At 40.9% G+C, this 288,358-nt stretch overlaps 1 protein-coding gene across 1 annotated transcript; it reads left to right on the top strand.

The window, feature by feature from the left end:
• The first annotated feature begins 134,290 nt into the window (after nucleotides 1-134,290).
• LOC145412194 (uncharacterized) lies at nucleotides 134,291-281,083 on the top strand. Its single transcript, XM_080282122.1, has 10 exons — nucleotides 134,291-134,390; nucleotides 156,133-156,357; nucleotides 188,241-188,407; nucleotides 189,935-190,012; nucleotides 198,119-198,251; nucleotides 199,868-199,995; nucleotides 211,863-212,031; nucleotides 217,878-218,096; nucleotides 224,767-224,838; nucleotides 281,007-281,083. The coding sequence occupies exons 1-10, from the start codon at nucleotides 134,291-134,293 to the stop codon at nucleotides 281,081-281,083; spliced, it is 1,368 nt and encodes a 455-aa protein (XP_080138248.1).
• Nucleotides 281,084-288,358: the final 7,275 nt, after the last annotated feature.

Here is a 288,358-nt window from a genome sequence, read left to right as displayed (position 1 = left end):
TTCATGATTAAAATAATTCTGTGAATCATTTGACCCGTTCAGCTTTACGACGTAATATATTTCATTCCGGTTACCTTCAGAAAATTTCGTACTTTTTATACAGAGAGAGAGAGAGAGAGAGAGAGGGGGGGGGGACGTCTTTCTAAGGTGGTTAAAAAACGGGTCTTTCGAACCCCTGTAGTTACATAAAAGAACGCAGATAAGCAGAGTAAAACTGTCTGAAAATTTAAGAGAAACATACCACGGAACATGAAGCTGAAAGAGTTAAGCCATGGGCGTTGTGCGTGTGGCTATTCCCCCCCCCCTTTGTGTGTGTGTGTGTGTGTGTGTGTGTGTGTGTGTGTGTGTGTAGAGAGAGAAAAGCTCAACCTAATTTTGTTTGTGAATGTATATTAACACGTATGCATTTGTCCGCCTTGTTCCTGTGATGTATTTCGTGAATGAATTGGCATTTATCTAGTTCTTTTTGTTTACCTAGTTGAAATACAAAGTAGGGAGATAAACCCATGTTGTCCTGACTCAATACTTCACATACCATCGTGTGAGATTGAAGTTTGCTGGTATTGTAGTGAGTGGGAGTGCACGTGTATACATGGGTATATTCCTGCAGATGGGTGAGTGTGTGTGTGTGTGTGTGTGTGTGTGTGTGTGTGTGTGTGTGTGTGTGTAAGCTTGCGTGAGGGTGTAAGGGCCAATGTTCTTCGGCGTAAAAGAAATATGATATATGAGGGAGGCTGCCTCACACCTTCACATTTTTCCACCCATTATTTTTTTAGCTGGGGCAAGGTTACCAGCACCAGTCCCCTACGTCACACCCGCCCCCTGCACCACATCCACTCCTCCCCACCCATATCCATTTGTCTCATCCACACCTGCGTCACATCCACTCCCTACGTCACAGTCATTCCACCGTCACACCATCCCCCTGCATCGCACCCACCCCTGCATCAATCTAACCACCGCGTGACAACCACCCACACTACCAGCTTCGCTCTCAACGTTAAGTCCCACCCATCCCTGTGTTACTCTCACTGATGTGTCACACCATATTCCTGCGTCACATCCTCCCCAGCGTCACACTCACCACTATGTCGCACCCACTAACATGTCACATGTACACTTACGTAACATCCACCCCTGTCACACACACACACACACACACACATGGTGGCAGGGTTGACTAAGCATTTTCCGCCCCATCAAAATGACCCTAGTTCGAGTTCACTTTGGGTACGCCCTGCTGGTGTGTGGAAGGTGACCTCTCCCCATTCACATGTACCTAGTTCAGAAAGCACTGTGGTGAATGACCTGTGAGGATTCCAGGCTCGGTGGAGTGAATAGCAGGCGGTTTGTCTTCTTGTGTCTACGCTTCACTCCTGCCTCGGGAAGACTTTGTACCGTGTTGGCACTCCATAGATTATGATACTAGATTCAGGACGGGTGTATTTTCAGATTTGACTGCAAATATAAATTAAGAGAAAAATCACACACACACACACACACACACACACACACACACACACACACACACACAGGTGTCAGCAGGGACGATATAACACTCTGCTCCCAGTTAAAGTGACTCTGGGTACGCGAGGGAGTGTTTTTTTTTTGTCTTTTTTTTTTTTTTACCCATTGACCATTGATCCAAAGGGCCAGGTCATTAAGGCATTTTTGTATTGATTAATTTATTTACTTCTTTTTATATGAAATAATTGAGGAAAAAAGAAACATAATTTAACACCCTAATACTGATGAACCTAAGAAACAAATCTCTAGCCTACACCTAAGCCTAAGATACATATAGCTAAACCTAACAAGTATGCTTAAACTAATGGAGAGAACATCTTGACCAACAAAACAATATCGACTGCTTTTATGTAACGCCTTTCCACATTACACACCTGCACTTGTCACCTGCTGACTGTCGGTTGTGGCACACGGATTAATATAAGAACAATATATGAAAGAGAACCAGAGGAGTCCAGAACTGTTCCATAAAAGTCAACTGTCGGCCTTAATTAAGAAACCTTATACAGTCAGATTCAACCATTTACATACTGTATTTACAAAAAGTGAAATACCTCGCTCAGCAGAACACCATCGACTGAAAGTGCCCAACACCTTTCTATAATGCACATTAGCGTTTATCAACTGGTGGCTGTCAGGCGAGGCATGTTGTTAAGTATCGGTGACATCAATATAAGAAATAGATCAGTTAGAAGCAGGAACTATTTCAAATGCATCAACTGTCATCCCTAATTAAATATTATTCTATATACACATTTAGAGTCGATCAAAATCGTAACCACACAGTAAAAAAAAAAAAGTCACATGACACGGATCATTCTGGTCTCCTTCAAGAAAATCATAATTTTATCAGTCATAAAAATATCCCCATCACCCAAGATGGTGGAGAGGGTGAAGAGGATGTCTGCCGCGCCGCATTAATTTTTAAGTGACTCGTATTCACGAATAAATGGTTGACAACGCAAGATCATATGACCGATAGATAACACCGAACCAACAGATGTCACAGTGCGGTGGAAATAATCTTTCAGTGTGTGAGCACCACATATGTGTGAGACGTGTGCAGTTTAATTAGTTAAACTTATCCCTCCAAAGCAGTTTTACCACAGTGATCGATTTCTTGGACAAACGAAGATCATTCAACAAGAAGCTGGAGCGATAGCAAGCAAATGTCAAGGACGAAAACCTTAGTGTGTTTGAACACCTTAATGAATCAATTGATAAAAACAAAGGCACTGAAAAGGTTGAATTAGTGCACCGCGTCCTAACACATCTTTCTTCCCTCTGCAGATGGAGCTATAGTCTTATTTCCCTGAACTGAGTGAGCTGGCATAAGAATTGATTAGAAACCCATTCATTGTTAAACAGCACCTTCTCCCAGATAACAGATAACATGCTAGATGGATTTATAGAGTTGTAGAACGACTCTCTTGCAAAAGATACATTGGAAACACTTCCTCTGACCAGGTTCTGTCTAAAATGAGTGAACTTTACAATGTTGTAGCTGATGTTGCTATAAAGTCTTTGCTCATATTCCCCAGTACTGACTTAGGTAAGTAAGCATTCTGAACACTGTTCAACATGAAAACTAAACACCGTGTACGATTTGATGTGCTGCTTGGCATTTAAATATGTCAGTCTAATACTGCTCCTCGAACTGAGAACCTTGTTTGCACAAAGTAAGCACAGCCTTCACATTGGGCTAATGCTGGTTGTTATATTTAAAACATGGTGTTAATGCTTATCTGCCAAATGAAGTAATTATAATTTCGTTAGTTTTACAATAGCCAGTATAGAACCATTGTACACTGAATTAATGCTAATGTATATTTTCTTTATTCACTCCTCTGTAGTGTCATTGTACACTGACTATCTGTTAATTAATGCTTAACTGCTGAATAAAGTCCTTACAATTTCCACCACTTGATAATATCCATTATTGTACCATGGTATATTGAATTAGTCTTAATATATCACCATTCTATAATCATTAGTGTCAAATAAATCTGGGTACGAGCGAATGGTCAGATAACTCATGGGGAACTTGGCCTGGTGTTTATTTCCAGGTTGACGTGTATGTTGACGATGGTGGGGCAACTGCTTAATTAACTACAATATTACAAATACCTACCACTAAGTATGCCCTTTTTTTAAAATTTATACAGTAGATTAGAGTTTACGTAAAACATTATACTCCCTCTTTCGTCTTTCCTGTAAAAATTTCCATTTTTTTTTTTTTTTTTTTTTTTTTTTTACCAAGTAAGACTTTTTTTTTCTTTGTTTATTTTTCCTGAAGGATGTGGTGGGCGGGGTAGGGCCTTCCGTTTTTTTCTGTCCTTTTTCACACAAGTGCGTGAGATTATTAGTACAATTAGTTTTGTTTCCCCACATATAACCTCATTATGAACCAATTTTCTTATTCTCGGAACTTCCCATGTACTCCCATTATGTGTAAAGAGTAAGGAAAGCATACCCAGTTTTACAAGCCTGTGACGAACACAGACACTCAGATCTGTAACTTTTATAATTATACATCTACGGGTAAAACAACCGGGAAAAAGTAGACCCCCACTAAAAAGTACTTCTTTTCGATTACATGGGATATATGAGGCTATTAAAACCACAATGGGTGTTAGTAAGGATGTCTACTTCCAGAGGCATAGGTATTATTGCTCATGAAGTTGGTAGACTGGTGGTTGGACCGGTAGCCGAGAAAAGGAGGGGTCGGCCCTAGAATAACACTCTGGGATATGAATTAAATTAAAACAGTGTTAAACGATAATCCTTAAGACCTAACCATAATGTCAAAGAAGTAGCCCACGAATACCATCACAGCAGCTCCTGATCCGTTCTGACCGAGGACATTTTTGTGTTTTAATCATGGACTCTCCAGGCGGTAAAATTCTGACTAGGAGATATTTGGAGTGGAGAGGTTTGGAAATAGACTCCATGAACCTCTTCATTACGGATGTTCTTTATTAAATTTTATATATTCGTCTACAGGCAACAAGGGGAAGAAAGGAAAAGTGACATCGTGACGAATAGGCAAATTAGTGAGATTTCTTTGTCAGTAGTCAGTAATTTAGTAGTTTAGTATAGATATTGTCGCCCAAGTGGTGGCGTGTGAAGGTGTATGACGCCATCTGCGGTCCATAGTTGGAATGTTGAGCCTCCGGGAAGGGATTGACTAGTTTATACTCTAAAACAAATAAGTACCTTACAAAAAGGGTTAGAGAGAAGAATTTTTTTTTTTTTTTTTTTTTATATGTCCGACTCTGGGCAAAGGCTTCAGAGCCTATTGCTTGGGGGCACTGAACTATCCCAAGGCCCAGTAGTCCTCCTACACCTCCACATGTCACCACTTCGGCGCTAACACCCACCATCCATATTGAATACATGCTAGGGCTGTCTCATACAGGATTGGTGTATTGGTATTAGCGGGGGTATTTTTACGACATGTCGGCGGGTCATCTGGTAGATCAGGAAAGTCTGCTTTTAGGAAATTCAAATCCTCAAACTGTTCCCTGCCCCAGCCGGGATTCGATCCTGGGACCATTAGGACCGCAGGCCGCCTCTCTACCGATTCAGCCACGCCTCCCCCAATTGAACGCCTCCCCCAATTGAACTCCAGTACCTGATAATTCTTGCTATTCCTACAGATGATTCGTTTATTTTCTTACCTCCACGTTGGCATAGCGATTCCGGGTGTTATAGTTTGAGCGGTGTGTGTGTGTGTGTGTGTGTGTGTGTGTGTGTGTGTGTGTGTGTGTGTGTGTGTGTGTGTGTGTGTGTGTGTGTGTGTGTGTGTGTGTGTGTGTGTGTGTGTGTGTGTGTGTGTGTGTGTGTATTGTAATGATGGAAGGAGTATATTTCCTCAGTTTCTTCTTGTTCTCGTACTTGTTGCCAACGCTTGCTGCCACAGCCGCACGCATTTATGCATTTATACCTGGGCCTCTTGGACAGAATTAATATGCATCAACCAGGGCATGGTGTCTGTTGACACATTTTTGCGACATTCGATTAATTCCTATTAGGTAGTTTTATGGCCAAAAAGTTTAAAAATCACTGACAAACGTCCTCAAAAAGACAAACGCAAAGTCGCCAGTCGCCAAAACATCCTTCCCAGTACATCCGTGTTTTCTGTTCTGCATGTAATGACATTACATTTCTTGAATAGTTCAACCCGAAAGGTCTCTCTAGCCTGTTCAAACAATGATTCGCTCGTTTCATTTGAGTTACAAATAAAATGGGTCTTAACATAAAAGAAACTTCTAGAAATGTCACACACTTGCTTACAAATGCTGCCTCAGTAGTTTCCGTTCCTGCTGTCTCCAAACTATTCTGTGCATCTTAGGATACTCATTTCAATCAGGGGCGGTAAGACACAGCCTCCATTAACCATTCCATAGCAAGACACACAACTGTATGATGGTAGCAATAATAACAGAAAAATACGTAGAGTGAGGGGGGTCAATGCCGCCGCCTTGGCAGCACGCCACCTAAATGAGGCTATTTGTTATTGTGCCAGACGAGAGTTACTGCTGGCGGGGAGAGGCACGGGAGGCGTATTATCTTCTTATAAGTGGCCTCAGGGAAGGGGGGCGGGGAGGAGAGCCTCAAGAGTGGATGAGATAGTTGATCATGGTGAAGGAAGGCCTAGTGCTTCTTCATTTCCCACTCCCCCTCCTCTTTTTTTTTTCTATTTTTTTTATCATGATTTTTGTCCTCATCAGTTTCTTCTTTGCCTTCTCTTTTCGTTTATGTGTTCTCCACCAACTTCGTCTTCGTTTTGTCTTCGTGCTCATTACCGTATTTGTCTCTGAATTGTTGTTGCTGCTGCCATGGTTGTTTTGTGGTTATTGTTATGGTTTACCACTGGTGGGTGAGAAAGAGATACATTATGGTACCCAATTCTGCAGCCAGTCAGAAACCAGCAGCAGTGTTGCGTCTCTTAGTATTTATACTTCTCTTGCAGGTGTTCTTCAAACTGTTTCAATACCCTATTAGGTGTCTAAATGGGTTCTTTGGGGTATCTAGAAAGACATACTGAAAAAAAAAGTAAACAGTTATAGTGCGGCAGCTATTACTAACTGGCCACTGTTAGTGGCTACCAGTCAGTCCAGTTGTCTGCCCCTTACCTGTAACTTTTTTGTCACTAGATGGAGGGAACGATAAACCATTAGCTTTTCTCATTTTACAGGAAACTGGCATTGAAAGAAGCAATGAAAATAGAGGGGCCATCAGGTTGACTTGGAGTTGATCCTGGGAGTATCTGGATCGTAAAAGTCTAAGCTACTGTTCTATAGAGTGTCTGGAGTACAGTATCCCTTGTAATTGCTGCGATATAGATAAAACAACATCATGCACTACAAGCATTAGCGCATGAAAATATAAAATGAGAGTAAATATGTAAGAAGATAATAAAAAGGAAAGAGATATAGACACGGCTGGCAAAATTTAAATTTATCGACCGCTTCGTAAGACCCACCATGCAAAAGCCACGTTTTTGTCGTCCAAGCTGATGGATCGGATTCGAAGCCATCTTCAGTGAAACCAAGCTGCACCGTTTTTGTCTGCCAAAGTGATACAAAGCTGGCCAAAGCATTTGTCATCGAAACCAATGCCTTCTTCGTATCTCACCCAAGCGTGATCGGGAGCAGTCTTGGTGTTGCTTGGGGAGAGTGAGATTGGACAGCAAGGAGACGTAAATGATAAATATCATGAAATTAGCACAATGTACATAAAATTTGGGTGCAGGTGGCTAATATTAACGACATATAGAGCCAGTTCAGCACAAATAACGGCTACGTGTAAGGTGCATATTCGTCAGATCTTCTTCGGCGAATCCCTCTGTTTACTTTGCGATCTGCACGTAACTTTTCGGTTCTACATATCCTGGACTGTTTTTGCGGACAGAAACCAAGCGCCCCAAGACACGCTTCGAATCCCAAGCTCCAGCTTGGACGACAAAAACACGGCCAAAGTTCATCAGCCACGATACGCGACCATGTTATGGATAAATTTAGTGATTGAATATCTTAGTTTCATATTTTAATTTCATTTTTCAGTTCCCTGTCAGCTTCTCTCTTCACTACTTCACACGAGAGAGAGAGAGAGAGAGAGAGAGAGAGAGAGAGAGAGAGAGAGAGAGAGAGAGAGAGAGAGAGAGAGAGAGAGAGAGAGAGAGAGAGAGAGAGAGAGAGAGACTCTGGCTTCGGCTTTCCTGTCATTCTCTGACTAAATATATCTGTGCTGTTTACTTATCCCCTAATTCTACTGACTATCAAAAATTCTTCGACTATCTTACTTCTACGATGGAACACATTCTATCCATTTCTCCTTTCTCTGAAATCTCCATTCTTGGAGATTTCAATGTTCACCACCACCTTTGGCTCTCCTCTCCTTTCACGGATCCACCTGGTGAACAAGCCTACATCTTTTCTATCCTTAATGACCTAGAGCAGCTTGTACAGCACCCTACCCGTATCCCTGACCGCCTTGGAGAGAGCTCCAACATACTTGACCTCTTCCTCACAACTAATCCTTCTGCTTACTCTGTTAATCTTTTCTCTCCGTTGGGCTCCTCCGATCACAACCTTATTACCTTAACCTGTCCTATCACTCCGGTACGGCCTGTGGACCCTCCAGGGAAACGTCGTCTGTGGCATTTTGGAGCCGCAGACTGGGAGGCCCTCAGGCAGTACTTTTTTGATTTTCCCTGGAATGATTATTGCTTCCATGGCCGTGAGCCATCTGAGTGTGCCTTGCGCATTACGGAGGTTATTCTCTCGGGCATGGAAGCATACATTCCTTTCTCATATCCTTTGACTAATGCAAGAAAGCCTTGGTTTAATCACGCTTGTTCTAATGCTGTCCGCAACAAGGAGAGGGCCTACAAAAGGTACCGAGCCAACCCACCCCTGAATCACATCATCTTTACGTTTCTGCCCGGAATCGTGTTAAGTCTGTTCTTCGCTCTACTAAAAATAATTTCATCCATACTAAATGCTCTCAACTCTCCAACTCGAATTCTTCCCGCTCCTTCTGGCATCTTGCCAAAAATCTTTCTAACAACTTTACCTCATCATCCTTCCCTCCTCTTTTCTACTCTGATGGTTCTGTAGCTATTTCTTCTACTGATAAAGCAGATCTCTTCGCACAGACTTTCTCCTCCAATTCTACCTTAGACGATTCCGGTGCTGTTCCTCCATCACTTCCCCCTCTGACTTCCTCATGGCTGACATTAAAATTTCTTCAGTTGATGTATTTTCTGCCATCACTGGCCTCAGTACTAACAAGGCATATGGGCCTGATGGGGTCCCTCCTGTTGTTCTCAAGAACTGTGCTTCTGTGCTTACACCCTGCCTAGGCAAACTCTTTCGTCTTTGTCTGTCAACTTGTACCTTTCCTTCTTGCTGGAAGTTTGCTCTCATTCAGCCAGTCCCAAAGAAGGGTGACCACTCCCAACCCTCCAACTATCGTCCAATTGCTTTAACGTCCTGTATTTCAAAAGTTTTCGAGTCAATTCTTAATAGAAAAATTTTAAGGCATCTTTCCTATCACAACCTTCTTTCCGATCGTCGGTATGGGTTCCGTCAGGGACGCTCCACTGGCGATCTTCTCACCTACCTTTCAGACTCCTGGTCATCCTCCTTTCGGGACTTTGGCGAAAGCTTTGCCATTGCACTTGACATCTCAAAGGCTTTCGATCGAGTCTGGCATAAATCTTTAATTTCCAAGCTGCCCTCCTACGGTTTCTATCCTTCTATCTGTGCCTTCATCGCTAGCTTCCTTTCTGGTCGTTCTATAGCCGCTGTTATAGACGGCCATCGTTCTTCTCCTAGATCTATCAACAGTGGTGTTCCTCAGGGCTCTGTCCTATCACCAACTCTCTTCCTTTTATTCATCAATGATCTTCTAAGCTGTACATCTAACCCTATCCACTCATATGCTGATGACTCCACCCTTCACCTTTCCATTCGGTTCCCCGCAACGCCCATCTCAACAGTTACTTCAACAAACAAGGGATGAGGCTATGGCACACCTAATGTCTGACTTGGCTCGTATCTCTGACTGGGGTAAAAATAATATGGTTGTCTTTAATGCATCTAAGACTCAGTTCTTACACCTTTCAACCCGACAAAATCTTCCACAGGTATACCCACTAATGTTTAATAATATTCAGCTTAATCCTACATCATCCTTGAACATGCTTGGGGTTTCATTTACTCGGGACTTATCTTGGAAAGGTCATATTACATCTCTTGTAAAATCTGCTTCCAAGAGATTGGGTGTGCTAAGCCGACTCCGCTCTTTCTTTACCCCTGCGCAATTGTTGACTCTATACAGGGGTTTTATTCGCCCCTGTGTGGAGTACAACTCTCATGTGTGGGGAGGCTCCCCTCATACAGCTCTTCTCAATAGGGTGGAGTCAAAGGCTTTTCGTCTCATTAACACTCCTCCTCTTACTGACTCCCTTCAACCTCTGTCTCTTCGCCGCACTGTTGCATCTTTATCTCTTTTCTATCGCTACTTTAATGGTCACTGCTCCTCTGAACTGTCTGCTTGCATTCCTCCACCTCTACGACGGGCGCGTAGCACCCGTCTGGCAGCAGACTCTCATCCTTTTTCTGTCCAACTCTCTAATGCAAGAATTAACCGTTACTCCCAGTCTTTCATTTATGCAACAGGTCAACTCTGGAACTGTCTCCCTCTGTCTGTATTTCCTGCTGCCTATGATCTCCAGTCTTTCAAACGCAGTGTGTCCAGGCATCTCAAAATGATCGGATCTTGAATTTGGCTCTATATTGTATTTTGTTTTTCTCTTGGAGGGAACTGTTACTGCGGGCTCATGGCCTTTGGCTCCTTCTTCCTCGCATTAAAAAAAAAAAAAAAAAAAAAACACCTCGTTCTCTGTCGCTAAAACAATGTTGCCATATCTTTTGTTTTTTCTTTTTCTTTTTTTAACAAACTGAAATACATGCCACTTATTTGACATGGTTCTTCTTTTTCACTCCCCTTTCCTGAAGTATCCTACAAAGTTGTATGATGGAGGCTGAGTAACTAATTTGCTTTACTTGTTTCACGTGAATTTAACTTACTTATTGATTATGATATGACACGTGATTGGCCCAAAATTGGTGAAACCCATAATGAAAGATAAGCTCTTTCATTTGGCTATACTAAGAACACCCTGTGATGTAAAAGCACTTCGTCGTTTTTCGGTACTGGACATGGTATTAGTTGCTCGCTACGAGAAATGTTATGTTTACATTATGCACATTTATTTTAAGATGTGTATTTGCGCGGTTATTGGGGATGCATCGTGCTTAGTGTATGAAAGTTTACAGTACGCAGGAATAAAAATGGAAACGCAGAAAAACAAAGCCAAAGCATACGAATCTGAGGAAAGGGCAGTGGACAATTTTGTGTGTAATGAAATTTGAGCAAAGCATTTTGTAACTTGTGAAATATATACATGGAAGGCTTAGCTAGGAATGCTATACCTGTGGGTTGCGATGGTAGGACAACTAGTAAGAAAGGCACACGAGACCACCATCTATATTCTCTCTGAATGCTCAGCTTCTTGCTCGGTGTATATCACCACATATTAATTCGCGGAAAATAGGGAGGTAATTCGCCACGCTTGAACCCATTGCCCTTCCTCCAACAAATATTTCCCTTTTCCCTATTGCTGATGTTTTTTTTACATCCTTTCTCATTTCTCCCACATTCTTTCCAACCTGCCTTCCTCTCTCCCCCCACTTCTCAGTAGCCCTCTGCGCTGTATACTCTGACCTGAGCGTCACTGCCTCCTGGAAACTATTTTAACTTGATCTATCATTCTCTAAACCTTTAATGATCAGTTATAGTATTAAAAAAAAAAACGCTATAATAAGGCGCTAGTTACAAGATGTGCCACTGAATATATGTAAAGCCGTAGTATTGTCTTAGTCTTCTACTGAGCTTTGGGAAATAATCTACAAAAGGACGAAAATTGCAACAAGTTATAGTAAATGTACTATATGAGATTGCCCCAGTCCTCATCCATCAAACTAATTTGTACATCCCTGATATCAAAAATTCCTTCACTCCTTTGGTTACCCAACCTTTACCTATGACCATTCATTGCTATCCTCACTTTCCATTATTCTCATCTCATTCTCGAAGCCTTCTCTTCCTAATCATAACAAGAAGCGGTGCCACGGCACAGCAAACCTGTCCCCGGCAGTCATTTTAGTGCTGGTGTATAAACACAGCAGGATATCTAGTCACAGATGTCACATATAAAAGCTGGAGTAAAGCAGGTTGAAACTGACGATTACCATTTGAAATTTTAAGCCCTACCCACCTGACATTGATCCCCCTACTGCTGACTGAGGGGTGACGCCATTGATGTAATGAGGCATTTTATAGGATCCAGATTTGAAACATGCGCCTTTAGGTTTTGATTTCATGTCGAGTGACGAATTTGAATGGAGTTATGACGAGAAAACTATTTTTTTTAAAATATATTTATTGGGCTTACAGCACAGGCCTTGGTCCAATTTGCCCCAAAATTTGATCACGTCATCGGAAGATTATGGCCCATCATCTCTGTAACTGTAGTTAGAATCACACCAGTAGTTTTGCCGTAAAGTTGTTAACAGTCAGACAGACAGACAGACACAAACAAACAGACAAACCAAATGAAACCAATACCCTTCCCTGAGCCCCTCCGGAGCGGGGACGGATAACTATTTTCGCTTTGTCTTTTGTACTATTTAAGGTTACAACTGAGTGATCATGACTATACTAAAAGACACTATAAATGGAATAGAAAAGGGAGGAAATACTATTCAGGAACCCCGAACCAACAATTTTGATTGTGGCGTTCTCTTGTTATATTATTTATTAAAGAAACAATTTGCCTGAATTTCGTCATTGAGTTCGTTTTCCGATAACATAACTTTATGACCTGATTGACAAGGAGAAAGAGTAAGGGAAGAAGGGAATGGGAAAGGAAGGGAACATTAAAAGGAGAGTAGGTGTTTGGGTTCGTGAAGGGTGTGTGACATCCTCACTGTTCTTCTCTATAGATGAAACGATTAGAGAAAGCAGTTCAAGCGATACAGAGAAGGGAGTGAAGCTGCTAATTAATGGTGAAGGGTGGAATACTTCCGCACTGAAAGGACTGCGACTGTGTAAACTGCTTCAAAAGTAGGAGAATGTCTGTGAGCGACGAGGTGTGAAAAGCAATGTAGATACCAGTATAGTGATGGCTGCTGAGATAGAGAGCGACTCTTTGTGTAATGAGCTGGAGAATGGAGACATGAATTGGTGTAAGACTTTAAATTCATTCATTGCTATGACATCTGACATAATATTGTTTGCTTTCGTTAGGTGGTTGTTTTCAGCTTAGGGGAGACTGGAAAGGTTAGATAGCCTTGATTGACTGCTGTACTCCAAAAGGTCCTTCCTTAGAAAATGAAATCATCTAGTAACAGCCAAATCAAAAGATAAAGGACTTCAGTGTATTGAACAGGTAAATTTTTAAGTGCACTGACAGACAAAGAGATGTAAATGTATCGGAGAAAATAGGAGCTGAGTGTATCAAGAAATTGTAATGGCTCTTGCTGCTGAAGCCTTGGTGTGAAACAGAAATCAGAGTACAGAGACCGCAAGAAGATACACTAAATATTGATAGTTTTCATATAATCTTAAGAGTGGGAGACTGTGGTATGACAGGAGTGAAAACGAATTATGTGTGAAACCAGCAGATATGTGACTGCTAAAGAGTATATAGAGTAAGAAAGCCAACAAAAAAATAAGATGAAAGCGTACTTCGATCATTGGGACATCTACAGAGAACTGATACGGATATGAGTAGAGTGGCAAAAAAGAGATAAATATGAATCTTAGATGATTGCATGCTCCGATAGTATGAATACATGTTAAGAACTAGTGCTGATTTGAATTTGTTGGTGAGAAAGATGTATACCATTAAGTTACAATTAGTAGCATATATGAATATATTAAAAGCTTTTATAAGAAAGCAGTATAAGTAACTTGAGATACAGTAACTAATGATCTGACGAAGGATATATTTAAAGGAAAGAATAATATTTGGCGAAGCAAACGACGCATGAAGAACTCCTTCATTTACTGGGTAGTCAGCGGACAGGTCTCTGTCCTTAAAGTATTTTGAAACTCATTTGTTGTGAGGATCATTGGGCTGTAAGGTGGAGCCTAGAATTTCTAAGACTTGATTACTGAGTCAAGAGTATGTAGCGCCTACTTCACCGGACAGATGTTCGACGTTGGTACCAATCTGATACAATTTCTTGATATTATTCAGCAACAAACAGTAGTCCGCATGTTTAACATGACGGGAGAGGACACGCCCAAAACCTGATTATTAATTTTTGGTAATACGAAAATTGAGAAATCTTAACTATGAGATTAAAAAGCGCTCTCTAGTTCAGAATACATTAGGACGATGTTGATGCTGTTGCTAATAATGATGATGCTAATGTAATCATTCCGGTACAGCTTCCATATATTATGGTGGACAATGGCAAGGTGGATGTTAGTCTGATATATGCATAAGGGGCGAATGTGGGTCGGGAAGAGAAGAGAATAACAATACGGAAAAGGGATAGACTGCGGATAAACATATGGAAAGGTGAGCGATAACAAAGGGGAAGGGGAAGAAGGATAAAGCCAGTGAAATAGGTAATGAAAGGGAGGAACAGTATCATAAAGCTGAAAGCGAAGACGAAGTGCTAAAAAAGGGGGAAAAAATGAGTATGAGATAATGTTATACAAATGAGCACACGCGGAACACAAATAACAGTTAAGTTTATGCTCAGGTCATGAACTTAATTACTTGGTAAAAACTTAACTATGATATATATATATATATATATATATATATATATATATATATATATATATAGAGAGAGAGAGAGAGAGAGAGAGAGAGAGAGAGAGAGAGAAGAGGAAATATCTTCCCCCATCCATCACTCTGAGGTATAAAACCTCTCGGGAAATATATAGAAATGCACCAACAGTACAATGTAGTACACATTTCTGAAATAAGATAAGAATACACAGTAGGTAAATGAGGTTGTAACACCTGATTATCTGACAGATAACAGGAAGAATGTTGGCTATTACGAGGTTATCTACTGGGAGAAACAACAAATGTACTGGGGATCAAAATGACGTGTGTGAGAGAAGGGAGAAATATATGTGGGAAAAGGAAAGAAACGACTAACAGTGAAAGAATAGGAGTGAACTGCAGGAGGTGGGACAAAAGGGGAATCAGGGTGAGTGGCTGGATGAGAGGCAGGAAGAAAAGCAGTGTGAGAGCAATACTGATGAAGTGTGTGCAGTGGCGTGATTATTTTGGTATCCATCCGTTCGACCTAAATATAATTATAATTTGCATTACACTCATAGTTGCAGTAACGACATCATTATCAGTACAATAAGCATTTAAAATTGGGCTATGATAATCTGCACACAATACGTAGATGAGAATTAGTTCACTGACAAAGGAGACTCGTAGGATATGATTATAAGCTCAAAATGAGAGAGAGAGAGAGAGAGAGAGAGAGAGAGAGAGAGAGAGAGAGAGAGAGAGAGAGAGAGAGAGAGAGAGAGAGAGAGAGAGAGAGAGAGAGAGAGAATGGTGCGTCGTTGTATGGGTAATTACTATCTTTTCTTGGTACCAGACTGTGGACTGGAGTCTATAACTTGGTACGGTATCTTATTTTTTATGCGTCCTCTAGGCATGGACTTACACCACTTCCAAAGGTCCAGTCTGTGTGTGTGTGTGTGTGTGTGTGTGTGTGTGTGTGTGTGTGTGTGTGTGTGTGTGTGTGTGTGTGTGTGTTGGGCACGGGGGTGAGGGAACTGTCTGTCGAGGAAGAGGGGCTTGCCGAGTGATCGTAGTGCTACTGAGTCGGACTACACTCGGTGAATGGGTGGGTACATGGGTTGATGAAAGATTGAATGTGGAAATTAAGTCCATGGATTTAACAGAACCATGGATGTTATAGGTCCATGTTGCAAAATAGGTCCACTGAGGAATTAGTAAGTCCCTGATTGCAATGAGTCAAAGTGCAAATAGATCCAGAGAAAAGTAACTGGTCCACGGGACCCCCGTGGGGAGATAATTCATGCATTTTCAGCTGTCTTAGAAATGCTTAATTTGCATGTGATCATTGTCTGCCTCCCTGTTATTGGACGCCCACAGTTAATTAACATATCAGCAGGTATTAATTATTGTTATGGTCAGGGAAAAATCAGTTACCATTTAATCTGTATGCAACTCTCTTTTCGCCTTCCTTTCTGAAAGGAACTAATTGTACAAACTGTGAGCCTTTAGTTTTTTGTATTTTATTAACAAGGCTGGAAATATTGTTGCACCATTATAAGCTCAAAATAAAGATAGTCATGTTCCTTAATCCTGCAGTGACCCACTATGATGGTGACATGTTGTGGTGCACGTGACTAGACACACATTATTAAATATGGACCCAACAGTATAGTGATGGTCGTGGCAGCAGTGGTGTTGTGGCCACGACATCCCCAACACACCTGACACGGAATTAATTATAACGGAGCTGGACGGAGAAGCGAACCAGGAAGAAGAAAAATAGGAGGCTGGTAGAAAAGCGACTGGATAGAGAACAATGTGAGGAGAGGAGTGGATACTTTGGAAGAAGAATGGAGAAGGGGCGAGAAAGAGAACAATGGGTGCGGAAGAGTGGAAAAGAAGTGGTATGAGAGAAGAGAGGAGGTGAAAGCTGAGAAAATGTAAGGAATAGGAGGAGAGAAGAGGAGAGAAGGAAAGAATTGTGGACATCGGGTGGAATGAAATGTAATGGATGGTGAGGAGAGGAGTCGGGTTGGGAAAGAGAAGACTGGGAGGAAAGACTTAGAAGGTCGAGGAGAAGAAGAGTGAGGAAAAATAGGAAGAAAGGAGGTGAGGGCTAGGAAGGAGAATGGAAAACGGTCGAAAGAGGGAGACGAATGAGGGAAGAGGAGTACAAAGGAGTACAAGGGGTACAAAGGAAAGCAAACAGCAACAGACCTTATGGTCATTTTGAGGCTGTTTGTTACAGAGTAGACTATGGCTACGAGAGCTAACTCTACATACTGAAGGCTAAGGATTGTAAAGGAAAAAGGCTCCCCCCGCCTCCAAACTCTCCAGTTAAAACTGGCAAGAAAAGGTGGGAAAAGCCACCATGCAGCATGGAAAAACTGACATGGAAATTTCATAGGAAAGACTGAAAGGGAAAAGCTACATTCTATAATACATTATCTATAAGCTATCAGTATGAATAACCTGAAAGAGAAAGTCGTAAAGTAAAATGAATAATCGAATATATAAATAACTAATGTGTGACACTATGTACAGTCGCGGCACATAGTCCTTGACCAGGGTGTAAGGGAAAGTCAATGCCACCACATGGCTGCAGTGCGTCGGAACACTTTCCCTTACACACCCTGGCTCCTTCCCCCATCACCCCCTGCAGGGGGTGTAAGAGAAAGTGTTCCAATGCATTGCAGCCCTGTGGTGGCATTGACTTTCCCTTACACCCTGGTCAAGGACTGTGCCGCGACTGTACGGGAACGATGGGTTAACGGGGCGTCTGAGGACACAGCGTGGAAATTGCACAGTGCGCACTGTGGATGTTCAAGGGTGGTGCGGCAGCCTTGCATGGTGGTATTAAGGTAGGCAACAGTCAATCAGGCCCCAGCTCCGTTCATTCCACTGAGACTAGGAACTTTCCCATGCGGTACAGTCACACAAGTCACCTCCTGAAGCAGTGGCCCCTGGTACATTAAAAAAATGGTGGCCACTTAACTAACAGGGACCCTCAGTGATCCACAGCCCATTACAGGTCGAAAGTATGAGTAGTGACCGTTAACTCAGGGCTATCTGTGCATATCCTAGTCTGTGCACATACTATATTTGCATTTAATAATTTGATCCAGGTTCTAAAAAAAAAATATATATATATATACATACACAAGTGTTTTATTCAGGAGTAAACATATGAAGCTGGGGTTAGACGACAAATACTTATCCAGAAGACCTTTAAAGGTTAGTACTGTATTACAATTTACTACACTGGAGGGCAATTTATTCCATATATTTACAACTCTACTGAAGAAGAGTGGAGGAATAGTGGGAGTGGAGCAATAACAAAACAGACGGAGAAACACACCAATGAGTTGATGAGGAAAAGGTTATTAAGGAAGAAGTTGAAGAGAAGGGAAGCTTATAAGTTAAAGGTATAACGAGGAAAGGGGTTAAAGAAAAAGCATAGTAAAACCTTGCAGTCCCAGAGGAATCTCTTTGGAAAGTTACAGCAAACACAAATATTACAATGGTTAGACTAAAAAGATTTCCTTAACAATATCACAGGTTTTAAATGGTTTTCTGCAATAGCTGTTAAGCAATGCTGTTAAGGAATGCTCTTAGTAGGAATGTCTGCCCACTCCTCGTCATTACAATTACCTTCCCAAAAAAAAAAAAATTCCTTGAACATTACGGGTACGAAAACGGGATTTGGACAACAAAAAACATGTACAGATATAGCGCAGGAGGATTTATGAGGGGAAATTTGCGAAGAAAAAAAAATGAAGAGAAACGAAAAAGAGCCAAAATAGAACAGGGTAGAGAATAAATTCTCTGCGCATCATCGTAATTCTTTTTCTATTTCTGGGACCAAAATCACTAACAAATTTTACAAGCAATTCTTTCTCTCAACTCCCGGTCTGACAGTCTGATTTGCAGGAAAAACAAGAGACGGGAAATTATGACACCCTTTATCGTCTGCATATATATATATATATATATATATATATATATATATATATATGTGTGTGTGTGTGTGTGTGTGTGTGTGTGTGTGTGTGTGTGTGTGTGAGCTGGTGGCAACCACCATTCACTCGCCTGATGTAGTGCTGCCTACTCTTTCTTTCACCTTAATTAATGTTTTTCTGCGTCTGTCCTCCTCCTTTCTTATTTATCCCATTTTTCCTGTCACATTTTAGTTCTTTTCTTTCCTTTTCAGGCGGCTTTACATTGAGCGACAAGCCTAATGGTTTCCTGTAAGCCAGGAAACCATTCACAGCACTGGATGGTAACCCAATAACCAACCCATGCGTGTTTCTCTACTTGTCACCAAGTGGGCTGGCTGAGGGTTTTTGCCCCTCCCTGTAAAACCAATAACTCAAACGGCCACCCTACATGGGATTATGGCGTCTCACTATAGACAGAGAGATAGACTTTGACCATCAACAGGTTGCTGTCATAATGGAATTGCTTAATTCTTGCCTGTCTCTTAACCCTTCCACCAACACTGGTTCAGATCAGATGAAAGCCATTTGATATGATTTGGCCGTGTGATCTTGACCTCTGATTGGATGTTGTAGAAACTGCATCCCTTCCTTCTTCACTAAGCCCTCCAGCAAGTCTGGTTCACTTCAGATCGAAACCGAGTTGACTTTTCCCTGCACTTGACCTTTCCCTGTGACCTTGACCTTCATCTTTGACCTTTCCTAGTGACTTTAACTGCTGATTAATTGTTCTCAAAACGGAATTCATTTTATCTTCTTTCATCTTCAGCCTTTCCTCAAGGTCTGGTGTTTATAGGATAGAATTAATACTTCATTTGGTCTGAACTTGCGACCATGACCTTTGGCTAATTGTATTAAAAAACAATACGATTACTTCTTGCCTGATCTCCAACCATTCCATTAGCTTTATTTAAATTCGGATGAAAACTGTTCGACTTATTTTCTCAGAAAACACACAAGGCGGAAATTTCACCTTATCCTGTAACCATGACATTTGACTGTTTTGATAACGGGATCACTACATTCTTGCCTTCCCCTCAACGCTCTCCTAAAATTTGGTTAAAATAGGATAAAAGAAGCTTCAGTTGGTTTTTCTGGGGCGATATTTGACCTAGACATATGACCTTTATATATGACCACAATAGGTTTTCTATTTGGCTGACCCTTCGTCCTCCCATCAATTTTGGGTGCTGTCGGTAAAAACTGTCTCAATTCTTTTGTTAAAGCACACACACACACACACACACACACACACACACACACACACACACGCACACACCTAATGTCTGACTTGGCTTGTATCTCTGACTGGGGTAAAAATAATCTGGTTATTTTTAATGTATCAAAGACTCAGTTCTTACACCTATCAACCCGACAATATCATCCACAGGTATACCCACTAATGTTTAATAATATTCAGCTTAATCCTGCATCATCCTTGAACATGCTTGGGGTTTCATTTACTCGGGACTTGTCTTGGAAAGATCATATTACATCTCTTGTAAAATCTGCTTCCAAGAGAGTAGGTGTGCTAAGCTGCCTCCGTTCCTTCTTTACCGCTGCACAATTGTTGACTCTATACACGGGTTTTATCCTCCCCTGTGTGGAGTACAACTCTCATGTGTCGGGAGGTTCCCCACATACAGCTCTTCTCAATAGGGTGGAGTTAAAGGCTTTTCGTCTCATTTAACTCTCCTCCTCTTATTGACTCCCTTCAACCTCTGTCTCTTCGCCGCACTGTTGCATCTTCATCTCTTTTCTATCGTTATTTCAATGGTCACTGCTCCTCTGAACTGTCTGCATGCATTCCTCCACCTCTACGACGGGCGCGCAGCACCCGTCTGGCAGCAAAATCTCATCCCTTTTCTGTCCAACACGCTAATGCAAGAGTTAACCGTTACTCCCAGTCCTTCATTTATGCAAGAGGTCAACTCTGGAACTGTCTCTCTCTCTCTGTATTTCCTGTTTCCTATGATCTCCAGTCTTTCAAACGCAGTGTGTCCAGGCATCTCGAAATGATCGGATCTTGAATTAGGCTTTCTCTTGTATTTTGTTTTTCTCTTGGAAGGAACAGTTATTGCGGGCTCGTGGCCTTTGGTTCCTTCTTTCTTGCATTAAAAAAAAAAAAAAAGCACACACACACCATCCAAAATATAACACCCGCTCTCGTTAACGATGTACAAATCCAGATATATGGAAACAATGCTGCCTGCGAATAGTGGCCAAGGTCGTGGTAGACTGGTGCTGAGAAGTGCATTGGACTGTAAACATCGTACCTTTAAGACAAATGTAGAAACGAACAAAGTGATGCTTGTGTAGAGAGTCGGTTATACTCTGTGTGATGTTGCGGGGCATCGGGAAGGTGTTTAACTGGTGAGAGAGTTTAAGTACTGAGGTGCAGTGACAGAAGAGACAGGTAAATGTGCAAAAGAAAGTAAAGTGATTAGTGCTATAAAGGCCTTGAAAAACAAACAAACAAAGGGCTGGGTGTGGTGGCCGCCATAGTTTTGCATGAAAGAGTTCTGGTGCCTGCTCTAACACAGGGCTGTGAGGATATGTGGCATAAAATGAAATGTCAAGAATAACAGCAGAGGAAACGGGACTTTTGAGGAATGTTCTTGGAGTACGGAGAGTGGACAGAATGAGAGTCGTAAAAGATGTGGAGATTGGAAGGCAGTGGACACCAGACATGAAGAGAGTGTGGTTACATGGTGTGGTTATGTGACGAGAATGGGTGTAAACAGAGTGGTGAAAAGGGATATATGAGCAAGTTTCCCAGTGTGCAGATGTGTGGCAGGCCAAGAAGAAGGTGGAACGTGACGGTAAATGAATATGTGCGAAAGTGATGTATGGGGTGTTACGAGGCTAGGAAACTGCCAGCGAAGCAAGGCTGGTGGAAGATTTTTGCACGAAGGAGTATAATATGTCAAAGATTTTTCGTCCCTGTTCCTTCTCAGTGAAGTGATAGTCGTCGGACTGACTCAGTCTGGTAGCTGGTGCGAAACATGTAAGTGTGGATCTTTATGTCTGTCACGTGGAATCAGATGCCTGGGGCACTGGATGGTAAGTGAATGAAAGTGTGGCCCACAAAGCCGGACAGACCTTAGTATCTCGCTCTATTATGTTTTGCAGTCTGGCTCTCTAGACTCTACCTCACCCCATCCAAGCTTGCGGAAAAAGATATGGATGGAGATGATGATGATGATGATAAAATTCTAATGTTATCCCATGATAGTTAACTGATATTAAATTCCTTCATGAGTTTCGGTCGAGTGCAATGTAGGCAGCAATGCATGTATATTATAAAAGTTTCATGAAAAAAAAAAAAAAAAAAACTCATTTGCTTTATGCATGTAGTTCCCTCTTTAAAACTCCATTAATTCCGCGTCCACATTGCATCGGCCTGGTAATAGAGTCATATATGCAAACGAGACTGTGAGTTTGGGGAGTCGCCGTGGGTATGTCTGGTGTTTATGATCATACGCGGTCATGCGTGGAATAGGCCCGGCGCTAACCCATTCTGTCCAGTGATGTTTGTTTTGTTTTTCCTGTCTTCCAATGTTTTTAGTCAGTTTCGGAGATATTTAGAAACAGTGCTATCAGATACAGGTTTTGAAAATCATCGGAATATGAGACACATTTCCACTGTTGAATTAGATTATCCGGAAGTAGCAAGAATGTAAGAATAAAAAAAAGAAAACAAAAAAGAAAAAATCGCCATTTAAAAAAGTTACAGAATATAAGGGAATTAGATTATCTGGAAGTAGCAAGGATGAAGAAAAAAAAAAGAAAATAGAAAAGAAAAAATCGCCGGTTAAAAAAGTTACAGAATTTTAAGGGATTAAGAACACATGAACACCTCAAGACATTATCTAACAGCGCCGAGCACAGCACTTGCGAACACTTTCCTGCGGATACAGTTGCTGATTATATCATTAAACTTTTTTAGTCCAAAAAATATGGAATTCTTACTAAATGTTCTCAGTACTTTGTTGAGTACAAAACATCACTTCACTGTTGACTGTCCACAAGTTACAGTAATGATGTGAATCAATATTTACCTGTTCAGCTGTACATTTAATCTATAGAAAGACGCCTTAATCCCGTAAGGAGTGGCCACAAACAAATCTCCTTCGCCCTGTCTCCCAACATATCATTGCCCTGCTCCCAGCTCACCCCCCCCCCGTCTTTCTTATACATCTCCACTCCATCCCTCCATCTCATCCTTGGCCTCTCCCTCCCTCTCTCCCCGCCACCTCACTCATATACACTCTCCTTGTCAGTCTCTCGCTCTCCATCCTCTCCACATGTCCAAACCACCTCAGTGTGTTTCTCCTAACGCTTCCTATCACATCCACATCCACACCACACCACGCCACACATTTTACATTTTACAAGACAGAAGTAGGCGACTGCGCAGCGCCAAACACAACATTTTGTCACACTTATTTGTAGGTATAAACGAACTGACAACTATTATATATCGTACTTCAGTGCCGCTAGATGATGTCGCAAAAACAATGAAATGAAACATATCCTTTCCTCCGTAGACTGGGTGAAAATTGTCATCTACAATACGAAGTTATGATAGAAGATTAACACAAGAATGTGTTGTTAGTCACGAATAGGTGCCATGTAAAGGATGCATAGGTGTCGTATTGTCTGATTCTGTGACAGAGCTAAGGATATTGTGCTGAAAATGTATATACATAAAACTCCACCAATTTAACGTGGACAACCTGTCAAAATGTCAGTCAATATATTCCATGCAGGGTTGGTTCGGACATTTTAAAAAATCAAAATAAAAAAATTAAAAATGTTGCCCATTCACGGTGGATATAAACATTGATGTGCATCTTTGTCTTGATCGGCGAGCTTTTTTGTGCTCAAAACAATTTCTGAAGAAGAGAACACATTACGCTTTAATCAATCTCTAGTAACTGTTAAGCTGCCGACGTCTTCGTATTTTTACCTGCGACGAAACTGACAGGCCTATAAGCGGTATACCTGGGGACCTTTTGTTTCTCCTTCAAGGAAAGTTCGAATATCTACTATTTTACAGCTCTAAGGATTTCCACATGAAATACAGAATTGCTATGCTCGAAATTTTTGGGTTGATATTCAGCTGTTGTCTCAGCTGACGCATCATATGACTATTAGGGGATTTTCAATTTTGGCTATAAGGAGACATTATAGCCACTTTCTTGTGAAATACAAAATTGTTCATCTTGAAATTTTGAGTCTGCTTATCTTGACATCCTCCCCAGTATCACACAGGGAATACTCGTACCCGTCTCCCTAAACACGCATCACGTTATTCGCATCTACATTTGCCTTAAAGACACGACGTTCAGTGATCCAGACAAATCTCAGTACCAGCCTACCACGACCTTGTCCACTATTTGCAGGCAGTGCTGTTTCCATATTACTGGATTTGCACATCTTAAACGTGTGTGTGTGTGTGTGTGTGTGTGTGTGTGTGTGTGTGTGTAAAACACATTTCTGAATGCTGAAGATGATAGAAGAATAAAAGAATTTTGTTTGGAAATAATAGTCGGGAGTCAAGGTCACAGGGAGAGATCAGATATGAAGGTCAGAGGGCAAGGTAAACTCGGTTTCGATATGATGTGAACCAGACAGTTTGGAAGGGTTGTAGGTCAGCCAAGAACGAAGGGATTCTTTTTCCAGAACAACCAGTCAAAGGTCAAGGTTACAGGCCATGGTTAAATTTCGACTCGAGAGTCTGTATAAACAACTTGGTGGATGAGATGAGGGTCACTAAATAGGTTGACCTGTAATTTCTCAAGCAGGTATAAGGTCAGTGACACATGGCATAGTAAACATTTTTTTTTTTTTAATCCACTGCGATCTTTGTGGAAGAGTTAGGTGAAAACAGCAATAAAAGTATTCGATTTTTACAACATTCTGTCAACGGTTAAGGTAACATGGAAAGGTCAAAGGTTAAGAACACCGGATATAATCAGGTCAAACGACTTTCATTTCATTTAAGCATATGCTAGCGGAAATGTTAAGGGTTAGGCAAGACTTAAGCAATTTCATCATGAGAGTATCGTATTGAAGGCCAACGTCACAGGTAAAAAATTGTTAGACTGGTTGGGGGATACGGGTGTTACTCTCTGAGCGCTCTCACTTTTTTTTTTTTTTTTTTTTTTTCCCGACCTAACAGATATTAACTCCATTAGGAGGAGTATGTTTCCATCCCGGTTTATTAGTTTTTTTTTTTTTTTTTTTTTTAATCTTTTAACAGGATTACTTAAAAACTTAAAGAGATATCTGGACCAAATTTGTCATGTCGGTAGCCCATGTCCCAGGGAATAATCGATTAACTTTGGGGACCGATCCATATCGTATTACAGATTCTGGATCGGGAAAGCACTTTCTGCGAAACCCTAATCAACGGTGAGAAAACCTAGCCCATTATGAAAAGTAGTTTGGAAATTACGTTGCTATGATTACATTGCTACTGTCGGAGAGATGCTCTCCACTGAGTGCCCCTCTTGTTGGTGGTGACCATATCTCCAGAAACAAACGAAAAACGATGATACGCAGATAAAACAATGTTCCTTTTCTACCAATAAAGTCATTCGGCGTCCTGTTCCCTATTGGTTCTTCAATCTTTTTCTCTGATTTTTCCTCGCTAAGTTCCGCTTTAAAATCCTTGTGAACTGTCTGTGTCCATGCTTTCTTTTGTCTAAATCCCCTGTTCCTACACTTAATGGGCAAGGCATGGTATTTTTCCAGTGGGTAATTGTGATGATACGGAGAATGGAGTGATTCCAAACGAAAGCATTGCCTAACAGCTATTACACAATAACTATAAAGTGAGATATTGTTGAGGAAATCTGTTTAGGTCTAACTATGGTACTATTTGTGTATGCTGTGAGTCTAGTTTTCACAGACTCCTCTGGAGCTGAACAGTTTTTCTGTGTGTGCGTGTGTTTGCGTGCTTTTTTTACCTCTTTCCTCATAATACCATATAAATATTAATCTCCCTTCTCTTCATCTCCTTTAATACCTATTTCCTTATCAACTCATGCTTGTGTTTCTCCTGTTGTTTTGTCACTGGTCCACTCTCACTATATCCCTTCCTTCTTCATGGTGCTCTTCTCCGCTCCCTGATAATTCTTTCTCTTTATCGTTCTCTATTCTCCTCCCTAGTCTTCCCCTTCTTCCTTCCTGTTCCTCTTCATTCATCTCTTCAAACTTCTATTGTATGTACATCTTTTCTTCCAATCTTCTCTATCGCACAGACACAATTTCTCCCCACCTTCCACTCTATCCCGTTCCACCCTATGTTAACTCTTCTTCCCTTCTCTCAACGCCTCTCCTCCAGTTCTCTTACACTCATTTTCCCAGCATTCATCTCCTCTCTTCTCTCATCCCACTTTTTCTCCACTCTTCTTCACCCACTCATCTCTTTCTCACCCCTTCCTCATTCTTATTCCCGACTTTCCGTCAATCTCCTAACATTGTTCTCTTTCCTGCCGCTTCTCTCCTCTCTTATTTTTCTTTTTCCTGGTTCTCTCCTCAGTCCAGCTCCGCTGTAATTAATTCTGTGCCAGGTGTGGTGGGGATGTCATGGCCACAACACCCCGGCTGCCACCACCATCACCACACTGTTGGGTCCAGATTTAATAATGTGTGTCTAGTCAGCTGCACCACAACACGCCACCATTATACTGGGGTCAGTGCGGGGATAACGAACATAGCTATCTGTATTTTGGGAGTGTAATGTTGCAACAATATTTGCTATCTTGTATATTAAATTCAAAGACCTGAAGGCTTACAACCTGCAAAGTTTGTCCCTTGCCGAGAAGATAGACAAAAACTAGAGACTCCCTCAAGGGGGCAATCTCACCAGCCGCGAGTCGATGCATATCGCGGCTAGGAATATAACCTGGACATTGACCTACTTCCACTAGATTCGAACTCGTATGGGATTTTCATCACCACTACACACCTGTAAAATTTTTTAATGATATCTTGAGCGCTTACGAAGCCATTGTGCTAACACACACACACACACACACACACACACACACACACACACACACACACACTGAAGACAATACCAGCTTCACTATCGCGGCTGGTAAAAAGAGAGTTTGATACAGTTGAGAGGGTAACTAATATCTCAGTGGCCATAACCATTGATTAATGTCCACTGATATGTTTATTAGAGAAGCTGCGCAATAACCTGGAAGAAGACATTTACCATAGGCAAGTTAAGCATTTCTAAGATTAGGTGAAAGTTCATAAATAATCCCCACCCGGACCTGTTTTCCCCATGGACCTGTAATTTCTCACAGTATCTGTTTCCACGTTTCTTCTTTTCCTCAGGGTTATTCCCCAGTGGACCTAATTTGCAACATGTACCTGTGCTAACCAAGGATCTGTTAATTCCATACACGTATTTTCCCCATTCACTCATCCGCTAACCTTCATACCTACACATTTACTAGGCGCAGTCTGTCTCGGTAGTAGCTCTCTCTCTCGCGCACACACACACACACACACACACACACACACACACACACACACACACACAGAGAAATTACCTACTTGAACAGAATTCTCATATCTTTTTTTCTTTGATTATTATTCTAATATTTTCCCTCCGAGGAAAGCTTTGTATATTTGGTTTTGCCTATTGAAAGGACAATTTGTACACAGTTTATTGGAGACGTTGCATAATCAGATGTTTATTGCAGGATTTTTATATTTCCGGCAGTTAGAAAACCTATTCCTGAAGTGAATATAATCGTGTGGAATAGCAAGGAATAATCATAAATGAAATCCTCTCCGGAATGCGGGTAACTACACAGTGGTTCATCAGCAGTTCTCTGTCTGAAACGGAAAACACAACTGTAAGTCAGAGAAGGCAGGAATTTACAATGGGAAATGGGATGAGATAGAGAAAATGAAGGGAAGGAAGGATGAGTTACACAGAGTTACACAGAAATACAAACCACATAAACACTGTGGTTCTGTCAAGGTGGTCAGAGTTTAATTTACTGGAAAGGCATAATAATTTGGCTAATTACAGATTCTGGAGAACGGCATGGGTGTTAGAAGAGGATAGCAAAGAAGAACGCTCTCCCAAACCCTCCAGATCGCGTTGCAATTACCCGCATTACAGAACCAACAAGCAGAAATAACACATGAAAAAATCTGTACAGTAATAAAGTCAGAAAGTTGCACCAAAACGTAAGCATACAGAATATTCTAAAATATAACATTTTGCTGCTAGTCACGCACATTTTAAATTTCAGTACGTACATTTCTAGTTCTACTTTCTATATACCTTACGTACAACTATATATATATAAGTGTATAAGGTTTCTAAATTAGTAGGAAAAATAAAAGATAAAGCAAAAGAGGAATATTGCTTCAGAGAAATCAGCGAGCGAAGAAATCTGCGAGAACTAAGACGGACTGATATATAATCTCCTCCCAGACTCATACAACTGAAAGAGATAATCTTATTTATCCTTCTTCTCAGTCTGGGCCAGAAACTGAAGCTGCGCTTCATTGATTTCTCCCTTTCCCCCCACCTCTCTCTCTCTCTCTCTCTCTCTCTCTCTCTCACACACACACACACACACACACACACACACACACACTAGACAAAATGATGCAACCTAAGAAACTGCATTGATCATCTAATGTATCGACAGCATTTCCTTCTAGCTGACGCCTGTCCACAATATGCATCTGGGAGTGTCACAAAACTTAGTGTGCATAATGTTGTTATCCTTATCCTTTGCAAGGTCATGTTTTTCTTTTATCTAAACAAACGCCAGATGATTTGTTTCACAGGAGGCTGAGGGTGTTAAAGAAATACAAGCCATAACATAATTGTGTACACCAGAATCGGTGTTGGCGACAGTTGTAAACATGAGGTTGTGTGTAATGGCAATGGTTTAATGTATCATTAACATTTATTGCTTCATTAACTGCGCATTCTGCAGAGCTAGCTCGCTGGATCATAGTGTTTTCGACTTTGCTGGAGAAACAAGAGTTACTTCTGATGAATAAAAAATGATTGATAAAATGCATGAGCATTAAGAGTATGATATTTTCACCTCCGACATGAAGACAAGACAGGATTTTAAGAAATCCGTGAATGACTGCATGATCCCTATAATGACTTGTCTGTGTATAGCTCTTGTGATGTGGAGTCATCCTTTTCGTGTTGCTAGACGCTGCTGATCTCATTCATACTGGCGACAAAACTGATTGATTATGATAACAGTGACAATGAGGATAATGTTGATAACGACTAGAAAACAAGTAGTCGGTCTGGCTGCCAACAGGTGAAAACACAAGAATATATATATATATATATATATATATATATATATATATATATATATATATATATATATATATATATATATATATATATATATATATATATATATATATATATATATATACACACACACACACACACACAGTATATATTGTGTTACAGTCGCCCCAAGAAGTGATGGCAGAGTTCCAGATTGCTTCGGTCACTCTGCAGTGCCATACGTTCAATGAAACAGTGAATATAAGGTAAATATTCAATGCCTTCATCACTTCATATCAAATAAAATAGATATTATATCACGCCAAGAATGATGTAAAATGAATAACAGGAGGTAGTGATATATTAGAAGTTAACATTTATACAGTTACCGTTCCCGATTTGAATGAATGTGAAATGTATTACTCCGCGCGTGGTGGGCATTAGGCCTATAACTCCGTGTTCCTGATTTATTTTGTTTCCCATGTTTTCAAATACAGATGCTCTAGTTTTGAAGACCAGTTAAGGAAAATTCTTGTGACTGCAATACACTGCCTTATTTCCAAATGCTATGGTGATGAAACAGCAACAATAAGGATGCCATAACAATGAAATTATTATTCGTAATGATGCCTTACCTGCGGTAGTAGAAAGACCGTACTGCTTTTTTTTCCCGTCTTTCTCTCGCCAATAATAATTATAATTAGCAACTTTATTCCCAGCTGATGCAAAATTATTTTTACTTGCAAGGAGGTATGACAGATTCTGCCTTTTTCTCTTACACTAGGCAATAAACAGGACCAAAACATGAGTTCATAAACTTTTGCAATGCAAAAGCACGCACTCTTAACTCCATCTTTTAACCTTAATTGTCTTTTGAAATAAACTGTAATGTCCTGCTGAACAGAAAATGCAGATTTGGAAGTTTTGAACTCAATGATTTGTTTATGAACCTCTGCATTTTATTACTCTTGCTAATCGATTATGCACTGAGGATATCAGACTATGACAGAAGTTGGCATTCTCCAAGAAGCTCCGACTCTAGGGAAATTTCGAGGTTCTTTTTTTATACTTCTTTCACCGATTGTCCTCTGGCATATATTAAATAATCCAGAATTTTTTTTTGATGGAAAACTGGCCAAAGGCAGTGTAATAACTTCATATCTTTGAGTCAATGTTATCTCCTTTCGTGCGTGTTGATCAAAACATTTAAAATAGCTTACTGGCTTGCGCCGCCTTCCCGCTTTCTGTCGTCGTCCATGGAGACATTGGAAACGGAAATAAATGACTTTAAATTATTCCCTAGTATTGTAGCGGAAATTATTTTATAAACAATAATTATTAATTTTAATTGTTTATTGAAGCACCCTTTTGTTCATTCTTACGCTACTATGAAATTATAGCGTATTACCATACTAGACTTGAACTCCACAAATTATTCCTGACTGTCCCTGAGCGATAGTTGTGAAATTTAAATTATTTCCGTTTAGGATTTCCTATTATCGTAACTAACGAACTGCTTCCCACAGTTTTGAAATATACAGGTACTTTAGCATTGATTTATTGTTTTTTGTAACAGTTTTACGTATAAGGTTTCACCCCGTAGAGATATAATCAAGAGTATGTGCACCATCGCTGACCGAAAACTTCTGGATACTCCGCCGTCACTTCTTAGGCCGACTGTACAGTGGTACACTGTGCGTATCCGTATATGGGAGAACAAGGGTTCGAGACCTGCGAGGATAATAAACTTTGGGAGTGTTCACCCGGCCACTTACTGCTTTGGTGGACATAAGGGCTGCTGTGGTTGAACCAGTGTCACATGCTATAAAGTATGCTTGCACCTAGTTGGCCTGCCCTGGCCGATTGCACTTGGTTCACAGACTACACACACATCCAAAGCCACTCCAGCATTACAACCACACATACAAGCACTTCTCACCCTACATTCAATCTCTACCAGATAGCCTAAGCCACTTGCTAGAGATACATAGGCTGCATCATCCCCACTTCGGCTGGGAGAGGCCAATCCTGCAGTGGACAATCAAACGGCTTATGATGATGATGATGATGCAACACAGGCAATCGCAGTACCAGGCGAAGCTAGTCAGTCTACATTTATGCTATACTGACGCACAAGGGCGATGACCAGTTTTCCCTAGGCCTATTTCTTGAGAGATCAAGGAACTATACATCTGCAAATTGACTTTGGCGTAGGGCCTTTCGAACTCCTGATTATCTCACTGGGGCCCTGCTAGGATAGTGATGAGGGACACTGAGTTCAGAGGAACAGATTTGCGTATTCGCAGTGGTCGAGCCTGGCAGAGTTGTTAGCAGTAACCAGGATTGCTTGATCTTCAGCGACTCCCACTGATGCTGAATGGGTGCCAAGGTCAAACTCATGGGGACCCATTTTTTAATCCAGTTTGGCGGAGAGCTCGATGGAAAAATTCATGATGTTTCAGATGAAAGAATCTGGGGTAGGAGCTGGTCTTGGTAGGAAGTTTAGGTAGCTATCCTGCTGTTATTGCTGCCGACGTGATGGGGGTCCAGCAACTAAACATTGAGAAGCAGTGGGCTTGGAGTGAATCTGCCACACGTCCCCGGTAATGGATAATTTGAAGGACTCATTCTGGTGTAAAACTATCCTCCCGGTTCCACGCCTCATGCATTAAGTTTGTGCATATTTTGAGAGCAGCGCTTGATCATGACATGTGATTACTGGACAGCTGGCTTCATGAAGAGAGTTGGTCCAGGTTCCTGTATCAGACAGAGTGAAGAGTCTGGAGCAGGGCTGATTACCCTGATCCGCTCGTTTCGTTGCACATCTTTTTAGTCATAAAGGAATGAGTTATTTTACAGTCTCGCTCGAACCCAACATAGTTTTGCCCTAGTGATACAAAGTGGGCAAGTTATTCCTGTAAGTCCAGGCTTGCCATGGAACTGTCCATATTTAATAAATATCTTAATATTTTCCCTTTCTCCTGATAGTGTTTTCTTCTTTTGCGTTTCCTCCTCTCAGTTTTCTTTTTAGCTTCATTTCTCCTTTCTTGAAGACAGTTTGAGTTTTCATGACAATAATCCTGATGTAGTGGAAGAGGTTCTGATGTCTTCTAGAGCCAAAAAAAAGAGTGAGAAGTAAACATCAACAAAGAAACTGTTTTATTGCTTGGGTTTTGTTGACTGGGAATTCAGAATAGCCCTTCTTTGATGTCATGTTGGCAAGAAAACTAGCCTTGTTGGAGATCTGGAGGGGCTTCCTTGTTGCAGGGAGCTTAGGTAGGCAGCCTTCAAGAAAAGTTGTTCTGCTTACGTTGGCGATCAGTTAAGGGGGCAATGGGGTCGTGGTAGAAAGTAGACATGATCCTGCAGCACCTCCCATAGAAGGTACACCTTGGGGTAGTCAGTCCGAGAAGTTATTGTAAAGTCCTAGTAGAAGACTTGGCCATGACGTCATCTCTGTAAAAGTGCCTGACCTCGATTGCAGGGGCATATGAGAAGGGCTAATGGGCTCGGAGTGATGGAGTTAGGAGTTGTCAATAGCAGCAGACACAGCTGGGGGATCGGTTTTCCATCTGAGACCTCTGAAGCCTTTAGAGCCTTCGTGTCCATGGTATTGCCTCAACAAAAGCCTTCCTTAGAAATTGCCACGAGGGCACAATGGGTAGGCTGGATTGACTCAACTGGTAATCGTGGCAATGCTTAATACAGTGGTGTTCTTGACTGTGTGAAGGTATTTAACAATAGCGCTATTGGTATATTTGATGCTTTATGGGGGCACAGTAGCGAATGACAGAAATTAAATACGGCTAGAGGTCTTCAGGTTGTGTGTTGTGAGGGACACTGAGGTGCAATGTGACAGCTGACGAGTGTAGTGAATTTTGGAGTGTACAGTACAGTGTATGAAGGGGAAATGCCAGTGAGTTATGGTTATTGTTTCTGTGTCCCAAGACTTATATGGAAGTGAAACTGTGTAGACTGCAGGAAAATTGCCACTTCAATGGGGCGTTTCAAAAGATATTTTTTTTTTATGTTATGCTGAAGAGTGTCTGTGTCAGGAGAGAAGCTGCATATGAGTGATGGCAGAAAAAACTCCTCTTGAGCTGTGTATCTGTTGGTAATGAAATGTAACAAGGAGACGCACACATCACTGTCTAGCTATGTGAATTCTGTCCCTCAGGGAAGGGCAATTTCAGTGGGATGAATGTCTGGCGGGTGTTCAGGAAGGATGATTCTTGGCTGTAGGTTTTGGACAACTTCGACGACTACTTGTTTTGGCAAACGTTTCTGAAATGAAATGATGAGAAGCGGAGGAGGAGAGATGACGTTGTGGTGTGCAGTGTTTGGGTGTTGATCTTATGTTTCTTAGTGGTGAGGCACAACTGTAATGTAACATACAGTTACAAGGGTGAGCTAGATCCCCTCGTGAAGCGATGAACTGTGTTCCTCTAAACCTGATGTGTTGTGTGGCTGAAAATACCTTTTTTTCTTTATGCAAATAACTGTGGACTCCCTACGTCTTGAAATTAACCTTACAGCTTTTGTGTGGGGGGGGTAGGGGTGGGGTGGTGGCCCAGCTTGATTTCTTAACTTATTGTTTTCCTGGTCACCTGTTTTTAATCTGATTTTAGTATTTCTATCTGTTATACAAACATGATACCTCTGAATGTTTCCAGAGCATCAGTATTACAAGCTATCTTTAAAATGATGTTGGTGGAGTTCTAAGGAAATCCAAGAATTCTGGTGCTGCAGAGGGACGTTTTTACATGGTGGCAAGAGCATATGCGGCCAGCTAAACTGTCTGGGTATACACACACTCCGTCCTCCAGAAGGCGTATGGTGGGCATTATTGACAGGTGAAAAATACTCCTAATATACCTGAGAGGTATGGAGACTGAGAAGGCTTATCTGTATATTTCTTGGGGGGGAGAGCTGATTGGAGCTGTTAATAGTAAACAGCCATTCTTCTCTCCTCGTCCCCGTAAGGAGGTTACGAAATGGGATTCCAAGTTGTTTGTGGGCGCTGATCGTTGTTGGAGGATTGGAAGGCTCCCTTTTCATTGTTTCTGCTACTATGGAAAATATGGGGAACCTGCCAAGGAATGCTGAGATGATGATGTCTCAGAGGGATTCGACTGTGAATCATCATCAGAGAATTTCTCTTCAATGTGTAGGTGTTCTTCCATATACGATGTCGTCTGCATAAGTAGGAGTCTCGGAGAGCAGCGCTTGAGAGTTGTGTAGATCAACAGGATTCAGCTTCAAATCCTTGGCAGCAGAGAACTAAGTGGAATTCTCCTTAGCATTAATGCATTTAGAACATGTTCAGTAATGTTTGCTTGGAATAATGTCTTGACAAGGGAGCAAGTATTAGCAGTATGTACAGATCACCTGTGCAAATTTCACCTACTGAAATTCAATCCAGGTAACTGCCACAATGAATACGAGAGTTCCATTAGTAAATCGAAATTTTATGCCTATTAAATAGTTGAATTTGGATATTTATTTAAAGGAGAACATCTCAAATATTTGTACAAACAGCAGTATTATAAAAAGATATAATTTAATAAAAGAGACCCTGAAATTAATACATGAAATAGTTATCAAGTGTACATTTTAAGCAATAACTTTCCTATATGCATTATGTATATTTCTTCAAGCACTTACAGGTTGATACTCGCTGTTTCTTTATTTGGTCAACGTTTCAGATGTATGGAGATTGGTTCTACTCCTCCGAGTCTCTTGGAGCTTCTATAAACTTGGATGCGTTGATGTTTTAAGAGCTTTCATAAATCTGGATGTGTAGATGTTGCAAGAACTTTCACCGATATGGATCTGTGGATGTTTCGTATGAGCGCAGGGCGTTGTGGGAACCTGTCACATTGTTCAACACTGGAGCGTCGCTTAGCAAACACTTTCTGATGGATCATACCTCTGTTGGCAAAATCTGACTTCTCCGAAAAACCATTCTAAATCTATTTGTGTCAGTTAGGAATTTTTAGAGCAGACCGACGCATGGAAGGGGCTGGAGCATCTTGATTTTTGTTACCTGTTTTGAATATTACGCAAATGTCCTATTTTTGGACGAGTTGCCTATTGATTGTGTGCGCCGGATATAAAAGTAATTGTTGGAACATCTAATTTTTTTATGTGAAAACAATATATGCAACTATTATATAAATGTTTATATCGTTAGCACTTTTTTTTTTTTGGAGGGGGGGGTGCCTTAATAATTTTTGTGTATGTAGCTCAACCCATTTTATTTTCCCACTCGGGCATTTTGACATACAGAAAATGTCTTTTTACTTTTATACAAGTGACTGCATTCTCTGGATGAGCCGAGAATAAAGAACCCTCCTCTCTTGTGTGTAATTTTCCATACTGAACAAGACACCAAACTGTATGTTTGCTCCTCTCTCTCTCTCTCTCTCTCTCTCTCTCTCTCTCTCTCTCTCTCTCTTAATTTTCAAGTTATTTTTTGACGGTGTTGTTTGTTTGGAGCGAATTTATGCTTAAAACAGCAGGGAATTGTTGGAATTTGCGTGAGATAAATTCAGTCGGAGTGGGGCTAGGCAAGTGGTTTGGTAAAGCTTCCCCAGTGCTGTGGTTAGAGCTGAGGAGGCTGGGACAAGAGGTGGTGGGCCTGCTTTGTCTGCTTGTCATCGATCTTAATCTGTTTTTGTTCCTAAGTCATGTGCATCTGGTGAGGCCATGTATGGCTCGAAAGCACCAGTGATAACACAAACGCTCTTCCTGATCAATGTTCTTGTTTCTCTTCCCCTCACTTTCTTGTCCATTTTTTCTATGTATTTCAGACGTAGTGATGATGATAATGATGATAACTCCTTTTGGGAAATCTCCTACACACACCTTCAGCCCGATATTCTTCATCAGACCATTTCATGTCCTGACGCAAACGTCCGTCACTGCCCAGGCGATGAGGACAGCGTAGAGTCCTTTACATTGCCCTTGTTCTGGTGTATGGGATTGTTGATGCCTTCATTATGTTGTCGTGTGAAGGATGGAAAACTTAAGTTCTTCGCTTTGTTGCCGTGACTGTGTTTCATTTGTTCACTGAGGAGTGGAATCTTAACCTGAAGGGTGTCAAGTGGAGGGTTACACTGGTAAAAATCCTGTGCTTCGGTATGTAAACATAACGGTGGATTTCGCCAAGTTGTCTGCTGTAATTTCACTTATTACCTATGTTATGGCTCATTCATATCAAACACCTCATCATAAAGAAAGCCATATCCGTCACGACATTCCTTAAAATACAGATGTTACCCGAGCGACTAATGTAATACTTAAGAGGAAAGTAAAGTAAGAAAAAGGAGCCTGGTGGACATATGCAAGTAATTTTTTATATGAATGGGGTGGGTGACTGGTTGGATAGGTGAGGGAGAGGAGGGACTGCAACGTGAGTATTGTCATAAAATTTCTCACTGATTCGTCACAGTGCATAAACACAGAATTGCTTGCAGACACCACAGGCTTGAAGTGATACCCTATTGTCTAGTAATATAATCCAAATAATTCATATTCTTATATTCCTTATGTATCATATTATACTAATAAAAGTAATTCCGTTTCAATCCTCCAAAACGGTCCCTCAACACACAGATCATTCTACCACACCAGCCATCAACTCCGCCCATATCTCTGCAGCCCACTTCTCTCATCTGTGAATGATTCGACGATCCATGCTTCGAAACTCCGGAGCTGAGATCTCACACAAGGAATACAATGGCAACTCTAAATGTTAAAGCTGGGAACTTGGCCAAGTGTACAGTCATGAAGACTAATAATGGGACAGGAAAGTCTGCCACTAGAGGGCAGGTTGATCACACATATCCATCACCCCACCTCCCCCTCCTTACTCCCACCAAACCACTAATTTTTAAGGCGGATTGATCGGGGTCCTGAAGCTTCGATCATCTCACGTCTTGCTGCATGTAATGTTTACTTTAATTTATCCTATTATTAAGTGTATTATTTTGTGCATAGATCCATCTTTACTTCCATGGGAAGTAATTATCTCGAAGTTTTAGCAGACTTCAGTGGAACGATTCTTATGTATAGAGTTTGGTGTCCAAATATTTATCCAACGGATTCTAAACGATTTACTAAAATCCAAGTAACAACGACAAGTTACATGATTACTAGCCAGGTAAGTCCACTCCCCTGCCTTGTCATCTGGAGAGCTACATATCCACGCACCCACTCACCCACATAACCCATTCACCCACATACCCACTCAGCCCATCTACTGTAGTACAAACCACCGACCTCACCCTGGTCATTCACTCTGCCTAGCCACCAGCGCGACCCACCCAGACCACCGATTCCGCCCATCCACCCTGCCCACCCACGAATGCCACCCAAGAAGCTCACCTAACAGCGCCACCCGACACAATCACCCACTCACTCTTCCTGAACTCATCCAATCACCCAACCTACCAACTCAACCATCCTCCCAGAGCACCCCGGCCATGTAATCTTCTCAGCTACCAAGGCGACCCACCGTTTTCACACACCCTGGCAACCCACTCTTCCCAAACATTCCAAAGACCCATTTGCCCACCGTGCCCTGCCACCGAACTTCACCACCCACGAATTCCACCTGCCTTGCCCACCCGACAGTGCCATCCATTACATCCACCCACACAACCTTCCCACCGTATCAACCCACCTCTCCCTGATCATTCACCTACCCTACCAGCTCACCCCACCCTGGGAACCCACCCATCCTATCCATCCACTCCTTCCACCAACCCATTCACCGATCTAGATGCCCAGCCACCCTTCTTACCCAACCCCATCACTCCCCAATCCCACTCACCCATTCGAAACCCACTCATCAACCAAATTCATCCCATCCAAACTTCACATACATACTCCTGCACGACCTCCCACCGACCCAGCCACTCAGGCACCCAGCCCACACAACACATCTACTTTTTAACCCCTCCACCCCTACATCCCACACCAATTCACTCCAAACATCCAACCCAACAAACCCGCCCCTCATCCTTACCGACTATCCTGCTCATCCACCCTGCCGATGCACAGAACCAGCACACCCACCAACTAAACCTCATTGACCCCAACCACTCACTCACTAACACACACACACACACACACACACACACACACACACACACACACACGCCAACACACACAAAGAGACTGACATCCACACACACAGACATAAACAAAGATCGAGCAAAATAATATTTAGTGCGCGCATTCGTGAAACGTACCAAAATTTGGCAAATCTCGAGAAAATTAACTACAATGAACATCGTTGGTTTACATACACGGACCTGAAAGTCCTGTGTACCTTACTGGGCCAGCAGTCAGGGCATACAAAATTCCCATGTTTTCTCTGTGAGTGGGACAGCAGAGGCATGGATTTACATTGGGTTCAAAAGGAATGGCTAAATAGGAAAAAAAATCTATAGCTTGGGGCCAAAAGCATCATCAGACCTAGCTTGGTGAATCCAGATAAAGTGCTGCTGCAACCGCTTCATATTTAAGCCTACATTAATGACGCATCATAGTCCCATCAAATGATGGAGCTACTTTTTGTATTTGTGCTAAAAGTTTCCTTTTGCCTGAAGCTAACTTGAAAGGGGGCGTATTTACTGAACCAGATATAAGAAAACTATTTCCGACGCAGAATTTGATGGTGCAATGAACGACTTGGAACGAGAGGCTTGGGTATCATTCACAGAAGTAATTTATATCTTTTTAGGGATCCAAATTACAGAGAAATTGTAAGAAATTTGTTTGTCAAGTTTAAGGAGTTGGGTTCCAACATGAGTCTCAAAGATCACTTTTTGAATTCAGATATGGAATTTTTTCCCGAAAATCTAGGAACGGTGATTGAAGAACAGAGAGCAAAATTCCATCAGGATATCAGGGACAGGGAAAGAAGGTACCAGGGTCGTTGGGCCGTCAGTATGATGGCGGACTACTGCTGGATGATTCACAGGGACGCATCAGAAAAAGTGTACAAACGAGTGTCTACCAAACGAAGTTTTAAAGCAAAAATACTAAGAAGTTACAAAGACTCGAGAAGTTACAGTATGTGTGAGCCATGGAGTATATAATGTTGTTTCCTGTATGTATATGTTTAAAGCGTTACAATGACTAAATAATTTCATTTTCAATTAATTTAGAACAATAATGTATAGATCGATTGAAATGTATAATCTGCTATATATAAATTAAATTTCTTTGTAATTTTTCTGTTTAAATGTGAGGTGATGTAAGCATTCTAAATATATCTTTTCATTGTGTTCAGAAGTGCAATAAAAATAACTACTCAGAATAAATTTTTAATTACTTTAATCTAGCAGACCTGTGTAATAAACGCCATGCCTCTCCTCATTACTCAGTTCTTACTTCTCTCGTAACTCCATCTCTCTTTTTTTTTTTTTATGCAAGAAAGAAGGAACCAAAGGCCAGAAGCCCGCAAAACGTTCCCTCCAAGAAAAAAAAAAATACAAAAGTGAGCCAAATTCAAGATCAGTTCATTTCGAGATGCCAGGACACACTGCATTTGAAGGACTGGAGATCATAGGAAGCAGGAAACACAGACAGAGGGAGACAGTTCCAGAGTTGACCTGTTGCATAAATGAAGGACTGGGAGTAGCGGTTAACTCTTGCATTAGAGAGTTTGACAGAAAAGGGATGAGAGTTTGTTGCTAGACTGGTGATTATATATATATATATATATATATATATATATATATATATATATATATATATATATATATATTGTTACGGAACAGAGAAAGATAATGTACACTTTAAGTGAGAATACGAAGAGTCACTACTGTCCCGTAAAGTTCCAGGTTCAAAACAAAAGAGTTAGGTAAAATTACAAGTTAAAGTTTAATGCTTAAACTAACAACAAAACATTCAGGACTCATAAGGATAATGTAATGGCAAATAAACAGGTTAAATATATGGTTAACTGCAATAGCCTCTATTAACACGAAATTAGCAAGAGTAAATTTATCTAAGTCAGCCCTGATAAAATGAGATACCAGATAATACTCAGTGAATGCCAGATAAATTATTACAGATACAAACTATCATCAAAAATGACTGACATAACCCAACATTAATCAAAAACCTCACTAGGCCTAAGAATTAACCCTATGCTACACAGTACAAGAAAAAATGCAATAACACTCATACTCAAATCACACAGCTGCTAGATGTTTGGAGATTTCTTGAGCACTTACAATAATAATATCTATACAGGGGAGGACAGAGATGTGAACAAAATGAGGAGCAGATCTAAGTGGCAATGATGCAGAGACTGAGCTCATTATATAGGGGCCAGCAGAGCTTGATACAACTTGTAAGAAGGACGCGCAAATGAAGCCATGGGGACAAAAAGCTGAAAATCCCGCTCTGAATAACAGAGAGAACGACTTACTCTACTATAACGGTAGAAGGGGGGGGACTGAGGCAGAACACGCTCGTGATCAAACATGCAGCATACTGTGCGTTAATATTACACAAAGGATGATGAAATCATAGGCTATGTAACACCTCCCCACAAAGAAAAAAGAAATTTACAAAGGAAATTTCTTATTACCCTAAAACAATCTGAATATGGCATTACAGAACATGCAAAAGCCCTTCCCAGTGCTACAAAACATGAGATCTCCCTAGCACGTTCAGTCATAGGTACTTGCCAGTATCCCTTTAACAAATCAAACTTACTTATGTACCTAGCCTTTCCGATCTTGTCTATGCAATCTTCCACGCGAGGGTGAGGGTAAGTGTCTGTTTTGGTTATCTGATTAACACGTCTGTAGTCGATGCAAAGCCGCTGTGACCCACCTGGCTTAGGGACCAGAGTGACAGGAGAACTCCACTCGCTCTGACAGGGCTCAATCATCTTGTGGTCCAACAGGTAGCCAAGCTCCTCCTCGATGAGAGGAACTTTCACTGGGTTCACACGGTAAAGAGGCAATTTAATTGGCTTTGCGTCTCCAACATCGACATCATGCATCAACACAGTGGTTCTTCCTGGAGTGGCACGGAACACTTGCGGGTACTCCTGCAGTAATGCCGAAAACTCCTGCCTTTCCTTGGGAGGTAGATGAGAAACCTTAGTCTGGAGATCATTCACGATATCAGGATTCTTCCCCAAACTATCACTCAGGCTCATACTGCATGGGAGAGCTTCACTTGCAGACTCGGGTGGAACAGCTACAGTGCAGACTGGATTATTTTCGTCCCGCCTGTGATATAACTTTAGCATGTTGATGTGACATAGTTGCTTGCTCTTTCTACGATCTGGTGTGGCGATGACATAGTTGACATCACTGAGTTTCTTCTCCACGAAATAAGGACCACTAAACTTGGCTTGAAGAGGTTGCCCATGAACTGGTAGCAGAATCAAAACCTGATCTCCTGGCTGAAAGTGGCGTAACCTGGACTTCTTATCATACCAAGTCTTCATCTTCTCCTGAGCAGCTCCTAAATTCTCTCTCGCCAGCTGTAAAGCAGTGGACAGCCGTTCTTTGAAATTCATCACATACTCCAGCAGGTTGACGTCATCTTCCTCTGACAGCCAGCATTCCTTGAGTAACTTAAGGGGTCCTCTTACTTCATGGCCAAACAGTAGTTCAAAAGGTGAGAAGCCCAGTGATTCATTTGGAGATTCTCTTGCGGCAAATACAACGAATGGAAGACCTTTATCCCAGTCTTTCTGATGTTCCAAACAGTATTTCTTGAGCATCCATTTGAGTGTTTGATGATATCTCTCCAACGGTCCTTGGGTCTGGGGATGGTAAGCTGAAGACGTGATCTGGGTGATGCCCAACTCTTTCAGAGACTGCTTGAAAACGTTTGACATGAAATTACTTCCCCGGTCTGACTGTACCTCCTTGGGCAGACCAAACTTTGTGAAGAACCCTAGCATTTCCTTAACCACGTTCTTTGCTGAGATATTTCTAATTGGAATGGCTTCAGGATAACGAGTAGCCATATCAATCAGGGTCAACACATAAGAAAATCCTGAAGAAATCTTAGGAAGAGGGCCCACAATATCCACCAACACACGGGTGAAAGGCGCCTCAAAATGAGGAATGGGAACTAGAGGTGCAACCTTTTCAGTCTGATTACACTTCCCCACAACTTGACAGGTGTGACAAGACTTACAATACCAGGAAACATCCCTGAAGATACCTGGCCAGTAGAAGTGTTTCAAAATGCGTGCCACAGTCTTTCTCACTCCAAGGTGTCCTGCCAAACTGGAATCATGAGCCACTCTAATGATATCCTGCCTACAAACACGAGGGATGACAACTTGATGTACAACCTCCCATTCACAGTCGGCTGATGCTGTTGGGGGTCTCCACTTCCTCATAAGTACTCCTGACTTTACATAATAACAAGTAGAAGCACCGGCTGACTTTTCTTCACTGTAAGCAGAGTTAGCTAGACCTTTCAACTCAGGGTCAGCAACCTGCAACTCAACCAACTCTTGACGAGACAAATTATCAACACTACGGGGTACTGCCTCATCTGGTGAGTGGTCCAAATTAGCAAGAAAAGTGTCAGCTAGGATAACATCATTATCATCATTATCCTCTAAATCACCAGTAACTTTAGACTTAGCCCTAGTGACAGCACATGCAGGGAACACATCAGGGACATCACAATCCTGGGACGCAGCCACTGGCTCACTAGACATCTGAGGAGCTGGACACACTTGACTTCCACCAATATCATTTCCAAGTAAGAAAGTTACACCTGACATTGGGAGTGTCTCAACCAACCCAACCATAACGGAACCATTAACAAAACCAGACTCTAAATTCACTCTGCACAGAGGGACAGAAAAGTAATTATTCCCTACACCTTGTAAGATTACAGTTTCATCAGAGGAATTAACATTAGAGCCTAGAACGCTGGTCAGCATAAGGGATTGGGAAGCACCTGTATCACGATATATTTTAACTGATTTCCTGTCATTACTGTCCAGAGGACTGACAAAACCATCAGACAGGAAATTAGCACATGAACTCTTGAGAGTGTCACCCACGTTACTGCTCAAAAGAGGAGCTCCATCATGAGAATTTAAGTTACCCCTCAAAGCAGGCTCAGTTAACTCAGTTAAAGAATTCTGGGAACTCTCAAGAGTGGACACTAGACCAATTGACTGAATATTTAAAGACTCCTTTTTGTTCACATCACGCTGTCTCCTGAAACATTTCTCCATAGTATGACCAAGCTTACTACAATAAGTACATTTACTTTTCTGAAATCTAGAGGTGAAGCTGGTATTTACTTCCTGAGAAACATCATCTTTATTCTCTTTCCTGTTACCTGTACTCTGAGTAGAGGCAACGTACTTACTCTCAGCTTTCCCTTTTTCTTTAGAATATCTCTTGTGAGTGAGAACATATTCATCAGCTAAAACTGCAGCATCAGACAAATTATCTATCCTTTTCTCATCAAGATATAAGCTTACATCTTTATAAATACACCGTTTGAAATCCTCCAGCAAAATCATCTGCTTAAATTTGTCAAAATCAGAATCCACATTCTTAGAATTTAACCACTGCTCTAACAGATCTTCTTTGATTTTTGCATACTCAACATGGGATTGCTTATCTTGCTTGTAAGTTGTCCTAAATTTTACTCTATAGGCTTCAGGAACAATCTCATAGGCCTTAAGAATCAAGCTCTTAACTACATCAGTATGATCCTGAGGCAAAGATGCATAAGTTACTTGAGCTTTACCTGTGAGAACAGTTTGAAGGAGTACTGGCCAATACTCCTTGGGCCATTTAAAACCTGTAGCTACCCTCTCAAACAACTGAAAATACTTTGTTAAATCAGATTCATTAAAAGGAGGGACAAGTTTAACATTTTTAGCCACATCAAAATCATCAGAGCTAGATGATCCAGTTCCACCTTGTTTCATGCGATACTCATGGTCTGCCTGAATCCTAGCAATTTCAACTTGTGCCTCAGCCTCCCTAGCACGGGCCTCCTGCAGGGCTAGCTGTAACTTAGCTAATTCAATCTGCGTTTGCTCATTTGGAGGAGTTACATTAAACAAGCTTTCATTAATCATGTCAACAATCTGATCTTTAGAATGATGAGAGCGAACAACAATTCCCAATTGTTGAGCAACAAGCTTAAGTTCATTCTTTGTTCTGTTTTCTACATCACACACTGTTTGCACATTTGACAAAAAATCTTTGGCTTCATCAAGTGTAGTAATAGTAGACATAATTAATAAGTAACAGTCACAAAATATCAAGCAATATCCTTATGATAACATCCTGAATATCCTGATAAGAGGTCGCCAAATTTATGTACGGAACAGAGAAAGATAATGTACACTTTAAGTGAGAATACGAAGAGTCACTACTGTCCCGTAAAGTTCCAGGTTCAAAACAAAAGAGTTAGGTAAAATTACAAGTTAAAGTTTAATGCTTAAACTAACAACAAAACATTCAGGACTCATAAGGATAATGTAATGGCAAATAAACAGGTTAAATATATGGTTAACTGCAATAGCCTCTATTAACACGAAATTAGCAAGAGTAAATTTATCTAAGTCAGCCCTGATAAAATGAGATACCAGATAATACTCAGTGAATGCCAGATAAATTCTTACAGATACAAACTATTATCAAAAATGACTGGCATAACCCAACATTAATCAAAAATCTCACTAGGCCTAAGAACTAACCCTATGCTACACAGTACAAGAAAAAATGCAATAACACTCATACTCAAATCACACAGCTGCTAGATGTTTGGAGATTTCTTGAGCACTCACAATAATAATATCTGTACAGGGGAGGACAGAGATGTGAACAAAATGAGGAGCAGATCTAAGTGGCAATGATGCAGAGACTGAGCTCATTATATAGGGGCCAGCAGAGCTTGATACAACTTGTAAGAAGGAAGCGCAAATGAAGCCATGGGGACAAAAAGCTGAAAATCCCGCTCTGAATAACAGTGAGAACGACTTTACTATAACGGTAGAAGGGGGGGGGACTGAGGCAGAACACGCTCGTGATCAAACATGCAGCATACTGTGCGTTAATATTACACAAAGGATGATGAAATCATAGGCTATGTAACAATATATATATATATATATATATATATATATATATATATATATATATATATATATATATATATATATATATATATATGCAAACTAACCACAGGAGAAATGAAAGGAGCTATGGTCACTTTGTGATAAATTGTTAACTGAATTGATTTTAAAGCAGTATCCCCCAGACTAAAAAGTGATTGTTCCCTGTCATCTCCTGGTGGTGTAGTCACACCTTAAGTTCCATGTTTGCTCATTCTTGTTGGGGATTGTACTGTCACTGGTTAGTAGGGCTTCATATGATTATCCAAGCATCTAAAGCTTCTCCCTTACAATATCGAACACCGGTAAGGAAGGCAAACCTATCAAGTGAAAGCTTCTTTGGGGTGGAACGCTAGTCACTGGAGCTAGGTGACCACCATCTTGTCTTGAAAAATATGTGTTGAAGTTGTTAAGATGGTGGGTGGCCACCTCGCCCCGGTGACAAGCGTTTCACCTCTTGGACGCCTTCACGTGATCCCACTTTTACTGTTTTATTTATTCTTTATATATATATATATATATATATATATATATATATATATATATATATATATATATATATATATATGTGTGTGTGTGTGTGTGTGTGTGTGTGTGTGTGTGTGTGTGTGTGTCAGGTTATGGCTCCAACTGATGGCCTTAATTCTTTACTTTTGACATTTGCCGGTAAGTGCGAAGCTCAGGGGAATCTTCATTTAAAATTTTTAGCAAAATTGGTCAGTAAATAAGAATTTTGTAACATTTACCGGTGATTTTTTCAGAATTTTGGCAAACTTTCAAAATACAGGTATATGAGCTTATACCTCCACCTGGTGGCCTGAATTTTTTATTTTGACATTTTCCGATATATGTTCAGCTAAGAGGAATTTGTATTTAAAGTTTTAACAAAATTTATCCATAAAGAAGGATTTTGTCCCACTTGTATCGGTGATTTTCCAAAATATTACACCTTCAGTGTTGAATTTTTACATGCTCATATAGGAAGATGGACTTTTTACATGACTATATAGTACTAGATATAGATGAACCAATGAACCGATATAATGGCATTTTTTTTACGTATGGTAGAAAACGGCCAAAAAAGTACGGGGCCACCTCCGCTCGCTTCGCTCGCTCTGGTCATCAACAAAGGGTAATGGCAGCCTTATTAAAATATGCACTCAACACCTTTTATATTTTAATTTATATTTCGGAGGACGTAATTGAAAGACATAATTGTACTTTTTTCTTTTCATTATCTGTCATAATGCAATATTTTCTTTTCAGGATGGAAAAAGAAAATTTTTTTCCTAACACCATATTGATAAAACTTAAATTCCTAATTATTTTATGTCGTCCATTAGTTAGGAATGCACCCAAACAAAAAACAACTACATGCCTAAGTTTAATAAATGTAGATGTGAATATGGTTGTGTTGTTCTCGTGTATGGTCTTACAGCATCAACAACTACAATATTTAGGATGAAGGAGAAACTGGAACGGCGTTCAGTTGGATTCCTTGAGTCCTAGACCACAGTTAAAGGGAATTAGAGGATGGAGCTGGCGTGACTAGGAATGGATGGAGGAGAAGGAGGCTGCACGAGCGTCATTGAGGTTGACATTGAAATGTTTCTGTTGTAGTAAGAGATGGAAAGGTGCAAGAAAACCAAAGAATAAAAAGGGAAAAAAAAAGCATAATTCGAGCAAAAAATGGGGGTAGGAAAACTGCAAGGACTGAGACTGAGGCTGGTAAATAATCCTATCTCCAACTCACACAAGTTTAAGGGAAAAATTTGTTTATTCATCTTTACAAACTGGGCCGGAAACTTAATCTGCACTTCACTGATTCTCTCTCCCTCTCTCTCTGTCTCTGTCTGTCTGTCTGTCTGTCTGTCTGTCTGTCTCTCTCTCTCTCTCAACATAGATTTAAATCCGATGGGGAAAGGTTGGAAGGAAAATACAGTAATATAAGAAACAACCAAGAAAGGAGAAGAGAGGACAGTGAAAAAAGAACAACGATATGAGTAAGATGGAAGAAAGAAAGATCGTGCACATAATGGGACTAAAGAGAGGGATATAGTAGAGGACAATGAGAACAGGAGGGGAGACAAATAAACTAGTGACATAAAAAGAAAAGTCCTAGGCAAATATTTATCGAGTACATGAAAATCAGCGAGGCAGATATTTGATTTCTATCTAAATTTCAGTTTCCCAGTAGAACACGACCTACAGTGATTAATATTACAAGTAGGTCACCTTGTGTAATGCTAATTGAACGAGTTGAAAGGGGAGGGCAAATTCTCCCAAATCGCCTGACCAGCCAGGGAATGTGGTGGAAACAAGGATGATATTAAATCGGTGGGTGAAAGAAGGGAATAATAGGCACGGAGGATTTGGACGCTTGATATTTAACCTCTTCAGGACGTTGACTTAGCGTCTTATTTTTGTTGCTACAACGCGATTTTATTAAGTTTAGGTGATTCCTCTGGCAGTGAAGGGGTGAATGAAAGCTGCTTCTAATCCCTCCAGTTCACAGTGTCCAAAGCTGAGCAGTTCTTCTGGTATGGGCAAGAATAAAAATGACAGCTGAAGGGGTTATCAATTTCCTCAACGAACTATGGATAATTCCAATAGCAAGCGAGGTGGAATTCAGAGTGTGAGTAGTGTACAGGTCAGGGAGACAATATACAGTGGTATAAATGCTTCACTGCACATTCAACGATACAGCGGTCTCGGTATGCACAACAGCAACATCGATGTCGACACGTTTCTCTTAATAATATTGCTATTTATTTGTCAGCATTTTCTCTTTAGTATCTATTTCACGTCCTATCCTTGAATGCCTAATGCAAAAAATAATGCTGCTTCAACCCGTTCCTTGCTCAGCTTCATATCTCTTGTGATCTTATTTGGGTAATCACAGAACTTCCAGATGCAAAAATAGGAAAAAAATAGGACCACCTTCAACACTTTTTAAATCCTATGGCTGTTCCACGGGAATGAAATGTCTAGGATAGATTATTAAAGTTTTCTTCATCATGGGAAGGTTAACAGTAACGATACTAACAGTCAAAGGTTCTCCTTCATTAATCTTTGTTGAATAAACCGACTGGCTTTAGATACCCAAACTGCACCGTTTATTCATCTTAACATGCCCAAGACCTTTCTTTTCTCGCAGCTTATTTAACGCAGCTCTGTTGCAGAAAAAGATCATAGTAAGGCTGCATATTTTTTCCTCAACATTTCTTCGTGACCAGGACCATTTTTAGTTAGTAATCTATTGTTACATCTCAGCATTCTACATGGAGATAATGGTAATTTTGGACCATGGTAATGTGAACAAGGTATAGTGAATGTATTGACACTACCGCACTCCTGCTCTTACTCTCAGCTAAATGAAATAATTTAGTTTCAATGATATAAAATAGCAAAGATGATGCTACCATGAATGTTAGGGGAGTGCGCTTAAACTAAGTGAAATGCTTCTTCTAAAGGATCTCTTTGCTTTGTACTGATAGTAAAAATCTTAAAGAATACTATATTCTGATGATGAACTCGTGAAAGTACAGCGGTTGGAGCACGGTGGTACTGATGTAATCTTAAAGTACTGAGGCACAGTGTATGATGGTAGCACTGCTAATGGGATCTAACTGTAGGCATATAGTACACACTGCCTTGCCTCCTTCAACGACAGAGTATTCTACATGTCTCTTTCATCCCATAACTGTTAAGCATACAACTCAGTCGAATAACATTTTAAGTGTGTTCGCAACATATAAGAGTTATCAGAAATTTCTGTAAACCTCTCTCTCTCTCTCTCTCTCCCCCTCTCTCTTTCATATTGCTTCTCGGCAGACGTGGTGGTGCTGTGCCAGCTGACGCACTCTCCCTCCCTCTTGTGCTGACAAACATTAATGGTTCTGGAGGTCCAATGGGGCGGCACGTGAGCATGTACTTTGCTCGAATAAGAGGATTCCTAATGCTTCTTCCATAAATATATGAATTTCATACTGCACATTAGTGTTCTCTTGTACGTTACTTATGCAAACCATGTCAGTAAGAAAAATATGTACTATGCAATACTTTCAGGGTCCCATAAAAAACTGTCAGCTTAATACAGTAGCTTGACATTTCCTGGAATAAAAAAAATAGAGAAATTCCAACCATGATAGTGTTAAAGTGTAATGTGAAAATGTAATCCAAGCTGCATCCGTACCAGGGAGCAGTGTATCTCCAACATAGCCTCGGAAGGTGTCATTCATCATTCATACTGTAAATTTGGCTTTTTATCAGTAGGAACTGAATGATTGTAAGATATGTAAGAAAGCTGGGATGAGTGAAACTGTTCCAGCAGAGCGGAAAAGGACTGTGATTGCATAGTTCCTCTGCAAAAGAATAAAGGTTAGTGAAGCGAATGCAAAAATTATTGTGACATTAATTTCTTGAATGTTGGAGGAAAGGTATATGGAATTATTTTCACTGACAAAAAAATTATTGTGACATTAATTTCTTGAATGTTGGAGGAAAGGTATATGGAATTATTATCACTGACAAAGTAGGATATATATCACTCAGCCTGGTAAGTGATGAACAGGGTGGCTTTAGAAGTTATAGAGGATGATGGTAAAAAATCTGCAGTGAGACAGACAGTGGAGATGGCTTGTGAGAAGGGCTGGAAGGAATTTATAGCATTATGAAAAAAGTACACTGGTTAAAGAAAGAGGGATTATGGAAGGTTTGGGTATATTTATGTATGGTGTAAATGCCAAGCTTTTGAGCTCACTTGAGAAATGTTATCATGATTTTGAAACACGTGTAAAGGTAGACAGACATCTAACTGCACTGTTTAAGATCAGTGTTCGCCTGAGAGAAGTTTGTGTGATATCCCCCTGGTTGTTTAATATATATACTGTACATAAGGAGAAATACACAATGCACGTGTGGACATATGTGGATTTTTTTGTTTATGTTCTAGCCATGAATCGAACCCGGGATTACTAGACAGGATCCTGCCACTGATACACTACGCTATGGGGTGATAAAAGCTACAGAACCCGAATGCTATGAAGAAACTGGTAAATCCATCATGGGAGTATATGTCTGAGGCCATACCCAAATGATGGCATATTTCAGAGTCACTAGGCAAGTGACAGCAGTTTTAACCTATCCCACCCAGTACATGAGCCTTCCTATATATGATGGAGAAAAACATATTACAAGTGTGGATGGATGTGTAAAGTTTTTTGTTTGTTTTTTTAGCTAAATTTTCAGGCCGGGAATGAATTCCAGGATCCTTAGATAGGGGTCAGGCAATGATATCACTATACGTCATGGTCTGATAAATGCTAAGCAACCCGATTTCTATGAAGAACCAGGTAAGTCCATTAAGGGGGATATGCTTCAACCCATACGCATACGATGACATATTTCGGAGTCATCTGGATTTTTGATCAGCACCACACACTTAGACAAGTGACAATATATCCCAGTATATATATATATATATATATATATATATATATATATATATATATATATATATATATATATATATATATATATATATATATATATATATATATATATATATATATATATATATATATATATATATATATATATATATATATATATAACCGGTCTAGCAAAGAAACTCTCATCCCTTTTCTGTCCAACTCTCTAATACGAGAGATAATCGTTACTCCCAGTCCTTCATTTATGCAACAGGTCATCTCTGGAACTGTCTCCCTCTGACTGTATTTCCCACTTACTGTGATCTCCAGTCTTTCAAATACAGTGTGTCCTGGCATCTCGAAATGAACGAATCTTGAATTTGGCTCTTTTGTATTTTTTTTTTTCTTGGAGGGATCGTTTTGCGGGCTTCTGGCCTTTGGTTCCTTCTTTCTTGCATTAAAAAAAAAAGAGAGAGATGGAGTTACGAGAGAAGTAAGAACCGAGTAATGAGGAGAGGCATGGCGTTTATTACACAGGTCTGCTAGATTAAAGTCATTAAAAATTTATTCTGAGTAGTTATTTTTATTGCACTTCTGAACACAATGAAAAGATATATTTAGAATGCTTACATCACCTCACATTTAAACAGAAAAATTACAAAGAAATTTAATTTATATATAGCAGATTATACATTTCAATCGATCTATACAATATTGTTCTAAATTAATTGAAAATGAAAATATTTAATCATTGTAACGCTTTAAACATAGACATACCCCCCTGGGGTTAGTTTTTTTTTTTTTTTTTCAAGAATACTCTCCCAGTATCCCTGCTTGTCGTAAAAGGCGACTAAAAGGGTTGGCGTAGGGTTAGTGTCCCTCCCCGGAAAACAACTAACTAAAAAAACAAACAAGAAGCCTCGGACAAGGACTGACCAAACGATGACGACCCAGGACCGGACAAAGGACTTGGTAATGGGTACATGGAATGTAAGAGGAGCGAATGATGAGGTGAAAGAGAGAGAGATTGTCCAGGTGCTTCAGGGTGCGAAAGTGGATGTATGTGGAATAACTGAAACAAAATGGCGGGGAGAAAGTGTGAGAGAAAGGGAGTATGGATGGGGTATATGTGCAGGAGTAGATGAGAATGAGAGGGCAAAGGAAGGAGTATGTATAGTTGTGAGTAAAAGATGGAAGAAGAGCATAAGACAGTATGGATCAGTTGGGTCGAGGATTGTGTGGGTAAAGTTGAAAGTTGGAATACAAATGTGGGCGATTGTGTGTGTGTATGCGCCAACGCAAGATCGTGCTAGAAGAGTGAGAGAAGAGTTCTGGACAAATGTAGAAGTGTGCATGGAAAAGTTTGGAAGGAATGAGAGTGTTTTTGATCGGTAATATGAATGGTAAAGTTGGGAATGTGAAGGTGGATGGAATAGTTGGTGAGTGGGGTGTGCCTGCTGAGATAAATGAGAATGGGAGTGCGTTAGTGGACATTTGTGCTGGGAGGAGGTTGGTGATAGCCAATACCCTCTTCAGGCATAAAATGATCCACAGGTATACATGGCGAGTGATGAGAAGGGTGGGTGGTGAACTGAATTATAGGAAGGCAATGACTGATTATGTGTGTGTGGATGAAAGGATGCGAAGATGTGTAATGGATGCAAGAGCTTATAGAGGTTGGGAGAGTGGACTTTCTGACCACTATTTGGTGGTGGCCAGAATTAGGATTCAAGTAAGATGGAGGAATAGAAGAAGGGAAAGACGAGAGGAAGGAGTAGTTGCAAGGAGAGTGGAAAGGTTACAAGAGGATGAGAAAAAGGCAGAGTATAAGAGAAAAGTCGAGGAACGATTGGGCAAATATGAACTGGAGCAGATGAGAGACGTGGAAGGTGTGTGTAGGATATTTACAGAAGAAATATGTGCAGCATGTGATATGGTGTGTGGAAGGAAGAGAAGACGGAGGGGGGTCCAAGGAACAGCGTGGTGGACTGAAGAGGTGAGACAGGCTGTGGCACAAAAGAAGAAAGCATACAATGAATGGATGAGAAATAGGGGCGTGGAAGAAGTTGAGAGACGGAAGAGAGAGTTATATGTAGAAAGAAAGAGAGAGGTGAAAAGATTAGTAAGAGAGAGTAAGAAGAGAGTGGATGAGGAATTTGGAAAGATTTTGAGTGTAAAGTGGAGGGACTGTAAGAAAATGTTCTGGAAATAGGTGAAAAGAGTCAGACAGGGTGGAAGTGAAGTTAGCAGGGGAGTGAAAGATAAAAATGATAAATTAGTAGTGGAGAAGGGAGAAGAAGTGAGCAGATGGAGAGAACACTTTAAGGAATTGTTGAACATAAAGGATGGAAGTAATGTGAGTATAAGTGGCTGGGGAATGGCTGGGAGAAGGAGGGAGGTGAGAAGACAGGAAGAAATCAGTAGGATAAAAGTTGTGGAAGCAATGGAGAAAGTTAAATCGGGGAAAGCCCCAGGAATTGATGGAGTGTGTGGTGAAATGCTGAAGCATGGGGGATAGATAGTAGTAGAATGGATGTGGAAAATGGGCAGATTGGCCTGGGAGAAAGGTAGAGTCCCGGAGGATTGGAAGTCAGGTATAATTATTCCTTTGTACAAAGGAAAAGGGGAAAAAGAAGTGTGTGGTAATCATAGGGGCATTTGTCTTCTTAGTATAATAGGAAAAATGTATGGTAGGATACTTATTGACAGAGTTAGAGAAAGAACAGAGAAATTAGTTGGAGAAGAACAGGGAGGCTTTAGGAAGGGAAGAGGTTGTGTAGATCAGATATTCTTTCTTAGATCTTTAGTGGAGAAGTTTCTGGAGAAGGGAAAGAAGTTGTATGCGGCTTTGATGGATTTGGAGAAAGCATATGACAGGGTGGATAGACATGGATTGTGGAAAGTGTTAAGAATATATGGAGTAGATGGGAAGTTGTTGAATGCTGTGAAGAGTATGTACGATGGTGCGAAGCCTGCAGTGCGTGTGGATGGTGAACTAAGTGAATTTTTCTTTTTGAAAGTTGGGTTGAAACAGGGATGTGTCATGTCTCCTTGGTTGTTCAGTCTGTACATGGATGGGGTAATAAAAGAGGTACAAGGTGGGGTAGTGGATGTTGGAGTGGCCCTGGTGAGAAAAGATAGTGTTTGGAAACTCCCTGTACTGTTGTTTGCAGATGATACTGTGTTGTTGAGTGAAGACGAAGGGGAGCTGGAAGGCTTGGTGGATGAGTTTGGGAGAGTGTGTAAGAAACGGAATCTATATGTGAATGTAAGGAAGAGTAAAGTGATGGTCTTTGAGAAAGGTGAAGTCAGTGAATATACAGCGAGGTTAGATGGTGAGGAATTGGAAAATGTGAGTTCGTTTAAGTACTTGGGTAGTGTGATGAGTAAGGATGGAGGTTTGGAGGGTGAAGTGCTTGAAAGGGTACAGCAGGGAAGAAAGGTTGCTGGTTCTTTGAAAGCAGTGATAAGAAACAGGGAAGTGAGTACGGAAGTGAAAAAGTTACTACATGACAGTATTGTGATACCAACTCTAACGTATGGAAGCGAAGCTTGGACGTTGTTGGAAGGACACAAGTCAAGAGTGAGAGCAGTGGAAATGAGTTATTTAAGAGGAGCCTGTGGAGTCACATGGAGAGACAGGCTGACGAATGAGGATATAAAGGAGCGTTGTGGTGTGGATGTGGATGTGATAGGAAGCGTTATGAGGAACACACTGAGGTGGTTTTGCCATGTGGAGAGGATGGAGGGTGAAAGAGTGACGAAGAGAGTGTATATGAGTGAGGTGGAGGGGGGAAGAGGGAGGGGGAGGCCGAGGATGAGATGCAGGGATGGGGTGGAAGGGTATATGAGAGAGGGGTGTGTGAGTTGGGAGGAGGGCAGTGAAATGGCGGAGGACAGGGCGACTTGGAGGCTATTTGTTTGTGGCCACCCCAAACGGGATTGAGGCGTCTGAGAATATATATATATATATATATATATATATATATATATATATATATATATATATATATATATATATATATATATATATATATATATCACATTATGGCTCCACCTAGTGGCCGGAATATTTTACTTTTGGCATTTTCCCATGAGTGCCGGGCTCAGAGGAATCCTCAAGTAAATTCTGAGAAAAAATTGTGCCGTAACTAAGGATTTTGACATTTTTAACGGTGATTTTTCAAAATTTTTGCAAATTTTCAAAATGTATGAGCTTATAGCGCCACCTGGTGACTTGAATTTTTTACTTTTGAAGGTTTCCCATATTCCAAGCTAAGAGGAATCTTCAGTTAAAGCCTGAGCAATAATTTATCCATAAATAAAGATTATTTCCCCCATTTATCGATGATTTTTAAAAATGTTACACCTCCAATGTTGAATTTTTACATGCTCATATAGGAAGATGGACATTTTACATGATCATATAGTACTAGATATAGATGAACCAATGAACCGATATAATGGCACTTTCTTCATGCATAGTAGAAAATGACCAAAAAGGTACGTGGCCACCTCCGTTCGCTTCGCTCGTTCTGGTGACCAACAGAGGGTAATGGCAGCTTTATAAAAATATGCACTCAGCACCTTTTATATTTTCATTTATATTTCAATGGGCTTAATTGAAGGACATCATTGTAGTTTATTCTTACAATATGTCATAGTGCAATATTTCCTTTTCAAGATGGAAAAATAAAATGTTCTCTATCACTGTACTGATAAAATTCAAATTCCCAGTAATTTAACTATTTCCACTTGATAGGAATACAAACAAAACACAACTACCTGCTGAAGTTTAATAAATGTAGATGTGAATATGGCTGTGTTGTTCTCGTGTATGGTCTTACAGCATCAACAACTACAATATTTAGGATGAAGGAGAAACTGGAACGGCGTTCAGTTGGATTCCTTGAGTCCTAGACCACAGTTAAAGGGAATGGGAAGATGAAGCTGGCGTGACTAGGAATGGATGGAGGAGAAGGAGGCTGCACGAGCGTCATTGAGGTTGACATTGAAATGTTTCTGTTGTAGTAAGAGATGGAAAGATGCAAGAAAACCAAAGAATAAAAAGGAAAAAAAGCATAATTCAAGCAAAAAATGGGGGTAGGAAAACTGCAAGGACTGAGACTGAGGCTGGTAAATAATCCTATCTCCAACTCACACAAGTTTAAGGGAAAAATTTGTTTATCCATCTTTACAAACTGGGCCGGAAACTTAATCTGCGCTTCGCTGATTCTCTCTCTCTCTCTCTCTCTCTCTCTCTCTCTCTCTCTCTCTCAACATAGATTTAAATCCGATGGGGAAAGGTTGGAAGGAAAATACAGTAATGTAAGAAACAACCAAGAAAGGAGAAGAGAGGACAGTGAAAAAAGAACTACGATATGAGTAAGATGGAAGAAAGAAAGATCGTGCACATAATGGGACTAAAGAGAGGGATATAGTAGAGGACAATGAGAACAGGAGGGGAGACAAATAAACTAGTGACATAAAAAGAAAAGTCCTAGGCAAATATTTATCGAGTACATGAAAATCAGCGAGGCAGATATTTGATTTCTATCTAAATTTCAGTTTGCCAGTAGCACACGACCTACAGTGATTAATATTACAAGTAGGTCACCTTGTGTAATGCTAATTGAACGAGTAGAAGGGAGAGGGCAAATTCTCCCAAATCGCCTGACCAGCCAGGGAATGTGGTGGAAACAAGGATGATATTAAATCGGTGAGTGAAGGAAGGGAATAATAGGCACGGAGGATTTGGACGCTTGATATTTAACCTCTTCAGGACGTTGACTTAGCGTCTTATTTTTGTTGCTACAACACGATTTTATTAAGTTTAGGTGATTCCTCTGGCAGTGAAGGGGTGAATGAAAGCTGCTTCTAATCCCTCCAGTTCACAGTGTCCAAAGCTGAGCAGTTCTTCTGGTATGGGCAAGAATAAAAATGACAGCTGAAGGGGTTATCAATTTCCTCAACGAACTATGGATAATTCCAATAGCAAGTGAGGTGGAATTCATAGTGTGAGTAGTGTACAGGTCAGGGAGACAATATACAGCGGTATAAATGCTTCACTGCACATTCAACGATACAGCGGTCTCGGTATGCACAACAGCAACATTGATGTCGACACGTTTCTCTTAATAATATTGCTATTTATTTGTCAGCATTTTCTCTTTAGTATCTATTTCACGTCCTATCCTTGAATGCCTAATGCAAAAAATAATGCTGCTTCAACCCGTTCCTTGTTCAGCTTCATATCTCTTGTGATCATATTGGGTAATCACAGAACTTCCAGATGCAAAAATAGGAAAAAAATAGGACAACCTTCAACACTTTTTAAATCCTATGGCTGTTCCACGGGAATGAAATGTCTAGGATAGATTATTAAAGTTTTCTTCATCATGGGAAGGTTAACAGTAACGATATTAACAGTCAAAGGTTCTCCTTCATTAATCTTTGTTGAATAAACCGACTGGCTTTAGATACCCAAACTGCACCGTTCATTTATCTTAACATGGCCAAGACCTTTCTTTTCTCGCAGCTTATTTAACGCAGCTCTGTTGCAGAAAAAGATCATAGTAAGGCTGCATATTTTTTCCTCAACATTTCTTCGTGACCAGGACCATTTTTAGTTAGTAATCTATTGTTACATCTCAGCATTCTACATGGAGATAATGGTAATTTTGGACCATGGTAATGTGAACAAGGTATAGTGAATGTATTGACACTACCGCACTCCTGCTCTTACTCTCAGCTAAATGAAATAATTTAGTTTCAATGATATAAAATAGCAAAGATGATGCTACCATGAATGTTAGGGGAGTGCGCTTAAACTAAGTGACATGCTTCTTCTAAAGGATCTCTTTGCTTTGTACTGATAGCAAAAATCTTAAAGAATACAACATTCTGATGATGAACTCGTGAAAGTACAGCGGTTGGAGCACGGTGGTACTGATGTAATCTTAAAGTACTGAGGCACAGTGTATGATGGTAGCACTGCTAATGGGATCTAACTGTAGGCATATAGTACACACTGCCTTGCCTCCTTCAACGACAGAGTATTCTACATGTCTCTTTCATCCCATAACTGTTAAGCATACACCTCAGTCGAATAACATTTTAAGTGTGTCTGCAACAGATAAGAGTTATTAGAAATTTCTGTAAACCTCTCTCTCTCTCTCTCTCTCCCTCTCTCTTTCATATTGCTTCTCGGCAGACGTGGTGGTGTTGTGCCAGCTGACGCACTCTCCCTCCCTCTTGTGCTGAAAAACATTAATGGTTCTGGAGGTCCAATGGGGCGGCACGTGAGCATGTACTTTGCTCGAATAAGAGGATTCCTAATGCTTCTTCCATAAATATATGAATTTCATACTGCACATTAGTGTTCTCTTGTACGTTACTTATGCAAACCATGTCAGTAAGAAAAATATGTACTATGCAAGACTTTCAGGCTCCCATAAAAAACTGTCAGTTTAATACAGTAGCTTGACATTTCCTGGAATAAAAAAAATAGAGAAATTCCAACCATGATAGTGTTAAAGTGTAATGTGAAAATGTAATCCAAGCTGCATCCGTACCAGGGAGCAGTGTATCTCGAACATAGCCTCGGAAGGTGTCATTCATCATTCATACTCTAAATTTGGCTTTTTATCAGTAGGAACTGAATGATTGTAAGATATGTAAGAAAGCTGGGATGAGTGAAACTGTTCCAGCAGAGCGGAAAAGGACTGTGATTGCATAGTTCCTCTGCAAAAGAATAAAGGTTAGTGAAGCGAATGCAAAAATTATTGTGACATTAATTTCTTGAATGTTGGAGGAAAGGTATATGGAATTATTTTCACTGACAAAAAAATTATTGTGACATTAATTTCTTGAATGTTGGAGGAAAGGTATATGGAATTATTATCACTGACAAAGTAAGATATATATCACTCAGCCTGGTAAGTGATGAACAGGGTGGCTTTAGAAGTTATAGAGGATGATGGTCAAAAATCTGCAGTGAGACAGACAGTGGAGACGGTTTGTGAGAAGGGCTGGAAGGAATTTATAGCATTATGAAAAAAGTACACTGATTAAAGAAAGAGGGATTATGGAAGGTTTGGGTATATTTATGTATGGTGTAAATGCCAAGCTTTTGAGCACACTTGAGAAATGTTATCATAATTTTGAAACACGTGTAAAGGTAGACAGATATCTAACTGCACTGTTTAAGATCAGTGTTCACCTGAGAGAAGTTTGTGTGATATCCCCCTGGTTGTTTAATATATATACTGTACATAAGGAGAAATACACAATGCACGTGTGGAGATATGTGGATTTTCTTTGTTTATGTTCTAGCCATGAATCGAACCCGGGACTACTAGACAGGATCCTGCCACTGATACACTACGCCATGGGTTGATAAAAGCTACGGAACCCGAATGCCATGAAGAAACTGGTAAATCCATCATGGGAGGATATGTCTGAAACCATTCTCAAATGACGGCATATTTCAGAGTCATCTTAATTTTTGCTCAGCCCCACACAACTAGGCAAGTGACATAGCATTTTTAATCTATCCCAGCCAGTACATGCGCATTCCTATTTATGATGGAGAAAAACATATTACAAGTGTGGATAGATGTGTAAAGTTTTTTTTTTACCTATATTCTCAGGCCGGGAATGAATTCCAGGATCCTTAGATAGGGGTCAGGCAATGATATCACTATACGTCATGGTCTGATAAATGCTAAGCAACCCGATTTCTCTGAAGAACCAGGTAAGTCCATTAAGGGTGATATGCTTCAACCTCTACGCATACGATGACATATTTCAGGGTCATCTGGATTTTTGATCAGCACCACACACTTAGGCAAGTGACAATATATCCCAGTATATATATATATATATATATATATATATATATATATATATATATATATATATATATATATATATATATATATATATATATATATTGAGACAGTTCTTCATAGACCAATACCACCAGGAGAGGATATACTGTCTGCTCAGGAAGATTTAAATATAGAAACAGGAGAGTTGAGGCTTGCAGAAGTGGAGAAAGCAGTAAAACAGTTAAAGAATAATAAGGCACCAGGGGAGGATGGTTTATTTCCGGAAATGTTTAAAGTGGAGGGGGATAGATTAATAATGATCTTGACCAAGCTATTCAATAAGATATGGGTGACGGGGTTACTACCATCAGTTTGGAAGAATGGTGTAATTGTTAAAGTTCCGAAGAATGGAGACCTGAGTGAATGTGGTAATTGGAGGGGATTCTCTTTGTCACCGATAGCTTTGAAAGTTTTCAGTAGAGTGTTGTTAAATAGGTTGGAGCCGGTGGTTGAGGGTATTCTGAGGGATGAACAGGCTGGTTTTATAAAGGGACGTGGTTGCAATGATCAGATCTTTATAGTTAGGCATTTGATGCAGCAAGTTAATGAAATGAGAGTACCGTTAAGTCTTTGTTTTGTTGATTTTGAAAAGGCTTTTGATAGTGTTTCGAGAGAGACTATGGGGAAGATCATGAGACATTATGGAATACCAGAGGAGTTTGTGAGGGTCATTATGAACATGCATGAGGACACATTTTGTAAAGTGATGGTTGATGGTTGTCTGATAATTCGTTTGAAGTCAAGTCCGGAGTAATTCAAGGTGGTGTTCTATCGCTTTTACTATTTATATTGGTCATTGATTACATTATGAAACGCGTTGGAACAGAAACCGGTGCAGGTATACTTTGGGGAGAGAACAGGAAACTTTTGGATTTAGATTATGCAGATAATATAGTTTTGATTTGTGATGGGCCAGAAGAGATGCAGAGAGTGTTGGACTGTTTGGTGAGTGAAGGTCGCAAGGTGGGTTTGGTTATTAATTGTGGAAAAACTGAAATAATCAATATGAATATGGAAAATGGGCAGGAATGTGTAACTGGAGGTATGGTTGTAAAGCAAGTTGATAGGTTTAAATATTTAGGTACTTATTTAGCCAAGGATGGTTCTTTGAACTTTGAATTCGAGGAAAGGTTAAAGAAGGCTAATCAGGCAATGGGAATGCTTAAAAATATTTGGAATAATAACAATTTCTCTGTGCATACAAAAATCAAACTTTATAAGGTAATGGTTAGGAATATCTTAATTTATGGACACGAGTCTTGGTACAGCACAGTGACTATAGAAAATAAATTCTTGGTGTTTGAAAATAAAGCACTTAGAAGAATATTAGGAGTTAAGTGGTGGGAAAGGATACCCAATAATAGAATTAGAGAAATAACGGGAGTGCAGCCGGTCGATGAATATGTTAGGTTCTCACGATGGAAGTGGCTAGGACATGATATAGGAGACAGGGAATAGTACGAGGTACACCAGGGTGGGTGGCACTTGGTAGGAGAGGTAGAGGAAGGCCAAAAGAGACGTGGGTGAGGACAATGAGACGGGAAGCTGGAGATGAGTGTTGGGGAGATCTTGAGGAGTTAGCACAAGATAGGATGTGGTGGTGTGAGTTCATTGAGGCCCTATGCATCCCCGAGGGTGCCACAGGTAATGATTGATTGATTAATTGATTGATATATATATCCGGTCTAGCAAAGAAACTCTCATTCCTTTTCTGTCCAACTCTCTAATGCAACAGATAACCGTTACTCCCAGTCCTTCATTTATGCAACAGGTCATCTCTGGAACTGTCTCCCTCTGTCTGTATTTCCCACTTACTATGATCTCCAGTCTTTCAAATGCAGTGTGTCCTGGTATCTCGAAATGAACGGATCTTGAATTTGGCTCTTATGTATTTTTTTTTTTTCTTGAAGGGAACGTTTTGCGGGCTTCTGGCCTTTGGTTCCTTCTTTCTTGCATTAAAAAAAAAGAGAGATGGGGTTACGAGAGAAGTAAGAACCGAGTAATGAGAAGAGGCATGGCGTTTATTACACAGGTCTGCTAGATTAAAGTCATTAAAAAGTAATTCTGAGTAGTTATTTTTATTGCACTTCTGAACACAATGAAAAGATATATTTAGAACGCTTACATCACCCCACATTTAAACAGAAAAATTACAAAGAAATTTAATTTATATATAGCAGATTATACATTTCAATAGATCTATACAATATTGTTCCAAATTAATTGAAAATGAAAATATTTAGTCATTGTAACGCTTTAAACATACACATACCCCCCCTGGGGTTAGTTTTTTTTTTTTTTTTCAAGAATACTCCCCCAGTATCCCTGGTGTCGTAAAAGGCAACTAAAAGGGCTGGCGTAGGGTTAGTGTCCCTCCCCGGAAAACAACTAACTAAAACAACAAACAAGAAGCCTCGGACAAGGACTGACCAAACGATGACGACCCAGGACCGGACAAAGGACTTGGTAATGGGTACATGGAATGTAAGAGGAGCGAATGATGAGGTGAAAGAGAGAGGGATTGTCAAGGTGCTTCAGGGTGCGAAAGTGGATGAATGCGCCAACGCAAGATCGTGCTAGAAGAGTGAGAGAAGAGTTCTGGACAAATGTAGAAGTGTGCATGGAAAAGTTTGGAAGGAATGAGAGAGTGTTTTTGATCGGTGATATGAATGGTAAAGTTGGGAATGTGAAGGTGGATGGAATAGTTGGTCAGTGGGGTGTACCTGCTGAGATAGATGAGAATGGGAGTGCGTTAGTGGACATTTGTGCTGGGAGGGGGTTGGTGATAGCCAATACCCTCTTCAGGCATAAAATGATCCACAGATATACATGGCGAGTGATGAGAAGGGTGGGTGGTGAACTGAATGAAAAGAAGGCAATGACTGATTATGTGTGTGTGGAAGAAAGGATGCAAAGATGTGTAATGGATGCAAGAGCTTATAGAGGCTGGGGTAGTGGACTTTCTGACCACTATTTCGTGGTGGCCAGAATTAGGATTCAAGTAAGATGGAGGAATAGAAGAAGGGAAAGACGAGAGGAAGGAGTAGTTGCAAGGAGAGTGGAAAGGTTACAAGAGGATGAGAAAAAGGCAGAGTATAAGAGAGAAGTGGAGGAACGATTGGGCAAATATGAATTGCAGGTGGGAGACGTGGAAGGTGTGTGTAGGATATTTACAGAAGAAATATGTGCAGCATGTGATGTGGTGTGTGGAAGGAAGAGAAGACGGAGGGGGTCCAAGGAACAGCGTGGTGGACTGAAGAGGTGAGACAGGCTGTGGCACAAAAGAATAAAGCATACAATGAATGGATGAGAAATAGGGGCGTGGAAGAAGTTGAGAGGCGGAAGAGAGAGTCATATGTAGAAAGAAAGAGAGAGGTGAAAAGATCAGTAAGAGAGTAAGAAGAGAGTGGATGAGGAATTTGGAAGGAATTTGAGTGTAAAGTGGAGGGACTGTAAGAAAATGTTCTGGAAAGAGGTGAAAAGAGTAAGACAGGGTGGAAGTGAAGTTAGCAGGGGAGTGAAAGATAAAAATGGTAGATTACTAGTGGAGAAGGGAGAAAAAGTGAGCAGATGGAGAGAACACTTTAAGGAATTGTTGAACATAGAGGATGGAAGTAATGCGAGTATAAGTGGCTGGGGAATGGCTGGGAGAAGGAGGGAGGTGAGAAGACAGGAAGAAATCAGTAGGATAGAAGTTGTGGAAGGAATGAAGAAAGTGAAATCGGGGAAAGCGCCAGGAATTGATGGAGTATGTGGTGAAATGCTGAAGCATGGGGGAGAGATAGTAGTAGAATGGATGTGGAAGATGTGCAGATTGGCCTGGGAGGAAGGTAGAGTCCCGGAGGATTGGAAGTCAGGTATAATTATTCCCTTGTACAAAGGAAAAGGGGGAAAAGAAGTGTGTGGTAATCATAGGGGCATTTGTCTTCTTAGTATAATAGGAAAAGTGTATGGTAGGATACTTATTGACAGAGTTAGAGAAAGAACAGAGAAATTAGTTGAAGAAGAACAGGGAGGCTTTAGGAAGGGAAGAGGTTGTGTAGATCAGATATTCATTCTTAGATCTTTAGTGGAAAAGTTTCTGGAGAAGGGAAAGAAGTTGTATGCGGCTTTCATGGATTTGGAGAAAGCATATGACAGGGTGGATAGACAAGGATTGTGGAAAGTGTTAAGAATATATGGAGTAGATGGGAAGTTGTTGAATGCTGTAAAGAGTATGTACGATGGTGCGAAGGCTGCAGTACGTGTGGATGGTGAACTAAGTGAATTTTTCTTTTTGAAAGTTGGGTCGAAACAGGGATGTGTCATGTCTTCATGGTTGTTTAATCTGTACATGGATGGGGTAATAAAAGAGGTACAAGGTAGGGTAGTGGATGTTGGAGTGGCCCTGGTGAGAGAGGAGAGTGTTTGGAAACTCCCTGAACTGTTGTTTGCAGATGATACTGTGTTGTTGAGTGAAGACGAAGGGGAGCTGCAAGGCTTGGTGGATGAGTTTGGGAGAGTGTGTAAGAAACGGAATCTAAAGGTGAATGTAAGGAACAGTAAAGTGATGGTCTTTGAGAGATTTGAAGTCAGTGAATGTACAGCGAGGTTGGATGGTGAGGCATTGGAAAATGTGAGTACGTTTTAGTACTTGGGTAGTGTGATGAGTAAGGATGGAGGTTTGGAGGGTGAAGTGCTTGAAAGGATACAGCAGGGAAGAAAGGTTGCTGGTTCTTTGAAAGCAGTGATAAGAAACAGGGAAGTGAGTATGGAAGTGTGGAAGTGAAAAAGTTACTACATGACAGTATTGTGATACCAACTCTAACGTATGGAAGTGAAGCTTGGACGTTGTTGGAAGGACACAAGTCAAGAGTGAGAGCAGTGGCAATGAGTTATTTAAGAGGAGCCTGTGGAGTCACATGGAGAGACAGGCTGACGAATGAGGATATAAAGGAGCGTTGTGGTGTGGATGTCGATGTGATAGGAAGCGTTATGAGGAACACACTGAGGTAGTTTTGCCATGTGGAGAAGATGGAGGGTGAAAGACTGACGAAGAGAGTGTATATGAGTGAGGTAGAGGGGGGAAGAGGGAGGTGGAGGCCGAGGATGAGATGGAGGGATGGGGTGGAGAGGTATATGAGAGAGGGGGGTGTGAGTTGGGAGCAGGGCAGTGAAATGGCGGGGGACAGGGCGACGTGGAGGTGATTTGTTTGTGGCCACCCGAAACGGGATTGAGGGGTCTGGGAATATATATATATATATATATATATATATATATATATATATATATATATATATATATATATATATATATATATATATATATATATATATCAGATTATGGCTCCACCTAGTGGCCGGAATATTTTACTTTTGGCATTTTCCCATGAGTGCCGGGCTCAGAGGAATCCTCAAGTAAATTCTGAGAAAAAACTGTGCCGTAACTAAGGATTTTGACATTTTTAACGGTGATTTTTCTGAATTTTTGCAAACTTTCAAAATGTACGAGCTTATAGCGCCACCTGGTGACCTGAATTTTTTACTTTTGACATTTTCCCATATTCCAAGCTAAGAGGAATCTTCAGTTAAAGCCTGAGCAATAATTTATCCATAAATAAAGATTATTTCCCCCTTTTATCGATGATTTTTAAAAATGTTACACCTCCAATGTTGAATTTTTACATGCTCATATAGGAAGATGGACATTTTACATGATCATATAGTACTAGATATAGATGAACCAATGAACCGATATAATGGCACTTTCTTCATGCATAGTAGAAAATGACCAAAAAGGTACGTGGCCACCTCCGCTCGCTTCGCTCGTTCTGGTGACCAACAGAGGGTAATGGCAGCTTTATAAAAATATGCACTCAGCACCTTTTATATTTTCATTTATATTTCAATGGGCTTAATTGAAGGACATCATTGTAGTTTATTCTTACAATATGTCATAGTGCAATATTTTCTTTTCACGATGGAAAAATAAAATGTTCTCTATCACTGTACTGATAAAATTCAAATTCCCAGTAATTTAACTATTTCCACTTGTTAGGAATACAACCAAAACAACTACCTGCTGAAGTTTAATAAATGTAGATGTGAATATGGCTGTGTTGTTCTCGTGTATGGTCTTACAGCATCAACAACTACAATATTTAGGATGAAGGAGAAACTGGAACGGCGTTCAGTTGGATTCCTTGAGTCCTAGACCACAGTTAAAGGGAATTAGAGGATGGAGCTGGCGTGACTAGGAATGGATGGAGGAGAAGGAGGCTGCACGAGCGTCATTGAGGTTGACATTGAAATGTTTCTGTAGTAGTAAAAGAGGGAAAGGTGCAAGAAAACCAAAGAATAAAAAGGAAAAAAAGCATAATTCGAGCAAAAAATGGGGGTAGGAAAACTGCAAGGACTGAGACTGAGGCTGGTAAATAATCCTATCTCCAACTCACACAAGTTTAAGGGAAAAATTTGTTTATCCATCTTTACAAACTGGGCCTGAAACTTAATCTGCACTTCACGGATTCTCTCTCTCTCTCTCTCTCTCTCTCTCTCTCTCTCTCTCTCTCTCAACATAGATTTAAATCCGGTGGGGAAAGGTAGGAAGGAAAATACAGTAATGTAAGAAACAACCAAGAAAGGAGAAGAGAGGACAGTGAAAAAAGAACTACGATATGAGTAATATGGAAGATAGAAAGATCGTGCACATAATGGGACTAAAGAGAGGGATATAGTAGAGGACAATGAGAACAGGAGGGGAGACAAGTAAACTAATGACATAAAAAGAAAAGTCCTAGGCAAATATTTATCGAGTACATGAAAATCAGTGAGGCAGATATTTGATTTCTATCTAAATTTCAGTTTCCCAGTAGAACACGACCTACGGTGATTAATATTACAAGTAGGTCACCTTGTGTAATGCTAATTGAACGAGTAGAAGGGGGAGGGCAAATTCTCCCAAATCGCCTGACCAGCCAGGGAATGTGGTGGAAACAAGGATGATATTAAATCGGTGGGTGAAAGAAGGGAATAATAGGCACGGAGGATTTCGACGCTTGATATTTAACCTCTTCAGGACGTTGACTTAGCGTCTTAGTTTTGTTGCTACAACACGATTTTATTAAGTTTAGGTGATCCCTCTGGCAGTGAAGGGGTGAATGAAAGCTGCTTCTAATCCCTCCAATTCACAGTGTCCAAAGCTGAGCAGTTCTTCTGGTAAGGGCAAGAATAAAAATGACATCTGAAGGGGTTATCAATTTCCTCAACGAACTATGGATAATTCCAATAGCAAGTGAGGTGGGATTCAGAGTGTGAGTAGTGTACAGGTCAGGGAGACAATATACAGTGGTATAAATGCTTCACTGCACATTCAACGATACAGCGGTCTCGGTATGCACAACAGCAACATCTATGTCGACACGTTTCTCTTAATAATATTGCTATTTATTTGTCAGCATTTTCTCTTTAGTATCTATTTCACGTCCTATCCTTGAATGCCTAATGCAAAAAATAATGCTGCTTCAACCCGTTCCTTGTTCAGCTTCATATCTCTTGTGATCTTATTTGGGTAATCACAGAACTTCCAGATGCAAAAATAGGAAAAAAATAGGACCACCTTCAACACTTTTTAAATCCTATGGCTGTTCCACGGGAATGAAATGTCTAGAATAGATTATTAAAGTTTTCTTCATCATGGGAAGGTTAACAGTAACGATACTAACAGTCAAAGGTTCTCCTTCATTAATCTTTGTTGAATAAACCGACTGGCTTTAGATACCCAAACTGCACCGTTCATTCATCTTAACATGGCCAAGACCTTTCTTTTCTCGCAGCTTATTTAACGCAGCTCTGTTGCAGAAAAAGATCATAGTAAGGCTGCATATTTTTTCCTCAACATTTCTTCGTGACCAGCACCATTTTTAGTTAGTAATCTATTGTTACATCTCAGCATTCTACATGGAGATAATGGTAATTTTGGACCATGGTAATGTGAACAAGGGATAGTGAATGTATTGACACTACCGCACTCCTGCTCTTACTCTCAGCTAAATGAAATAATTTAGTTTCAATGATATAAAATACCAAAGATGATCCTACCATGAATGTTAGGGGAGTGCGCTTAAACTAAGTGAAATGCTTCCTCTAAAGGATCTCTTTGCTTTGTACTGATAGCAAAAATCTTAAAGAATACTATATTCTGATGATGAACTCGTGAAAGTACAGCGGTTGGAGCACTGTGGTACTGATGTAATCTTAAAGTACTGAGGCACAGTGTATGATGGTAGCACTGCTAATGGGATCTAACTGTAGGCATATAGTACACACTGTCTTACCTCCTTCAACGACAGAGTATTCTACATGTCTCTTTCACCCCTTAACTGTTAAGCATACACCTCAGTCGAATAACAGTTTGTGTCCGCAACAGATAAGAGTTAATAGAAATTTCTATAAACCTCTCTCTCTCTCTCTCTCTCTCTCTCTCTCTCTCTCTCTCTCTCTCTCTCTCTCTCTCTCTCATATTGCTTCTCGGCAGACGTGGTGGTGGTGTGCCAGCTGACGCACTCTCCCTCCCTCTTGTGCTGAAAAACATTAATGGTTTTGGTGGTCCAATGGGGCGGCACGTGAGTCTGTACTTTGCTCTACTAAGAGGATTTCTAATGCTTCTTCCATAAATATATGAATTTCATACTGCACATTAGTGTTCTCTTGTACGTTACTTATGCAAACCATGTCAGTAAGAAAAATATGTACTATGCAAGACTTTCAGGCTCCCATAACAAACTCTCAACTTAATACAGTAGCTTGACATTACCCGGAATAAAATAATAGAGATATTCCAACCATGATAGTGTTAAAGTGTAATGTGAAAATGTAATCCAAGCTGCATCCGTACCAGGGAGCAGTGTATCTCAAACATAGCCTCGGAGGGTGTCATTCATCATTCATACTCTAAATTTGGCGTTTTATTATTAGGAACTGAATGACTGTAAGATATGTAAGAAGGCTGGGATGAGTGAAACTGTTCCAGCAGAGCGGAAAAGGACTGTGATTGCATAGTTCCTCTGCAAAAGAATAAAGGTTAGTGAAGCGAATGCAAAAATTATTGTGACATTAATTTCTTGAATGTTGGAGGAAAGGTATATGGAATTATTATCACTGACAAAAAAGTTATTGTGACATTAATTTCTTGAATGTTGGAGGAAAGGTATATGGAATTATTATCACTGACAAAGTAAGATATATTATCACTCAGCCTGGTAAGTGATGAACAGGGTGGCTTTAAAAGTTATAGAGGATGATGGTCAAAAATCTGCAATGAGACAGACAGTGGAGACGGTTTGTGAGAAGGGCTGGAAGGAATTTATAGCATTATGAAAAAAGTACACTGATTAAAGAAAGAGGGATTATGGAAGGTTTGGGTATATTTATGTATGGTGTAAATGCCAAGCTTTTGAGCACACTTGAGAAATGTTATCATGATTTTGAAACACGTGTAAAGGTAGACAGACATCTAACTGCACTGTTTAAGATCAGTGTTCGCCTGAGAGAAGTTTGTGTGATATCCCCCTGGTTGTTTAATATATATACTGTACATAAGGAGAAATACACAATGCACGTGTGGACATATGTGGATTTTTTTGTTTATGTTCTAGCCATGAATCGAACCCGGGACTACTAGACAGGATCCTGCCACTGATACACTACGCCATGGGGTGATAAAAGCTACGGAAACCGAATGCTATGAAGAAACTGGTAAATCCATCATGGGAGGATATGTCTGAAGCCATACCCAAATGATGGCATATTTCAGAGTCACTAGGCAAGTGACAGCAGTTTTAACCTATCCCACCCAGCACATGAGCCTTCCTATATATGATGGAGAAAAACATATTACAAGTGTGGATAGATGTGTAAAGTTTTTTTTTTACCTATATTCTCAGGCCGGGAATGAATTCCAGGATCCTTAGATAGGGGTCAGGCAATGATATCACTATACGTCATGGTCTGATAAATGCTAAGCAACCCGATTTCTCTGAAGAACCAGGTAAGTCCATTAAGGGGGATATGCTTCAACCTCTACGCATACGATGACATATTTCAGGGTCATCTGGATTTTTGATCAGCACCACACACTTAGGCAAGTGACAATATATTCCAGTATATATATATATATATATATATATATATATATATATATATATATATATATATATATATATATATATATATATATATATATTGTTACATAGCCTATGATTTCATCATCCTTTGTGTAATTTTAACGCACAGTATGCTGCATGTTTGATCACGAGCGTGTTCTGCCTCAGTCCCCCCCTTCTACCGTTATAGTAGAGTAAGTCGTTCTCTATTATTCAGAGCGGGATTTTCAGCTTTTTGTCCCCATGGCTTCATTTGCGCGTCCTTCTTACAAGTTGTATCAAGCTCTGCTGGCCCCTATATAATGAGCTCAGTCTCTGCATCATTGTCACTTAGATCTGCTCCTCATTTTGTTCACATCTCTGTCCTCCCCTGTACAGATAGTATTATTGTGAGTGCTCAAGAAGTCTCCAACCATCTAGCAGCTGTGTGTAATTTGAGTATAACTGTTGTTGCATTTTTTCTTGTACTGTATAGCATAAGTTTAATTTGTAGGCCTAGTGAACTTTTTGTAATTCATGTTGGGTTCTTTATGTCAATCATTTTTGATAATAGTTTGTATCTGTAATAATTTATCTGGCATTCACTGAGTATTATCTGGTATCTCATTTTATCAGGGCTGACTTAGATAAATTTACTCTTGCTAATTTCGTGTTAATAGAGGCTATTGCAGTTAACCATATATTTAACCTGTTTATTTGCCATTACATTATCCTTATGAGTTCTGAATGTTTTGTTGTTAGTTTGTGCATTAAACTTTAACTTGTAATTTTATCTAACTCTTTTGTTTTGAACCTGGAACTTTACGGGACAGTAGTGATTTTTTAGTATTCTCACTTAAAGTGTACATTATCTTTCTCTGTTCCGTAACATAAATTTGGCGACCTCATATCAGGATATTCAGGATATTATCATAAGGATATTGCTTGATATTTTGTGACTGTTACTTATTAATTATGTCTACTATTACTACACTTGATGAAGCCAAAGATTTTTTGTCAAATGTGCAAACAGTGTTGGATGTAGAAAACAGAACAAAGAATGAACTTAAGCTTGTTGCTCAACAATTGGGAATTGCTGTTCGCTCTCATCATTCTAAAGATCAAATTGTCGACATGATTAATGAAAGCTTGTTTAATGTAACTCCTCCAAATGAGCAAACGCAGATTGAATTAGCTAAGTTACAGCTAGCCTGCAGGAGGCAAAAGCTAAGGAGGCTGAGGCAGAAGTTGAAATTGCTAGGATTCAGGCAGACCATGAGTACCGCATGAAACATGGTGGAACTGGATCATCTAGCTCTGATGATTTTGATGTGGCTAAAAATGTTAAACTTGTCCCTCCTTTTAATGAATCTGATTTAACAAAGTATTTTCAGTTGTTTGAGAGGGTAGCTACAGGTTTTAGTTGGCCCAAGGAGTATTGGCCAGTACTCCTTCAAACTGTTCTCACCGGTAAAGCTCAAGTAACTTATGCATCTTTGCCTCAGGATCAATCTGATAATTATGATGTAGTTAAGAGCTTGATTCTTAAGGCCTATGAGCTTGTTCCTGAAGCCTATAGAGTAAAATTTAGGACAACTTATAAGCAAGATAAGCAATCCCATGCTGAGTATGCAAAAATCAAAGAAGATCTGTTAGAGCAGTGGTTAAATTCTAAGAATGTGGATTCTGATTTTGGTAAATTTAAGCAGATGATTTTGCTGGAGGACTTCAAAAGGTGTATTAGTAAAGATGTAAGCCTATATCTTGATGAGAAAAGAATAGATAATTTGTCTGATGCTGCAGTTTTAGCTGATGAGTATGTTCTCACTCACAAAAGATATTCTAGAGAAAGAGGGAAAGCTGAGAGTAAGTACGTTGCCTCTACTCAGAGTACAGGTAACAAGAAAGAGAATAAGGATGATGTTTCTCAGGAAGTAAATACCAGCTTCACCTCTAGATTTCAGAAAAGTAAATGTACTTATTGTAGTAAGCTTGGTCATACTACGGAGAGATGTTTCAGGAGACAGCGTGATGTGAACAAAAAGGAGTCTTTAAATATTCAGTCAATTGGTCTAGTGTCCACTCTTGAGAGTTCCCAGAATTCTTTACCTGAGTTAACTGAACCTGCTTTGAGGGGTAACTTAAATTCTCATGATGGAGCTCCTCTTTTGAGCAGTAACGTGGGTGACACTCTCAAGAATTCATGTGCTAATTTCCTGTCTGATGGTTTTGTCAGTCCTCTGGACAATAATGACTGGAAATCAGTTAAAATTTATCGTGATACAGGTGCTTGCCAATCCCTTATGCTGACCAGTGTTTTAGGCTCTAATGTTAATTCCTCTGATGAAACTGTAATCTTACAAGGTGTAGGGAATAATTACTTCTCTGTCCCTCTGTGCAGAGTGAATTTAGAGTCTGGTTTTGTTAATGGTTCCGTTATGGTTGGGTTGGTTGAGACACTCCCAATGTCAGGTGTAACTTTCTTACTTGGAAATGATATTGGTGGAAGTCAAGTGTGTCCAGCTCCTCAGTTGTCTGGTGAGCCAGTGGCTGCGTCCCGGGATTGTGGTGTCCCTGATGTGTTCCCTGCATGTGCTGTCACTAGGGCTAAGTCTAAAGTTACTGGTGATTTAGAGGATAATGATGATGATGATGTTATCCTAGCTGACACTTTTCTTGCTAATTTGGACCACTCACCAGATGAGGCAGTATCCCGTAGTGTTGATAATTTGTCTCGTCAAGAGTTGGTTGAGTTGCAGGTTGCTGACCCTGAGTTGAAAGGTCTAGCTAACTCTGCTTACAGTGAAGAAGAGTCAGCCGGTGCTTCTACTTGTTATTATGTAAAGTCAGGAGTACTTATGAGGAAGTGGAGACCCCCGACAGCATCAGCCGACTGTGAATGGGAGGTTGTACATCAAGTTGTCATCCCTCGTGTTTGTAGGCAGGATATCATTAGAGTGGCTTATGATTCCAGTTTGGCAGGACACCTTGGAGTGAGGAAGACTGTGGCACGCATTTTGAAACACTTCTACTGGCCAGGTATCTTCAGGGATGTTTCCTGGTATTGTAAGTCTTGTCACACCTGTCAAGTTGTGGGGAAGTGTAATCAGACCGAAAAGGTTGCACCTCTAGTTCCCATTCCTCCTTTTGAGGCGCCTTTCACCCGTGTGTTGGTGGATATTGTGGGCCCTCTTCCTAAGACTTCTTCAGGATTTTCTTATGTGTTGACCATGAATGATATGGCTACTCGCTATCCTAAAGCCATTCCACTTAGAAACATCTCAGCAAAGAACGTGGTTAAGGAAATGCTAGGGTTCTTCACAAAGTTTGGTCTGCCCAAGGAGGTACAGTCAGACCGGGGAAGTAATTTCATGTCAAACGTTTTCAAGCAGTCTCTGAAAGAGTTGGGCATCACCCAGATCACGTCTTCAACTTACCATCCCCAGACCCAAGGAGCGTTGGAGAGATATCATCAAACACTCAAATCGATGCTCAGAAATACTATTTTGGAACATCAGAAAGACTGGGATAAAGGTCTTCCATTCGTTGTGTTTGCCGCAAGAGAATCTCCAAATGAATCACTGGGCTTCTCACCTTTTGAACTACTGTTTGGCCATGAAGTAAGAGGACCCCTTAAGTTACTTCAAGGAATGCTGGCTGTCGGAGGGAAGATGACGTCAACCTGCTGGAGTATGTGATGAAGTTCAAAGAACGGCTGTCCACTGCTTTACAGCTGGCGAGAGAGAATTTAGGAGCTGCTCAGGAGAAGATAAAGACTTGGTATGATAAGAGTCCAGGTTACGCCACTTTCAGCCAGGAGATCAGGTTTGATTCTGCTACCAGTTCATGGGCAACCTCTTCAAGCCAAGTTTAGTGGTCCTTATTTCGTGGAGAAGAAACTCAGTGATGTCAACTATGTCATCGCCACACCAGATCGTAGAAAGAGCAAGCAACTATGTCACATCAACATGCTAAAGTTATATCACAGGCGGGACGAAAATAATCCAGTCTGCACTGTAGCTGTTCCACCCGAGTCTGCAAGTGAAGCTCTCCCATGCAGTATGAGCCTAAGTGATAGTTTGGGGAAGAATCCTGATATCATGAATGATCTCCAGACTAAGCTTTCTCATCTACCTCCCAAGGAAAGGCAGGAGTTTTCGGCATTACTGCAGGAGTACCCGCAAGTGTTCCGTGCCACTCCAGGAAGAACCACTGTGTTGATGCATGATGTCGATGTTGGAGACGCAAAGCCAATTAAATTGCCTCCTTACCGTGTGAACCCAGTGAAAGTTCCTCTCATCCAGAAGGAGCTTGGCTACCTGTTGGACCACAAGATGATTGAGCCCTGTCAGAGCGAGTGGAGTTCTCCTGTCACTCTAGTCCCTAAGCCAGGTGGGTCACAGCGGCTTTGCATTGACTACAGACGTGTTAATCAGATAACCAAAACAGACACTTACCCTCTCCCTCGTGTGGAAGATTGCATAGACAAGATCGGAAAGGCTAGGTACATAAGTAAGTTTGATTTGTTAAAGGGATACTGGCAAGTACCTATGACTGAACGTGCTAGGGAGATCTCATGTTTTGTAACATTAGGAAAGACATTTGCATGTTCTCTAATGCCATATACAGATTGTTTTAGAGTAATAAGAAATTTCCTTTGTAAATTTCTTTTTTCTTTGTGGGGAGGTGTTACATAGCCTATGATTTCATCATCCTTTGTGTAATTTTAATGCACAGTATGCTGCATGTTTGATCACGAGCGTGTTCTGCCTCAGTCCCCCCCTTCTACCGTTATAGTAGAGTAAGTCGTTCTCTCTATTATTCAGAGCGGGATTTTCAGCTTTTTGTCCCCATGGCTTCATTTGTGCATCCTTCTTACAAGTTGTATCAAGCTCTGCTGGCCCCTATATAATGAGCTCAGTCTCTGCATCATTGCCACTTAGATCTGCTCCTCATTTTGTTCACATCTCTGTCCTCCCCTGTACAGATATTATTATTGTGAGTGCTCAAGAAGTCTCCAACCATCTAGCAGCTGTGTGTAATTTGAGTATAACTGTTGTTGCATTTTTTCTTGTACTGTATAGCATAAGTTTAATTTGTAGGCCTAGTGAAGTTTTTGTAATTCATGTAGGGTTCTTTATGTCAGTCATTTTTGATAATAGTTTGTATCTGTAATAATTTATCTGGCATTCACTGAGTATTATCTGGTATCTCATTTTATCAGGGCTGACTTAGATAAATTTACTCTTGCTAATTTCGTGTTAATAGAGGCTATTGCAGTTAACCATATATTTAACCTGTTTATTTGCCATTACATTATCCTTATGAGTTCTGAATGTTTTGTTGTTAGTTTGTGCATTAAACTTTAACTTGTAATTTTATCTAACTCTTTTGTTTTGAACCTGGAACTTTACGGGACAGTAGTGATTTTTTAGTATTCTCACTTAAAGTGTACATTATCTTTCTCTGTTCCGTAACAATATATATATATATATATATATATATATATATATATATATATATATATATATATATATATATATATATATATATATATATATATATCTATATATATATATATATATATATATATATATATATATATATATATATATATATATATATATATCACAGGTCTAGCAAAGAAACTCTCATCCCTTTTCTGTCCAACTCTCTGATACAAGAGATAACCGTTACTCCCAAATATATATATATATATATATATATATATATATATATATATATATATATATATATATATATATATATATATATATATATATATATATATATATATATATATATATATCACCGGTCTAGCAAAGAAACTCTCATCCCTTTTCTGTCCAACTCTCTGATACAAGAGATAACCGTTACTCCCAGTCCTTCATTTATGCAACAGGTCATCTCTGGAACTGTCTCCCTCTGTCTGTATTTCCTACTTACTATGATCTCCAGTCTTTCAAATACAGTGTGTCCTGGTATCTCGAAATGAATGGATCTTGAATTTGGCTCTTTTGTATTTTTTTTTTCTTGGAGGGATCGTTTTGCGGGCTTCTGGCCTTTGGTTCCTTCTTTCTTGCATAAAAAAGAAAGAGAGATGAGGTTACGAGAGAAGTAAGAACCGAGTAATGAGGAGAGGCATGGCGTTTATTACACAGGTCTGCTAGATTAAAGTCATTAAAAATTTATTCTGAGTAGTTATTTTTATTGTACTTCTGAACACAATGAAAAGATATATTTAGAATGCTTACATCACCTCACATTTAAACAGAAAAATTACAAAGAAATTTAATTTATATATAGCAGATAATACATTTCAATAGATCTATACAATATTGTTCAAAATTAATTGAAAATGAAAATATGTAGTCATTGTAACGCTTTAAACATAGACATACCCCCCCTGGGGTTAGTTTTTTTTTTTTTTTTTTCAAGAATACTCCCCCAGTATCCCTGCTTGTCGTAAAAGGCGACTAAAAGGGCTGGCGTAGGGTTAGTGTCCCTCCCCGGAAACAACTAACTAAAACAACAAACAAGAAGCCTCGGACAAGGACTGACCAAACGATGACGACCCAGGACCGGACAAAGGACTTGGTAATGGGTACATGGAATGTAAGAGGAGCGAATGATGAGGTGAAAGAGAGAGAGATTGCCCAGGTGCTTCAGGGTGCGAAAGTGGATGTATGTGGAATAACTGAAGCAAAATGGCGGGGAGAAAGTGTGAGAGATTGGGAGTATGGATGGGGTATATGTGCAGGAGTAGGTGAGAATGAGAGGGCAAAGGAAGGAGTATGTATAGTTGTGAGTAAAAGATGGAAGAAGAGCATAAGACAGTATAGATCAGTTGGGTCAAGGATTGTGTGGGTAAAGTTGAAAGTTGGAATACAAATGTGGGCGATTGTGTGTGTGTATGCGCCAAAGCAAGACCGTGCTAGAAGAGTGAGAGAAGAGTTCTGGACAAATGTGGAAGTGTGCATGGAAAAGTTTGGAAGGAATGAGAGAGTGTTTTTGATCGGTGATATGAGTGGTAAAGTTGGGAATGTGAAGGTGGATGGAATAGTTGGTGAGTGGGGTGTGCCTGCTGAGATAGATGAGAATGGGAGCTCGTTAGTGGACATTTGTGCTGGGAGGGGGTTGGTGATAGCCAATACCCTCTTCAGGCATAAAATGATCCACAGATATACATGGCGAGTGATGAGAAGGGTGGGTGGTTAACTGAATGAAAGGAAGGCAATGACTGATTATGTGTGTGTGGATGAAAGGATGCGAAGATGTGTAATGGATGCAAGAGCTTATAGAGGTTGGGGGAGTGGACTTTCTGACCACTATTTGGTGGTGGCCAGAATTAGGATTCAAGTAAGATGGAGGAATAGAAGAAGGGAAAGACGAGAGGAAGGAGTAGTTGCAAGGAGAGTGGAAAGGTTACAAAAGGATGAGAAAAAGGCAGAGTATAAGAGAAAAGTGGAGGAACGATTGGGCAAATATGAACTGGAGCAGATGGGAGACGTGGAAGGTGTGTGTAGGATATTTACAGAAGAAATATGTGCAGCATGTGATATGGTGTGTGGAAGGAAGAGAAGACGGAGGGGGGTCCAAGGAACAGCGTGGTGGACTGCAGAGGTGAAACAGGCTATGGCACAAAAGAAGAAAGCATACAATGAATGGATGAGAAATAGGGGCGTGGAAGAAGCTGAGAGGCGGAAGAGAGAGTTATATGTAGAAAGAAAGAGAGAGGTGAAAAGATTAGTAAGAGAGAGTAAGAAGAGAGTGGATGAGGAATTTGGAAGGAATTTGAGTGTAAAGTGGAGGGACTGTAAGAAAATGTTCTGGAAATAGGTGAAAAGAGTAATACAGGGTGGAAGTGAAGTTGGCAAGGGAGTGAAAGATAAAAATGGTAGATTACTAGTGGAGAAGGGAGAAGAAGTGAGCAGATGGAGAGAACACTTTAAAGAATTGTTGAACATAGAGGATGGAAGTAATGTGAGTATAAGTGGCTGGGGAATGGCTGGGAGAAGGAGGGAGGTGAGAAGACAGGAAGAAATCAGTAGGATAGAAGTTGTGGAAGCAATGAAGAAAGTTAAATCGGGGAAAGCCCCAGGAATTGATGGAGTGTGTGGTGAAGTGCTGAAGCATGGGGGAGAGATAGTAGTAGAATGGATGTGGAAAATGTGCAGATTGGCCTGGGAGGAAGGTAGAGTCCCGGAGGATTGGAAGTCAGGTATAATTATTCCCTTGTACAAAGGATGAGGATATAAAGGAGCGTTGTGGTGTGGATGTGGATGTGATAGGAAGCGTTATGAGGAACACACTGAGGTGTTTTTTTTTTTTTTTTTTTTTATGCGAGGAAGAAGGAACCAAAGGCCATGAGCCCGCAGTAACAGTTCCCTCCAAGAGAAAAACAAAATACAATAGAGAGCCAAATTCAAGATCCGATCATTTTGAGATGCCTGGACACACTACGTTTGAAAGACTGGAGATCATAGGCAGAAGGAAATACAGACAGAGGGAGACAGTTCCAGAGCTGACCTGTTGCATAAATGAAAGACTGGGAGTAACGGTTAACTCTTGCATTAGAGAGTTGGACAGAAAAGGGATGAGAGTTTGCTGCCAGACGGGTGCTACGCGCCCGTCGTAGAGGTGGAGGAATGCAAGCAGACAGTTCAGTGGAGCAGTGACCATTAAAGTAGCGATAGAAAAGAGTTAAAGATGCAACAGTGCGGCGAAGAGACAGAGGTTGAAGGGAGTCAGTAAGAGGAGGAGAGTTAATGAGACGAAAAGCCTTTGACTCCACCCTATTGAGAAGAGCTCTATGTGGGGAGCCTCCCCACACATAAGAGTTGTACTCTACACAGGGGAGGATAAAACCCCTGTATAGAGTCAACAACTGTGCAGGGGTAAAGAAAGAGCGGAGTCGGCTTAGCACACCCAATCTCTTGGAAGCAGATTTTACAAGAGATGTAATATGATCTTTCCAAGATAAGTCCCGAGTAAATGAAACCCCAAGCATGTTCAAGGATGATGCAGGATTAATCTGAATATTATTAAACATTAGTGGGTATACCTGTGGAAGATTTTGTCGGGTTGATAGGTGTAAGAACTGAGTCTTAGATGCATTAAAGACAACCATATTATTTTTACCCCAGTCAGAGATATGAGCCAAGTCAGACATTAGGTGTGCCATAGCCTCATCCCTTGTTTGTTGAAGTAACTGTTGAGATGGGCGTTGCGGGAACCGAATGGAAAGGTGAAGGGTGGAGTCATCAGCGTATGAGTGGATAGGGTTAGATGTACAGCTTAGAAGATCATTGATGAATAAAAGGAAGAGAGTTGGTGATAGGACAGAGCCCTGAGGAACACCACTGTTGATAGATCTAGGAGAAGAACGATGGCCGTCTACGACAGCAGCTATAGAACGACCAGAAAGGAAGCTAGCGATGAAGGCACAGATAGAAGGATAGAAACCATAGGAGGGCAGTTTGGAAATTAAAGATTTATGCCAGACTCGATCGAAAGCCTTTGATATGTCAAGTGCAATGGCAAAGCTTTCGCCAAAGTCCCGAAAGGAGGAAGACCAGGAGTCTGAAAGGTAGGTGAGAAGATCGCTAGTGGAGCGTCCCTGACGGAACCCATACTGACGATCGGAAAGAAGGTTGTGATAGGAAAGATGCCTTAAAATTTTTCTATTAAGAATTGACTCGAAAACTTTTGAAATACAGGACGTTAAAGCAATTGGACGATAGTTGGAGGGTTGGGAGTGGTCACCCTTCTTAGGGACTGGCTGAATGAGAGCAAACTTCCAGCAAGAAGGAAAGGTACAAGTTGACAGACAAAGGCGAAATAGTTTGCCTAGGCAGGGTGTAAGCACAGAAGCACAGTTTTTGAGAACAACAGGAGGGACCCCATCAGGCCCATATGCCTTGTTAGTACTGAGGCCAGTAATGGCAGAAAATACATCAACTGAAGAAATTTTAATGTCAGCCATGAGGAAGTCAGAGGGGGAAGTGATGGAGGAACAGCACCGGAATCGTCTAAGGTGGAATTGGAGGAGAAAGTCTGTGCGAAGAGATCTGCTTTATCAGTAGAAGAAATAGCTACAGAACCATCAGAGTAGAAAAGAGGAGGGAAGGATGATGAGGTAAAGTTGTTAGAAAGATTTTTGGCAAGGTGCCAGAAGGAGCGGGAAGAATTCGAGTTGGAGAGTTGAGAGCATTTAGTATGGATGAAATTATTTTTAGTAGAGCGAAGAACAGACTTAGCACGATTCCGGGCAGAAACGTAAAGATTATGTGATTCAGGGGTGGGTTGGCTCCGGTACCTTTTGTAGGCCTTCTCCTTGTTGCGGACAGCATTAGAACAAGCGTGATTAAACCAAGGCTTTCTTGCGTTAGTCAAAGGATATGAGAAAGGAATGTATGCTTCCATGCCCAAGAGAATAACCTCCGTAATGCGCAAGGCACACTCAGATGGCTCACGGCCATGGAAGCAATAATCATTCCAGGGAAAATCAAAGAAGTACTGCCTGAGGGCCTCCCAGTCCGTGGCTCCAAAATGCCAGAGACGACGTTTCCCTGGAGGGTCCGCAGGCCGTACTGGAGCGATAGGACAGGTTAAGGTAATAAGGTTGTGATCGGAGGAGCCCAACGGAGAGAAAAGATTAACAGAGTAAGCGGATGGATTAGTTGTGAGGAAGAGGTCAAGTATGTTGGAGCTCTCTCCAAGGCGGTCAGGGATACGGGTAGGGTGCTGTACAAGCTGCTCTAGGTCATTAAGGATAGAAAAGATGTAGGCTTGTTCACCAGGTGGATCCGTGAAAGGAGAGGAGAGCCAAAGGTGGTGGTGAACATTGAAATCTCCAAGAATGGAGATTTCAGAGAAAGGAGAAATGGACAGAATGTGTTCCATCGTAGAAGTAAGATAGTCGAAGAATTTTTGATAGTCAGTAGAATTAGGGGATAAGTAAACAGCACAGATATATTTAGTCAGAGAATGACAGGAAAGCCGAAGCCAGAGAGTGGAGAATTCAGAAGAATCAAGTTCAGGAACACAAGAGCAAGATAAGTCGTTGCGTATGTATACACAACAGCCACCTTTGGCTTTGAAATGAGTATAGAGAAAGTAGGAGGATAAAGAAAAGGGATTGCTGTCAGTTGCCTCAGACAGCTGAGTCTCCGTTAGAAAAAGAAGGTGAGGTTTAGAGGAGGAGAGGTGGTGCTCAAAAGGGCGAAAGTTTGAGGAAAGGCCGCGAATGTTGCAGAAATGAAGAAGAAGAGAGTCAGACAGTGGTTCCAGGCACCTCGAGTCGTCACCGGGAGAGGGGCAGATGGCGGGGGCATTTATGGTCCCCCCCCCTGGGGACTCCGAGGCTGGGTGGATTGACGCCATTTTGGTGAATTTTGAATAGGAAGTGTAGTGTGTACTGTGCATGTAGTTTGGTGAAGATAGATAGAGAAATTTGTACTGGAGAGCATGCTGGCCTACTCTCTGTGTAACTGAGACACTGAAAAAGTTCAGCAAAGGGGGATGGTCAGGAACTAGTCCTGAGGGCTGATGAAACGGGAGCTCCAGCACTCCCTGTCATCAGCTTTCCATCCACCTCGGGAGTACTGCCCTGCTCGACTGGTGCTACAGTCTACAAGAGAACACTAAGGTGCAGTATGACTGGAGAGGATGGAGGGTGAAAGACTGACGAAGAGAGTGTATGTGAGTGAGGTGGAGGGGGGAAGAGGGAGGGGGAGGCCGAGGATGAGATGGATGGATGGGGTGGAGAGGTATATGAGAGAGGGGGGTGTGAGTTGGGAGCAGGGCAGTGAAATGGCGGGGGACAGGGCGACTTGGAGGCGATTTGTTTGTGGCCACCCCAAACGGGATTGAGGCGTCTGGCAATAGATAGATAGATAGACAAAGGAAAAGGGGTAAAAGAAGTGTGTGGTAATCATAGGGGCATTTGTCTTCTTAGTATAATAGGAAAAATGTATGGTAGGATACTTATTGACAGAGTTAGAGAAAGAACAGAGAAATTAGTTGGAGAAGAACAGGGAGGCTTTAGGAAGGGAAGAGGTTGTGTAGATCAGATATTCATTCTTAGATCTTTAGTGGAGAAGTTTCTGGAGAAGGGAAAGAAGTTGTATGCGGCTTTCATGGATTTGGAGAAAGTATATGACAGGGTGGATAGACAAGGACTGTGGAAAGTGTTAAGAATATATGGAGTAGATGGGAAGTTGGTGAATGCTGTGAAGAGTATGTACGATGGTGCGAAGGCTGCAGTGCGTGTGGATGGTGAACTAAGTGAATTTTTCTTTTTGAAAGTTGGGTTGAAACAGGGATGTGTCATGTCTCCATGGTTGTTCAATCTGTACATGGATGGGGTAATAAAAGAGGTACAAGGAAGGGTAGTGGATGTTGGAGTGGCCCTGGTGAGAAAGGATAGTGTTTGGAAACTCCCTGTACTGTTGTTTGCAGATGATACTGTGTTGTTGAGTGAAGACGAAGGGGAGCTGCAAGGCTTGGTGGATGAGTTTGGGAGAGTGTGTAAGAAACGGAATCTATATGTGAATGTAAGGAAGAGTAAAGTGATGGTCTTTGAGAAGGGTGAAGTCAGTGAATGTACAGCGAGGTTAGATGGTGAGGAATTGGAATATGTGAGTACGTTTAAGTACTTGGGTAGTGTGATGAGTAAGGATGGAGGTTTGGAGGGTGAAGTGCTTGAAAGGGTACAGCAGGGGAGAAAGGTTGCTGGTTCTTTGAAAGCAGTGATAAGAAACCGGGAAGTGAGTATGGAAGTGAAAAAGTTACTACATGGCAGTATTGTGATACCAACTCTAACGTATGGAAGCGAAGCTTGGACGTTGTTGGAAGGACACAAGTCAAGAGTGAGAGCAGTGGAAATGAGATATTTAAACAGAGCAGTTCGATGTCTGTCTACCTTTACACGTGTTTCAAAATCATGATAACATTTCTCAAGTGTGCTCAAAAGCTTGGCATTTACACCATACATAAATATACCCAAACCTTCCATAATCCCTCTTTCTTTAATCAGTGTACTTTTTTCATAATGCTATAAATTCCTTCCAGCCCTTCTTACAAGCCGTCTCCACTGTCTGTCTCATTGCAGATTTTTTACCATCATCCTCTATAACTTTTAAAGCCACCCTGTTCATCACTTACCAGGCTGAGTGATATATATCTTACTTTGTCAGTGATAGAAATTCCATATACCTTTCCTCCAACATTCAAGAAATTAATGTCACAATAATACTTTTGTCAGTGAAAATAATTCCATATACCTTTCCTCCAACATTCAAGAAATTAATGTCACAATAATTTTTGCATTCGCTTCACAACCTTTATTCTTTTGCAGAGGAACTATGCAATCACAGTCCTTTTCCGCTCTGCTGGAACAGTTTCACTCATCCCAGCTTTCTTACATATCTTACAATCATTCAGTTCCTACTGATAAAAAGCCAAATTTACAGTATGAATGATGAATGACACCTTCCGAGGCTATGTTGGAGATACACTGCTCCCTGGTACGGATGCAGCTTGGATTACATTTTCACATTACACTTTAACACTATCATGGTTGGAATTTCTCTATTATTTTATTCCGGGTAATGTCAAGCTACTGTATTAAGTTGAGAGTTTGTTATGGGAGCCTGGAAGTCCTGCATAGTACATATTTTTCTTACTGACATGGTTTGCATAAGTAACGTACAAGAGAACACTAAGGTGCAGTATGAAATTTATATATTTATGGAAGAAGCATTAGAAATCCTCTTATTCGAGCAAAGTACATGCTCACGTGCCGCCCCATTGGACCTCCAGAACCATTAATGTTTGTCAGCACAAGAGGGAGGGAGAGTGCGTCAGCTGGCACAACACCACCACGTCTGCCGAGAAGCAATATGAAAGAGAGAGGGGGAGAGAGAGAGAGAGGTTTACAGAAATTTCTGTTAACTCTTATATGTTGCGAACACACTTAAACTGTTATTCGACTGAGGTGTATGCTTAACAGTTAAGGGATGGAAGAGACATGGAGAATACTCTGTCGTTGAAGGAGGTAAGACAGTGTGTAGGCTACTATATGCCTACAGTTAGATCCCATTAGCAGTGCTACCATCATACACTGTGCCTCAGAACTTTAAGATTACATCAGTACCACCGGGCTCCAACCGCTGTACTTTCACGAGTTCATCATCAGAATGTTGTATTCTTTAAGATTTTTGCTATCAGTACAAAGCAAAGAGATCCTTTAGAGGAAGCATTTCACTTAGTTTAAGCGCACTCCCCTAATATTCATGGTAGCATCATCTTTGCTATTTTATATCATTGAAACTAAATTATTTCATTTAGGAGAGAGTAAGAGCAGGAGTGCGGTAGTGTCAATACATTCACTATGCCTTGTTCACATTTCCCTGGTCCAAAATTACCATTATCTCCACGTAGAATGCTGAGATGTAACAATAAATTACTAACTGAAAATGGTGCTGGTCACGAAGAAATGTTGAGGAAAAAATATGCAGCCTTACTATGGTCTTTTTCCGCATCAGAGCTGCGTTAAATAAGCTGCGAGAAAAGAAAGGTCTTGGCCAAGTTAAGATGAATGAACGGTGCAGTTTGGGTGTCTAAAGCCAGTCGGTTTATTCAACAAAGATATTGAAGGAGAACCTTTGACTGTTAGTATCGTTACTGTTAACCTTCCCATGATGAAGAAAACTTTCTTAATCTATCATAGACATTTCATTCCCTTGGAACAGCCATAGGATTTAAAAAGTGTTGAAGGTTGTCCTATTTTTTTCCTGTTTTTGCATCCGGAAGTTCTGTGATTACCCAATATGATCACAAGAGATATGAAGCTGAACAAGGAACGGGTTGAAGCAGCATTATTTTTTGCATTAGGCATTCAAGGATAGGACGTGAAATAGATACTAAACAGAAAATGCTGACAAATAAATAGCAATATTATTAAGAGAAACGTGTCGACATAGATGTTGCTGTTGTGCATATCGAGACCGCTGTATCGTTGAATGTGCAGTGAAGCATTTATACCACTGTATATTGTCTCCATGACCTGTACACTACTCACACTCTGAATTCCACCTCGCTTGCTATTGGAATTATCCATAGTTCGTTGAGGAAAGTGATAACCCCTTCAGATGTCATTTATATTCTTGCCCATACCAGAAGAAATGCTCAGCTTTGGACACTGTGAACTGGAGGGATTAGACGCAGCTTTCATTCACCCCTTCACTGCCAGAGGGATCACCTAAACTTAATAAAATCGTGTTGTAGCAACAAAAAAAAGACGCTAAGTCAACGTCCTGAAGAGGTTAAATATCAAGCGTCCAAATCCTCCGTGCCTATTATTCCCTTCCTTCACCCACCGATTTAATATCATCCTTGTTTCCACCACATTCCCTGGCTGGTCAGGCGATTTGGGAGAATTTGCCCTCTCCCTTCTACTCGTTCAATTAGCATTACACAAGGTGACCTACTTGTAATATTAATCACTGTGGGTCGTGTTCTACTGAGAAACTGAAATTTAGATAGAAGTCAAATATCTGCCTCACTGATTTTCATGTACTCGATAAATATTTGCCTAGGACTTTTCTTTTTGTCACTAGTTTATTTGTCTCCCCTCCTGTTCTCATTGTCCTCTACTATATCCCTCTCTTTAGTCCCATTATGTGCACGATCTTTCTTTCTTCCATCTTACTCATATCGTAGTTCTTTTTTCACTGTCCTCTCTTCTCCTTTCTTGGTTGTTTCTTATATTACTGTATTTTCCTTCCTATCTTTCCCCATCGGATTTAAATCTATGTTGTGTGTGTGTGTGTGAGAGAGAGAGAGAGAGAGAGAGAGAGAGAGAGAGAGAGAGAGAGAGAGAGAGAATCAGTGAAGCGCAGATTAAGTTTCCGGCCCAGTTTGTAAAGATGGATAAACAAATTTTTCCCTTAAACTTGTGTGAGTTGGAGATAGGATTATTTACCAGCCTCAGTCTCAGTCCTTGCAGTTTTCCTACCCCCATTTTTTGCTCGAATTATGCTTTTTTTTCCTTTTTATTCTTTGGTTTTCTTGCACCTTTCCATCTCTTACTATAACAGAAACATTTCAATGTCAACCTCAATGACGCTCGTGCAGCCTCCTTCTCCTCCATCCATTCCTAGTCACGCCAGCTCCATCCTCTAATTCCCTTTAACTGTGGTCTAGGACTCAAGGAATCCAACTGAACGCCGTTCCAGTTTCTCCTTCATCCTAAATATTGTAGTTGTTGATGCTGTAAGACCATACACGAGAACAACACAGCCATATTCACATCTACATTTATTAAACTTAGGCATGTAGTTGTTTTTTGTTTGGGTGGATTCCTAACGAATGGACGTCATAAAATAATTAGGAATTTAAGTTTTATCAATATGGTGTTAGGAAAAATTTTCTTTTTCCATCCTGAAAAGAAAATATTGCATTATGACAGATAATGAAAAGAAAAAAGTACAATTATGTCTTTCAATTTCGTCCTCCGAAATATAAATTAAAATATAAAAGGTGTTGAGTGCATATTTTTATAAGGCTGCCATTACCCTTTGTTGATGACCAGAGCGAGCGAAGCGAGCGGAGGTGGCCACATACTTTTTTGGCCGTTTTCTACTATACTTAAAAAAAATGCCATTATATCGGTTCATTGGTTCATTATCTAGTACTATATAGTCATGTAAAAAGTCCATCTTCTTATATGGGCATGTAAAAATTCAACACTGAAGGTGTAATATTTTGGAAAATCACCGATACAAGTGGGACAAAATCCTTCTTTATGGATAAATTTTGTTAAAACTTTAAATACAAATTCCTCTTAGCTGAACATGTATCGGAAAATGTCAAAATAAAAAATTCAGGCCACCAGGTGGAGGTATAAGCTCATATACCTGTATTTTGAAAGTTTGCCAAAATTCTGAAAAAATCACCGGTAAATGTTACAAAATTCTTATTTACTGACCAAAAAAAAAATTTAAATGAAGATTCCTCTGAGCTTCGCACTTACCGGCAAATGTCAAAAGTAAAGAATTAAGGCCATCAGTTGGAGCCATAACCTGACACACACACACACACACACACACACACACACACACACATATATATATATATATATATATATATACAAAAAAAGAATAAATAAAACAGTAAAAGTGGGATCACGTGAAGGCGTCCAAGAGGTGAAACGCTTGTCACCGGGGCGAGGTGGCCACCCACCATCTTAACAACTTCAACACATATTTTTCAAGACAAGATGGTGGTCACCTAGCTCCAGTGACTAGCGTTCCACCCCAAAGACGCTTTCACTTGATAAGTTTGCCTTCCTTACCGGTGTTCGATATTGTAAGGGAGAAGCTTTAGATGCTTGGATAATCATATGAAGCCCTACTAACCAGTGACAATACAATCCCCGACAAGAATGAGCAAGCATGGAACTTAAGAACCTCCAATGCATCAATATGACACAAAAACACCAGTTGTCAAAGGATGAGAAATAACAAAATAAGAAAAAAAAGAGAAGAAGAAGATACTCGAAGGATACACACATATACCACCTCCATTCTTTTTACAAGTGCAGCAAATGAATAACATCACAAAAAAATCCCTAAACCCTAGAACCAAGTCAGATCTCATACATTCACTTAAAACATCGTGTCCTCATAGTTATACATCTTCGTACTTAAAATTTTTAACCTTCCCCCTACTCATAACCAAATCCTCGATATCTGGAAGCATGTAACCGTCATCCCAGTACTTAAATCTGAAAAGCCTCCTAGTTGTCCCACATAACACATTCCAGTACCACTGCTTTTCACACCAGCCAATATTATAGCAAGGCTATGTCCCTTTTTCTAATTCTTAACATGGATTCTGGCCTAAACACCGAACCATGACCCATCCTTCGAAATTAACTCATCCTGGTTGGCTTTAACAAAAAAATAGCCACCATAAAAAAACATACTGGCAGCAATACACAAAAACAAAACTTCTGAATGTATCAGAACACATCCTAATAATAAAAAATATTAGAAATAACCATACAAGAAAGCGATAAGAATGGTTGACACAATTCTTTGGTGGACAAGCTCATGTGCTCCATCAGAATCAGTTTAAAATCAGGATACTTTCCAGCAATGTCTCACAGGCCTTTTCACCCTCATATTTTAACTGTCCTCAACGGCCTGCCCAAACCCTCTCCTTTCAGTAACGGTACTGTACTATGCCGACGACTTTGTGGTAGCCATACAACAATAAAAAAACGAACCAGCAACAGGTCAACCCCAACTAAAAATATAATTTAGAAAAAAGTGGTTTTAGCTGAATTTAACGACTGCCTCACCAACGAAATCAACCGTTACCCTCTTCACTCCAGTCATAAATCTCAATAACACTCTTCCCTGAAGACACAGGCATTACACTGGGAAAAAAGAAGAATCTCTGACTACTGTCAGTAAACTGTTCATTAGAGAAAGTTAATTATGCCATTCCAAACTGGTCCACGAACTTGACCAGCACAAGCACTGTTAAGCTTAATGAGACACAAAACAAAGTATTAAGAATAATAAGAGGATGTATGAAGATCACACATGCAGATCACGTCCATCTTGAAACTTAAACAGTTCAGATCAAGGACTGTGTGAATATGAAAGGCATCCATTTCAAGACTTAAGCCCCAAATCCATCCCGGCCTTGTTATTTTATGTTGTATCTCACACCTCCACAATGAAACAAAACACGAACAACTGGCCAGCACAAGTACCTCAGCAATATTTCTCCACCTTCACTCAATACTATATTTTACACATACATAAACACATAGCCACCATAGCCATCCAAAGACTTCAAATATGTTACATCCCTCATGAACCTTGACCAGATATACACCCATTAAAAACTTTCTATCTTTCTATTGCCAGACGTCTTAATCCCGAAAGGGGTGGCCACAAACAAATCGCCTCCATGTCGCCCTGTCCCCCGCCATTTCACTGCCCTGCTCCCAGCTCACACCCCCCTTCCTCATATACCTCTCCACTCCATCCCTCCATCTCATTCTCGGCCTCTCTCTCACTCTCCCCCCTTCCACCTCACTCACATACACTCTCCTCGTCAGTCTGTCACTCTCCATCCTCTCTACATGTCCAGACCACCTCAGTGTGTTTCTTCTGACGTTTCCTATCACATCCACATCCACACCACAACTCTCCTTCACTTCCTCATTTGTCAGTCTGTCTCTCCATGTGACTCCACATGCTCCTCTCAAATAACTCATTTCCAATGCCTCACTCTTGACTTCTGTCCCTCCAACAAGGTCCAAGCTTCACTTCCATACGTTAGAGTTGGTATCACAATACTGTCATGCAGTAGCTTTTTCACTTCCATGCTCACTTCCCTGTTTCTTATTACTGCTTTTAAGGAACCAGCAACCTTTCTTCCCTGTCGAGAAAAATGACCAAACCTATCTTTTCTATTCTTGTCTTATTCTTGTAGTTGTCATTCTTATACGGGCTGCCTGGCATAAGCCAACTGCCTTACTGCAGTGATCCTCTCCTTATGTTCTAGAGTTCTTATCAGGCTGCAGTTCGGCCATCAGCCTTCGCTGCATCAATAGCAAAACAGAACGCAAACTCACAAATAATCCACTATAAGCACACTACCATGCAAAGCCGCACACAATACACTTGCTTCATGACCCACACTAGTACAACACAGATAATCCTCAATATAACCACCAGAAAAGAAATGTGGTTGTCAAATGGTTGAAGTGGTCAGCTTCATTCAGTTTACATTGCTCACTTCCAGATAAGCTTAGCGTAGCAACAGCAAAAACCAGAGTCCTAAATGCTGGGGGGTTAGGGTGTTTTGACCCGCCAAGTACCCTAACGACCCATGTAAACAGACATTTCAGGGGGGACCATCGAACGTTGTAAGACTCCGTCAAAAAACATGGGTTTACTAGTACTAAAAAGGAAGCGGTTATTACCACCGCGGTGAAGTAAAAAGTAATCCTTATCATTTTCACTCTGGGATAATTACTAAGGATTCATAACCGGGTTGCATCATACTCTGCGTACCACAACACTGCTGTGACAGTGTAACCTTCACTACATCGAACAACTCAGGGACAGTCTTGAAGCCAAGGCCTATTATTTAGGCCATGCTGAAAGCGACACACAGTGTTATCACGCATGTACCAATGTAATAATAATAACGGTAATAATAATAATAATAATAATAACAATAATAATAATAATAATAATAATAATAATAATAACAATAATAACTATCTATCTATCTATCTATTGCCAGACGCCTCAATCCCTTTTGGGATGGCCACAAACAAATCGCCTCCAAGTCACCCTGTCCCCCGCCATTTCACTGCCCTGCTCCCAACTCACACCCCCCTCTCTCCATCTCATCCTCTGCCTCCCCCTCCCTCTTCCCCCCTCCACCTCACTCACATACACTCTCTTCGTCAGTCTTTCACCCTCCATCCTCTCCACATGGCCAAACCATCTCAGTGTGTTCCTCATAACGCTTCCTATCACATCCACATCCACGTCACAACGCTCCTTTATATCCTCATTCGTCAGCCTGTCTCTCCATGTGACTCCACAGGCTTCTCTTAAATAACTCATTTCCACTGCTCTCACTCTTGACTTGTGTCCTTCCAACAACGTCCAAGCTTCACTTCGTTACGTTAGAGTTGGTATCGCAATACTGTCATGTAGTAACTTTTTCACTTCCATGCTCACTTCCCTGTTTCTTATCACTGCTTTCAAAGAACCAGCAATAATAACAATAATAATTATAAAATGTCTATGATTCTGGAAATACTGCATACTGAAACACAAAATAAGTTTTCAAATCTATTATCAATTGCATATGGCCTAAAACTGATTAGACATCAGATCACTTACTTTAAGAGGCTTGCAGCACCTAGCTGTAGAGACTCGCTGCTTTCGACTACGTTCCCCCATCCTGGATAGAGGCTTGACATTGTTGGACACTCATTCACCACCCATTCCTCTGGACTCTCACAAGTATAACGCATACGAAACTAAAAACAGGGTGCAGGTTGTATGCACCATAAATTACATCATATCTCCTCCACCTTTGAAATATTCACTGCTACCTTTTGTACGGACCAGCTAGGCTCCACATCCCCCCTCCCGGAAATCAACATAACTCACAACCCCTTCAATCATCTCCACCCTTACTCCCTTCCATCTCCACCTCGCACTACCTCCAAGCTTCACCTCTGACATCACCACCAGTCTCCATCTCCTTACACCCTCTATAGTCCGCTCGCTCCAGCCTCATTTTCATCCATCCTCTTCACCACTCCTTAACACATCCACCCCCTCACTTCCATCTGCCCTTACCCTCTCTCACATCCAACCCGTCGCTCCCCTCCTCTCTCACACTCATCGCAACCACCCACCCTCACCCACCGCCACACTTTGCCAACACCAGCATGTTGCTGGCCGCCGTCAAAATAATATGCCAGTGGGGGTAAAAAATTCTTTGATATATTGTAATAGTTTAATGGATCCATACGTGTGCCTTTTCCGCCCTCCACCCTTCTCTCTCTCTCTCTCTCTCTCTCTCTCTCTCTCTCTATGCAATATACATACATATATATATATATATATATATATATATATATATGATATATATATATATATATATATATATATATATATATATATATTTATATATATGTACACACATGAAGTAATCACTCATATATCTAAAAGCTCCAACATGCTCTGTATCCAGACGTTAGTCCTTGGCTCTATTAAATCCATACGCGGTTTTCTTTGTCCGTATGCGAACAAAATATTTCAGACCTCGCTAGTTGGCTGGCCCACAGATTAAAAAAAAAAACGGTTTGGCAGCCAGCCGGCCTCTCTGGCCAAGCGTGGGTACTGGACCCTAACCCACAAGCTGAGCAAATATGGCCATCCGGCTCCTCACCAAACGGCCAAAGCCCTCCGGCCACCTAAATCACTCTGATGCTAATGGCAGTGCGCGAGTAATAAAGACCCTAACCCACAACTTGAGCAAATATGGTCATACGGTTCCCCACCGAAGAGTGAAAGTTCCCCGGCCACCCAGATCACTCTGACACTCCTGGTAATGCGCGGCTGTCTGCCTTGCTACCGAATGGTCAAAGTTGCCTGGCCAGCCAGATAACTCAGACACTCACTGAGATCATGATGTATGTTGGCTCCAGTGTTACTCATTTGCCTGGCCGAATGAAACTGACCCTTGCACTCAGAGGTCAGTTAGGCGTTTTTTACTTGTATACTTGCAGCCAAGCGTGGGTAGAGACATGTAACTCAGCACTCACAAGGCAGAACTAGACCTCAGTTCCCGTCTTTCTCTCACGAGTGTGGATTTGCTTGTGACCATGGCTGCTTCCACTGTTACTTTTGTGGTGGTTCCCTGTCTTCTTCAGGCCTTAATTTTCCTCTGTGGCATTCTCGTGTGTGTAATGACGGCCCCATCACAATCCGAGAAGCACAAGAGGAAGGTTTTGGCTCTGGAGAAGAAGCATGAGATATCGAACATGGTTGACAAGGGCTGGACCACTTCATGCATTCTGCGGGAATATGATGTGGCAAACTTGTCTGATGTCAAGAAATCACAGCCCATGCTGCCTCAGTACAGACTGGACTATTGCGATGCCACTTGAAAGGGCGACAGGAAGGTGATGTCTCAGCCTCGCCATGCCGCCATCAACCAGTCGACTTTGGTTTAGTTCCATCAACAACGGGGTGTCGGTGTGCTTGTACATGGAACCGAGCTGAAGGCAGTAGCCAAGAAGTTTGCACACCTTCACAACGTGCATGACTTCAAGGCATCAGCAGGTTGGCTCTTCTGATTCAAACTTCGATATGGACTTATTGGCTGTAAGACACATGGCGAAGCTATGGACACAGCAGTGGAGGATTTTGAGCTGTTTTCCCAGAAAGTGTAGAGCCTGATCGAGGACGAGAGCCTTGCTCTTGGTCAGGTGTATAATGCTGAAGAAGCTGACCTCTTCTACCTCTCCTTGCCCATCAACACCCTGGCAGAAGAGAGGGAGAAGACTGTGCCTGGCTGGAAGTTATCCAAACAGTATGTCTCAGTCTTGTGCTGTGCTGTGGCTAACGGGATGCACTGCCTGAAGCCCATTATTGCTGGACGCACAAAACAGCCACGTTGTCTCTGTGGGTTGATGGATAACCTGCCTGTTGTGTGGTACCATTTCATGAATGTTTGGTTAACCTGTAAGATCTTCAGAGATTGGTTCCACAAACACTTTGCCAAGGAGGTTATCCGTTAACAAACAGAGGAACTTGGTATCCCTCATGACCCTGTGAAGGCTCCTCTGATCCTCGACAATGCCCTGCGCATCCATCCGAGATGGAATTGGTTACTGGTAACGATCGTATCAGGTGCATGTTTTTGCCACGCATTACGACTGCTCTCATTCAACCAATGAACCAAGATGTTATTGTGGCAGCAAAGAGACTGTATTGTCAGAGGTTCCTGGACGAGTTTATGGTGAGGCTTGAGGTTGCATGTGGAGAGCAGACCTTGGAAACACTGGTCAACAGCCAAAATGGTTCTAACTTATTCTCAACTGTTTCTAACTAGTTTGGTACCCCCAATTTCTAATTTGACCCTAAAAATTGGCAATCACGTAACCTTGACGTAGTACATCATGTAAGTGTGTGAAAATTCAAAAAGTGTGATAATTCATTAAATGTGTCAATTAGTCTGTACATTGTCACAAAAAATAATATTAAACTCAAAGTTTTTATTTATATCACATCCTAAGCATAAACCAATATATACAAGACAATTTTTACAAGACCTTTGCACATTAGCAGTGCTTCTGTACTTTGCTTTTGCGTTTGTAGGAACAATTACTTTCGTGCTATAAAGTCTAACAATAGTCGCCCATCATGTTTGGATTGAATCGGCCTTGATATCGGCTCTACATTTTGGCAATTTCCTGGTGAAACCTTTAGTCATGTTCATCTCAGACATCGCCAAGAATAAATGGAAAGATGTTCAAATGAGAAGAAGAAGAAATGTATCTTGAGTGACATTCGAGCACCAAGTGCATGGTAACTCTTCAACATCTTGTCCACAAGTTCCTCTTAACTCGGTGTTTGAAAATTTCCTAGGTAGTTCTTGGTAAGAACCACGAAGCTCTCCCAGGCAGCCCTTTCCAGCTCATATAAGCTATTTACAAAATCCTGATCACTGAGTATAAGAAGAATTCGAGGACCATTGAAAACACCTGCCTTTAATTTGGCTTCAAATACTGTGCCTTGGAACTTCGTTAGCAAGTAGTGGAAGCCAGCACCATCTTCATCATGGAGGCATGAAAGCCTTTTAAGGGTCAACAAAAGGTTTGTGAAGAAAGTTGAACCTTCCAGTCATGTCTTTCAGTCGCACTCTGTTTAATGCTTAGCATCTGCTCGGCTGTCCCATAAACAAAGAAAACACATGTCCTTTGTGTAACCTTGCTGAATTCCTAGAAGCAAGCCGATCACCTTCTGGTCTCCACCGATGTTCCACTGATGTGTTCGTAGTCAACTGCAGTCAACAAAGTACTCATAATTTCATAACTTTCATTCGTTCCATGGGCATGTGCAAATGGAACAGAAGGAAGCTCATTTCCATTATGAAGAAGGACTGCCTTCTGTAAATTCTTCCCAGAATCTATGAACAACCGCCATTCTCCTGTTTGATAAAGGCGAGACTTACAAAGGTGTTGCATTACCGATATAACATCGTAACAATAACAGAGAATGTCCATCTTGAAGAACATTGAGAGCTCTTCTAATATACTATAGCGCGCCGTGTGTGTGTGTGTGTGTGTGTGTGTATTTGGGGCAGCCGAAACTACACATTCAAATTGCACCAAAATTGGCATAAAAATCGCAAAATATTCGCTGATGTGAAAAACTTGGTCCCATCACGATTGAAAAACTTTTACTATATTTAATGAGCGATCACATTTTGACCAAATAAAGCCTCTCCCTGCGCCTGGCATAGGATCCCCGTATAATTTTTTGCCCGTAGCTACAACTAAAATATACTATAGCAGTAGCCGTGTGTCTGTGTGTGTATTTCGAACTTGCGTTCTGACAACCTGGGTTCCATTCCCGAAGCTGCAAATAACACCATCAATTTGTTAGCTCCAATAAATCCAAGTGAAAACGTTAGACTAGAACAGCACATAAACGGACCATCTTGGGCCCTTCGATGTCGACTTGACGGCCGAAAGTGACAACGTTAGACTAGAACAGCACATAAACGTGACTCGGATTACCTGAAATGATCGCAACACGCTCGCGAAGTGCGAGGAAACGAGTGCGAAGCACGAGAAAGCGAGCTCACAGCTCGAGCGCCTCCGCAGGAGCAAGTGCGAGGGACCCAAAGGGCCCATGAGCACTTGTCATGTCTATGACGGAAGGTGGTGGTACAAACTCCATCTTGTAGCAGGCTCCATTGCTTGGTTCAAGATCCAAAGAGTTCACTTTCTCCTAGTGCAAGTTAGGGTCTCTCTCATGCAACTTTACCTGACTGAGGAAGTGCGGCTCTTTGCTATCTAAATTTTCTTGAAAGTCGGCATCCATGCAACTATCCTCCTCATTTTATCTTGATTCACTTGTGGTACTTAATGGAGGATTTGGAACTAGAAGCTTAGAGCTATGGAGTACTGGTCTAAGAACAGAAAGTACGTTAGGTTACTTGATCGCGGACCGGGTTTTCACTGAATACCATTCTGTGTTAGTGAGACAAAAGTAGCAGTGAGTACAATGATCCTTTGGTTCCCGCCAAATCTATCTATCTATCTATATCTCTATCTATATCTATCTGTCTATCTATATTCTTATATTATATATACATATATAAAACGAACTCTTCTATTGATACATTATGTAGAAATCAGCGATACATACATATACTGTATATATATATATATATATATATATATATATATATATATATATATATACATATATATATATATATATATATATATATATATATATATATATATATATATATATATATATATATATATATATATATATATATATATATATATATATATATCAGTCAGTGAGTTTGTGTTCTAAACCAAAATATTTTGTAGTTAGTTGGAAACACCAAGCAAGGTGAGACTAAAATGGTAGGGCTTTAGTTGGAAGAGAACAGTAGAGTTGCACCGGATATGAGAGGGTGAATTGTAACAGTAGTAACACTGTGACTCCTCTGACTCACTATGATCTGAGGAAAAATAATCTCGTATTTGTCTGAATACTCGACTAAAGTTGACCCGACCATGATCATTAACTTGTGTCAAGCGATATTATGCATATTATCAGTTCTCATCTTTCTAGCCATCTGTCTTTAGCCTTCATGTTCCATCTTTTCCTAAATATTGTACCGTCTTTCATATTTTTCTCCTAAAATCTACATCCATTGCTCCATCCCTCGTACTTTTCATTGCCTTATTCTTCCTTTCCTCCTCCTGTAACTTCTTCCTTCTAATATTCTTCTGCTTCCTTTACATTCCCTTCATCCTTTACCTTCGCAGTTTCTGTCTGCCATTCTCTTACTATTTTCTCCACCGTTTTCTTCTTCTTCTCCTCCTCATCGTGCTACTTCTCGTCCCTTTCGTCGTCCTTTTTTCATCTCCTTCTCTTCTTCATTCTGATCTTCTTTCTCCTGTTCTCACTTTTTCCTCCTCTTCCTCTTCTTTAGGTTTCCTCTCGTCCTCCTCCTCCTCCTCTTCCTCTTCCTCGTGTTTCCTCTCCTCCTCCTCCTCCTCCTCCTCCTCTTCCTCTTCCTCGTGTTTCCTCTCCTCCTCCTCCTCCTCCTCCTCCTCTTACTCGTGTCAACACGCTCCAGCTGCTGACAACTCCTCTAAGTTAGGAGTTTATAGTGTTATTTTTCCCCCTCCTATTTCAGAGTTGTGTCAGAGTAAAGGAGGGGGAGAAGGGGAAGAGGGGAAGAGGGTCATGGGGAGAGAGGGAAGGAAAAGCAAGGGGAAAACAACAGAGGGAAAGAGAAGGGAAAATGGAAGAAAGGAAAGGAATGGAAAGAGAAGGGTGGTAAAAAAAAATGAGAGAGAGAGAGAGAGAGAGAGAGAGAGAGAGAGAGAGAGAGAGAGAGAGAGAGAGAGAGAGAGAGAGAGAGAGAGAGAGAGAGAGAGAGAGAGAGAGAGAGAGTAGAATGGAGATGAGAGGATGGGAACGAAGAGTCCACACGAAATTAAAAACTCCATTAGGGTGAAAACCGCCGTAAGAGGAGATGAGTGACGAAAAAATAAAGTGAAATGAAAAAAGTTAGGGTAAAACGAGAGAAAATATTGTTCTGATTTATTAAATGAGAAAAAATCCTCCTCCTCCTCCTCCTCCTCCTCATCATCATCATCATCATCATCATCTAATCCTGTGTTGCCCCATGAGGAGCGTAGCAGCCCGGGACTAAGCAAGTTGGTCCTGACATTTAAGATGAGCGTAACCAGCCTCACACATTCCTGAGTGGCATTACACGAGCAATAAACCCCAACCACTCCTTGGATATAAACCTGCACAGGCTTAAAATCCAATAGGAGCGCCTTAATGACTCAGTAAACCACTAGGCGCCAGTGACTAAAAGTATACACGACAAACAAGAAATCCATACAGTGGTAGGGATGTTGTAATCCGTAAGTTTTTTTGTTTTTGTTTTTTTTATGTGACCAACTCTGGGAATAGGCTTCGCAGCCTGCTTTCAAGGCCCAGTAGTCCTCCTACATACCATACACCTTAGGTGAGAGTTAACTTACAAAAATGCAGTACTGAGAGAGAGAGAGAGAGAGAGAGAGAGAGAGAGAGAGAGAGAAATTACAAGAGAAGTTGCACCTTGATTATACCCTTCCCGAGACAGTATCATGAATGACTTGGTCAGTTACACGTTACTACTCTCATAGTGAGAGAAAATTATAGGAATGATGAGGGCCCTTCCCACCCTCGTCTGTGTTCCACAGTGCGGGCTCAGAGAGAGGAATACACCTAACATAGGGGAAAAGGCTGTCCAGAAACTTTACAAAAAAGAATATATTCCGTCTACCGGTAAATGAAACTTAATTAAATTTTATCAAAGTCTTGAACTGCTCTGTAAAGACCTCTCAAGTTTCTCTATTGTTGCCCAGATCCAGGTACTGCACATATTCTATCCGGGAAGAAACTACCTAATGTATTATGATGGAAATGCTTGAAGTCAAGCTTACACCCGTGATGAAATAGCCTTACCACAAACAACTTTACTGGTAAGAACTCGATTAGTTTCGCACAGGAGTTAAAGCAGCTTTAATTTCCACTTCCTGTGGTCTTGACAAGCTTTGATATTAAAAGTCAATTCACAAATATCCCACTGAAAGAAACTAGATATTTGCATTTCTGAACAATATAAAGGACATAAACTAGTCAATAATATAACAAAGCAGCATTTCAAATCCCTTTTCGATTTGGCATTTAATGAATCCATGTTTATATATAATGGCAAATTTTATAAACAGGTTGGAGTGGCTATGGGATCCTCACTGGGCCCCGCATTATGTAACATATTTCAATGTTTCAATGACGGAATGCGGGTATCAGATTGTCCACAAAGTTTAAAACCAATTCTCTATCGTAGGTATATCGACGATTGCTTCTTACTGTTCAAAGAATCTGATCATGTTGTATAGCTTCTAGACTACCTGAATTCTAAGCATTCTAATATTAAGTCCACAGATGACTCTGCGAATAATAACTTGCTCCCTTTCAAAAATACTCATCCAACCAATCATGGAAATTACGTAGATAATTCTGTTTACAGGAAGAAGTAATTCACTGGTTTAGGTCTGAATTTTTTTACCCAACATAAATACACTGAATCCAGCAAGAACCTTACCTCATAGATGCTATGCACTTGGTTTAACCTGGAAATCTTTTCATGATTAAACTAATTTTCTGAGTAAATTCTTCACCAACAATAATATTCCTACTATGTTGTTTCCTAGGATGGTAAAAGAATTCTTAAACAAGATATATTGTGATTCTAGGAAGGCAGCAACTGCAGCTAAGGACATGCCATATATTAGGTCTCCTATGGTCATGTCCATTATGATATTAGAAACCAGCTTTTGAAAATACTGAACTGTGTCCATCCTCATATCTCCTTCAGATATATATTTGTAAACCCTTTTACTGTAGGTTCATTTTTTTCGATGTAATGATAGTATACCAAAGCTACTGTGTTCGAACATAGTATATTTATACACCTGTTCTAGCTGTACAGCTGGATATGCTGGGAGTTCAATTAGGAACCTCAAAATTCGTGTGTCCGAACACAAGGGCTTGTCTCACAAAACATCTTTGTCACGGTTTAACCTAACGATGTCAGAGATTAGGAACCAATATTTGATATGAACCACAGTAAGATATAAATAATTTCAGTATTTTATGTAGTAGTAATGATAGAATGGAACTGCAAAGTTTAGAGTCCTTGTACATTCACAAACTTAAGCCTTCATTAAATAACTACAAATCATCAACAAAGCTATATACCTATCTATCTATCTATCTATTGCCAGACGCCTCAATCCCGTTTGGGGTGGCCACAAACAAATTGCCTCCAAGTCGCCCTGTCTCCCGCCATTTCACTGCCCTGCTCCCAACTCACACACCCCTCTCTCATATACCTCTCCACCTCATCCCTCCAACTCATCCTCGGCCTCCCCCTCCCTCTTCCCCCCTCCACCTCACTCACATACACTCTCTTCGTCAGTCTTTCACCCTCCATCCTCTCCATATGGCCAAACCACCTCAGTGTGTTCCTTATAACGCTTCCTATCACATCCACATCAACACCACAACGCTCCTTTATATCCTCATTCGTCAGCCTGTCTCTCCATGTGACTCCACAGGCTCCTCTTAAATAACTCATTTCCACTGCTCTCACTCTTGACTTGTGTCCTTCCAACAACGTCCAAGCTTCACTTCCGTACGCTAGAGTTGGTATCACAATACTGTCATGTAGTAACTTTTTCACTTCCATGCTCACTCCCTGTTTCTTATCACTGCTTTCAGAGAACCAGCAACCTTTCTTCCCTGCTGTACCTTTTCAAGCATTTCACCCTCCAAACCTCCATCCTTACTCAGCTATATACCTACAGATTATAATATTGTTCTGTTGTTATGAATCAGTTTTCTTGTACTTAGTTCATTGATTCTTTCCTCGGTACTTTTGCTTCGAACTGGAGTACTGATGTTTTCCTTGGTTGTTTTGCTTCGAACTGGACTACTGATGTCTTAGAATCTTCATGATTCTTTTCCTTAGGATTGATTGTGTTCACGATGTTCAGTCATTGCAGACTGGTGCATGGTCATTAAGAGTGCAGACGTATGCTCCTGTGCGCTCTTCTCTAGCTTTGTAGGACTACCTCACCAGCATCAGTTTTCTTCCTTTCTCCATTCTGGTGGAGTGTAGGTTACCTAGTTTCTCATTCTCCTCCTTTCCCCGTTAGGTTGATACAGTAGGTGTCTGTATCGTTATACTGAGTTTGCTTCCTGCCAACGGAAGGTGCCCCTACTGATCGCTCCGGTGTGTGAGCAATGTCGGGCCTCCCTGAAGTGGGTTGAGAGGGCAATCTTAAGCCTTAACTTTTGTCGGACTGGTTTTCACTCCCTTGGTCGTTTTTCTCTCGTTTTCCACTTCCCCCGCGAGGGAGAGGTGGTTGCTATGTCTAATCCGCCTTCCAGCCCTCCCTCCCTTAGGAGGGGAGGTGGCAGTGACGATGCCTTGGCGCCAACACGGACTGACACCCGAACTGACAAACCCCAGGTGCGTGCTCTGCTTGGCATCAACATACATAATGCTAGTTATGTAAGAATTCATGCCCAGGGTTCAATGTCACTGGCTAGGCTCAGTCCTTTCAATGTCAGGAAGGTAATTGATGGCTGTGCAGGTGAGGTTGAACGTGTCACAAAACTTGCTGATGGAGGCCTTTTAAAATGGTAAATACGTCTCAGGTTAGGGACATGCTGAAGATTCGCAAGTTTCACTCTCATGATATTCAAACGACCATTCTGCACTCCATGAATTCCTGTAAGGGCGTTATCACCTGCAGGGATCTCATGTGTATGGAGGAGGACATCATACGTGAACTCGCTCAGCAAGATATCATCGATGCCCACTTTATCACAAGATTTGTGGAATTCATGAGGACTAAGACGGCTACCCGTGTTTTGACTTTTGGCAAGATCACGCTCCCTGATTTAATTAAAGTCGGTTATGAAATTGTTACAGTAAGACCCTACATCCCTAACCCACATCGATGTGCTAAGTGTCAGATTTATGAGCACAGTGGAAAGGCTTGTCAGGCTACTGTTTCTGTGTGTGGCAAATGTGCAGGTTCTGGTCACATAGTGGACGACTGTACATCCAGGACAGAGTGTTGTTTTCACTGTAAAGGTGCTTACTCCACCTCCTCGAGGGACTGTCCCAAGTGGAAAGAGGAGGAAGAGGTCTGCACAATGAAGGTAACTGAGGGTATCTCCTACAACCTAGCTAGGAAAAAGGTGTGAGCATTGCATGCAACTCCCACACTGACTACCTCCTATGTTTCGGTGGTGATGTCCCGTCCTGTGATGCGCTCTGTCGAGACAAACTGACCCTGAGTCTGTTACTCTAACCATTCACTCTGCCCCTGCAACTCCGCCTGTTTCCCGTTTCAACTCTCACTGATACCCCTACGACTTGTTACTCTCGGGGTGCTACTACTTCTCAGTTGGTAAAACCTAAATAGAAGTCAGACAAGTCTAAATAACTTAACTTTACCACCCTGTAGCAGTCGCATCCTCATGTTTGTCCTACTCCTACTCCAGCGAGGGAGAGACGACACAGTTTGTTCTAGAGGGGGTATGGGAGCCTTGTAATGAATGAATCAATGGTGACTTCCGTTAACAAGAATTGGGAGCAGTCCCCCAGTTGTTGCTCGCCTGACGGCAGGCAATCAAAGAAAGCTAAGCACACAGGCCCTTCACATAAATCTTAAACCATCATGTTTAATATTATACAATGTAACTGTAGGTCTATTGGAAATAAACTACAAAATTTAAGCCTTTTGCTGGCTTCACATAAATCGGATGTTGTCTGTTTAAAGGACGCGTGACTGGAGGCTCATCCTGATCCTCCTCAGTACAAACACTACCATTTGTATAGAAGATATGAGGGTCATGGACCTGCCATATACACACACAGATCACTACCACAAATGACAGTGGTGCGTAATTCTGCTCTGGAAGCTACTGCATGCAGGGTGAAATTTGGCAACAAGTTTCCACCTATTTGTTCTTTCTGTTGATCTCTCCATGGCCCCATTGATGCTGATGCTTTCACTTCACTTGTCAATTAATTTCCGGGTCATAATTTTATTTTAGGCGATTTTAACGCCCGTCACTATCAGTGGGGAAACTTGAGGAGGGAAGGTCGGGAGGAACAAGTAGCTGACCTTATATTACAGTCAAACCTCTGTCTTCTAAACAATGGTAGAGGGACTCGTGTAGACGACCGCAGTGGCAACATGTCATGTGTAGATCTGTCCTTGTCATCTCCCAGTATACACACTAACATCTCTTGGGACCCATATGATGACTCGATGAGTAGTGATCATTTTCCTACCTGTCTTTCGTATTCATGTGGTGATTATCGACCTCCCCCACCTCCTAAATTTAACTTGTAAAAAGCAGCTTGGGGGTACTACTAACAGATCGCCAATTTATATATATCGGGAGATAACACTGATGAGAAAGTTGCACACCTACAGACTTCCATTATACACACAGCTGAGGCTGCTATTCCCAAGACATCTAAAATTCCAAACAAGTGTTGAGTTTCATGATGGACACCAGATTGCCGGCAAGTACACACTAAGCACAAAAGGAGGTACAGGATTTTCGAGAATCATCCAACACAGTCAAACTTTATTGCCCACAGAGCAGCTAAGGCTGAGGCCAGGAGGAATATTGAAGCAGCAGAACGGAATAACTGGCTTACTTTTGTGTCCACGATGAACTGCACCATCCCTCTAAGTCAGGTGTGGTCCACCATCAATGAATTTAACAGGTACACCCGGTCACCAATCACCACACTCGAGGTGGCCGGGAATGTCACTGACAATCCTGTGGGCGTTGCCAATACTATTGCCGACCATTTTGCCCAGGTATGTAGCTCAGCCAACTATGATCCTTGCTATCTCCACCATAAGCATACGGCTGAACTGCAAAACTTGGACTTTGCAACAGGAGACTGAGATACCAGTTACAACTCCGAATTTACGTTAGATGAACTTCTTCTTGCCCTAAAATCCTGTAAAAGCTCCAGTCCTGGTCCATCAGCCATTACTTACGGTATAATTCAGCATCGTACTCAAGCCAACCAGTGTAGGCTGTTAGCGGTGTACAATGAGATTTGGGTGTCTCGCACGTTTCCAAACTCATGGCACTACACGCACGTCATACCGATACCTCACTGGGACGGTCACCTCGTGAGTCCCAGTTCGTTTCGACCTAATGTGCTGACTGATTATATAAGGTCTTTGAACGTATCATTAACAAACGGTTATTTTTTTTGTTTTAGAGTCAAAGGGTGTGTTAAATGATCAACAGAGTGGTTTCCCTAAATACAAATACACTCTTGACCATTTAGTACACTGGGACCATTACGCAGATAGGGCTTTTGCCAACCACGAATTCAAGATAGGAATTTTTCTTGATAAGGCCAATGATATGACCTTGCAAAAATGGAATACTACATAAACTCTTTGCTCATGGTTTTAGAGATAATTTTCCCATTATTCTCCAGAATTTCCATACCGATAGACCGATTTCTGTCAGGTTGCCATGTAACGTAACATCAGACATATTTTTCCAGGAGAATGGGGTACCCCAAGGAAGTGTGCTTAGCCCTACTTTATTTAGTGTTGTCATTAATAACATTCTCTCATCTGCTTTCGTCCCCAGGATGCTTAGATACTCACTCTATGCTGACGATTGTGCAATGTGGCACTCTTCTGCAATGCACAGTCCTCGGCACAGAATATTCAACTGGCACTTGAATCTGTTCAGCGTTGGGCCTTAAGAGCAGGGATTTAAATTTTCCGTCCCCACGTGTTGGTGTTGTTTTTACTCGTAAATTTATCGTTCCTCCTTTGCATTTAACTATAGATAATCAATCAACACCTTTTCAAAATTCAGTACGATTCCTGGGTCTACATTTTGACAATAGGCTCAATTAGAGAACACATATTAATAATTTGCTTGCATCTTGAAGTAAGAACGTTAACGTCCTTACGTTTCTTTCTGCTAATTCGTTCGGAGCAGACAGAACGTCTTTACTGATGGTGTATAAGTCCCATATCTGCTCTAAGCTTGACCATGGCTCACAAGCATGTGAGTCGGCATCGGATGCCGTATTCCGTAGACTGGAGTATGCGTGCTTGCATATATGTCTTGGAACCCCTCGATGTACTCATGTGGAGCGGTGGGAAGTGAAAGCTAATGTGCCTCCCCTCCGTCTATGAGAAGACCACTTGCTATTTTCGTATGGTATCACCGCCCATGGTAAACTCTCACTTGGCCTTCGTATTTGTCAGATCCTCCTGCAATGGGAATACCTGCCGTATGCAGCCCTCAAGGCAGTGGCTGTGAAGTTTCACTTCCTCTGTTGAGCAGGCCATACATGCACAGACCAGCCCGTCCGGTGGTCTGAAGAGGCCGGCCTTAATGAACAATGCTGTGCCCACACACGATTTAGTCAGGCTTAATCTCCAGCTCAGTTGTAAGTGAAATGTTGTGGCGTGAGGGTGGCCATGGACACTCTCGCCCCACAGATGACCTGGAGCTGTATGCTATTGGGGCTGTTGGTGCTGCCTATATTGCAAATAATAGAAAGAGGAGGAAAAAATGGACCAAATGGGATTGGTTGATGAGAAGGAGTAAATTGTCCCATCCGACGTCTTCACTCCCACACAACTGACACAGGACTGGCACCTGACGGCCTGCGGTACCCCACACACCTCAGTTTGCCTGAACCTGACCGGAGCCTGACCACGAAAATCTGTCCGCGACTGATCCTAAGACGACCGTTGTGGCTGCCTGCGCAGGCGCCTGTTCCCTACGCACAATCGCCCACGTATGCCTGAATGGGTAGGCCTCTCCAGGCCACCGGAGGGATCGCCTGTGTGTGTATGGCTTGCTTTAGGCATTAGGGTACGACCTTTCTAATAGGGATCAAGTTTTAACATAAAAAATAGCGCCCTGGGAGTCACTTGTTACCACCATCAACACTGGCTGGCTCCCCATTGCTAAGTCCAGGGTGCCAGAGGTGGAGGTACGACAGCTGTTCCGGATGATACTCATTAGAAAATTAGCGTCATTCCACTTGTACACCGATGGCTCTAAGGTGGGTAAATGTGTGTGTGTGAGTATGTGGCCTGTGGAGTGCAGCATGTTTTCACTTGCACCTTTTATATATTCTGTATTTACTGCTGAAGTCTTTGCCATAGATTAAGCTATAGACTTTCAAACCACGATAGTACTGTCATTTTTCTGGACTCTAAGTCCGCCCTTCAGGCAATTCATTCATGTAAGACTGATTCACATGTGGTCCTCGGCCACACAAACAATAAGCTGCACACGTGTGCTAAATCCCTCTCTCTGATTTGGGTGCGTGGTCTTTGTGGTATTTACGGCAATGAGCAGGCTGACTTACTTGCTAAATCGGCTGTAGATCTCGAGGAGACTTGGCACGTTCCTCGTGAGCTATACTCTAGTCTGCCTTTGACAAAGAAATCCATTCATTTTCTATGGCAAAGTCAGTGGACCGACCTGGCAATTCCGTCAGTCAAAAGGCCTGTATGTGACTGGTCCAGTTCATCCTGAGGACACCGGCGGGAAGAGGTCGTTTTAGCTCGCCTCTGCATAAATTCCTCCTTAATGTCACATATGTTGCCATATATTAACAGACATTTTCCACCGAGATGTACCGCCTGTGACGCGGTGTTATCTATCAGTCACATCCTTTTGTACCGCAGTAGGTATGCTGGGGAACGTACTTCTCTGGCTGCCTATTGTAGGACAATGCGCTCTCTTTCATACGTCATTCTACCTTAGGTGATGGGGACGTTGATGTGGCTAAAAAATTTTTTACTTTCCTGAATGAGGCCAGACTGCTCAGAGAGTTGTGATTTTCCATCCAATATATTACCAATATGCCGGGAATCGAACCCGGGACTCACAGGTGAGAGCCAGGCAGCATACCACTACACCACGACCAGGTAAAAAGTTATCTTCCATTGTCACAGTCTTGTAATCAATGTCCCTCCATCCCCAACTGTGGGCCTGAAGAGGATGAGATAACCTCCTGGCACTCGAGCAAGTAGATGCTTTTAATCTATCCCAAGCACTTTCGGCAAATAAGAATGAAGAGAGAAACCTGTTTTGTACACAGGAAAAATCATCCAATATATTACCAACACGCCGGGAATCGGACCCGGGACTCTCAGGCGACAGCCAGGCAGCATACCACTACACCACGATCAGGTAAAAGTTATCTCACATATTGTCACAGTCTTGTAACCAATGTCCCTCCGACCCCAACTGTGGGTCTGAAGAGGATAAGATAACCCCCTGGCCTCTTCAGGCCCTCAGTTGGGGACGGAGGGACATTGGTTACAAGACTGTGACAATGTTGTATAACTTTTATCGGGTCGTGGTGTAGTGGTATGCTGCCTGGCTTCCACCTGAGAGTCCCTGGTTCGATTCTCGGCATATTGGTAATATATTGGATGATTTTTCCTGTGTACAAAACAGGTTTCTCTCTTCGAGTTGTGATTTGTTTTATGAACTTGGATATGGTTTCCCTATTTATTTTATACCCGGTATATATATCTATCTACCTATATCTATCTATCTATCTATCTATCTATAATATTTCTCAATTTCGATTTCACTTTCATTTTTGTTTGTATATAGGGTCATGGTTTTTGTACATATGTATGTACTTCAGTACATTTATATAACTGTGTATTCATTTTCTTTTCCAAAAGACTATTAAATTCGTGATTGTTCTATGTATGTATTTTTTACATAAAATTGTGTTGTATTTGTTCAACTTAGAGTAGTACAGAATGAGTTTACGTGTGATATATACAGTAGATGGAAGTCCTTGTCCTGGTACTATCCATGTACACTGATGTTTTCTTTATTACTATATATGTTTCATAATCATGAATAATACTCGTAACATAATATTGGTATGAAATTGATGCAAAAATTAAATTTTAAATCATTATTTTGGCGTTCATGATTATCGAATCTTGCTGGGCTAATACCCCTTCGGGGTGAAGGCCATTAAGTATTAAAAAAAAAAAAAAAAACAGTACTGCTGGCTTACCTAGGTAACACTCATTTTATTCCTTGAGACTGATATACTTATGAATTTTTTTACATCTTCCGTACAATTCAGTCATTGCTACAGGCTTACTTTGTTAACATGTTTGATATTCCTATGTAAATATATTCACATGTGATATAACTGCAGTGTGTGCTTATAATTGTTTTTAGGTCTGATGATGGGATATGCTTTCCCGAAACTATTGTAATAAATACGAATTGGATAACCATCTTGATTCTCCTTGGCTGGCTCTGTACTATTAGATTCCCCACGGCCACCTCGCATGTGGAGAGAGAGAGAGAGAGAGAGAGTGTGTGTGTTAAAGGTCCGTTATATGGCTGGAGTGAGTGCACACTCAACACTTTTCTGTCCAGATCTCAACTGCAAGGGTTCATCTAGATGCTGATTCCTTGACGTTTACAGCTTTTTATCTCTGCAACTGTTGATTCATTTTAACTGGACGGTCGTACGAATTTGAACATTTTGATATATACCTATATATATATTTTTTAAGATTTAGTTATTCAAGCTTCTCTCTTTCACACCTGACGTTTCTCATTTCCTGCATAAAAAAGTCATTTTTATTTATGGTAAAAGGATGGCCGGTTCTTCTGAACTCGTGGGTTATGAATTTCAGCCGACATAATTATTCTTTTGCGTGGATGTTTTTCATTCTCATAAAGTGGAGTTGTCTGCCAAAATAAAATTCTCTCTCCGGGAGAAGTGCGTCAAGAGATTAGGGCAAAAAACGTGGTATATTACACTCTCACTTAATTTAAACTCTTAAATAAAGTACTTTCAATGCACTCATCTTAAAAGCAGTTACTTGTACTTAAGTTACAAATGACCTATAATAGTGAAGAGGTTCATTATGACTATATCTAGCAGTAAATGAATACGTTTCGCCTAAGGAAGGTTGTATATATCCTGGAGACTGAGTAAAATGAAAAGACATAACTATTCTGGAGTAAGTGATCACGTACTCTAATACCAGGCAATTAACAGTATCCCAACTAACCACTCACCCATTTCATCATTCATTCATCACACCACTCATCCACCTCATCACTAATCACGCTACTCACACACTTCATCATTAACCTACCTCACCACTCATCCCTTATCTCACACCTATTTCGTCACCCACTTCCTTACTCACCCATCCACCGGTTTTCTCACCACACATCTACCAGACCGCTAACCTAACTCATCATTTATCTTTCTCATCAGACCCCCAAATCAACTCACCCACGTCATCATCACCCGCCTGTTCATTCACCGACGTCGACCCCCATAATCACACCCACCTCATCACTCTCCCACCGATCCATCTCATCGCTCACTCACCACACCACACATCCATCTTATCATTCATCACTCACTTATCGCATCACACACACACACACACACACACACACAACCGCTGCTCACCTATGACTTCCTGTTTCCCCTCATTCAACTAAGAAAAGCTCGTTCTCACATATCTTTTACTCTGAATCTCCTATTTTGCAATTTCTCCCCAACTGCTTCCAGCCAATAAGAGTTTGCTGGCACTGTTTCATATGTGGAATTAATGCACTCTGTAATTTCTGCTTATTTTTTAATGCTCTTATCCACAAGTTTCCTGGCATCTCGAAATGAACGTGGTCTGATCAATTTTCTTAACTTTACTCCTCAGCTTTCTTTGTGATACGTTTGGCAATTTCAGTTATTTTCATATGTATAAAGATATCCCCGCCATCGTTTATCTCGCCTCCCCTGTCCTCTTAGTTATCTTTATCCTTCCCTCCTTCTCCTCTCAGCCCAATCATCTCAGTTTCTCTATTTTCTTTTCATCTCAATTTTCCTCTACATCTCCCTCTGACGTCCATCTTGTCCACTTCTCAGCCCTCCCCTTCCCCAGAGCTGTGTGTGATGGGCAGGGCATGAAGGGGCGTCAAGTGTTTGTGGTGATGAGCGCTGGATGTGTCGAGTGTTTGTCAGGAATGTCGGAGAAGTTGATGAGGAAGGAGGGAGAGAGTGAAAGGGGAAGAGCGAGGATGGGAAGAGGAGGAGTGGAGCTAAGGACAGAGGGAGCGTGGGCAGAGAAAGGGATAGAGGTGGATAAAGGAACGTCATAATAGTGTAAGGGATGAGCGAATGAGTCATAAAGAAAGAAGTAAGTGAAGATTAATGTTAATTAGTGAACAAATGGGAAAGCTGGGGGACAGACATACCCAGTAAATTATGCTTTGTGAGCGCGTGACAAGCGAACGAGCGCTATGTTATATCAGTTTTCCTCTGATATAGAATTATAGGCGGAATTTTCGATATTTAATTGTTAGAGCTGATGCCAAAAAACACTGTTACGACAGAATATCTTTTTTTTAATTTGATTTCGCAATTGAGGCGTTCACCAATTAAGGTTGAACACTCCCTTAGAAAACTCGAGATTCCAAGGGGTTCCTGCGCCTTTACTGATGAGTTTTAGTTGAATAATCTATCTATCTATCTATTGCCTGATGCCATAATCCCGTTAGGGGAGTCATAATAAAATATATATATATATATATATATATATATATATATATATATATATATATATATATATATATATATATATATATATATTGAAAGAATGTATGACTTTCAAAAAGGATTTCATCTCTACTTCACATAGGAGTAAAGTTATTAGCTCCTGCTTAGCGAGACGGTCAAGTTGGGTCGGGCAGGGCAGCTCATTTTCAATCTTAACCGAGAGTAGACATGGCTCGCTTGTACCCAGACAACCCGTGATCAAGATAGAGGAGTTAATATCCTAAAAATAAAGTATGTTTTTTTTTTTCTTTTTTATGCGAGGAAGAAGGAACCAAAGGCCATGAGCCCGCAGTACAGTTCCCTCCAAGAGAAAAACAAAATACAATAGAGAGCCAAATTCAAGATCCGATCATTTTGAGATGCCTGGACATACTGCGTTTGAAAGACTGGAGATCATAGGCAGCAGGAAATACAGACAGAGGGAGACAGTTCCAGAGCTGACCTGTTGCATAAATGAAAGACTGGGAGTAACGGTTAACTCTTGCATTAGAGAGTTGGACAGAAAAGGGATGAGAGTTTGCTGCCAGACGGGTGCTACGCGCCCGTCGTAGAGGTGGAGGAATGCAAGCAGACAGTTCAGAGGAGCAGTGACCATTAAAGAAGCGATAGAAAAGAGATAAAGATGCAACAGTGCGGCGAAGAGACAGAGGTTGAAGGGAGTCAGTAAGAGGAGAGTTAATGAGACGAAAAGCTTTTGCCTCCACCCTATTGAGAAGAGCTGTATGGGGGGAGCCTCCCAACACATGAGAGTTGTACTCCACACAGGGGCGGATAAAACCCCTGTATAGAGTCAACAATTGTGCAGGGGTAAAGAAAGAGCTGAGTCGGTTTAGCACACCTAATCTCTTGGAAGCAGATTTTACAAGAGATGTAATATGATCTTTCCAAGATAAGTCCCGAGTAAATGAAACCCCAAGGATGTTCAAGGATGATGCAGGATTAAGCTGAATATTATTAAACATTAGTGGGTATACCTGTGGAGGATTTTGTCGGGTTGATAGGTGTAAGAACTGAGTCTTAGATGCATTAAAAACAACCATATTATTTTTACCCAAGTCAGAGATACGAGCCAAGTCAGACATTAGGTGTGCCATAGCCTCATCCCTTGTTTGTTGAAGTAACTGTTGAAATGGGCGTTGCGGGAACCGAATGGAAAGGTGAAGGGAGGAGTCATCAGCGTATAAGTGGATAGGGTTAGATGTACAGCTTAGAAGATCATTGATGAATAAAAGGAAGAGAGTTGTTGATAGGACAGAGCCCTGAGGAACACCACTGTTGATAGATCTTGGAGAAGAACGACGGCCGTCTACAACAGCGGCTATAGAACGACCAGAAAGGAAGCTAGCGATGAAGGCACAGATAGAAGGATAGAAACCGTAGGAGGGCAGTTTGGAAATTAAAGATTTATGCCAGACTCGATCGAAAGCATTTGAGATGTCAAGTGCAATGGCAAAGCTTTCGCCAAAGTCCCGAAAGGAGGATGACCGGGAGTCTGAAAGGTAGGTGAGAAGATCGCCAGTGGAGCGTCCCTGACGGAACCCATACTGACGCTCGGAGAGAAGGTGTTAATAGGAAAGATGCCTTAAAATTTTTCTATTGAGAATTGACTCAAAAACTTTTGAAATACAGGACGTTAAAGCAATTGGACGATAGTTGGAGGGTTGGGAGTGGTCACCCTTCTTTGGGACTGGCTGAATGAGAGCAAACTTCCAGCAAGAAGGAAAGGTACAAGTTGACAGACAAAGGGGAAAGAGTTTGCCTAGGCAGGGTGTAAGCACAGAAGCACAGTTCTTGAGAACAACAGGAGGGACCCCATCAGACCCATATGCCTTGTTAGTACTGAGGCCAGTGATGGCAGAAAATACATCAGCTGAAGAAATTTTAATGTCAGCCATGAGGAAGTCAGAGGGGGGAAGTGATGGAGGTACAGCACCGGAATCGTCTAAGGTGGAATTGGAGGAGAAAGTCTGTGCGAAGAGATCTGCTTTATCAGTAGAAGAAATAGCTACAGAACCATCAGAGTAGAAAAGAGGAGGGAAGGATGATGAGGTAAAGTTGTTAGAAAGATTTTTGGCAAGGTGCCAGAAGGAGCGGGAAGAATTCGAGTTGAAGAGTTGAGAGCATTTAGTATGGATGAAATTATTTTTAGTAGAGCGTAGAACAGACTTAGCACGATTCCGGCCAGAAATGTAAAGATGATGTGATTCAGGAGTGGGTTGGCTCCGGTACCTTTTGTAGGCCCTCTCCTTGTTTAGAACAAGCGTGATTAAACCAAGGCTTTCTTGCGTTAGTCAAAGGATATGAGAAAGGAATGTATGCTTCCATGCCCGAGAGAATAACCCCCGTAATGCGCAAGGCACACTCAGATGGCTCCCGGCCATGGAAGCAATAGTCATTCCAAGGAAAATCAAAGAAGTAATTAAAAGAGATAAAACGCATCACTTTTTTTTTTCATGAATTCCGTACAACATTTCTCATTGCAGTGGTTTAATAGTTTGCACTTCAGTATCATCACATGTAAAATTTGTAACTTTTTACCTTTGGGCAAGATCTTCATTACCCCAACTTGCTCCTACCTGGCTATGGAATGGTAGCCAGGAGTATGACTGAATGGTTGTGAGTTGTCTGGGGGAAGGGATGATCAGGACTTAAGGAAAATTGAATGTCCGCGTTAATGACTCCAGTGTAGTTAATTCTCATTAATCTAAGCTTCCTACAGTCAACATAGATTGTATTTGTGGCACAGAATAGGATTTTATAGAGTAAGTACAAAAGTCCTAATGGAATGAGATTATGGCTCTTTGCTCCATCAGTGAGATAACATATTTTTTTTTGTGTTATTTTGACTAAACTCAGAGGGTTTTACTCATCTTTGGAGGATGCCTTAATAGTCTGTCTTAGACTGAGTGACATGGCGTGGAGATAGTCAGATTAAACGACAGTACACTATCAGAATGAAAGTGTTTTATCTGGAGACAATTTTATAAGGAAACTGAAAGGCGAAAACAAAGAGAAGAAAGAGGAAGTGAAAGGAAAAGATGTGGAGGAAGGACGATGTATAAGGATCAAGTGGAGGAAATATTAAAGGGAAAATAGGGAAAAGGGAGGAGAGAGTGGAAAATAGGGAAAAGGGAGGAGAGAGTGGAAAATAGGGAAAAGGGAAGAGAGAGTGGAAAATAGGGAAAAGGGAGGAGAGAGTGGAAAATAGGAAAAAGGGAGGAGAGAGTGGAAAAAATGGTAGAGAGAGAAGTAGAAGAAAAAAGTGGATGGAGAGAGTGGAGGGAAAAGTGGAGATAGTGGACGAAGAAAGTTCAAGGAAGGAGTAATGGAGAAAAGTGGAGGGAAAAAAGTGAGGGGAGAAAGTGAAGGGAAAAATCGGAGTGAAAGAGAGCTTAGAAGAGGGAAAATATGATGTGAGGGGAGAAAATGGAAGGATGCAACGAGGAGAGCAGAGGGAGAATGAAGAACTGGAGGGAGAAAATGGAGGGAGGAGGAGGAGGAGTGGTGAGAGAAACTGAAAGAAAAAAAGCAAGAATGTGCGAGAGTTTGTCTTTCCCTCCTGTCCTGGGATTCCTACCCTTGGCATGATCAGGGCTTTGTGACAATGGGGGTCTCCTGCGTCACAACGCTCCGATCATGCCGAGCATACGAATCCAGGGACAGGGGGGTAAAATGAATTCCCTCACATATGGCCTGCCTCGTCTGTGACAACCAGAGCGGTGGGCGTACGATTTATTTCCCAGCGTGACTTTGAAGGGGGTGCTCAGAGTTCACATTATCACCATTTGGCCTGAAAGTAAAAATCATAGTTACGAGTATCTATAAACGCGCAAAATAATTTACATATTGCATTACTCGACAGAAATACACAGACAAAGTATCAAAATAACAAAATCACACCACTACAAAGCATCACTAAAAACATCACCCTACCTAACTGGAGATAGGCTAGCCAGGCTACCTCCAGCCTAAGTCCCTAGGAAAGAATCATTAAACCTTGTTTGCCAGGTGGCCAGAGAAGAGAGAGGGCAGCGACCTGAGTGCAAGAAAGAAATGTCACCAACGAGGCCAAGCTTGTGCCGTCCTCCGCTTTTGTCATGGGGTCAAGGTCACAGCAGCCAAGTGTTTGTATATCTGCGACCTCCACTTAAGATGTGCATTGTGCTATTGAGACAAAAGGATTACCAAGGTGCACATACAAATAGACTAAGCTATCTTACTGTCATTATATTTGCGTGTGTGTTAGGTCCAAAATCTAATGAAACCCCAACACTTGGAGGTCTAGCGCACTGATCCCTTCCCATATGTTGTCATTTCCACAAAGTTGCCTGTTTTCAACCCATTATAGTTCAGTAGCTACAGCAGCTAGAATTTCAATTAAAAATCAAAATATCCTTTGTCCCAAACATTGCAAGTGTCTCCAGGACTCAAGATGGAGTCGCTGTGGAGGCAGGAGGCCATTCATGGAAGTAACTTTTGGGATCTCGGCGACCAGCGTCTGAAAAACTGGACTTGTTGGTGGTTAAGGACAGCAGGGTGTGTACCTGGCTGAGCCAGACGGGGCTGTCCCACTCTCACTCCCCCTTGCCCCACTAGCCCTTCCCATTTCTCTTCACGTCCTCCTACTACTGACCACTGAATGAATCTCCCACACCTTGTTCAAGTGGCTCGCTCATTTTACTCGCCCAATTCAAGAGTGATTTTGTCCCATGCAGCATGTGGGAGGGGATAATACCAAGACTTATACATTACGATACTCAGTACTTGCTGCCAAAGATTAGTTTCACTTTCACATGAGCACAATTTCTAAACCCGTGGTGCGAAGGTCACTTTCATTTTCACTTGAGCTTGTTTTTATACCTATAGTTTTCCATTTCTTCTAGCATCTTACATCTAAAGTGTACTTATCTGGCGAAGTTATTGCTTCACTACAGGAATGGTAGTAAATTCTCAATTGCTTTTGTCACAACACATTTTTGTGTATACTGCAAGCTCACTTTCATTTTCCCTCAAGCTCGTTTTTTTTATATCGTTAACACACTACAGTACATAACTACTGTACAATACTTGCCTTGAAAGGTCACAGTCGTTTTTACTAAAACACTTGTTTCTATACTGTACGATACAAAGGCACTGTACAGTACTTGCCCTGAAAGATCACTTTCACTTTTCAATCCAGCTATTCTCATCTATACTGTATGATACAAAATCATTGTATAGTTTTGGTCATAACATACTTTCAGTACTTCAGTTTTCTTTATCTTCTATAGCTTATGCATATTTTTCTACAACCTCACTCCAGTTAAATGAATTAGTCCTTGCATTCATAAGCACTTATTCTCTATATTGAAGTTTTCAATACTTCACTATACCACTTAAATTTTCTATTTTTATCTACAAATGTACACGATATGTTACACTTCCCCACACACCCACTAAGTGTCAGGCTTGGGCGATGTGGATGTTGGAGAGAGGGTGGTAATGCATTGGCACTGTGAAGGTGATGGGATATGTAGTAACTCCCACACTTAGACGTCGTTTGCCCACGCGATAATGACGACGCTGTCATTTATAAGACTCTACAAATCACTCTATCACTCAATCCATTGCATGAGTGGGTGGCTTGGCAGGGGCTTGGTGGCCGCCCATGGATGCAAGTTTACTGGACTGTGAGGAATAGGAAATGAACGTTTCCACCCCTCCTGTTTCCTGAGGAAGACTATCAGTGTAGCTCACCCTCCTATATGCCTATGTTGTGCACTGGACACCATAGATAAATAAAACTTATAATATAGGCTGGAAGTGCAAAGTGGTTATGTCTGTCATCCAAGGAGCCCTGACATGTGATATGTGATAGAAACAGCCGTCATCAGAGCTTTAAGGGTTAAGTGAAAATAACGGGTAATGGGCAACTTAAATTGTTGGTAGAGCAGATACGTGGTGTGGGCCTTGAAGTGGCAGGAACAAAGGGGCAGGTCGATGTGGGGTCACATGAGAGAGAGAAAGCCATGGTTGGATGAGAACATGTAGAACAATGAGCAGTCAGGATGATATGTAACATTATTCACCGTATGACCTACAGTTTTCTGAGTATCTTTCCACTGGGAGTTTTTGGTTAAAGAGGAAATTAACTGAGGCTGTGTTTCAGGTTAATGTTTGTCTGGAGTGAGGGGTGTTAGAAGATACGGTTTGTGAGGCAGTCTGTTTTATCTTAGCTAGTGTTCTAGAAACTGTTGGTACAGTTGGAGTTCCCATGTTGCTTGTTGAATATTGAGTGTTGTGAAGCTGCTGTCTTGGTCATGAGATAGTACTCTTACTAAAAGGAAAGAGGATGGTAGGTCTCGAATGAAAAGTTAAAAAGTGGTGATGAAAAGACCGCCTTCCCACTGGCACTGATGAGTCTGTAAAGGGAACCCTCCTGCACGAAACATTAGTCCAGCCCAGATGGAGGAGCTGCATGGGTCCCAATCTTCCTTTCCATCACCACCCCATCAGTCAAGCCTCGAGGGAGAATCTGCCTGGGGCCTGCAAACAGCCCTGATCTTCCCCTCCCTTCAGCCCATCCACCATCCCTGAAAGGAGGATAGGGGGCTACAGCACTGGTCCAATGCCCCACTTGTGGAGTTACTACCAAGGCAAAAACTGAAGGATTACATTCATTTCTCACAGCTCAATAGGTCTCTTGTTAGGTGATGGAAACATCTCTATACCGAATTTTATAATTAAAGTGGGTACAAAAAATGCTCGTCACAGTGGAGGAAAACACTGGGGAAAAAGGGAAAGTGTGTGTGTGTGTGTGTGTGTGTGTGTGTGTGTGTGTGTGTGTGTGTGTGTGTGAAGTTTCAAGGCAGTAAGTTAAAGGTCTAAGATGGGTTTCAGTAAAACTTGATCTGGAAAGAACCATTCTAGCCAAAAATGGTCGAATAACGCTGTCGCTGCAAGCCGTTGTCTGAGCAGTGAAACCGAACACTCTTCATCCTAGATACGAGTCTAATACAAATATACCCACTTTTGATATGCTCAGTCTCATTACTCATTCAACTTATCAGTCAACTAACTAACATGAAGAAACCCATGCAATAGCTCCTGATACTTTTAAAGCAATTAGCACTGTGACACAGTTCCATGTTATCCTTACTCCGTTGCTACAGCCTGTCATCTTTTCTCCCATTGATTTTCCCATATCTCAGCAACAGAAAGTTAAACATAAAGGTAGACGATGACTATTCCAGTTTCTACTCAAATAATGCTGATATGCCACAAGTACCAGTCCTGACTCCACTCCCGTTTTTTCATTCACATTAATAATCGCTTGTCTGTCACCCATTACTTCATTCACTCATATGCAGATGACACAACGCTTCACAGTTTCTTCAAAATTAAACAACCATTCACGAAGTCTGATATCCACAACTCCCATCTCATACCAAACTCCTCAAATCAAGATTTATCTAAGAGCACTGAATGAGGACAAAATAACACTGTCATTTAATGTCAGGAAACGCAAATATATTCATTTTATTAATAGATAGATACCGGTATTGCATAATTCATATAATACCTTCAATATAGTCAGTATTCTTATCTCTAAAAACATTGAAATGTTCAGTTTTCGCTTTTTAACAGTACCTTGATTTAGACCACTCACGTTAGATCACTTCGCAAAAGCCGCCTCAAATAAGCGTTGATTATTGTGCAAAATCAATAACTTCTTAACTGAAGAGCAGTTAGCTATAATTATAAGAGAGTATATACGCTGTTGTGCTGGCGTGATGGGAAGTGGCAGATGCAACTATCAGATGAGTACTATGAATTCTTTTTAATTTTTAATATAATGGAGCTGGGCTACTTCCACATCCAAAACACTGTGTTTTGTCACAATAAATTCGGAATCGGACAAATTCTGATACAAATTATCTGATCGTATAGGTCTGGGTAGTAATTAAAATTAGAACATTTTTTTTTTTTCAATGTGGAACGTTTTGGGCATTCTGGAATTCATTGCCAAATTTAATCCTCGAGGCAATTAGACACCGAATTACCTGAACGTGGCCTTATGAAACTGTGTATTGTTTTCAACACGTACCGTGGTCTACTTGGTCAATAAGTTTGCATCAGAAGATATCCAGTTCCAGTCTCAGTGTGCTAAGATTGCATGAAAGTCGACGAGCCGTAGTTAGCAGGCAGGAGTCTCCTTGGTTACCTGTCACATTGATCATCCACTCTGAGTACACTTGGCCATTCCCTTCGCTGAAAGAGGTTCAGAATCTTTGTCAGGTGAGAAAAATCACACTGCGAAGGTTTCGATTACTTTAGTTCCAGTTTTGGTAAAAACTTATCAGATCTTGACTTTGCAGTTGACAAAATGTACAGTTGCTGCATGGAATGTCCCTCCACTTCTTAGCAAAATAATTACGAAACTCCTGATCAACATTCCCAAAGCTATCTTGTTACCGATTCTTGCTACTAAGTCTCGAAAGTCATTGCTCACTCTCTCGCTCTTTACTGCTATGATGTGCATCTGTATTTTTGCATGCAACTGTACATTTTCATATGACACAAATTATGAGTGAGTGTACACTGGGTTAGTGAAGAAGATAACATCTTCATCCCACGTACTTCAATCATATTTCTTTTTTGCTCTTAACGGTGGTAATCAGTTTTGTATAGACTCTTCGAATGGAAGGGGAAGGGTTGGATATAGCGTTTATTTCCCCTTCAGTGTACGAAGCTCATCCAAAAATGTCTAGAAACGTCTGGCGAGTGCACGAATAAAGTGAGATAATAGACTACATCGCTGTTGTGAATAGGTTAGTAAAGAAACTGTCATTACTTAACATATATAATACTAAGACATTTGTTTTTCTTGCAGTCTTTGTATGATTATTTACGGTGTTGGTGGAACCTGTTGTAATGACAGGTTACTGAAGTCTCTGTTTTATTTCTGTTTGATTAGCACCTCCTAATATGGATAAACTGGCAGCAGCAAGAACAGATTACGTCTTCAGGTTAAATTTCTGAACGAATTTTCCGAGAGCTTAGAAGACTTTGTTAGAGTTAGTAAACCAGAAATTTGCCTGTTGACTCCAAAAGAATCATTAAAGCACAAAGTTATAGTGTATTTAAAATTTGTTATGAGGAGGCTATGCGACCTCCACCTCCCTCTAAGACCATGAAAAAGGCTTGAGATAAATGCCTATCCTCTGTTAAGACCAACCTTACTCTTGAATACGCAAAAGTCAATGTTGCATCCAAACCCTCCCTTGTAATGTTGGTGGTTGATGAGTGTCTGGCAAAAGTAAAGCAGATATTATTCGAGGGTTTGACTGGCCAGAGAATTGGTCTTGAATTATTTTATTTGCAAGCTAGACATGCTGACCAATATGCTTCTGATTCTACCTCAGATCCGGGTAAACACACTTCGATTCATTCACACAACGACTTAAATACGCCTTAAGTAAAAGCCAAAATTGTCGAATACTCAAGCATTAAGGAGTATAAATCATGACAAACACACACACACACACACACACACACACACACGCACGCGCGCGCGCGTCTCAAAACACATGGCCGTATAAATCGCGCTGAAAAACGTCCTCTTTTCTCTCTGGAAGCAGGCTTTAATATTCGTGATATTTTCCGGCAACTGACTTTACGGGAAAGAAGGCAAAGTGGCGGAGAGGCGCCAGGATTTACAATGAGAGAGAGGGGAGGGGATTAGCAAATTCATACGAGCCGGATCCAGCATTTTGGAAAATGGGACGGGCGTGATTTTTAGAACAATTGCCAAAGACGCCGTTTGAATAATCAACTTAAAATGCACTCTGATTCCTTCAGCCATACAGGCACAATAATATAGGCAAGTGCAAGTTCAGTCAAATACAATTAGATGTTTGTAACGCATATTAGGGTACATAAAAATGTAAAACAATATGCAATAATTGTTCTGCAAAAAATAGAGGGGTAAGTCCCTCCCCTCCAAAATCCGTGGCTGTTCATGCAAATATTTTTAGAACATTTTAAAAAATATTTTGTCAAATGATTCAGTACATAACTAGGGTGTCGGTCATCAGAATTTTCACTGAGAGCTTTATTGTATTAGGTGATACATGTGTAAAATTATTCAGTATTCAAATGCAGCTGCTGGAGTCAACTTTTTCAAATACACTAACAAGTGAATATTCGTCTTCATCATCACCAATATCCATACCTCCTCCCCCCCACCAGGTCAGGTGAGGTAGAGTCCAAAGTGCCAGAAAAAATAAATTGGTAGAATAAGCTACTAACCAAAGTTTGACCAACTGTATGAGTCACACTTCTATTCACTCACCATTCAAGTCCCCGTAATCTTAGCTCCACCGAATGGTAAAAAAATAAGAAAATAAAATAAATCCTCACGTAGCTTTACACCAACTTATATGAGACAGTCAGTCCAAGAACTATGAAGGTAAAAAGTAGTGCCAAACCTTGGTCATACACTCCTCGACACGAATTTCATCCATTGAGTTCGATCGCTTGTTATTTCCCCAGCCTCGTTAGTTCCTATATCCCTCTTTTTCACACACTGATTTGCCATGTTTATCCACATTCCTCTTGGCCTACCACGTCTTCTTTCACCCTCAGATTCGCTTAGGTATACCCTTTTCACCACTCTCTTCACATTCATTCCACATGCCCAAACCATCTAAGCACACTCTCTTCAACTGTGGTGTCCAAAGACTTTCTTACTCCTCATCTTTCACAAATCACAATATTTCTTATCCTGTCCACTCTGCACTCTCCGTACACATTACTTAGCTGTTCCATATCCACCACTCTTAATCCTTTTATTTTCATGCCACACCATAGTCTCATACCCGCATGTCAGAGTATACACTTAAACTCCTTCATGCAAGCATCTCGCAGTCGCAACTGTCACACCTCTGCTTCTTATCAAGGCCTTCATAGCGCCAACCACTTTCATTTCATGTGCCACTCTATTATGAAATAGTTTGCACATTGATCTCTCTTTTCTATCACCGCAAGTAGGTACATAAACTGTCTTACCAATGCCAGTCTCTCGCCATTCACCATTGCATCACACTGGGAATCACCCTCTTTCTCAAAATCCATCAATTTACTCTTATCCTCATTTACCTGCAAGGCACGATGCTCACAGAAATCTATACAACTGTACTAGTCTACCATGCTCCTGTCCACTTTTTGCACTCGGCACTGCATCACCTGCATATACCAGATATTCGATACTCCATCCATCACTGTTCATTACCATCGCTCTCCCTCCCTCCATTACCCGTGTTTTTACATCTCTCAATACACCATTCATATGTACATTGAACTAGCATAGAGACATCACACAACCCTCTCACACACAAACACTATAGTCTTAAACCATCTTCACTTTCATGTCCACCTTCCCTTACGCAGATGGTACTGCGTAAATTATTATAAGGACCCTGAACACTAGCATATACATCATACATACACCCAAAACCTTCCTCAATCCTTTGTTTACCTTGTTGTACACTTATCCAGGTCTATATGTTACACTTTGTATGAATATTATATGTATACAATATTCATACAAGTATGTTGCTTTTACAATATTATATATTTCACTTAATTAGCTTATAAGTTCATTATAATGTGTATATAATATGTATTAATATGTTAGGACTATTAACTGTCGATGGTACGCCATTTTCGCGTGACCGAGCAATATGTTAGGACTCCATATTATAATTACAAATCATAATAGATAGATAGATAAATAGATAGATAGACAGCTCTATGCGAGCCTGGGAATGGGAAATGATCTTGCAAATTACACTGAGGAAAGCTGACGACAGATTACGAAGTGGCCAGTAAGGAGATGATGCAGTTAGTTGTCAGCAATCCACCGGCGAACAAAGCCTTGTTGACCATACACACACATACACACATACTCACACACAGGCTTCTAGAACTTTCCACTCACAAGGAACACACGTGATACGTCTCCTGTTTCACCAGAATTTAGAATTTAGGAAAGAGAGGGCAGAAAGAAGCGAGCCATAGAACAGACAGGTCGCAGGGAGAAGGGCTTAGCAACTTGAGAGAGAGACAGAGAGAGCGAGACAGAGAGATAGCTAGCGGGACTCTATACTTCGCTCTGTGTGAGAGACTTGTTAATATTTCCAAGACAAATAAAAATAGTCCCATACTATTCTTTACCTCTCCTGTCACTACATGACAAATGGGAAAGAAGATTATCTACTCACGAAGCTACTCAAGTATAACAACCGCTCGTCCACAAGTCTAATATATATATAATTCAACTACAAGTAACCACAAAGGAGTTACAAAGTTTTTATGACATATATATGCCATAAACACTTTAGTATTTTCACAAGCCTCTGCTATTTGTCACATTGCAGATTCTTGACTCAAACTTCCTCTACCACTCCTAAAGCCATCCTGTTCGTCACTCACCAGGCATTCTGATGTATCTCTTACTTATTATAAGATAATTCTTCCATATACCATTCCTACAACTCTCACGAAACTTATTCCACGATCATTTCTGCACTCATTAGGCTCGCTTTTATCCTTGTACAGGTGCACAATCACAACCTTCTTCCACTCTGCTAGGGCAGTTTCACTTATCCATGGCTTCTTACATGTCTTAAAAATTTCATTCCACTCTTTCCACTAAGTTTAATCATCACTGCATGCACCTCATCGACCCATTCATCAGCCGCTTCACAGCATTTTTTACTCTGCACACCACCAAAACCAATAATGTTTAGAGACGTTCTGCTCTCACTATTCCCAGTCATTAGCCATTCTAAATATTCTTTCCATCTTCCCCATAACTTCACTTTCAGTGGTTAGTATTCTTTCAGTTCCATCTCTCACTCATTCACACTTCTTTCTTTCCATTTTCACTTTTACGTTGTTTTACCTCTCACCAGGACAATTTCCTATTTTCAGAGCAATTTGCATTATTTTTTTTCAGTATATTCAGCTCCAACCATCTTTATCCTCTTTACTGATCTCTTCCCATTCTTCTCGCTGTCAATGTGCCCCTTTCATTCGAGTCCCTCGCCACATATTCTAGCAACTACTCTTTCAACCTCTTCATCCCATCTTATTCTTTGCTAACATTGCGACACCAAATATAATTATCTACTATAATATATTTCATGAGTGATATAATCCAAGCCAATAGACAAATGAATGTTTAGTGTAGTACTTTGCCGAATTATTTACTGCAAGTATGTGTGTGTGTGTGTGTGTGTGTGTGTGTGTGTGTGTGTTAGTACATAGTAGAGGTAACTTCATTTACTTGGACACATTTCTAAATAACGGAAGACCAGTTATACAGCTTAAAGTTACAACAATAATCTAAGCCTGGTCGTGGGATCTCATTTATATGAGAGCGATCTGAGTTTACTACGTTGTTGTTTTTCTATAAGAAGTTCTTAACTAGGTTCTTAACCACGCCTTTGAAATTTCGAGTGATTCCGGACAACCCTCAATGCCCACATCCGAGGCATATCCTGTGATACTACCCTTCCCCTCCCAGCTTTATCGCTTTAGTACAGTACCACAAACCGACGCCTTCTCCCCAACTCCCTTGTCCTCTAGGTCCATCTCACACCGTATCTTTTTCTAAGAAATATTCTTCACATTAATGAAAGTGTACCCTCCACAACAGGTGTTTATTGCTGTTGTCTCGTCTTGGCATACCACTTGGTATCACCACAATCACTCTCATCCACTCGCATCCATCCGCCCCTCCAGTTATTCCCTCTACCCAATCGAATGTTCATTACCCGTCCCCGAGCCCCTCCGGGGCGGGCACGGATATTGTTTTCACTCGGTTCGTCTGTCTGTCTGTCTGTCTGTCTGTCTGTTTGTTAACAACTTTACGCGAAAACTACTGGTGCGATTTTGACTAAACTTACAGGGATGATGGGCTGTGACCTTCCGATCACCTGATTAAATTTTGGCCAAAATTGAGCCAAGGCACAGGCTGTAGGTTCCCAAAATGTAAGAAAATAAAGTTAAACATTTTTTTTTTCTCGCCATAAATTCGTCATATCGACATGGCAGCAAAACCTAAAGGTGCATCTTTCAAGTCTGCATCATATAACATTCCTCATTACATCAGGGGGGCCACCCATCACCTAGCGATAGGGGGGTCAGTGTCAGGTGGGTCGGGCCGAAAATTTCAAATGGGCATAAAATCGTAATTTTTCACCCGACATATTCCAAATTTGAGATGTGACATCTTTTTCTAGATATCCGGTTGTGTTTTCAAGTCAGCACTAAAATGACTGCCAGGGACGGGTTTGCTGTGCATTGGCACCGCTTCTAGTTTTCGAAATAGTAATGATATCAGTCGAACTCTGACATTTCACATGGCATTAGCTTCTTATCACCAGAAAATTTTACTGGGAATTCTGACCAACACAATTTACCTATGTATGTATTTATTTTTGCCGAATGTTGTATTAATAGGACGATTTCTCCTCACAATTCATAGGCATGACCTAAGATGAATTATGGACATTTCAGGTAGATTTGGTTGAAAAGAGAAATGAAATGATGAAAATAGACTTGAATAGGTGAAACTGATCACCTCGGCTGTGGACATGGCCAAAATGTAGTACTTTTAGCCAGATGGCTTAAGCTCACGCCGACACGGAGTGGTGTGTGGTCGACGAACGCGCATTGCTTATTTTTTTAATACCCGGGAAGTAAAATTGTTCCAACAAAATCTGTCGTTGCTAATGAAAAAGTGTTCAGTGTATTAGATTATTTGAAATATATTACCTACCGACACAAACATTTTCAGTTTTTCCGTTTCAAACAATTATTAAAGCAATTTTCAGAATTTGTGATTGCACACATTGAAAAGGCAGCCTATATATGTTTTGCTCGTATTTTAATTTTAACTCAATACATTGGACCTTAGAGTGCTTTTACGCTGGAGGATAATATTTGTAAAGAATTAGTTTGGCCAGCCATACTCTGCGCCATGCAGCACCTGAAATATGCAACCGCACTCCCGGGTGGGAGTTATGTGCAAGAGGAACGGTGTTGCCCCGTGTGGCAAGCAGACAGGCACGTGCAATGAATAATATCGAGAAGCCAGAGGTGCATTGGTTATAAGGCACCAGTTGGATTGGCAGCCTTGCCTTGTGTGCATCGGTCCGAAACTCCCAGAGGTAATTGGAGGCTGTTGTTGTCTAATAATAACAGCGGAGCTGTAGATTCTGTACCATTAACTGTTCCGAAGTACCTGAACAATGGTAGCCCAGCGTCAGGCTCTGCGACACAAAAGAGGTAGTATGCGACTGGGTAAGTTGGAAATGACCAAAGAGTAACCTCGGATTGTCGCCAGGTAGAGGGTGTGCCCAGCATGGGGATTTTTTTCTTTATCTATCTATCTATCTATCTATGTACCTATGTGTTTATCTGTTTATCTGTCTATCTATCTATCCATCTGCCTGTCTATCTATCTATCAATAAATTTATCTATCAGTATAACACGACACATTCTATGCATTGTTTTTTGCTGTATGGCAAACCCAACCTGCCACTTAACCTCTTCATTTTCATGACCTATTTCTGTATCTAATTCTTACTACCACGAGTTTTTGTTATTCCAGTCTGGACAGACCTTAAGTGATGAAAGGGTTAATTAAGGCCATTCCTGCCTCTTCTAGTTCGAAAAGTTAATTCTAAGCAGAAAGAAATCGTCTGGTAGTAACATTAAGAATAAACCAAAAACACATCACTCGGGACTGAAGGGATTAAAGGAAATATGATAAGATTGTGCCACCTCCGGTGTTGCGGCGCCCTAAATTTCGATTATTTCATATACAAATTAAATTCTTTTGGTAAGATTAAGTATTTCTGTTGTGTTTATTGTTCCCCTAATGCCCCTCCAGAGCCGAGTTTATTTGACTCTCTGTTTTCACAACTAAGTGTCTTCAACATTAATACTGCATCAGAAATTACTATTCTGGGTGATTTTAATGTCCATAATGTTGAATGGCTCACTTATTCAGCCAGAACTGATGACTCTGGTCTTGAATGTGAGCTATTTGCAGACTCATTTAATCTCACCCAGTTAGTCAGTCAACCCACCCGTGTACCAGACAACCCTGATCAAAATCCCCATCTATTGGAGTTGTTTCTAACAACCATTTCAGATAATTATAATGTTGAAGTGAAGTCCCCCCTCGGATCCTCGGATCATTGTCTGATTCAAGCCACTAGTTTAACACCTACCACACCCTCCTGCTCTGAACCTGTCGTGGTGACTAAATGGCACTACGACAGGTGACTAAATGGCACTACGACGGGGCAGACCGGGAGGGACTCCAAAATTTTTCTCCCATGATGCAAATTCCACATTGGGCCACATAGAGGATTTCATTAAAGTCGGCATGGAAACATTCCCCATCATAGTTACAGAAAAAGATGTAATTCTCCTAAATGGTTTGACCACAATTGTGCTAGAGTAACATAAAATAAAACAATAGCCTATAACACTTATACAAGAACCAAAACCAAAGAAGCCTTTAACTATTATAAAAATATCAGAAACCATGCCAAAACTATTATCAATCTTTCTAAATCAAACTTTCTACATAGACAAGCTAACAAACTACTAAAAAACCCAAATGATAACAAAATATTCTGGTCAACCCTTAATTCATTCAAAACTAACTTCACTACCTCCTCTTCCATTCCACCGTTACAGTCTCCCAATGAAAATCTAGTAAGTGACCCACGTGGAAAAGCCAATCTTCTTGTTGATATTCTTTCAACAAATTCATCCCTAAATACAGAAAATCACAATATTCCTGTACTTGATTTTTGTTCCCCTCAAGTACCTCCTTTCATGATTCACACCAGATACGTACAAGCTGTATTACAGAATCTCTCAGCAGACAAAGCTACTGGTCCAGATGAAATTTCTTCAGTAGTACTTAAAAATTGCTCCTCAGTGTTAGTTCCTGTATTGGCAAAATTTTTCCGCTTATGCATCCGTACCTCAAGTTTTCCAGCCTCTTGGAAAGAAGCAAATATCCATCCTGTTCCTAAAAAGGGGGCAACTTCTGATCCATCAATCTATAGATAAACTGCAATAACTTCCATTCTTGGTAAAGTTTTTGAGACAAAAATTAACAAACAAATAGTCAAGCATCTAGAAATCAATAAATTAATCAATGATCGGCAGTATGGATTTAGACAAGAACGTTCAATTGTAGACATTCTTTGCCTTCTTACCCATCAGATTATCAAAACAATAGACCAACACGGTGAAACACACACAATAGCACTTGATATTTCAAAAGCATTTGACAGAGTATGGCACCAGGCCTTATCGTCTAAGATGTCACATTATGGCCTTGCATCACTGTTTCCTCTGATTTCTTCATACCTTCATAATATAAAAATATGGGTCATGATAGATGGAATTTATTCTCAGTTTCATTCCATAAATGCTGGCGTACCTCAGGGATCAGTTTCGGCGCCAACCCTCTTCCTCATTCATATAAATGACCTCCTATCTATCACTCACAACCCAATACACTCTTATGCTGATGACTCGACCCTTCATAGTTCTTTCACATTTAGTACCTCCTTTACACAATTTGATATTATGAATTCCCAAATAAACACAGCAATTTCTCTGAACCAGGACCTTTCTAAAATTAATCAATTGGGACAAAATAATCTGGTCTCATTTAATGCTCAGAAAACTAAATACATTAATTTCTCCAACAGAATCAATCCCTCAGACTCTCACATAATTTTAAATGTCAGGATTCCCATATCCACTACAATTGATATCCTATGTGTTACCCTAAACCCCAACCTAAGCTGGACAGCTTATGTTAAATCCCTTGCTAAAAATGCTTCTAAAAAATTGGGACTTATGTTCAGAGTTCGTGAGTTCTTCACTGACGAGCAGATGGCCACAATATACAAAAGTCATGTGTGTTGTCAGATCGAATACTGTTCACCACCGTGGAGTGGATGTGGAGCGGTTGCACTGAGGCAGTTGGACAAAATTCAAAATAAAGCCATTAGATTAATCAATAATCCTGCCATTACGCAGGACCTTCCTCCATTATCAGTAAGCAGAGATGTTGCTTCTTTAGCATTATTTTATCGATATTTTTACCGTAAATGCTCTGACGAACTGGCTTCAATTGTGCCTCCCCTCCATATTTTCTCCCAAAATACTCGGGCAGCTGGGAGCACCCATGAACTCACACTCTCTCCCCCGCAATGCGGGACCTCTGCTTATCAAAATTCATTTATCCCCAGAACTACTACTATCTGGAATTCACTTCCTGGGAGTTTCTTCCCACAAACATTTAATCCACTTCAATTTAAATCCAGCTGTTATAAATATTTTTTGAATGGAGGATGCCTTTAGGCACATGGACTTGTTTTTTTTTTCCTTTGTTTTTCCTTCCTCCGTTCATTATCTATCTATCTATCTATCTATCTATCTATCTATCTATATATATATATATATATATATATATATATATATATATATAAACACATGTGGAAGATAAAGTATGTCAGGGTTGTGAAATAATAAGAGCTGTGAATAGAGGAAGTGGGTGTGTAGACTGTGTAAATAGAAGTATAGATGTTCGTACATGTGGATATCAGTGTTATTGTGGGTTGCGATGGTCCTCTACTCGGTCATAGGCTGCACCCCGTTCCATGAGGCCCAGCCGTTCATGTATGTGTCACACCTCTTCATATGTTACCACTTCGCCACATACCTAAGTAGCCACAGAATGAATACGTTGGACTCATTTAGGACTGGTGTAATGGTATTAGTAGATGTAATTTTATGGCATGATGATTTATGGAATATCAATAAAGTCTGCTGTAACGAATATTTCACACTTGAGACTGTTCCTTTGCCTAGCCTGGGATCGAACTCGCTTCCGTACAGACAAGTGACATTATTAAACCTCGGCTGCAATAGAGAGCAATAAAATGAAGTTTCAGCTGGTAAAATTCAACAGTATTAATGGGAGGTGTGTATGTGTGAGTGACGTGAGAATGGCTAATTTATTTCAGTGTCTGTGACAGCTTTGAGTAATGGGTAAAAGTGGTGGTGGAATAATTACTGGGTTGAAATGAGATGATTCAGTAGGAGAGGTGTGGGTGCAGCTGTGGGTGATTTGAATGGTGGTGAGGTGTGGTAGACATGAAGGTGTGAAAGTGCGAGGGTGTATCAGTGTCGTGGTGGTGGAGGTAAGGTAGGTTGTGTGGTAATGGGAGTCGTGGAAGTGTGGAGGAAGATATGAGTGGTAGGGGAGGTAAAGATGTGAGTGTTGGTGAGGGGTGGAGATGGTGGAGGTGAGGAAAGTGGTGTGATTGGAGCTGAGGCAGGTGATTGAATTACAGTAATGATGTGAGTCGTGCAGGTGAGGAAAATGGTGGACGTGTGGCAATAGAGTGAATTGTGGTGAAGTGTGGTAATAGTGTAGGTGCTGGAGATTGTATGGTAGTGGTGGAGGTAAGGGAGGTGGTGTGACTGAAGAAGTTAGTGCTGGAGGTGAGACAACTGTAGGGGAGTCGTAGAGGTAATAGTATGGGAGGTGGAGTCAGAGTGGTGATGAGCTTAGTGGTGCGGCAGTGATGAAGGTGAAGGAGATGGTGGTGTAGGTGTGGCAGGTGGTGGAAGTGTGGTAATGGTGGAGATGAGTGAGCTGGTGTGGACAGCCTCCTTGGCGCTACCGCCCTTGCGATCCTGCCTTCACCTCCCGCTGTGTGCACGGGAAGGAGGCTGCTGCCAGTGTTACTGCGGCTGCTGTGTGGTGAGGTTGCGTCGCGCTCCAACAGCTCACGTCAGGCAGACTTGCTGCGGGAACGTCTTGACAGCACACTCACATAACATTCATTCCTCTAATAGTATTCCTCTTAGTTTTCTTCAGTAATAGTATATAACTCATTTTCAGTGGTCACGTCAATGTGTTTTGTGCATTTATACAAGATGTTTGCGATATATACAGTCCCAGCTGTGTCCCTGAAATTGATGTGGTGAGAGAAATTCTGCAGCCAAGATAACCTCCTGTGCCTGGTTGCGTGAGCTAGACTGAAGCCACGTTATTCACGTTTTCTCCAGCACCATTTGTAACCGTAAGTGCTTGTGGTCACCTTTGTCATCCTTCACTACCCTTGGATGACAGACGCACTAAATATCGCTGCCGTTTTTTCACACTGGCCCGAAGGCAATTTTTGTTAAGCATCTGGTGGCAAGTATTCCCAGACGCAGATTTCTCCTGCACCTCAGTTTGGTGGGACCACCAATAAGTAAGAACTCACTGGTCACCTTCCTTACACATAGTTTGTGCTTTGTTGCATACATACATACATACATGCATACACATACCGTGTATATATATATATATATATATATATATATATATATATATATATATATATATATATATAGGATAATCATCGACCCGCACATTCCACTGCGGAACATACCGGTAGGCCTTTCCCGAACGCGTCCATTTTTCCCGGTTTTACACTGTTTCGTCCTGTTCCAGATGCCTAAGTCTTTTAACGAATTATGTCATCATTGCCTGCACACTGTTTGTTTGTTTGTTTGTTTCCTTTTTTTCGGGGACCCTGTATCTCGTCATATATTTTTTTCATGTCATCACACCTCCTAGCTCTTGGTCGTGCCTTTGGTCTTTTTGAATACGGTAATTTATTTCCCAGTGTCTTGCTTTTCTTGTCTATCTTTTGTCGTGTCTTCTACAGATATGACCCGCCCACTGCCATTTTTCCTTTTTTAAATTGATTTACGTGTGTCATCAATTCCACTTCGTTTCTCAGTTCAAGCTGATTCATTCCTGTCTTTTAAAGGTATTTTTTGCATAGATCTTTCCCAACCTGTCTGGGAACTTTTTTTTTTTTTTTTTTTTCCGTGGTTCGGTCATTGTCCATGTCTCTGAGTCGCAAGTTTTTACCGTGAGAACTCGCTGATTAAAAACATCTCCCTTTAGACACAGTGGTATAATGTGCCCTTTAATATGTTTTTTCTACCAAACAGAGCTTCATACCAGCTTTACGCGTCACCATATTCAAGGTTCGAATGACAGATCGGTTTATTGCAAATTATCCTTGATATTCAGTCATCAACTAGTTCTAAAACTTCATTTTGGATTCTTATTTCAAGTTGAGCCTGGTCTTTTGCTTGTTCTTCTTCAGTCCATTGCAAAGACTTTCTCTTTTTATGTTTTCTGTCACCTGTTGCAGTCATCCACCGATTCACTAAATATAACAAGGTTACCTAGACAATCATCTGTTTTAATCTCTTTATTATTCCAGTTAATGTTTCTAATTACCGGTACTTTTTCTAAACATGCAATAAGAATTTTGATGAGATCGTATTGCCCTGTCTTACACCCTTGTCACAGGGATTTTTCTAGTGTTTGGAGCTTGATGACCGCTGTTCCGTCTCTATATGTCGTCAAATATTCAACAGTTTATCTCATCAAATCCTGTCTACGAACTGCACTCAGTACCGCTGTTGTTTCTGCCGAGTCGAGGGCATTTCCGTAATCAGTGAACGCCATACACAGATGTTGCCTGAGCTCATTTGTCTTCTCAATTATTTGACTTGTTTTATGTATGTGGACGATGATTGAGAATCCACTTCAAAACCCTGCTTCTTTCCTAGTCTGGTTAGAGTCTAGCAAGTCTGATATTCTATTGGTGATGATGTTTGTGAATAACTTGTATATAACTGATAATAGGATAACTGGTCGGTAGTTATTAAGACCATTTCGTGCAAAGTTCTGGTAGTTTTTCCAAAGGCTATCATTCCTGGATCCTTCATAAATCTGCTGTGATTCTCTTGATGCTCTACCTTCTTTTCATATTTTTCACAGTTGTTTTGTATCTTCCATAGTCATTGTTGGAATTTCTCTTGATAATGGGTTTCCTAATTCGATGCCTGATCTGTCGTCTGAGTTGTATAGATGACCAAGGAATTCTTTCACCATTTGATTATTTTTCCCCTATTGAGTACACCACTTGCTTTCTTTAAAGTATAACCTGACTTTCCCTAACCCTAGTCTCTTTATTACTGTCTTTATACTAGATCCTGAGAGTAAGGCTTCGTTTATTTTCTGCATGTTAAATTTCCGCACATCTTGTTTTTTCTTATTGATTGTCTTTGCTACTTCTTCTGCTTCCATTTTGTCTCTAGTAGATATTACCTTCATGCTTCTACGTTTCTGCATTAATATTTTCTTTTCGTTTGTGAGTTTACTGTTCTTTTGCTCCACTCTCTTCCCTCCTATTTCATATGCTTCTTCCTTCAGTATCTTGGTGAAGTTTTCATTAACTGTTCAACTTAAGGCTTTCTTCACTGTTAAGGATGAATAGCTGTTAGGGATGCTGATGCAAAACTCTTTTTCACTATTACATAAGTTAGTTAAATTGGGAAGGAATACGATGTTATTCCTTTCTCCTCAAAAATGCTATGCACGATTTTCAGTGACCGAGTTTCTGCAAATTCTAACAGAGCTTGACTGCTTTCATTTCTTGAGTCTGAACCGTGATTCTCAAATGATGTTTCTCCTGATACCTTTTTCCCACTGTAGAACTGAAGTCACCCATGATCACAGTATAGTGGGCGTTTCCTTTGTTACTAACTGACTGTACATCTTCACAGAAATTGACAACATCTTCAATGTTATTACTATCTGTCTATCTATCTATAGCCAGACGCCATAATCCCGTAAGGGGTGGCCGTTTGTCTGAGTTAGTGGTTTTACGAGAAGGGGCACTAACCCTCCGCCAACCCACTTGACACAGAGGGAATACGTATGAGCTGGTCATATGGTTGCCACTCAGCGTTGTAAACAGTTTCCTGGCTTACAGGAAAGCATTAGGCCTGTCACTCAATGTAAAGCCACTCTAAAAGGAAAGAAGAAAAATAAAATGTGGCAGGAAAGATGGGAGAAATATGAAGAGAGAGAGCAGGCACAGAAAAACAATGATCAAGCTAGAGGAGGAAATAGCACTACATCAAGTGAATGATGGTCACCACGACCTACGACATTACTGCTTGTTATATGTTTATAACTACCTTTAATTTTTATCTGTCATTACATTTTATTATGATAGTTGCTACTCTTCGATTTATACTTAAAAATTCTACAAATTCCTTCCAAAAATGTTTTTTGGGCCAGAAATCGTATTCCACGTCCTTTCTTACAACCCTCAGATTTGCCTCTCCAGTATAATACATGTCCATTATTTAATACTTTCAGCTCTTCACTTAATCTGATTTCCCTGTCATATGACATCCCATCTAATAGTGTATAGTTCTTCAGGCAGTACTAAAAGGGCATCTTCCATTCTTATAGGTATTATATTGTAGGTGCAGATATTTATTAACCTAAGGTGGCCTAATCCGTTATCCCAGAGATTCTTAACATCTCTTGCTCCAGAGTTATTCTGATCTCCACCGTAACCAGTAGATCTATTGCTGTCGGGTACTGGGGGCCTTTGTCTTAGGCGTCTATGCATGGTTACATTTGGGAGGAAAAACAGTCAATATTACCCATCCTGGTGGGCTTATGACTAAGGTGGGATGAGTGTTTAAGTTTGTCGGCTGCTGTCAGGCTCTTCCAGCATGGGTTGCACCCATCTGGTCCGACTGTACTCGGTCCAAGCAGTACTTAGGCATGCTCCCCAATATTTGGTAGCACTCGCATAGCAGTTTCGTCTCTATCCCTGAAGAGGGGAGAGGTATGAGGTGGCCTGGCCGACCTGCTTCGTGTCCCCCTCATCCCTACCCTTGAAAAGCCCTCACCAAATTTACTGGCTGGGCTCTGGCTCAATAGGGTCTGAGAAGTGGGGGTTGAGGTTGCCGTCTATCTTCTCTGCCCCCTCCTTGTTCCTACCCCCAAAGGACCACCACCGACTGGGGTTGTGTCTCACGAGGCCCTCAGAGGAGATCGGGGATGAGGTGACTCTTCCATCCTCTTCTGAGCTCTCCCCGCCCTCATCCCCGAAGTTGGAGAGGTGAAGGGGCAAAGCAGCCATCACATCCACCACGGCTGCCTGCGATTCAGATGGGGGGAGGGCTGCATTTATAATGACTGCTGCTAGTAGGCCCTTCTAGCATGGCTGCATCTTATCTAGTCTGGCCTTACTAGGTCGAAGCAGAACACAAGCCTGTTGACCACTACAAGGGAATTATTCCATGAGGATATATATATATATATATATATATATATATATATATATATATATATATATATATATATATATATATATATATATATATATCATCCATCCATCATCCAATCCTACATTGTCCCATGAGGAGCGTAGGAGCCCGGGGCTAGGCAGTTGGTCTCGACATTTAAGATGAGAGTGACCAGCCTCACTCATCCCTGAGTGGCATTACATGAGCAATCAACCCCAACCATCCCTTGGATATAAACCTTCACCGGTTCAACCCGACTGGAGCGCAATAATTACCCACTAAACCACCAGGTGCCAAAATTTGGCTATATGGTTACCACCCAGCGTAGTAAATGGTTTCCTGGTGCACAGGAAACCATTTGGCTTGTCACTCAGTGTTGAGTCACCCACAGGCAGAAGGAAAAGGAAAGTATATAATATAATATTCACAATAGTACCATTCACTTCCTCCTGCAAAAGGTTCCGACAAGAGCGACTCACTTCTCTTCCAGCTCATGGAGGAGTCATGGAACTGGTAAAAGGACGCTTTGCTTGAGTGTTAAGAGTCTTAAATGTCGGCGAAATATTTAGACCCAACGGTAACGAGACAGATAATTCGTCGGGGGAAAATGTGTGCCATTGTGAGGACTGGTAGTGATGGTCCATTAACCAAGTCAAGTGGCGAGGGGGATGACTGGGGGCCGGTGACGAGACGAGGGTTGGGGAGAGGTCCGGCCAGGAAAAGAATGCTGCTGGGATAGGGGAATGAAAGCGTACAATTACGCTAGGGATGTAATAAAAATGATCAAAAATAATATATTCCTGTATCAGAGTACGAAATAGGAAAATGCCAGCAGGAAGAAGAAATATATAGAGAAGACAAGAGACTGGATTAAAAGAAGATAAAAGGGAACTGAATACTAAAGACTGGAAATTAAAAACGGGAATTATAAAGACAAAAACACTGAAAAATAAGTGAGACATATTTTTTTAAGGAGTAGAACACAGCTCGGGACCATATCGTAGGCAAAATATTAGAATAAAAGAAAAAGAAAAAGAAACAAAACTAAGGAATAGGGCAGTGAGTTAGTACTATAGACTTCATCTTTATGGTGTGTGTGTGTGTGTGTGTGTGTGTGTGTGTGTGTGTGTGTGTTTTGGCTTTGGTATTATATTCTACTTAACCACGTTTCAGTTCAGGCTGAGACGTATGGACTGAGTGGTCTGTGAAAGTGAGCTGATAATTTCGAAGATTTGAATGATGAGCTAATGGATATGTGCTCCATTTCACTGGGCGTTGTGCTTGATACTTTTTATGCTTTTATCAGTTTTTACCCAAATTCTGGAACTCTCCCACACCATAGTTGGGAAGTAGGTCAGGACGGTTCAAGACCCCGAAGGAAACTTAAGTGCACTCACAAGCGTATGGCAATACACTAAAGTTAGCAGGCAAAGCAAAACCGCAAATAAAAGCATTGTGGGAAGAGAAGTGTAGCTTGCTGAGAACAATGAGGATGAAATATATGGGATAAAGAAATAAAATACCTGCTGCCGTGGAAAGAGACTATCAAGAAAAGCTGAATAATGAATAGGCTACATAATCATCAATGGAGAAGTGCCATGGCAAAAACATGAGGAGGATGAAACTGAAGGCATGACATAGCTCCAATAAAGTAATGGTGAAAATGAAGGGGTGTGTTAGCAACAGGGGATGTGAAAGTGATTACAGTTTAAAGATAGAGAAGGGAATGGCATTTTGGTGGTTCTTACTGTTAGCTTCCCGGTCATGTCAACTGGGAGTTATTTTACCTCCATTTTTTGTTGTTCCTCTTGAATCTGTTTAAACACGATCTTTTATTATTTCATTACATGCTGCAAGCATCTCAGGATCTTATTGTTGATCACTGTGTCAGGACGGAGTTGTATCTAAAAGACGGAAATGTCATGTACTAGAATATTGGGGAGAAAAATCCAATTTTAACCAGGGTTGGCATTGATTAAATCAGATTGATTTAATGTGAGTAAATCAGTGATTTTTTTGCTAAAAAATCATGATTTATTATTATTATTATTATTATTTAGTGTTTTATCTAAAAGTTAAGGGAAATAAAATCTGAAGGATTTTAAAAGTTGTGTATAACTTTGTGTTGGCATTCATTTATTCAGATACTTAAGCATTAAGTAAGCAGATTTTGGAGAATGGTGCCATTAGAAATTGCTACATTGTATGACAAAAAATATTTATACATTACTAAACATTGAAATTATTTGTACATTTGAAATAATGAGCCATAAATTAAAAAAACCAAAGCCATAAGACTAGGTAGGCTATGCCTGGTCACTTAAGGCCATGTCATAATAATATCAGCTTAAGATCCTTCTGTGTAGTAATGTAATCAGCTTCGGAATAAGCTGTAATGATTACCACTGGCAACTCAGCCTTAACCAGTAGTGTACAGACAGGACTTCAACAGGTATGTATCTGGATTCTGGGCAGTGGCTTTCAGCCTGAACCATCAGTGGATAGACAGGACATGAAGTTAACAGTATTCAGTATACTGCATTTGAAATATTAGTTATATAATAAACAGAAAATTCAAATAAATAGAAAATCAAATAAATTAAATAAAAAAATTATTGATTTTTATTTTTTTGATTTAAAAAAATCAATATCACCAACCCTGATTTTAACCAGACATAGCGAAAAGTCGAAGGGGTATTGCCAATATGTCAAAAGACAAGTAACACGGTGAGGTCAACATAAACAGCTTTTATCTGATTTACACCAAACTTTGTGAATGGGTTCAGGGGTAAAGCAAAGAATGATTCTGAGAACAATACAGTATGTCAAAGGTCACAGGGCAAACATTCAGTCCAATAACTCAATAGATTTGAATAGATCTGGACCTAACTGAAAAGGCTGTGGATCTGCGAAGAAGGAAGTGCTTCAGTTTTAAGAAGAACATGGCAAAGGTCAGGATCACACAGCTGTTCTATTTCAGCTAAATTTAGTGGAAGGGTTGAGGGTCAAGCTAGAATGAAGTCACTTGATTTTGAAAACATCGTTTGAAAGTGTAGATCCAAAGCAAGGTTTAGTATCGGCCTTTTGACCAATTTTTGGGTACGTGTTCTAAATTCTCTTACTGCTCCTTTTATTTCACTCTTTATTTTCCAAGACTATTCTTTGTTTTATATCGGTATTTCAGTATACGTATTAAAACTATCTACTGTTATTTCATTCGTCCTGATTTTTATAAACGTTTGTACCAATGCCATTTCTCCTAAATCGTTAATTTTTTTCCTACCTTTTTCTGCTATATTACTTGGAATCATAGCCACACTGCTTTGTATTTTCAGTATTTGTTTGTATACCTCCCGAATCTGTCACATTTTACCCCTCATTTTCACCATCTTTACGGATAGGTCAATGTTATGATAAGATTCTACGACCGAAAGTGCCACACCACAGGTTTTGAAATGGTAATTAGCCTAAAAAAAATAGCACCAACCCAAGCCTAAAATTACAGCATGTTCATGATCTTAGCTTAGCTAACCTAACTTACGCTTAGTGTAGGTTAGGCTGATGTGCCACTGTTTTTTGCTTTCTGCTTCTTTTGTAAAAAAAATAGCACAAAATGTCTATCTATCTATATACCTAGGCTGCTTCCCCCAAGGAAAGGGAGGTAACCGAGACAGGACGACACACTTCCCATTTACTCATCCATTCAAACACATTCATTCGCATCTTAGCCCCAAAGGGGAGAACGGACAGATCCTCACCGCACCACACCACACAAGGGTCAACTGCACAATGAAATCAGTGACATCCGCAGCAGGGCCCGACAGCAGAACTGGTTTACCCCTGCCACATCATAACAGACCCATCCCCTTACCCGCAACTGACTTGACTAGCTTATCAGACCAAATGCGGGAGAATATCCCCTCAGGGCTGCGTTATCACTTATTCGTTCACAATTTCTCTCCATTTATTTCTGTCACGCACAGCCACTCTTCCTTGCTCAACAGACATCCCTCTAGCATCCAGCGCTCTCTTCACACTGTCCATCCATCCTATTCGTGGTCTTCCTCTCAGCCTTACACCTCTCACATCAGATCTAGTTATCTTTTTCACCAATCGCTCATTATCCATTCTCTCCATATGCCCAAACCATCGCAACACCCTCTGATCAACTCTACCAGCCATCTCCCGAACAACTCCAGTTCTCTTTCGCACTTCATCATTTCGCATCCGATCCATACGCGTCACTCCACACATACTCCTCAGACACCTCATCTCCATTACATTCAAACTTTTCCTCTCTGCTACACCCATATTCCATGTTTCAGCCCCATATAACGCAGTCGGTACCACAACACCCTCATACAGCCTTCTCTTTACATCCATTCTAAGCGAACGACATTTAAACACTTTTTTCATTCCTCCCAACACCTTTCCTACTTCATTTATTCTAAACTTCACTTCTGCATCTATTCTTCCATCCACAGCAACATGTGACCCTAGATGTTTAAAACAATCTACCTCCTCAAGCAACTCACCATTCAAAACTATATTCATCCCCCTACCATCTATCAACCTCGTACACTTCATCACTTTACTCTTATTCTCATTTACTTTCAATTTCCTCCTTTCACACACCCTTCCAAACTCCTCTACCAACTGTCTCAATCTCTCCTCTGAATCAGTCACCAGTGCAGTATCATCTGCAAACAGCAGCTGCTTCAGATTCCACTCTCCACCATCAACATTCACCAGACTCAGACCTCCACCTAAAACTCTTGCATTCACCTCCCTTACAACACCATCCATGTAAATATTAAACAACCAAGGCGACATCACACATCCCTGTCGCAGCCCCACTCTCACGGGAAACCAATCACTCACAGCATTTCCCACTCTTACACACGCTCTACTATTTACATAAAAACTTTTCACCCCTTTTAGTAACCTACCATCAAGTCCATACAATCTTAAAACCGTCCACAAAGCCTCCCTATCAATTCTATCATACGCTTTCTCTAAATCCATAAATGCCCAAAACACATCACAAAATGTAGCTGTTTAAAAAACAATCGTAGACTGTGATTCTCAATCCAGTCTTATTTTTGGACAAGGAGATGATTTTCAAAAAATTAATAACGTAACACTGCTAAATCACTGGTTTCTCGTCGAAACAAGTGTTGAAGAGAACAACTTCGATTATATGATTGCCCCACTCCCTTTCGACATTTTATTACTTATTTTGTAGAGTAATACTCTCTGACACGTACAGGTGTATATTATGCAGGTGGACTGCTGGACCTTGTGAGCAGGCTGTGAAGCCTATGTCCAGAGTCGGACACTTAGAAAAACGAAGAAAGTAACCTGCTGAATCCTTGACGCAATATTACGTTACTAGCAGAGCAACCGCGGATTATTGCTGCCAGGAGGGTTAAGGAAATTTATTTTCAATGAGTATATTTCATCAGCGTAATGTAAATAATAGTCTTCCGGCCCCCAGAGTAAAAAAGAACAGAGCCAAACCTGTCGCTATTCTGCAGTATTTTTCCCCTTGACAACTGTGCCATGGGTAACAAAATTGGTGTTTTTTTATTAAATACTTCTGACTCTATTTATTTTCTCCTATGGACTATGAGTATATATATTCCTAATGCATTCAATCATGGTAAATGTACCGTACATTGCAGTGGTGTAGCTACAAGCACACAATTATGCCTTCATCAATTTTCAGTAATGTCAAAGGGACAGAGTTCATCATATTTCAGTATTTAAAATGACACACAGAGAGGCCTTCATTATATTTCAATATTCCCAATGGCACTCAATTATGTACTCATCATAAAAGCTATTTCCAGTTATGGACAATTATGTTTTCGTTATTTTTCACTATGCTCACTGCCATACAATTATGTCTTCATTGTAATTCGTTATTCACAGTTGCGTACAGGTATGCTTCAACATATTATAGTATTCTCTCTCGCTCTCTCTCTCCCCCTCTCCCTCCCTCTCTCTCTCTCTCTCTCTCTCTCTCTCTCTCTCTCTCTCTCTCTCTCTCTCTCTCTCTGTTATTTTGTTATTTTTAGATGAGGGAGCATCTCTAATTTTGATTGTATTCTTGTATCTCTCACAATCGGTTAGCTGACGCGAGGGGCTTGAATTCTGTAGACTTTTGCGACTTCATGAAAACCACACCACACCACCCAAAATCGTCCTCCCACACCACGCCACACCACACCACACCACACCACATCACACACCATAACTCCCTCCTACATCACACCACACCAAATCACACTTCCACCCCACGACACACCGAGTGAATTAAGCGAAAAACGTTGAAGCTCCTGTATCAACTTCTCTTGTACTTTTCCGTAGTTCTGTTGTGCAATCAGTATATGAATATCAGCTCTCCTTGTCACTGGCTCTTATTTTCTGATTTTCAGCCCCATTATCTTTATAACACTAGAGACAACTTAGTATTTAAATTACTTTATTTAGGCCCTTCACTAACCCTTTCACTTTAATCAAGGAAAGAAAGAACCCCCCCTCCCCACACACACATGAACGTGTGCATGTGTGTGTGTGTGTGTGTGTGTGTGTGTGTGTGTGTGTGTGTGTGTGTGTGTGTGTGTGTGTGTGTGTGTGTGTGTGTGTTCCAGGACCAGGGAGGCCTGGGATAAATCAGTTGATTTGAATTTCTTTAAAACATATGTTACATCTCTTCCAGAATACCCATCCACGAGACATGAACGCATCCCCACTAATACCATCACACTAATACCGTCAAACTAGTTCTGAATGATAGACCCCTGGCATTTATTCAGTATGGACGGTTAATGTTAGTGCCACACTGTTGCATCTTCATCTCTTTTCTATCGCTGCTTCAATGGTCACTGCTCCTCTGAACTGTCTACTTGCATCCCTCCACCTCTACGATGGGCGCATAGCAACCGTCTAGCAACAAACTCCTATCCCTTTTCTGTCCAACTCTCTAATGCAAGAGTCAACCGGTACTCCCAGTCCTTCATTTACGCAACAGGTCAACTCTGGAACTGTCTCCCTTTGTCTGTATTTCCTACTTCTTATGATCTCCAGTCTTTCAAACGCAGTGTTTCCAGGCATCTCGAAATGAACAGATCTTGAATTTGGCTTTCTTTTGTATTTTTTTTTTCTTGGAAGGAACGGTTTGCGGGCTCCTGGCCTTTGGTTCCTTCTTCCTTGCATAAAAAAGAAAATAGTGCTTCATTTGAAAATGTATGTGCTGTTTGTTGCGCTTTGCCTGACTAATGGATCTCCCACCAGTCACTCAGAGTGCGACATATAAGTAATGTGTCATGCACATGATTGATCTCTTAATGTCTTTATGGTTGATTGATTAACAATCTCTGGATTATTTGAAATGCATTCAGCTGAAAGCACAATATGATGGTATATATAATCTCGTCCAAGAATTTTCCCATCCACGTGAGGGTTAATGGTACCAGCATTAACACTCAGGCCCCTTCACTTTCCCTCAAATTAAAAAAAAATGGCATTAGATGGAACAAAATAGAGAAGAAGATTGGGACATGACAGGGTTAAAGCCATGAATGTGAACTGCCTTTTGTCTATTATGCAATAAAATAACTGATAATCTGCATGGGGTTTTATGAGACATCATAGTATGGTAATAAAGTGTAGGTTATTGTTCTACTGTTACTGAAGTACCCGTATACTGTTCAACTGGGTAACAGCGCTTCATAAGAAAACAAGAACATATGTCCAAAGTAAAGATCTGTTCAAGGAAAACTGTCATTTTGTGGTACTGTCCCACTCTACATGTGGATCTGTTTCACCGAGGGTACATACAGTGTTGTTTTACTGGGAGTAAATGCAGCACTACATCATCTGCTGTAAATAACGAACAACATAATCGAGTGTAAAAACAGTACTGTTGCAGCGAATGAAAACATAGTACTTTTTCTGCTTGTACAAATGCAATATTCATTCATCCAGTCCAAATGCAATACAGTACTGCTACAACCAGTGTAAATTCAGTACTGTTTTAACTGTTTCATCCAGCGGTTTACTGGGAAGCACACTCGCCTTACGGGCAAGAAGAACAGGATTCGATTCCTGGGCAGGACATGAGATCTTTGGGGATAATCTCATCACCCAAATCTGTATGCACCTGGAAATGAAGCAGGGATTTGGATTTGTAAGTCGACATTTGTAGGTGCGTTTCATACCCGTTATGCTTGCTTATGCTTCTGATTGCTTGTTATCTATAAAACACTGAGCGAACAAAATACGTTAAATGATGACTTATTCCTTCGTCTTAAATTCACCTCACCATATAATCCTGACTCTGCTCACTCTTTCTCTCTTCCTTCCTGCTTGGGTGCTCTCCTTGTCAGTTGTGCAGGGAGAAGTTAAGGCGGAAGTTACAGAACATAAGTTCCTTTTATCTTAAACTCTTGAGAGAGAGAGAGAGAGAGAGAGAGAGAGAGAGAGAGAGAGAGAGAGAGAGAGAGAGAGAGAGAGAGAGAGAGAGAGAGAGAGAGAGAGAGAATATCAGGGAATTGTTGCACTCGTCTTTCTGTGTGTGGATGGTGGTGGGGGATATTTTACCTTAGTGTGCGTTGCTCAGTCGTAAGCACTACAGGATGAGTGGAAAGTGAGTCCACATTTTTCATTTTTAAACAACAGTTTTACTACTGTTACTACTACTACTACTACTACTACTACGCTACTACTACTACTACTACTAACAAGGCTTATTGGCCGAGAAAGTTATACAGTACTTATAGTATAACAAAATGTCATGGTTTACAGTTTGAGCTCAGCATTATAGTGTTAAAAGATGGAAGGGTAAATTATTAAAAAATCACATCAAGTCATCTTCATAAGATTACGGCTGATATTGGTTCTTTACACTATTTGAGATGCTCGAGTTGTAATAATGTGACTTTCTACATCTTATTGCTTGCAATAAGGGTTTACCTCTCCTTGTACTCCTGCCATGTTCATTGTGTATATTTCGAGGAAGTAGATTGCTGTGTTCGATTGATGAAAGATTTCCACCAAACTGTCTATCACACAGTGTCTGAGAGCTGAAATTGGCTAAAGCATTTTCATAATGTGTATACCGATATCCTAGGATATTCCATAACATCGTTTATTAATTCAAGTTTTAAGTGCTGGCCTTTAGTCTAACCTGGGCGTCATACTAATGCAGTGTATTCTAAAACAGAGCAGGTAAACCATATATACAGTGTAAAAAAAAAAAAACTCTTGTAAAACCAAACTTACGTGCCCTATATAAGGCGGAAATGCACCTATTAGAAGTAGTTACAGTGCTATTTATCTAATCATTCCAGTTTAGATATGAGTTGATACGTACTCCAAGAAGATTGCATTTGTGGACAGTAAGTAAATTACAGATATTCAAAGTTAAATGAGGAAGTGCTATGGGTCTTCTTGATGGACACGCGATTAAACCATCACGCTTAATTCGGTTAAGGGACATTCTAACAGCAATATGTTCATTAGTAAGTTTAAATATACTATATGTCTGATTTGGTAAAGAAAAATCAATATAAAAAGAAACTGATTCCACTTTGCGTGGTTTATCAGGAATTTACATAACTCTTAACCTTTTACATCACAACTCAGTATAACATTCAGCCTGTTCGACAGATTTGTAAAGTCGCCTGGGTCTGGTATTGATGGCTACTGACATCCATGGATATGCAGTACGATTGCCAATACTTGCTGCATCCATTCTTCAGGTTCATTACTATTCCTTGGTTTGGTCTTGCTAAGTTCGTCATTCGCCCAACCCAATAAGAAAAAAATCAGTGATACACAGGCGACTTCACAAATTTGTCGAACATGCAGGATATTATGCTGAGCTGTGATGTAAAAGTTTTGAAGTTATGTCAGATTCATAATAAAATTATTACAGTGACATCAATTCGCCTTCATTTAAATTCTTGTTTCATGCAAAACAGATTTATACTACAGATATTAAAATAAGAATTAGACTGATTTTTCAACCAAAATATACAGCAGTCTGTTAAAGCTAAGTCTGGTTTCACTAGAGCGTTTCCCCTCGGCTCATAACAGGAGATAGAGAAACGCTTAGGACCTTAGACAGTTAGACATATCTCCGTCGTGATAACGAGGTCATTAACGGAAATAATTTTCTAAGCTCCAGTACTGCCTTAGAGGAAATATCGAGAACAGCTGATATTACATCCTGGTCCTCAGTTATATTATTGGGCAAACAAGAACGTAACGAGAACAGATTGTATACTACAGATTAGCCGTTCTCTGAATCGAACTTGGGCTTCTCCAGTTACAAGTTGGAAATGGTAAACTCTGCACAGCCGGGTATCCCAGTCTAGCTACACGTAACTTGTGTATTTCTCCACCCACTTTTGTTTCTTGAGAAATGAAAATGATTTTAGTATTAACCATTTTGTCTTACTTTACTTTGTAAAAGAGACAAGGTCCAGGTATATTTTTAAGCACTGTTGCACATTTTTGTAATATTTCTAGCAAGCTTAAGTACGTGGCATTGCTCTGATTAGTCATGTTCAGTGTAGCTGATGTAAGCAGAACACCATGGGCAACATTCAGTGATGGACTCAGGAGGATGTGCAGGGGCGAGAGCTGAAGCCCCTATGCCAACATCCACGTTCAAATCCTGTGGTACTCATATGTATGCACGTAAAAAATTTCATCCCTTTATCTTGAAAACTGGATACTATCTCAATGGGTCGAAGATGAGGGTGTACCCCTTCCCCCAACCACAGGAAGAACATGTATGTGTACCGACAAAACTAAAAAAATCATTATATCATATTGAAAACTGTCGGTATTTTCTTGCTGGGACGGGTTTGATGCTTGGTGGCAACACTTCATCCCCCTTTCTCAGGAGTAAAGTTTCTGTGGTATTAAACAAGTTAAGTGCGGGGTTTTGTACGTCCATGCTTTTTTCTTTTTCTTTTGTGAAACTGTTGGGAGAGGTTGGCAGAGGATTGTGTTTTGGTGCTGTGTCCTTAACCTCAAACCCTATGCAGTATCCTTATGGTGTTCCTGACTTTCCTCGAAGCCATTTCTATACCCATACAAATATTCAAAAGTGGAGCAAGAAAACGTGAGCTTGTATACAGGACAGACAATCATACTGGAAGACAGGTAGGCAGACATTGTGGATTATTATATAGAGAAGACTAAAGCAGTGGACAAAGTGAACTGCGTTATCACTACATTTAATCCTACTCGTCCAAATGCCTGTAAACATGAAACAGAGGTCAGTCATTTCAGAATTACAACATCTACACATACAGACGAAAAATTAAATGTCTGTCCACAGTGACATGCGTTAAATCTGCACCCACGCTTGTGAAAATACCGCACAAGTGTATATTGTGCCTCAGTACACACACACTCCAGCCGGGCAGAACATCACACTAACTCACCTGGAGCACAAACGCACCGGTCCTCTGACACTCTTAATTAGTTCACTCACCCAGGCGTTGTTAATTCAGTAAAAAGAATAATGTGGACCTTGTTCCTCTCAGCACGGATATAAAAACTCAGTCATTTAACGTGACTTGCAAAGCATGTCGTTCTGCATTTTAATACGATGCATAAAACGCTAAAGAAGCCATTGTGAGGCAGTTTTATTGTTTTTCTGCGCCCTTGAAACGAAGCCACCAAAACATTCTTGTTCTCATTAAGGAAACTGTACGCAACATGAACTAATTACCGTCATCATTGTGGGTCACATTCAACGGGAAGATTGAGGCCTCACAAAGAACTGAGTGTCTGCCTTAATTACCCCGGTGCAGTTGATGGGAATTAATCTGAGCTTTCCGCTATGATCATCATCAGTGTGTTACAACCTACGGCAAAACGAAACGGAACAGATTTGTTCTTCCTGACTTGTCGACTACCAATTTTATTCACTCTAATGAACACCGCACCTTCAGTATACTAGAAAATTTCCAGCAGGTAGCCCTATCTGATAAATACTGCACAGAGAAAAATATTTGATACTCATTATAAAGCAAATTAAAAATTAGCTCGACGTTAATTGGCATATCTGGGAAAACTTCAGAGAAATAAAACGGTACTGAGAGTGATAAAAAATGGAGAAAAAAGTAGATACATTGGTTTGGAGCACAACGTTCCTTATATTGAATCTATCTATCCATCTATCTATCTATCTATATCTGTTTATCTATCTATCTATCTATCAATAATTTCTATAGTGTCTCTGACTTTAGCCTGCTCTCTCACCCAAGCTGATCTTTTCCTGTTTCTCATATATATATATATATATATATATATATATATATATATATATATATATATATATATATATATATATATATATATTTATACTGTATGGTACCGTAAAAATAGGTCACGTACAGTATTTCCCTGGCCATTTTAAACCTGTCCTGTCACAGTACATATTCTGAATAACATTCTACACAGTTTTGTTCAGCTTATGGTTCGCTTCTTGTAGTAAAAGTTTGTAATTGATTCTGTAGATGGTAAATGTCTCTAATAGCTGAAGAAAATCATGAATCAGTTAAGTATAAAGTAGTGACGTTCTCTGGTTGAAACAGTTAGTGGGTTCTTGGGTAAAAGTGGTCTGCTTAAACAGTTCTGATCTGATTTTGACCAAACTTAGTGGAACGATTTAAGGTCTCATCAGATTGAATTAATTCGATTTTAAGAGGATCGGTGGAAGGTCAACGTAAGTGGGCAAAGTCAACTGTAGGGCCCTTAGACAAAGTACTGGACGACAGCATTTCACTGTCTGAATGCCCCTTCCTGATCCTGCTCTTATTAGACGATTACATCAAATTTAGGGGACACGTGTCAAAACTGAGGGGTAAGATATTGTTTTCTTTTAGTCCTGTAAAGATAAGAGATTTTAATTCTTGAAAAAAAAAAAAATAGTCTGGTAGTAGAGGAAAAAGGAAAGGAAGTATGTACTGTAGGACATCTTATGATCTGAGTACATGTGCACTTCTCTCTCTCTCTCTCTCTCTCTCTCTCTCTGTCCATCCTGTAATGATAATAAAGCTTTTCCCTTATAGCCGCATGCCAGCAACTCTTAAACCCTGAATCAAAGGACCACATTTTATTTCATTTCTGCTCATGTGTCATTTAGGAGTCATGCCTACTCCGGGGCCGGCGCGACGCACAAAAGAAGGCACAGTTCATACGAGCGGTTTTCTGAAACTGGCAGTTACTGAAGAGTGGCAACAATAACAAAAAAGGATAGTTTCTGGCTTGCAGAATGTAGACACACACTTGCGGAACATAATTAATAGTTTCGTTGGGTTAGAATGGACGACCAGCACATTCATACCTTAAAACACTCCCAGCTTTCTAGAAGTGGCCTTACCAAGCACGCATCGATTTTATATTTTTAGGTTATTTAGTGTCATTATTAGCTATTAACTTTCTTTTGGACCCGAAATACACTCAGTTTCAGTTCAATACTCTATGACATGTAACTTCTCCTGTGGTCTCGCCGCAACTGACTGATATGCCCACCACTGTATATAATGTGTCTGCCATGTAACATTGAATAATGACCGGTCAGTAAACCACTGTGTTAAAATCAAATACTTTCCAATTTTTCACATAAATCTTTGATACATTCTCTTATAGTAGAGAGAGAAATGGTGAATCAACGTTGTCTCAATAGTTTTGAGGGCAAATCTGCGAAGAAAATTTGTTCACCCAACAGCTAGGGAACATGCACAGCCTGCCACTTCTAGCACTCAAGATTCTCTCTCTCTCTCTCTCTCTCTCTCTCTCTCTCTCTCTCTCTCTCTCCTTGTCTTGGTTCTACCTCTATGAAGAAACATTATTTTTTTTTAAGGCTTCCACTGTGTACTTAGATTTCTCTTTTGCAGGCAACAGAACAATCGAAAAGGAGCATACTTTGTAAATGAGGAAATATATTCAAGAGACAGGCGCATAATATATACCGGTGTATACATACACACACACACACACACACACACACACACACACATTATATATATATATATATATATATATATATATATAGCATCATCATCAGCAGCCGTTTGAGTATCCACTGCAGGACCGGCCTATCCCGACCGAAGTCGGGACAATACAGCCAATGTACCTCTACCAAGTGGCTTAGGCTGTCTGGCAGAGACTGTATGTAGGGTGAGAAGTGCTTGTAAGTGTAATGGTAGTGTTGGAATGGCTTTGGATGTGTGTGTAGTCTGTGAACCAAGTGAAATCGGCCCGCGCAAGCCGACTGGATGAAAGCATACTTTATAGTATGCGACACTGGTTCAACCACAGCACCCCTTGTGTCCGCCAATGCAGTACGTGGCTGGGTGAACACTCCCAAAGTTTATTACCCTGGCGGGGCGCGAACCCTGGTTCACCCGTGTACGAAACGCACACTGTACCACAGAGGCTCCATATATATATATATATATATATATATATATATATATATATATATATATATATATATATATATATATGTATATATATATATATATATATATATATATATATATATATATATATATATATATATATATATATATATATATATATATAGAGTGAGAACTGAGTATGGTAAAAAAAAAAAAAAAACTACAGGAGAAACGCGAATTTAATACGAACAGTTTGTGGTTAACAGCATGGAATGTTGATTAATCATGAAGCACCGAAAAGAAAGAAAGCGGTGACAAAAAGAATAGGTAAGTGTGAGGGTCTCACTGATGGAAAGAAAACAAAGGTCATCACCTTACTCTTCACTAACCGTAGGAGAAACTTAAACTCTACCTCTCTGTCTGTCTAGCGATCATTCACTCTGTCTACCTATCTGTCTAGTTTGTAAGTAAATCAGTTACAGCGATGACCAGTTTTGTTAATGGTGAACTGAGAATTCCGAGTAATTAATGGCTACAAGACTTGCACAGTTTAAAGATGATTGTGATGGTAAGGGAGTGTGGAACTGCAAAAATAATAGTACACTCTGTCCACTTTCATTTAATCTAATCCTGCCACCCCTCCAGCGTGAATGCTGAGCTGTGACTAGAACAACGAACTAGAATCCAATACTTCTCACAAAAGAATGATATATAGTGGATGTAAAGCTATAGTAGGCTGTGTTGTTTTGCCACTGAATTTGAAATGCATAAATGTGGATATTTATGCCTGTGTGGTGGAGCCAGGATCTGGGTGCTTGAATGATGAATGAGTTAAAGTATGATCCATTCGGTTGGGCAGACTTTTGACTAGTTTCATCTTATATAAGGTTTAATATTCCTTTTCGGACCCTATTTCATCCCTTGCTTTGGTGGGAAAAGTGGTTTAGATCATGATGAAGATGATGATGATGCCCTCCTCTCGCACGTGTAGCTATTTGCCAGAACCAAGAGGAAAGCCAAGAATGTTGCTTAGGCAGAGAGGAGCTGAACAGACCCATGTTGGTGTGCTCATAGGGGGTGGAACTACCATTACCTCTCAGGCTTCTACAACTCATCTTTAGCTGAATAAAATATCATCTGACGTTAGCAGGCATAGATTCCTAAAATTGTATCTACTGTGGGGGGTTTGTGGTCACAGTATTACCAGCAAAACTCCTTGGCTTAACTGAGTATAAGCATCCAGCGTTAGTAGTACAATAAGAGATTGTCGAACCAAGAGAGACTGTCAGCCTTTAGTTCTGTATTTTTGCATAAAAACTGCCCACTAGAAGCGAAGAGGTACCATTGTGTTAGACGAAGATGAGTGAGGGGAAAATAAAGAAAAGGGAGTCTCTATAGTAAAAACATTGAGCACTGGGTACTTCCTGTGATTGTGCACTGACAAATAATTATAATCTAGGATAGTGGCGGGGAAGGGTGAGGGGAGTGCTAGTCAACAGGGTAACGTGATAAGGCGGATGAGGGCGGCTTTAACGTTACCGGTCCAACATTCCTTTTTCACTCACATATATTGTATTTAGTTGGACGCACCTCCAGCTGAACCTCTCTGGTTTACAATCATTGCCAGTCACTACCAAGCCTGTAGGACTGAAATTCATGTGTGAGGATAAAGCAGTAAGAAAGAAACAGCGAATACATGAAAGTTTAATTGTATAAAAATTTATTGGATATATATATAGTAAAAATGCTTAGTTTCCCTTAACCCAGCGAGATTTTTGTTTTTGGTCCTTATGCAGTTTATACCACGAGGTTCAGATGCACAATAAGACGGTACTAAAGTTTTGCATCCATTTCAAATCGCTGCTTAGTGACGACCACCATTTTCTAATATTAGGTCAGTCAAGAAGTAAAAATAGTAATGTTATGCCTAGCTTCAGTGGACAGAATATCAAATACTTGTATGGGAAGGAAATTTGTTTGTGATATCTGTCTGTATCTATCTATCTATCTATCATCAGACACCGTAATCCAGTAAGGGGTGGCCACAAACAAATCGCCTCCATGTCGACCTATCCCCCGCCATTTCACTGCCCTACTCCCAGCTCACACACCCCTCTTTCATATACCTCCCCACTCCATCCCTCCATCTCATCCTTGGGCTCCTCCTCCCTCTGCCCCCCTCCACCTCACTCACATACACTCTCCTCGTCAGTCTCTCGCTCTCCATCCTCTCGACATGGCCAAACCACCTCAGTGTGTTTCTCTTAACTCTTCCTATAACATCCACATCCACACCACAACGCTCCTTCGCTTCCTCCTTTGTCAGTCTGTCTCTCTATGTGACTCCACATGCTCCTCTCAAATAACCCATTTCCACTGTTCTCACTCTTGACTTGTGTCCCTCCAACAAGGTCCAAGCTTCACTTCCATACGTTAGAGTTGGTATCACAATACTGTCATGCAGTAACTTTTTTTCACTTCCATGCTCAGTTCCCTGTTTCTTATCAGTTATCACTGTTTTCAAAGAACCAGCAACCTTTCTTCCTTGTTGTACCCTTTCAAGCATTTCACCCTCTAAACTTTCATCCTTACTCATCACACTACCCAAGTACTTAAACGCACTGACATTATTTGTGATATCAGTGTAGTAATAAATGGACATGGGAAGCATAAGGAAGTTGGAAGGTGTACGACTTATTGAGGTACAGAGGAAAAAAAACTGGTATGGCCAAACGTGAGAAAAATTTTGCCAGATATGCAACAAATTAACGACGAACAACCATCATAGTCTCCATTACCTCTTAAATATCGTCGTGCTTACCGTTTCTCGTTAATAAATTAGGTGTAAGGGAGCCACAAGGAGGAATAGGAAAACGCAGTAGCCTACTAACAGAGAGATCCACAGAGTGGCTAAAGTAAATGCATATACATTTATTACAAACAATGGATATATAAAAAGAAGTATCGTTCAAAACACTCGTGGGGAAGAGACCATCACGACGACCACAAAATTAAAGAAGAGGGGTGTGAGGAGAACCCATATCATGAATTCCACTGCTGTCAGACATCAGTGGTTACGTTTCCTTCCCTGGTATATCTTGCTGGTCCACATATTTCATTGCCATAACCATCCAACTCTTTATTACCTTTCACTGCAGCCTTTACAACACCACCACCACCACCAATATCCCAGATTCATATCAGCACCCTCCTAACCCATTCAGTTTTAGACTTCCTTACTCGTGATTCAGAAGTTTCTGTAAAGCATTTCTTATAAATGAACAAATAAAAAGAATGTGTCGATCTATCTATCTACTAAAAACATCAATATCGATAACAAATACTTATTTTGTGATGATTTGATTCTCATTTCACAAAAAAATCAGACTGTATTGTTTTAAAATATTTACCCAAACTCAAATCTGTGATGGAAATACAATCTCCTGTCTGAAAAATTCCACTTTCACCCATATAATAGCACTGACTAGACTAAAGAGAGTCATACGTGCCTCACTGGGGGACATCAATGCAATCTCTTGCTCCTAAACCCTTTGAAAACCTTAGGAACCATCAGAGCTTTGCTTTTACGGACTATAAATCTTTTCAGGGTCGCTCGTATCCTGCCACTCATGTGCAAGTGGATCCGTGAGTTGGGTTATAGTTTGGTCAAGAAACAATGCTATACACGTTTTCTTAGGTATCACAGGTAATAACGGTGTTACTACTTGATAACAGTATAATATGAGGCATATTTTAAATATTCCGTATAGAAAGAATGTCAGAACGAGAAAATTCGTAATCATGTAAACAAGCAAGCATGTTTTTAAATCCCTAACTTTCCACTTTATTATAGGTAAGTACAGGTATAATAATAAGAGGGATGGAGGACTAACCCAAGGTAAGGTACGGAAATGAGCGGGAGAAGAGGGGGAGTGCGTTGTGTGAGAAAAGTTAGGATTGGATTGTCATTGACCGGAAAACTAAGAGTACCTGTACTGTAGAAAATCATTCCCTAGGTAGGAGTATGACAAACATTCCTCACAATCAGGAATCCTATTAATTTCCTGTCATAGCGTTCACCAGTAGTTCCTGTCGCAGTTTAACTATTTGTAAATAAAATAAAAAGGACACTGGATCAAATCGTGGCTATCAACACTAGTTCTGGCATCATATTTTAGCTGAATTAATTACGTATAAACATTTGTGATTGATAGTCATTTCTCATATGATATCAAATCTATAAATAAGATGTCAGTGAAAATTAAATAAAAGTAGCCAGTTTTCCATATTAACTGAACTAACTCTACCAAGTCAATGGAGATAGTCAACTGTTTCAATGGACGGGAGTTTGAATCCCGGTGCGGGGAACAGTACAAGGATTAAAATGTCATTAAAACAGACTTTACTGGTCTGCTAATGGGTAGCCGTAATGAAGGAAAAACACCCCCGCTAATACAAATGCACCAGCCATTTATGAAATAGCCCTAGTATGCATTCAGTGTCGACAGTAGACATTAGCGCCGAAGTGATGACATGTGGAAGTGTATGGTACGTGGTAGAACTGCTGAGCCCTAGGGAAACGGCTGTTAAATCTATGTCCAACTCTTTGCACAAAAAATAGGCAAACAATACTCTTTCGCTAGGAGTGAGTCATAGGAACATGAGTGTTATTTCATCATTAACTCTCACGTGGACAGACAAATCTAGCAATCCTGCCAAAGCATACATTTCATTCAGCTGAGAGTCAATCGTATGAGCCTGAGAGTGTTAGAATTGAAATATTTGTCAAGATTAACTTACTGGTACAACATCTAGAGTTCATTATATTTTTTATCATATTTTTTATAACATACCAATAGGATGTTGCAGTCAACGTATACACAGAACATCGACAATATATCATGCAGATTTAATACCTTTTCTTCGATAACGTACCAGTTATTACATTATATTCTTGGCAGTATCTATCTCTATCTATCTATATACCTAGGCTGCTTCCCCCAAGGAAAGGGAGGTAGCCGAGACAAGACGACACACTCCCCATTTACTCATCCATTCAAACATTCATTCGCATCTTAGCCCCAAAGGGGAGAAGGGATAGATCCTCACCGCACCAGTATCAGCTATTAAAAAAATTAGGACAAACCTCTATTGGGAGGTTATTAATGAGGGATGTAAATATATAGCTCATCCAAGGAAGTCACTCTAAGGCTGAGAAAAGTCGTGAGATCAACGGAGTGAAAAGGTTAACTTGTATCCTAATAAATAACCCTGCTGAACTTTCCATCAGAAATATAGTTTGACTGTACATATCTTTTTGCAGGGTTCATGAATATAAATTACTGAAGACAGCCTACCTTATTATATTCACATAATCTGATCACTTTTGATTTTTTAAATCAGAAAATACAAAAATATTTTATTTAGACGGCCCGAAGATTCATACACAACCTGTCTTTGACAGTGTCTTTTTGACGACATTTAGTGCAAAGATGGCGTTTTTTCTTTTTCTTTTTTTATTCTACCCCGAGACAGTTTTATTCGTCTTAGGAGGAGACATCAGATAGTAAGGGTGTTAATGATTACGGTTTCAGAATCCTTAATTTCGCTGGATCTTTCTTACGCAGCAACACAAATCCAAGAAGATGCAACTGTTCTGGATGTAGAAGATTCAAGGTCCTCCTGTTAATTCCCTTGTAGTGTGGTATTCTGTGGTTTAGTGGGGTGATTTTGTGCGGTGTGGTGTGCTTTTCCTAAAGTCGCGAAAGTCTGTGAATATGACGCACCACGCGTCCGGAAATCGATAGTGAGAGACAGGCGGACAGACTCTTCCCTAGAGATGCTCTTGCATCTACAAAGGAAACATGATCGAACTCGTATGTGAGAATGTTCATCTAATATAAAGGAAAGGTGTCCCCTTGCCGTATTCACTCTTAATGTCATAGGCTTCATTACACTGCTTGAATAATCTCATGTAGTTTTTGCCCTATAAGGAAATTTATCATCCACTTCCTAGATATAATGTTAGCTTCAAGTAACTCTAATTATGTATTTATCTTTAACCTAAGAAACCTAATACCCCGCTGGGAAAAACCAGCAAATACCGCACAATGTTGATGGCTGGTGGTTTATCAGGTTAAGCAGAAAAAAAAAGGGTTTGTATCTAAATGGTGGTTTAAGGAAATGCTACTCAAGGATGAGCAACTGATAAATCTTGGCTTAAAAGTTGGGAGTGAGTAACCTTGCCACAGATCTCGAGACTCTGGTGGGACAATGGTGCACCGCCGTAACATCACCACACTGCTATGAAGTGCTATACCCTAGTCCAGTGTTTTTCATTGTCGTTGATGATATTACAGTGTCCCCCGCTGAAGCACGCGCTTAATTTGACTGATTGATTAAAATGTAAACTATTCTTCACAAAACATGGATTTTTCTATATCTTTTTTATGATTCAAACTAATGTGATTCAAATATGGACGAGCCATAACTAGAGTCAAGTTGTCAAATGTCAGGTATAAGTCTCTAATTTCACTTCAGTTTTATCTTCAACTCTTCGTTCAGATTACGTAATTCTTGTGTAATGCTTGTATATTTAAGATATATTATTCGCCTAAGGAGCTAGCATGAGCTGGTTAGATACTGGAACCAGGAACGCCATCAATATTAGGGAGCTATTCTAATACAAAATATAAACGTCTGACCACTACAAGAAGTTTATATAAAAGACGTCCAGAATCATATCACCAACTGATTACTGGCAGATTGCGGAGCGTAAAATAAACAGCATACAAAAATGGGTTTGTATACATTCGCCTAGCTATGCACTACAAAACACTTGGCGGTATCTTGTTTGTTGTGGGGTCAGCTCACTCTGCTGATCTAAGCGAGGGGTGGCAGCGGGAGTAGGCAATGAATCAATGATACAAGAAAGACAATGATAACGAAGGCTGAACCACCCTCTCCCACCACCAACGCAAAAGAAGTCGCCAGCAGGAGTGGAGGAGGAGAATTATTTATGGATTACCCAATGCATAACTAATAATTTCACATCGAACAGGGGACCTTCTCACACAGTGTTCATTTTACATGAGACACATCTACTACAAAACCCAGAGTTGTTTAAGAAATACTGGTATATGATTCTTACCTGAGCCTCGTCGCCAGCCAGCACCGTCACTTAGCATTTTGTATTTCAGTATTCGCCATATATCTATCCATATATCTATGTCCATCGATCGATATATATATATATATATATATATATATATATATATATATATATATATGAGCCATTCATCCATGGACGTAGCATTTATTTTAGTTTTGCCACTAATAGACGATTTTATCCACTTACAAGATTCCTTGTAGTAAATGGGTTGATAATAGCTTTTTGTGACCCTTCCTGTCCTTAAATCTTTCCTTCCTGTTATAAAATCTCTCCTATAATGAACAAGTCAACCCATTGACCTTCCGCACTGTTTGGTAAATAGCAGACGCAAACTATTTGAGTTACTTGGTTCGCGCGCTCGCGCGCACACACACACACACACACACACACACACACACACACACACACACACACACACACACACACACACACACACACACACACACACACACACACACACACACACACACACACACACACACACAAAACGCACGCACGCGCGCGCGCTAGCGCGTCAAGAAAAACATAAAACCCTTCTAGCTTGTCAAAGGCGGGTGTGTTATGTAATCGGACTGAAGAAGATAAGGACTTGTAAGGATAGCTTAACTTTCCAAAATTAATATAGCATTAAACCACTGATAAAACATTCTTCAACTGCTACCAGCTACTCGCGGCGGTACGGGTCTTTCTGTACTCAGCATAAGAAACTTTCCTGGGTATGCACCATTTTATGCCACCGGAACTCTCTTCTGGCAGAATATTTGCGGTAAATTAAAAATATCTATTGGTTTCTTTGAGTAACTCACTGCAGCATGAAATAAGAACCAGGATTGGTATTGTCAGTAACATTAGCGGCGGCGGCGACGGTGGTGGCGGCGACGGAGTTACCAAAAGCACCAACCAGCAGTAACCACAGAACCAACAGCACCAAAAGTATCATCAGTAGCCACAGAACCAAGAACACCACAAGCACCAGCAGTAGCCACAGAACCAACAACATCACAAGCACCAGCAGTAGCCACAGAACCAACAATCATAGCAGCGGCACCAATAGCAGCAGCAGCAGCAGTAGTAGTAGTTGTAATGGTAGTAGTGGTAGTGGTAATAGTAGTTGTCGTAGTACTAGTAGCAGGAGAACCTAGCAATAGTAGCGAAAGAAACAGTTGAACAATAGTAGCAGAAGAAACAACAGTGACGTAGTAGTACAAGAAGTAGTAAAAAAAAAATCATCATCATCAGTAGCAGTAGTAGACGTAGTAGTAATAGCAGTAGTAGTAGTAGTAGTAGTAGCAGCTGGAGGCGGAAGAGAAGGAAGACGAAGAAGTGGAGGTGGATGAGGATGACAACGATGGGAAGGAGAAAGAGAACTTGGATCGTTATTGGACATCGATTTCCTAACCATTGAAGGGTCATTGTTGTGTGAGTAGGTGAGGAGAGCGGAGAGGAGAGCAGGAGAAGGGAAGGCCGAGAGGGAGTGAAAAATGAGCAGCGTTATGAAATGAGTGACTAAAAAATTAAATAAAGAAGTAGTGGAAGAGACAAGGATGACAATATGTAAAAGAAAAAAATTGTTGAAGAGAGAGAGAGAGAGAGAGAGAGAGAGAGAGAGAGAGAGAGAGAGAGAGAGAGAGAGAGAGAGAGAGAGAGAGAGAGAGACCAGATCTCTGTATGTACACAAAGGCTGGGGAAAACTGAATCATGAATACTGACAACCACACTAATACAAATATATAAAACAAACGAAACACACACACACACACACACACACACACACACACACACACACACACACACACACACACACACACACACACACACACACACACACACACACACACGCACGCACGCACGCACGCACGCACGCACGCGCGCGCAGACATGCATGTGCTCCAGTACATCCGAACAACTACCGGCATATTTTTTGTAGTTCACAAGTAGCCACATTTAAGAGCAGTAATTTTCTGCAGTCAGACTTCGTCGCATTGGTAAGTGACTGACTAGAAATGAAAGTTGAAATAATACTTATCCACTGCAGGCGTCGACAAATAGCTTTTCCTCAGTGTTAGTCTTCCCTTAGAACACGCGTCACAATAGCTGGCTTATGTTCAGACCCTAGATTATGTTACTGGATATCTGGAATAAAGAGAAACTCAGTCCACTAGCCTGACTGGTGCGAAGAGTGTATCGTAGATGTTGTTTGTGGGAGATACAACGATGTCTGTCTAGTGCTGGACAAACGCCCGATAGGGCGCCCACATGAGAGCAGTTTCTGACCACCACCACCACCACCACCACCACCATCATTATCACAGCTACCACGACACCTACCACTACCACACCATCATTATCACAGCGAGCATCATCACCACCATTACCACAACTCGAATCACCACCACAACCACAACAACCTCAGCTACAACCAACATTACCGTAGCTATGGCCTTCTTCAACCAAATAAAATCGTTGGTTCTTAGCATCAGTGACGTACAATTATCGCAAATTGACTTAGGACCTCCCCCCACAAGGTATTAAAAAACACAGAAATCATAGTATATCACAATGGTTGTTCATGAAATGCCATTCATTAATATGAAATCATATTTTCCTTGTTTTTCAGGACCAGTTGGATGCGTTTTGGCATGGAATCACTTAGGTCTCTAAAGTAAGTTAAGGACATTTCTATGCACCAAACACATGTCAGCTCAATCTTGAGGTTGTCCAGATTGGGTGTCTTCTTCTCTGCCATGATTATATTTGCCCTGCAGTTTTCTATCGGATTTAGATCCGGACTGTTGCCAGGCCAGTTGAGGACCTCAACCCGATTATCCTGAAGCCATTTTGTCACCTTTCTTGACTAGTGACAAGGAGCTGAATCGTGCATGAAAAGTCGCACCCATGAATAACAAAAAAGTTTAACAAATGATCTTTCAGGACTTGAAAGTACTGGCCACCATTCATCATCAAGTTCTTAGGAAGAAAGTAGAGGCCTCCCCTTCTCATTTCACATGAGAAACACCCCCATACCATTAGTGACTGTGGGTGCTTAACAGTCGGCACCGTGTAAGCAGGGTCATATCGACTAGGGGAGGCAGGGTGACGAACCTTGGCAGAATGCACCTGGAACACTTGAAATGTGCTTTCATCGGAAAACATAACTTTTCTCCACTCATCCGATGTCCAGTGTGCATACTTCTTGGCAAACTGAATGTGCTGCTTCGTCATGTGGTCAGTGAGAAGCGGTTTCTTGGATGCGGTGCGGCTTGGCAAACCCAGCTCCTTCTGCAAGCAATGTTGGATAGTTCGAATTGAGACGTCTTGTAACAGCTGGGGATGCATTCTCTTCAATTCTGCTGCTGTCAGTCGAGGATTCTTGATTACTTCCCTCTTCAGAAGCGTATCTGTACCTCTGGAAGTCGTCCTCTTCTTTCCACGCCATGCTTGTACATCAGGTGGCAGGCCACGGCTGCAGCAAGAATCTTCATGACGATCGACTTTGCGCATCCAGTACGTTCGCAGATCGTGTTGACAGGGACATTATCCTGCCTCCATGCAATGATACGGATCCTCTCATACCTTTTGCAGTACTTTCCAGGCATGACAACTCGACTCTAGGAAAATAACAGGGAAAACAATAATGCATACGAAAAAAGAGGGAGGTGCAAGCTCTGAGCAATGGAAACATATACTACCACTCTCGCTTCTGGGCAAGCACTGACGTGCTGAGTGCTTCACCACCTCCCGCCAACACCAGAGGAGTTGCCAGTTTCTTTTTGCTTCCAAAATTCATTTGGTAGAAGTGGAAACAAAATGCAAAGACAGACAACTCTCCCATAGCAATTCTGTGTCAGTTTGCGGTGGGGGTAATAGACATCAATGTGCAGATGTACTATCACGATCCAAAGTTTCTTTACCCCCTGAGTAGAAGAAGGTCGAAGCCAAGGTTGTAGCAAGACCAGATGTTCGGACACTGCCAGTATACAAGACTAATAATGGTTCCTGATACCGTGATTCATAAATAGGCTCTTGTGTTTCATCCGGATGATTCTTATTATCCTAAGCTTCAGGTTAGTAAACCCCTCCATCATGAACTGGCCTGTGTTCGGTGGCCGGTCATTTCTTCAACCTTGGCTTCGACCTTCCTCCACTCAGGGGGGTAAAGAAACTTTGGATCGTGATAGTACATTCCCCTCCCCCCTCCCTCTCTCTCTACAAAGACTTACGAAACTCCACGGAAATGCCCCACTGCCTCCTCCACGTGCACTTATTATAACACAAAAGGTACAATTATTATGGGCCAAAACACCTCTCTTGAAAATATCAATCGACATGAAATTGAAAGTGGCTGATCTGGGACCCAGTTCTAACCATGCTGTCAAGCTTCACCTAAATCCCTTTTATAGTTTTGGCTGCACTACACACACACACACACACACACACACACACACACACACACACACACACACACACACACACACACACACACACACACACACACACACACACACACACACACACACACACACACACACACACACACACACACACACACACACACACACACACACACACACACACACACACACACACACACACACACACACACACACACACACACACACACACACACACACACACACACACACACACACACACACACACACACACACACACACACACACACACACACACACACACACACACACACACACACACACACACACACACACACACACACACACACACACACACACACACACACACACACACACACACACACACACACACACACACACACACACACACACACACACACACACACACACACACACACACACACACACACACACACACACACACACACACACACACACACACACACACACACACACACACACACACACACACACACACACACACACACACACACACACACACACACACACACACACACACACACACACACACACACACACACACACACACACACACACACACACACACACACACACACACACACACACACACACACACACACACACACACACACACACACACACACACACACACACACACACACAATACAGGAAAGGGACGGATGGGTGGACAGTATCTATTTAGATTTCAAGAAAGCTTTTGACACAGTACCACACCAAAGACTTTTATGGAAACTGTACCATCAAGGAGGAATTCGAGGCAAACTGTTTTGTTGGATGCAAGACTTTCTCATAAAAAGAGAAATGAGAACAGTACTAAGAGGAAACTACTCATCATGGAAAGAAGTGACTAGTGGAGTACCACAGGGTTCAGTGATGGCACCAATCATGTTTTTAGTGTATATAAATGATATAAACAGTAACACTGGAAATGAGAGCTATCTGAATATGTTTGCAGATGATGCAAAAATACAAAGGAGAATTACTAACACAGACTCTTGTAAAGAGCTACAAGAAGAATTAAATAAACTTTATGAATGGAGTAGTACATGGCAAATGGAATTCAATGTGGACAAGTGTCATGTAATCAAGTTTGGTAAAAGTGGAAAAAGACCTGATTGGGATTATAAGTTAGGAAATAAAACCCTATACACATCAAAAAGAGATAAGGACCTAGGTGTGATTATCAATAACAGACTATCTCCGGCTGACCACATCAGCGAGAAGGTACGGAACATGTATACACTGCTTGCAAATATGAGAATAGCATTCACATACATAAATGAAGTCATGCTAAGAAGGATAATAATATCATTCATTAGACCAACCCTGGAATATGCATCAGTAGTCTGGAGTCCTCATCTCAAAAAGCATATAGACAAGATTGAAAAAGTTCAAAGGGCCGCTACAAGATGGATACCAAGCTTAAGGGACCTAATCTACGAAGAAAGACTAAATAAACTGAATCTACCAACACTACAGGTGTGGTAGGTCTCCATATTATAATTGCAAATCATAATAGATAGATAGATAAATAGATAGATAGAGAGACAGATAGAAGCAGGAAGTCAAATGATGAGAAGGTGTTGTGTCTGCGAGAATCGAGCAGTGCTAAGCATGCTTACACACTCTTAACACTGAGGAAAGCTGACGACAGCGGCCAGTAAGGAGATGATGCAGTTAGCTGTCAGCAGTCCTCTCGTGAACAAAGATCTAGTCCACCCCTGCTATACCAGAATTTAGGAAAGAGAGCTCAGACGGAGATTAGCCACCGAACAGGCTAGACAGAAGGAGACAAGCGACCCTAGAGAGAGATCGAGACGGAGATTAGTCTTAGAACAGAGAGAGAGAGAGAGAGAGAGAGATAGCGAGACAGGGAGGTAGCTACCCAGGACTTATACTATTATACCTGTTTAATATTTCCAAGACAAATAAAAATAGTCCCATACTATTCTTTACCTCTCCCGTCACTACATGACATCTGGTGGGGAAACTACTACAAGATATAAAAGCCGCTCGACCACAAGTCTAAAATATACGCCTCTACAAGCAAATACAAAGTCGCTGCTTTATGATACAAAGTCTTTATGACATTTGGTAGCAGCGAACGTATACGAACCTCGTCTACGAATCAACATTAAATTCCTACAAAATATCAAGATTGAAAACAAGAATATCTCTCTCAACCAACAACATAACCGGCTCCTGACGCTTCTCTCCATCCCCCTCCGTCTCCCAGATCTTTACGCTGATGCAGAGGTCAAGAGATCACTCGACGCCTTGCAAGTAGCTTAACGACAGACCAGCAAATCTGCGGACATCGTCTCCGAATTAAAAGCAAATTTCTACAAAAGCAACCGATACTACAAGATTAGCTTCAGTTCTACATTGAATCCTACAAAATACAGCCTACAGTGCAAATAGTCTACAAGTCTACGACGAATAAGCGAACTACAGCCATCTACAATCAACTACAATTAACAACTCTACGTCGTCTGTATAATCTTCTACACGCACCTACAAGTAGCGGCAGTCTTCATCCTACAACGAGTAAATCACAAGAAAAAAGGACCAAGAATACATCAAGAAAGAAAGAAAACATACAAACAAACAAACAAACAAACAAACGAAGAGTGAGAGACGACTCACAACTCATAACCACCAGACCTCACCCTCCTCTCTCTGCTACATCCACCCAACCCCCAACGCTTACGCAGGTGTGAAGAGGTCAGGACGACGAAGCAAACACCAAGTCCATATTCACAACTCATCTTACTCACTCGTCTTCACTGAAGTTACTCATCGCTACTCATTCACTCACCACAGCTACCAGTGTGGGAAGTTGAGGTCATCATGCGTGCTTGCTGAACAGACGCCACGTCAGTCAACACACCACCTGCACCACCACTCACACCATTCCCACCACGGTAAAATTAGTGAGTTACATAGTTACTTCATTTATACAATACACAGTGATAGACAATAAGCTTCTGCACAAACATATAAAATGTGCTGTATAGTTACAGCTTAAATACACATACTTACTTCAGTTATCTGCATAACTCAAGTACTAAATAATCACCAACAATAAATATTCTACACTGTATATATTCATTCATTTATTATAACATTTATTTACTACCAACGAGTGTTACCATTTATACCTACGTAAAATACGTGTTTCATACATACAACTATACATTAATTATATCTACAAAGTAATAAAGAAAATATACAATCACAGTTACTCAGTGAGCAATTAAAAGAACTGTATTAAACATTTATTTATTAAAGCTACCTAGTGGAAACAGATAAATTAACTTACAAGAAAAAAAAAAAAAAAAAAATGGCCAACACAAATGCCGTTAACAAGAGTGAACATCTTCAACACAATCGTGAAGACAATGATTTCCACACAGTGCTGACACACATATTACTCACGATAGGTACAGGTGAACAAGAAGTCAGTGTGTATAGTTAATACTGTATATAGTGTATATATATATATTTTATATAAAATAACAAAATATGGGACTATATAATATCATTTTATAATCTCTGTGCAATATAAACTAAACTTTAAAAAAGTATCTCAAGGAAATTAGCCAGCAATTAGGTAACCATGAACAACATGGAAAAAAGTGTACACAAGCAAAGAAAAACAAACTATAGAAAATCAATACATACAAAAAAGAAAGAAAGAAAAGTAAGAAAGAAAAAAAGAGAAATAGAGTAAGATCACATAACAAACAAATGAAAATAAGTGTAAATGTTACTACATAAGTCAAAATACCACGTAAACTACAAACAAAAAAGCAAATTGTTGTCTCCACATACAAGTGGCACGACACATCATCACTATCATCGACCGCAGCATATGTTAGGACTGCAGTTATTACAATTATGTTACTCCATATTATAATTATGTAACTACAAACAATATGTACCAATTTATGTGACAGTTGCATTAACAAGATGTAACTTTTATGTAACTTTAACTACAATTATGTAACTACAAACGATAGGTAACAATTATGTAACGACAAACGATTGCATTATGTTACACTAACTACAATTATGTACCTACAAACGATATGTAACAATTATGTAACGACAAACGATTGCATTATGTTACACTTTGCCAATTATGTAACAGTTGCATTAACAAGATGTAACTTTTATGTAACTTTAACAACAATTATGTACCTACAAACGATATGTAACAATTATGTAACGACAAAACAGTTGCATTAACAAGATGTAACTTTTATGTAACTACAATTATAAGGCCAACACAATTATGCATTAACACAATATTTTGTAACAATTCATAAAATGTTACAATTATGTAGTACCACAATGTTAGTACAATATTATAAGTCATACAATTATAGCACAATTCTATATTACCAGTATCATCATACAAGTTAGGTGAAATATTAGACATTACTAAAGTGATAACTCAAATATGTAATGTGTAACCTAGCAGTATTACCATTGCACAATTATATGCGTACGTCTGTTGTACATGCACGTCTTACAAAGTGTTATACAACAATCATTGCATTTATTCCAATATGTATTCAACTTATTTAAAATGTAATATTACTGAATAATCACTATTTACAATGAATAATATATGTATACAATATTCATACAATTATGTTACTTTACAATATTATGTATTTCACTTAATTAGCTTATAAGTTCATTATAATGTGTATGTAGTATGTATTAATATATTATGACTATTAAATGTCGATGGTACGCCATTTTGCGCGGCCGAGCAATGTGGTAGGTCTCCATATTATAATTGCAAATCATAATAGATAGATAGATAAATAGATAGATAGAGAGACAGATAGAAGCAGGAAGTCAAATGATGAGAAGGTGTTGTGTCTGCGAGAATCGAGCAGTGCTAAGCATGCTTACACACTCTTAACACTGAGGAAAGCTGACGACAGCGGCCAGTAAGGAGATGATGCAGTTAGCTGTCAGCAGTCCTCTCGTGAACAAAGATCTAGTCCACCCCTGCTATACCAGAATTTAGGAAAGAGAGCTCAGACGGAGATTAGCCACCGAACAGGCTAGACAGAAGGAGACAAGCGACCCTAGAGAGAGGTCGAGACGGAGATTAGTCTTAGAACAGAGAGAGAGAGAGAGATAGCGAGACAGGGAGGTAGCTACCCAGGACTTATACTATTATACCTGTTTAATATTTCCAAGACAAATAAAAATAGTCCCATACTATTCTTTACCTCTCCCGTCACTACATGACATCTGGTGGGGAAACTACTACAAGATATAAAAGCCGCTCGACCACAAGTCTAAAATATACGCCTCTACAAGCAAATACAAAGTCGCTGCTTATTGATACAAAGTCTTTATGACACAGGAGAGAAGGAAAAGAGGTGACATGATAATGCTATATAAGTGCATATCAGGGAAGGAGAAAATAGACATAAATGATTACTTAACATATGGAGAAGCATCAGCAAGAGGACACTGCAAAAAACTGCATAAGAAGAGAAGTGATAAAGACGTAAGGAAATTCAGTTTCCCAAACAGGGCAATTGATCAATGGAATGCATTACCGAATGAAATAGTGTGTGCCAAAACAGTTCACAAATTTAAGGATATGTACGATAAATATGGTTTAAGACACGGGACAGTAAGAGCTTGACTCATTCCTGTAAAGATACAATTAGGTAAGAACAATTAGGTAAGAACACACACACACACACACACACACACACACACACACACACACACACACACACACACACACACACACACACACACACACACACACACTTACCTAGAGCTGTCATTCCTCTTCAGATGACAATTACTATATCCAAGGATAGTGTTTCTCATTGTCTTTGATGCCAGTGTTTGTGACTATGTAGACCAATCCTGGATCTGCAAACTTTGCCACGCAGTCAGCATGTCAACTCCGGGTTTGCTGACTACACTCTTCTCTGGCCACGTTCTGAGCTTCGTCGGGATGAATGGTTCCTTTGTTGCAGAGGGCTCACCATTGTTCTTTGTCTTAGGCACTGGTTTCAAGATCTTTTGTTATGGTGTTGCATTTCTACCGAGTTGTCCTTATATGATTTTATATCCAGGGCTGAGGAGGGGGGGGGCAGCTGGGGATAATCCAGGGGCCTGGGCTTGGGTGGGTGGGGGGGGGGCGCACTAAGACTTGTCAGCAAACTCAAGATTAACCTATCCCTTCAGACTCAAATTCAGATTTGTACAAAGTTGCATCAACTAGTCAAGGATTACCAAAGCTAAGAAAAATAATCGAAAACAATTACATAAAGCAAAATGAGGGGAGGTGATCCCACTCCAAAACTAACTAATCTGTTTTCAGCCTCCTGGATACATTCCGAAAGAAGAGACACCAAGATCTCAAAATTTCAAAACTTAACTCGGAATAAAGTCCTGTAATGCAATAGCTTAGGGTGGTCTGTGATGCTGGGTGCCGGACTGGGTGATGAACGGTTACTCTTCCCTCAGTGACACAGTAAGTTAGTCACTCACTAATTCAGCAGTTCATTAACAAAAGGATATCTAGGCCCATCTTCTGGGCCAAAAAAACATGAATATGTATTTTTCATATTGGGCATGCATTCATCTTCCAGTCCTGTATTGGCCTTTCAAGAACGTACGAACCAGAAGCTAAAACACTTGGTTATATTATCCATGTGTTCAAATAAACCAAAAGAAACAAAGGAATTTGAGAGATTCTTCTCGACACTTTCTTCGACAAGCACATCAACAGCCACTGAAAGTTGAGGTGAAGAGTTCCAATCATATTAAGAGAGAGAGAAAAAAAGTGAAACCTACAAGACCCTCAGATGTTCATTTAATATAATTCAAATTATGCACCATTTAATTTACTAAAAAAAAAAAAAAATCTCTTTCACAGTCAACTGCCATTATCATCTCACTTTCTCCTGTACCAACTTTCTTTTACAACGAATTAATTCTGTGACATTGAAATGCCGGGCTTGGGATGCGAGGATATACCTGTATTACGTATGTTATTTGATATTCTCGCAACAAAACTTAACTCTCTCAGGCTGCTATGATTATCTCATAGCTGAATGTAATGGTCAGGCAATAGAAGGAAGAGTCCTCGAGTTGTCTTGATCATTAGAGGGGTAATGATTTCACTAATATTTTCCTCTGACTATTATCATACACTCGAAGCTGAATGATATATGCTAATATCTGGTGAAATTAATTTAGATTTTGTAAATATTTGTTTTATGATTTAAAACATGAATTAATAATCCCTGGTAAACCGGAGGAAAGAGTTATGATGCCGTTAGGGCGTTGGTAGATGTGGCGAAAATAACCTCGGAATGTCACACATCAAGCTTAGTCTTTAACTTGCAGGCGGACACAGGACTGCCGCTGCTCACATCCGTGTAGCTCAACCCACGAACCCATGTAGCTGACAGCTCCGTGCAAACCCACATAGGACTTTTCGCAAAAACTGAACTCAAGTTGCCCTGCCATCACGCCTGCGCGTCAGGCAATTTAAATATCAATCGTCTTGACTCAGGTATACTTGCATGAGAAGTGGTTAGTTCCGAAAAGCAATATTAGCCGAAACATATAATTTTTTTTTTTTTTAATCATAATTGGAATGGCACATATATTCTGTCTGCTAAAGGTAGGCAATTTGATGCACTTGGGAGTCATAGGAGCTTGAAAGTGTTAATACTATCACCATTAACCCTTTCATGGTCAGAATATTTGTGGTATTTTATTTGAGCTGACGATAGGTGATGCTATTTTGCTGACACTGAGGCATACAAAGATTAGTGCGTTAATACTCGATAGTGCTGGTTGTTGCAACACAAATAAAGAAAAGTTTGTAGATGCTGTGAGTAATGAAGAGGAGAAGATATTGTGATCTGGCTATTCCATGGAGCCCAAGGACAACTTTTTATATGCAGCTCTTACTATATATACTGTATAGACAATATTTTCTGCATGCTGAAAATCTTCGAAAATGATTGATGAAGCTTATATATGACCAGTCCACCTCCAAAAATCTCGCAAATCAAAAAAATACTGATAATCTGATGGTAGCAATAATGTTACACCAGAAGCAAGTCATAACAGCATACACAAAATTGCGAAGTTCCGTCTACATTCTCGTCTTCAAACAGAGAGAAAAATTACTCTGAATTACCCGTAATGAATATGGGCTACCGGCATCATTCATTCGTGTACAGGGTGTTAACCATCTAGCCCCCCCTCCCCAGCCAGACGAAATAAACACTCCCTCCCCATCAGTAATGTTACCTACACACGACGATTAAGTAGTCCTTTGTCATGTACATGTCAAATCTTATGTTGATTTACTCGCCTTTTTCTTTTAGATCAAAGTTTTCCTGAAATGTTGTGGATGGGCCTGAGTGAGAAGAATCATTATCACCCTATCCTACCCCACGTTTCCCAACCCTTCCCTGACTTTCCCCGCCATGCTTTGTCTTTCCAGCCATCATCTCCTTACCAAACCCTGCATCTCCCTATTTCACTCTACCTTTTCTTGCCCTGCCTTTCATCTTCTTATTCTACCCTGCCATTCCCTACCCTATCCTGCTTTTCCCTATCCTACCTTGAGTTTCCCTGCCAAGCTTCGTCTTTCCTTACACTAATATTCCCTTCCTTGCTATGCCTTGAATTCCCCAACCATGCCCTGCCTTTCAACACATAGAGGACACGCGAACGCGTCGGGAGATTACCCAAATATGTGTAAAGACCCTGTTGAAGACAATGGTAAGTGACATCGCAGTACGCCACAGACTAGCGAGACTAAATGTGACGCTCGCTACAAAGCTATTGTGGTTTGCTGTAGTAGTACTACCAAAGATACGTACTGATAGAAGAAAAATTGAACTATGTTCATTGCCGTTGGTAGAAAGATAAATACACAAGAAGCAGTGGCAAGGCACAGCAAACCCGTCTCCGGCAATCATTTTAGTGCTGAGGTATAAACACAAGATCTCTAGTCAAAGATTTTTTTTTTTTTTTTTTTTTAATAACAGAACGGAGGAAGGAAAAACAAATGGAAAACAAAAAATAATCTATACATCAGATTACTGGTGTCTATTCATAAAATATCTGCAACAGTTAGACTTGAACAGTTGTGGGTTGAAATTTGGAGGAAAACAACTCTGGGGAAGCGAGTTCCAGAGAGATGCAGTTCGGGGAATGAAAGAATTCTGATAGGCAGAAGTTCTGCAATATGGTTGAGTGACATTCCAGATATGAGCGCTACCAGATGCCCGTGTAGCACGAGGGAAGGCATGGAGAGGTGGCACCATGGACGCAACTTCGTCTGAGCTCTTGCCAAAAAAATATCTGTAAAATAATGCAAGGGAGGCAACATTCCTTCTTACTTGCAGGGGAGGTAGTTTATATGTAATGGCAGGGTTGTTAATGATTCTAACAGCTTTATTCTGAATATTGTCTAGTTGTCTTAATGCAACCTCTCCACAACCATTCCACAAAGGTGAGCAATATTCAAGCTGAGAGCGCACATGACTCTTATAAATTATAGCTAACTGCTCATCGGCGAAGAAGTTACGGACTCTGTACAATAATCCAAGTTTCTTTGAGGTGGTTTTAGCAAGTGATCTGACATGAGAGGTCCAGCTGAGGGCACTGTTAAGTGAGACACCAAGAATTTCAATACTTTTGGAGATGGGAATATTAGTAGCACTGAAGATAATGTACGAATCTGGCAATATCTGTCTATTAGTAAACTGTATATATTTAGTTTTACTAGCATTAAAAGAGACAAGGTTGTTTTGTCCCCATTCACTGATTGTAGCTAGATCTTGATTTATGGAGATGGCTGTACTGAGTTGAGAGGTAGAGATATTAGACTTTGTAAATGGATGTCTGAGTGTGAATGAACTATGTAGTGTTGAGTCATCTGCATATGAGTGAACGGGATTGTGAGTGACAGATAAGAGATCATTAATATGAACCAGAAATAGGGTTGGTGCCAGAACTGATTCATGCGGCACGCCGGAGTTAATTGAGTGGAAATTCGAATATACATCATCTACTTTTACTCTTATTTTCCTGTCACTAAGATAAGAAGATATCAAAGGAACAAAAGACGTTAGTTCATAGCAAGGGAGTTTGGACAGCAGGGAACGGTGCCATACTCTCGAAAGCTTTAGAGATATCAAGAGCTACTGCATGAGTTTCTCCAAAAAGATCAATTGATTGATGGATGGTATGAGATGTCACATATTATCAAATTTGGAGTAAATCGGGTGACCACTGACGATTTTATGCCTATTTGATAATTTAGGCCCGACTCCCCTGCAACTAACTGGGGGGTGACCCCCATGATGTAATGAGGCATGTTATAGGATACAGATTTGAAAGATGCACCTTTAGGTCTTGGTTTCATGTCGATATGACGAATTTGAAAGGAATTAGGGAGAACAAACGATTTTTTTTTTTTTTTTTTTTTAATTTTCGGGCCTTCAGCATGGGCCTTGACACAGTTTGGCCCAAAATTTAATCAGGTGATCAGGAGGTCATAGCCCATAATTTCTGTAATTTTAAGCAAAATCGCACCAGTAGTTTTCGTGTAAAACTGTTAACAGACAGACAGACAAACAAACAGACAGACAAACCAAGTGAAAACAATACCCGTCCCCGAGCTCCTCTGGGGCGGAAACGGTAATTGATGACCAATTTGTATTGCAGAGTGTTATGTTTTTTCCCTCACTTGGTACCTCTGCATAATTATGCTACCACTTCAGTACGTTACATGTGACACTGTAGTTGAAAGTAATAACAAGAAGTGATATATTAGTCAGAAAATGCCAAAAATATAAGGGAAACGATCTGTTGTCGCCTCATTTACAATTACACTTTCGTGGCATGTTTAGTGGTGAAGTGTAGCGCTGTCATGCCTTGCCTGTTACCCTACCCTACCTTGCTTATTATCCAACTCTACCTTCCCCTGCCGATAATAAACTTGGTCGTACCGAACTGGTAATAAATGTTATAAGATTAAACACATACGATGTGTTGTTACCTTGATTATTGTTACGTTCATGTGGCATGTGTGGCGGAAATTGCAGGCTGCCATGCCTTGCCTCTTACACTACCCTGCCTTTCCCTGCCCTATCCTGTCGACAATAATCTTGGGGGTCTCGAACCAGTAATAAATGATAGGGAAAAAGAAACACGATGTGTTGTCACGCTGACTACAGTAACGCGCACGTGGCAGGTTTAGCGGTAAGTGTAGCACTTGTAATTTTGCACTTACATGTTACATCCATTGCCACAGCGCAGTGAATGAAGTGTCTTATCATTTAAACTTTGTGAATAACTTGACTTCAGGTGTTATCAAGCACAGAAATCATCTTCCAAACTTCATTCCCTCATGATGTGTTGTGGCTACTTGCATCACTGCCTCAAGCCCACCCGGGCGCCTCGCATTCGCCGACCGAAAAAAAAAAAAAAAAAAAAAAAAAAAAAACAAAAATCAACTCACCAGTCGAGCAGGGCAGTACTCCCGAGGTGGATGGAAAGCTGATGACAGGGAGTGCTGGAGCTCCCGTTTCATCAGCCCTCAGGACTAGTTCCTGACCATCCCCCTTTGCTGAACTTTTTCAGTGTCTCAGTTACACAGAGAGTAGGCCAGCATGCTCTTCAGTACAAATTTCTCTAACTATCTACACCAAACTACATGCACAGTACACACTACACTTCGTTTTCCAATATGCAAAAAATTATGGCGTCTCATCACCAAGCCTCGGAGTCCCCGGGGGGGGGGGACCATAAATGCCCCCATCATCCGCCCCTCTCCCGGTGACGACTCGAGGTGCCTGGAACCACTGTCTGACTCACTTCTTCATTTCTGCAACATTCGCGGCCTTTCCTCTAACTTTCGCTCTGTTGAGCACCACCTCTCCTCCTCTAAACCTCACCTTCTTTTTCTAACTGAGACTCAGCTGTCTGAGGCAACTTACAGCAAACCCTTTTCTGTATCCTCCTACTTTCTCTCTACTCATTTCAAAGCCAAAGGTGGCTGTTGTGTCTATATATGCAACGACTTATCTTGCTCTCGTGTTCCTGAACTTGATTCTTCTGAAATCTCTACACTCTGGCTTCGGCTTTCCTGTCATTCTCTGACTAAATATATCTGTGCTGTTTACTTAGCCCCTAATTCTACTGACTGTCAAAAATTCTTCGACTATCTTACTTCTGCAATGGAACACATTCTATCCATTTCTCCTTTCTCTGAAATCTCCATTTTAGGAGATTTCAATGTTCACCACCACCTTTGGCTCTCATCTCCTTTCACTGATCCACCTGCTGAACAAGCCTACATCTTTTCTATCCTTAATGACCTAGAGCAGCTTGTACAGCATCCTACCCATATCCCTGACCGGCTTGGAGAGAGCTCCAACATACTTGACCTCTTCCTCACAACTAATCCTTCTGCTTACTCTGTTAATCTTTTCTCTCCGTTGGGCTCCTCCGATCACAACCTTATCACCTTAACCTGTCCTATCACTCCAGTACGGCCTGTGGACCCTCCAGGGCAACGTCGTCTGTGGCATTTTGGAGCCGCGGACTGGGAGGCCCTCAGGCAGTACTTCTTTGATTTTCCCTGGAATGATTATTGCTTCCATGGCCGTGAGCCATCTGAGTGTGCCTTGCGCATTACGGAGGTTATTCTCTCGGGCGTGGAAGCATACATTCCTTTCTCATATCCTTTGACTAACGCAAGAAAGCCTTGGTTTAATCACACTTGTTCTATTGCTGTCCGCAACAAGGAGAGGGCCTACAAAAGGTACCGGAGCCAACCCACTCCTGAATCACATCATCTTTACGTTTCTGCCCGGAATCGTGCTAAGTCTGTTCTTCGCTCTGCTAAAAATAATTTCATCCGTACTAAATGCTCTCAACTCTCCAACTCGAATTCTTCCCGCTCCATCTGGCACCTTGCCAAAAACCTTTCTAACAACTTTACCTCATCATCCTTCCCTCCTCTTTTCTACTCTGATGGTTCTGTAGCTATTTCTTCTACTGATAAAGCAGATCTCTTCGCACAGACTTTCTCCTCTAATTCCACCTTAGACGATTCTGGTGCTGTTCCTCCATCACTTCCCCCCTCTGACTTCCTCATGGCTGACATTAAAATTTCTTCAGCTGATGTATTTTCTGCCATCACTGGCCTCAGTACTAACAAGGCTTATGGGCCTGATGGGGTCCCTCCTGTTGTTCTCAAGAACTGTGCTTCTGTGCTTACACCCTGCCTTGGCAAACTCTTTCGCCTTTGTCTGTCAACTTGTACCTTTCCTTCTTGCTGGAAGTTTGCTCTCATTCAGCCAGTCCCAAAGAAGGGTGACCACTCCCAACCCTCCAGCTATCGTCCATTTGCTTTAACGTCCTGTATTTGAAAAGTTTTCGAGTCAATTCTCAATAGAAAAACTTTAAGACATCTTTCCTATCACAACCTTCTTTCTGATCGTCAGTACAGGTTCCGTCAGGGACGCTCCACTGGCGAGCTTCTCATCTACCTTTTAGACTCCTGGTCATCCTCCTTTCGGGACTTTGGCGAAAGCTTTGCCATTGCACTTGACATCTCAAAGGCTTTCGATCGAGTCTGGCATAAATCTTTAATTTCCAAACTGCCCTCCTACGGTTTCTATCCTTCTATCTGTGCCTTCATCGCTAGCTTCCTTTCTGGTCGTTCTATAGCTGCTGTTGTAGACGGCCATCGTTCTTCTCCTAGATCTATCAACAGTGGTGTTCCTAAGGGCTCTGTCCTATCACCAACTCTCTTCCTTTTATTCATCAATGATCTTCTAAGCTGTACATCTGACCCTATCCACTCATATGCTGATGACTCCACCCCTCACCTTTCCATTCGGTTCCCGCAACGCCCATCTCAACAGTTAATTCAACAAACAAGGGATGAGGCTATGGCACACCTAATGTCTGACTTAGCTCGTATCTCTGACTGGGGTAAAAATAATATGGTTGTTTTTAATGCATCTAAGACTTAGTTCTTACACCTATCAACCCGACAAAATCTTCTACAGGTATACCCACTAATGTTTAATAATATTCAGCTTAATCCTGCATCATCCTTGAACAAGCTTGGGGTTTCATTTACTCGGGACTTATCTTGGAAAGATCCTATTACATCTCTTGTAAAATCTACTTCCAAGAGACTGGGTGTGCTAAGCCGACTCCGCTCTTTCTTTACCCTTGCACAATTGTTGACTCTATACAGGGGTTTTATCCACCCCTGTGTGGAGTACAACTCTCATGTGTGGGGAGGCTCCCCACATACAGCTCTTCTCAATATGGTGGAGTCAAAGGCTTTTCGTCTCATTAACTCTCCTCCTCTTACTGACTCCCTTCAACCTCTGTCTCTTCGCCGCACTGTTGCATCTTTATCTCTTTTCTATCGCTACTTTAATGGTCACTGCTCCTCTGAACTGTCTGCTTGCATTTCTCCACCTCTACGACGGGCGCGTAGCACCCGTCTGGCAGCAAACTCTCATCCCTTTTCTGTCGAACTCTCTAATGCAAGAGTTAACCGTTACTCCCAGTCTTTCATTTATGCAACAGGTCAACTCTGGAACTGTCTCCCTCTGTCTGTATTTCCTGCTGCCTATGATCTCCAGTCTTTCAAACGCAGTGTGTCCAGGCATCTCAAAATGATCGGATCTTGAATTTGGCTCTCTATTGTATTTTGTTTTTCTCTTGGAGGGAACTGTTACTGCATGCTCATGGCCTTTGGTTCCTTCTTCCTTGCATAAAGAAAAAAAAAATGTGTATTTGTCTTCCATTTCAGCAATTCAGAACACTGTGATATCAGGCAATGAGAACATGAACATATGGGCAGGGAAGTGTGAAATTGAGAAATGGAGTGGTATGCGCGAGCGTGCAGTAAGTGGAAGCGTGAGAGAGAGAATGTGAGAGATTAAGAGTGACAGAAAAAGAACAGGTTATTGAGGAAATGCGTGAAGATGAAAATGTGAGTAAATGAGTGAATGAAAGAAGTTATGTGGGATGAGCTCATACCGTTACTATTTTTGCATGATGTGCATGTACAGGTTGTGCATTGTGTTGTAATAGTTTCCAACACAGTTACAACTTACGGGCTCCTGCGACTCTCTCATTTCAATCGTGTCAAGCCAAGCATGTCATTTTGATTTCATGCTTTTTATATTCAAACGACTTATTCATTTTAGCAGCCATTCAGGGGGAGAATTCGATTCAGCTTTCAGTAACTCTTCCACCACTAGTTGTTTCTAATACATGAAGCAAAATTTTCCTGAATTTGAAAAAATAAACTGCAGAAATGTCGCCAGAATCAATGGTTTATTTAAATAGTCAGGCTTTAGCTGCAACATACAGTAATATAATTGTCCAAACCGTTTAGAGGTTATTATTACCAGCATTAACACTCTTCGGCTCATATGTCTTTCGCGGATGCATAAAATTTGGCATCAGCTTTGGGAAATATCGACAGAAAACTGGAAAACTGAGGTTTAAATCTGTTTGCTGATAATAGCGTTTGAATTTATGCCGGTAGGCATTTTATTTTCAGCACCTGTATTGGTATTAACACAGTGACAATTACTTCCACATACAGGTCACAGTTACGAAGGAGAGCTGTACATCCACGGACAGTAATACCGGCGATACATTACTTAGATGATTAGGAAAGCTATAATCATGGGTTCGGTAAATCAGATGGTGTCACTGGGCTTCAAAGGTCATTCATAACTATTTTGTTATTCATCGACATGGAGTGCTCCTGTATGTCGGGAAAGGCAGGCACACATCATGCTCAGCCTTCTTTCAGTATTTTTTTTTTTTTTAGTCTCTTGCTCGGCTATCAGCTCGATAAGACCAGTCTGTGGAAGCGAAAAAGATTTAGCTATCATTGGCCTTTACAGAATTTATGTTTACACCCGCGAAATTTGCACAACTTGCGTCTGTGTGTGTGTGTGTGTGTGTGTGTGTGTGTGTGTGTGTGTGTGTGTGTGTGTGCTCATATAAAATTTAATCAAATGTGGTAGAAATGTTTAGAATCAGCCAAAGGGATTATCTATTGTAGTTTAAACACACAAGATCAAAGGTGAAGGTAATAGAGCTAAACAATATTCCATCAAATGTCAAAATCACAGGGCAAGATCGACTCAGACATTTTTTATCCGAATTGCACCAAACTTAAAGGAAGAATACGGGTCAAACAAGAATAAAATAATACGATATGTATTTTTTTTTTTTTTTGGGGGGGGAAAGTGGGTCAAAGATAAAGGTCATGGGGTAAGGTCAAGCTAAACAGATTTAGACAGAAGTGTTTTGCAAGGGTTCAGGGTAACGCAAGCATAACGGTGTTTATTTTGGAAACAGTTAAATGTCAAAATTATAGGGTATAGGCAAATGTCATGAGTACTGGGCAAGGTGATGTACAGTAGTTTATCCAGTTCGGTGTAAGGTTTTAAGGTCAAGGAAAACTGAAGTAAGAACTCGTAGATTTGGAGAGCAACTGGTTTTAGGTTAAGGTCCTAGGTCAAAGCAGAATGTGCAGCCCTTAGACCAACTGTTGGGTGCAGGTGTTGTATTCTCCGTGTACTCTTTCTTTAATACTACTTTTCAGAGAGAAATCTGTCTACGTATCTAACACTCTGTACACTTCCTTTCCTTTTACTTTCACGATGCATTCTGGACCTTCTATATTTTGTTCTTAATATCCTTGTAATAGTTTTCCTTCTTCCTTCTTTGCTCTTTCGTCCTCTTTTTAATAATATTTTGTCAGCCTTTCTCTTTTCCATTTCATTGTTTTTCTTCTTAAAGGAGGGTATTTGCCTTTGATAGTGCACTTCCTGGGATAATAGCAATGAAGAGGCTAAAAGAGCTAATAAAGAGTGGGGAGGGGGGTAAAAGCAAAGACAAAGGGCTGGAAAAGTGAAACAAAAAGAAAATAGAAGATTGTTATTATGACCTTAGGCTTAAAAATGCATCAACTCGGTGGACTGCAGGTTGAAACTGCTCTTTTCCGAAGTCCACCATCTCCCTTTGAAAAAATTGAGACGGAGTTCAGGGACATTTTTATAACTGGACAGCTCTGTCTATTTATATCAGCGCCACAGTGAGCATGCGTCCTTCTTCAGAGCCAATAATGAGGGTAAGAGAAGAAAATAGAGAGTTGGGGAAGTCAGACGGAGAAAGTGGGGGAAGGAAATATAAAACTACACGGAAATATCATAAAAAATTCATGGAGAGAGGAGACTCTAGGAGGAAATTAGGGTGTCGTAAAGGAAGAGCTAAGTGAAGGAGAGTGGTGGAAAGAGCGATGAGAGGGTGTTTGACTAGGAAATGTGTGGCTGGAAATGACAGCAGACGACCGCAATAAGGAGCAGGGACGTGAGGCAGGAAGAGGGAGAAATGGGAAATGGATTGGTGGAAGGAGAATGACTGAGAAAAGGGATAGAAGAAAGGGTTAACCCTGAGACAAACGAAGAAGCAGGTGGTCAGAGATAGAGAATGAGAGAGAGAGAGAGAGAGAGAGAGAGAGAGAGAGAGAGAGAGAGAGAGAGAGAGAGAGAGAGAGAGAGAGAGAGAGAGAGAGAGAGAGAGAGAGAGAGAGAGAGATCCAAATGATAACAGTGTAAAAAAGTATGGAAGAATGGTTAAACGTAAGAATATTTCAAATTCAGAACTCGACTCTACCTTTCCCTTTGAATTTGCTAAGACCAGATTTCTTCATATCCTTTTAATAAGGTTATAAACTTCCGTATATTTTTTGGTTCATTGCGGTTGCTTATTTTTGGTTATTGGTTTGGTGTCAAAGATATAGGGGCAGTTGGACATCTGGAGAGCAAACAGGAATACAAATAATTAACACGTGGATACAGAAGTGTTCTCCTATCTACTAAAGGAAGCGTGTTTCATCCCAGATACAGGCAGGGACCAGTCTGTTTACTTGAATTTCGACACAACAAAAGAATTTAGTGATCTTTTTCAATACCCACCAACATGTCATAAAAACTGCTGCTACTTTTACCAGTCTGGAATAAAATGAATAAATAAATAAATGAATAAATCTGTGCATGTAATCAACGTATGTGAACGGTATTAGTAAGGATGAAACATGAATTTTCACAATCATCTAGCACATAATCCTTCGTCTGGCTACACCTACTAAACATCAATGCCCACTCACCTACTTTACCATGGGGACCTGTTCCTGCACTGACAGATTTCACCCATGGCCCTATTCTCCCCATTGGACCTATTTTCTTCATGGGCCCATAGTTTTGGCTCATAGAACTGTTTTCCGCATGGACTTTTTTTCTCTTGAAGGACTCATTTTTCCCATGAATTTATTTTACCCATGGATCAGTTATCATCATGGACCCATCTTTCCCTATGGACCTATTTCTCTCATGGACCTAGTTTCCATCATATACCTATTTCCATCACAGACATAATTTTCCTGCATTGACCCATTTCCTTTCTTGAACCTACTCCTCTACAGATGTATTTGCCTTCAGGGGCATATTTTACCCAGATGAGGAAACACTGAATCCATATATGAATCTCTTATTACACCAACACTCCATAGCAAGAGCTGGTGTTATGATTTGATGTGTGTGTGTGTGTGTGTGTGTGTGTGTGTGTGTGTGTGAACAAATAATTCAGGTAGCTTGTATTCGATTATAATTAACTTTGGAGGAAGGGTTGAGGAATAGCCTCTTATTTTTTAGAACAACTGGTGACCTAGTCAAAACTTAAATAATACTGATACGATTGCGACCAAACTTAGAGGAATGGTTGAGGGCAATAAAAGAATGAAGGGGTTCAGTATAGTAAATCAGCCATAGGTGAAGGTCACAGGGCAAAATCAAAGTTAGACCCGTGTGTCGTTCTGTGATCTAAATAACTAAAACAACTTTGAGCTTAGAGAAATTGCTCGAACAGTTAGGTTACATGGCATGGTAAAGAGTTTGGCTTTTTGAGCAATTAGTAGGTGCAGGTGTTGCACTATCTGGTGTTCTGCTTCATGGATTCCCTTTGCATTTGGGCCCATATCGCCAAGCACATGCTCCTCATGAATCTAGCGTCCCATATCAAGCTATTTATCCTATGGACCTAATCCCCATGGACCAATTTTCCCACTACTCCCACCCTAGCCCCATCCACCTACCTACAACGTTCACCCACATACCCACCTTGGCCACCCATCCTCAACTCTATTCACTCACCCCTCCACCGTTCAGTCCGTTATATTCCGTTTCAGCAGTTTAATATTTATCCTCAGCTGCGTCTGTGCAGTCAGATTTTTGTGTGCCTGTCTGTGCAAGGTGTTCTCATACATCTTTCTTCCTTCACACTGTTTAGTAAATGGATGTCCACGAGCATTTTTTCTAATTTTAGACAATACTTTCATTATCAACATTTTACTACCTCTACATCCTCCTCCTTTCTGTTTTGCTACATTTCCTTTAATCGTCTCTTTCTCATTTGACAACTGGTACAGCTTCCATATGTTTATTTTTATATTCGTGAGATAACTTTACTCCTTCGCTCATCCTCGCCCCTCTCCCCCCCCCCAACCTCTTTGTTTAGTTTTCTCGAATTCTCTCGTTTTATATCTCACTTTATCTCTACCCCATGTACAGGACCTGCTTCTGGTAGTGCTCTTCGTGAGACCGTGAGATAAGGGCAATAAAGAGGGTAAAAGAGCTAGTAAAGGAGGATGGTCGGGTACAAGGAAAAAGAGTGCCGGAAAGAGGAAGCAGAAAGAGCAATCAAGAGGGTTAATGGATGTAATAAAGAGAGAGGGAGCGTTGGAAGCAAAGTAGGAAGGGGGAAGCAGAAAAAGTGCACAGAAAATTACAAAAGGATACGAAGAAAAGGAGCCATGTGAAAAGGAAGCAAAGACACCGTAAAAAGGAAAATTATGTGAAGGAGAATGGTTGGCAACAGGCCGATGGGAAGGTGTTTGACTAGGGTATGTATGGATGAAAGTGATGCAGGACCACAATAAGAAGACATAAGGCGAGGTAGGTGAGAGTTCAAGAAGCTGGCCTCGGTGGCGAAAGGAAAGTGAGAAAAGGGGAAAGGAGTACAAGGTGAGTTATGAAACAAGCAACGAAGCAGGTGGGAAAAGAGAGAGAGAGAGAGAGAGAGAGAGAGAGAGAGAAGGGGGGGGCGAAACGTAATATTTAGTCATGTCACAAGGGCTGCCTTGTTTCAATAACATTATGACACTGAAATATATATATATATATATATATATATATATATATATATATATATATATATATATATATATATATATATATATATTAACATTATGACACTGAAATATATATATATATATATATATATATATATATATATATATATATATATATATATATATATATATATATATATATATATATTAACATTATGACACTGAAATATATATATATATATATAAATATATATATATATATATATATATATATATATATATATATATATATATATATATATATATATAGATAGATAGATAGATAGATAGATAGATAGATAGATAGATAGATATAGATAGATAGATAGATAGATAGATAGTTAGATATAGATAAATAGAGAGAGAGAGAGAGAGAGAGAGAGAGAGAGAGAGAGAGAGAGAGAGAGAGAGGATAGATTGATAGATAGATAGATAGATATAGACATAGATATATGAGCCTCTGTGCAAAAGTGTGAGTTTTTGTACTGTACATGGGAGAAGGAGGGTTCACGCCCTGCAAGGGTAATGAACTTGGGGAGCGTTCTTCCGGCCACGTACTGCTTTGGAGGACATAAGGGGTGCTGTGGTTGAACCATTGTCGCAAACTGTAAAGTATGCTTGCACCCAGTCGGCTTGCGTCGGCTGATTGCACTTGGTTCACAGACTACACACACATCCAAAGCCACTCAAACACTACAGTCACACAAGCACTTCTCACCCTACATACAGATTCTACCAGACAGCCTAAGCCACTTGGTAGAGATACGTAGGTTGTATCGTCCCCACTTCGGTCGGGATAGGCCGGTCCTGCAGTGGACACTCAAACGGGTGATAATGATGATGATGATTACATATATTTATCTATCTATCTATCTATCGATAGATAGATAGATAACTGCATAATGCTGTTGAACATGTGTGTGTGTGTGTGTGTGTGTGTGTGTGTGTGCATAATGATATATGTATGATTTTTTGTGCAAAAGCACATGTTTATAGCGGTGTGTTTATATTGGTGGACCTAAACGCGTTTGCAGAGTGCTGAGTGTATAACGTATGTATAATTCTCTGTGTATAATTATGCACGGATAATGCTGTGTAAATCACTGTGTTTTGGGTATTTGATAGTGTGGTAACAGTACTGTCTATACTAGATATTGAGTACATAGTGCTATTATTACCGCTGTGTATATTATGCGAGGTACAAATGTATGCCATAATTCACTCTGTTTTTAATGTATATAATGCTGTGCTTATTACGGCGTGTATACTTATGTATACAATTCTGTGTTTACAACAGAGTGCATAACTGTGTGTATAATTTCTCTGTGTGTATAACAGAGTGTGTAAAACGTTGTCCCTAATCTTGTGTTTCTACTGCAGGTGACAGATGCCCCGGCTGGCCCTCGCTTCACTCCTTAACTTCCTCACCTCCCTGGCGCTAGGTGGGTCAGCCTCACGCACCTGTCTTGACACCACCATACCTTACATTACCACACTTACCTTGGTTCCAGTTAAGCTATGTTAATTTGGTTAGATTTACCTTTTATTCGACGCTATGTTGTACTAGGTATGACTTAGAAAGATTTCATCAAGGTGGTTGTTTTAGTACTGAACCGATTCATACAGTACGGTGGTTCTATAGTACAGTAAATGTGGTAACAGTTAATGCAGATTGAAAAGGAATCATATTACTTTCACCCTAGGGTTAGATTCGACAAGTTACTGATGGAAAGTTGGTTTTAGTGAAGACACACACATAAAAATGCAAATATCGAGAAATTTTAAGGCATTTGATCATGGCGGCATAACATAATCTGTGTGTGTGTGTGTGTGTGTGTGTGTGTGTGTGTGTGTGTGTGTGTGTGTGTGTATGTGTGTGAGAGAGAGAGAGAGAGAGAGAGAGAGTTACTTGGAGTTACAAGACTAATGAAGATGCCAGATATATACTGATACTCTACTTCTGCGAGGAAAGTATAGTCAGGATGAAGTCTCTCTCCTCCCACCTCTCACCCGTAGAACGAGCACGGGAGAGGAAGTGCATCTAACTTGGAGGAAAAAAAGGCCGGGATAGGAAATATACATGATAGGAGGAAATATTCAAACTACCACAAGTTAACGCCTACCAAACTTTGTCTCTCCTAGCTTTGAACCCATCTATCGAGGAGCTGTCAACTACCTGTGCTGGAAGTTGATTGTAGTACCGCAGATCTTATATGTGAAGAAATTGCCTGATGCATCATCGTGGAAATGCTTCAAATCAATCTTCTATCCATGGGCCCTCGCTGGATTACTGTTTCAACTTAATATAAGCTGACAGTTAATGTTTTCTAATTCCCGAAGGACTTTGAAAACCTCAGTTGTCTGTTCCTGCAAATGCTTTGTATTTAATGAGACCCACTGCCTGCAGCATTCACTGGTATCACATTTGCCTGTTGCATGGGATCAGTTTAGTAACTGCGCCTAGACTCTTCCAAGCCTCGTAATATCCTTCTTCAGGGTCGGCATCCGCAACTGCACTGCACGCTCCAGATGTGACCTTATAAGAGCATTGCACAGAGAGAGTACTATTTCCATGTTTCTGTACCCTAACTTACAAGGTCATGTGCATTCTTCTCTGTTTCAGCTCACTTTTGAAAAACTTTAAAGCACTTTTGTTTATAAACTTGCATTTCTCCAAGTCAGCACTGCTGCTCTCACTTCCCAAGAAGAAGTAGTTGGTTCTTAGTTATGCAAGACATGTGCATCACCTCCCATTTGTCCATGTTGGACTACATTTGCCACTGTTCGTACCATTCCCCTATTTTAACTAAGTCCTTAAGTAGTTCTTCCGTCTTCTCGAATAATTAGGCATTACCTTGCAGCTTTGTGTCGTCCACAAACACTGCAGCTAACGATGTCTATATTTTAGTAATTAAAGAAAATGGTCAATAATACTAGACCTAGAACAGAGCCCTGGGGAACTCCAATTGTAAGTGATATATAGTCAGGGGTTTCCTCATTAACTATCACTCTCTGGCGCTGGTCAGTGAGCCAGTTTTCAACCCATGCAGGTAGTTCCCCTTGAATATCCAGTGCACGAGTTTTTTTTTTCATCAACCTTCTATAAGGCACTTGACTGTATGCCTTCTGAAAGTTCAGATAAACCATGTCAACACTTGCTTCATTCCAGTCCAGAAGAATTTCCCCATTAGCCAGCAATTAATTAATGATAGTAACCAGTTGAGGGGCCACCTAGTCACATACTTTTAACATATCTCTTGGAAGAAACTCGTTCTGATGAGGGATTTAAATTGCCTAGTCTTTTAGGCATTTGTGCTTCGGTAACCGAACAGAATTAAAAGCCACTCTGTCATGGTTAATGCCTGGTTCAAGGATGTCAGTTCCCACCTCTCTTAGTGAACATTGATAGGTGGGATTTCACAATATCGGCTATTCCATGATCAAAGCTTTGCAAAACCCTGCTTGCATCAGGTAGTGACTTAATCTTATTCTTAATCGGTTTTCTGCTGTTCACATAATCAAAGAAATCCTTTTGCGATTTTTTTTACATAAGGATACTATCTGAGTCCCTCGTTGTTCTTAGCCCTGTCTACAAGTAACTTCAGCCTCCAGTGCTGGTCAGTATAGTCATTACGGACTGTTAGACTACCAGTGTCTTTGAACTTGCAGTGTGCTGCCTTTCTCTTCCTAATTATTCGTACTGTCTCCTGTCTGAATCACGTGGGTTGAGACGATAATGATATTAATGGATTTAAAAGTGCATACTTTACGTAATGTGCGAGAGACAATCTCTGAAGGAGCACCAGGACTCATTTACATTCTGCCTAATTTCCAGATGCTTTGCACACACATGCTAACCTTAAATCAAGTCTACTATGCTGCTTTGATATATGTAAATGCAACGAGAGAGAGAGAGAGAGAGAGAGAGAGAGAGAGAGAGAGAGAGAGAGAGAGAGAGAGAGAGAGAGAGAGAGAGAGAGAGAGAGAATTACACGGTTATGCATGAGATGTGTTTGTGTACAGCGATAACATTAGTAGTGCCTTGAGCTGTGCTTTGTAGCACTGATGGTATTATGATGTAGTTGTTGTTGTTGCTGTGGCCCAAGGTTTATGTGAAACATGAGCCCGGTGGACTGAAGCTTAAGTTTCCCTTCTGAAGTCCACCATACTGGGGACAGGGGAGTAGTTTACCAACGTTTTTATGTCCAGTTTATTCTCACGGTAATATCAATGCATCCAAAGCAAGGTGTCCCTCTCCTATACTACGGTGTTAGATAAATGTAGGCTCAGAGTATGTAGCAAAGTTTAACTGAATAACTGAAATCCGTGCTTGTTTTAAGCATAAACATTTGATTACGAACGTTAGGTCTTCCATCCAGCTGGAATTATTTTGAACAAGAAAGTAAAATTGAATAATAATTAGGAGCATTAGTAACTATCGATTTACGGTACAGTTCCTACAAGTCTACGCAAGAAACGAACGTATTCTTGATAAAAAGACATTATTCTCTGATTCACATATTTCATCAATAAGAGCAAAGATAACGATTGCTTTTGTCCTCCTCTTCAAGCTAAGTGACCAAAAATTGTAATTTAAGATAAGGATGTATTATATGATCAAGAATGGATAGGAATGTTATAGATGCGGATGATACTTTATTAAAAATTTGGTTACATTTTCATGTTTTTCTCTTACATTGTGATATGTTCGGGATACTCCTGTATGGGACATTATGTAAGAAAAATATGTAACTTCTCACAGGACAGGCGAAATATAGTTTAATTGATGGATGATATAAGACTGAATTTCATGATTCCTTTCTCGTCATTGTCTTCTTTCTTTCTGTTTTTTTTTTTTTGTACTATTGAGCATCATTGTATCATTGTTATCTTTCCGATTTCTGCTTGATTGATCTTTTCTCTTCTCCTGCCACAGTTGTGACATCCTCTAAGTCCACCGTAACAGAGAGTGTGCAGGAGGCGGGGTCACCTGGCGCCACCACAGTCCAAACTCACATGCACCACCACGGACCAAGGGTCAGTGTCACTCACCCCTCCCACCATAACACTCACCAGTATTATCTCACTCATTACTACCACCATACCTTATTACGACATTCACTGTCACTACCACTTGTTTCACCAGTATTATCTCCACTATTTTTGTCATTACCACCACCGCCATTACACTGTTATTTTCATGATGATCACTAGGACCAGCGTCACCAGTTTTATCACATTTACCCTAAGCTAGTACTTCATCCAGCTATCCAAACATTAATACAGATATCTGTGTCGGACTTAGAATATAATGTTTGTTTCTCACACACTGTCTTTCATTTACTCACTCACTCCCTGAGTCATTGCGTCGTTTTGAAGGATGGTGCCCAGGCCTTGTGGAGGAGTGGTGACGGATGCATACATGTATATACTTACATACCATGCATACTCACACAAATACAAAGTACAGTACAAGACCACTAGTCGATTGTATACACCTGTAGTGTCGGAATGGCCGTAGATATGAAGTACTGGGGCAAGGCAAAACAATACTTACAGGTACAGTCGGGGACTCTTCTGGCGAATACAGTAGATGTAGGAACAAGATCGAATTGTGAAAGATATGGCACTACGTGTTAACTTACGCTGGAAATCCAAAAATGGGTTTGAGACAGCCTCTGTGACTGGTGGTAGGTGGTGGTTGTCACGGTGTATAATGCTGTTATCCTCAAATCCTACACAGCCTTTATTGTTGCAGTGTTAGATAATATTAAATATGAACAAAAAATCTAAAATAAGAACAGTAAACATTACTAATTTACAATACTAAATAGTGACGTATTATAGAGAGCTAAGAGGGAAAAAGAGTCCAGTATCAAAATTATGTAGCATCTCTGATTTGCCTAGACGTGAGGTACACATAGCAGCTAAGGGTCATAAGTAATATAAGAAACAGTATGATACCATTAAATACTTACAAATTATGACTCGGTAAATTTATTATCTGCTTCTATGATTTAAATTCGCTTGGGCTTTCTAATATCTCGTAAACACATAATAAATAATCATCGTCAGACTAATTTATAATTCAATAATCCTCCAAAGCTAGGGTGAGGCTTCAGTTTGTCCAGCACCATTTTCCAGCAATACGTGACTGGCATCATGAAGTGAATGAGCATAGAGATTTATGGCGCTTTGGAGTGAATAGTAGAGAATAACGTTAAACATGTAGGATTAGGAAAGGTAATTGTCATCTCCAATATATGTTATTAATAATAGAAAATGTTTGCTTTTCCTTTTAAAGCAGAGATTATCATGCAAAAGACTGAAAGTTATTAAGCAGCGATTGTTGTGGATGTAACGAAGTAAGTTTATAAAACAATACACAGCTTCATTTTGTAACAGACAAATCATCTACTGAAACTATACATCCCAGAACTTCTTCTTTAACTAACTATTAAGAAGTTAAAACACTGAAAGATGACAGCGTTAGTAGGTAAAACACACACACACACACACACACACACACACACACACACACACACACACACACACACACACACACACACACACACACACACACACACACACACACACACACACACACACACACACACACACACACACACACACACACACACACACACACACACACACACACACACACACACACACACACACACACACACACACACACACACACACACACACACACACACACACACACACACACACACACACACACACACACACACACACACACACACACACACACACACACACACACACACACACACACACACACACACACACACACACACACACACACACACACACACACACACACACACACACACACACACACACACACACACACACACACACACACACACACACACACACACACACACACACACACACACACACACACACACACACACACACACACACACACACACACACACACACACACACACACACACACACACACACACACACACACACACACACACACACACACACACACACACACACACACACACACACACACACACACACACACACACACACACACACACACACACACACACACACACACACACACACACACACACACACACACACACACACACACACACACACACACACACACACACACACACACACACACACACACACACACACACACACACACACACACACACACACACACACACACACACACACACACACACACACACACACACACACACACACACACACACACACACACACACACACACACACACACACACACACACACACACACACACACACACACACACACACACACACACACACACACACACACACACACACACACACACACACACACACACACACACACACACACACACACACACACACACACACACACACACACACACACACACACACACACACACACACACACACACACACACACACACACACACACACACACACACACACACACACACACACACACACACACACACACACACACACACACACACACACACACACACACACACACACACACACACACACACACACACACACACACACACACACACACACACACACACACACACACACACACACACACACACACACACACACACACACACACACACACACACACACACACACACACACACACACACACACACACACACACACACACACACACACACACACACACACACACACACACACACACTATTTGCTGACTTGTAATCAAGCTAGAACCACGAATTTCAAGGAAAGGTAAATTGTAGCTTGTTCCTTCGTTCACATGTGTGATGTTTGCAACCCTGAGGGCCATCAGAATGAATTTATCTACTGCTCATACTGCTTGTAAATCAGTGCAGTGAGTATCGCTTTGTCGATATCAGACACTGGTGCTAAAGTACTGTGATATTTCCTACTTCATCACATTTTTAATGAAATGGCAAAGGTCAGAAGAGATTTTGATATTGGTAAAAAAAAATTTCCTGGGCCTGACAGGTTTACACTTTCAGATTATTTTAAAAATTCATAAAACAAAAGAAAACTCTGATAAATATCATATAATGAATGAAAGATGGCCATCATCAAAATTCAGTTCATCCATTATATATTTACCATGATTATCTTCACTGCATGCAACACAGTAAGTAGCATTGTCGTCAGTTTCTGACTAGTTGTGTCTGCAAATCACACCCTGGCCTACTCTCTCCGTATACTGATATGTGGTAATTGTATCCTCCTTCCTGACCAGGTGGACATAGGACACTCTGGTAACGTGTCCACGATGCTTGGACAGACGGCCTCGCTGCGCTGCCGGGTGCTGGACAGAGTCAACCAGTCGGTGAGTGCCAGGTGGACACACAGGCTGGGAAAAAGTGAATATTTGGGAAGGTAGGCACGGTATTTGCAATCCATGCATGCCGCTAGAGAAACGATTCATTGGACACACAGACAGACAGACACACAGTAATGCACATGCAATAGGACAGTGATGAAGTGCGGGGAAGTTGAAAAGCATGCGGAATGGCAGTCTAGTTGGCAGACAGGCGAACCTGTTGACGTACTGGTCTGTCTGATGTGCGGAAATTAGCACACTAAGGGCAAAATTTCTTGATCCGACCCTAACAGTTCTCCATTTTCTTTTTTTGTGCAAAGGTAAAGCTGCAAGAGGTGAGGTGATTGAGTTGTGGAGTAAAAGGCAGCGAAGGATTAAGGAAACTGAATTAGGCTATGTACAACTCATGGGGGGATAATGAGGTGAAATGATGCGGGAGGAAAGGAAAGTATTGCAAGCACAAAAATATTGATAACAATGCCTCTTTTCCTTCATTTTGTCGTTTTGTTCAATATTAACCACAACTTTCATCCATTAAGGAGTTGTCCGAGGCACAGTATTCCAGTTCAAAATGACTTCGAACTATTTATTTTTTTCTTTTTCAGTGATAATCTAACCGTTTTCCGATGCAGTTATTAAGAGTTTGGCTGTTTTCTAGAATGACAGCTAAATAACCTAATTCAGTGAAAATAATTAATTGGGGATGCATAACGCAATCAAGAAATGTCCTTTGCAGTATTGCTGTTCAGTTGGCAAGCTTTAAATCAATTGTCTGTCGACATAAATTTTCCTGTTGCATAATGTGGCTTAGTTGCATTCGATATTGCAAAAGACACATGCACTTGGGTTACTGTTATTCACTGTGAAATGGTATCAGGGGATACAATGTGATTTATGCTTTAGTTCTTCAGAGCATATAATTATTAAAATCTCCTTTTCTTGGGATTATATTCACTTCCAACCTTGTCTGACTCAGGCTAAACAACAACCTAGGTAAACAAAATAGCATTGAATGCCACACATGGATTTATTAAGTCCACGATACTGTTATGAAAACACTGTTTAATTTATTCTAAAGTTGTTGTTTGGGTAGCGTTTTGGGTAGCCCATAGCTGTAGGAAATTTCCTTCTGTTACCTATGAAAATTTGTTAACGTTGTCACTCTACAGAAAACAATAAACACGATTTCTTGAAGATGATATCTGCCATGAGCTGTGCTCTTTCCCACTTACTGAATAAATGAAGAACAGAACCATTATAATGTCAATAAATGAGTTAGTGAAAAGCTTGCAGCTTATCAAAATGATGGTTTAAAATTCTAAGAGCAATTCTTTCATGGAAAAAGTGCAAGTAGAAGTGCCGAAGTGGGACTAAATGGCTTAGGGAGGGCCAAAATTTTTAGCGCCTAATATGAGGGATGAAGGGATTAAAAAGGAAGGGGAAGGAATGTGTGTGAATTTGTGGGTCTACGGCGCTGGTGGGGAGGGAGGAGGGGTGCCCGCATTAACTAAAGACAAGTGTGTGTTGTTGCAGGTGTCGTGGATCAGACATCGGGACCTACACCTGCTGACAGTCGGCCAGTACACCTACACCACCGATCACAGATTCCAGGTTAGTCAGTACACAGTTACGGCACCCTCTACATTCCTTGCACCCCATACATTCACTACTTCCAACACATTCACTGCTTACTACATACTCCCTGCACTAGACACATTCACTTCATCCATTACATTCACCACAGCCACCACAATCAATGCACTCCACACATTCACTGTACCCTACACATTCACTACTCGCACCACATTCACTGTGCCCCACACATTCACTGCACCCTACACATTCACTGTACCCCACACACTTGCTGCACCCTACACATTCACTGTACCCAAAACATTAACTATACGCACCTCATTCACTGCATTCTACATATTCACTGCACTCTACACATTAAACTACATTCACGACGTTTACTGCACCCAACACATTCACATCACCCTGCGCATTTACTGCACCCTACATATGCACTTCACCCTAAGCATTTACTGCACCCTACATATTCACTTCACCCTACGCATTTACTGCACCCTTCATATTCACATCACCCTACGCATTTACTGCACCCTACATATTCACTTCACCCTACTGCATCCTACGTATTCAGTGCATTTTATGCATTAACTATACTGTCCACTCACTTGATGTAGTGCTGCCTACTTCTTCCTCAGCCTTTATTTATTTATTTATTTATTTATTTTTTCTGTGGCTGCCTTCCTGTCTTCCTATTTCTCCCATCTTTCCTGTCACTTCTTATTGCTTTTCTTTCCTTTACAGGTGGCTTTACATTGAGTGACAAGCCAAATGGTTTCCTGTAAGCCAAGAAACCATTTACAACGCTGGGCGTTAACCATATAACCAAACCATACGTGCTCCCTACCTGTCAACAAGTGGGTTGGTGGAGGGTTAGTGCCCCTCCCCGTAAAACAAATAACTCAAAGTCAATGGCCACCCCTTACTGGATTATGGCGTCTGGCAATTGATTGATTGATTGAACTATACTGTATCAGGTTCATTGCAGCATACAGATTCATCACTCTGAACACAATATATTCATCACCAAACTATAATTTAAACATTCCCTAAAACCCGAGATTCCACACATTCATTACCATACTAAACACTATACATCCACCAGCACACAACATCTTACATATTGATCTTACTCTCACATACTACACATTCACTCTTACAACACATAATGAACGTTCACCATGACACTGTACATTAGCATTCACTATCACTACTCATACAGTGTCACATGATACACACTCATCATCGCTCCACACACTGCACATTTATCATCAAAATAATACACTTCGCATGCATCACACACTATGCATTACACATTCATCACCTCCTAACACATTCATCACGACAGTACAGTGATTACAGTGACCGCCAGTGCACATCCACATCACGATACACAGTTAATATCACTGTATAGAAAACACATTCACTCTCAATCTCCACTTTCACCATCACAGATAAACTGGGCACTACCCACACTGGACCTTCACCGTCACAATACACAGTCACTATACCACTGCATAATCATCACCAGACTGTATGTTCAGCATTACACTACTGCACATTCATAATTACACGAGACACTCACAATCACACTACAATTTCACTGCCAGACTACGCTTTCACCGCCACACTGCAGATTCACCTTCACAAGTCCACCACACTACATATTCATCACTATACACATTCACTATTAGCTATACATAATCATCACACTACACATTCAGCTTCAAACTAGAGATTCAGTTTCACACACACATTCACCACCACTCTACACATTCATCACCCCACTACATATTCACCATCACACCACACATTCACGATCACAGTGGCCTCCACCACTTCACTACATATTACAGTTCAGCACAAAACATATTAATCTTCTTTTTAAGTTTACCATCAGTCTACGCATTTCAAAACCACAATTATTCTACCCTCACCTTGTACATTAAGCATCAAGCAACACACTACACATTCATCATAACAATGTTTTTTAACCATGGCACTCCGCACTAGTCATTCACCAGCACACTACACGTCCTCTATCAAACTGCACGCCACACCTCCAGAATCATAAGTCACCAACACAACGCACTACACATTATATTATCACACCATTCTTTCTGCACTGTTATACGTTCATTATAATATTATACACAACACTGCAGCCGTGGCTCAGTGGGTTAGAGCGCTCCGCTCTGACCGAAGGGTCGGAGGATCGAATCCACCCAAGGGTCATTGGTAGACATCAGGAAGGGCATCTGGTCATAAAATGCTACACTCTCCAAACCAAAGTCCTCTACCCAGGGGCAACGCCTTAGCCCTTATCCAAAAAAGGGGTACCTGGCGTAAAACTCACACTCTCTCTCTCTCTCTCACTGCTCATTATAACACTACCCCCATTCATTATACACAACACTGTTCATTATAACACTGCTTACAGTCATCACACCACACAATGCCTATTCATCACAACATCCTATACAGAACATTCACTATCTGCTACACGTTACAGATTCACTATTCACTTCACACAGCATAGTTACCAATGCACTACACAATACACGTCATCCTAAAGTACACATACAAATCCAACATCACCCTGCACATTCACTCTCCACATACTGTATTCACCATCACACTACAAAATAGATGTTCCCAATCAAACTGACACTGTATTTTCACCATCACCATAAACATTCCATTATTACGATCACAGTACAAACTACGCATTCACCGTCACACTGCAGTTTACTCATACACCACCACACTGCACTTTGCACATATGCCATCACACGACACACTAAACACTGACAGTAGTTACGGATAATCACCAGCACTTTTTCCTGACATTAACTTTACCTCTTATACACATAACCTGGTCTACATATTTTATCACTTACACACGGCTCGATAATTCAACGCTGCTCACACCACATTTCATGAAGCACTTTATCATATGATTGCCTGAAAACAACACGCGACCGTGCTCAAGTAAAAATGTAACCTTGCCATTCAGCATGCTTCTTTTTCATAACTATTTGAACGGAACAACTATGATATAGTTCAGCAATCAGTCTGACATTCTCCGGAATCCACGGCCTATTGATGAATACAAAATATAGCACCAATAGCTCATTCGTACTCCCATTCTTTATCTATGGAATTGACCTGCTTAATGAATGTGCACAAATCATACCTTTTGTTAATATATACTAGCAGGGATACCCGGCGTTGACCGCGAATCTAGCATTGGCCAGGACCGCCGAGAGACTGCTGCCATGAGGAGGTTCCAGAGGGTTCTACTCTTCCTAATACCTGGTCCAGGTGGAAGCCAGGTCCTGTGAAAATTTTAACTTTCCTGGATAGAAAACTGTAACCGTCCATAAGCTATCTTAGCCTGCCTAAAACCTGGAGTGGGTGAAGGCCTACCACTGTGAAATATTTTTCTTTCTTAAAACAGACCAATGGACAAAAAGCCGGTATTTGGGGGCGGAAATAATAAATACTCTTGCACAAAAAGCTCATCCTCCTAACTCATGCAAACCACAGAGAACGTTTATCGAATCTTTCTCAGCATGAAGGAAAATGCATCCATACATCACAAAAACATCATTGTATAGAATATTTCATCAAAATCTTAGAAAAATCGAAGGAAAAACAAGCGCATTCACTATGCACCCCAAAGTAAGCCCAGTAAATGATAGAAAAAAGTAACAGGATCAGCTTTTATCACAAACATTCACCTCAGACCCATCGGCCTCACGCCCATAAAATAGAATCCCTCACGAAACTCTCCATCCTTTTGTGGATTCACAACCAAATCCTTTACAAGTGGAATAAGGTAATCAACAATCCTCTTCTCAGGCTAGGTACATCACAGAGAAATTCATCATATAGGCTCTGCCCATCAGCCGATAAAAAAAAAATAATAATAATAATCCCACAGAATATCACTCGGAACAGTCCTCTGTCTGATTTTCAATGTAGACTAAATGTTTCTGAACACAATAGCACGGCATACCTGGTAACCGTAACCTTTTCCATAAACAATGAAGCTAATGAGAAAAGGCTGTTTCATTCACTTTAAGTTGACCCAGATGTTTTTCCTTCGGTTGCTTATTTCATATGAATGAATGACAGCAAATGACAACACTGCGGATGAACATCCTTTCCATAGCGTTTCTGCATAGCTAGAATGAAAATATTGAATTATTGAGCTAAAGCTTAATATTCAAGATGGCGAGATTGATATTTTAGGCGGGGTTAGAGTAAGAATTATACTCAACATAATTTCAGGCAGATTTACCCAAGGACGACATAGCAATAGGCCGTAACACTCCGAGGCTAAGTAACTGGAGTGGTTTCAATGTCGTCTTCATTTATCCTTACATAAAGAAAGATTTTCCCAAACCTGAATAATGTCATCAGGAGGTGACAAGAACAAACTAAATTTTTAATGTCCTCCAGCTAAATTGGTTAATCCTTGGACGTCAGAAGGATTCCATGTGGCTATTAAAATGATCTAACATTAATCTGAATAAAATACATATTTCAGCTGCTGTTTAAGAGTTAGTGCCATTCTCTGGGCGCAAATTGGGACTGTAATTACCCTATTAATCTCTGCATACTGGAAATGAACTGGCCGTGAGAAACAGGAGGGTGTGTGCGGGAACAAGACAGATGTGGGCTTAATTATCGGCTGTGTAGCACAGAGTTTTGCTGCGTGGGACTGTGTGTTTCAGAGTTAATTAACTATTCCTCCTTCCTCGCATTCTCCACCTCCATCACCGCTCCCTACACACCCTTTCCAACACGGTCTTTTAACATTAGCTACACTTTACTTCCTTCCCTTTCTTCCTGCCCTCCCCTTCAAGAACTTAATGTGCTACCCTTTACTTTCCCTTCCGAACACGTCCACTCTCTCGTAGATATTCTTTCCTTCTTTTCTCCTCAACCTCCCTGTGAGATGTGAGCCCATAGATTTATCATCAGGATGTCAGGTTAATCTTACAAAAACTCCGCCTTCCCCACTGGATGTTGTATTGGGGAGCTTAGTTGTAGCACCTGTGGCGTGTAGTTGATTTCTCTCATACGATCTGTCAGGGGCACAGGTAGTGCATTTCCTAAGTGTGTGTTGCCCAGTGTCATGAGTACACTCTTTTCAGATAAAACTGTCTCTCCAGCAGAATTGCAAGGTGCCTGCTGCCCTCGGCCTGACTCAAGACATTCTCAGATGCATCAGCGTCCAATGTTCGGTTGCTTACTCTTACATTTCTCTCCCCCCACTGTCGAGGCAAATATCTCCCGATATCTATTTACTGATAAAGAGATTAATAAAAAACAATTTAAACAGTAAAACAATGCTGACATAAGTGAATGATAAGAAAATTATATGATAATACATTATGCTAATAATAAGAGTATACTAGTTAACAGGGAAATATCTACCTAACAATGTACATACATAGAAACAACTTTGATATTATAAGCGAAAGATAAGAAAATTATATGATGATATATCATATTAATAATAACAGCATGCTGATTAACAAGGAAAATACCTACCTACCTTAACGTACATGCATAAGAGAATGATTCCATATTGCTTTATGTTACCGCTATGAAAAATTACACAGCAGGTGGTCATACAGGAATCACCATGGAATCAAGAGAGGAAAAGGTCTCGTCATAACTAAATAATGATCAGATTGTTAGCTGGGTGTCCACACGTCTTCACACAAATCAACAGCGTACAGTGGAGGTGAAGTGTGCCCAGGTTTCTCATTTTGTCATAGTCTCACTTAAATTTCTGCACCTCCAGTTGCAAGTTCTTCTCATCACTTTCACACTGAACACTTTTCACTGTTTTCCTTGTTCCATGCTGTAACCTATCTCATGGAGTCTCTTTTCCATGCGTTTAACACAGCAGTGAAGAAGAAATCACTATGAATAAAAATCCTAGTAGAGTAAATGCAATAGGAGGATATACTGTACATATAAAATAAGGGCTCAAAGGAAAGTGATGAAGGAAGTGAGATATTTAGACTATAGTGTTCTTACGTGGAACTGCTGTGATGAGGAAGATATTAAAGGAAAACACAGGACAAGGGCGAAAGTTTGGTCTGCGGACGAACACCAATATAAGAGATCTAACGGGACGTATGGTCGTGAGATAGAAGAAATAATTCAGTGTACACAAATCAGTATAAAGAAAATTATTGCGAGGTAGAGGGGAGGGAAGTAGTTGGAAGAGATCAAGGATGAATGCGGAACCAACAGGAATATGATAGTCGTGGATAGGGGGGGTAGCGTCCAGTATGGAATAGTACAAATATGTGAAGAAAATAGAATTAAGTTTAAGTTAGAGCAAGCCCATTGTAATATTAATAGAGAACCTGACACTGGGACATAGTGTATGGTAACATGACAAATGGCAAATTCTCAACTTATAGATTGTTAGGATGTGATATGCAATATTTCTATAGTAACATTGATCTTATTGTTTTATTAAGACATTCAGAACTTTACACAATTGCAAATCTATTTCATTCATATACGAGTATGTAACAATACTACCTAGTAATAAAGATGATATAATATATATGGAATAATACTAAGTAGTAACAGAGATATAATATATGGAATAATATTACCTACTAACAGAGATGTAATAATATATGTAATAATGTACCTATCATCCATGGATGAACCATAGACAGCTAGTGTTAAGGAGGTTGTCTACACTCCTCACAATATCTTACTTATAAAGGAGTTCAGATCATCTAAGTGGTCCCGTCGGGTGGAGGAACACACACAAACAACAGTGGGGCGAGTTGCTGAGCGAAACTTTTATCTGTACTCATTGACAGACTGAGTAGGTGGTAACTAAGGGGTAGCAAGGCCAGAAGGAGAAGGAGGAGGAGGAGGAGGAGGAGGAGGAGAAGAGGAGGAGGAAGAAGAAGAAAAAGTAAGCCTAGAAGATGCATCATTTTCCTTATTTTTCTCTCACTCGAAGTACCCAGGAGTTCCCTTGAGATCGTCCACGTGAACCCACTTACACTCTGATGACAACATATCGTTAACTTCAAAATTGTTACAGTTACGAGGTATCACGCTGTGTGGGCCTATAGATTTATCATCTAATTTAGAACTACGTGTATATGGATGAGCAAATACTTAGTCCCCAACGTAATGTTGATAAGTGATGAAGACTAATGCTGGCGTTGTATCATATCCTCTTTAGATAAAGTCAGGTTAGCCTTTACATACTGGTGTAATTTCTGGAAATCTGACATTTTGACCCTCACGTTATCATCCAAATTATAGGGTGGACTAGGTTTCGATAATAGCATTGAGTAGGGCAATTTTTTTTTTTTTTTATGACAAATCCATACAAGACAAAGAATGGAGTTTCGCCGCTGGGTTTATTGATGGAACTATTGATTGAGGCCGCAACTTGGGCTATCCACTCATCCCAACAGGTATTTGAGAACCTAAATACCTCAAGCACTTCAGCACCTCGCGATTTTGCCTTTCGACAAGGCCATTTTCGCATTCGAATTCTCAGTATTTCTTTGTATTCGCATTAGAAAGCTTAACTCTGGTATTCCCTCCATCTCTGATTCCCACTCAGTCACATCACTGCTGTCCTCACGCAGGCCTACCCATCCTTTGTCCATCCAGGCCCGTCCTTCCTGTCACCATTCTGGACCTTTTCCTTTCCAGATTCATTCCGATGCTCTTCCTGTCACGCGCCCCTTTACTTTTCTTGAAACTTGCTCGTCTTTCCCACGTTTCCTGTCACCCGTCCCTCTATTCCTCCTGTCACCCGTCCTTTCTGCCACTCAGCCTGATGTCTCTGAGGCGTTGTCTCCCTTGTCCCTGTTCACCCAGCACTGCGACTGGGAACCTGGACTATTAAGTGTTGAAGACCAGGGGAATACTCTAAAACTGACTGTCTTCTTAATCGACACTCGTGCATATTAGCAAAAATCTACACTACCACCACGCTCCCTACCACCACCACCACTACCACTGCCACTGCTATTACTGCTACCTATTACTACTACTACTTATTCTGTCACCTGTCCCTCTGTTCCTTTCGTAACATGCTCCTACGTGTCTCAGGCTCTGTACGAGGCGTCCACGGGCGACTGGGTGCTGCTGGTGGCGTCTGTGCAGCGGCGGGACCAGGGAGTGTATGAGTGTCAGATTGCCACCACACCGCCGACCAGCCACTTCGTCGCTCTGCACATACTCGGTGGGATATTATATTCCTCTCTGATTGCTGTGTTGCTTGCTAGCAGTGAATGAAATTTGTAGACTGGTTAAAAAATAATTGTGTACATTGCGAGAAAAAAGAAAGAGAAGGCAGGAGGAGCTTAGTACTTACGTCCAGTGACTGAAAACGAGAAGTAAAAGTGGTAACGAAGTGGAGAGAAAAGTGACACAGGGAGCTAAAGTGGACGGTGCCATGCAAAGATCTTGATGAGGAACAGTCATGACAACAGAGGCTACATGACAAGGGCATGAAGGAGTATTTAACACTTTTTCACTAGCCGTTCCGATTTTTCAGTGACTTATTACTGGGTATATATGACTGACGTTCACTGTAAGTATTACCAAGTCTGTTTATTGAAATTATAGTAAAATGCGTAATAACCACTCCCTGCCTCTCTCATTATTTCTCTTTTTCTCTTTTAGTTGTGTTTCTGTCTGTATTGGGAGTAATAAATACATGGAGTACAATGAAATAAGACATGTCATATAAAATGAAAGAGAGAGAGAGAGAGAGAGAGAGAGAGAGAGAGAGAGAGAATTTCACGTTTGCGAACAAAAAAAAATAAAAATAAAAAAAATAGCAGCATTATTTCATACATCCGCAAACATCCGTAACAACCTCATGCCGGATGTGCGGATATGGATGCAAATGTGGGTGTATGTGCGGATGCGAATGCAGATGCGAATGTTGACTTGAGTGGAACTACGGTTGGGGAAGCGGCTGCGGATCTATCTATTTATCTATTGCCAGACGGCACAATCCCGTCAGGGGTGGCAATTTGACTCTGAGTTATTTGTTTTACGGGGAGGGGCACTAACCCTCCAGCAACCCATTTGTTGACACGTAGGGAGCACGTATGGTTTGGCTGCGGATATACGTATATATTTTTATTTTCAATACTGATGCTGCGCGGATGCGGATGTGGATGTCACATACATCTCTAAGACACACCCACACTGATGAACCGATGGAAGGAGGGGTGAAAGAAAGAAGGTATGGACGGAAGGAGGGATCAAGGGAAACAGGGATGGAGCGATAGGAGACTGGATGGAGGGAGGGATAGAAAGCAGGAGAAATGGATTGATAAATTAATGGATACATAGATTGATGGATGAATGGAGAGAGGAATACCTATAGGTGTAAAGATAGACAGATTGATAAATTGATGAAAATATGACGAACAAAAAGAACACACCCTCAAACACACCCTGAGAGGCAGCGATTGAACATATTCAAGCAAGCGCACAACGATTCAAGGTCACGCTCCATTGAGTCACATCCTCTTGCTACTAATGGAATACAAGAAAGAGAATATATTTATGGTCGGATGGTTTTCAATCGGATCCCGCATATATTCGAAAATGTGTACGTACTTATGCACGCATGTATGTGTGTAACTGTATGTATGTACTAGTTTAAATGCGTATAAGCACTTCGTTCACCGTTGTGGTGGTAATATGTGATTTGTTGATGGCAAGGTTTCTTATATGTTACTTAAGTGTATTGTATGAGTGTTAATAATATGTACGGGAAAAGTCATTATTTTGAAAAAAAAATGTGTGTTGTCTAAACAGCCTGTGTTATGTGTGTTGCAGAGCCTCGGACTGAAATCCTGGGTGGACGGGACCTTCACATCAACACAGGCTCCACCATCAATCTTACTTGCCTGGTTCTCCATCACCCACGCTCACCTGGGGCAGTCACCTGGCTCCATCAGGGCAAGGTAACCCACATTTTCAAGGTCTCGCCACCATTGCCACAGTGCTTTCTTCAGGCATAGCACTGTTTGGTAATATAATGTTCATAATAGGATCTTGACTTTTTAATGTAATGAAGAAACTCTTTCCAACATTCAGCTAAATTCTATTTTACCGTGAAGGACACACACAAGAAGGTGAGGATATTAGTAATTTAACATTTCAAGAGGTACAAAATAGCATTTCACTTAACTTTCGTTTTATTTCTGTACTTATTTTCATTTGCTTTAGTCGTCCTACTCAAAGTATTTAAAAACTTGAGTGATATGTTCCCTATTGTTAGTAATATTATTTGTCAGTAACATAAGTTCTTATGTGACATGTTTCTTGGTAATGTTAAATATTTATCAATGACTGATTGGCTTATTTCATTATACTAAAATATATGACATACCTCTCAGCTTTATATATATATATATATATATATATATATATATATATATATATATATATATATATATATATATATATATATATATATATACCCTACGTTCATACAAGCCACTACACCTCACGGTCCTCTTGGTCATATATACGACTACACCTCATGATCATAAAAACCATTATGTCACACCACGTGGCTTTAACACACCACGTGTTCATAAACACCGCAACATAACATCATACTCTTCATCAGCACCTCATAAACACAATTCCATGTGGTCATAAGCATCATTACTTCACATGGTCATAAACATGACCACTTCAGGTGGCATAAACATCACCACCCACAACAGTATCACCACACCACATGATCATAAACACCAACACCAACACACCACATGTTCATCAACACAGCCACACCACGTAATATATAAACGCCACCACAACTCATGGTCATAAACATCACACCACATTGTCTTAAACACTGCCACACCATACACTCATGCAAAACCACCATACCACATGGTAATAGTTGTACATACTACCGCACCACATGGACATACAAACCCCCATACCACATGGTCATTAATACCACCACCCTATATGGTCAAAAGCACCACCACACCTCATTTTTATAAGCAGGATCACAACCAAACTGTGGCTGGTAAATAAGCATATATTCACAAATTTTGTTACCACAGTCATCAAAAATAATACTCAGAACATGCTTTTCCATAATCCCCGTTCATTTTGCCAAACTTCTTCCTCGTTACGAAAACGAATCAAGTTGCATACATTTTCATAATACTGAAATGTCATTGCAGTTTTCAGTTAATATGTAGACGCATTGTAGTTGAATTTAAAAAAGAAATATAAGCGAGAGAGACACGGAGCCGCCATGTGCTGACGCAGCTGGTCTAGCAGCCTTCTTTAAGATGTTTCAGTTTGAAGAAAATAGGTAAATAAAAAAAGGGAGGGGGATGAAGCTAGACTTGTGTAATGACCGGGAAGAGGAAACCAGTCAACTTTTTAACTCTTTAACTCTGAAACACGGGTGTCTGATTTCCCCACTGGCGTCAGACTTCTTGAGATTTCATCTTGCTCTCGAGATGAAAAAAAAAAAAAAAAAAAAAGCCGAGAGGCGCCCAGGTGGCAGACAGCGGGAGAAAGAAAACTATTTCACCTTGGTAGAAAAACAAAACATGTCTCAGAGACAAACTTGTTCAGGCTAATCGTTACTTTTCCTCAGCTTGATGATCACTGATTTATAGTATTCAGAGTTATGTGCAACGTGCAAAGATAAAATATTGTACATTCTTCAAAGTAGCTGACCTGATGACTTAATTCCACATTAGTTACTCGTACCACATTTCTCCTTTCTTACTCCTCCAGTATCCAGGTAGTACATCCAGCTCTGCCACTCTAACCTTTAAATTATCCCTGCAGTGGCCGTATTACCTACAGCCAGAGTTGCCAGACGCTTGAACATAAAATTGGACTGACTCACTGTGAAAAAAAGGGCAATTTAAGGGAGAAAATGACACACACACATACACACACACACACACACATATATATATATATATATATATATATATATATATATATATATATATATATATATATATATATATATATATATATATATATATATTGTTACGGAACAGAGAAAGATAATGTACACTTTAAGTGAGAATACTAAGAGTCACTACTGTCCTGTAAAGTTCCAGGTTCAAAACAAATGAGTTAGGTAAAATTACAAGTTAAAGTTTAATGCTCAAACTAACAACAAAACATTCAGGACTCATAAGGATAATGTAATGGCAAAAAACAGGTTAAATATATGGTTAACTGCAATAGCCTCTATTAACACGAAATTAGCAAGAGTAAATTTATCTAAGTCAGCCCTGATAAAATGAAAATACACTGGGTAAGGCTCAGTTAATGCAAGATAAATTATTACAGATACAAAATAGTATTAAAACTGGCTGACAAAATGAATCCCACATAAATTACAAAAACCTTACTAGGCCCAAGAATTAACCCTATGCTACACAGTACAAGAAAAAATGCAACAACAGTTATACTCAAATTACACACAGCTGCTAGATGGTTGGAGACTTCCTGAGAACTCACAATAATAATAACTGTACAGGGGAGGACAGAGATGTGAACAAAATGAGAAGTAGATCTAAGTGGCAATGATGCAGAGACTGAGCTCATTATATAGGGGCCAGCAGAGCTTGATACAACTTGTAAGAAGGACGCGCAAATGAAGCCATGGGGACAAAGAGCTGAAAATCCTGCTCTGAACAACAGAAAGGACGACTTACTCTACTATAACGGTAGAAGGGGGGAACTGAGGCAGAACACGCTCGTGATCAAACATGCAGCATACTGTGCGTTAAAATTACACAAAGGATGATGAAATCATAGGCTATGTAACACCTCCCCACAAAGAAAAAAGAAATTTACAAAGGAAATTTCTTATTACTCTAAAACAATCTGTACATGGCATTACAGAACATGCAAATGTCTTTCCTAATGTTACAAAACATGAGATCTCCCTGGCACGCTCAGTCATAGGTACTTGCCAGTATCCCTTTAACAAATCAAACTTACTTATGTACCTAGCCTTTCCGATCTTATCTATGCAATCTTCCACGCGAGGGAGAGGGTAAGTGTCTGTTTTGGTTATGTGATTAACACGTCTGAAGTCGATGCAAAGCCGCTGTGACCCACCTGGCTTAGGAACTAGAGTGACAGGAGAACTCCACTCGCTCTGACAGGGCTCAATCATCTTGTGGTCCAACAGGTAGCCAAGCTCCTTCTGGATGAGAGGAACTTTCACTGGGTTCACACGGTAAGGAGGCAATTTAATTGGCTTTGCGTCTCCAACATCGACATCATGCATCAACACAGTGGTTCTTCCTGGAGTGGCACAGAACACTTGCGGGTACTCCTGCAGTAATGCCGAAAACTCCTGCCTTTCCTCGGGAGGTAGATGAGAAAGCTTAGTCTGGAGATCATTCATGATATCAGGATTCTTCTCCAAACTATCACTCAGGCTCATACTGCATGGGAGAGCTTCACTTGCAGACTCGGGGGGAACAGCTACAGTGCAGACTGGGTTATTTTCGTCCCGCCTGTGATATAACTTTAGCATGTTGATGTGACACAGTTGCTTGTTCTTTCTACGATCTGGTGTGGCGATGACATAGTTGACATCACTGAGTTTCTTCTCCACGAAATAAGGACCACTAAACTTGGCTTGAAGAGGTTGCCCATGAACCGGTAGCAGAATCAAAACCTGATCTCCTGGCTGAAAGTGGCGTAACCTGGACTTCTTATCATACCAAGTTTTCATCTTCTCCTGAGCAGCTCCTAAATTCTCTCTCGCCAGCTGTAAAGCAGTGGACAGCCGTTCTTTGAACTTCATCACATACTCCAGCAGGTTGACGTCATCTTCCTCCGACAGCCAGCATTCCTTGAGTAACTTAAGGGGTCCTCTTACTTCATGGCCAAACAGTAGTTCAAAAGGTGAGAAGCCCAGTGATTCATTTGGAGATTCTCTTGCGGCAAACACAACGAATGGAAGACCTTTATCCCAGTCTTTCTGATGTTCCAAACAGTATTTCTTGAGCATCGATTTGAGTGTTTGATGATATCTCTCCAACGCTCCTTGGGTCTGGGGATGGTAAGCTGAAGACGTGATCTGGGTGATGCCCAACTCTTTCAGAGACTGCTTGAAAACATTCGACATGAAATTACTTCCCCGGTCTGACTGTACCTCCTTGGGCAGACCAAACTTTGTGAAGAACCCTAGCATTTCCTTAACCACGTTCTTTGCTGAGATATTTCTAAGTGGAATGGCTTCAGGATAACGAGTAGCCATATCAATCAGGGTCAACACATAAGAAAATCCTGAAGAAGTCTTAGGAAGAGGGCCCACAATATCCACCAAGACATGGGTGAAAGGCGCCTCAAAAGGAGGAATGGGAACTAGAGGTGCAACCTTTTCGGTCTGATTACACTTCCCCACAACTTGACAGGTGTGACAAGACTTACAATACCAGGAAACATCCCTAAAGATACCTGGCCAGTAGAAGTGTTTCAAAATGCGTGCCACAGTCTTCCTCACTCCAAGGTGTCCTGCCAAACTGGAATCATGAGCCACACTAATGATATCCTGCCTACAAACATGAGGGATGACAACTTGATGTACAACCTCCCATTCACAGTTGGCTGATGCTGTTGGGGGTCTCCACTTCCTCATAAGTACTCCTGACTTTACATAATAACAAGTAGAAGCACCAGCTGACTCTTCTTCACTGTAAGCAGAGTTAGCTAGACCTCTCAACTCAGGGTCAGCAACCTGCAACGCAACCAACTCTTGACGAGACAAATTATCAACACTACGGGGTACTGCCTCATCTGGTGAGTGGTCCAAATTAGCAAGAAAAGTGTCAGCTAGGATAACATCATCATCATCATTATCCCCTAAATCACCAGTAACTTTAGACTTAGCCCTAGTGACAGCACATGCAGGGAACACATCAGGGACATCACAATCCTGGGCCGCAGCCACTGGCTCACTAGACAACTGAGGAGCTGGACACACTTGATTTCCACCAATATCATTTCCAAGTAAGAAAGTTACACCTGACATTGGGAGTGTCTCAACCAACCCAACCATAACGAAACCATTAACAAAACCAGACTCTAAATTCACTCTGTACAGAGGGACAGAGAAGTAATTATTCCCCACACCTTGTAAGATTACAGTTTCATCAGAGGAATTAACATTAGAGCCTAGAACACTGGTCAGCATAAGGGATTGGCAAGCACCTGTATCACGATATATTTGAACTGATTTCCTGTCATTACTGTCCAGAGGACTGACAAAACCATCAGACAGGAAATTAGCACATGAACTCTTAAGAGTGTCACCCACGTTACTGCTCAAAAGAGGAGCTCCATCATGAGAATTTAAGTTACCCCTCAAAGCAGGTTCAGTTAACTCAGTTAAAGAATTCTGGGAACTCTCAAGGGTGGACACTAGACCAATTGACTGAATATTTAAAGACTCCTTTTTGTTCACATCACGCTGTCTCCTGAAACATTTCTCCGTAGTATGAGCAAGCTTACTACAATAAGTACATTTACGTTTCTGAAATCTAGAGGTGAAGCTGGCATTTTCTTCCTGAGAAACATCATCTTTATTCTCTTTCCTGTTACCTGTACGCTGAGTAGAGGCAACGTACTTACTCTCAGCTTTCCCTTTTTCTCTAGAATATCTCTTGTGAGTGAGAACATATTCATCGGCTAAAACTGCAGCATCAGACAAATTATCTACTCTTTTCTCATCAAGATATAGGCTTACATCTTTATAAATACACCTCTTGAAGTCCTCCAGCAAAATCATCTGCTTAAATTTACCAAAATCAGAATCCATATTCTTAGAATTTAACCACTGCTCTAACAGATCTTCTTTGATTTTTGCATACTCAACATGGGATTGCTTATCTTGCTTGTAAGTTGTCCTAAATTTTACTCTATAGGCTTCAGGAACAAGCTCATAGGCCTTAAGAATCAAGCTCTTAACTACATCATAATTATCAGATTGATCCTGAGGCAAAGATGCATAAGTTACTTGAGCTTTACCGGTGAGAACAGTTTGAAGGAGTACTGGCCAATACTTTTTGGGCCCATTAAAACCTGTAGCTACCCTCTCAAACAACTGAAAATACTTTGTTAAATCAGATTCATTAAAAGGAGGGACAAGTTTAACATTTTTAGCCACATCAAAATCATCAGAGCTAGATGATCCAGTTCCACCTTGTTTCATGCGATACTCATGGTCTGCCTGAATCCTGGCAAGTTCAATTTGTGCCTGAGCCTGTACCTGTGCCTCTTGAATACGAGCATTTGCCTGAAATTCAGCCTCCTGAATACGAGCCTGAGACTCCGCCTCCTTAGCATTTGCTTGAAATTCAGCCTCCTGAATACGAGCCTGAGACTCCGCCTCCTTAGCCTGAGACTCAGCCTCCTTAGCACGTGCTTGAAATTCAGCCTCCTTAACACGAGCCTCCTGCAGGGCTAGCTGTAACTTAGCTAATTCAATCTGCGTTTGCTCATTTGCAGGAGTTACATTAAACAAGCTTTTATTAATTATGCCAACAATTTGATCTTTAGAAGGATGAGAGTGAACTGCAATTCCCAATTGTTGAGCAACAAGCTTAAGTTCATTCTTTGTTCTGTTTTCTACATCACACACTGTTTGCACATTTGACAAAAAATCTTTGGCTTCATCAAGTGTAGTAATAGTAGACATCATGAATAAATCACAGTCACAAAATATCAAACAATATCCTTATGATAATATCCTGAATATCCTGATAAGAGGTCGCCAAATTTATGTTACGGAACAGAGAAAGATAATGTACACTTTAAGTGAGAATACTAAGAGTCACTACTGTCCCGTAAAGTTCCAGGTTCAAAACAAAAGAGTTAGGTACAATTACAAGTTAAAGTTTAATGCTCAAACTAACAACAAAACATTCAGGACTCATAAGGATAATGTAATGGCAAAAAACAGGTTAAATATATGGTTAACTGCAATAGCCTCTATTAACACGAAATTAGCAAGAGTAAATTTATCTAAGTCAGCCCTGATAAAATGAAAATACACTGGGTAAGGCTCAGTTAATGCAAGATAAATTGTTACAGATACAAAATAGTATTAAAACTGGCTGACAAAATGAATCCTACATAAATTACAAAAACCTTACTAGGCCCAAGAATTAACCCTATGCTACACAGTACAAGAAAAAATGCAACAACAGTTATACTCAAATTACACACAGCTGCTAGATGGTTGGAGACTTCCTGAGAACTCACAATAATAATAACTGTACAGGGGAGGACAGAGATGTGAACAAAATGAGGAGTAGATCTAAGTGGCAATGATGCAAAGACTGAGCTCATTATATAGGGGCCAGCAGAGCTTGATACAACTTGTAAGAAGGACGCGCAAATGAAGCCATGGGGACAAAGAGCTGAAAATCCTGCTCTGAACAACAGAAAGGACGACTTACTCTACTATAACGGTAGAAGGCGGGAACTGAGGCAGAACACGCTCGTGATCAAACATGCAGCATACTGTGCGTTAAAATTACACAAAGGATGATGAAATCATAGGCTATGTAACAATATATATATATATAAAGAAAGTGGCTAAATGAGGTGGTGGGTCTTCCGCACACCTTTAGTAAATATATTTACCAACAATTGCAAAATGAAGAAGTGTTCTTAAAGTGCATCACATACATATCTGATAAAAGTAGCGATAGTATAATATACAAGGATATGCTGAGTGACACTTCCCATAGCCTGGGACCGAGGACAACATATAGTACAGTACATCCGGTGCCCTGGTGCACTGGGGCGTGCGCAAAACGCACCCTCCCAATAGACCTTCTGTACTCTCTCATGTCTCTCTCGATCTCTCTCAGCTCCACTACTCTATTAATTGTACATGTATTTCCATGTCTGAACGAATTTAAAATTCATTGGCTATGATTAACCAACTTAGGGTTTAGCCTATAGTTTTAATATTCGGACTAAATATTTACTGAGAAATGTAAGAATTGTTTTACATGTCAACATTGGTTGCATAAATGTATACTTGTAAGCACCTGAAAATTAATGAAAATGACAGAAAAAGACAGTTTTAGACTGTCCTTTTTTATAGAAATAGAGGGACAGGAACTTCCCCAAAAGGACAAACTGTCCTCAAAAGGACAAATTTGGCAACCTTCCAACAGCCATATCACGACTGGTTTCTTAAGTTTAACCCAAAATAGAAAAGGACGGTTTTATATTGTCATTTTTAACGGAAATAAAAGGACAAACTTGCCAGCAATCATGTGGCGGCCGATTTCATAACTTTAACTTAACTTTAATTTTAACTACACTGTTCATGCGTCCTCCCAAGCTATTGCTTTTCAGATCTGTGGCTGAATCTTACCTCTCTTGTCGCTCAGCTCACGAGCACGATGAAACCCAGTATAGTGAATTACTTATAACCTGACAAAAGTTTTCAAACCCCATTTACTGACGACTAGTTATTGTTAGAACGGAGGGATGATTTGAGTAGTTAGGAGACTCTTATCTATCTATCTATCTATCTATAGGCCGACGCCCAAATCCAGCAAAGGGTGGCCGCAGACAAAACGCCTCCAAGTCGCTCTGTCACCCACTATTTGACTACCCTCCCCCCAACTCACCCCCCCCTCCCTCATATACCTCTCAACTCTATCCCTCCACCTCATCCTCGGTCTACCTCTCCCTCTCCCTCCCTCCACCTCACCTAGATACACCCTCTTAGTTAGTCTTTCATTCTCCATTCTCTTCACCAGTCCAAACCACCTCAATGTATTTCTCCTAATCTTCTCAACCACATCCACATCCACCCCACAGCGTTCCTTCACTTCTTCATTCGTCAACCTGTCCCTCCACGTCACTCCACATGCTCCTCTCAAGTAACTCATTTCCACTGCTCTCACTCTTGACTTGTTCCCCTCTTGCAAGGTCCATGCCTCGCTTCCATACGTCAGGGTAGGGATCACAATACTATCATGCAGTGATTTCTTAACTTCCACACTCACCTCCCTATTTCTCATCACTGCTTTCAGTGTACCAACAACCTTCCTTCCCTGCTGTACCCTTTCAAGCACTTCATCCCCCAAAGTTCCATCCTTACTCATCACACTACCCAAGTACTTGAATGCACTCACATTCTCCATATCCTCACCATCCAACCTCACTGCACACTCTGTGACTTCATTCCTCTCAAAGACCATAACTTTACTTTTGTTTACATTAACTTTCAGATTCCTCCTCCTACACACTGTCCCAAATTCATTCACCAAACCTTGCAACTCCCATTCATCTTCACTCAGCAGTACTGTACCATCAGCAAACAGCAACACCGGAAGCTTCCAAATCTCATCCTCATTCATTAGAGCCACCCCCACATCCACTGCCCTACCCTGCACCTCTTTACAACCCCATCCATGTATATATTAAACAGCCATGGAGACATCACACAACCCTTTTTCAGTCCCACATTGAGATCAAAGAACCCACTCAGCTCACCATCCACTCGCACCGTAACCCTAGCTCCCTTGTACATACTCTTCACAGCACTCAACAATTTCCCCTCCACTCCATATATTCTTAATACCTTCCACATACCTTGCCTATCTATTGTCATAAGCTTTCTCCAAGTCCATGAAGGCAGCATACACTTTCCTTCCCTTCTCTTGATACTTCTCCACTAAACATCTTAGAACAAATATCTGATCTACACACCCTTTTCCCTTCCTAAATCCCCCTTGTTCTCCAACTAGCTCCTCTGTCATATGCCTAATCCTATCAATGAGTATTCTACCATATATTTTACCAGTCACACTAAGTAGGCAAATCCCCCTATGGTTACCACATACTTCTCTCTCTGCTTTTCCTTTGTATAAAGGAACAATTATACCTGATTTCCAGTCCTCTGGAACCCTTCCCTCTTCCCAAGCCAATCTACACAACTTCCATATCCACTCCACAACAATCTCACCCCCATACCTAAGCATTTCACCACACACTTCATCAATTCCTGGGGCCTTTCCCAAATTAATCTTCTTCATCGCTTCCACTACTTCCGCCCTACTGATCTCTTCCTCCCTCCTCTCATCTCTTCTTCTCCCAGCCATTCCCCAACCACTTATACTCGCACTGCTCTCACTCTCTACATTCAACAAATCCTCAAAGTGCTCCTTCCATCTCCTCAGTTTCTCTCTCTTCTCCACCAACAATCTATTATTCCTATCTTTCACTCCCCTACTATTTCCCCTTTCACACTGCCTTACTTTCTTTACCTCCTTCCAAAATAATTTCTTACTCTCCCTCCATTTCACACTCAGATTCCTCCCAAACTCTTCATCCACTTTCTTTTTACTCTCCTTCACCAGTCTCTTAACCTCCCTTCTCCTGCTCACATATACCTCTCTCTTCTCTCTCTCATCTTCTCCCCTACCTCTACTCGCTAACCATTCACTATATGGCTTCTTCTTTTGTTCCACAGCTCGTTTCACCTCATCATTCCACCATGCTGTCCCTTGCACACCCTTGCATCTCCTCCTCACTCCACAAACCGCCTCACACGCTGCGCCTATCTCTTCCGTGAATATCTTACATACGTCTTCCACCCCTTCCATCTGCTCTAGCTCATACCTTCCCCATCTTTCTTCCACTATGCTCTTATGCTCTGTTATTTTCTCACTATCTTGCAATTTCTCCACTCTTCTCACAGTAGTTGCTTCCTCCTGTCTTCCCCTTCGTCTCCTCAACCACTTTCTTTGCAGCTCTACCTTAGCCATCACTAAGTGATGGTCCGAGACTCCATTCCCCCACGCTCTCCACACTCTTGCATCCAACACTTGTCTTCTCATTCGCTCATCCTCACACACGTAGTCTATCATTGCCTTTCGTTCAACAAGTTCACCATCCATCCTCATCATTACTCTCCATGTATACCAGTGGATCGTCTTATGCCGAAAGTAGGTGTTGGCTATTGCCAACCCCTTACAAGCACAGATGTCCACCAAAGCACTTCCATTCCCATCTACGTCAGCTGGCACACCCCACTGACCAACCACTCCATCCTCTCGTACATTCCCAACTTTGCCATTCATGTCTCCAATCAACAGCACTCTCTCGCTCCTCTCAAACTTGTCCATACACGCTTCTACACTCGCCCAAAACTCATCTTACACTCTTGCCACTCGATCCTCTGTCGGGGCATACACACATACAATCGCCCACGCTTGTATACCTACTTTCATCCTCACCCATACAATCCTTTCACCCACTGTTCCATACTTTCTTATATTCTCCTTCCACTTCTTGCTTATCATCAGACATACTCTCTCTCTTGCCCTCTCATTTTCACTGACTCCCGCACATATACCTAAACCATATTCCCATTCCCTCACCCTTTCACCTTCCCATTTAGTTTCAGTCAATCCACATATATCCACTTTTGCATCCTCAAGCACCTGAACAATCTCTCTTTCACTTCATCATTCACTCCTCTCACATTCCACGTTCCAACCCTAAGAATGTCCTTTGTCCTTTCCTTAGTCGTCAACGTATGGTCCGTCCGGGTCCGAGGCGCTTTATTCGCTTTTTTAGTTAGTTCTTTTTACGGGGTGGGGCACTAACCCACCACCAACCCTTTTAGTTGCGTCGTACGACAAGCAGGGATACTGGGGGAGTATTCTTGAAACCCCCCCTACCCCCAGGGCACAATATTAAAGTTACGGGAGTGCACCAGTTCCCTCAGATGAATGCCAACAAACTCTAATACTGTACTACCACCCACTACCCCCTCCAGGAAATCCACTATGACTCAGCCCGAGGTGGGGTGAGTGTGGTTACGGAGGCGGGGGAGGTGATGCGTTCAGCCCTCCTCATCCAGCGGGCTACCTCTGGAGACTCCGGCAACTACACCTGCCAGCCAACAGGAGTGGCCCCAGCTACGGCAAGGGTCCATGTGCTGTTAGGTGAGTCTCTCTCTCTCTCTCTCTCTCTCTCTCTCTCTCTCTCACACACACACACACACACACACACACACACACACACACACACACACACACACACACACACACACACACACACACACACACACACACACACACACACACACACACACACACACACACACACACACACACACACACACACACACACACACACACACACACACACACACACACACACACACACACACACACACACACACACACACACACACACACACACACACACACACACACACACACACACACACACACACACACACACACACACACACACACACACACACACACACACACACACACACACACACACACACACACACACACACACACACACACACACACACACACACACACACACACACACACACACACACACACACACACACACACACACACACACACACACACACACACACACACACACACACACACACACACACACACACACACACACACACACACACACACACACACACACACACACACACACACACACACACACACACACACACACACACACACACACACACACACACACACACACACACACACACACACACACACACACACACACACACACACACACACACACACACACACACACACACACACACACACACACACACACACACACACACACACACACACACACACACACACACACACACACACACACACACACACACACACACACACACACACACACACACACACACACACACACACACACACACACACACACACACACACACACACACACACACACACACACACACACACACACACACACACACACACACACACACACACACACACACACACACACACACACACACACACACACACACACACACACACACACACACACACACACACACACACACACACACACACACACACACACACACACACACACACACACACACACACACACACACACACACACACACACACACACACACACACACACACACACACACACACACACACACACACACACACACACACACACACACACACACACACACACACTCTGAAGAATGTTATTTGATATTTCCAGAGGCTTAATGGTAAGGCACTGACCTGACCCCCTGACTGCCGGCAGAGACCGCTTTTCCTTGCAACTTGGTTTTTGGGTACGGTACTTGTTGTCTTTACTGGAGTTTCAGGTGGAGAACTTACTGTAGCATCATTTTTGGCCTCTGGGTTATCATCGACTGGAGTTAGAGGCTGGGCTTCCTCAACAGTGTTGTCGTTTAGTTAGAACCATTTAGTACAAAAAAGCGCAGTGCCATGTAATTATTTTTATCAGTATTACTGGGGAGGGAGTATGGGTTGGTATAAGGCAGATTTTTCTCACGTTTCTACTAAGGGAGGTAATACAATCTGAAGCGAGATCTGGCAGTCCGACTGAGGGAACGGTGGTGTGGATTTTTTGCCATGTTAATATAGGATCTCTACTTCCGTTGTCCGTGTGTGCAGGTGTGTTTTGATACAACTACAGAGTTATGTAAAGATGTTGCTGGCTGGCGACATCCATGCTGTTGGGGAATGTGTGGAAGATTAGCGACTATTGTTATTGTCTCTCACTGGCATTGTATTACGGAAGGATTCGGCATGGTAACATGGGAGTGGTAAGTGGTGGTGCTATGTTCGGTGTCGGCTCGCGGTCACGTGTGGATGTTCGTGATGGTGGCTTTTCACTGGTGCCGATAGGCAAAGATGCTGAAGATAACTGAAGTACAGTGATATCTCAGTTAACTAACTCATGATTAACCGACTTCTAAATAAACAGTCCACCTAACTGTATGATCATTTACGCCCAGACATGAACGGCCTGGGCATCAAGATATCTGTGGCTATTTTCGGTCTCTTCATTCATTATTCCACTGTGAAAATACTAAACTTTTATATGTTAAACAAGCCTTTATCAAAGACGTATCCCCACCATGTGGTAAAGAAAATAAGATATGCAGTAATAAGTATGACATTTTCATATCTCCGGAAATAAACTAGGATTCGTACACTAATGACTGGGATAATAATAATAATAATAATAATAATAATAATAATAATAATAATAATAATAATAATAATAAACTCAGGAATCAGTCCACCAAGTTTCATTTTCAGCTGCTTGTGCAGATCGGACTGAAATCTCTAGTAGGCACATCCAACTTATCAAGACAGAATTTTCCTTATATGGTCTTAGCTCATGAATTACAGACAATTTGAGAATTTTACATATGCGGGCATCAACTACGACACACACTTAATCTTTCTGTGTGATATGAAACCAATCCACCTGGTGGTTTCCAAGATACAAGCCGAAACAGAAAGGATAAAACGACAGATTTTTTTTTTTTTATATGCTCATATCTTGTAAGGTACAGGTAATATGGCAATTTTACGTGTACGGGCATCAGCTGCGACACATACTCTATCTGTGTGATGTGAAACCAATCCACCAGGTGGTTTCCAAGATATAGGCCTGGACGTAAAGACGGACAGACGGACGGACAGGGGTGATTACTATATTCCCACCATATGGAATAATGGTGTGGGTAATAAAAGTGACCACTGATATCGACGGGGATCTTGGAATGAAACGATGTCATGTAATACTCATTATTCTGAAAAAAATAAAAAATCCTGAAGAAACTATGGCGTCGCACTATGCTTTGGTCCTGAGAACAATGATATATCACAGGAAGATTAAGTATTAGTTAATGTTGTTGTTGCTTAACTCCAGTATGTTTGGCTGAACAGACCGGTCACAGCAGGTAAGCAGCCAACTCTACAGGGTTGTCTCCTAAGTTCAGGGGACCATTTGTGTTGTGTTTACATTTAGTGTGGCCTGGCCTCTGGAGTCCTCGGTAATGTGATGTGTAGGTATATTCCTCAGGTGGGGCACGTGTCGCTTGTGATTCCATCCAACCTTAAGATTAGTTCATTACTGAGGGCTAGTTGATGTCTTGATCTAAGCCTAGTTAGGTGAACCTGATCAGTACTATTTAAGGAGTTTTCTGATGGATGGATGCCATGAGAGGGACTTGTAATATAATGTTCTGATTGAGGTGTATTGTCTTGTATGTGAAATGAGTATATAGGTGTTGATTCATCGCCTGTCTTGGAATGAATGGAGGTGGGATGTTGCTGAAGATGGTTTGCTAATGCTTGTGTGGTATTGCTCTATATGCCTACTTGTGTTGTGTAACAGTTATATAAAGAGTGATGTGCTGTTTGTTAGCACTGGCTGCCAAGAAGTATGTTGTGCCTTTCATGTCGAAATATTCTCTAACAGCGAAGACTTCAGTATAAAGTGAAAGTTAGCAATGGGAACTGAAGCATTTGTAGGAAGCCAAGTCCTATGTTGAGTCACATCTGGCTGGGTGTTTTCACCCAACAATGTTAGGCATCTACTTGTTGACTATATGGTTACCACCCAATGTAGCACGAGTTCATGGTTTCTTGGGTTTGCCAAAAGATGAACTGCAGTAGAAATACTGTAGTCAGCTATACCTATGTAAAAAAAAGATGATCACTGAAATCTGATAACTAAGGGCCAGAAGCGTTCATAAAGGTTTATTTGACAATATCCTTTGGGAAAATTCCTAGGTTATATGAGGTGCTTAACTTTATCGCAATATGAATTTCAGTTAATATGTTTTGGACAGTCCTGCTTGCATAAATGTCTTCGTTTTTTTGTTCCTTTTTAAAGAGAATGTGTGGTGTCAATAGAAAGAGAAGAATGGCGATTGTCTTTATAACAGAAATATGAATGTACTGACAAATGACCCTGCAGCAGTAACTCAAGAAATTTATTCACTTTCAGGCTTACAACAAATTTACTCTCCCAAAAGCATTACTGCAAGCATAAACACCAACAAGGAGATCTCTGAGGAAAGTTGAAATGAAGTTAGCTCAATATTTTTTCTGGTGCAAAGATTTTTTTTTTTCACTTGAGGCTCTCACATTGAGTGATTTGCAACACACGTTATTTTTATGCCTCCGCCCACCTATGCAAGAGGAATCATTAAGTGACTGGTCGTCCGTGCGTGCGTGCGTTCGAGCGTGTTTGGGTACGTGCATCTGTAACACTATTGCGGGCACGATATCTCCTGAACCCATTGATGGATTTCCACCAAACTTTTGTCAGTGATGCACTATGAGGAGATGATGTATTGATTTACGCCAGCTAGGTCAAGGGGTCAAAGGTCAAGGTCATATGGGGTCGACTTAGCTTGTTCTTGTGAGCGCAATATCATCTGAATCCCTTGATGGATGTTGACCAAACTTACCTGGTATGAAGGGACGATGAACTGAATAGGTCAACAAGGCTAAGCAATCAAAGGTCAAGATCATGAGTGTGGGCGCGATATCTCTTGAACCCCCTCGAAGGATTTTGACCAAACTTTTGTCAGTGATACAATATGAAAGGATAATGAACTGATTAGGTCAGGAAGGTCAAAGGGTCGAAGCTCAAAGTCATATGAGTGTGGACACGATATCTCCTGAACACCTGGATGGATTTCAAATAAGTTTTTGCCAATGATACAGTATGAAAGGACGACAAACTGATTAGGTCAGAAGTTCAAGGGGTCAAAGGTCAAGGTTATATAGGTTTGGGTGCGATATCTCCTGACTCTTTGGACGGATTTCGACCAAACTCTTGTCAATGATACAGAATGAAGGGGCGATGAACTGATTAAGTCTGCAAGGTCAAGGGGTTCAAGGTTAAGGTCATATGGGGTCGACTTGGCTTATCTTGAGCTTCATTTCATCCCACAAAGAAGCCTGTCATGGAGGTTGTATGGCAGGTCCGTGCGCAATGCCAGACGGAGGCATACTGAGTGATGCTTTGCACTGACAGCTCGGGGCCAGGGTTCTCGGCGTTTCATTAAGTTTTTACTCGTAATCACGGTTTGTGGTGTTCAGTAATAAAAGCAGTGACAGTGAGAGAAGATTCAGATTGTTTTTAAAAAAAATTCTGACTTTATCATAACCATAATAAAAGGTGGCATCATTTTTGTATTGGCACAGCACACCTGGGACTTTCAGCTTCTGCCATCTTTATTACTTTTTGTCTTTAAGTGTTTAGAAAAAAAATAGACATTCTGCGCTGTTGTCTGATGTGATGCTGAACTTGACAAGGGAGATAATAATAGTAAATTGTAAGTATCCAACAAAAAGGGATTTGACTCTAGAGTTATACTTCTAATGTTCTGTGATACACGTTTAGATGGATTAGACTTCAGGTGCATCGGATTTCACTACATTAAAGGATAGCTTCAAGCCGTCTTCTAATTTCAGAATTTTATAGCTTAAAATAAATGAAAAGAATAAGGCAAAAATATTATTACACATTGAAAAAATCACAGAATTTCACGATTACAAACTTTTTCTCTTGGAACTATTTCAAATCCCCATTAATCTGCCACCAGCACGCAATGTCACACTGCAGATGAACCATTCAAGCTGTGCCTAGTTGAAAATAAACGAATAAAATCTTAAATATCTCTCATATGTAATTTGTGACAAAAATATAATAGAGAAACCCTATCATAGAACTGTTCTTATATTAATGCTAAAGTTATGATTTCCATACTTTCTAAAACTAATTAATACCATTATAATTTGGGTACAACCAAAGAACGTTCGACTCCCTGTATGTAATTATTAAGTCTGTTACCATTTTCCCACAAATATATACTTTTTCACTATTATACGGTCCTTTATGTCAAAGTTACTCTGCCACCGACTCAGTTCTGGGCTTATTTGTCACTGAATGTGTCGTTTTGTGTCAGACGAACAGAGAGCAGCCATGCAGGGTGGTGTGGGCGGGGGTTGGTTTCCAACTAACGCTCTCTTGGTGGTGTGGGCGGCCTGCGTCTGCCTGTGGTGGGGGCATCTCCTGCCCCTGTATCTCCATCAGACACAGACGGGGAGGGGTGTGGGCCAGACTCGTCTCCCTTCAACCCTCAACAAGCCATATCCTCACATCTCCAGTCGCTTTCATAACTTAGGTATGCCATACAGTGTCTCAAGAATAATAAAATTGCATTCTTTCTCTACTGAACATAGCAATACATTTGCGAATCGACTACGGACACAAAAGTGTGCTCTTAGTTCAACCAAATAGGATCTCTAGGCCTCACATATTATTTCTTGCTTTTCCAGAACTAGGTATAACCACATCTGTGCTTGGGACCACCAGCGATGGTAACGCAAAGCTACGTAGAACCACAAGTGAGGGAACCACCAGTCTACAACGAAACATCCTAACACTATCAACCAGAGAAAGTCTTGTTAACAATTAATAAAATTGTCTGGGGTTAGGTGCAATTAAACGATGGTCTCTGGTCAAATCACAAAGACACCATCAACCAGGCCGTACCTCACAACTTCTATCACATTTTGGGGGTCCTGTTGATATCACTCTTCCGAACTGCTGGTTTAATTGTAATTACATGAATTATTGAATAAAAACACTTCTTTTATATTTTTCCTTGACCTATGATTCTTACTGGGACATTCTCTATAGCTCTTAAAAATATTAATTTCATAATCTGCAAACAAAACAGTACTATTCCTCGTGGGGCTGCTATAAAATACAGTAATGCATGTCCATCGTAACAGATGATGTGAAAAATCATTCGATGTTTTAGTACGTGGCCCAGCCCCAACAATATGTTATTTATTAAATGATGTCGCAGAGCATGGGACTGGAATTGGAAGTGCAACATCAACAGGTTAGTTACATATGCCTTCACTCTGACAAAGAGCCAGTACCGTGAGATGGTTTGACCCGGTGGAAAGAGTGTAGAATGAGAGATTGGCATGGAGAGTAGGCCTATATGTGAGTGTGACGGCGTGAGGCAGGAGATGGGGCAGTGTGAGGATGAGATGGAGGTATGAGCTGGAGAGGTATATGAGTGGGGGGGGGGGTGAGCTGGAGAAACGACAACCTGATTGCGGCAGGTGGAATGACATGAAGGTGACTCGTTTATTGTCATCCCCTTCCAGGATTAAGGCGTCTAGTTACAGATAGATAGATAGACAGAATGTTAGCTATTACAGGATTCTGAGAGATAACAACACTCCATCCCGGTTAAACCGCTTCAGGATCAGTTTGTGAGAGTTCCTTTTATCCCACACCACCCAAAACATTTGTCGTCTACAGTACCAATCGAATCACATACTGCCTGAAAACAGAGGGATAAAATGTTGAACAAACTCCCATATATAGTTGCCTGATGTGCGTGATCTCTACTGTATTTCCCCATCAAAAGTCCTTATTTGTAGAAAATAATTCAGAAGATCTAAATGTTCCATTCCTCACTACATGGAGAATTAGCCAATCTTATTAGCTCTAGATCTGTAGCTGACTAAATTAAGCAGCTTCAGAAACCCTGAATCATCTACATTTCAGAAAACCACATTATTCTCCAAGTGGTGCAGAGATATTCAGTGATTCAACCAGACGCATACTACAAGCACTGTTATTCCACTTATAATTCATTTTCCCCTACTACAACTGCTGCAGACGTACTTTTAGTTAGTGCAAAAGGCAGGTGCTGGAGAAGGATGCCTTCACAAGGTGGCACAGGCATAACCAGGCAGCAAGTTAAACAAACGTCCTCCAGCTTCCCCTCTGTTCTCTAAAGGAAGATTGGTGGATGGCAGTGTAAGCCAATTTCAGTCTGTAGTCCACTGCATTCACATTCATTTGAGGCAAGGGCAAGGACAACAATAGCAACAACAACAAGAAGAGCACAGGCAGAGAAAGCGCCATTAAAAGTAAATCTCCCCCTAACTCCATGGCTACACTGTATCCAGTAAGGTAGTTATTTCAAAGGAAAGTTTCATCAGACACAACAACATTTCAACTAGGCTAATAATGACTATATGTGTTACTTTCCAACACAGATTAATTTCACTATATAGAAGGACAGTAAGAGGACTTGTACCAACACCATGCAGCATTACTATATTGACACGAGATCTTACAGTATGTAAATTGCTGGCACACCAAATCACTGACTCGAAATGACACCACCCCTCGTTCCCTCCATCGTCAAACTCACCACTATTGCCTGCACAAGAGAATTTATCTTCTGATACGTCACAGTAATTGTGGGATAGTAAAATTTCGTGGCACATGTAGTTCTTTCACATGTAATGACAATGGTGAGGGCGTTTTCATCCATCCCAACGCCCACATGAGGAAGAACAGAAGAAAGACAGTTTATCGGCGACCTGGAACTAGTGCAGTTAGCTGTCATCACCTGCAAGAGCTATTGAAGCTGTGTGTGAGTGAGAGTCCACTGCGTGGACCATGAATGGGTCTACACTTCATTCGAATGTGAGACTAATGCTAAGACGGTAACACAGCTTTCATCTCTTTGTGCATGGAAACTTCAGTTGACTAATTCGGGCGTAACATAGCAACTGTCTCCAGTCTGCTATCCGAAATACAGTTATTAAAGACAAAATTTGCCGTGAATAATGGTCTGCCAATGGCAACAGAGCTCATGGTCTTCATCTCGAGACAGATGACAATGAAATGATGATGGCGAAGATCAAGATGGTCATGATCGTGATGAAACTCTACTGTAAGGCAAATTATATGACTCCCGGGAAATTTATTGAAGTGGCAGCCTTATCTAACGTAACTTAACCTCCCACTGCACGTGCGCAGTTTTCCGGTAGATCAATATATCGCAGCGCATATTTTTAGCAGAGCACTGGGAGAAACACCTGTTAGAAGCATCCTTATACATGAGATTCTGTAAACACATCTTTCCGGTAAGGTAAACACCATTATATAAGAGCAGCAAGGGGACTACCTGAAGACTAAAAGCTGACATTCCTGCTGTTTCTTGGCGTAGGAAACTGCCTAAGACCAGACCCAGTACTCAAAATATCTCATGGATTCAAAATATCTTATATCGACAATCATCCAATGAAGATCTTTGAATCTTTCTCCATATAATCACGCTTGTTCTAATGTTGTCCGCAACAAGGAGAGGGACTATAAAAGGTACCGGAGCCAACCCACCCCTGAATCACATCTTTTATACGTTTCTGCCCGGAATCGCGCAAAGTCTGTTCTTCGCTCTGCTAAAAATAATTTCATCCGTACTAAATGCTCTCAACTCTCCAACTAGAATTCTTCCCGCTCCTCCTGGCAGCTTGCCAAAGACCTTTCTAACAACTTTACCTCATCATCCTTCCCTCCTCTTTTCTACTCTGATGGCTCTGTAGCTATTTCTTCTCCTAATAAAGCAGATCTCTTCGCTCAGACTTTCTCCTCCAATTCCACCTTAGACGATTCCGGTGCTGTTCCTCCATCACTTCCCCCCTCTGACTTCCTCATGGCTGACATTAAAATTTATTCAGCTGATGTATTTTCTGCCATTGCTGGCCTCAATACTAATAAAGCATATGGGCCTGATGGGGTCCCTCCTGTTGTTCTCAAGAACTGTGCCTCTGTGCTTACACCCTGCCTAGGCAAGCTCTTTCGCCTTTGTCTATCAACTTGTACCTTTCCTTCTTGCTGGAAGTTTGCTCTCATTCAGCCAGTCCCAAAGAAGGGTGACCACTCCCAACCCTCTAACTATCGTCCAATTGCTTTAACATCCTGTATCTCAAAAGTTTTCGAGTCAATTCTCAATTGAAAAATTTTAAAGTATCTTTCCTGTCACAACCTTCTTTCTGACTGTCAGTATGGGTTCCGTCGGGGACGCTCCACTGGCGATCTTCTCACCTACTTTTCAGACTCCTGGTCATCCTCCTTTCGGGACTTTGGCGAAAGCTTTGCCATTGCACTTGACATCTCTAAGGCTTTCGATCGAGTCTGGCATAAATCTTTAATTTCTAAACTGCCCTCTTACGGTTTCTATCCTTCTATCTGTGCCTTCATCTCTAGCTTCCTTTCTGGTCGTTCTATAGCCGCTGTTGTAGACGGCCATCTTTCTTCTCCTAGATCTATCAACAGTGGTGTTCCTCAGGGCTCTGTCCTATCACCAACTCTCTTCCTTTTATTCATCAATGACCTTCTAAGCTATACATCTAACCCTATCCACTCTTATGATGATGACTCCACCCTTCACCTTTCCATTCGGTTCCCACAACGTCCATCTCAGCAGCTACTTCAACAAACAAGGGATGAGGCTATGGCACACCTAATGTCTGACTTGGCTCGTATCTCTGACTGGGGTAAAAATAATCTGATTGTTTTTAATGCATCAAAGACTGTTTTTATACCTGTCAACCCGACAAAATCTCTCACAGATATACTCACTAATGTTTTATAATATTCAGCTTAATCCTGCATCATCCTTGAACATGCTTGAGGTTTCATTTACTTGGGACTTATCTTGGAAAGATCATATTACATCTCTTTTAAAATCTGGTTCCAAGAGATTAGGTGTGCTAAGCTGACTCCGTTCCTTCTTTACGCCTGCACAATTGTTGACTCTATACAGGGGTTTTATCCGCCTCTGGGTGGAGTACAACTCTCATGTGTGGGGAGGCTCCCCACATACAGCTCTTCTCAATAGGGTGGAGTCAAAGGCTTTCGTCTCAATAACTCTCCTCCTCTTACTGACTCCCTTCAACCTCTGTCTCTTCGTCGCACTGTTGCATCTTTATATCTTTTCTATCGCTACTTCAATGGTCACTGCTCCTCTGAACAGTCTGCATGCATTCCTCCACCTCTACGACGGGCGCATAGCACCCGTCTGGCAGCAAACTCTCATCCCTTTTCTGTCCAACTCTCTAATGCAAGAGTTAACCGTTACTCCCAGTCCTTCATTTATGCAACAGGTCATCTCTGGAACTGTCTCCCTCTGTCTGCATTTCCTGCTTCCAATGATCTCCAGTCTTTCAAATGCAGTGTTTCCAGGCATCTAGAAATGATCGGATGTTGAATTTGGCTCTCTCTTGTATTTTGTTTTTCTCTTGGAAGGAACAACAATTGGTTCCTTCTTCCTCGCATTAAAAAAAAAAAAAAAAAAAAAAAGAAGACAGGCCACGCTCCAGCGATCAGATGCATTCACATCCAACTTCGCCAGCGAGAAGCGGAGGAAGTAGCCTACAAATGTAAAAAAAACAACAACAACAACAACGGAGGCTGCCTTCAACACCTTTCATCCCATGCTATTCTAATTTACTCCTCTTGTTGCACTTCAGCCAACTCATTTCCACTTCCACTTCCACTTTACTATCACTATATCCTTCATGTTTCGTTAGTGACTGATCTGCGCTGCACCACTTTGAATGAAACAGTTCTTTTCTGTAATTTTAGCAAGTTCTACTTTGAATGAAACAGTTCTTTTCTGTAATTTTAGCAAGTTCTGCTATTCAGTCAGTCATACAGACCTCCTTTCCCACCCAAAGATGAGGTGAGGTAGGGTACAGAGAGCAAAAGGAAAAGATAATGGGTACTAATAAAATTTTCCCAAAGGAATTAGCCACACTACTGTTCACTCACCATTCAAGCCTGAGGAATCCTGGGTCCATATAATATGTCAAAAATAATTCCGAGCATAGTGTCACACTCATCTATCTCACAAAGGCAATACGATGACTGTTAATTAAGTTAGAAAGGGGTGCCAAACCCTCGTCCTACACTCCTCCGCACAAAATTCATCCAGCCAGCTCAGTTGCTTGTCATGTTTCTGGCCTCTTTAGCTCCTATACCTCTGTTTATTACACACTAATTTACCATATCAATCCACCTTCTTCTAGGATTACCCCATCTCCTCCTACCTTCAAATTCGCCCAGACATAATTTTTTCATCACTCCATCCACACCCATTCTCTCCACATGACCATACCATCTAAGCACACTCTTCAACTCCCTTACTCTGCATCTTTCACAAATCACAAAATCCCCTGACGCATCCACACTCATCCTTTACTTTTCATTTTCATTCCACACCATAGTGTCACATGTAGAGTAGGGTTTAAAGCTCCTTCAAGCAAAAGGGTACTTAACAAGACAGAAAAAATCTAAAGTGTTGACGTTCTATTGCTGACCTCGATGAAGATGATTCTGTCATCTTGACGAAGAAGGATATGGTTTTTGATGCATTATTGCCAGCTGCTAGGGTGAAGATTGTAACATCCTGGGCTACAGTGCTGGATTAACAATGGGACAATTGAGGCATGTGCACTGAGACCTCAGGAAATAGTCATCACACTTTGTTCTTAACTTTCTTCTCATTTTCACCATTTGTGTTTGAACAGAGTGTTTCAATGTGAACGTGAAAATGACGTTTATCTATGTTAATTTTGTGTATAATTGCATTCCACATAGACATTTACTGTAGTAAATTACATTTGCCATGGTATCAGCCAAATTTGGAACTGCAGTTATGGAACTAAGTGTTATCTTGTCTTGCCTGGTGCTTTTCCCTCCCTAACATGAAGCCAGGTGGCTTGTAGTGCTGGGAACCAAAAGGGCGTGTGAAATAGATCACTAACGTATCTTAAATTGATTTTGGCCAGTTTCACTTGCAGTATTACCACTCATTTTTTTAATGGGCACTTAGCCTCTTTCGTCACAGGAACGCTCCCTTGCCGTGGTGAAGAAGCTTGTGCATCCGTCATCAGTGTAGCTATATTAGTCAGGTACAACCATACTAGCCAGTTTTAATAGTGATCAGTCAAAATGTGTTCTCCTTACAGTGATTGTGACTAACTGTACCAACTTGAAGCCCCTGGGACCCAGCAGCAATGGTGTATCTGACCGAGGTGACAGTAGGCCTTGTCCAAGGGGTGATAAGAATCTCTGGGGGAGGAAATCTAACCGCTTTTAGAAATAGAATCTTGGTACTTACAACGTCGAAACTCTAGTCAGTAAAACTAACAGCGGTTCTTAAAGAATTTAATGATGTACATTGAGATATCCTAGGTCTCAGCAAAATCGAAAGATCATGTGAGACATTAATATAATTGCCTGAACATAACATAATGATACAGGTGCAAAAAAGAAAAGAAGGAACATGGTGTAGATTTTCTTGTAAATAAATTCTTGATTATTAACACTAAAGAATTATTTAGTATGGAACTGAATGAAAAATAGAAGATGAAGCTAACCCAAATCTGTGCACTAGTATCAGTTTATGATGAGGGGGAAATAGAAAAAAGTTATGAAGATGTTAAAGAAGAAATGAATATGCATAATACCCAGTGTACATGTATGATGAATGACTTCAATACAAAAGTAGGCAAGAAAACGGTAAGTGAGACTGCAGTAGGGTACACTATTTTGGAACAGACATTCAATATGTAAGAGGTAGAATGCTAGTGGAATTTGCTTAAATGAACAGTCTTACAGCAATGAACACATTCCTTATAATGTCTTTCCATTCTTCAATCACCTCCCGCCATTCTTCATTCCTGCCCAAATCACATTCTTAAGCACCGCATACGTTCTTTGCACCACGAAAATCATGCATGTTATTATATTACTAAATCTTCACACGTTTCTTGATACATTTCGCCCTTTACTTTCTATTTTTTTATGTGAGGAAGAAGGAACCAAACGCCATGAGCCCGCAAAATTGTTCCTTCGAAGAGAAAAACAAAATACAAGAGAGAGCCAAATTCAAGATCTGATCATTTCGAGATGCCTGGACACACTGCGTTTGAAAGACTGGATATCATAGAAAGCAGGAAATACGGACAGAGGGAGACGGTTCCAAAGTTGACTTGTTGCATAAATGAAGGACTGGGAGTAACGGTTAACTCTTGCATTAGAGAATTGGACAGAAAAGGGATGAGAGTTTACTGCTAGACGGGTGCTACGTGCCCGTCGTAGAGGTGGAGAAATGCATGCAGACAGTTCAGAGGAGCACTGACCATTGAAGTAGCGATAGAAAAGAGATAAAGATGCAACAGTGCGGCGAAGAGACAGAGGTTGAAGGGAGTCAGTAAGAGGAGAGTTAATGAGACGAAAAGCCTTTGACTCCACCCTATTGAGAAGAGCTGTATGTGGGGAGCCTCTCCACACATGAGAGTTGTACTCCACACAGAGGCGGATAAAACCCCTGTATAGAGTCAACAATTGTGCAGGGGTAAAGAAGGAACGGAGTCGGCTTAGCACACCTAATCTTTTGGAAGCAGATTTTACAAGATATGTAATGTGATCTTTCCAAGATAAATCCCGAGTAAATGAAACCCTAAGCATGTTCATGGAATCACTTTCTTTCTTCCACGCAACCAATTATTTCTCTTATAGATTACTGCTTTCTCAACCCTACAGTCTACAAGCAGTTTTGTTGTTGTCGTTGTTGTTGTTTGGAAATGTAACTTGCAATACTTTGGTGATAGAAACTCCGCGTACAAACAGCTAGATAAGGAGTTTATTACAAGCCCACAGTAAAACAGTCTACCCGTGTCGGCTGTCTGCTAAGAAATGATGCAATAACGCCGTCTTCAGGCGTGGGAGAGCATGCTGACCTAGCAAATTTAGTGGGGGCATGTATGCATTGGGGGGGAACATATATACATCGGGGGTAGACATATTGTGGAGGGGGTACACTACTCCCCCGGGTAGCGGAGATGGTGTCTCCTGACACCAGGAGTTAAATGGTGGGTGAATATAGTAGTAAGGCAGGACCGGGGAGGTTCGTACAAGGGATAAGTATGATACAGGGGCATTAGGGGAGACATGGCCATGTTGAGGGGAGGGAAGTAGAAGGATATATACATATAAGATATACAAAGAATCCAGTAAGGGTCGAAGGTATATATAAACATAATGGGAATTACACAATAATAGTTTGATACATGATAAACAAGGAGTAGATATGAGAGTTCTAGTGTTGTTCTTCCTTCATTTTTTTTTTTTTTGTGTGGATTTTCTGTAGGATACACTGTCACTGAGTAATGCATGAAAGAAATACCATCATTTTCTAGTAGGCAGAGTGCTGTTCACAGTTTGGGTAATTGTTAGATGGCAGTGGTAGTCACGGAATGCGAGGGCACTGAGTACGGGGAGTTTCTACGTCGTGTGTAGGGCGTACTATGCCTGTAGCGACTCTGATTTCCTGGAGTCGACGTTCCATTTTGCTGACACAACAATGCACTGCACAGATGATGAGTAGAAAACCTATGAAAGCGATAACCACAGGGGGAAACACAACTGTTGGATGAACCCATGAACGGCTGAAGGCCAGAGGAAACTGATCCATAATGAAATCACTGTCATTGAGGAAGGTGAGCATGCACAAGTGAGGGGAGGTGATGGTAATGTTGGCAGATGGTAGGGTTGAAGGCATGTCGATTGGTTGAAAGATGTCATAGGAGTGTTTACGAACAGCTTGGTGATAGCGAGTGGCGTAAGTGATGACGGACTCTGATTTGACGGTACAATAGTCAGGTGCTTTGTAGAGACCACTAGCGGGGACGGAGCGAAAGGAAGAACAAGGACACATGATTGTGACAGAGATGGGAACAGCAAAGAAGAAATACTGGACATGGTTGAGGTGAGCATGGTGGACCGGGAGGTCAGGAGCTGGGACAAAAGAACAGGCCGAGTAGATGGAATGGTTGCGAACTAAAGCAGACTCACAGGGTGTAGTACTGCTAGGGAAGATAGCCAAAAGGTGGGCAGCACAGAGACGAGAGGTCGGAGTAAGGGAGGAACATTGCTGGAGGTCTGTGGAAGAAAGGAAGGCAACGGAAAGATGATCATGGGAGAGGAGGAAATAGTCTGAAGGAACAGATAAAGGTTATGGCAGAACGGAGAGGAATATGGACGACGACGTATGTAGTGAGAAGAATGGCTTCGAGAACAGGATAATAATATTCAAGGGAGGAGTAAGGGAGGACTGGGGAGAGACCGAAGGTGGAGTGAGCCCATTCCAGGACAGAACGGAGAGCTGAGACAGGTACTAAGTCGGCAGTGACACGTCCAGTGATAGCATCAACCAGGATACGAACCAAGGTAGAGACTTGAGACAGGAGAGAGTCAACGGCCAGTTGGAGATTATCCATGTTGAGATTGAGGTAGAAGAACTGAGAGATAACGTTGAGATCTGACAGGTGGCGTTGTAAGATATCGGTGAAAGTGTTTAGAGTGGACGTGACTTCATTGAGTTGGGTCGTGAGCTTCTGTAACATAGTGTGTTGGATTTTAAGGACTCGGCGTTGTGATTCTAGGGCTGAAGCTAAATGAGTGAGATCAGATTTGAAGCCAGAAATGTCACGGGCTGTAGCAACGCCAAACAAGCGACTCAAAATCTCACCGCCGAAGTCGAAGAGACCTCGTTTCACACGAGAACGACCCACGGGTGTCTGAATGGAAAATGTGTCATTGAGCTCAGTGAATCTGTTACTTATGTATTGCAATTGCCAGGAGAGTGGGAGGAAAAGGTTATAGAGATACTCATTCGGGTTGTGTGTCCCCATGAGGGCCGTGAGATGGTTCCTGATTCCGTGGAGCTGGTGCGCGTAGGCAGGTAGGGCAATGGCTACGTCGGCCAGGGGCGCAAGATCGTAGCGCAAAGAGGCGATGTCGTCGATAAGCATTACCTCGCCTCCCGAGCCGACCAAGGCCCCGGGACGTACTCCACCATCTTTCTGACCTGACCCAGACCCCAGGAGGGTCAGCACTGCCAGCAGGGAGATCGCTAACATCGTACCTAGAAAATCAGGGTAGAGTTAATGGGGGAGGTCGTGAAGAGGTTGATGGGCAGAGCGCAGTTTGGACCGATATTGATTGATTGATGAATGAGCATGTGGAGATGGAGAGGAAGGAGACTGAGGGATAGGTGGAGACAAAGTAGACTGAGGGATGGGAGGAGGGGAAGAGGGGGCAGGAGGTTGTGTAAGTAACTCTTCCAACACGAGGCCACGGGGTGCTCGCTTTAAGTCATCGACGTGGACCCATCTGGTGTCCCTAGTGGACAGGTCCTGGAGGTGAAATTTGTTGCCTTGTTGAGTGAGGACGCGGTGGGGCCCTGTAAATTTGTCATCCAACTTAGAGGAACGCGTATGGGAATGAGCAAAGACAAGATCGCCTACATTGATAGTGATAGGAGAGGCGGACTTATGTTGGTGCTGCAGCATGTCCTCCTGAGAGGAAGCCAAAGTGGATTGGACATACTGGTGGATTGTCTGGAAGTTGGCCAATTTTAGTTTAACATAATCATCCATGTTGTAGATGGGTTCTGGCTTTGAGGATAAGAGAGAGTATGGGAGGTCCTTGTCAAAACCAAAGAGGACGAAGAAGGGAGATTCAGCAATGGATGCATTGATGGAGCTATTGATGGAAGATGCCACTTGGGGAATCCAGTCATCCCAGGACGAACTATGGGAGCCTAGATGTCTGAGGCACTCTAAGATTTTATGGTTGTGGCGTTCTACAAGGCCATTGGAAGCCGGATGGTTAGGCACGACATTGCACTTACTGATCTGAAAGTGGCGACAGATCTCATCGAGAAGGCTATTGTTGAACTCTGTACCGTTGTCAGTAAGAATGGTATGAGGGGTACTGAATGGGCAAATTACTTGATCTACAAAGGCACGTGCAACGCTCTTCGCGGTCTTGTCGGAGAGGGGAACGAGGACACAGTAGCGGGAGAAGTGGTCGACCGCTACGAACAAGTACTCAGCGCCAGATTCTGTGAGAGGTAGTTTTAAGAGATCGATTGAGACAGTTTCCCATGGTTGTGACGGGATTGGGTATTGTAAGAGAGGTGCTGGTAAGCCGATTGGTGGCAGGAGAGGCAAGAGTCACAGTGGGCATTGATATCGCGGCGCATGGTTGGCCAATAGTAATTGAGACGTGCTTGGCGCAAGCATTGGTCTTTACCTGGATGGGAAGCTTGAGGAGTATTATGAACAATATGAAGAACCTTTGGTATCAGGGCAGTGGGGACAACAAGTTGGCGTACTTCGCGATTGGGCATATCTTTGCCTGTTAGCAGTGTTTTCCTGTACAAGAGATCATCATCTAGCATGAACTCATCTAGTGATACTGGCAGAGTTGGTAAGGTCGAGGCATCGCCAGATTCTAGGAAATAAATGACTTTGGACCACATGGGGTCTTGGCGTTGAAAGTTTCGAACAACTTCTGATGTTAGTGTAGTATTTTCAGTTACTTCAGGCTGCAGTGATGTTATAGCTGCTGCTACGTGACGTGAGAGTGCGTCTGCGACTACATTCAACTTGCCTGGTACATATTGAAAAGTGGGATTAAAGTCCTGGATGATGACAGACCATCTAGCTAACCTACCTGTTAGGTTGCGATTCTTGAACAAATCACATAGTGGAAGGTGGTCTGTTTGGATATGCACTGGATAACCATAGACTATATCTCTGAAATGTTTAAAGGACCAGATTACCGCTAGGGCTTCGAGATCTGTGACACTGTAGTTATGTTCAGCGGTTGTAAGGGTGCGACTAGCATACGCTATTACGCGCTTCCTTGATGCTTCATCAAGTTGCATCAAAACGGCACCAAGTCCAGTGCCTGAGGCGTCTGTGCAGAGAAGGAAGGGTGTGGTATAATCAGGGAACGCTAGAACAGGGGCATTTACAAGAGCTGTCTTTAGCTTTTGGAAAGCCTGTGACTGGTCGTTAGTCCAAACAGAGGGCACATTCTGCTTGAGTAAGTGGGTCAGAGGAGCGGCGATCTTCGTGTAATCCCGGATAAAGCGACGATAATAGCCACTGAGGCCCAGGAAACTTCGTACAGCGTCGGTAGTGGTAGGTTCTGGGAAGTTAATGATCGCCTTAGTTTTATCCTCATTAGTATGAATGCCTTGTGCATCTACGACATGGCCTAGGAATTTGATTTTCTTTCGCATGAAGTCACATTTACTGAGATTGATTTTCAGGCCTGCGAGCTGGAGGCGTTCAAAGACTTGCTGGAGTTTGGTAAAATGATCAGGGATGGATTTACTCACAACAATGATATCATCTAGGTAAGCAAAAAGAGAGTGTCCCATCATACCGCTGAAGACTGAATGGATAAGTCGCATGAACACGGAAGGAGCATTTCTCAGACCAAAAGGGAGTCTCTTAAACTGAAAATGTCCGGAAGGGGTGCTAAAGGCTGTGACTGGGCGAGAGGACTCTTCCATTTCGACCTGCCAGTACCCGCTAAGGAGGTCTAAAGATGAAAAGACTACGTTATTGTCACCAAGGGATTCTAGCAAATCAGTGAGGACAGGTAACGGGAAACGGTCTGGAACGGTGACAGAATTGACCTTACGATAGTCGACTACTGGTCTAAAGTTGCCGTCCTTCTTTGGTACTAAGAAAAGTGGGCTATTCCATGGGCTGACGGAGGGTTCAATAATGTCCTGGTCTAACATGTTCTGTACCATTTGATCTGTTTGCTTTCTCTGGCTGTGAGGCAATCGATACGCTGGTATGTAAATCGGCTGAGTTCCTGGGAGTAGTTCAATCGTATGTTTGACAAGGTCTGTTCTACCCATCGGTTCACCGGGTAAGGCAACCACGCTTCTGTACGAGGTCAGAAGGTCGAGGAGTTGAGGCGTATGTTCTGGGAAATCTGTGCAAGTGAGATGTGAGAGCATATCGGGTGAATGCGTCGGCGCAGATCCCGTAGAGTTAATAGTACATACACCGATTGGTGTATCATCAGTCTGAATAGTAGGAATTGAGGAATCCTGGCACACCTTTACGGCCGCTGGGTATACTATGAAGTCTCCAATCTTTACACCACTTTTAAGTTTTAGTGGAGCATTTGTGACATTGAGCAAGTACAGGTAGCATAAACTGTCCTCTAAGACTGTACACCACACTGACTCATAAGTCAAGCCATTCACACAACACGTCTCAGGTAGGGTTAGTACATCCACTCCTTCTTTCGCACCGGCAACACAAACAGAGACTTTGGTGAACTCATGCGGTAACAAAATTGTGCACGTATTCGTTACTGCACGTTTCGTCTCTGCGTGTTGGAGAAGATCATTCAGACTGTGTGAGGTAGGTAACTGAAACATGTCTGAGTCAGCGATAGTGTTGTCGGGAGAGGATGTAAGAGCCATGTTTGAGGGCTGAGATGATGTATCAGGAGACATTGAGGAATTTATGTCCTTGCTCGCAGTCAGTAAAGGAATGATCTCTGTATTCTCAGATGAAGATAGTGGTGGTTTGGGCTGGGTTGGACTTTTTGGTAGTGATAGGGACAGAGGTAATTGAAGGACTGATTTGATCATAAGAACAGGACGGGGACATTCCATAGTGTAAACCGGGAATCCAGAAATGTCTATACTACCACAAGCAGGTAATAATGCAATGGAATGTTGTGCCATGGTGGAGAAACCAATAAGGACATCTGCGGGATACTGCAAGTCATTAGTGACATGAAATTCAATGAGGATAGGGGGCAAAGCTCTGTGGAGTTTGACTTCAAGGGTGACTCTTTCCTTAACCTTAAACTCTGAGCCGTTAACACCACATAGGCGAATGTCTGGTGGTTCTAGGAAACTGACGTGGCTGTGATGGCGATGAATAATTTGTAAGGAATTTTCGGAGATGAGATTTACTATAGATCCTGTGTCCAAGAAGAATGACGTTGGTATGTCATGACTGCTTCCGAGAATGACTAAACCCGAGGATGTTATGGGACCTACATGGCGGATGGGGAGATGGGTTTCTGGTTCTACGTGATATTGGTCCAATACGGGAGCGGCGCTTCCCCCGACTGTGGGCGGTTGAGGTAACGACATTCCTCAGTGGTGTGAGTCGTGCTTGATTTGTGGTATTTGCAGTGTGGACGACGTGAGCGGGAAGGCGTACGCTGTCTGGTTTGGGAGTGAGGACGTCTGTATGTACGGTCGCAACTGGATGCTCGATGTCCAGGATGACCACAGTACTAGCAAAGAATCGAAGATTGTCTGTTCCGTCGGGCGCTAGATTGATCACGGCCTGCGGTAGGAGAGCGATGTGTGGCAGGTCTGCCGCGTGTGGTGGGACGGGAGCGAGATTGGTTTGGGGTAGTGGAGGTGTGACAGACTGAGGAGGCCAAGGATTGGGTGGTGCCCTGATGCGTGTAGTTCGAACCTGTTCTTTCATGAATGGCTTTAGTGACCTGAATAACTTTATCTCCTGGATTGAAACCGATTTCCAAGGCTAGCTCTCGCTGTTTAGGAGTAAGCCAGTGAAGGAATCTCAGGTAACCAATTAAGTCAGCAAAGTTGGTGAGTGAAAGCATTGGAACGCCATTCTTGTCTTCTAACCATTTCGTGCCTACCAGTAATTGGAGCATCTTGCTACTAGTTGCTTTCATGGCGGCGGCAGCTTCGCGGAGCTTGGCATATTGCGCTGGGACGCGCAAGTCCTCATCTAGTTGGTTTAGGAGATTAATGAATCCCATGAGAGACGCGGTATTTGAATGCTGGCAACAAAGGCTGATGAGTTCCGTACGAAAATCAGCAAAGGTACGAATGCTATCGAAATGTCCTGCACGGATCGCAGATCCGATGTCTGATTTACCGTGATGCAAGCGACCAAGGAGGTAAGCTACTTTGAGCGATTCCTCGGTAATTTGTCTATTATTTATTTCGGTTTCGACTTCTCTGAGGAAATCATAGACAGACCAAGTTGGGTCCTGGCCGGTAAATTTGGGACGATTGGCATCGTCGAGATAGATAGACTGTGGAGGGGTGGCCATGGCTGGAAGTGCAGAAGTGGCGGCAGGAGAGGTGTGGGAGAGAAAGAAGGTAGTGGCAGTTAAGGGCGAGCAAGACGGGGTATGAAGGGAGGCAGGAGAGGGAACGACAGGGGAAGGAGTAGAGGAAGAAGAAGGGAGTGTAGAGGCAGGAGTAGAGGAGGAGGTATCTGGATTTACGAGGGTAGGACGGGTAGTAAGTGAGTCTGCGGGAAGTGAAACGGGAGTCTCAGGTGCAGGGCAGTGGTACTCTTTGCCACTTCGTAAATGAGTGATTGTGTTAGAGTCGGCAGACGGGGTATGAGCAGGTGATGTTTCCGGGTCGAGAGGGCTGGTGGTAAGCGGTTGACGTGGAAAGTATGACATTTAATACGGCAATGGAAGATGAAAAGATGAAGATGGATACGTAGGTGGAAATGTATAAATAACAATGAGAGAATGGAATACACTAGGTGTGAAAATATGAATGAAGGTGCGGGGATGAATGGTTTAAATAAAATGCGAAGGATGAGATGGATAATAAATAACGTAGGTGAAGATGAAAACGGGGTAATGGAAATGAGATGGAATATTTACAATAACCAATCTGTAGAGAAAATCGAGGATAATCTCTAGAGAAAGGAAAGACATACTATAGTTACACAGTAGAAACGGGAGTGTCGAGATGTATGACGTGCAGGGTGGCTGGGCGTAGCTGGGCTGGGGCGGGGCGGGGCGGCGGTGGAGAGACAGCTGGGCGGAGAGGAGAAGAGACGCCGCGATGAATCACCGGCAGGGAGTGGCGGTCTTAGGAGGCTCCGTAATGCAGACCAGATGCGGGCGACGGCGGAGGCTGGTGGTGGGTGGTGAGGCAGATGTCGGCGCAAGGCAGGTGTAGAGCTGGTAAGTTGCAAATGCAGAGAATGTTGGTGGGCAGGCAGCGGGCAGACAGGGAGAAGTGGCACCGTGGGGGCAGGAGCTATGATGAGTCCGGAACAGGTGCTGGGAACAGGTGCAACAGGTGCGTAGGTCGGCGATGGCGACACATGCGGTCAGGAACAATGCGTATGGATGCGGTTGTTTGAAAGGTGAGCACTGGTGAGAAAAATGGTACACTCGAAAAGCACAGGCAAGGTATAGAGGCACGGAGGAGGGGCGAGGCTGGCAGATGCGAGGCGTCGTGTAACTTGTTGTATCACTAAAAATCCAAGGAGGCGGTCAGAATGTGATGGTTCGAAACACCGCTGCTACCAAATGTAACTTGCAATACTTTGGTGATAGAAACTCCGCGTACAAACAGCTAGATAAGGAGTTTATTACAAGCTCACAGTAAAACAGTCTACCCGTGTCGGCTGTCTGCTAAGAACTGATGCAATAACGCCGTCTTCAGGCGTGGGAGAGCATGCTGACCTAGCAAATTTAGTGGGGGCATGTATGCATTGGGGGGGAACATATATACATCGGGGGTAGACATATTGTGGAGGGGGTACAGAAACACCCTGTCAAACACTACAAACAGCTTATCTATTTCAATAAAATTCTACTTCTTTACACATCATAAATCTTCCAAGTTCGTTGTCATCAGCTTTTGTACCCTAACTCCTATACCATTTTTGCTTCAGTTTTATTTGCCTTTTTTTTTTTTTTTTTTTTTTTTTCCAGCTTTTCACAGCTTCATGCAGCATACTGGTTATGATACTCTCAAACATTAAATACATATTGTTTAATCAAGCATTCTTCTGGGATTCGAGTGCCAATCTGATGATATTGGACTGTGGTGTTTTCTATAAACTACGTGCAGTGAACGATTATATAAAAAAAAGATAATACTGATTAGATGTCTTTATTGATTTTTTATTTTTAATTATAAATTTTTAAGGTGCCCTTGTCAGAGCTGGTAGACAGTTTAGGTAACCTTGGAGACTTTCCTCGTGCATTCAGTAATTTCCTCTCTTTTTCTGCCTCACTCCCCACCTTTTCCTCCCTTACCAGCATACCACAAAAGTAGTTGGCTAGAGTTCCCATGGTAGAGTGGTACTGTGCCGAGAAAGATGTCCTCCAAAGTTTCCAAATTAAATTGAGCAAATGAGCAGAGCAATCGCTTCGTATTACCAGGTCGAATGAACTGCCGTACCTTTACTGCATCTCTCTGCTTCACTCTAAGCTTGCCTTCCCTAAATGTTACAATGGTAATGTAGAAGTTCAGGTAGGGGATTTAACTTCTAAACTTTAGTGCTAATTATACTGTTATTTACGGAGGTTCTTCAAACTGTTGTGTCTGAATATATCCCTTCCCGAATGTCTATTTCACTATTTCGTGCTTTAGCTAATCGCTTTTCTTTTCCATCTGGAACATTATTTGTTCTTGGCAAGAGTCCTAGGGAAAATATATTGCTGTGGGAAGAAACCCTTCAATGGTCAGTGCTCCTCTGAACTGTCCGCATGCATTCCTCCACCTCTACGATGGGTGCGTAGCATCCGTCTAGCAGCAAACTCTCATCCCTTTTCTGTCCAATTCTCTAATGCAAGAGTTAACCGTTACTCCCAGTCCTTCATTTATGCAACATGTCAGCTCTGGAACTGTCTCCCTCTGTCTGTATTTCCTGCTTCCTATGATCTCCAGTCTTTCAAACCCAGTGTGTCCAGGCATCTCGAAATTATCGGATCTTGAATTTGGCTCTTTCTTGTATTTTGTTTTTCTCTTGGAAGGAACAATAATAGCCCACGGCCTTTAGTTTCTTCTTCCTCGCATAAAAAAAGCGATCATTGTTAAAAAGAAGATAGTCAAGAAAAAAATATGTGTAAAAGAATATCAGAATAAGTGGCGCGATGAGGTGAGTTAAGACGAAACGACAGTTAGAGGGGAAGTAGGTGAGGAGAGACTCAAAGATACTTGGGGGATGGAAAGTGTTTTTAGTGGTAGTGAAGAAAGATTGGGGCTACACTGATGAGGAAGGACAGGAAATTTTGGTACTGGTTGTGAAATAAGAGATTACACTGGTTTAGGAAGGATGTGAATGTGTTGGCAGTGGTAATACAGTAAGAGGGATGATGCTGTTGAGAAGGAAAATGAAAGTGTTGGTAGTAATGGTAAGGTATGAGGGGCTACACTGGTAAGGGATGGAAGGCCTCATGTAATGCAGGGAATGAGGTCGTGGGGCGTGTGAAGTGTGGTAGTAGCTGGTAAAGTAGGGCAGTGGGTGGGACTTTATCATGGGGAAAGTGGTGTGGGAAGGGGCTAATAGTTGCAGAGTTATTTACTTAATGTATATTTTTGTTTACAGGTTCTTTTCTTCTCGTTCTTCGTCATCAGTCTTCCCAGATAAGGATGAGGTGGTCTGGCATCGTAAAATCTTATATAATATTAAGTACAGTAGATACAAATTTTCTTCTAAAAAGATTGTTATGGTTGAACAAATGCTCCATTGTATCAGGCACATGAGTTTTAGAGAATCGCTAGCACGAGTAGTCATCACTATCCGAGAAAAACCCGATGATCTTGTATATAAGCATTGTCTGGGACGTAGGATGACCACGTCCCTGTGGGAGAAGGGCATGACGTTCCATTTAACCTACTGAGCCTATGTTTTTGCTTGGATCCATTTTCTCAGGGACCTATTCCTGCAAAGGAACTCTTTCCCCACTCCACACCCAACCACTAACCCTTCCCACCCACCCCACAAACCCTACCCCCCCCCAATCCGTCCACCCATCCGTTCTGTTGTGGCTAATAATATTATGGTTGCAGAAGTAAGGAACCCTTTGTTAATTGGCTACCACGTTTTCCACCATGTGGACTTGATTATTTCTAATAAGTCATACTCATGGCCCTTCTGGAGCAAGGATCCTTTTTAGCAAATGTAATGTAAACCTCTAAATACGTCGTAAAACGTCACACCTATTAGAGCTGTTAAGAACGTTCCATATACATGCCCCTCGATTTCCACAGAGGACAGGAAGACAGGCAAACAGGCAGACATACAGACGTTCCCTTTATCTATCTATCTATCTATATCTATCTATCTGTCTATCTATCTATCTATACAGTATACTGTACATAGTTTAATAAAGTATTCTTGTGGGGAAATATATGTATAATATGTATGCAGACTGATTCCTTTTATTAGAAAACCGACAGCATGCACACACACAGGAGACATGAAGTATAAATGTATATTGTAAATCAAAATCAAAATTATTTTGAAATGCATTTCTCTAGTTTCCTAGATCATCAGTTAAAAGAACAGTGGCTCAAGAAGAGATGTGCTTCCTATAAGTGATTGGTAGCCACTGGTATTTGGTATGAATTGTCCACTGGTGTCAGTTTCATTTCGAGGTGTGTGAAGCTTCAGTTGCCTCGCTCTCGTAATTCGAAAAAGGTTCGTTTATTTAAAGCTGTAATTGGGTCGGTGTTTCATAGATCTCTATTCAGTAATGATTTAAATTTATTTGTGAAACATTATCCCCTTTACTTTCTTAATGTAGGATCATCCTTTTTTACTTTATAGAAGGGCATAATATTGAACCTTGGAGAACAATTTTTGCACACACACACACACACACACACACACACACACACACACACACACACACACACACACACACACACTGGATTTGGGTATCAATATAAGTACAGCAGAGCCGGGGAAAACTTTTAAACATGAAAAATCAGTTCATCCCATAATGAATGGATCTTTTTTTGGGCTTTTTGTGCTACTTTCTCTGCAAAAGAACAATGTTTTGCAGGTCCAGTCTTTGGTTCTTTCTTATGTTTTTTATTTATTTATTTTATTTTTTTTTTTCTGAAACAAGGTGATGCCTGACAGACAAATATGTACAGAAACCTATTGGACAGTTAATAATGTGACCAATGGACTGTAACAAATGGTAAAAATTTATCGTGGTGTAAATTTTCTTAAAAGAAAAATATTATAGTGTACCTTGTGATGTTACTGCCAGGGGAGGGGGGGGGGCGCAAAAATGTCCACAGGTTGGGTTCTCTGATTTCCATTTCAGATTACTAAACCGAGTCGCAGAAATGATAATATGGTGCGTGGAATCTGCGGAAAATTGTAGAATAGGAAAGAGAATATGGCACGATTTATATGATGCACGTGCTGTATATTGTTCTATCTATCTACCTATAGCTAGAAGCCATAATCCCGTTAGGGGTGGCCATTTGACGACGAGTTAGTTGTTTTACGAGAAGGGGCACTAACCCTCCACCAGCTCACTTGCTGACAGGTAGGGAAGACGTATGGATTGGCTACATGTTTACCACCCAGAGTTGTAAGTGATTTCCTGGCTTACAGAAAACTATTTGGCTTGACACTCGATGTGAAACCACCTGGAAAGGAAAGAAGAGTAATAAAAAGTGACAGGAAAGATGGAAGAAATAGGAAGAAAGGAGGGCAAGCACAGACAAAAAATTATAAAGATGAAAAAAGAAGTAGGCAGCACTACATCAAGTGAGTGGATGTTGGATGGTTTTTATGGATGGCTAATATAAAAGAGCCCCATTGTATTACGCTTGCATTGGAAAAAAAAGACACACACACACACACACACACACACACACACACACACACACACACACACACACACACACACACACACACACACACACACAGAAAGGAAAAGTCAGCATTACGCAAGTAAAGGAATGTGTGGATGAAAATTTAAATACAGTGATCAGCATAGTAAGGGTGTATGTGGAAGGTGCACGAGGGGAAAGCGAGATTATAGAAGGAAGCACTTTCATTTGACCAGTTTGCTCCTTCTCACTCAATTCAGCTCTTGATGACTGCGATGATTGTTCATGTGTTAGTTAGAAAACAAAAATGATGAACAAAACTAAAATCTACTTTTTCATGAATCAGCTAAAACTAGTCGAAGTATGATTATTGGTACTGGTTGGATTATTCATGTACACTGGCTAGTTAAAAGGAGCGCAAGCAATTAAAATCGGTTTATGAAACGCTCCCCAACCATAGAGGCGAAGAGACTAGCTCAATTACTGCCAAAACTAAGTAGTTACTATACCAAGTAGGCTACAAATATAATTGCGATACATGTGGTCAACTGGGACTTTGCTAAAATGAAGCACAATCTAAGTTTTTTCTCTAGCAAAACCACAGGTCACTATCTGGTTTTGCTAGAATAAAACCTTAGATTATAAAAATCCTTCGGAAACTACAGTAAAGCACCACACTTAACTTCGGTAGAGTGAGGCACCTTGTATGTGTCGCATCTCGTGTGCTTGGCTTTAAATCCATAGGGAGCTAAAACTTTCCTAGAGTAAGGCACGTTGCGTGGGAAAATCTTTAGGGTTGAACTGACTGACCGGGCCGCTCGTTCTCTATTTCTAGTTATTTGGTAGCCGTTGCCACAGCGTCCTGTGTCAAGGCGAGTCAAGATGTTGTTCAGATCCTTTTCTAACATAAGATGCTCGCGCATGGTAAAATAGAATGAAAAGAGCTGAACCACGTACTGTACATCGTGACTCTCCCCAAAATAAATTGCTGAGTTAACAGCAACTTATTTTCTCCTTCAAAACACACACACACACACACACACACACACACACACACACACACACACACACACACACACACACACACAGACACACACACACACACACACACACACACACACAGACACACACACACACACACACACACACACACACACACACAGAGGCAGCCAAAGGAGGCAGACGTGCGACATCGGCGCTCAGTACCGAACCAACACGGCCAGTGGCATTACCTGAATTAGTATCTTTGTACGAGTCAAGCTCTGTACCAGGTTAGACTAAATGATTTTTCATTATTAAAAGAAAAAAAAATAATAAGAAGGTTAAACAAGACTTGTTCAAACAGAAAAGAGAACCAAGACGAAAAAATTAGCTCAGTCAGCTGAGGTTTGTTTACAGCAGCACGGGGAATGTAAGTATATATTCTAACTTTTAGTATTGCAAAATGGATACATACTTTAGTAATGGAAATTTGGAAAAGAAAAGGGATAAAGGTAGAAAGCAAAATGATGATTTCTACCAAGAACTGGTTGAAGTGGAGACTCACAACAGACTGGTTGAACGTGTACACAAACTAGAAATGGCTTTCAAAAATGAAATTAATGAAATAAAGAAGCAGATGCACTTGCAAAAGGAAGAAATAGAAAAACTAGGAAGGGAGGCCAACAAGAAAGACACAACCATCAGTGAACTAACAGTGGAATTGAGTACACTTAGAAAGAAAATGAGTGAAATGGCAAGTACAGCAGTCAATCACGAGAGTGTTATGGAAGAGTTAAAAAATGACACAGAGGCAATTAGGCAAGTAAGCAGTCTGATAGACCAAAGCAGTGATATTGAGGAGAAGATAACACAGGTGAATGAAGCTGTGCAAAGCTACAAAAATGATGTGGAAACCACGTATGCTGAAATGGTGAAAGTAAAGAAAGACTTAGAAACAAGGTTGGAGGAAAAAAGCATTAAACAAGAAGTGAAAAGAATAATCCAAAACAATCCTAAGTTAGTCAGAGATTCAGTAGATATAAACAAATCTATAGTAATCACTGGTATAGAAGAGGAAGAAGTAAAAAACAAGATCACAAGAGACAAAAAGGAGATGGCAAATGTAATGTGCTTACTGAAAGAAGTATCAGAGGAAATCTGTAGTAAAGATATAGAGGAACACAAAAGGTTAGGGAAATACGAGAAAAGCAGGACAAGACCTCTAAAGGTGACTTTCCAGAGTGTAAACACTGTGGAGGAGATACTAAAAAATGCAAAGAATCTTATGGAAAAAGAGGAGTTCAAGAATGTATGGATAAAAAGATGCCTAACACAAGAGGAACTAGAATTACTGAAAGAGAAAAGGGAGGAAGCAAAAACAAAAAATCAGGGAAGATCAGAAGAGGAGAAGAAGAAATTTTTTTACAAAGTAATAGGATTGCAGGTACGAAAGTGGTACACAAACAGGATGGAATAAAAAGGAGGAAGATAGTAAAACCATGTCATGACAAGTATATAAACAAGATGATAAAGTTGATGCACTCAAATGTGGATGGAATGGTATCTAAATTACTAGAGATGAATGATTATGTCAGAGAAAATGAACCACAAATAATATGCCTAACTGAAACAAAATTAACACCAAGGATATCCAATGACATACTAAACTTAGAGGAATACAATATATGGAGAAGAGACAGAAATTTAAAAAAAAAGGAGGAGGAATTATAATATTAACTAAGAAAAATCTAAAAGTCAATGAAATAAACCTAGATATACCATCACAAGTAGAATTGATTGCATAGAGATCAACACATCTGAAGGGAAAGTAATTGTAGCCAATTTGTACATGCCACCCAGATCAAACACATGGGAAAGAGACGAATATGAGGACCTGGCAGAGAGTACAATTCAGAGTTTAAGATCATTACTACATATAATGGAAGAGAAATCGGAAAGAATTATACTAACTGGAGATTTTAATACAAATATAAATTGGAATACTCTAGATATAATTAGCCAAGAAAGTTGTTGGGACCAAAACCTCCTGGATCTCGTGCAAGAGTTTTTCCTAACGCAGCATGTGAGGGAAACCACCAGAAAAAGAGGACTCGATGTACCTTCAGTGCTAGATCTAATATTTACTAGACAAGAAAATGATATTGGCAAATTAATATATCACCCTCCACTCGGCAAAAGCGAGCATGCAGTACTAAATTACAACTTCAGGATAGCATATGACATAGTTAACAGCTGTCATAAATGACTTTGTGTCATAAAATACTTTGTGGTTCTTTTGTGGTTGAGTTGTAGTTGAGTTATATATATATTTTAGACTTGTGGTCGAGTGGCTTTTATATCTTGTAGTAACTTCCCATTTGTCATGTAGTGACAGGAGAGGTAAAGAATAGTATGGGACTATTTTTATTTGTCTTGGAAATATTAACAAGTCTCTCACACAAAGCGGAATATAGAGTCTCGCTCCCTCTCTCTCTCTGTCTCTCGAGTTGCTAAGCTCTTCTCCCCTTCGACCTGTCTCGAGTATCGCTTGTCCCCGTCTCCTCCTGCCTGTTCGGTGGCTAACCTCCGTCTGAGCTCTCTTTCCTAAATTCTGGTGTAGCAGGGGTGTGTCACGTGTGTTCCTCGTGGATGGACTAGGTCTTTGTTCACGAGAGGACTGCTGACAGCTAACTGCATCATCTCCTTACTGGCCGCTGTCGTCAGCTTTCCTCAGTGTAACTTGCAAACCTCATTTCCTTTTCCCAGGCTCGCAGAGGGCTGTCTATGTATCTATTTATCTATCTATCTATTATGATTTGCAATTATAATATGGAGTCCTACCACACTGCTCGGCCGCGCAAAAATGGCGTACCATCGACATTTAATAGTCATAACATATTAATACACATTATATACACATTATAATGAACTTATAAGCTAATTAAGTGAAATACATAATATTGTAAAAGTAACATAATTGTATGAATATTGTATACATATATTATTCATAGTAAATAGTGATTATTCAGTAATATTACATTTTAAACAAGTTGTATACATATTTGAATAAATGCAATGGTTGTTGTATAACACTTTGTAAGACATGCATGTACAACAGACGTGACATAATTGTGCAATGGTAATACTGCTAGGTTATACATTACATAGAGTTATCACTTTAGTAATGTCTAATATTTCACCTAACTTGTATGATGATACTGGTAATACAGAATTGTGCTATAATTGTATGACTTATAATATTGTACTAACATTGTGGTACTACATAATTGTAACATTTTATGAATTGTTACAAAATATTGTGGTAATGCATAATTGTGTTGGCCTTATAATTGTAGTTACATTTTGTTAATGCAACTATTACATAAGTGTCTTGGCCTTATAATTGTAGTTAAAGTTACATAAAAGTTACATCTTGTTAATGCAACTGTTAATTGGCAAAGTGTAACATAATGCAATCGTTTGTCGTTACATAATTGTTACATATCGTTTGTAGTTACATAATTGTAGTTAAAGTTACATAAAAGTTACATCTTGTTAATGCAACTGTCACAGAAATGGTACATATTGTTTGTAGTATTATTTGTAGTTACATAACTGTAGTTAAAGTTACATAAAAGTTACATCTTGTTAATGCAACTGTCACATAAATTGGTACATATTGTTTGTAGTTATATAATTGTAGCAAGTGTAACATAATGTAATCGTTTGTCGTTACATAATTGTAATAATTGCAGTCCTAACACATGCTGCGGTCGATGATAGTGATGATGTGTCATGCCACTTGTTTGTGGAGACAACAATTTGCCTTTTTGTTTGTAGTTTATGTGGTATTTTGACATATGTAGTAACACTTACACTTATTTTCATTTGTTTGTTATGTGATCTTACTCTATTTCTCTTTTTTCTGTTTTACTTTTCTTTCTTTCTTTCTTTCTTTTTTTTTTTGTATGTATTGATTTTCTATAGTTTGTTTTTCTTCGCTTGTGTATGCTTTTTCCATGTTGTTCATGGTTGCATAATTACTGGCTAATTTCCTTGGGATACTTTTTAAAAGTTTAGTTTATATTGCACAGGTATTACTGAAAATGATATTATATAGTCCCATATTTTGTTATATTATATAAAAAATATATACACTATATACAGTATTAACTATACACACTGACTTGTTGTTCACCTGTACCTATCGTGAGTAATATGTGTGTCAGCACTGTGTGGAAATCATTGTCTTCACGATTGTGTTGAAGATGTTCACTCTTGCTAACGTCATTTGTGTTGGCCATTTTTTTTTTTTTTTTTTTTTTAGTTTTCCTTCTAACTTAATTTATATGTTTCCACTAGGTAGCTTTAATTAATAAATGTTTAATAAAGTTCTTTTAATCGCTGACTGAGTAACTGTGATGGTATATTTTCTTTATTACTTTGTAGATGTAATAATGTATAGTTGTATGTATGAAACACGTATTTTATGTAGGTATAAATGGTAACACTCGTTGGTAGTAAATAAATGTTATAATAAATGAATGAATATATACAGTGTAAAATAATTATTGTTGGTGATTATTTAGTGTTTGAGTTATGCAGATAACTGAAGTATGTGTAGTATGTGTACTTAAGCTGTAACTATACAGCACGTTTTATATGTTTGTGCAGAAGCTTATTGTCTATCACTGTGTATTGTATAAATGAAGTAACTATGTAACTCACTAATTTTTACCGTGGTGGGAATGGTGTGAGTGGTGGTGCAGGTGGTGTGTTGACTGACGGCGTCTGTTCAGCAAGCACGCATGATGACCTCAACTTCCCACACTGGTAGCTGTGGTGAGTGAATGAGTAGCGATGAGTAACTTGAGTGAAGATGAGTGAGTAAGATGAGTTATGAGTCGTGTCTCACTCTTCGTTTGTTTGTTCCGTTTTTCTATGTCGATGTTTTCTCGGTCCTTTTCTCTAGTGATTTACTCGTTGTGGGATGAAGACTGCCGCTACTTGTAGGTGCGTGTAGAAGATTATACAGACGACGTAGAGTTGCTACTTGTAGTTGATTGTAGATGGTTGTAGTTCGCTGATTCGTCGTAGAAATTGCAATATTGTATCAATATTTTGTTAAACTACTTGCAAGGCGTCGTGTGATCTCTTGACCTCTGCATCAGCATGATGATCTGGGAGACGGAGGGGGCTGGTTGGAGAGAATACTGTCAGGAGCTGGTTGTGTTGTTGGTTGAGAGAGGTATTTTTTTTTGTTTTCAATCTTGATATTTTGTAGGAATTCAATGTTGATTCGTAGACGAGGTTCGTATACGTTCGCTGCTACCAAATGTCATGAATGACTTTGTCTTGGGAATATTAACAAGTCTCTCACACGGAACGAAGTATAAGTCCCGGGTAGCTACCTCCCTGTCTCGCTATCTGTCTCTCTCTCTCAAATTGCCAAGCCCTTCTCCCCTTGACCCGTCTCCTCTGAGGCCTGTCTACTTCTCGACCTCTCTGTTCTATAGCTAACCTCCATCTGAGCTCTCTTTCCTAAATTCTGGTGTAGCAGGGGTGTGTCACGTGTGTTCCTCGTGGATGGACTAGGTCTTTGTTCACGAGAGGACTGCTGACAGCTAACTGCATCATCTCCTTACTGGCCGCTGTCGTCAGCTTTCCTCAGTGTAACTTGCAAGCCTCATTTCCTTTTCCCAGGCTCGCAGAGGGCTGTCTATCTATCTATTTATCTATCTATCTATTATGATTTGCAATTATAATATGGAGTCCTACCACACAGCAATGAAAGTTACAAAAAGAACCTAAACTATAAAAAGGGGAATTATCAAGACCTAAAGAAGTATTTCTTAGAAGTTGATTGGGAAAATGAGCTTAGAGGACAAGATTTAAATGCTGTATATAAAAAATTCTGTGAATTTTATGAAATAGGAGTCCAGAAGTACATCCCACAGCACAAAGAAGCACATAAGAAAATACAGAAATGGTTCAATACAGAATGTAAAAAATCAAAAGAAAGAAGAGATTTGTTGTGGAATAGATACAGAAGACACAATAGTGAAAGGGCATATAATAATTACAAACAGGCAAGAAACGATTATACAAGAATAAGGAGGGAAGCCCCAAAACAGTTTGAGGAGGATATAATAAATAAAAGTAGTGATCAACCAAAGCTGTTTTACAGCTATATCAGAAGCAAAGCCAAAGTAAAAGATATAATACAATTCATTACGGACGAGGGACTCACTTATACACAAGAGAAAGATATTCGTGAAACACTAAATATAAATTTCCAGTTAGTTTTTACAGAAGAAAAAAATTTTGAGAGGGACTATGTGCAACATGCATGTCCACACATACCACCAGATATACAAATAGCAGAAAAAGTAATACAGGAGGAATTAAGTAAATTAGACAGAGGAAAAGCAAGTGGTCCTGATGAAATTTCATGTTGGGTACTACGAGAATGTGCAAAGGAGTTAAGTAAACCATTATTTTTAATTTTCAAGAAATCCTTGAGTCAAGGTAAACTACCTGATATTTGGAAAAAAGCAAATATTGTCCCCTTATTCAAAAAAGGAAATAGACAAATTCCACTCAACTACCGACCAGTATCACTGACCAGTGTTGTAAGCAAGGTATTAGAAAAGCTTATAAGAAAAGCTTGGGTAAATCATCTAGAAGAACACAGTATGATAACAGAAAGACAGTTTGGTTTCAGAAAAGGAAAGTCATGTGTAACTAATCTGTTGAGCTACTATGACAGAGTAACAAACACAATACAGGAAAGAGAAGGATGGGTGGACAGTATCTATTTAGATTTCAAGAAAGCTTTTGACACAGTACCACACCAAAAACTTTTATGGAAACTGTACCATCAAGGAGGAATTCGAGGCAAACTGTTTTGTTGGATGCAAGATTTTCTCATAAAAAGAGAAATGAGAACAGCACTAAGAGGAAACTACTCATCATGGAAAGAAGTGACTAGTGGAGTACCACAGGGTTCAGTGATGGCACCAATCATGTTTTTAGTGTATATAAATGATATAAACAGTAACACTGGAAATGAGAGCTATCTGAATATGTTTGCAGATGATGCAAAAATACAAAGGAGAATTACTAACACAGACTCTTGTAAAGAGCTACAAGAAGAATTAAGTAAACTTCATGAATGAAGTAATACATGGCAAATGGAATTCAGTGTGGACAAGCGTCATGTAATCAAGTTTGGTAAAAGTGGAAAAAGACCTGATTGGGATTATAAAATAGGAAATAAAACCCTATACACATCAGAAAGAGAGAAGGACCTAGGTGTGATTATCAATAACAGACTATCTCCGGCTGACCACATCAGCGAGAAGGTACGGAACATGTATACACTGCTTGCAAATATGAGAATAGCATTCACATACATAAATGAAGACATGCTAAGAAGGATAATAACATCATTCATTAGACCAACCCTGGAATATGCATCAGTAGTCTGGAGTCCTCATCTCAAAAAACACATAGACAAGATTGAAAAAGTTCAAAGGGCCGCTACAAGATGGATACCAAGCTTAAGGGACCTAAGCTACGAAAAAAGACTAAATAAACTGAATCTACCAACACTACAGGAGAGAAGGAAGAGAGGTGACATGATAATGCTATATAAGTGCATATCAGGGAAGGAGAAAATAGACATAAATGATTACTTAACATATGGAGAAGCATCTGCAAGAGGACACTGCAAAAAACTGCATAAGAAGAGAGGTGATAAAGACGTAAGGAAATTCAGTTTCCCAAACAGAGCAATTGATCAATGGAATGCACTACCGAATGAAATAGTGTGTGCCAAAACAATTCACAAATTTAAGGATATGTACGATAAATATGGTTTAAGACACGGGACAGTACGAGCTTGACTCATTCCTGTAAAGATACAATTAGGTAAGAACACAAACACACACACACACACACACACACACACACACACACACACACACACATTCGTAACCCTTCAAAATGTGTAATTTGTCTATATACAGATAAATCAGTAGACACATATTTTCTGAACTGCGGTATGAAGCTATATATGGTCTAATTTGTACATGGTTAGTTTACATTACAAGCACAATAGCCTGTCCTGTGGGAGGTGTGACGGCTACATCGCCGCGGAAGCAAAACGATACCTAAAATACACCATCAATGGACGTCACTCTGGTCTTGTTCAGATACCTACTGTATATATAGTACACCTGCAAAACTACAACCACATCTAAATAAAATCCTGGGTATGTACGTGAAGCTCTACGCACTAATGACGTTTCACAGAAGAAGCTGTCGCAAGTGGGAGGGAAAGTGGCCAGAACACCCCCTTAGAAGACATCAGTCAGGAGCCAACTAGGAATGCATCGTACGATTCTACGATCCTCGGAATATCCTTTTTTATTCCTGCTTTGCATTCACTGGGCTGTCAATAATGGAAGCAATATACGACATTGGTAAGTCAAACAAGTACTGCCTGAAAGCACTTGAACTCATAAAGTCATAATTTCCCAAACGAGTCCAGATGTCTTACTTAAGCCAAACAATCCATTACCGAGATAAGATTGAAATTGACGGAGCCCATGAACAACCCGTACTTTCAGACAGTAAGTGGATGATATAGCTGTGAGGAAAGGGTCAAGTGCAGTGGAGTGCTCCCAGGGATGGACAGGGATACATGAAAGGTGATTGATAGGCACTGTAGGTAATCAATACTTTTAGCTGCAGCGTGTTTCTCTGATCTGATAAAAATCGTCTGGCGTTGGTAGGAACATTTTATTATGTACTTATTTCTCACAAATGACGTTACTTTAAAGAGATATTAAATATTTCCCAGCGGCATGTCTCTCTGAGCTGTATTACATTGCTTGATGTTAGCTAAAAAAAAAAAAAAATGACATTATGTTGAGACAATTTGACGAGTATGAGAATGAGGTGGAGGAAACATAGGTGAAGTAAAGGTGAACTTTATTCTCGACTGAAGAAGCCACTGACTAATGTAGTCAGTAGTAAAGCTCATCTATACACCACCCGTGTTTTCTTCCACCACCTTCCCCCAAATTCGTATATTACAGCCAACGTGTCATGGATAGGGGAACGATAAAAGGGAGGTGAGATAAGTTCTGCCGGACATCGCCTACAAGACGGAGGCACCAGTGCCAACCCGAAACTTTACTGAGGGATTAATTAGGAAGCTTCCCACTTTTTGCTGCCGGAGCTCACATCCAAAGCCAGTCCTTGCCTACTACCAAGATAACGGCACAAGGCTGGGATAAGAATGAGCTTCTCTTTGGAAGATTTAGCATCAGGATTTGGAGTAAGTACACCCATATTCTCTTCAATCTCTTTCTTTTTTTAGTTGGACGGTTCCGTTTCAGCATTTGGGAACTTCTTTCAGGCGAACACCTTAAGTGGAACGACTTCAAATTGTAAGAGAAATTGGCTGCTGTCTAAAAAAAAACGCAGGTTAGATTCTAGGATAGGACAGTAGACAATGATAATACGAATATCATTAAAATGCACTTTACTGATCTTAAAATGAGCCACCTACTTGTCATATAACGTCACGTCTAATATCGTTTCACCAACCTTGAAAGTTAGAGTAATGGAATGTACTCAGTGCGGATCGTGGGTATCAGTGGCGAAATGGTGACGTGAAAGAGTGTTGCAGATACTGAGATGCCAGCCCTTAGGGAACGAATTATCAGATCGGTGCTCTGAGTCTCCCACATGAAAAATAAGAGACTTGAAACACTATGTCGAGTAACCTTTATTTTGTGTGTGTCGTTAGTACTCCCGGGAATTACATACAGTATAGGTAACACTAAACGATTCTGTTTAATCAAGAGTGACAGCAGTGGAAGGTTAAAACATCACTCTTGTGTTTCCATATGATCTCCCGTTTTTCTCTTTCCCTAACCTGCTATCATGTTCTTAGGCTTCTGTATCCAGGTGTTCCCTACAGAAATCGCCAAAATGAAAATAGAAATAAAGAAATTAGTCACCAGTCTTTGTATGTGCTACTCGTCATCTGTTCTTACCCCTAAAGTTGCCGGAAGTGTCCACTGGTTAACACCGACGGTTCGATTACCACCCACCCTGCAGTTTTCTCTACAGATCTAGCCAAAAATATTCCCCTCTCACTTCCAAACGAGTCTGTAGTTTAATTTTTCTAGGGATCTAATATTCTGCAAGGAAATATCATTGTTAATTAGTTTCTCGTTCATTCACATCTCTAATACCTTTACTGTTGTTCGGTCAGCCATACGGTCTACAACTTTCAATTCCCCCACATTCATTTTTCACTTTCACGTTCACCTGCGTCTCCCCTCCCGCCACAGAGAGTTCGTCCATTTACACCCTTGTACACCTTTATTTTCTGCTTTTGTTTGCGCTTTTTTTTTTTTTTTTTTACCATCGCGGCTCCATCGATTTCCAGTGAGGACTGAGAGTTTTTTTTCCCCTGCCAGTAAAACCTCTCTCTGTCTCTGTCTGTCTGTCTGTCTGTCTGTCTGTCTCTCTCTCTCTCTCTCTCTCTCTCTCTCTCTCTCTCTCTCTCCGTGAACAGCAATCTATTTGGCTACTAATTATTTCCCTTCATATTTTCCGTTGCCCTCTTTACCATTCACTGTTACATACCACATCCTCTTTTCCCTCCTACTCCTCTCGCTACGAAGCGTCCACTAAAAGTATCAGTGATGCATGCGTCTGCCTGGCATAACAACCCGCATGCGGAGTGTGATGGGGTTGTGGGTTTGTTCAGCTTGTTTGGTTGTAATTTAGCATCACCACGGAAACCAATGGATGAAGCTATATAAACTTTTTCACAATGACTCCGAACTATTAATGAGACAAGTAACTGAATTCTAATTAAATTGTTATAGGTCCCAGGCCAAGAGCAAGGCATACTCAGTTTAGATTTGATTTAGAGCAAATCTGGTGGAAGGGTTGAAACTCGGAAAAAGATTAAATGATTCAGGCGTGACAACAATCTGTTCAAGATAAAGGTCACACGGCAAGATCAAATGCTCGGCCATTTAACTCAAGTAGACGATACTAGAATTTAAAAATAAAAATAATAGTAACTTGATGGAAGGGCTTTGTTCTGTCAAAGGATAAAGTCTTTCTGTTTTAAGAGCAATATGTCAAAGATTAAGGTCACAGAACATTCCATCACCATCCATCCGCCATCATCCGGACCTCCTTTCCCACCCTAGGGCAGGGTGTGGAGTAGCAATGTCCAGATAGCCCAATTTGCCCAATCCAGTGGGCCACATTTCCATTTACTCACCATTCAAGCCCCCGGAATCCTGGCTCTATCGTATATACAGAACATTATATGCTTAAACACTTGTGGTCTGATTTTGACCAACATGCGTGGAAGGATTGAGGGTCAGGCATGGACTGGGTAATTAGAAGTGGAGAACAGTTGGTCGATGATTCAGGTGACAGGGTAAGGTCAAGGGTTCGATTCGAGTAGAGAACAGTTTGATTATTTAAATATGAATATGAGGAGGGAATTATACTCGTGCTGTTACATTCCCACTTCTGGTATATCACCCTCTTCTGTTAATAATCTCTAATTCCGAATGAAGTCTCTCTCCTTTTTTTTTTTTTTTTTTTTTGTCGAAAGCTTTTTCGCCCCCAACCCCCATCTCTCTTTGACTTTGCAGAGTTCAATGTGCAGGAATCTATTTCTTTAATCACCCATTTCTCCTCGTCTAACTCCCTCCTCTGTTACAACTCTCCCGACACTTATCCCCATTTGAACGATCGTTCATCCTTTTAGAATCTGCTGTCATTCTACCCTGAAATTAATATTGTCAGCTCCTTTGTGTTCTCCACCTGTGCCTTCTCATCCTCACCACTCCTCTTCCCTTCCTCAGGTTAGTGATGGGACTTAAAAGAAATTTATCTTGCAGTAAACGTGTCGTGGTAAATGTGTTTGGATGATGAAGGTTCAGATGGCGTCACATACATAAAGTACAGGGGCACACCTCCCAGAATGCTCGTAAAGCCAAGCATTAAACATACAGATTTATTTACTTTTGCACTTTAAGTGCAAAGCTACTCGCAGTGCCCAGTGAACCTTCGTGGGAACCAAGAAAACGTGTCGAAAAATATCGATGTATTCTTCCTCCTTTTTTCATCAGTCATAAGTCATAAACCATAAGGTACATACGAGCATATTACGCATCATATCGTCTTTAAGCAGCCAGGGATGTTTCCATAAAAACTTAGAGCAGCATTCGAGCTACATCGCGAAAGTTACAGCCTAAAATTATTCCTTAGTACTCTGGCCTCTTCTCAGTCATTGTAAAACTCAAAGGATTCTTGTTTCCCATTTCCAAGTAAGCATTTCTCGTATCATGTTTCTGTAATCAAGGTGTTGATTATCATACAGTAAAAGAACGATTAATAGTACAGCTAATGTGTGTAAGTAGCTAGTCTCCATAAAAATATTAACTATCAAACAATAATTTTTAAAATATCAAATTGCTAAAATGTAGGGATGAAATTAACAGAAAAAGGAAACATGAGATGAAAAACAAGAAAGAATAACAAGAAAGAGTTTGGGATACGAAGAGATTCAGAGTTATAACCAAGGATAAATTCCACACTGGACAAGAACCTATGCAACATTGGTAATTGACGGTACATAGTATCAGACTCTGAATATTCTCTCTTCCCAAATTTTCTTTTCCTTCTGTTCCTTGTAATCTCTTGTTTCTTCACGTTTTCCATCCCTATATATTAACTTTTTTTTCTATTTACTTTGACTTAACATCCGATTTCTACTGATAAACATACTGTACTCCGTCACATTTTCCCCGAGATCACTTTAGTCATTTTGGGACAACTCTAATAAAGTTGGCAACATTTTCGACGATCTGGTTGTTTGACATTATCTTATGGATATCTTTGGTGACAAATAATGATGTCGTTCATTTAGACGCAAACAAGAAGGCCAATACCAAGACTCTGAGTCCAGTCTAGACATCTTAGGAAAAAAATCTAAACCAGGCTTGCGAGATGTTCTTTCAGAGTAAATTTTATTTCCAGTTCCTTGTGGTCTGCAGAATACTGTTTACCTTCATGATACTGATAGTGAACTCCGTCGACTTCCCTCATGGTTGACCAAAGACAGAATCAGTGGAGCTGACCCTGCTTCATCTACTAGGCCAATTTGAATTCTCGGTGTTTGAGAACCGGAAAGGTACAGTCTAGCTGCCATACAACAATAACCAGGGACGTAATATTGAGTCATTCTAGACCGGAAAGAACTACGTGAATGGCGTGGAATCTATGGTAGTCTCTCGTCATGGAAGAGCTAGGTGATCGCAACAACTGTCCTCCTGGACGACCATTCACACCTAGTCAGAAAGGTTGAGGAAAGCCATAATCAAATCTCCCACATGGTTGAAAACAACGTCATTCATATAAGACTTCACTTGCCGATGTCCACAGACAAGATGAGTGTGATCTCCCACTCCTGACTTGGTGTCATTTAAAAAGCCATACATCATGTGGCTCAATCCGTACATCAAATAGTTATTGAACATTCCATTTCAGATGACCAGTCAGACCCACGGCCCCCTCGTGAGAGTACCACTTATCATACTTAAGTTTTGTTCAATCAAGATCTAATCCCATGATTCACAAGGCCAAGCGTCTCTCGATGACACTGAGATTATCAACCCATGGACCTCCATAGTGCTAAGTGAGAATTCACCCACGTTGAACCGCTTTTTTTTTTTTTTTTTTTTTTATAACAGATGAACGGAGGAATGAAAAACAAATTAATTGAAAAAAATCCACACATCAGATTACAGGTGTCCTCTGTTAAAAATAAAATAAAATAAAATAACAGTTGGCCTTGCACTGCCGTAGGTTCAAGTTTGGTGGGCAACTAATTTGAGGAAGCGAATTCCAAACAGATGCAGTATTAGGAATGAATGAATTCTGAGAGGCAGAAGTTCTGCAATATGGCAGTGTGAGTCAAGTCACGAGCGCTACCAAATGCCTGTGTACCATGAAGGACGACGTGGAGAGGTGGAACAATGGATGAAAAATCGTCTAAGCGTTTGTCATTAACTTATCAGTGATACAGCATAAGGAAGGCACCATTCCGTCTTACTTGTAGGGTAGGTAATTCATTTATAAATGTTGGAGTTATTAATTACTCTTATATCTTTGTTCTGAATTCGGCCCAATTGTTTTAGTGCAGCCTCTACCCATCCACTTCACAAGGATGAACAATAATTGAGCTGAGATTGTACATGGCTGTTGTATATTATATGTATTCTGTACAATAATCCAAGTTTGTTTGAGGTGTTTTTAGCAAATGATCAATCATGAGAGTATCGTTATGTGAAACACTGAGAATCTCAGTACCCTGTACTTTAATAGATATGAAGATTAATTATCAGGGAGATAAAATAAAACAATGTTATATGTATATCTGTAATGAACAGATAGGCTATGTGTTCACGTCACAACCTTCAGGGTTGGATAGCTATATCAGTTATCTATAGACTTATACGGGTGTTCCTCATTGACACATTTATATGAGCGAATCTTATTCAAGCCCGGGCCAATTGTTCGAGATATCACTTGTCCTTGAAAGGCATGCCAATCTCACTGACGGATGTTTCATCCGATTCATTCCGTTCACACAAATATATACTACTCACCAGGGCAAAGATTATTTTTTCCTCACTGGCCTTAATTCTAACAAGGCATATGGGTTTGAAGGGGTCCTCTCTGTTGTCCTCATGAATTGTGCTTCTGTGGATACACCCTGCCTAGATATATTATTTCGCCTTTGTCTGTCGACTTGTACCGTTTCTTCTTGCTGGAAGTTTGCTCGCAGTCAGCCTGTCCCAGAGAAGGGTGACCTTTCCCAGCCCTCTAACTCTCATCTAAATTCTTTAACATGCTGTATTTCTAAAAGTTTTCAGTCTATTCTTACAAAAAAAAAAAAAAAAATCTTTCCTAGCTTTACCTTTCTGATCTCAAGTTCAGGTTCTGCCAGGGACACTCCACTGGCGATCTTCTCATCACCCTTTTGGACTCTTTGTCATGCCGATTTTGGGATTTTGTCAAATGCCTTGCCATTGCACTTGGCGTCTCAAAGGCTTTCGATCGAGTCTGGCATAAATCTTCAGTTTCCAAACTGCCCTCTTAGGGTTTTTATCCTTCTGTCTGTGCCTTCATAACAGCTGCTGTTGTAGACGGATACTGTTGTCTCTTAAAGCTATCAATAGTAGTGTTCCTGAGGGCTCTATCCTATCAACAACTTCCTTTCTTTTGTTCATCAGTGACCTAAGCTGTGCATCTAATCCTATCCACCCATACCCCGATGACTTCATCCTTCATCCTTCCATTCGCTTCTCACGGCGTCCATCTCAACAATTACTTCAAACAATAAGGGATGAGGCTTTGACTCACCTTACGTTTGACTTTGCTTATATTTCTCATTGAGATAAAAGTAATCTTGTTGTTACTGCATCAAAAACTCATGTCTTAACTGGCCAAATGTACTCCAGGAGTACTCTCTAAATTTAGATAATTTACACCTCAGTTCTGCATAATCTTTAAATGTACCTGGGGTTTCATTCTCTCAGGATTTATCTTGGAAAGGTTATATTAATCCTCTTGCAAAATCTACTTCCAAGAGATTAGGTAGATCAAGCTGTCTCCATGCCTTCTGTACCCCTGCGGTTATTTACTATATACAGGGGTTTTATTCGCCCCTATTTGGTTTTCAGCTCTCATGTGTGGGGAAGGTCTCAACATGATGGAGTCAAAGGCTTTTCGTCTCAGTAAGTCTCCTCCTCTTACTGATTCCCTTCAACTTCTGTCTTTAGTACTGCTGGATCATTCTCTCTTTTCTATCGCTACTTCATTGGTTACTTCAATGTCAGCTTGCATCCCTCCACCGCTATGGCGGGCGTTTAGCACCTGTCTAGCAGTAAACTCACATTTCTTTTCTGTCAAGCCCTCTAATGCAACAGTTAACGGTTACTCCAAGTCCGTCATGTATGGAACAGGTCAGCTCTGGACTCTCTCTGTCTCTCTCTGTCTCTCTCTTTTACTGTCTGTGTCTCCAGCCTTTTAAATGCGATGTGTCCAGGCATCTTGAAATGAACGGATAATGAATTTGGTTCTCTATTATCATTATTTTTTCTTGGAGGGAACAGTCTTGTGAGATACTGGTCTTTGAGTCCTTCTTCCTTGCATAAAAAATAACTATGTTATTTCAGTCCACTCCCATTATAGCAGGTCTGCAGGTCCCTTTTAAGCACACGCATTCACCCCTTTTCTCAGTAGCACTCCAATGCATGTGTGAACGGATGTTCCCAGTTTACCTTTTGTGCAATTTATGAACTCTGGATCATAAAGAAACAGCGTTGGCTGTAACAGCTAGAAGGAAAAACAAAATAGGCAGAGACAGGACCTAGGATTTGTTTGAAGCTTTGCCAATAAGAAATTTCTCAGTCGTCACTGGTGAAGCGTCAAGTAATTCCTGGATCCTGCCTCTGCGTTGTGTTTCTTCTTCAGTTCCGAATCTTTCTTCTTCAGCCAGCCATTCCTACTTTGTTATGACCAGTGTTCAACATGCAGTGCATTCATGTACTGTACAGTATATCGAAATGAACGGAACTTTAATTTGGATTTTTTTCTCTTTTAATGGTCTCTGGGACGAACAAGTTTAGAAACTTTAAGCCTTGGTTTCCTTTCTGTTTTTGCATACAACAGAAATCCTATCATCTTATGGCGACCCATTTCTTGTAACGTCCTCATTAGCTTTGAAACTGTCTGTAATTCTGTTTACATGGAACTTTCCTTTTGCTTGTTCACGCTCCTCTGCCTTGGCATTTCGCACAATAATAAGACTGTGGATTGCTTATATTTTCTGTAATATCGCTCTAGCTGATTCACAGATACTGATAAAAACAGACGGATTTCATCACACAAATTTCTCTTATCACTGCAACAAGACGACATCAATTTATGACAAAAACAACAGGACTGGGAGCAAGACTATTATCTAACTGATAAAGATAATAACACCTTGGATAATGTGAACTCCCAAGTGTTGCAGGGAGGGAGGTGAGGTAAGAGTGAAATGTACCTCAGCGCTTCACTAATGCTAAGGGAGCCCCCGAGCTTGTGTTGCCACCACTGTCTGGACTTTGACAAAGTTAAACCCGGCGGAATCATCCTGGCTCGAGCATAACGTCTGACTAAGATTGTTAATATGAGGCAGGCATGTCCTAGTTATGCCTCTTACGAGGCTTTAGGCAACGCACAGGACCCAGGACAGTAACTGCGGTAATTGAACTGAGGTAAGTGTCGAGTAAGCGAGTGTGAGGCTCTGAATTCGCAGCCCAGCTAACCCAGCGAGTGGCTGCAGAGCTGAACAACTTGGCCAGAGTTATCAAAGTGGTGAAGGTAGAAGCTAGCAATTACGATATAGCCACTGTAAATATTAACATCCGACATCTTTTTCCAGTCGTTTCACTCACACGCGTTCACACATATATTGCATCACTCTAAGATTTCGATATTCCTGCAATATTGCAATAACGAAGACTTGGATAGTGTGCATTATCACACATATATCATAAATAAGAAGTACACTAAGCATTCTGAGGAAGGATATACACACAGAAGGAGCGTGGAGTTCTTGCAACACACCAAATGCATCGAAGATTCTAAACAACAATTAGCTGTTCTCGTACAAGTCAGAGGAAGGCGTAGGGGAAAGATTTGTTGATATTCGCATAATTCCAATGATAAATAAATAACTGAATGTATAATTATTTTCCCAAAACAACGCATTGGTGGATGATGATGAATACGAATACAGCGGTTCATGTGCTTTTAAGACAGAGTGGGCATACAAGCACACTTCGTTGTTAGTAGCGGATACAGTATTATACTGACAATTATCAACATCAGCTGTAAATGGATACACAGTAAAGTATACAGTATAACGTCATATGGTGTTCTGGGGCACTGAAGAGTATGATTAGGCAACCATTTCGGTCTACTGCTACTGCAGAACCCTTTCGGGGGCATGATCAGTATATATTTGATGAAATTTGGTATTCGTGGAAATTTCTGTGACATAATCCCTGCAAAAAGAGATGGAGTACTGAGTATCTAAATAATAAAGTCAAGCTGTATATGTGTGTGTCTGTCTGTCTGTGCGTTTGTTCGAATATTTCACTAGTGCGGAAATAGACATCGACGTAATTATCTTTGCATTATGCTGGAGTAAGTCCTGGGAATGTCAGGAAAATACCAGACAAAACTTCTATCGATCGTGCGAGACGCTGCGGCTCGATATTGTCAAGAATCGCAACACGCGAAACTGCGAAAATTGTTTATTGTAATTTTTAGCCAGAACTGGCCAATTTGGGCTCAGTAACGGTATGGAGACAAAGATAATGATATTTGCGAAAATTTGCAGACGAAAGAACTATTAGTTAGTCCTGTAATTTTGTTTTGACCAAACACTATATGTACAGTACCTATATATATATATATCATGCTCATAGGGCGTTATCTTGTAGAGTGAGCAGGCTTGAGTACTGGTGTGACCTAGTCGGGCCAGACTAGATAAGGTGAAACATGCTAGAAGGGCCTACTAGCAGCACTCACACTAAAAGCACTCTCCCACCTGCATCACAGCCAGCCGGGGTGGATGTGTTGGCTGTTTTCTCTTTGGACCTCTCTTTCGGAGATGCGAGCGAGAAAGGGGCACAGGCAGATGGCAAAGCTACATCTTTCCTCATCTCCTCCGAGACTCTCATGTGCCAGAGCCCCAGCTGGTGGTGGCAGGGTAATGACAAGAGGACAGGGAGGTGACTGGAAGGCTACCTCAGCACCTGCCTCTCCTGAAACCCTACTGAGCCAGAGTCCAGCCAGAAAACCTGGCGATGGATTTTCATGGGCAGAGACGAGGAGAGCATGGAGGAGGTCAGCCAGGCCACTCTATACTCCACCCCCCTTCAGGGGTGGCGCAGCGGGTGCTAAGAGTCTCTGGGGAAAAGAATTAGGCTACCATAGATTAATGAAAATCTGTATTTCCAATGTAAGGACTATGAGAACGGGAAGCTGGCCTTTTAGTTTTGCTGCAAGAACTATCCACTTTTAGATGGGATGCTGTAGGAATGACTAAAATCAAGAGATTTGGTGAAGAGACTAACCAGACCAAGGAACAAGCATGCTGTAGCGGTGAATTTTCAACCATCAACCTTATAGAAAAGACAAATGAGTACAGAAGGCATTTGTTTATGGCGTTCATTGATTACTAAATAGTTTTCGACTGGGTAGAAAGAAAATTGACACTGACAAGGTGTAGATGAGATTCCAGTGAATATTGGAAGACATACAGAGACAGAACAATTATCACTGAGTTCCATACAGACTCTAGAAAAATACAAGTTAAAAATGGTGTAAGACAGGGCAATACTATATTACCAGTATTTCTCACTGCATGTTAACAAGTATTCAGAAAGTTTAACTGAAGTAACGACGGGATTAAATCAAGAGATGAATATCTGAGTAAACTTACAGTAGGTTGGCAGATGGCATTCTGTTGTTTAGCGAATCACGTGGACAACTGCAACTATTGATAGAAGACTTAAGCAGGGAAGACCTTTGTGATGGGCTGAAGATGAATAAGAAAATGACAAAAGTCATGATTAATTAACTGATGAATTTGTAAACCTTGGTCAACTTCCACAACTAACCCATCATTCGAACCTGAAATAAAGTAGACGTATAATACTGGGGTGGAGAGTGTTTGGTAGCAATGTGGCATATTATAGGGCGTTTTACCATTGTCTTCAAAGCGAATAACTTTTAGTCAGTGCGCTCTCCTTGCAATGACCTACGGCTCAGAGACGTAGGAGAATGACGGAACACTGGAAAGTTAAGAAGTGCCCAGAGAGGTATGGAAAGTTTATGCTAGGAATCACTTTAAAAGGTAGGAAAGAATCAATTTGTTTTACAAAAAGCGACTGGAGTAAAAGACGCAGTAAGAACATTAGAAAAGAAGACATGACAACAAATGGACAAGGAAAGCAACAGACCGAGTAATAACCGTTTCAAAAAGACCAGGAACACGACCAGCAACTAGGTGGCGTGATGAAATAAACAAATAAATAAAAAATAAATAAATAAATAAAAAAATAAATATAGATAGGTAGATAGATAGATAGATAGATATAGATAGATATAGATATAGATATAGATATATATCAGGATATATTGGATCTCAGACGAAAGACGCACACACACACACACACACACACACACACACACACACACACACACACACACCATGTTCATTAACAGTAAGCACCCCATGGTCACAAATTTGTGCGTTAATTGATGAATAAAAATAAGTAAACAACATCAATAAAATATTAAATGGGTCTCCAAACACCATGAGAAAACTCGTTATTTACCTCATATGTTAGCACAATATTATTACATATTCATCATCATCACCACCATCATCATCATCATCATCAGTGTGAGGAAGTTTAAGTAGTATGAGGCAGTACGGGGCAGTGTGATGAAATATGAGGAAGAGGAATATGAGAGGGTGTGGGGTTAGCGCTAGGGTATGATATGTAGCATGAGAGTGTGTGGGGTAGTGTAAAGGAATATGGGGATGTGTGGGTAAGTGTAAAGCAGCGTGTGGGATAGTGTGAATGCATATGAAATTATATGATAATTATGTAAGGCAGCGTAAGGGTGCGTGGGGTAATGTGAGGAAGTGAAATATAACAGAATACAAAAACGAAAGAGCCGAGGGAAATTGCTAGAATGAAAGTTGTTTGGCACAGCAGCAAATTGAAACTAAGTGAGAGAGAGAGAGAGAGAGAGAGAGAGAGAGAGAGAGAGAGAGAGAGAGAGAGAGAGAGAGAGAGAGAGAGAGAGAGAGAGAGAGAGAGAGACAGACAGACAGACAGACATACAGACAAACAGACAGAGACAGAGAAGGGGGGATAAATATGAGAATGGTCACCATTGTGGATGATAAGAAGTCACCATATTATTTTAGCTTATAGTAACGAACCCAGCACTGATAATTATTCATACATTTACAGTATATAACCATGTTACAATGTTCACCCATTCACTTTAGTTTCTGCACCCTAACATTTTACCTAACTCAAAAGCAACAGCGATTCTTTTATATCTGCAAATGCTAACACGCACACTCACATACACATATTTGTTTAAGCAAAACACACACACACACACACACACACACACACACACACACACACACACACACACACACACACACACACACACACACACACACACACACACAGGCCAGGCCTAGTCAGCTGAGAACTCTCTTTAGCTCTGTTGGTTAGTTTGAGCTTAAATGCACAGTTAACATGCAAATCAAATTATCATCCCAAATTATTATGAACGCGGAGGCGTGGGGTATCTCAATCACAATATCATATACGATTTGATGTAGACGTAAACAGTGCAAATATAAATGTAAATGTACGACCCTTGCACTGGATACGGTATTCATGGTGGCCTTTGGTGTGCTTCCTCTCCTCACTTCCTCTCTCATCCCACAACTTTCTGACCGTCCTCTTTACAACTTTTCTTTACGCAGAGCGGCTCCTCCTTCCTATTCAAAGAACTTTCCCACATCTCTCTCTCTCTCTCTCTCAATTCCAATACCGTGCCGCCCCTGTGTTATCTGGCCCTCGTGTTAACCGGGGTTCTCACTACACTCATCACCCTCTGGACATGTGTGAGTGTGTGAATTGTATGAGGGTGTGAATGGTGTGGCCGGGAAAAGGGTGCGACTGATGTGATGATGGTGACTGGTATGATGTTTCTAGTTTTTAGAATGCGACTTAAGTAACGACATGACGGATGTGAGAGTGTGATGAGTATGATGTTATGAGGTTTGATTGGTGTGAGAATGACTGATGTGATGGAGTAAGAGTGTGAGTGATGTGACGGTGTACACAGCATCGCTTATATCATTACGCATTTCAGTGGTAATTTTTCCACCCATGAGCTTCCTCGCAAGTTCTGCTCTCTTCCACGGCATGTATTAGTGGGTAATATGATTAGCTTCTTCAGCCACAGCAGGCAATTCAAAAGTTATTCTTGTCGATGCCAGATGAGTTTTATTGAGAGCATAACCCTAAATTACGAAAAATGATTAATGAAAGATATTTATGTGCATGTTTTCTCTCACAGATATATATTTCTCCATGAAGTTATTCTTACCCATGGGATCCATGTTCCTACTTTGACACATTTCCCCAGAGGCATATTACGCATGAACCTGCTTTCCATCACTGGCTCTTCCTACGCCATGGAAAGATTTTCCCACTGTCAGTACCTGCACCTAACCATCCAACCCAATCCACTTACCCAAACTCCCACCCAGCCACTCCACCTCGCCCTGCTCTGTCACACCACCCTGTCCAGTTTCCCAACCCTTCCCCACACACCCAGCCAATTAACACTGCTAACTCATTCATTTTACCCACCCTCCAAGCCACCCACCCCTCCACATCCATCCACCCCGCCCAAGCACCTACTCACACCGTTTGTCCACACACCGAGGTGGAAACCAACAGCTCTAGCACTCCAGTTTTACCACAGCGACCTTAACAGATTTGTCTCACTCAGTGCATTTGGAGAAGGTTATGCATTCACCCTTGTCTGTCTAAGTACAAGATGTTTCAAAAGCCTGTCATCGAATTTCAATAAAAATATGGTGAACAGGTGGGCAATGAGACAAAGAAGAGCTGATTAGGGTTTGAGGAGGGTCATGATCAGGATGCTGGAAGTCATAACTGATGTTTTCCGTGGTACAAATATAAGCTTTCCTTAAACTGAATAACAGGAAAACTAAGATCGTACAATTAAATATCCATGTGGGAATATAAAATTATTCGTCTTCTGGGAAGAAGTAATATAGTAGTAGGTATTAATTTTTATTGAACCAGGAGGTGATATGTATTAATTAAATGCTTTAGCAAACACAATGTAACTCGATAACTGAGCAGAATTTGATAATATACTGATATTATATAAGAAAGACATTGCGAGATATAATCACCTTAGGACTTCATCTTCCAAAAGACTACATGGTTCACAAATAAATAAAATATATATATATATATATATATATATATATATATATATATATATATATATATATATATCTATATATTTATCTATCTATCTATATATATATATATATATATATATATATATATATATATATATATATTGTATTTTGTTTTCTCTTGGAGGGAACTGTTACTGCGGGCTCATGGCGTTTGGTTCCTTCTTCCTCGCATAAATATATATATATATATATATATATATATATATATATATATATATATATATATACATATATATTGTTACATAGCCTATGATTTCATCATCCTTTGTGTAAATTTAACGCACAGTATGCTGCATGTTTGATCACGAGCGTGTTCTGCCTCAGTCCCCCATTCTACCGTTATAGTAGAGTAAGTCGTCCTTTCTGTTGTTCAGAGCAAGATTGTCAGCTCTTTGTCCCCTATGGCTTCATTTGCGCGTCCTTCTTACAAGTTGTATCAAGCTCTGCTGGCCCCTATATAATGAGCTCAGTCTCTGCATCATTGCCACTTAGATCTACTCCTCATTTTCTCCCCTGTACAGTTATTATTATTGTGAGTGCTCATGAAGTCTCCAACCATCTAGCAGCTGTGTGTAATTTGAGTATAACTGTTGTTGCATTTTTTCTTGTACTGTGTAGCATAAGGTTAATTCTTAGGCCTAGTAAGGTTTTTGTAATTTATGTAGGGTTCTTATTGTCAGCCATCATTAATAATATTTTTTATCTGTAATAATATATCTGGCATTCACTGAGTATTATCTGGTATCTGATTTTAACAGGGCTGACTTAGATAAATTTACTCATGCTAATTTCGTGTTAATAGAGGCTATTGCAGTTAACTATATATTTAACCTGTTTTTGCCATTACATTATCCTTATGAGTCCTGAATGTTTTGTTGTTAGTTTGAGCATTAAACTTTAACTTGTAATTTTACCTAACTCTATTGTTTTGAACCTGGAACTTTACAGGACAGTAGTGATTTTTAGTATTCTCACTTAAAGTGTACATTATCTTTCTCTGTTCCGTAACATAAATTTGGCGACCTCTTATCAGGATATTCAGGATATTATCATAAGGATATTGCTTGATATTTTGTGACTGTGATTTATTCATGATGTCTACTATTACTACACTTGGTGAAGCCAAAGATTTTTTGTCAAATGTGCAAACAGTGTGTGATGTAGAAAACAGAACAAAGAATGAACTTAAGCTTGTTGCTCAACAATTGGGAATTGCTGTTCGCTCTCATCATTCTAAAGATCAAATTGTTGACATGATTAATGAAAGCTTGTTTAATGTAACTCCTCCAAATGAGCAAACGCAGATTGAATTAGCTAAGTTACAGCTAGCCCTGCAGGAGGCTCGTGTTAAGGAGGCTGAATTTCAAGCACGTGCTAAGGAGGCTGAGTCTCAGGCTAAGGAGGCGGAGTCTCAGGCTCGTATTCAGGAGGCTGAATTTCAGGCAAATGCTCGTATTCAAGAGGCACAGGTACAGGCTCAGGCACAAATTGAACTTGCCAGGATTCAGGCAGACCATGAGTACGAGTATCGCATGAAACAAGGTGGAACTGGATCATCTAGCTCTGATGATTTTGATGTGGCTAAAAATGTTAAACTTGTCCCTCCTTTTAATGAATCTGATTTAACAAAGTATTTTCAGTTGTTTGAGAGGGTAGCTACAGGTTTTAATTGGCCCAAAAAGTATTGGCCAGTACTCCTTCAAACTGTTCTCACCGGTAAAGCTCAAGTAACTTATGCATCTTTGCCTCAGGATCAATCTGATAATTATGATGTAGTTAAGAGCTTGATTCTTAAGGCCTATGAGCTTGTTCCTGAAGCCTGTAGAGTAAAATTTAGGACAACTTACAAGCAAGATAAGCAATCCCATGTTGAGTATGCAAAAATCAAAGAAGATCTGTTAGAGCAGTGGTTAAATTCTAAGAATGTGGATTCTGATTTTGGTAAATTTAAGCAGATGATTTTGCTGGAGGACTTCAAAAGGTGTATTAATAAAGATGTAAGCCTATATCTTGATGAGAAAAGAATAGATAATTTGTCTGATGCTGCAGTTTTAGCTGATGAATATGTTCTCACTCACAAGAGATATTCTAGAGGAAAAGGGAAAGCTGAGAGTAAGTACGTTGCCTCTATTCAAGAGTACAGGTAACAGGAAGGAGAATAAAGATGATGTTTCTCAGGAAGTAAATACCAGCTTCACCTCCAGATTTCAGAAACGTAAATGTACTTATTGTAGTAAGCTTGGTCATACTACGGAGAAATGTTTCAGGAGACAGGGTGATGTGAACAAAAAGGAGTCTTTAAATATTCAGTCAATTGGTCTAGTGTCCACTCTTGAGAGTTCCCAGAATTCTTTAACTGAGTTAACTGAACCTGCTTTGAGGGGTAACTTAAATTCTCATGATGGAGCTCCTCTTTTGAGCAGTAACGTGGGTGACACTCTCAAGAGTTCATGTGCTAATTTCCTGTCTGATGGTTTTGTCAGTCCTCTGGACAGTAATGAAAGGAAATCAGTTAAAATATATCGTGATACAGGTGCTTGCCAATCCCTTATGCTGACCAGTGTTCTAGGCTCTAATGTTAATTCCTCTGATGAAACTGTAATCTTACAAGATGAAGGGAATAATTACTTCTCTGTCCCTCTGTGCAGAGTGAATTTAGAGTCTGGTTTTGTTAATGGTTCCGTTATGGTTGGGTTGGTTGAGACACTCCCAGTGTCAGGTGTAACTTTCTTACTTGGAAATGATATTGATGGAAGTCAAGTGTGTCCAGCTCCTCAGTTGTCTAGTGAGCCAGTGGCTGCGACCCAGGATTGTGATGTCCCTGATGTGTTCCCTGCATGTGCTGTCACTAGGGCTAAATCTAAAGTTACTGGTGATTTAGAGGATAATGATGATGATGATGTTATCTTAGCTGACACTTTTCTTGCTAATTTGGACCACTCACCAGATGAGGCAGTACCCCGTAGTGTTGATAATTTGTCTCGTCAAGAGTTGGTTGAGTTGCAGGTTGCTGACCCTGAGTTGAAAGGTCTAGCTAACTCTGCTTGCAGTGAGGAAGAGCCAGCTGGTGCTTCTACTTGTTATTATATAAAGTCAGGAGTACTTATGAGGAAGTGGAGACCCCCAACAGCATCAACCGACTGTGAGTGGGAGGTTGTACATCAAGTTGTCATCCCTCGTGTTTGTAGGCAGGATATCATTAGAGTGGCTCATGATTCCAGTTTGGCAGGACACCTTGGAGTAAGGAAGACTGTGGCACGCATTTTGAAACACTTCTACTGGCCAGGTATCTTCAGGGATGTTTCCTGGTATTGTAAGTCTTGTCACACCTGTCAAGTTGTGGGGAAGTGTAATCAGACCGAAAAGGTTGCACCTCTAGTTCCCATTCCTCCTTTTGAGGCGCCTTTCACCCGTGTGTTGGTGGATATTGTGGGCCCTCTTCCTAAGACTTCCTCAGGATTTTCTTATGTGTTGACCCTGATTGATATGGCTACTCGTTATCCTGAAGCCATTTCACTTAGAAATATCTCAGCAAAGAACGTGGTTAAGGAAATGCTAGGGTTCTTCACAAAGTTTGGTCTGCCCAAGGAGGTACAGTCAGACCGGGGTAGTAATTTCATGTCAAAGGTTTTCAAGCAGTCTCTGAAAGAGTTGGGCATCACCCAGATCACGTCTTCAGCTTACCATCCCCAGACCCAAGGAGCGTTGGAGAGATATCATCAAACACTCAAATCGATGCTCAAGAAATACTGTTTGGAACATCAGAAAGACTGGGACAAAGGTCTTCCGTTCGTTGTATTTGTCGCAAGAGAATCTCCAAATGAATCACTGGGCTTCTCACCTTTTGAACTACTGTTTGGCCATGAAGTAAGAGGACCCCTTAAGCTACTCAAGGAATGCTGGCTGTCGGAGGAAGATGACGTCAACCTGCTGGAGTATGTGATGAAGTTCAAAGAACGGCTGTCCACTGCTTTACAGCTGGCGAGAGAGAATTTAGGAGCTGCTCAGGAGAAGATGAAGACTTGGTATGATAAGAAGTCCAGGTTACGCCACTTTCAGCCAGGAGATCAGGTTTTGATTCTGCTACCGGTTCATGGGCAACCTCTTCAAGCCAAGTTTAGTGGTCGTTATTTCGTGGAGAAGAAACTCAGTGTTGTCAACTATGTCATCGCCACACCAGATCGTAGAAAGAACAAGCAACTATGTCACATCAACATGCTAAAGTTATATCACAGGCGGGACGAAAATAATCCAGTCTGCACTGTAGCTGTTCCACCCGCGTCTGCAAGTGAAGCTCTCCCATGCAGTATGAGCCTTAGTGATAGTTTGGGGAAGAATCCTGATATCATGAATGATCTCCAGACTAAGCTTTCTCATCTACCTCCCGAGGAAAGGCAGGAGTTTTTGGCATTACTGCAGGAGTACCCGCAAGTGTTCCGTGCCACTCCAGGAAGAACTACTGTGTTGATGCATGATGTCGATGTTGGAGACGCAAAGCCAATTAAATTGCCTCCTTACCGTGTGAACCCAGTGAAAGTTCCTCTCATCCAGAAGGAGCTTGGCTACCTGTTGGACCACAAGATGATTGAGCCCTGTCAGAGCGAGTGGAGTTCTCCTGTCACTCTGGTCCCTAAGCCGGGTGGGTCACAGCGGCTTTGCATCGACTACAGACGTGTTAATCAGATAACCAAAACAGACACTTGCCCTCTCCCTCACGTGGAAGATTGCATAGACAAGATCGGAAAGGCTAGGAACATAAGTAAGTTTGATTTGTTAAAGGGATACTGGCAAGTACCTATGACTGAACGTGCTAGGGAGATCTCATGTTTTGTAACACTAGGAAAGACTTTTGCATGTTCTGTAATGCCATATGGTATGAAGAATGCACCAACCACATTTCAGAAGCTCATGAATGTTGTAACAGAGGGTTTGGCAGGGTGTGTTGTTTATATTGATGATGTATTAATCTTCAGTGACAACTGGAAAGATCATCTATGCCATGTCAGTAAATTTCTTGAGCGTTTAGTTCAGGCTAATCTTGTAGCTAATTTATCAAAGTGTGAGTTTGGTCAAGCTAAAGTTCAGTACTTTGGGTATGTAATTGGTGATGGACATGTTGCACCACCAGGAGCTAAGGTTCAGGTTATATGTGATCTTCCCAGACCTAAAAGTAGGAAAGAGCTACAAAGATTTTTGGGAATGGTAGGTTATTACAGGAGATTTGTTCTTAACTTTTCAATTCTTGTATCACCACTTACAGACCTACTGAAAAAGGGAGTTAAATTTGTCTGGACCCATAACTGTGAATCCTCTTTCAACAAACTTAAAGCTGTCCTATTAAGTCAGCCAGTGCTCGCTACTCCAAATTTTGCTAAGCCTTTTAAGGTGGCTGTTGATGCAAGTGATACAGGAGCTGGGGCTGTTTTGCTGCAAGAGGATGATCAGGGTATTGAACATCCTGTATCTTATTACAGTAAGAAGTTCACTCCACCTCAAAAGAACTAGTCAACTATTGAGAAAGAGCTTTTGGCCTTGATTTTGGGTTTACAGCATTTTTCATTTTATTTGTGTTCTGGTTTTGACCCCATAGTCATTTATACCGATCATAACCCACTGAAATTCCTTAGTAAGTTTAAAGATAAAAATCAGAGATTGACAAGATGGAGTCTACTTCTTCAGGAGTATTCATTAGACATACAACATATCAAGGGGAAAGAAAATGTTATTGCAGATTGCTTATCTAGACTTTAGACAGATTGTTTTAGAGTAATAAGAAATTTCCTTTGTAAATTTCTTTTTCTTTGTGGGGAGGTGTTACATAGCCTATGATTTCATCATGCTTTGTGTAATTTTAACGCACAGTATGCTGCATGTTTGATTACAAGCGTGTTCTGCCTCAGTCCCCCCTTCTACCGTTATAGTAGAGTAAGTCGTCCTTTCTGTTGTTCAGAGCAGGATTGTCAGCTCTTTGTCCCCTATGGCTTCATTTGCGCGTCCTTCTTACAAGTTGTATCAAGCTCTGCTGGCCCCTATATAATGAGCTCAGTCTCTGCATCATTGCCACTTAGATTTACTCCTCATTTTCTCCCCTGTACAGTTATTATTATTGTGAGTGCTCAGGAAGTCTCCAACCATCTAGCAGCTGTGTGTAATTTGAGTATAACTGTTGTTGCATTTTTTCTTGTACTGTGTAGCATAAGGTTAATTCTTAGGCCTAGTAAGGTTTTTGTAATTTATGTAGGGTTCTTATTGTCAGCCATCATTAATAATATTTTTTATCTGTAATAATATATCTGGCATTCACTGAGTATTATCTGGTATCTGATTTTAACAGGGCTGACTTAGATAAATTTACTCATGCTAATTTCGTGTTAATAGAGGCTATTGCAGTTAACTATATATTTAACCTGTTTTTGCCATTACATTATCCTTATGAGTCCTGAATGTTTTGTTGTTAGTTTGAGCATTAAACTTTAACTTGTAATTTTACCTAACTCTTTTGTTTTGAACCTGGAACTTTACGGGACAGTAGTGATTTTTAGTATTCTCACTTAAAGTGTACATTATCTTTCTCTGTTCCGTAACAATATATATATATATATATATATATATATATATATATATATATATATATATATATATATATATATATATATATATATATATATTACAGCGATCCATGGTCATAGAGTATACTGAAATTTCAGCTAGCAGTGATGAGAAATAGGGAGGTGAGTATGGAAATTAAGAAGTCACTGCATGATAGTATTGTGATCCCTACCCTGACGTATGGAAGCGAGGCATGGACCTTGCAAGAGGGGAACAAGTCAAGAGTGAGAGCAGTGGAAATGAGTTACTTGAGAGGAGCATGTGGAGTGACATGGAGGGACAGGTTGACGAATGAAGAAGTGAAGGAACGCTGTGGGGTGGATGTGGATGTGGTTGAGAAGATTAGGAGAAATACACTGAGGTGGTTTGGACATGTGGAGAGAATGGAGAATGAAAGACTGACTAAGAGGGTGCATGTGGGTGAGGTGGAGGGAGGAAGAGGGAGAGGTAGACCGAGGATGAGGTGGAGGGATGGAGTTTAGAGGTATATGAGGGAGGGGGGGGGTGAGTTGGGGGGAGGGTAGTCAAATGGTGGGTGACAGAGCGACTTGGAGGCGTTTTGTCTGCGGCCACCCTTTGCGGGATTAGGGCGTCGGGCTATAGATAGATAGATAGTTAGATAGTATATTGATTCAGAGACAAGTCCCCTTAATCGAAATCACTGCCTTAGTAACATGTAAAAAAATGAGGTCGATTTGACAACGTTTAGGGGTCACTTTAAACATGAACTTCTTAGAGGGTATAGAAGGTTCGAGAGAATTGTAGATTTTAGAATGTCCTAGAGAGGTGTAGACGATTAGAAATGATTCTATAAGTTCTGGAATGTTCTGGAAGGCTGTAGATGGTTCGAGAAATTGTGGAGTGTTGAAGAGGGGTTGGCGATGAGTCTATAAACACCAGCAGGCGGCCTCGCAGAGCAGTTGGATGGTTGTACAATGTTCAGTTGTGCAGATTGCACTGCTCACTCGAGAGGACAATATGTGTGTGTGTGTGTGTGTGTGTGTGTGTGTGTGTGTGTGTGTGTGTGTGTGTGTGTGTGTGTGTGGAGAGGGGTACCGCTCCGAAACAGTCATTCTGTATACCTAGCACTATTTGGTTTGTTTTAATGGTGCAGAAGTGTCTACATCGTTGTCATCAATCATACAGTAAATTCGTCTAAATTTGTCTTTGTCTGATCCATCAAAATACTGCGAGCTTTGTGCTGCCAGGCAGACATCAACACACATGCTACGTAGCACTGGAGAATAGGTAAGAAGATGCATATCATGTGGTCTGTTACACCACCCAGCTGTAAGCGACATGGTCAGGAGAGAATACGATGTACCGGACACGGAGAGAAGGGGCGACGCGACGGTCTGGGTGGAACGGAAAGAGAGACAACTGGCTCTTTAACTGCTCATTCTTGTCGACTACTGTGTAAATGTGTTAAAGATATATCAATGTGAGTATACGTAAAGAAACCAATAAAGTCACACATACTTACAGCACATTGTCAAGCATAATCCACAAAGTGCAGGTGATAACACAGCAATTGACATGAAGGGGTAGAATTAGAAAAAAGTTGTCCACATCGGTATATCAATATCTTCATAAAAAACCTACATGTGTTTCATTATGATGTCCATTACGTTAAGCTATTATCCTGTCAGTAATTCAGCTAAATCCAATGAAACAAGTAACAAAAACGAAGACCCTGAGAGTGCCACTCCCCAGCCCACCACTTGGTCTTTTTTTTAATGTAAGAAAGAAGGAACCAAAGGTCAGGAGCCAGCAAGAGTGTTCCCTCCAAGAAAAAATGCAAAAACAAGACAACAGAGAGCCAAGTTTAAGATCCGTTCATTGCATTTCGAGATGCCTGGACACACTGCGTTTGAAATATTGGAACTGATAGGCAGCTGGGAATACGGACAGAGGGAAACTGCTCCAGAGGTGACCTGTTGCATACGTGAAGGACTGGCAGTAACGGTTAACTCTTTCATTAGACAATTGGAAAGAAAAGGGATGAGAGTTTGTTGCCAGACGGATGCTACGCGCACGCCGTATTGGTGGAGAAATGCAAGCATACAGCTCAAAGGAGCAATGACCATTGAAGCAGCAATAGAAATGTAGTGATAGCCTCGGTCTGCAGGCTGAATAATTGATTTTATCCCGTGCCCTTGCCTCTTGAACAATTACTTTCAAATACGAATTGCTCCATTTTTGCCCATCCAGCAAGTTTGGAAAAAAAAAAAAAAATCATACCCTCTGACTTTGTCCTTCGACTTTTCCTTGTGACCTTGAAATACTGGTCTGTTGCTCTCGGACTCTAAACCAAACATCCTTTTCTTACTCTAAAACATTCCACAAAATTTTGTCTGAAGCAGATAGAGTGTGTTTAAGTTGGCATTGCAATGTGACCTTGGCCCTTGACCTACTGCTTTCAAAAGTTATAGGTCAACCCCTTGGCTGATCCTCAACTCTTCCACGAAGTTTCGTCAAAAGTATATCAAAACTGTACTACTTATTACGTTCCCACATTGGTCGAAACTTGACATTGTCCTAATAACTTGACTTAGATTACTTATTCTCAGAGTCGAATTCTTTCGTTCTTGTCTCACCCTTAATCCTTCCACAAGTTTTATTTCAATCGGATAAAAAGTAAGGCTGATCAAACCCTGTGGGCATTATATACTTCCCAAAAACAAAAGATCAACCCATTAGCTGACCCTCAGTCCGCAAGCAAAGTTTGGTTAAAGTCAGATAAACACTTTATTTCTTTCACAGACGGACACAAAGACAGTCGCATCACGTCGAACTAAATCTAACAATCACTCTTCATTCGCAGTTGCAAGTAAGTTTACTTAATGCATCACTGCCTGACAAAAGAAGTCTCTTGAAATATTAATAGTGAACAAGAAAGAGATGAACCTCGATGAGTGTGTTTAAAAGAGTGTTTTTATTGGGGAAGGTGTGTGAGACGAGACTGAATGTTGGGAGTATGAGTGTGTGTAAGGGCGTAGAAGTGTGAAGAGGATGACTGTGTGTGAAGGAGGGAAAGGGTGAACAGGAAAAATGCTATGGGAGTGAGGGAGAGCTTGTGGAGAAGTGAGCCAGTGGCTAATGGACAATGGCAAGGGAGTATGTTGTACAGTGGCAAATTGTTCATAGGGGAAGAAACGAAAATGTGAAGGGCAGACGGTGTAAGGGAGGAGACGCATGTGAGGTGGAATGCGTGTATAAAATGCGGGAAGAGAGAGAGAGAGAGAGAGAGAGAGAGAGAGAGAGAGAGAGAGAGAGAGAGAGAGAGAGAACTAATTACTCATTACAGTTGCGTTAGTAAAGAATATGATAATATTACAGCTCGGCATTCTATCAATTCCATTCTTTTTTCTCTAGTGACTGTTGACTTTTTTTTGTGTATATGGTGTGATTGTTTAAGACGCTTCAGCTGGATTGGGTTAGTAAGGATTTAGAGCCAAATGTCGGTTGGGGTTTACTGCTCACATTATGCCACTCAACGGCGTGTGAAGCAGGTCAATACTGTCCTAAATTCCGGGACTAGCAGCCAAGCCTTGGGTCTGAACGCTACTGACGGCGTAAAAGATCCATCCAGCATCCATTACATAAGTACTAGCTGCCACTGAAGTTACTGTCTGGATATTTACACAGAGACATCTTATTTAATGTTATGGTCTTATTCCACTTTTCAAATTCTGGGTTGGTTTTCAGTAATTAATTATAGTTTAGATTGACGACATTAGTGCCTAGATTTTGACAGTGAATTTTAAAATATCCGAGAGAATATGACATTATCAGACTGTCTTCCACTACACATATTGCACTTATAATGCACTTATCACTGAGGTAAGGTATCCAACTTCGTTCAGTTTTCATAATGTGTTTCAGTAAAGACAAAAATTTGGCCCCAGTCTTAATAATATACCCCTAAGAGTTAGCCTATCGATCTCTGCAGGAACACGTGCGTTGTGCAGAAGACGCATGTACGTGCCAGTCAAGTTGAATTTAATATTCCATACAGGAAGGAGAGGTGCTCCAAAAACTACTTTCCAGAGGAAATCAATAAATAGAGCCACAATCAATATCGATTCATTTTGAGATGCATGAACGTATTCCTTTAGAAAACTGAAAGCTACTGTTAGTGGAGAAGAGATATGAATGTTCGATAAATGAATGTATGAGGATACTCGTTAAACTTTACATTATAGTCACTAGCAGAGAAGGGATATGTTCATAAACAGTAGCCGAGTGCTCACTTTAAGTGGTAATCATATACGTGGCATAAAAAGAAAGAAGGAAGCAACGTTGTAGCAATGAGAGAAAGAATTAAGTGGGTCTGTGAGAGGATGGAATTTGATAATAAAAGGTCTTTGACAACATATTAATAAGAACCACGTGCTGACTCCCCAGACACATAATCCTGACTCCTATATAGAAGTAAATAACGTCACGATACAAGTAAGGAATTGGAAAAAAACGGACATTCATCACCCATACCACCGGAAATGATTTTGTGAAAGAAGTTATGGGACCTCGAAAAATCATCAGGTGAATGAGTTGTACGTTCGTAATTTAGATGAATGTGCATGTGATGGGTAAAAATCCTGCATGGACGATTTTTTTTTCCCATGCTGCAAAAAGGAACTTCTCTTCGTTGCCAGCAGCACCACCACCACCACCACCACAACCACCACCACCATCACGACCCCTTCGAGAGAGGGAAGAGAAAGACTATTCCCCAGTCCCCCTGCTTGTCGTATAAAGTGGCTGGATGAACGGGGCCTTTTTGTCTCCAGTCTTTCGTGCCTTACTGTTGTCTTCTTTTCTGTCTTTCCTCGCTTTTTGATATTTCATTGTTACTTCTGGCCCCTAGTCCTATCATGCTTGACATTTGATTTCATAGTACAAACAGCTGAACCCTCGAACGTTAACAAGTTTTGTACTGTCTAGTATAAGTAATGCAGAGTATATTAAACTCGAAAATTTGAAAAAAAGTAAAAATAGTTCTTAAAATATAATAGACTAAAATACATGGCAACATCAACTTTTTTCCTAACAATATCACCTAAAAAAAAGACATGAAATATACCGAAAGGAAGGCATTAAAGTCGGAACTAGAAAAAAAAAAATCTTACTAAAAAAAGACCAAAGGCACTACATTTTCCTTTGGGTCCCATATGCCCAGGTGGTATGAGCAGTATGTGTGGATGGCACAGCCTCCCAGCACCGCGGTAAACTGTAGGAGGGATAGGCTTTGAAAGGAGAGTTTTTTTTTTTTTTTTTTTTTTTTTTTGTAGGTGCAAATTTTACTTAAAAGAAAAAAAAAAAACATTGGTTTTCCTTCTTAATGCTCATGAAGCTCAACTGCAGGCGTTATGTATTAGCGAGATAAGGATTCTGGGCAAAGTCCAAGACCATTACAGCAGGGGAAAATCGAACCCGCAGGGGGGAGGGATGTCCGAACGCGAATCCTTTTTTTTTTTTTAATCGTATGCTTCACCCAGTAAGTGATCAATTTGTGATATGTATTTATTTTATATTAAACATGGATTGGAGTCACATTCCAGATTATGATAACTTACCTAGGCATTAAGGAAGTCAATACAGGCTGGGTAGTACTGTCGAGGGTACACAGGACGACCAACCACCTGTGCTCTCCTTGTTCAGTCCTGGAGGACAATTTTGACACCTTACCAAGGTTATTTTGCTCAATGATGCCAGTGGTTTTGCATCGCCTGTAACAGTACCAGGGGAAGGACCGCTTCAGGCTTGGCAGTTTGTCCTGGGCTTGGCTATGTGCGCAGTAATAGAGGAGCGGGACTTTTTTCTTTTTGACACGTGTGTCAGAGCTGTAGGACATCAAGTCATTCCTTTGATGGAAAAGAAACTATTGGAGTCTTGCAGCCGCTTTACTGTCTGTCACCGCATTTGATACCTCATTTTTGTTGCATTTCCCTGTACCCACAAGGGTCATGCCACGGTTCTCCAGCAGGTCAGGTACCTGGGGTACTGAGATGCGCAATTTTAGGTTCATAGTCTTTGTTCAAGTCAATGTCATGCATAGTTTCTGCTTCCACATCATCAACATCTTCCTCACTACTTTCCATGTTTATATTCCCTTCAACTCCAATCTGAGACAGACATTTTACTTTTCGGCATATCTATTGCCAATTTAACAGCCAATCTGAGCTCAACATACACTTCCCAAAAGAGAAAATAAAAGAGTAGAGCACATAGAATTCACTTAAAAACACCAACGTCGGGTGATTTCCACCCCTCCCAGAAAGTCCAGTATCACTAATGTCGTTCGGAAATTACCCAAAATGGAGTCTGTAGTTAAAAAAAAAAAAAAAAAAGTGACGGGAGCTACATGCCGCACATTGCCATCTACAATGTCTGGGGTTAGAATGAAGCTACGCAAGAAGTCATGCTGCTGTCTAGCCCTCGTGGCGATGAAATGTCAGGTGATCACCCAGCAAGAGTGAAAATTTCCCATCATTAGTGTTATAGAGTTAAGAACCTCAAATGGACGTCAACCCTTCCTCCCTTTCCAAGTCAAGTATTTTAACTAACTGATCAGTGGAGCCATTTCATCGCCAAGCCACTTCAACGCCAAAACCACTTCAACACCAAAACCACTTCAATGCCAAAGCTACTTCCACGCCAAATCCACTTCCACGCCAAATCCACTTCCACGCCAAATCCACTTCCACGCCAAATCCACTTCCACGCCAAATCCACTTCAACGCCAAAACCGCTTGAGCACCAAGACCATTTCAATGCCAAGACCATTTCAATGCCTAGACCATATCAATGCCAAGACCACTTCTACACCAAAACTACTTCAATGCCAAGAACACTTCTATATCAATATCACTTCAACGCCATGTCCACTTCAATGCCGAGACCAAGTCTACGCTAAGGCTCTCTCTTGTATTTTGTCTCTCTCTTGGAAGGAACAATATTGCGGGCTCGTGGCCTTTGGTTCCTTCTTCCTAGAATAAAATAAAAATGCCAAAACCGCTTTTTATCCCAGATTGCTGAAGTAATGCCATATGAATTTACTACCTGGCGCTAGGAATTCATTATGCAATTCACTGTTCGTTTCCACCTAACAATATCTGCAATTTATACGGTCTCCATGATGATCGTTGACAGGACTACTTATCCTCCGAGTGCTTCTGTTGGTTCTGTATTTCTGTTAAGTGTAGGTGTTAACAATGTCATGTGTCGTTTTTCAGAGTGGCTGATTAGTTTTATCTCATTTTGAGATTTCATACTGCAGGTGTTTCTGATATCTTTATCTGTGCTTTACTATTTTCTTTTATTTATCTCGTAGGCAAACACCACTTGACAACTTTTTTCAAACTAATTCTCTGATTCTGTGTGCCCTGGTTTTGTTTTTGGTAAAACACTAATAATAATATTGTCCCAATAAAAAGAAGACAAAACAGAGGAATAGAGACAGCAGAAGACATGGTGAAACAGAGGAAGGGATGGCATGGGAAAAAAAATAACCAGGAAAATGAATTAGGGTGTAATAAAAGAGGGCAGAAGTTGGGGCGATATAGGGGAGCAGCGAACGGAGAGACAGCAAGGGAGATGAGACTAGCAGTTGTTGGGGTGATGAACCAGGAACCAAGGGAATAATGTAAAGGTTAAGGGGAAAGGCGTTCACGTGTGTGGAGAGAGAGAGAGAGAGAGAGAGAGAGAGAGAGAGAGAGAGAGAGAGAGAGAGAGAGAGAGAGAGAGAGAGAGAGAGAGAGAGAGAGAGAGACTTATTCCTCATGAGGGCAAGGGGCGAAGTGCACCAACATGATCTTTCCAGATGTTCATCAGTTCTAGCAACTGAAACATAGAGGGTTCTCAAGTGGAGGCGAACCTTCCAGCTAAAATAACAAAACTAATGAGCCATACAAAGCTCTTTGTCATTAGCAGTTTATAAGCAATGCCACTCAGAATTCACTCCCACCTCCGCTACAGCACCTCCTTAAGGAGTGTATATGCTTAAAAAAGAATGCAAACAGTAACAAACATCCTGGTCCTTTTGAGGCCGTGGCTTATTTGGTAGCAACTGTGACACCTTTTATTAGCTCTAAAATAGGGATAACAGCTGATCCACGTAGAAAAAAGTGTGAAGGATAGTCCTGTGGTATTAAAAAAAATGGAAAATCATGGCAATGGCTCTATGGGAGTGTCATGGAAAATCATTGTTTGTTGCTTAGACAAGTTATTCTATGATCTCCACTGGGGAAAAAGCAGCATACCAAGGAAAAATATTCTTCATCAGTGGAAATATTATGCTTGGATTCGTACCACGAAACTTTTTCATGTGGCTTTTGACTCTAAGCATTGTCTCATAGTTTACCACACTGCAAGAGGGTTGGTTGCATATGTATTTATCGCTGCAATCTGTTGCAGCCTGTTTCAGTCTGATGAGTAGAAAATACTTTACTGTGCATACATTGATAAGTTTACCAGTCATTATAATAGCCATTGCATTTAGTGTATATATGCCTATATAAATTTTTTTTTTTTTTTAATTGATAATGAATGGAGGAAGGAAAAACAAAGGAAAAAAAAAATAAGTCCGTGTGCCTAAAGGCTTCCTCCATTCATAAAATACTTATAACAATTGGATTTAAAATCGAGAGGATTAAATGTATGTGGGAAGCAACTCCCAGGAAGTGAATTCCAGAGAGTAGTAGTTCTGGGGATAAATGAATTTTCATAAGCAGAGGTCCTGCATTGTGGGGGAGAGTGCGAGTTAATGGGCGCTCCCAGCTGCCCGAGTATTTCGGGAGAAAATGTGAAGGGGAGGCACAATTGAAGCCAGTTCATTAGAGCACTTACGGTAAAAATATCGATGAAATAGTGCTAAAGAAGCAACATCTCTACGTACTGATAACGGAGGAAGGTCCTGCGTTATGGCAGGATTATTGATTAATCTAATGGCTTTATTTTGAATTTTGTCCAACTGCCTCAGTGCAACCGCTCCACATCCACTCCACGGTGGTGAACAGTATTCGATCTGAGAACGCACATGACATTTGAATATTGTGGCCATCTGCTCGTCAGTGAAGAACTCACGAACTCTGTTTTTTAGAAGCATTTTTAGCAAGGGATTTAACATAAGCTGTCCAGCTTAGGTTGGGGTTCAGAGTAACACCTAGGATATCAATTGTAGTGGATATGGGAATACTGACATCATTTAAAATTATGTGAGAGTCTGAGGGATTCTTTCTATTGGAGAAATTAATGTATTTATTTTTCTGATCATTAAATGAGACCAGATTTGTTTGTTCCCATTGATTAATTTTAGAAAGGTCCTGGTTCAGAGAAATTGCTGTGTTTATTTGGGAATTCATAATATCAAATTTTGTAAAGGAGGTACTAAATGTGAAAGAAGTATGAAGCGTCGAGTCATCAGCATAAGAGTGTATTGGGTTGTGCGTGACAGATAGGAGGTCATTTATATGAATGAGAAAGAGGGTTGGTGCCAAAACTGATCCCTGAGGTACGCCAGCATTTATGGAATGAAACTGAGAATAAATTATAAAGTCATCTGGGACAGGCTGAATGAGAGCAAACTTCTATCAAGAATGAAAGGAACAAGTTGATAGACAAAGACGAAAGAGTTTACCTAGGCATGGTGTAAGCACGGAAGCACAGTTCTTGAGGACAACGGGAGGGACCCCATCAGGCCCATTGGCCCGTGGTGGCAGAAAATATTTCAAATGAAGAAATTTTAATGTCAGCCATGAGGAAGTCAGAGGGGAGAAGAGATGGAGGGACAGCAACGGCATCGTGTAAGATGGAATTGGAGGAGAAAGTCCGAACGAAGAGTTCTGCTTTATCAGTAGAAGAAATAGGTACAAAGCCATCAGAGTAGAAAAGAGGAGGGAAGGATGGGGAAGAAAAGTTAATAGAAAGGCTTTTGGCAAGGTGCCGGAAGGAGCAGGAGGAATTCGAGTTGGAGAGTTCAGATCATTTAGTACACATGAAATTTATTTTAGCAGAGCAAAGAACAGACATAGCACGATTCAGGGCAGAAACATAAAATAGATAAGATTCAGGGATGGGTTGGCTCCGGTACCTCTTGTAGACATTCTCTGTTGTGAACAGCATCAGAACAAACGTGATTAAACCAAGTTTTTTTTTTGCATTAGTCAAAGGATATGAGAAAGGAACGTATGTTTCCATGCCCGAGAGAATAACTTCCATAATGCGCATGGCACACTCAGATGGTTCTCGGCCATGGGAGCAATAATCATTCCAGGGAAAATCAAAGAAGTATTGCCCAATCAGCAGCTCCATAGTGCCACAACCGACGTTTCCTTAGAGGGTCCATTGGCCGTACTGGAGTAATAGGACAGGTTAAGGTGATAAGGCTGTGATCGCAGAAGCCTTACGGGATTCTTTATGAGCGACTTGAACGTTATCAGTATTTGCCTGCCTTTGTTACACAGAAGCAAGGTGTCCACCAGAATACAAACGTTCAGAATGTCAATATCTGCAGAAGTCCACATTAGTTTTTCAACGTCTGATACCAGTTAATCCCAGTATAAATGTGTTTTACTGGTGGCATGTCACATGACAGAGCACATATCAGTGTTCCTCTCTCCGTCCTCCCCGCGGCACTGTATGAGCAGTGCTGTAAAGGGACCTGCTCTTGAGGAACTATCCCGTGTAAAGAAAGACCTGGTGGCTGCCAGGGGGATCGGATAGGGGGCCAGGATACTGTATTTGCATATACGGCACCAGGATGACCAACAGCATCAAGAAATCATGGAAATGGAGAATGTGAAATCTGTATTTAAGGGGACCTGGCATAAGCCTAATAGCTGATGAGGCACATGACAGGATCACTAACCCTCCCTGCAAAAGTGAGGTTAGTGCCCTGATGCTGTGTATCCATAAGCTCCTTTGCTATGCAGGTCTGACAGGGGTGAGATACGAAATCAACCATGTGTACCATGGTCACTTGATGCTCAGCAGCATCTACTCACACTAAACTGAACTACCACAACAAAGTTTCACTTTATATATATATATATATATATATATATATATATATATATATATATATATATAGATAGATATATATATATATATATATATATATATATATATATATATATATATATATATATATATATATATATATATATATATATATATATATATATATTTATACACTGTATAAATATACACTTTCCACAAGACCCAGTGATAAGGCAAAACAAACTCGTTCGTCGACTGTGTACCTGTGTCACTGCGATCAAATCATTAGCCGCAAAAAGTCAGCCATAATAGAGCCAGAACAAGAAAAAATACCCTGTTATTTTCCTGAATATGCTAATTTGCAATAATTTCGTCCAGTTGCCTGTTGCGGCCACTTCAGGCAATTTGGATATATTCCGGCGCCATCAGGATAAATCGAGTCCATTCAGGTCACTTCAGGTACTGACACACGCCAACAAAAACGTTCCCATCACCAGGTGATTGATGTTTTGTTGTGTATGATGTTGTGTATCGCGTTTATTCCTGAAGGAAAAGTTTCTTCATGGAGAGTTTATATTGTATGCTGCTTAAAGTTACAGCTTCATTTTGTATTAATAGAAACGTCATAACTACACTTCCATCCATTGTGTAGACTGTACTGTGTCCTCTTCTAATTATACTCGTATTTGACACTGTGTTTACTATACTTTGACACTGTGTTAATTGTGCGTTGCCACTGTTAACTGTGTTGCCACTGTAATAACTGTGTTACCAGTGTTGACTGTGTGTTGCCTATGTACTGACTGTGTCCTGTCACTGTATTGAATATGTGTTGCTATTGAGTCAACTGTATGTTGCCACTGCATTAACTGTATTGTATGATGCCTTTGTGCTGACTGTGTCTTGTCAGTATGTTAAATATCTGATGCTATTGTGTCAACTGTATGTTGCCGCTGTGTTAACTGTACAGTATGTTGCCAATGAGCCTGTGTTACCTGTGCGCTGCCAGCGTGTCATCTTTCTGTTGGCTCCTTTGCGATTTACTGTATGTTGCCACTGTGTTGTGTGTGTGTTGTCAATGTGTTGTGTGTATGTTGTAAGTGTGTTAAATGTGAGTTGTGTTTAAACTGTGATACATGTGTGTTCCCACTAAACTGACGGTATGTTACCACGCTGATGAATCTTTTGTCTTTTGTCTTTTGTCTTTTTTTATTTTTTTTTGCCGGCTGTGTATGCATATTGTGTCACTGTTGTCAGCATCCAGGCATTACGAAAATACAAATACTGCCAATGCCTTTCTTTTCTATGAGTTTCTTTGGGTGGGACAATTTTGTTAGCTTTCAGGCTTTGGACTAGCTTGTCTGCGCACGCACGCACACACACACACACACACACACACACACACACACACACACACACACACACACACACACACACACACACACACACACACACACACACACACACACACACACACACACACACACACACACACACACACACACACACACACACACACACACACACACACACACACACACACACACACACACACACACACACACACACACACACACACACACACACACACACACACACATCGCACAGATGTAAACATAATGCAGTAGTAGAGTTTAGAATCCATTCATTTATATTGTAATATGCTTACTTAGAGAAAGATGAATACCTGCAACCTGTAGTTAACCAGTATACAGTTATGTAGGCAAAGCTTTCGACATGTTGTTGCTCTCGATTATCTCCAAAACAACATTTGAACCTCTAAAGTACTGCAGGGCTGCCTACTATGACCTTATTAAAGTAAAGCAAATTATGAACCTCATTTCTTCCCGACATCTAATGGCTGGGCCTAATTGGAGGTAATGGCTTGGGTGGTGTGTGAGGCAGGCGGGACCGACGAGCTGCTGCACTAAATTGCATTAGAAAGCTCCCTGTTGCTGACCCGCGACCATAACACAGTACAACCCGCACTACTGCAGCATCCCGGCACACACCCTGTTATATACACCTTTATGCTCAGTCTTTACCGTATGTAATTGGTCAGCCGTGGTACATTATATTATCTGCATTTCCTTTTATCTGTTCCAGGCATCTATAAATGATTGAATTTTGACCTAGTTTCCTCTGGGCTAATTTTTTTTTTATATATATTTTTTCCCAGACTCCCACTTTTTTTTTTTTTCCCACCACCACCTGCTCCTCCTTATCATCTTCTTTCTTCTTCTTTTTCTTCTTCTTCTTCTTCTTTTTCTTTAATAGATAAGAGGACATATTCACATATACAGTACAGCACTTTATATTTGATCCTTCAACATACAGTTACCAAACATTTAACAACCAAACTTGTGTGACTATTAAAATAAAATAAAAAAAATATAACAAAACAAAATGATCCCATTCATAAATAGTTTCTGTGCAAAGTAAATCATAGAATAAGTTTGCTGATAAATTGGATGGAAACATTAGATAGTGACCTGGAGCCGCTTTGTCCCGGTCAGATGGCGCCGAAGAAAAGAAAAAAAAAAATAAAGTATCTAGCTTCTCATTTCAAGGAAGCAAGGGCCACTTAGCCCAACATAAAAGGCAATCCAGTATCATGGCTTATATATATGCTTATGAATTATACAAGGAACGTTAAGACAGACAAACAGTTTCCGGCAAGTTATAGTTCTCCCCCAGAACACGCCGCTTAGCAGTGTTACATCCAAGTCTCCCTGTTTTGCTGAGTGAACAGGAGCAAAGGGGACGCAAACAATGTCCAATCATTTTATTAGTCCGAGAATCGAACTCCAAGGATCCCATACGGCAGTTCGAAGAGAGCCTTCTTTCTTTTGCTTCACACAGTTTGAAAGGTCAAAAGATTAGTACATTTTCAGCTCTTTGCTTGGATTTCTTTAGACAAAACAATACTGTCTATTGTTATCGTAAATGGTAGTCTATGTATAGCAACAGAAGATAAACTGTTAGTTGAGATAGATTTTTTTTTCTATATAGCTTCTGGATGCTACTTATTCTCTCAGTTAAATAGATTTTGTTGGGACAGCCTGAACAAAATAATTACGTTCATGAAATACAGTAAATCGGTAATTTGGAACATGTTAGGGTTATTTTTTTTTTTACTTGACTGGGATGTGTTTATATATGATATGCCAAATATGATGGCTCAGTGGTCAGAGCAATCATCTCATGATGGGTGTGTCCCACGTTACGGTTCGAACCCATTGTGTGGGGCATTTAAATTAGGTGCTGTTAGTATGTCCGTTCATTAGTTTACATTATATATATATATATATATATATATATATATCTCCAGTCGGTTCTGCTTATGATATTCACTGATACAAACCCAAGGAATACATCTCATTTTCTTTCGCTGACACCATTCTCCTTATTGACACACTTTCCTCATTTTACTTCGTGAGCATGGGGAGGTATACTGGTTTTTACCCTCCTTCCTAGGAACGTACCCAATCCTACAGTAGACTTAATGTGGGCATATGATGGAGAAACATGCATACAGGATGCGTCCAAGTGGTATGGGAATCGTTGTGGTCAAAAAATTCTTTTTCTTTTTTTTCTTCTTTTTTCTGTGATTCTCATGACTCTCAGAGTGCAAATCTTCATTCCATTACTCAGGCCTCCTGCCATTACCCAGGTCATAATGGACAAGAGCCTGCTATCTCACATTTTACGTCTCCATAAAATGCTCCTAAAACTGATACGTCCCGCGCCTCCATCCACACACCTATTCATGTTTTTTTTTTTCTGTATTCTGCGATCCCCCCTTTTGTTCTAAGTCACATTCCCCTTCGTTCTTTTAGACAATAAGAAAAAATTAATGGCTATGAGATTCAGTTCTTTCCCCTCTCAAAGATAGTTGAGTAATAGAAAGAAAAAAATCAAGAATCATTTATTCCGAGCTGTTTCGATACATTGCTTTAATTCCCTACAGCCTGAGTACGTAGACTTTGTTATATGCACGGTATCGTCATACAATTTCATATTGCTTAGGAATGGTGTAAACCTTTCAAAGGGCGGGCTCCTACCATCCACTCACTTGATGTAATGCTTCCTTTAGATGGCTACATACTGCATAACAAGACAAATCTATCTATCTATTGCCAGTCGCCTTAATCTCATACGGGGTGGCCACAAACAAATCGCCTCCACGTCACCCTGTTCCCCGCCATTTCACTGCCCTGTTCCCAATTCATACCCCCTCTCTCATATATCTCTCCACTCCATCCCTCCATCTCATCCTCGGCTTTCCACTCCCTCTCTCCCCCTCCACTTCACTCACAAATCGTTTTCCGTAAAGGGGAAACTAGTTAGGGCTATTACTCTGTGTAAAAACCTTATAACAAAATGACACCTGGTGATCTAGTGGCTTAACATTCATCCCTCACTCTTTTGTTAGCCAGAATCCAATTCTTCGAGCATTATAGTATTGTGTTGCCGTTGATTCCCTATTTGATCATAATTTTCCATGAAAACCATGGGCATGTGACCCTGGATATTTATAAGTAAAATTTTATTGTCATTTATTCTATCTCACAAATATTGAACTAGATTTGTTCACTGTTGATTATGAAATGTCGGGCATGTATTCCAGTTTTCAATTCACATGCTTATTTCACCCTGCTATTCTCCTCCACCTTCTTATTAAAACCCACCCACCAAACCTCTAACCTGATCGCCGTACCTGCAGTATTTATTACCAAACCTCCTACTAAACTCATCTAACGTGCCTGATGTACCGTGGCTTTATATACGACCACAATGTATAACAACATTTCATACGTATAGAATTGCGGGAAAAGGGAGATAAAACAGAAGATGGTATGTTGGGGTGATGAATAAGGCAAAAGGGATTGTTGTGTGGCACTTTATAATTGTTATTTTTGGTTGCCCTCCAAGAGTCACTCATCAGTAACTGAACTGCTATATATAACAATTAAGGCCGTGTAATTTGAGAGCCTAGGTTTTGTAAAACTTAGTATATAAATTACCACATAGTAGCCTACCACACACAATGACAATATATTATCACTAAAGGAAAACTGGTCATATGTGCTCCCCGAGTTGTAGAAACATTGACTCCTGACAATGGATGTGTTACTTATTGTGATATACAGTGTGAACACTGCCTTATGTACAGTGTGGGTGTAATGAAAAGTTGGGTCAGAACGATGGTAAACAGAGGATAAAACTATTTTATCAAAATTTTTCTTTCTTGTTTTTTGACCGTTCAGGATTATCGCACTGTGCTCAAAAATCGTCTGCTGATTCTAAGAATAAAATACTAAAGTGATAACTTGAAGCATTGGTCCCCAGTAAGAATGCATATCAGTAATGTCCATCCTGTTGGTGTGGTCCGTACGTATACTGGGAAGCTTAACTCCGATATTTTAGAATCCAGTAGCCAGCCATCCCCAGGCAGTCCCCATCATCTCTCCCCTCTGCCTCTCTCCTTAACTGAAAATTAATCGAATCATCCCAAGGCTGCATCTCGTACCTCACCCACAGTGTTAGTTTGTGTGTGTGTGTGTGTGTGTGTGTGTGTGTGTGTGTGTACATCATTACCACAACAATGTGGGGACGGATGAGAGTGGCTTTAGGGGATACAATATATTTTGAGAGACCATATACCTACTACTTTCAAGAGGAATGATCGATGAGGTATGGCAACATGCAGATGATTATACCTTTAATTCATTCCTACGATATTCAGCCTGTCTGTTGCATGTTCAAGCCAAACGAATCAGTTTTGTGGTGATAAACAGCGAAAAATAGTGCAGGGAGTATCATTATGTTTAGCTGTCACACGTACAGTAAAGCAGTTACTTTCGTGGTCTCATTTCATAATGTTACGTTTACGATACAGTGCAAAATAAAAACACGAAAAAAACAAACAATAAGTTAATTCTGGTGGTAGGAGAACATGGTAGATATACAATGAACATAAAAAATGGTAATAAAAACGCTAATAAGAATTTCTCAATACAGTACATTACGGTCCTTCACCCTCAATTCTGTTTTAAAGAAATTAAGAGAAATGTGCATGATTAATAATAATAATAATAATAATAATAATAATAATAATAATAATGATAATAATAGTAATAATATTAATAATAATAATAATAATAATAATAATAATAATAATAATAATGATGATAATAATAGTAATAATAGTAATAATAATAATAATCTATCTATCTATCTATAGCCCGACGCCTAATCCCGAAAAGGGTGGCCGCAGACAAAACGCCTCCAAGTCACTCTGTCACCCACCATTTGACTACCCTCCCCCCAACTCACCCCCCCCTCCCTCATATACCTCTCAACTCCATCCCTCCACCTCATCCTCGGTCTACCCCTCCCTCTCCCTCCCTCCACCTCACCTACATACACCCTTCTAGTCAGTCTTTCATTCTCCATTCTCTCCACATGTCCAAACCACCTCAGTGTATTTCTCCTAATCTTCTCAACCACATCCACATCTACCCCACAACGTTCCTTCACTTCTTCATTCGTCAACCTGTCCCTCCATGTCACTCCACATGCTCCTCTCAAGTAACTCATTTCAACTGCTCTCACTCTTGACTTGTTCCCCTCTTGCAAGGTCCACGCCTCGCTTCCATACGTCAGGGTAGGGATCACAATACTATCATGCAGTGACTTCTTAACTTCCATACTCACCTCCCTATTTCTCATCACTGCTTTCAGTGTACCAACAACCTTCCTTCCCTGCTGTACCCTTTCACGTACTTCATCCCCCAAACTTCCATCCTTACTCATCACACTACCCAAGTACTTGAATGCATCCACATTCTCCATATCCAAACCATCCAACCTCACTGCACACTCTGTGACTTCATTCCTCTCAAACACCATAACTTTACTTTTGTTTACATTAACTTTCAGCTTCCTCCTCCTACACACTGTCCCAAATTCATTCACCAAACCTTGCAACTCCCATTCACCTTCACTCAACAATACTGTATCATCAGCAAACAGCAACACCGGAAGCTTCCAAATCTCACCCTCATTCATTAGGGCCAGCCCCACATCCACTGCCCTACCTTGCACCTCCTTTACAACCCCATCCATATATATATTAAACAGCCATGGAGACATCACACAGCCCTGTTTCAGTCCCACATTGAGATCAAAGAACTCACTCAGCTCACCATCCACTCGCACCGTAGCCCTAGCTCCCTCGTACATACTCTTCACAGCACTCAACAATTTCCCCTCCACTCCA

This window comes from Coenobita brevimanus, chromosome 92 (assembly GCF_032717465.1).
Source record: "Coenobita brevimanus isolate Jiangsu-jjx chromosome 92, ASM3271746v2, whole genome shotgun sequence".
In the NCBI taxonomy this organism is placed as follows: Eukaryota; Metazoa; Arthropoda; class Malacostraca; order Decapoda; family Coenobitidae; genus Coenobita; species Coenobita brevimanus.
This window is presented reverse-complemented; position numbering and strand designations above follow the sequence as displayed.

Excerpts from the sequence above, each read along its gene's own strand:
- LOC145412194 (XM_080282122.1), top strand. The coding sequence starts at position 134,291 with ATGTGTGCCATTGTGAGGACTGGTAGTGATGGTCCATTAACCAAGTCA. Across the intron at positions 188,408-189,934 it reads TGGACAGAGTCAACCAGTCG|GTGTCGTGGATCAGACATCG; the intron begins GTGAGTGCCAGG and ends GTGTTGTTGCAG. Across the intron at positions 199,996-211,862 it reads CCTGGCTCCATCAGGGCAAG|GAAATCCACTATGACTCAGC; the intron begins GTAACCCACATT and ends TACCCCCTCCAG.